Source organism: Pseudorca crassidens, chromosome X, assembly GCF_039906515.1.
Source record: "Pseudorca crassidens isolate mPseCra1 chromosome X, mPseCra1.hap1, whole genome shotgun sequence".
Classification (NCBI taxonomy): Eukaryota; Metazoa; Chordata; class Mammalia; order Artiodactyla; family Delphinidae; genus Pseudorca; species Pseudorca crassidens.
In genome coordinates, this window is record NC_090317.1 from 68,427,746 (window position 1) to 68,675,521 (window position 247,776).

Below are 247,776 nucleotides of genomic sequence, written 5' to 3' on the forward strand. Positions count from 1 at the left end.
AAACTGGAAAAGCAGAACATTTAGTCCCTCTTGAGGCAGTTGTAATGACAGCAAGTGGGAAGTTACATAAAGAAACATTCACAAATATACTCATACCAACTATAATATGAATTAGGTTAATATGAGAATGTATTACAAAGAAATGGATCTAAGGACAGAGATAATTTTAAGTGATAATTTCGTTATTTAATAAAGACAAAGGAAAAGTAGAATGGACATACTTTGAAACCAAAATTGTGATAAATGGAAGGCTTATTTCACAAGCCAGGGTAAATATACAAAAATAAAGTTGCTCTTAGGTTACGAATGGCCTGGGCTCTGAGCCAAGGACTTTAGGACAGTTGTCTGAAGAGAGGCTGGGGCAGACTTGGTGCCAGGTAGGCAAACCTAAGGTAGAGTAGGGAATGAGCTTTGAATCTCAATTTAATTTATAGAAGTGGAGCTCTGGATCTGCACTGTCAGTGGCTTATGGGCTCCTCATTACACTCTGCTGATCAGGACCAGGCCCAATTTGAGATGAAAATTAGACATCCAAGAGGCAATCTTGAGTAGGCAGTTGAATATATGAGCCTGGATTTCAGGGATAAGACTGGACTTGAAATATTAACGTGTGATTCTTCTATTTGTGGGTGGGATCAAAGTGATGGAACTATGTATGATTCTGCAGGAAGTGAGCATAGGTAGGGAAGAGAAGAAATCTGAGAATCAAAACCTAGAGCACTTGAATGCATAGAGGTCAAGGAGTCACAGAAGGACACACCAGGACACTGAAAAGTAGCAGAACCTGAGGCAGAACGCCAACCAAGGGACAGGAATGTCCTGTAAACCAGGGGTCCCCAACCCCCGGGCCGTGGACTGGTACCGGTCCAAGGCCTGTTAGGAACCAGGCCACACAGTAGGAGGTGAGCGGCGAGCGAGCGAGTGAAGCTTCATCTGACGCTCCCCATCGCTCGCATTACCACCTGAACCATCTCTCCCCTCCCCGCACCGTCCCTGGAAAAATTGTCTTCCACGAAACTGGTCCCTGGTGCCAAAAAGGTTGGGGACTGCTGCAGTGTAAACCAAGTGAAGAAAGTATTGCAGGGAGGAGGAAGTGATCAACAGTGCCAAATACTACTGATCAGTCAAGTAATGTCAATACTGAGAAATGACCACTAGATTTAGCAACGTGCAGGTCTTTGGGGACCTTGAGAAGAGCTAGTTCACTGGATTGGTGGGAACAGAAGATCGATTGAGATGGTTCAAGACAAAATGGGAATAGAGGAAATGGAGATACCAAAAACAAATAATGATTTTTTAGGAGCTTTTCTGTAAAGCGCAAATCGAGAGATGATGATGCTGCAGATGGAGGGCATTGTGCAGTTAAGGTGGGGTTTTTGTCAGTTTCTCTCTTTCTTGTTTTGTTTTTAAGAGGGAGGACTTTGCAGAAGGTTTGTGTACTTATGGGAATCATCCAGCTGAGAAGGGCAAATTGGTGATGTGGGTGAGAGCTCTGGGAGCATTGCTGGGGCCATGCATTTACTCACCCAAAAGGGGTAGAATCTACTGCCCAGCTGCAGGGCTGTGTTTTGATAAGAGTGTGGACAGTTCGTTCATAGTGACAAGAGGGAAGGCAGAGTATCTAGTGTCAGATGCAGGTAGGTAGAAAGTTTTGTGAGATCTTTCCTTCCACGTTCTCAGTCTTATCAACCCAGACTGTGGCTGTTCCAGTAGTAGACGGAGGTTTGAGGAAGGAGGATAAGATGTGAACTGCGATGTCTAAGATGGAGTGAGTGGACTGGGGAAGTGTATGAGTTTGCATCAAAGACCCCTACCATATTTCTGACACTGTTCCAGGCACAGGAGGTGCAGTCATGGGAATGCACATGCGGAACTCATATTCACTCATGTGTGTTTGTTTGGTAACAAGGCGGGACAGGGGCGGATCTGGTGCCTGGTACCCTCACCGCGGGCTAGGGCAGAGGACACATATTCTGGTCCAAACACAGGCCTTAGCCCCCACAGGGAACAAAGCTGTCTCTGAACACCCCTCCTTACCTGGAGGCACAAGGATGAAGGATGAGGTGGAAGTGTGTCGGATCACTGAGAAGCCTAGTGGCCTACTTCTCTCCAGCTCACGGTTAATGTATTTTCCTCCCCAAAGTCAACCCCTCTCCAACAGACACTACACTAAGGTTTGGTGTCAAGTGACTGACTCACCCTCCTACTCTGTCTGGTTTCTGGTTGCTATGGCGATGCGGCCAGAAGCTTTGCCCCCTCAGTGAAAATGAGTGGAAACCTGTGAATGTAGAGAGGGCTATTGAGAGGGAGGAGGGATTTCTTGCAGGTGACAATGACCTAATACTCTTAGGGCCTTTGGTGATTAACAGCCTAATGCCACCCTCACTGCCTCCCCTCCATCCACCAAACAGTTAACACCATCAACACCGAAAGGCAGAGGAGCCAGCCTGTGAACAGGGAGCCTTACACACCAGATGACATAGGTTTTTCATTACTGTCATTTCCCAGAAAAAGTCACTGAGTTAGGAGTCTTCACTTGCCCACGTTCTAAGGTGTTCTCATTGTGCTCTATCTTGTAGTGCTCTGTCTAGTGGGATTGCTGGGCAGCAAGCCCTACAAGTACCTACTGTGTGCCAGGTAACTTATTAGGAATTGAGGATACCCAATGGGGAAGGCATGCTACAGGTGTGAGTTTGGGGACATGGCAAGGGTTAGCCAAAGAGCATAAGTTCTTATGCCCAAACCCAGACTTTCATCCTTAATAGGGCCAGTCGCCTCTCACGCCTGCCTCCCTCCTTCTCCTTCCCTAAAGAATTCAGGGGGTAAAGATAAAGTTAAGGGTGGAGGGTAGGCTGAAGCCCTGAAGAGCTCAGCTGCCCCTTCTCTCCAGCCAAGAGCCTCTTTATTTTCATACCAGCAGTCTTGCTCTGCCTTCAAGTCTCAAGACCCATAATCGGCTTTGAGTCTCAGTGTCCAGATCCTCAATGGCCTAATAGGCCTGGTGGCTTGGTTGCTATGGCAATCCTGCCAAGAGCTTTCCTCACTAGATAAAATAAAAAAGGGAGCGCGAAAGGGGAGTGGCCAGCCTCATGGGGGAGGGAAGAAGAATTGTAATGTGAATATCCTAATTACCCTAATTGATAGCCCTTTGTGATTAAAGGCCCATAAAAGGAGGCCAGGGCAGCAGGGGCTTTGATTGGGAAAAGGGAGCCTCAAAAAGGAAGAGGCTTTTTCCTTAGAGAAACTTCCACAGAGTATTTGGAGGATAAGGAAAGCACCACAAGACTAGGACTCAGGGTGAACTCAGTAATTGACTCTGCCGGTTACTCTGAATTTTATTTAAAAATCCAGAGCCAGATCCCTGTGTTTGGGGCATGTTGGCAGGGAGGTATCAAAAATTACATTTCTGTGTGGGGGAGGGTCCTGGTTGCCCCACCTTCTGGCCTGGTGGTTGAGGGCACATGCCATGTTGTCCACACCTGGGCCCATGGTCCCCAGGGACTTGAGGTGGGATATGGTTTGCAGCCCTCAGCTACTCAGCTGCCCACTTCTCTCCAGCTAAGACTTTCCTTGTTGTCCTTCCTGTCAGCCTCTCTCCTGCATCCAGTATTCTGGACTCTGTAAATCAGCTTAGGTGTCTAATGACTCAGTCATGGCTTAATTGGCCCTAGCTTCTGGTTGCTATGGTGATGCAGCCAAGAGCTCTGCTCACTAAGTTAAAATAAGAGGGACCCTGATGTGGGAGGGGGACAACGTGGGGAGAGGGCCAAGATTAAAGAGGAGAATACTCTGATTACACTAATTGATAGCCTTTTGTCATTAAAAGCCCATAAACACAGGCCCGCAGGGTCCAAGGCAGAGGGAGCTGAAGGCTTATCAGGGAAAATAAAGCATCGAACATAAGGGAAAAAGCTCTTTATACTAGAGACATTTCCAAGGAGTAATCTGGAGGTTAAGAAAATGTTCCACGTGCTCAGCATCTTGGAGTATGGATTTTGGAAAGACACAGGCAGGTTAGGGGCCCAAGTCTTTATTTGCAGAAGCCTAGGAGCCCTCAATTGTCAGTCACAGCTGTTCAGATGGGAAACTGAGGCTCAGACGTGCGAAGGGGCTGGAGCTACATCACATGCTAGGCTAGTGGCAGAGCTGTGAGTAGCATTCAGGGCTCTTGATGACCATGCCAGAGCTCTCTCTATGACCTCAGTCAGCCTCCACGTGGAGACCAAGATGGTCAAATCCTTCATTTTACAAAGAGATGAACCAGAGAGGGGAAGCAACCTGCCCAGGGCCACACGGTCCCTTTTGGGACGAGAACACAGCTCTCCTGGCTTTTAATGTGGACCAGGTAAATAGCGAGTGCTTTGAGAATTAGGGCAGGGACAGTGGGAACAGGGAAGAGAGCACTTGAACTTATGGGGAATTCCACAGGACTTGTGAGCCAGGATGGGAGAGGTTCTCACCTAACTGGTGAGAGGGGATTGGTGCCATTAACAGAGAGAGCAACAAAGAGGAACAAAGGAAGAAAGGAGAGAGACAAACACCTCCTTGTCTATTACTGAGATTTTCGTCGGAAATATTCCTTTCCTTGAGCAGTAGCTCGAAATGATATGCAGGAATAACCAAGGGGAGCATGATACTAATTTGCAGGTGCCTAAGAGGCCCCCATCAGTAAACGGATGGGGAAACTAGGACACCCAGAGTGAGGAGATGACGCCCCCCAAATCAGAAGCTGGGTTACTGGCAAAACTGTGAGTGGCTCTCTGGACTCACGACCAACGTGTCAGGGCTCTGGCTAGCAGGAGTGCCAGGCAGCAATAAGAGCACTTACTGTGTACTTGGAACTTCTCTGGAAGTAAACCGTGGGGAGAGTATGCTCATGCCTGGGCATCAGGGGGCATGATGGGAGAGGGGCATCCCCTATGCACTTTCCTGAAGGGTCCTGGTGCCCCTCCCTCTGACTGTGGGAAAAGGTTACATGGCTCTAATGAGAAAGGTACAGGAGGAGAAAACGATGACTGTGGTCAGAACCGACAGGCAAACAGTGAAAATCAAAAGGTGATGGGAAATTAGAGGGGCCTATAATGGACTTGACTGATGTGTGGAAAGGACTGGAAAGTTTTACAAGGATTTCTTTTCATTCTTGGATTTCTATATTCAAGAATGTAGGGGATTGGGGGAATCTCGCAGGCTGGGTTCAGAGTTAGGACACTTCATGTCGACCAGGGAAATGATGACAACAGGAAAGTGGAGGCATGACCAGGGGGCTCTGCAATGCTTAGCTGAATATAGGTATCTGAAGAGGAGGGTGAAGGTGGAATGAGGTCCTAAGTGCATAGCTAGAGGAGTGCTGGAGCTGTTATTAAAGAATAAAAAACAAAGGAGAGAGGAAAGAAGGGAGGGAGGAAGATGGGGGGGAGAGAGAGAAAAGAAGAAGGAGGAGGGGGAGAGGAGAGGGGAGGGGTAGAGGAGGGGAGGGGAAGGGGGAGGAGACGGTGGAAATAAGAAGAAAAGGAGGAGAAGGAGAAAAGGGAGAAGAGTGGACAGAACTTTGTCTATTTCTGTGATATTTGTTTGAAAAAGCCAGACACATACCACTACCCACCCGCACAGCGGCTACAGGTGACTTGCAGCTGTGTATGTGTGTGTGCGTGCACACATACGCACACATACATATATATTTAGTCCAAGTTGTCCGCTAGGGGCTGAGTGAAAGGCGACTGACACCCTGGCTGTTACTTCCCTCCTTGAGGAAAGCCCCCTTCCTTCCCTCTCTTGACACTCTTCTCCTGCTCCAGTTACAGCCTCTTTCTAGAAATCCCTCCAGGTCCCAGGTCTGTCCTCCTCCTGGTGGATAGCCCTGCTCCTTTTGAACACAGAGCAGAGCCATAATCAGAAATGCAGTTCTGGACACCTCATGACCAGGCATGCAAACCAGGACCAGACAGATCTGGAAGGAGCAGACAGCCGGGGTGGGCACAGGGGTGGGCAGGGAGGGCCCACTGGACGTTGACAGGAACTGCCGCCCCCTCTTTCTCTTTAGCACAGCTGAATGCCTCACTCTTCTCAACCACAAAATATAATAATTGCCCAGTTCGGTCCTTCCTTTGGGGAGGTCATAATATCCGAGCTGCCATGACCATGGTGACAGGAGATCCTTTTTCCCTCTGACCTGGAGTGGGGAAGAGATAATGATCAGCGTGGGGCAGTGACAATATGTGGCCCCGTGAGGGATGGCCCCACTGTCCCTTCCAAATCATTCCAAGGCACGTACTGTCTCTGCATCCAGGGGACCTGCAAGCCTTGGAGCTCCAGGGGTTCAGCTCCATTCCTCAGGAGGGATATGGAGAGGAAAATGTAACTGTCAGATTCCGTATTTGCACTGTTGCTTCCCCAGGACACAATTCACTTGATCGAATTCAAGTGGGATAGGAAGGAAAAGAGAAAGTGCCTCTGGGGATGTTACTATCAATATTTGCAATGTGAAATCGATACTGTAAGCATTACATATATCTTGTATGTGTGTTTAGGGGGGCCTGTGTGAGTGCTGGTGTAACTTTTATTGAGGAGTCGCAACTGAACGGAGTACTAATGGGGAAATTTTTCACTTATAGTATGCCAAAACCCACCCACCCCCACCCCGCTTTCCTGTTCCTTTAAAACGCTTTCACAAAGTTCCTAAGTTTCCTCTCTCTTTTGGGTTTAAAAAATCATCCAGAACTGGTTACAGTAGAAGAATACAATGAATGAAAAAGTCAGGTGAACCATCCCACAGATACCAATTATGCAATCTGGAAAAGCATATAAGAAAACAAATATTTAAAGGTACTTGATTGAGACACAGATGCAGAGAACAGATGTATGGACACCAAGGGGGGAAAACCGCGGTGGGGTGGGGATGGTGGTATGCTGAATTGGGCGATTGGGATTGACATGTATACACTGATGTGTATAAAAATGATGACTAATAAGAACCTGCTGTATAAAAAAAAAAAGTTACTTGAAAGCATCCAAATGCAGGCAGAGGTCAAGGAGAGTTTACTCTTGAAAATGACAGTGGAGAAGGGGTAAGAGTTGAGAATTTATGGCTCTCTTATTATAGCGTGCTCCTCAATCTCCACAGCTACTGTGGCAGGAAATGACAGACAACCTTACCACCAAAGCTGAAGATGACAGAGAATGGAGTTTAGGTCTGGAAGAGCAGCAGGAAATTTAAGTTGTGGGTTGGGGCGGGGGGCTGGAAGTTAGAGAACCTCAGAGGGCATAAGACCTCAAATATGAATAAAAACTCTACCTAAATCCCTGGGTGACCAAGAATCAGGCTACTGCAGATGGACAGACAGATGCACCCTCCATTTCTGGACCTAGGCTCCAGGATCCGAAGGCATCGGTTGTAAGCAAAAACTCCTGTCACATCCATGGGGCTGTTTATTTCCCAGGTGCCTGTGGATGGGCCTTCCGGCCCCTGAGTTCGTTTCTTCCCCTCTGCACATCGACTTAGGAATGCAAGTGGTAGCAGCCTTCACTACACAGACACACTATGACCTCCCCTAACTGTTAAATAATGACACCTAACCTGTCCCCCCAAATCCTTGTCTTTGGAACACAGCTCCCAGGTATCCAGGGATGAGAGACCACAGCTCAAACTATGGACTAGAAACAGTGGTCTGAGGGCGATTAGGAGATCCTTGCTGTCCCCCAACATAGCCCCACTCTCTCCCAGTGCCACAGTCTTCCCTGCAGCTGCATTCCCAGTGTGTCTGTTTCTTCTCTGCGCTCTTGATATGGATATCATTCTCTTTTGGTGTCTCTGAGTCTTGCTTGTTCAACAGGCACCAAGAGAACCAGAGAAAATGGTCACCACCACTTGGCATACAGCCTTAGCCCGAGAAGCCCAGCCCAACTAAGTGAAACCTGTACTCATATTTCCCCAAGGAGAAGAGTATTTTCACTGAGTGAAACTGCCATTATCAAAGATAAAGGAATCATGGTGTGGCAGAGTTATGTGTAAATCTCCCTCACAGGCTGCCACCCTTCCCGATGTCCAGCCTATATGTGGTTGACTTTGATACAACATCCCATCCCTGCCCCAGTCCCTTGCGGTGAAGTGAAGACACAGCCAAGCACAGATAAAGAAAGACCTGTGGGGAGTGAGTCCTCCACAGCACAGAACATTCAATGGTTTTGTGTGAGCTGGCCCTGCCCTCAAATTTACACAGACGCTGAAAAATACAGAAGAGAACTGAGGGGTCACAGGGATTTCCACATTCTCCTCTCTTCAAAGTATCCTCTTCACTCTTTCCTCGTAAGCAACCCTTCCCAAACATTCACAACCATCCCCACAATCCTCTAATGTAGAAACATGCATTGAGAGCATAAGCCTGGTGAACTAGGAGCCAGGAGCCCAAAATTCTACTCCTGGTATACTTTTAATTGGTTACCTGACCTTGGGAGAGTCACCTCACATTTCTGGGACTAATTTTTATTACAGGTTAAAAATAGGAAGTTTGAAGTCCACGAACTCAAGGCTCCCTTACAATTCTAGACTACCGTAATTCTCTTCCAGCGAAGGAACATTTACTAGCAACTAAGGGACATAAGACCTTTTGCTAGGCACAGTGAGAAATACAGAAATGATAGCGATACTGTCTCCCTTCTCCAGGACACAGTGAGAAACACAGAAATGATGGTGATACTGTCTCCCTTCTCCAGGACCCCAAAGTTCATGGGATTCATTTCTCCACACCTATTTCAGATTATTGCTTTACTAAGGAAGCCCGGTTGCTTCTGGTGTATTGACATGTACAAGATCCTAAGCGAATAATGTTGTTCATACTACAGATAAACGTTTTGGTATTTGCATTAGTTATCTATTGCTTCATAACAAAGTGCCCCAAAACGTAGTGGCTGAAAGCAATAGACTCTTATCTCACAGTTTCTGTGGGCCAGCAACTCAGGAGCAGCCTAGTTGCTGGGTGGTTCTAGTTCAGAGTATTCATGAAATTGCATTCAGGATGTTGGCCAGGGCTGCAGTCATCTGAAGGCTTGACCAGAGCTGGACAATGCACCTCTAAGATGATTCACCCATATGGCTATAAGCAGGAGGTCTCAGTTCTTTGCCATGTGGCCTCACCATAGGCTACTTGAGTGTCCTCTCGATATGGCATGTGGTTTTGCCCAAAGCAAGTCATCCAAGTGAGAGACCAACTGAGACAGAAGGCTCAATGCCTTTTATAACCTACTCTTGGAAGTGACGCACTGGAACTTCTGCTTCTTTCTATTCATTGGAGGCAAGTCACTAAGACTAGCTCGCACTCAGAGTGGGGAATTAGACTGTACCTTTTGAAGAGACTGTCAAGGAATCAATGGACACGTGAAATCATCAGGGGTTTTTTTGTTTGTTTGTTTGTTTTGGTTTGGTTTTGGTTTGGGTTTATATGGGCCACAGTATTTCAAAGGGCCATAATAAGGAAATGTTTTATCTTGTTGTGTTAACTTCTTGGTCTTTCAGATTCTGTCTTACCCTTGCTCCCCTCTTTAATGGCGGCAGGGGTATGAGACTGGGCTTATTTGACTTCATTGTATTGGAGGGAGGGGGTCAAATTGGCTTCCTCCTGGTCCCTGGATCATGAACGGGCAGCTTTTCCCAGTTAGGGTTAATGTAGTCCCATTTCCTTTCGCCCTGTGGTTCCACTGCCATGCCTGTTGCTGATAATCCCATGGACTCCATTTTCAGGGCTCTGTCTGAAACTGATGAATCTTCCTCTTGACCCATCCCCAGCAGGGCTTCACTTCAATGAGCAACTTCGGACTCTATCACTGGCTCTAGCCCATTGGATTGTGATATCTAGACTATAACCCAGGCTAACCTTGAGTCCACCCAAGGTTCTCTCCTCTTCTTTCTCCTCCCCTTGCCTCATGTGAATATTTACAGATGCTTCCCACTCTTCAGAAATAAATCCCTCTACGTGCCAAATTACACATCCAGGTATAGAGTTTTTATTGAAAAATTGACCTGTCTCCCTGAGAGCCCTCCTTCTCTACCTCCAGCTCTATCATCTTGGTTCTATACTGCGTGAAAGAACTGCCACAATCGAGATACAGCAAAGTTCCTCCTCATCTAAAAGATTTGTTGTGCTCTTTGCAGTCTGTCCCTCCTTATGTCTCCTGTCCCAGACAAACACCAATCTGTTTTTTATCACTGTAAGTTTACTGGCAATCTCTAGAATTTTAAATGTGAGCATACAGTATCATTCTTGTGTTCTGCTTCATTCACTCAGTATAATAATTTTGAATACCAGCTATGTTATCAAATGCATCGGTACTTCATTCCATTTTATTGCTGAGTGTTATTCTGTTGTATGGATGTCCACCTTTTGTTTTTGCTCATTGTCTATTGATGGCCCTTTGGACTGTTTCCCTTTTCACGTCATATGAATCAAGCCACTATGAATATTCATGTATGTGTCTTTGCAGGGACATACGTTTTCTTTTCTCTTGGGTAAATACCTAGGGGTGGAATAGATGGGTTATACGGTGATACGTATATGTTCCACTATTTAGAAATCTTTCAAACATCTATCAAATGTGTTTCTACAAGTTTAGATTCCAGCCAGCAGTGTGTGATCGTTTTAATGGCTCCATATCCTCGCCAAGAATTGGTATGGTAAAACCTTTTTACTTTTAGTCTATTGAGTACCTTAATAGTGTCACTGGAGGAACAATATTTTACATTTTAAGCAATTCAATTCATTGAGTTTTCCTTCAATACTTAGCAATTTTTTGGTGCTGTCTAAGACATCTCGACCTAAGCAAAGGTCACAGAGATATTCTCATATATTCTCTTTTAGAAGAATTATGTTTCTAGCTTTTACATTTAGTTTTAGACTCATCTTGAATTATTTTTGCATATGGACTGACATTGGTTTGGTTTTTTCCTTTTTATTTTCTTCAGTTGGTTCTAACACTGTTTGTAGAAGGAAACTTAACTTTCCTTATTGGATTTCCTGGCACCTTGGTCTAGAATGAACTGGCCATAATGAGTGGTTCTATTTCTGCACTCTTTTTTCTGTCCCATTGAGCACTGCTCTATCCTTATGCCAATATCACACTGTCCAGATTACTGTACTTTGATTATCCTAGGAAGAAAGGGCAGCAAGAAGAGAACCAATGCATCACTGTCTTGGTCCATATCTCTTCTTAGAGAAACACAGGCAATGGAATTTGAACATACAGAGTCAAGTGTAGTAGAATTAAGGATGTGTTTTGAAATCCATCCCTTCATGTTTCTGTGTATCTCATCAAACCACCTGCAACCCGCACAGTTCTCCAGTCTGTCAGATGACTGGTTTACACTCCAAAGCCTAAAGAGTCAATCACGGAAGCAGAGAGTGGGGAGTTCTGGGATTTGTTTTCTGTTTGGTTGTTCTACACTAGTCAACCACTATCTGTGTACACCAAAATTTGCATTTCATATAACTGTCAAGTTTTATGAAATATTATTCTTTTGATTTGTTTCAAACACTTAAAAATGAAAAAGTAAATCGTAGCACCCAGTGTGCACAAAAACAGGTGGTGGGCCAGTTTTTGCTCATGGGTTATAACTTGGTAACCCCTGATCAAAGTTGTCTATGCATTGTCCAATAGCTTCAAACTCATTTTACAAGGCCAGGATCACCTTGACCATAAAACAGATAAAAATATACAAAAAAATGAAAATTATAGGCCAGTATCACTGATGAACATAGATGCAAAAATCCTCAACAAAATATTAGCAAGCCAAGTCCAGCAATACATTAAAAAGACCATACACCATGATAAGGTGGGATTCATCCCAGGGATGTAAATATGGTTCAATATGTGCAGATCTATCGATGTGCTACATCACATTAACAAACTGAAGAATAAAAAACATGTAATAATCCAAGAGATGCAGAAAAAAAGCTTTGGACAAAATTTGATATCCATTTATTATAAAAACTCTCAATAAAGTGGTTATAGAGGGAACTTAGCTCGACATAATAAAGGCCATATATGACAGACCCACAGCTAACATCACTCAGTGGTGAAAAGCTGAAAGTTTTTCCTCTATGATCAGGAACAAGACAAGAATGCCCACTCTCAGCATTTTTACTCAACATAGTATTGGAAATCCTAGCCACAGCAATCAGAAAAGGAAAAGGAACCCAGGTTGGAAAGGATGAAACTACCGCTGCTTGCGGGTGACATGATACTAGACACAGAAAACCCTAAAGATGCCAACAAAAAACTGTTGGAACTTACCAAAGAATTCAATAAATTTGCAGGATACAAAATTAATATTCAGAAATCTGGTGCATTTCTATACACTAACAACAAACTATCAGAAAGAGAAATTAAGAAAACAATCCCATTTACCACTGCATAAAAAACAAAACAAAACAAACAAACAAAAAAACCCTAGGAACAAATCTAACTAAGGATGTAAAAGATGTGTACTCTGAAAACTATAAGACACTGATGAAAGTAATGGAAAACAACACGAAGAGATGGAAAGATATATTCTGTTCGTGGATTGGAAGAAGTAATATTCTTAACGTGGCCATATTACCCAAGGCAATCTACAGACTCAATGCAATGCCTATAAAATATCAATGTCATTTTTCACAGAACTAGAACAAATAATTCTAGACTTTGTGTGGAAATACAGAAGATCCTGAACAGCTAAAACTAGCTTATGAAAGATAAATGAAACAAAAGGTGTCACAGTCCCTGATTTGAAACTATACTGCAAAGCTACAGTAATCAAAAAAGGATGGTACGGGCACAAAAATAGACATATAGATCGATGGAACCGAATAGAGAGACCAGAAGTGAACCCACTCTTATATGGGCAATTAACCTATGACAGAGGAGGCAAGAATATACAATGGGGAAAAGACAGACTCTTCAGTAAATGGTGTTGGGAAAATCAGACAGTTACATGCAAAAGAAGCAAACTGGAGTGCTTTCTTACACCATATACAAATATAAACTCAAAATGCATTAAAGGCTTAAGTGTGAGACCTGAAACCATAAGACTTCTAGAAGAAAACATAAGCAGTATGCACTTTGACATCGGTTTTAGCAATATTTTTTTCTATATGTCTCATCAGGCAAATGAAACAAAAGCAAAATTATACAAATGGGACTACATCAAACTAAAAAGCTTTTGCACAGTAAAGGAAACTATTTTAAAAAACCCAAAAAGGCCGCCTACTAAATGGCAAATGATATTTGCCATACATTGTTTGTCAGATACAAACAATGTATCTGACAAGGGATTAATATAAAAAGTATAAAAAGAATTCATAAAACTCAACATCAAAAACACAAACGACCCAACTAAAAAATGGGTAGATGACCTGAATAGATATTTTTCCAAAGAAGATATACAGAGAGCCAGCAGCAACATGAAAAGATGTTCAATATCACTAATCATCAGGGAAATTTAAATCAAGTCCACAATGAGGTATCACTTCACACCTGTCAGAATGGCCATTATCAAAAAGACAACAGATAACAAGGATGGTGGAAAGGAACATTCATGCACTATTGGTGAGAGCATAAACTGATGCAACCACTATGGAAAACATTATGGAGATTCCTCAAAAAAAGTAAAAATGGAATGACCATATGGTCAAACCATTCCTCTTCTGGGTATTTATCAGAAGAAAACAAAAACACTAATTAGAAAAGAAATATGCACCTCTATGTTCACTGCATCATTATTTACAATAGCCAAGATATGGAAGTAACCTAAGTTCCCACCTATAAATGAATAGGTAAAGAAGATGTGGTATATATATATAGAATAGGATATTAGTCAGCCATTAAAAAGAATGAAATATGGAAAAAGAACTAAAGAAATTAGAAAATGGTATATCTTAAAATTAGAATATCAATAAAGAGATAAATAATTATAAAGAGGGACCAAACAAATTCTGAAGCTAAAAATTGCAATAACTAAAATGAAAAATTCGCTATAGAGTATCAGCAGCAGATCTGAACAGGCAGAAAAATCAGCAAACTTGAAGGTAGGAAATGGGAATCATCAAATCTGAGGAGCAGAAAGAAAACAACATGAAGAGAAGTAAGCAGAGCATAAGGTACATATAAGACATTATTAAATAGACCAACATATGCATTATAGGAGTCCCAGAAGTGAGAAAGGGGCAGAAAGATCATTTGAAGAAATAATGGCTAAGATTCACATTTCTCTAATAATTAGCAATGTTGAGCATCTTCTCATGGGCCTTCTGGCCGTCTGTATATCTTCTTTGGAGAAATGTCAATTTGGATCTTCTGCCCATTTTTTGATTCAGTTGGTTTTCATTTTTTATTATTGAGCTACTTGAGCTGTTTGTATATTTTGGAGATTAATCCCTTGTGAGTCACATTGTTTGCAAATATTTTCTCCCATTCTGTGGGTTGTCTTTTTGTTTTGTTTATGGTTTCTGTTGCTGTGCAAAAGCTTTTAAGTTTCATTATGTCTCATTTGTTTATTTTTGTTTTTATTTTCATTACTCTAGGGGCTGGATCAAAACTACAATGAGGTATCGCATCACACAGGTCAGAATGGCCATCATCAAAAAGTCTACAAACAATAAATGCTGGAAAGGGTGTGGAGAAAAGGGAACCCTCCTACACTGTTGGAGGTACAGCCACTATGGAGAACAGTATGGAGGTTCCTTACAAAAACTAAAAATAGAACTACCATATGATCCAGCAATCCCACTCCTGGGCATATATCCGGAGAAAACCATACTTTGAAAAGATACATGCACCCCAATGTTCATTGCAGTACTATTTACAATAGCCAAGACAGGGAAGCAACCTAAATGTCCATCAACAGAGGAATGGATAAAGAAGATGTGGTACATATATACAATGGGATATTACTCAGACATAAAGAAGAGTAAAATAATCCCATTTGCAGCAAGATGGATGGATCAAGTGGTGATCATACTGAGTAAAGTAAGTCAGACAGAGAAAGACAAATATCATATGATATCACTTATATGTGGAATGTAAAAGAAGGATACAAATGAACTTATTTAAAAAACTGAAACAGATTTCACAGTCTTCAAAAACAAACATTTGGGACTTCCCTGGTGGCACAGTGGGAACTTTTCAGTGTAGTGATCTAGCATAGGGTTCAGCAAACTGTTTATATTTAAAGGCCAGAATTGTTGCGCCATACAGTTTCTGCCAAAACTACTCAACTCCAGTGTCATAGTGGAAAAGCAGGCATAGACAATACACAAACAAATGTACAAGGTTATGTTCCAATAAAAGTTTATTATCAAAATCGGGACATGGGCCAAAGTCATTTCTGATTGTTCTGATTTGCCAAACTATTCTTGATCTAACATTTCTGTTTTTATATATATTCCCATTATTTAAAACGTTTTGATGTCATTTAAAAAGGTGCTTAATTTCATCTTATAATTGCTATTGTTATATAGAAACACAATTTAAATTATTGAAACCGTATCCCATGACTTCCTACAAGCATTTATTATATCTCCTAGTTTTTGCCAATTCTTACCAGTTTCAATGTTTACAATGATGTCATCTAAAAATAACATTGGGGCTTCTCTGGTGGCGCAGTGGTTAAGAATCTACCTGCCAACGCAGGGGACACAGGTTCAAGCCCTGCTCCGGGAAGATCCCACATGCCGTGGGGCAACTAAACCCGAGTGCCACAATTACTGAGCCTGCGCTCTAGAGCCCATGAGCCACCACTACTGAAGCACGTGCCACAACTACTGAAGCCTGCGCACCTAGAGCCTGTGTTCCACAACAAGACAAGCCACTGCAATGAGAAGCCTGTGCACCACAACAAAGAGTAGCCCCTGCTTGCCACAACTAGAGAAAGCCTGTGTGCAGCAACAAAGACCCAATGCAGCCAAAAATAAATAAATAAAATAAATATATTTTTAAAAACTTAAATAAATAAATAAAATAACATTGTTGCTTAGTCCTTTCTAATACTTATGCATTTTATTTCCTCTTGAATTATTGAAATAGCTAGAATTTTCAGAACTATTATGAAACAGTAGTTATAAGACTAGCCATACTTGCCTTGCTACCAGTCTAAATGAAGAATGGGAAGTTTGGTTCAAGATGGTGTAGTAGAAGGACATCCGCTCACTCCCTCTTGTGAGAGCACCAGAATCACAACTAACTGCTGAACAATCATCAACAGGAAGAAAATGGAATGCATGAAAAAAGATACCCCACATCCAAAGACAAGGGAGAAGCCGTAATGAGAGGGTAGGAGGGGTGCAATCATGGTAAAAATCAAATCCCATAACCACTGGGTGAGTGACTCACAAACTGGAGAACAATTATACCACAGAAGTCCACCCACTGGAGTGAAGGTTCTGAGACCCAAGTCAGGCTTCCCAACCTGGGGGTCCAGCAACAGGAGGAAGAAGCCCCAGAGAATCAGACTTTGAAGGCCAGCGAGATTTGATTGCAGGACTTTGACAGGACTGGGGGAAACAGAGACTCCACTCTTGGAGGGCACACACAAAATAGTATGCACACCAGAACCGAGGGGAAAGGAGCAGTGACCTCATAGGACACTGAACCAGATTCACCTGCTAGTGCTGGAGGGTCTCCTGCAGAGGCAGGGTGTGACTGTGGCTCATGGAGGGGACAAGGACACTGGTGGAAGAAATTCTGGGAAGTACTCATTAGCATGAGCCCCCCCAGAGTCTGCCATTAGCTCCATTAAAGGGCCTGTAGCCTCCAGTGCTGAGTCGCCTCAGGCCAAACAACCAACAGGGAGGAAAATCAGCCCCACCCATCAGCAGACAAGCAGATTAAAGTTTTACTGAGCTCTGCTGACCAGAGCAACACCCAGCTCTACCCCCCACCAGTCCTTCCCATCAGGAAGCTTGCACAAGCCTCTTAGATAGGCTCATCCACCAGAGAGCAGACAGCAGAAGCAAGAAGAACTACAATTCTGCAGCTGCCAGAACGGAAACCACAATCACAGAAAGATACACAAAAAGAAAAGGGAGAGGACTCTGTCCCAGATGAAGGAACAATATAAAACCCCATAAAAACAATTAAATGAGGTGGAGATAAGCAACCTTCCAGAAAAAGAATTCAGAATAATGATAGTGAAGGTGATCAAGGACCTCGAAAAAGGAATGGAGGCAAAGATTGAGAGGATGCAAGAAATGTTTAACAAAGACCTAGAAGAAGTAGAGAAGAAACAAACAGAGAAGAACAATACAATAACTGAAATGAAAACACACTAGAAGGAATCAATAGCAGAATAACTGAGACAGAAGAACGGATAAGTGACCTGGAAGACAGAATGGTGGAAATCACTGCCGTGGAACAGAATAAAGAAAAAAAAAAAAAAGAAAAGAAATGAAGACAGCTTAAGAGACTTCTGTGACAACATTGAACACACCAACATTTGCATTATAGTGGTCCCAGGAGGACAGGAGAGAGAGGAAGGACCCCAGAAAATATTTGAAGAGATTATGGTCAAAAGCTTCCCAAACATGGGAAAGGAAATAGCCACCCAAGTCCAGGAAGCACAGAGAGTCCCAGGCAGGATAAACTCAATGAGAAACACGATGTAACACATAACAATCAAATTGACAAAAATTAAAGACAAAGAAAAATTATTAAAAGCAACAAGGGAAAAACGACCGATAACATACAAGGGAATGCCCATAAGGTTAACAGCTGATTTCTCAGCAGGAACTCTACAAGCCAGAAGGGAGTGGCACGATATATTTAAAGTGGTGAAAGGGAAGAACTTACAACCAAGATTACTCTACCCGGCAAGGATCTCATTCAGATTCAACAGAGAAATCAAAAACTTTACAGGTAAGCAAAAGCTAAGAGAATTCAGCACCACGAAACCAGCCCTAAAACAAATGCTAAAGGAACTTATCTAAGTGGAAAACACAGGAGAAGAAAAGGACCTACAGAAACAAACCCAAAAAATTGAGAAAAAGGTACTAGGAACATACATATTGATAATTACCTTAAATGTGAATGGATTAAATGTTCCAACTATAAAATACAGGCTCACTGAATGGATACAAAAACAAGACTCATATATATGCTGTCTAAACTATAACCACTTCAGACCTAGGGACACATACAGACTGAGAGTGAGGAGATGGCAAAAGATATTCTATGCAAATGGAAATCAAAAGAAGCTGGAATAGCAATACTCATATCAGATAAAATAGACTTAAAAATAAAGAATGTAACAAGACACAAGGAAGGACACTACATAAGGATCAAGGGATCAATCCAAGGAGAAGATACAACAATTATAAATATATATGCACCCCACATAGGAACACCTCAATACATAAGACAAATGCTAACAGCTATAAAAGAGGAAATCGACAGTAACACAATAATAGTGGGGGATTTTAACACCTCACTTACTCCAATGGACAGATCATCCAGACATAAAAGGAATAAGGAAACACAAGCTTTAAATGACACAATAGACCAGATGGATTTAACTGATATTTATAGGACATTCCATCTGAAAACCACAGATTATATTTTCTTCTCAAGTGAATGCAGAACATTCTCCAGGATAGATCACATCTTGGGTCACAGATCACGCCTCAGTAAATTTAAGAGAATTGAAATCATATCAAGCATCTTTTCTGACCACAACACTGTGATATTAGAAATAAATTACAGGGGAAAAAATGTGAAAAACACAAACACATGGAGGCTAAACAACATGTTACTAAATAACCAAGACATCACTGAAGAAATCCAAAACTACCTAGAGACAAATGACAATGAAAACACGACCATCCAAAACCCATGGGATGTAGCAAAAGCAGTTCTAAGAGGGAACTTTACAGCAATACAATCCTACCTCACGAAACAAGAAAAATCTCAAATAAACAGTCTAACCTTACACCTAAAGGACGTAGAGAAAGAAAAACAAACAATACCTAAATTTAGTAGAAGGAAAGAAATCATAAAGATCAGAGAAGAAATAAATGAAATAGAAACAGAGAAAACAATAGGAAATTTCAATAAAACTAAAAGTTGGCTCTTTGAGAAGATAAACAAAATTGACTAAACTTTATACAGACTCATCAAGCAAAAGAGGGAGAGGACTCAAATCAATAAAATTAGAAATGAAAAAGAAGTTACAACAGACACCACAGAAATACAAAGCATCATGAGAGACTACTACAAGCACCTATATTCCAATAAAATGGACAACTTGGAAGAAATGGTCAAATTCTTAGAAAGGTATAACCTTCCAAGACTGAACAAGGAAGAAATAGAAAATATGAACAGACCAATCAGAAGTAACGGAATTGAAACTGTGATAAAAATCTTCCGACAAACAGAAGTCCAGGACCAGGTGGCTTCACAGGTGAATTCTATAAAATATTTAGAGAAGAGCTCACACTCAAAACTCATTCTATGAAGCTGCCATCACCCTGACACCAAAACTAGACAAAAATACTACAAAAACAGAAAATTACAGACCAATATCACTGATGAATATATGCAAAAGTCCTCAACAAAATACTATCAAACAGAATACAACAACATATTAGAAGGATCCTAAACCATGATCAAGTGGGATTTATCCCAGGGATGCAAGGATTCTTCAATATACGCAAATCAATCAATGTGATACACCATATTAACAAATTGAAGAATAAAAATCATATGATCATCTCAATAGATGCAGAAAAAGCTTTTGACAAAATTCAACACTAATTTATGATAAAAACTCTCTAGAAACTTGGGAAAGAGGGAACCTACCTCAACATAATATAGGTCACATACAACAAAAGCACAGCAAACATCATTCTCAACGGTGAAAAACTGAAAGTATTTCCTCTAAATCAGGAAGAAGACAAGGTTGCCCACTCTAACCACTATTATTCAACATAGTTCTAGAAGTCCTAGCCACAGCAATCAGAGAAGAAAAAGCAATAAAAGTAATACAAATTGGACAAGAAGAAGTAAAACTGTCACTGTTTGCAGATGACATGATACTATACATAGATAATCCAAAAATGCTACCAGAAAACTACTAGAGCTAATCAAAGAATTTGGTAAAGTTGCAGGATACAAAATTAATGCACAGAAATCTCTCCCATTCCTATACACTAACAATGAAAGATCAGAAAAAGAAATGACGAAAACAATCCCATTCCCCATTGCAACATAAAGAATGAACCACCTAGGAACAAACCTACCTAAGGAGGTAAAAGACCTGTCCTCAGAAAATTATAAGACACTGATTAAAGAAATCAAATATGACACAAACAGATGGAGAGATACACCATGGTCTTGGATTGGAAGAATCAGTACTGTGAAAATGACTATACTACCCAAAGCAATTCAGAGATTCAATGCAATCCCTATCAAATTACCAATGGCATTTTTTCACAGAACTAGAACAGAAAAATATTAAAATTTGTATAGAGACACAAAAGACCCTGAATAGCCAAAGCAATCTTGAGAAAAAAAAAAGTAGAGCTGGCGGAATCAGGCTCCCTGAATTCGGACTATACTACAAAGCTACAGTAATCAAGACAATATGGTACTGGCACAAAAACAGAAATATAGATCAATGGAATGGGATAGAAAGCCCAGAGATAAACCCACATGCCTGTGATCAACTAATCTATGAAAATGGAGGCAAAGATAAATAATGGAGAAAAGACTGTCTCTTCAATAAGTGGTGCTGAGAAAGCTGGACAGGTACATTTAAAAGAATGAAATTAGAACACTTCCTAACACCATACACAAAAATAAACTCAAAATGGATTGAAGACCTAAATATAAGACCAGACACTATAACACTCTTAGAGGAAAACATAGGAAGAACATCCTTTGACATAAATCACAGCAAGATCTTTTTTGACCCACTTCCTAGAGAAATGGAGATTAAAAAAAACCAAAACAGTGGTACCTAATGAAACTTAAAAGCCTTTGCACAGCAAAGGAAACCATAAACAAGACGAAAAGACAACCCTCTGAATGGGAGAAAATGTTTGCAAACGAAGCAACTGACAAAGGACTAATCTCCAAAATATACAAGCAGCTCATGCAGCTCAATATCAAAAAAACAAACAACCCAATCCAAAAATGGGAAGATGATCTAAATAGACATTTCTCCAAAGAAGATATACACATTGCCAACAAATGCATGAAAGGATGCTCAGCATCACTAATCATCAGAGAAATGCAAATCAAAGCTACATTGACGTATCACCTCACACTGGTCAGAATGCCCATCATCAAAAATTCTACAAACAGTAAATGCTGGAGAAGGTGTGGAGAAAAGGGAACCCTCTTGCACTGTTGGTGGGAATGTAAATTGATACAGCCACTCTGGAGAACAGTATGGAGGTTCCTTAAAAAACTAAAAATAGAACTACCATATGACCCAGCAATCCCACTACTGGGCATATACCCTGAGAAAACCATAATTGAAAAAGAGTCATGTACCACAATGTTCATTGCAGCTCTATTTACAATAGCCAGGACATGGAAGCAACCTAAGTGTCCATCGACAGATGAATGGATAAAGAAGATGTGGCCCATATATACAATGGAATCTTACTCAGACATAAAAAAGCATGAAATAATTCCATTTACAGCAAAATGGATGGATCAATCGGTGATCATACTGGTTAAAGTAAGTCAGACAGAGAAAGACAAATATAATATGATATCTCTTATATGTGGAATCTAAAAGAAGTTTACAAATGAACTTATTTGAAAAACTGAGACAGATTCACAGACTTCAAAAACAAACTTATTGGACTTCCGTGGTGGAGCAGAGTTAAGTATCCACCTGCCAATGCTGGGGACACGGGTTTGAGCCCTGGTCTGGGAAGATCCCTCATGCTGCAGAGCAAAAACCCATGCGCCATAACTACTGATCCTGCACTCTAGAGCCCTCGAGCCATAGCTACTGAGCCCACATGCCACAACTACTGAAGTCCACACACCTAGAGCCCATGCTCCACAACAAGAGAAGCCACCATAACGAGAAGCATATCCACTGCTATGAACAGTAGCTTCCGCTCACCGCAAATAGAGAAAGCCGGTGCACAGCAATGAAGACCTGACATAGCCAAAAATAAAGAAAGAAAGAAAGAAAAGTTAAAAATTAAAAAAAAAACAAACTTATGGTTACCAAAGGGTAAAGGTGGGGCGAGGGATAAATTAGGAGTTTGGGATTAAGGTATACACACTAATATGTATAAAATAGATAATCAACAAGGACTTACTGTATAGCACAGGGAACTCTTCTCAATACTGTGTAATATATTGGTGAAGAATCAGAAAAAGAATGTGTATATATATATATATATATATATATATATATATATATATATAAATCAATCACTTTGCTGTACACCTGAAACTAACAGAACATTGTAAATCAATTATACTCCAACATAAAATAAAATTTTTTAAAAAAGAAATAAAAGAAATAATGGCCAAAAAACTTCCCCAATTTGATGAATTACATGAATCTACAAATCCAACAAACTATGTAACTACATTTTGTGTAAACCCAGAGACCCACACTGAGACACATTATAATCAAACTATCTAAATCCAAGGAGAAAGAGAGCATCTTGGAGGCAGCAAGAGAAAAATGACTCATCAGAGAGAAGGTAACTGCAGTAAAATTATTAGCAAATTTCTAAGCAGAAATTTTGGAGGCCAAAAGGTGGTGGAGTATATTTAAACTGCCAAATAAAGAAACCTGTGAACCAAAAATTCTAAGTCTGGCAAAACTGTCCTGCAAAAGTGAAGGAGAAATTACAACATTTCCAGATAGACAAAAGCTGAGGATGTTCATTACTATCAAACCCACCCTACAAGAAATCCTACAGGGAGTTTTTCAGGTTGAAATGAAAGGCTGATAGTAACTCAGAGCCATATGAAGACTTAAAGACCTTCAGCAAAGGTAAACCCACGGGAAAATGTAAAAGCCAGTATTTTTGTAATTTTTATTCGTAACTCCACTTTTTATTTTCTATGGAATTTATTTCTATGGAATTTCTATGCAATTTTTGGCATCAATAATACGAGAGGAAAGGTGATGTACAGAGTAATTTTTGTATGCAATTGAACTCACATTGGTTTCAATGTATGATAGATTGTTATAAGATGTTATATGCTGCTTCATGGTAACCACCAAGAAAATACATGTATAGAATATAAACAAAATGAAATAAGGGAACCAAAATGTTTTATTACCAAAAAATCAACTAAATACAAAAGAAGAGAGTGATGGAGGAAGTGAGGGACAGGAAAGCTATAAAACATATGAAAAATAAATAGCAAATGACAGAAATAAGTCATTAGCAATTACTTTAAATGTAGAGAGATTTAACTCTCCAAGGCAGAGATCAGCAGAATAGATCTTTAAAAAACAGGATCTCTGTTTTTCTTGCAGGGAACTCTATGTTCCCTGCAAGAAACTCCCTTTAGGTCTACAGATACACATAGCTTGAAAGTGAAAGAATGGAAAAATATATTCCTGGCAAACAGTAACCAAAGGAGAGCAGATGTGGTATATTTATGTCAGACAACATAAACTTTAAGTCAAAAAAGTTACAAGAGAAAAGGAAGGACCTATATACAGATAACATGGTCAATTTACCAAGAAGTTATAGCAATTATAAACATATAAGAACCAAATATCATTCCCAAAATGTATGAAGCAAATACTGACACAAGTGAAGGTAGAAATAGATGGATCTGCAATAATAGTTGGAAACTTGAATATCTCACTCTCAATAATGTATACAACTAGATTTAAGATCAATAAGGAAATAGAGGACCATAAATCAACTGGAACAGACATATACAGAACATTCCACCCAACAACAGAAGAATACACATTCTTCTCGAGTGCACATAGAACATTCTCTACTATAGACTATATGTTAGGCCATAAAACAAGTCTAATTAAATTTTAAAAGTATGAAATCATACAAACAATCTTTTAAAATCACAGTGGAATGAAGCTAGAGTTAGAAATTTTTATAGAAGTTGGAAAATCCACAGATATGTGGAAATTAAGCAACATTTTCTTAACACACATAAAGATTAAGATTGTAAATTTAATGTTATTATATTTTATTACAATTTTAAATAGTAATTTTTTAAATTGGAGAGGTAGAACATTGAGGGAATTATGCTAAGTGAAATAAGTCAGACAGAGAAAGACAAATACCATATGATCTTATTTATATGTGGAACTTAAAACAACATCAACAAACCAAGCTCATAGATACAGAGAACAGATTGGTGCTTTCCAGAGCTGGGGTGGGTAGGGGGTGGGAGAAATGGTTGAAGGGAGTCAAAAGATACAACTTTCAGTTATAAAATAATTTAAGTCATTGGGATATAATGTACAGTATGGTAACTATGTTTAATAATACTGTATTCCATATTTTAAAGGTGCTAGAAGAGTAGATTCTAAAAGTTATCACAAGAAAAAATGTTGTAACTATGTTTGGTGATGGATGTTAACTAGACTTACTGCAGGGATTATTTCACAATATGTACAAATATTAAGTCTTTGTGTTGTATACCTGGAAACTCATATAAAGTTATATATCAATTATACCTCGATTTAAAAATGAAGAGACAGAGAATCACAGCTTACTGGATCAGAAACCTCCATGAGAACCAGTACTGGTGTAGGAAAATCTTAACTGTAATTGACAAAGTCCTGGAGGCTCAGTGTGGACAAGTTTGAGAGCTAAAAACTCCACAATGGCCCGGACATAGAGGGAACTCATACTTTTGTGAGTTTGGGCTCCAGGGGAGGAACCAAGTTTTCACAATGAAGATCAGGGGAAAAAATATCCCTTCTTGCTTCCAGTAGGGAGAGGGTAAAAGTAAGCATTTTGAAATATGCCCAGAGCTTTCCTTAACAAGTTGTACCCTCAAGGTACCAGAGCATAACTAATCGGTGTTTTACCAGACCCTATTCAACCTATGGAGAGGGAAATGCTCTATTCTAACCCTCCCTGGTCTTCCTGTCTCACAGAAAGGGAAAAAAAACAAAACAAAACAAAACAAAACTAGAGGCACTTGAGAAGGTCACAGCCCAGGGGCACAGATTCAGTAGAATATTGAGATTGAATCATAGGACCATAGAATTCTTCCCCTCTCCCCACAGTTAACAAATCACATCAATAGATCTCCTCCGTAATAACAGGGGAGTATTACTGTAAAAACTGCATGTCTCAGATATTATTTAAGAAGTCTCTAAGGAAACAAAAAGAGACACGAACAAGGACAGAGGAAATTTAAGCCTCTGATATAGCTACAGGTACAGCAAACAATAAACATAACCTAACATCTAGCCAGATAAACATAAAACCTGACACTAAAGGCCTATTTCCCTCAGCTTTTTTTTTTTACCCAGTACATATTGTCCATATTTCAACAAAAAGTTGCAAGGCATAGTAAAAGATCAAAAACACAGTTGGAAGGGACAGAACAAGCATCAAAATCAGACTCAGATACAGCAGAGATGTTAGTATAATCAGACCAGGAATTTAAAACAACTATGATTAATATACCTAGGGCTCTAATGAAAAAGGTGGACAACATACAGGAACAGATGGTAAGGTAAGAAGAGAAATGGAAACTTAAATAAATAATTAAAGTCAAATGTGAGCAATCAATAACACTGTAACAGCAAAGAATGCCTTTCATGGGCTCATCAATAGACTGGAAATAGCTGAGGAAAGAATAAGTGAGCTTGAGAAACAGAGGGATAGAGAAAAGATAAACTATGCTAAAACTAATAAAAAGAAATGTGATGTAGCTATGTTAATTTCAGACAAAATAGACTGCCAAGTAGGGAAAATTATCAAGGATAAAAAAGAATATTAAATAATGATTAAGGGGCAAATTCTCTAAAAACACATAAAAGGTTTTTTTTTAATCTGTACATGCCTAATAACAGATACCTCAAATATATGAGGTAAAACTGAATTGCAAGGAGAAATAGATAAATCCACTATTATAGTTGGAGACTTCAATTTTCCACTATGAGTAATTGACAGATCCAGCAGGCAGAAAGTCAGTAAGACATAGTTGAATTGACCAGCATCATCATTAATTGGATCTAATTGACATGTATATAATACTTTACCCAACAACAGCAGAATACACGTTATTCTCAAACTCACACGGAACATTCACCAAGAGATTCTGGGCCTTACAGCATACTTTAAGAAATTTAAAAGGATAGAAATCATACAGTGAATGCACTGAGACCACAATGGAATTAGTCTACAAATCAGGAAGAGAAGGACAGTAAGAAAATCCTCAAATACTTGGAGATTAAATAACACGTGTATCAAAGCAGTCTAAATAGAAACTTTAAAATATTTTGAGCTAAATTAAAATGAAAATACAACTTATCAAATTTGTGGGATGCAGCAAAGACAGGACTTAGAGGGATATTTGTACCAGTAAATGCATATATTAAAAAAGAAAGATCTAAAATAAATAATCTAAGCTTTCACCTTAAGAAACCAGAAAAAGAAGAACAAATTAAATCCAAAGTAAGTAGAAGAAAAGAAATTTTAAAATTAGAGCAGAAATCTATGAAACTGAAAACAGGAAATCAATAGAGAAAATCAACAAAACCAAAAGTTGGATCTTTGAAAACATCAATAAAATATATAAAACTCCAGCTAGGTTAACTATGAAAAAAGGAGGTAAGATCCAAATTATTAATACCAATAATGAGCAAAGGGTCATCACAACTGATTTCATGGACATTAATACTATAATAAAGGAATATTATGAAAAACTGTATGCCCACAAATCTGACACCCCAGATGAAACAGACTAATTCTTTGAGAGACATAATCTACCAAAACTCACACAAGAAGAGATAGATAATCTGAATATATATGTATATGTTTATATACATATATATATACATTAGTATGTTATACATATAACATACTTGCACATATACATATATGTATATAATATAAAATACTTTTAAAATATATGTAATTAAATCAATAATCTTCAAAATAGAAAGCATCAGACTCAAATGCTTTCACTGGTAAATGCTACCAAATTTTCAAGAAAAATTTGTAACAATTCTTGACAATGTCATCCAAAAAATAGAAGTGCAGGAAATACTACCTAACTTATTCCATGGAGCCAGGATTACCCTAATATCAAAATCAGACAAAGACACTACAAGAAAGGAAAATTACAGACCAATATTTATCATAATGTAAAAATCCTAAACAAAATATTAGCAAATCAAATCCAACAATGCATAAAAAGAATAATATACCATGACCAAGTGGGATTTATTAAAAGCATGCAAGGCTAGTTCAAAATTAGAAAATCAATTAATGTCCCCTATCATCATATCAATAGGGTAAGGAAGAAAAATCATTTACTATCAATAAATGCATAAAATGCATTTGACAAAATCATTTTAATCTAAAAATAGTGACAGGGATAGAAATAGAAGTGACAGGGATTGAAATAGAAGTAGATTAGAGATAGAGATAGAGATAGAAAGAGATTTATTATAATTATCTCATGTGATTATGGAGTCTGAGAACCCCCATGACCTGCTGTCTGTGGCCCAGAGACCCACAAAAGCCAGTGATGTGGTTCAATGCCTGAGAACCTGAGAGTCAATGGTGTAGATTCCAATCTGAGTCTGAAGGCCTAAGAACCAGGAGCATGGAGGGCAGGAGAAGATTGATGTCCCAGCCATGCAGTCAGGCAGAGAGGGAGTGAATCTTCCCTTGCACCACCTTTTTGTTATATTAAGGCCTTTAACAGATGGCATGATCCTCACCCACACTGGGGAGGGCAATCCACTACACTCAGTCTACTGATTCAAATGTTAATTTCTTCCAGAAACATCCTCATTGAAGCACACAGAAATAATGTTTAACCAAATATATGGGCATCCCTTGATCCAGTCAAGTTGACACATAAAATTAATTACCACAATACTTAATGGTGAGAAACTAGATGCTTTCCTAGGATTAGGAACAAGGCAAAGATATCTACTCACACAACTTCTGTTCAACATTGTACTGGATGTTCTAGCTAAAGCAATAAGAAAAGAAGTAAAGGTATATAGATTGGGAAGGAAGAAATAAAAATGTCTTCTTTTATATTACCTGATGGTCTATGTAGAAAATCCTAAAGAAGCAACCAAAAAAACTCTTAGAACTAATAAGAAATCACAGGAAGATTGTAAGAGACAAGGTTGACATACAAATGTCAATTGCTTTCCTATATATCAGAAATGAACAATCAGAATTTCAAAATAAAAACACAACGACATTTATATTAGCACAAAAACAACAAAATAATTAAATATAAAATGAATAAAACATACACAAGTTCTATATGAGGAAAACTAAAAAAATCTGATAAAAGCAATCAAATAAGATTCAGTGGAAAGATATTCCATGTACATGGTTATGAAGACTCAATATTGTTAAAATGTTAGTTCTTCCCAACCTGTGATGATAGATTCAACACAATCCAAATCAAAATTCCACCGGGTTATTTTGTGGATATAGGCAAACCAATTTTAATGTATATATGTAGGGACCTCCCTGGTGGCCCAGCGGTTAAGCCTCCACACTCCCAATGCAGGTGGCCTGGGTTCAATCCCTGGTCAGGGAACTAGATCCCACATGCCACAACTAAGAGCCTACATGCTGCAACTAAAAGATCCCACATGCTGCAACTAAAGATTCCACATGCCACAACTAAAGATTCCACATGCCACAACCAAAGATCCCTCACGCTACAACAAAGATCCTGCATGCTGCAACGAAGATCCCTCATGCTGCAACTAAAAACCTGGCACAGCCAAATAAATAAATAAATAAAGCTTTAAAAATATAAAAAATAAATGAAAAATAAAGTACATATGCAAAAGCAAGACCCAGAATAGCCAATATATTCTTTTTTTCCAAATTTTATACATATACTATATATATTATATATTGTTTATATTTAATATACATTATATATACTTATAGATTTTACATTTATGAATTTTATATATATATAGTTGTCAATTTTAATACATTGCTTTTATTTATTTTTTTAACATCTCTATTGGAGTATAATTGTTTTACAATTTTGTGTTAGTTTCTGCTGTATAACAAAGTGAATCAGCTATATGTATACATATATCCCCATGTCCCCTCCCTCTTGCATCTCCCTCCCAACCTCCTTATCCCACCCCTCTAGGTGGTCACAAAGCACCAAGCTGATCTCCCTGTGCAATGCAGCTACTTCCCACTAGCTATCTATTTTACATTTGGTAGTGTATATATGTCAATGCTACTCTCTCACTTTGTCCCAGCTTACCCTTCCCCCTCCCCGTGTCTTCGAGTCCATTCTCTACATCTGCATCTTTATTCCTGTCCTGCCCCTAGGTTCATCAGAACCATTTATTTTAGATTCCCTATATATGTGTTAGCATACGGTATCTGTTTTTCTCTTTCTGACTTACTTCACTCTGTATGACAGACTCTAAGTCCATCCACCTCACTACAAATAACTCAATTTCGTTTCTTTTTATGGCTGAGTAATATTCCATTGTGTATATGTGCCACATCTTCTTCATCCATTCATCTGTCAATGGACACTTAGGTTGCTTCCATGTCCTGGCTCAGAATAGCCAATATATTCTATTTTTTTTCATTTTGCAATATATACATATATCAAATCATTATGTTGTACACCTTAAACATATACAGTGTTATATGTCAGTTATGTCTCAATAAAACTGGTGGGGCAGGTGGGTAGGAAAGGCCACCACTGTGTCCTCTGGACTCACTGGACACACCCTCTGTGTCCGTCTTCAGGCGACGCCGGTGTGAGCAAGAAGGGTGGGAAGAAGAAGGGCTCCTCTTTCCAGACCTGTCCGCTGTGTTCAGGGTTTGTTTTTTGGCAACTTCCACATTCGGTTGTATTTCTGCCCAGTGCAACAGCGTTTGTTAAGGTAAATGTGCTTCTTCTGGTTTGTGTCCCAGGAAAATTTAAACAAATTGATGGCCAATTTAAGGAGCACTCATCCTCACTTTGTGCGATGTCTGATTCCCAATGAGACCAAGACTCCTGGTGAGTAAGAATCCATCAGAACAGGACTCCTTCATGGGGTTACTGGGAGGCCCCCAGAGGACAAGAAACTTGCTCAAGGTCACGCGGATGGTGGGTGACAAAGGCCAGCTGCAAATCCTGGCCTGACTCCAAAGCTGTACGTTTAGAAGAGGGCCAGGCTGGGGTCGGGGAACATCATCACCTCAGGAAAGATCCTGCTGTCCGCAAGGGTGCCCTGTTTCCTTGGAACACCACAGGGGAAGAGGAAGCCCTGCAGGTGTGGGCAGTGCGGGGAAGGGCCCCAAGGGTGGGACCAGCCTCCTCAGATGGGCAGAGCCAGAGGAGGACAGGGTGGCAGAGGTGTCTGTGAGTCTCTCCCCATCTGGGCCCAGTTGCACCTGTAGTTACTTTCCCGCCTCATCCTTGCTTCCTGCACGTGAACTCCATCAGAATCAGTCTGCATGGGCTGGGGGGGTGGCAGGAACATACCTCTGCATGTGACTTCCAAGGAAAGGCTTCCTCAGAAAGCAACTTGTACTCCTGAATTCAAGAGCTACTCTCATTCCTGGGTGCTCGGAGCTGCACTTGAGTGGCTCAGCTGGGCTGGAAAAAGCAGTGACCCCAGATGAGGGGCCGTGGACCTCCTGCAGAAGGTTGCCCCAAAGGTTGGGGTGTCAGGTAGGCAACAGCTCTCCTGCATCCCTTGGATCAGACCCGGCAGAAGCAGCGGGGGACAGGGTCTGGGGCCCTGGCACCAACGCTGTGTTGGCAGGCCAAAGAGGACCGCAAGAACATATTCAGGCTCCAGGACCTGGTGGACAAGCTGCAGGCCAAAGTGAAGGCTTCCAAGAAGCAGGCGGAGGAGGCCATGAGTAGGGGGTCCCAAGGGGGCGCCCTGACCCCGAGCAGGAGTCCGTCCCTGTTTCACAGCACTCATGGCAGCTGAGGCCTGAGTTTTCATTTGCAGTCTATAAACACAAGCTCAGGACGCCTGCCCTTTCCCTCCCCAGTCTGCATTATACAAACCTAGCCAATATATTCTTAAAGAGCAAAGTTGAAGGACTGACACTACCTGACTTCAAGACTTAACATAAAGCACTAGTAATCAAGGCAGTGTGGTACTGCTGAAAGAGAAAAACAAATCAGTGGATCAAAACACATCAATGATACAAATTAGCCCAGAAACAGACCTACATACATATAGTCAACTAATACTTGAAAAAGGAGCAAAGGCAATTCAATGGAGAAATGGTAATCATTTTGTTACCAGAATAACTGGACATCCACATGCAAAAAATAAATTTAGACACAGATCTTATACTTTCTCAAAAATTTTTCAAAATAGATCATAGACCTAAATGTAAAAGGCAAAACAATAAAATTCCTATGAGATAAAATAAGAAAAAATATATGTAACCCTGAGTTTGGTGATGACATTTTAGCTACAACACCAAAAGCACAATCCATGAAAGCAAAAACTGATAAACTGGATTTCATTAAAATTTAAATATTCTGCTCTATGAAGACACAGTTAAAAGAATGAAAAAACAAAGGACAGACTGGGAGAAAATATTTGCAAAACAGGCATTTAATAAAAGACTGTTACCCAAAATATGCAAAGAACTCAAAACTCAGCAATAAGAAAACAAAAAACTCAACTAAAAAATGGGCAGGGCTTCCCTGGTGGCACAGTGGTTGAGAGTCCGCCTGCCGATGCAGAGGACACAGGGTCGTGCCCCGGTCCAGGAAGATTGCACATGCCATGGAGTGGCTAGGCCTGTGGGCCATGGCCGCTGAGCCTGCACGTCCGGAGCCTGTGCTCCACAACGGGAGAGGCCACAACAGTGAGAGGCCTGCATACCGTAAAATAAATAAATAAATAAAGGGCAAACATCTGAACAGACACCTCACCAGAGAAGATATACAAATGGCAAATAAGCACGCAAATTAAAACAAGATACCACTACACACCTTTTAGAATGACTAAGATCCCGAGCACAAAAAAACAAATGGTGGCTAAGATGTAGAGCAACAAGAACCTGTATTCGTTGCTGGTGTGAATGTAAAATGTTACAGCCACTTTGGAAGACATTTTGGCAGTTTCTTAGAAAACTATACATACTCTTACCACACTAGCCAGCAATCACACACCTTGGTATTTACCCAAATGAGTTAAAAACTTATGTCCACACAAAAACCTGCACATGAGTGTTTACAGAACCTTCATTCACATAAAATCATATAATCATCTCAGCAGATGCAGAATAAGCATGTGACAAAATTTTATATGCTTCCATGGTAAAAACTCTCAACAAATTAGGTATAAAAGTATGTATCTCAACATAATAAAGGCCATATTATTATTCAGCCATAAAAAGAAGGAAATCCTGACATTTGCAACAACATGAATGAAACTTGAGGGCATTATGCTAAGTGACATAAGTAAAGCAGAGGCAGACAAATACCACATGATTTCACTTATATGTGGAATCTAAAAATTCTGAACTTATAGAAACAGAGAGCAGATTGGTATTTGCCTTGGGTGGGGGGGTATGGGGGAAAATGGGTGAGGTGGTCAAAGGGTACAAACTTAAAGTTATAAACATGAATAAGTTATGGGGATATAATGTACAGCATAGTGAGTACAGTTAACAATATTTTATTGTATATTCAAAAATTGCTAAGAGAAAAATCTTAAAAATTCTCACTACAAAAAAGTAACTCTGTGTGAGGTGATGTATACCTTAACTATCTTACTCTGGTAATCACTTTGCAATATATACATATATCAAATCATTATGTTGTACACCTTAAACTTACACAATGTTATATGTCAATTATATCTCAAAGCCAGAAAAAATTAAATTTAACTTACATAAAATGAAAAATAGAGAGTCCAGAAATAAACCAATGCATATATGGCCAGCTAATCTTCCAAACAGGTGCCAAGAATACAAAATGGGAAAAGGACAGTCTCTTCTATCTGGAAATGGTGGTAGAAAAGCTAGATATCCACATGTGAAAGAATGAAATTAGACCTATATCTTATACTATACACAAAAATCAACTCAAAATGGATTAGACACTTAAATATAACACCTAAAACTACAAAACTCCTAGAAGAAAATATAGGGGGAAAGCTCCTTGACATTGGTCTTGACAATGATTTTTATGGATATGACACCAAGAGCATACACAACAAAGCCATAAATAAACAAGTGGAACTACATCAAACTAAAAAATTTTTGCAGAGCAAAAGTAACAATCAACAAAATGAAAAGACAACTTACAGAATGGGAGAAAATATTTGCAAGCCATGTATACAATAAGGGGTTAATATCTGAAATATATAAATAACTCATACAACTCAATAGCAAAAAAAAAAGCTAATTTTAAAATATGGGCAAAAGACCTGAACAGACATTTTTCCATATAAGACATACAAACAGCCAACAGGTATATGAAAAATTACTCAATATTAGTAATCATCAGAGATATACAAATCAAAATCACAAGGAGATACCACCTCCTACCTGTTAGGATGGTTATTATCAAAATGTCAAAAGAACAACAAAAGACCCAGAATTGGCAGGGGCAATTCTGAGGAAAAAGAACAAAGCTAGAGGCATAACCCTTCCAGAATTTGGACTATACTACAAAGCTACAGTAATCAAAAAAGTGTGATATTGGCACAAAAACATATAGATCAATGGAACAGAATAGAAAGCCCAGAAATAAACACACACACCTACAGTCAACTAATCTATGACAAAGAAGGCAAGAATATACAATGGAGAAAAGAGTCTTTTCAGCAAGTGGTGTTGGGAAAGCTGGACAATTACATGTAAATCAATAAAATTAGAACACTCCCTCACACCATATACAAAAATAAACTCAAAATGGTTTAAAGACCTAAATATAAGACATGACACCATAAAACTCCTAGAAGAGAATTTAGACAAAACATTCTTGGACATAAATCATAGCAATATTTTCTTAGATTAGTCTCCAAAGGCAAAAGAAATAAAAGCAAAAATAAACAAATTGGGCCTAATCAAACTTAAAAGCTTTTGCACAGCAAAGGAAATCATCAACAGAATGAGAAGACAACCTATGGAATGGGAGAAAGTATTTGCAAATGATGTGGCCGACAAGGGGTTAAGATCCAAAATACACAAACAGCTCATACAACTCAATATTGAAAAAACAAAACAACCCAATCAAAAAATGCACAGCAAACCTAAAGAGGCATTTTTCCAAAGAAGGCACACAGATGGCCAACAGGAACATGAAAAGATGCTCAACATCACTAATTATTAGAGAAATGCAAATCAAAACCACAATGATGTATCACCTCACACTGGTCAGAATGGCTATCATCAAAATGTCTACAAATAATAAATGCCAGAAAGGATGTGGAGAAAAGGGACCCCTGGTACACAGTTGGTGGGAATGTAAATTGGTGCAGCCACTATGGAAAATTGTATGGGTGCTCCTTAAAAAACTAAAAACAGAGTTATCATATGATCCAGCAATCCCACTCTTGGGTATATATCTGGAAAAAACAAAAAACCTAATTCGAAAAGATACAGGTACCCGAATGTTAATAGCAGCACTATTTACAATAGCCAAGACACAGAAACAATTAATGTGCCCATCAACAGACAATTGGCTTGAGAAAATCTGTTTTATATATATGTATAATGGAATATTACTCAGTCATAAAAGGAATGAAATATTGCCATTTTCAGCAACATGGGTGGGCCTAGAGAATACTATACTTAGTTTAGTAAGTCAGACAGAGAAAGATAAATACTATATGATATCATTTATATGTGGAATCTAAAAAATAATACAAATGAATCTATATACAAAACAGAAACAGACTCACAGATATAGAAAACAAACTTGTGGTTACCAAAGGGGAGAGACAAATTAGGAGTATGGGATTAACAGATAGAAACTACTATATATAAAATAGGGCTTCCCTGGTGGCGCAGTGGTTGAGAGTCCGCCTGCCGATGCAGGGGACACGGGTTTGTGCCCAGGTCCGGGAAGATTCCCACATGCCGCGGAGCGGCTGGGCCCGTGAGCCATGGTTGCTGAGCCTGCATGTCCGGAGCCTGTGTTCCGCAACGGGAGAGGCCACAACAGTGAGAGGCCTGCGTACCACAAAAAAAAAAAAAAAAAAAAAAAAAAAGATAAGCAACAAGAATTTACTGTATAGCACAGGGAACTACGTTCAATATCATATAATAAGCCATAATGGAATATAATCAGAAAAAATAACTGAATCACTATGCTGTACACCTGAAACTAACACAATATTGCAAATCAACTATACATATATATGTAAATTGAAAAAAATAAAAAAAGATCAGTATTGTTGAGAATGTGAAGAAAAGAAAATCCTTTCTTGTACACTATTGGTGAGAATGTAAACTGGTTCAGCCATTATGGAAAACAGTATGGAAGTTTATCAAAATTTAAAAAATGGAACTATCATATGATCCAGCCATCCCACTTCTGGGTATATAGCCAAAGGAATGAAAATCAATATCTCAAAGAAATATCTGCACTCTCATGTTCATTGCAGCATTATTCACAGTAGCCAAGATATAGAGACAACCGAAGTGTCTGTCAATGGATGAATGGATAAAGAAAATGTGATATGTATGCACACAATGGAATATTATTCAACTTCAAAAAGGAAAAGGAAATCCTGCCATTTGTGACAACACGGATGTAATTTTTCCTCTCTCCCCTCTACATCCTGGGTTATTCCCTCTGTTTATGCCCCCAGGCCTTAATCTCTTGTCTTTTTTATATTAGCTATTCTAACAGTTGTGAGGTGATGTATCTCATTGTGGTTTTGATTTGCATTTCCCTGCTGGTTAAGTGATTTCGAGTACCTTTTCGTATACCTGTTGGCCATTTGTATGTCTTTTGAGAATTGTCTATTCAGGTCCTTACCCCATTTTCTAATCAGGTTATTTGTGGTGTTTCTTTCACTAATGAGTTGTTGAGTTCCTTGTATATTTTGGATATGAAACTCTTATCAGATATATGGCTTGCAAATATTTTCTCCCATTCTGTAGGTAGCAGAGAGTAGAATGGTGGTTGCAGGGATGAGGGTTGGATGGGAAAATGAGGAGAAGTTAAAGGGTACAAAGGTTCATTTATGAAGGATGAACAAGTTCTGGAGATCTAAGGTACAGTATGGTGACTACAGTTAATAATACTGTATTGCATACTTGAAATTTGCTAAGGTAATTGACTAAGTATTTTTACCACAAAAAAATCGTAACTATATGAGGTGATGGATATGTTAAATAGCTTGACTGTGGTAACCATTCCACAATGTATATTTATATCAGAATATCACATTGTACACCTTAAATATATACAATTTTTATTTGTCAAGTATACCTCAATAAAGCTGGGAAAAAAAGAAAAGAAAAAGAAAGAGTACCAAGGTATCCTGTGTACTCTTTACCCAGTTTACTCCAGTGGCTACATCTTGCAAAACTATAGTGCAATATCAAGTCCAGGATATTGACATTGATGCAATCAGATACAGAACATTTCCTTTACCATAGCCACATCCACTTCCCACCTGCCCCCAACCTCCTCCCTAACCCCTGGCAACTACTAATCTGTTCTCCATTTCCATAATTTTGTCATTTCAGAGATGTTTTATAAATGGAATAATACATTGTGTAGCCTTTTAGGATTGGCTTATTTCACTCAACATAATCCTCTGGAGATTCATCCAGGTTGCTGTGCATGTAAATAGCTTCTTTTTATTTCATGGTAGGGACATATCATGGTTTGTCTAGCCATTTACCTTTTGAAGGACATCTGGATTGTTTCCAGTTTGGGGCTATGACATATAAAGCTGCCCTAAACATTCATGCATGGGTTTTTGTGTGAACATAACTTTTCATTTCTCTAAGATAAATTTCCAAGACTATAGTTATGGGGTCGCATGATAGTTACATGTTTAGTTTGTAAGAAATTGTCAACCTGTTTCCCAAAATCACTGCACTATTTTCCATTCCCAACAGCAATGTATGAGTGATCCAATTTCTTCCCATCCTTGCTAGCATTTGGTGTTGTCACAGCTTTTTAAAAAATTAGCTATTATGATAGATGTGTAGTAATATCCCATTCCCTTTAATTTGTGGTTCCCAAATGGCTAATGATGTTGAACATCTTTTCATACCATTATTTGCCATTTGTATGTCTTCCTCAGTGAAATATCTCTAGTTGGATTGTTTGGTTTTTTACTATTGAGTTTTGAGAATTCTTTATATAGTCTAGATACTACTCCTTTCTGAGATATTTGGTTTACAGATACTTTTTCACAGCTTGTACCTTGTCTTATCATGCTCTTCATGGGATCTCTTGCAGAACAAAAGTTTTTAATGTTCATAAGGTCCAGTTTATCATTTTTTTCCCTTTATAGATTGTGCTATTGCTGTCACTGTTTTCAAGTAACATTATCTTTCATTTTCAGAAGTTTGAGTATAATGTGTCTTGGTGTGGATTTCTTTAGTTTTATCCTGTTTGGGATTCACTCAGTTTCTTGAATTTGTAGGTTTATGTTTTTCCAGATTTGGAAAGTTTTCAGCCATTGCTTCTTTGAATACTTTCCAGTCCCACCCTCTTTTTTCTCTCCTGGGACTCTGATGACATGAATATTAGATCTTTTGCAATACTATCATAAGTCCTAAGGCCCTGATCATTTTTTTCCAGTCTAGTTAATCTGTGTTTTATCAAATTGGTTAATTCTATTGTTCTATATTCCAGTTCACTGATTCTTTCCCCTGTCCCTTCTGTTCTGCTGTTGATCTCATCCATTAAGATTTTAATTTTTGTATTTTTGGTTATTGTATTTTTCAGCTCTAAAATTTGCCCTTGGTTCTCCTTTATATCTTCTATTTCTTTCCTAAGACTTTCTATTTTTCATATATTTCAACAGTGTCATTGTTGAAATATTTTTATCATGTCTGCTTTAAAATCTTTGTCAAATAATCCTAATATCTTTGTCATCTCAGTGTTGGCATCTATTAATTGTCTTTTTTCATTTAGTTTGAGATCTTCCTGGTTCTTGGTATTATGAGTTATTTTTATTCAAAATCTGTATATTTGGGTTATTATATTATGAGACTCTGGATATATTTAAACTTATTATTTTAGCTGGGTTCCAGCAAGGGAAGGGGGGTGGTGATAGTTTGTTAATTTCAGGTGTGAGTAGAAGTCCAAGTTTCTGACATGGTCTCTATTGACAGCTATGCAGGTGGGGATGGGAGTTATAGCTCCCCACTAGGCCTTACCTGATACATCCCAGACTGGGAGACACAAGTGTGCCTTATTAATGCATAGCATCTATTAACCATGGCATCTATTAACACCCTATGGGGTGGTAGGGAGGAGAGGGTAGGATGATTCATTAGCACTGGGCTATGGTGGAAGTCCTGATCCTCCACTAGTCCTTTGACACCACCTTAGAGGGGAGGGGAAGAAGTAAAGATACCTGTTACTGCCAGTTGGAAGTGCAAGTCCAGGCTCTCACAGGGCCTACACTGACACTATAGGGGGCAGGCTGTGTTACTGCTTAGCAAGGATGAAAGTCTTGGCTCCTCAATAGTATTCTCCAATACAGACCTTTCAGGGAATAGGAGGGGTGCCGCATTATGGAAGAGCACAGTCATAAGTCCAGACTCTACACATTGTTTCCACTGACACCACAGTGTGGGGGAGGGATATTACTCAATACCACTTGGCTGGAATGAAAGTCCTGGTTCCCTACTTTGCCTTCTCTGACATCACTCTGGCAAAGAAGTTGGGGTACTTCATTACAGCTTGGTGAGGGTGGAAGTCTAGGCTTTCCACTGGTCTTTTCTGGCATTGATTGGAGTGAGGCCACAGTTTTTTTTCAATGGTGTTTGGCTGGAGTAGGGTGGTTATTGTCTAAAAGTTTTTCTGTCTTGCTAGCCTGCCCTTTCCCTGGTCCTTTGGCTAAAGAGTGAAGGCTTTTGTGGGGCTTTTTTTGGGGGGGTGGTTGGGGCCATTGGTATTTCCAGGTTGCTTCTTTAGTTCTAAATGTGGATATATGAGGCAAAGAAACACAGGTAAATCACCACCAATTTGTGGGGGCAGGAGGAGTTCAACATCTATAGCCACTCTGACTTCTTCTCTCTACCTCTCTACCTTCTTATGTTTGTTTGATGCATCATGTGTAGGGGCTTTTTGCATTGTGCTTAGCAGGAGGAATAGGGAAGAGAATGGGCACTCCATCTTCCCAGAAGCAGAAGTCTTTTATATACATTTTTAACTCTGTAAACACTCCTCACATGTATGACTGCCTGCATTTTACCAAATAAAGTAAAAATAAAACCCTCAAGGGCTTCCCTGGTGGCACAGTAGTTGAGAGTCTGCCTGCCGATGCAGGGGACACGGGTTCGTGCCCCAGTCTGGGACGATCCCACATGCCGCGGAGTGGCTAGGCCCATGAGCCATGGCCGCTGAGCCTGTGTGTCCAGAGCCTGTGCTCCGCAACGGGAGAGGCCACAACAGTGAGAGGCCCACATACCGCAAAAAACAAAACAAAACAAAACAAAAACAAAAAACCCCTCAAGTTATCACCTCCAACTTGAAATAATTTCACTCACATTTTTGTCATTCCAATCTGTGCTGAAATCTAAGCATTTCTATCACCTCCTAGATCACAAAGCAGTTTACTAATTCCTATGTTCTCACTGTAAGTTGATGAGTGAAATTATCTCTCTATTCTGTAAATTATGGTTACCGGGACATGTTTGTACCTGTTTCACCTTGAACTTTAGAGCCCTGGAAGTTGGATATCTTCCCTCAGTTCCCACTCTTTCTCCTTCTTCCATGGGTCTCCCTCTGTTAATCGCCCCAGTTCATACTCAAAACCAAAATCTTACCTCCTCTTGAACCACTTCACAACCAAACCACAGTCGGATTCCATAAATGTCACCATAGTTAACATCCTCCAACAACAGCAACTCAGGCTTAACTGGATACCTGCCTGATTCTATCCCTCCCTCCAATCTATCTGGGCATAAACTAGAACTCATCAATGAACTCATCACTCCTGCACTGTCCTGATCAGGGTAACAGAAAGTCAGAAATAAATTGTATCTAATAAACAGAGGCAGATCAGCTTAAATTAACATTCTGTATGTACTTTAGTGAACTGTAACACATCTTTCAGAATACTCTGTGCTCCAGTCCCCTCATATGCCTGGCTATTTCATTAATATAGGCACTACAACTGTGAGGACCACACCTTTCTCTGTGCTATCACTTCCACTTGTAATGAGCTTCCACAGCAGGGCCCACAGAACTCTGCAACAACATGAAACACTCCCTAAAACATTCACTTCATGGTAACTCGTGTTAAATGGCATTATACCAACTAGTGGAATAACAGACTATAAAAATGAATAAGATTATTCCAAAAGAATTTCAAAAAGTGAAGATACCTCATGGGACATTTGGAGCAATGTCAAGCAGAATAACATTTTCATTATGGGGGCCCCAGAAGGAGAAGATAGAGAGAAATGACCAGAAAAATTATTTGAAGAAATAGTGCCTGAAAACATCCCTAACTGGGGGAAGGAAACAGACATCCAAGTCCAGGAACCCCGGAGAATTCCAAATAAAATGAACCCAAAGAGATACACATCAAGACATAATTAAAATGGTAAAAGTTAAGGATAAAGAGAGAATCCTAAAAGCAGCAAGAGAAAAACAACTTGTTCCTTACAAGGGAAACCCCATAAGGCTATCAGTAGATTATTGAGTAGAAACTTTATAGGCCAAAAGGGATTGGCATGATATATTCAAAGATGAAAGAAAAAGACTTCCAATCAAGAATTCTCTACCAAGCAAGGTTATCATTCAGTATTGAAGGAGAGATCAAGAGTTGCCATATAAGCAAAAGCTAAAGTAGTTCATCATCACTGAAATGGCCCTACAAGAAATATTAAAGAGATTTTTTTAAGCTGAATAGAAATGGTACTAATTAATAAGAAGAAAAATACAAAACTAAAAATCTCACTGGAAAACGTGAACATATAATAAAGGTAGTGGATTGATCACATATAAAGCAAGAATGAAGGTTAGAAGACAAAAGTAGTAAAATTAACTAAAACTATAACAAATAGTGAAGGGATGCATAAAGTAAAAAGATGCATCATCAAAAGTATAAAATGGGGGGAGGGAAGTAAAACAAATACAGCTTTGGAATGTGTTCAAATTTAAGTTGGCACCAACGTAAAACAGGCTATCCCATTCATAATATGTTATATGTGAACCTCATGGTAACAACAAAGAAAAAACTTATACTAAATATACAAAGGAAAATGAAAAAAGAATCTAAACATGACACTAAAGAAAACCACAAAATATAAGAGAAGAGGAAAAAGGGAAAAAGAAAGTAACAGAGAGAAACTTAAAAACAACCAGAAAACAATAAACAAATTGGCAATAAGTACATACTGACCAATAATTACTTTAAATATAAATGGACTAAATTCATCATTCTCCCTTATAGGGTGTAATGGAGTATCATGCACTTGCCTGACATACTCAGTGTATGTCCATGGTGGGAGTAATATCTCATGATTGAGAATTAATGGTCATTCCTAGAGGAAAAAAGGCAGTCCCGGGGACTAAGACATCCAGTCATTTAATATAACAGAGGTGGTGCTTTGCATACTACTCAGGACTGGATCCTGACTTGCTATATTATTTCTGCTTTCACATCTTCACAGGGATTCAGCAGGAAGGAAACAACCTGGCCTGGGGAATAGCAAGGAGAGGCAGCTCATGAACTCAGTAATTCCTGCCATGACCAACCATAACAAGTGACCCTCAAAACTTCTTAAGGTGTTATTCTTAGTCATTGACGTTATAGATATGGTAGAACTTGAGGCAGTTTCTTAAGAGTGGATAATAGGTTTTTTTAAATTTTATTTATTTATTTTTATACAGCAGGTTCTTGTTAGTTATCCATTTTATACATATTAGTGTATATATGTCAATCCCAATCTCCCAATTCATCACACCACCACCCCGCCCCCCCCCGACAGTTTCCCCCCTTGGTGTCGATATGTTTGTTCTCTATAACTGTGTCTCTATTTCTTGCCAGCAAACTGGTTCATCTGTACCATTTTTCTAGGTTCCACATATATGCATTAATATACGATATTTGTTTTTCTCTTTCTGACTTACTTCACTCTGTATGACTGTCTCTAGATCCATAGTATTTTTATATGTAAGATTTACATGAATTGTTCTCACAAGGAAAAATAGAAACCAGGTCCACCATTATTCATAGCCTCTCTCACTAAGTGAATTTTACCAATGTATTGTTGAGTACATCTGGTCACCTATATCTCCTTGGTAAAGAAGAAGAAACTGAGTAATGTTATCTTTGCAGTTGATCTATACCATTTTCAGTCCTGGTCAAGTAATCTTCATGACATTAGAGGACAATATTGCCATGTAGACACTAGAGGCACTGTTGCCTCATAAGTATAGGCCTTGGAAGACCAGCCCTAGAGAAAATTTCTGGAACTCTTTTTGTGAGAAGGAATGCAGTGTTCATTTATAATATAAATTAAAGAAATGAGAGAGTATTTTTCCTTCCACTTGTTTTTGTACTAGGTTCCTCTCCACCCTCTTTTTTGCTCTGAATGGAGACCTCACTCCCCAAAATACACATGTGTATAGACACACACACACACACACACACACACACACACACACACATTCTCTCTCTCTCTCTCTCTCTCTCTCTCTCTCTCTCTCTCTCGCACGTGCACTCTCTTGCTCTCTCTCTTCAGCCAAATTCTGGAGAAACTATTTCTACTGGCATATTGAAAAGCTGATCCCTTTTATCTATTTGCACTAAGCCCTCCCTAGTTCTTTTTACCCTGTTTTGATAACTTCCTCTCTGGTTCCTGCAACTGGCTTCTTCCTCTCAGTACTTCCAAATGTCTCTAACTAAAATATAGATTTAGCATTTCCATGCATAGAGACCTCCAATCATGCAAGATGGGTCATCTCATATATCAGGGGTCAACAAATATTTCCTGTAAAGGGTAAACAGATTTTAGGCTTTGTGAGCTATATGATATCGATTGAAACTACTCAATTTTGCTGTCCCACAAAAGCAGTCATAAACAACACATAAATGAACGGGCATGGCTGTGTCCCAATAAATTTTTATTTACAAAAGCAGGTAACAGCTGTTTTTAACCTGCTGGCTACAGTTTTCTGGACTCACTATTAACATGCATTAGAAATGAAAAAGGAGAAGTTACAGTGGACACCACAGAAATACAAAGGATCATAATAGATTACTGCAAGCAAGTTTATGCCAATAAAATGGATAACCTAAACGAAATGTACAAATTCTTAGAAAGACACAACCTTCCAAGACTGAACTAGAAAGAAACAGAAAATATGAACAGACCAATCACAAGTAATAAAAGTGAAACTGTGATTAAAAATCTTCCAAGAAACAAAACTTCAGGACCAGATGGCTTCACAGGTGAATTCTAACAAATATTTAGAGAAGAGTTAACAGCTAACATTCTGAAATTCTTCTAAAAAATTGCAGGGGAAGGAACACTCCTGAGCTCATTCTATGAGACCACCAACATGCTGATACCAAAACCAGACAAAGATATCACAAAAAAGAAAATTACAGGCCAATATCACTGATGAACAAAGATGCAAAAATCCTCAACAAACTACTAGCAAATGGAGCCCAACAACACATTAAAAGGATCATACACCATGAGGAAGTGGGATTTATCCCAGGGGTGCAAGGATTCTTCAATATCTGCAAATCAATCAGTGTGATACACCACATCAATGAATTGAAGAATAAAAACTATATGATCATCTCAATACATGCTGAAAGAGCTTTGGAAAAAATTCAACACCCATTTATGAGGGAACCTACCTCAACTAATAAAGGCCATATAAGATAAGCCCACAGCAAACATCATTCTGAATGGTGAAAAACTGAAAGCATTTCCTCTAAGATCAGGAACAAGACAAGGATGTCCACTCTCGCCATACTTATTCTACATAGTTTTGGAAGTCCTAGACAAGGCTATCAGAGAAGAAAAAGAAATAAAAGGAATCCACATTGGAAAAGAAGAAGTAAAACTGTCACTGTTTGCAGATGACATGATGCTATACATAGAAAATCCTAAAGATCCTACCAGAAAACTACTAGAGCTCATCAATGAATTTGGTAAACTTGCAGGATACAAAATTAATACACAGAAATCTCTTGCATTCCTATACACTTACAATGAAAGATCAGAAAGGGAGATTATGGAAACAATCCCATTTACCATCACATCAAAAATAATAAAATACCTAGGAATAAACCTACCTAAGGAGACTAAAAACCTGTCCTCAGAAAACTTTAAGATACTGATGAAAGAAATAAAAAAGATGACAGAAACAGATGCAGAGATATACCATGTTTTTGGATTGAAAGACTCAATATTGTGAAAATTACTATACTATCCAAAGCAATCTACAGATTCAATGCAATCCCTATCAAATTACCAAGGGCATTTTTCAAAGAATTAGAACAAAAAATTTTACACTTTGTATGGAAACACAAAAGACCCCGAATAGCCAAAGCAATCTTGTGAAAGAAGAGTGGAGCTGGAGGAACAAGGCTCCCTGATTCAGACTATGATACAAAGCTACAGTAATCAAAACAGTATGGTACTGGCACAAAAACAGAAATATAGATAAATGGAACAGGATAGAAAGTCGAGAGATAAACCCATTAGGTGGCACCTATGGCCACCTAATCTATGAAAAAGGAGGCAAGAATATATAATGGAGAAAAGAGAGTCTCTTCAATAAGTAGTGCTGGGAAAACTGTAAACCTACATGTAAAGGAATGAAATTAGAACTCTCCCTAACACCAAACACAGAAATAAACTCATAATGGATTAAAGCCCTAAATATAAGGCTGGATACTCTAAAACTCTTAGAGGAAAACATAGGCAGAACACTCTCTGATATAAATCAAAACAAGTTCTTTTTATCCACCTCCTAGAGTAATGAAAATAAAAATGAAAAGGGAACACTCTTGCACTGTTGGTGGGAATATAAATTGATGCAGCCATTATGGAGAACAGTATGGAGGTTCCTTAAAAAACTAAAAATAGAACTACCATATGACCCAGCAATCCCACTACTGGGCATATACCCTGAGAAAAGCCTAATTCAAAAAGAGGCATGTACCACAATATTCATTGCAGCTCTATTTACAATAGCCAGGACATGGAAGCAACCTGTGTCCATCGACAGATGAAAGAATAAAGAAGATGTGGCACATATATACAATAGAATGTTACTCAGCCATAAAAGGAAACAAAATTGAGTTATTGTAGTAAGGTTGATGGACCTAGAGACTGTCATACAGAGTGAAGTAAGTCAGAAAGAGAAAAACAAATACCATATGTTAACACATATATATGGAATCTAAAAAAAAAAAAAGAAAAAAATGGTTCTGTAGAACCTAGGAGCAGGAAAGGAATAAAGATGCAGATGAAGAGAATGGACTTGAGGACATGGGAAGTGGGAAGGGTAAGCTGGGACGAAGTGAGAGAGTGGCATGGACATGTATACACTACCAAATGTAAAATAGATAGCTGTGGGAAGCAGCCACATAGCACAGGGAGATCAGCTTGGTGCTCTGTGACCACCTAGAGGGGTGGGATAAGGAGGTTGGGAGGGAGATGCAAGAGGGAGGAGGTATGGAGATATATGTATATGTATGGCTGATTCACTTTGTTATACAGCAGAAAGTAGCACACCATTGTAAAGCAATTATACTCCGATAAATATGTTTAAAAAACCCAAAAATAAATAAATGGGACCTAATTAAACTTAAAAGCTTTTACACAGCAAAGGAAACCATAAAGAAAATGAAAAGACAACCCTCAGAATGGGAGAAAATATTTGCAAATGAAGCAACCGACAAGGGATTAATCTCCAAAATATATAAACAACTCATGCAGCTCAATATCAAAAAAACAAACGACCCAATAAAAATGAGTAGAAGACCTAAATAGACATTTCTCCAAAGAAGACATACAGATGGCCAACAAACACATGAAAAGATGCTCAATGTCACTAATAATTAGAGAAATGAAAGACGCAGACCTATTAGAGAATGGACTTGAGGACACGGGGAGGCGGAAGGGTAAGCTGGGACAAAGTGAGAGAGTGGTAGTGTATATATGGATATATATACACTACCAAATGTAAAATAGATCGCTAGTGGGCAGCAGTCACATAGCACAGGGAGATCAGCTCGGTGCTTTGTGACCAGCTAGAAGGGTGGGATAGGGAGGGTGGGAGGCAGGCAGACGCAAAAGGGAAGAGATATGGGGATATATGTATATATATGTATATGTATATATATGTATATGTATAACTCATTCACTTTGTTATAAAGCAGAAGCTAACACACCATTGTAAAGCAATTATACTCCAATAAAAATGTTAAAAAAAAACTGCAGTGAGGTATCACCTCACACTGGTCAGAATGGCCGTCATCAAAAAGTGTACGAACAATAAATACTAGAGAGGGTGTAGAGAAAAGGGAACCCTCCTACACTGTTGGTGGGAATGTAAACTGGTACAGCCACTATGGAGAACAGTATGGACCTTCCTTAAAAAACTAAAAACAGAGTTACCATATGACCCAGCAATCCCACTCCTATGCATATATCCAGAGAAAACCATAATTCGAAATGATGCATGCACTCGTGTTCACTGCAGCACTATTTACAATAGCTAAGACATGGAAACAACCTAAACGTCCATCAACAGTGGAATGGATAAAGATGTGGTACATATATACAATGGAATATTACTCAGCCCTCAAAAGGAATGAAATAGTGCCATTTGCAGAGACGTGGATGGACCTAGAGAATGTCATACAGAGTGAAGTAAGTCAGAAAGAGAAAAACAAATATCGTATAATATTGCTTATATGTGGAAACTAGAAAAATTATAGAGATGACCTTATTTGCAAAGCAGAAAGAGTCACAGATGTAAGGAGCAAACTTACAGTTACCAAGGGGGGAAGGGGAGGTGAGATGAATAGGGAGATTGTGACTGACAGATGCACTACTATGTATAAAATAGATAACTAATGAGAACCTACTGTATAGCACAGGGAATTCTATTCAATCCTCTGTGGTGACCTAAATGAGAAGGAACTCTAAAAAGAGTGGACATATGTATATGTATGATTGATTTGCCTTGCTGTACAGCGAGAAACTAACACAACATTGTAAAGCAACTATAATAAATACTAAAAAATGCAAAAATAGAACAAAATAATGCCATTTGCAGCAACACATGAACCTAGGGATTGTCATACTAAGTGAAGTAAGTCAGACAGAGAAAGACAAATATCATATGATATCACTTATATGTGGAATCTAAAAAAATGGCCACAAATTAACTTATCTACACAACAGAAATATAATTATAGATGTAGAAAATAAACTCATGGTTACCAGGGTGTAAGGCGGGGGGAGGGATAAATTGGAAAATCAAGATTGACATATACACAGTACTACATGTAAAATAGATAATTAAAAAGGACCTAGTGTATAGCACAGGGAACTCTACTCAGTACTCTATAATGGCCTATATGGGAAAAGAATCTAAAAAAGAGTATATATATATATATATATATATATATATATATATATATATATATATATATATATATATATATATATATATATAAAACAGATTCACTTTGCTGTACACCTGAACTAACACAACATTGTAAATCAAGTATACCTTAATAAAATTTAAGAAAGGAGAAAAAAAGAAACTGGGTCTTACAGTTAGGCTGTCTAAGTTGTAAATATTGGGTCAATCACTTACTTTCTGTGTGAATTTTAGGCAAGTCTGTGCCATAGTTTCTGCATCTCAAAACAAGGAAGGACAATAGTACCATCTCTAAGAGTTTTTGACATGATTAAAAAAACAGTGCATATAAAGCACTTAATATGGGGCCTAGCATATTGTAAGCAGTCAATAACTGTTAAGTATCATTATTATGGGAAACTGGGGACAGAGCCAGCATTCACAGAACTGTTGGTAGTGATGAGTCTGTCAGGTAGTGACTTCATCTACCAAATAGACCTGAAGGCCTGCTGCTATATACATAATTTTATGAAACTGGGCTCTTATCCACAGCAGAGGAAGGAAGGATACTTTCAAATAATGAATTCGGTAACAAAGTGTTTTCTTCTGCCAATCAAATTAGTGGCTAATTCCTTCTGATTTTATCATAATGTCTAATAAATCTAGCCCCTAGCCAAACTTTTTCTGTTCTTATTCTCCTTGTCCCACATTTAGGTATTAATCTCTTACCTAGAGTATCTCCTACTTTTTATCTTACTCCTTTCAATATACCCTCCAGTCTTTTCAGAGTGGTCTTTGTACAAATTAGATCCCAATATACTTTTCACTGCCACACTTAAAAACTTTGATTTCCTCTATTTGATGGATAAATCCCAAATTCCTCTGTTGGGCATTCAGTGTCCTTTACATTCTAGGTCCATTCCACTATATTTTAAGTGAATTAGGTCCATACTTCATTAACTTTGCTATGTTTAGTATTTTTATGTTGAATTTATACTTAGTTTATTATTTTAATGACATCTGTTGTTTTCTAATTATACAAGCAATACATATACATTGCAGACAAGCAGAAATATATAAAAGCATAAAGTTAAAAATAACAATCACCCATAATCCCTACCCCCACCCAGAGATAACCACCATTAGGAGTTTGACACATTTCCACCCAGTATCTACATATTTTTATTTATTTATTTATTTATTTTTTTGTGGTACACGGGTCTCTCCCTGTTTTGGCCTCCCCCACCGCGGAGCACAGGCTCCGGACACGTAGGCCCAGTGGCCATGGCTCACAAGCCCAGCCGCTGCGCGGCATGTGGGATCCTCCCGGACCGGGGCACAAACCCATGTCCCCTGCATCGGCAGGCGAGCTCTCAACCACTGCGCCACCAGGGAAGCCCTACATATTTTTTTAAATCGAAATTTAATTGACCCACAACACTGTTAGTTCCAGTTGCATAACATAGTGATTTGAAATATAGTGTATATTTCTATACACTATAAAATGATCAGCTTGATAAGTCTAGTTACCATCTGTTACCATACAAAGATATTACAACATAATTGACTATATTCCCCATCATGTACATTTCATCCCTGAGACTCATTTATTTTGTAATTAGAAATTTGTACCTCTTAATCTCCCTCACCTATTACAATCATCCCCCAACATCTCCCCTCTGGCAACCACCTGTTTTTTCTCTATATCTATGACTCTTTTTCACTTGGTTATGTTCGTTCAGTTCTTTTGTTTTTTGGATTCTACATATAAGTGAAATCATATGGTATTGATCTTTCTTTTTCTGACTTAATTCACATAGCATAATACCCTCTAAGTCCAACCCATTGTAGCAAATTGCAAGACTCTTCTCCATGGCTAACTAATATTCCATTGTGTAAATATATACCACATCTTCTTTATCCATTTATCTATTGATGGATACTTAGGTGCTTCCATATCTTGGCTATTATGAATAATGCTACAATGAACATGGGGGAAGTGCACATATCTTTTTGAATTCGTGTTTTTGTTTTCTTTAGAAAAATACCCAGAAGTGGAATTTCTGGAATGTATGGTAGTGCTATTTTTAACTACTCAGGAAACTCCATATTAGCTGCACCAATTTATATTCCCACCAACAGTGCATGAGGGTTCCCTTTTCTCCACATCCTCACCAACACTTGTTATTTGCTGCCTTCTTGATAATAACCATTCTGACAGGTGTGAGGTGATAGTTCATTGTGATTTTCATTTGCATTTCTCTAATAGTTAGTGATGTTGAGTATCTTTTCTGTGTCTGTTGGCCATCTATCTGCATGTCTTCTTTGGAAACATGTCTATTCAGGTCCTCTGCCCAGTTTTTAATTGGGTTTTTTTTTTATGTTGAGTTGAATGAGTCTTTTGCATATTTTGGATATTAACCCCCTATCATATATATTGTTTGCAAATATCTTCTACCATTGAGTAAGCCACCTTTCTGTTTTGTTCATAGTTTCCTTCGCTGTGCAAAAATTTTTAGTTTGATGTAATCCCATTTGTTTACTTTTGCTTTTGTTGCCCTTCCTTGAGGAGGCATATCCAAAACAATTGCTAAGGCCAATGTCAAAGAGTGCACTGCCAATGTTTACTTTTAGGAATTTTATGGTTTTAGGGCTTAGATTAAAATCTTTAATCAATTTTCAGTTTATTTTTGTATATGGTGATTCTTTTGCATGTAGCTGTCCAATTTTCCCAACACCATTTATTAAAGAGGCTTTCTTTCCTCCACTGTATATTCTTGTCTCCTTTGTTGTTGACTAATTGCCCAGGTAAGTGTGGGTTCATTTCTGGGCTCTCTATTCTGTTCCACTGATCTGTGTGTCTGTTTTTGTGCCAGTACCATAATGTTTTGATGACTGAAGTTTTGTAGTATAGTTTGAAATCAGGGAGTGTGACACCCTCAAATTTTTTCTTCTTTCTCAAGATTGTTTTGACTATTCAGGGTCTTTTGTGTTTACCTACATATATCTTTCCAGTTGTTGGTGTTATCTTCAATTTCTTTCATCAATGCATATAGTTTTCAGAGTACAGATCTTTTAGTTCCTTGGTTAGATTTATTCCTAGATATTTTATTCCTTTTGATGTAATTGTCAATGGTATTATTTTCTTAATTTCTCTTTCTAATAGTCCATTGCTAGTGTATAGAAACACAACATACATCTGGATATTAATTGTGTATCCTGAAACTTTACTGAATTCATTATGAGTTCTAACAGTTTTTGGTGATGTCTTTAGGATTTTCTATGTATAGTATCATATAATCTGCAAACAGTGACAGTTTTATTTCTTCCTTTCCAATTTGGATTCCTTTTATTTCTTTTTCTTACTTGATTGCTGTGGCTAGGACTTCTAATGCTGTGTTGGATTCAGTAAGTCTGGGGTGAGGGTAGAGAATATACATTCCTAACATGTTCCCAGATCTGGGGCCTGGGGACCACAGTACAAGAAACACCACTCTAGTAATCCTCTGATTTTGTATGGAAGGAGGAGTAGCCAAGATGGCAGAGTAAGAAGATGCTGAGCTCACCTCCTCCCAAGGACAAACCAAAATTACAACGATTTACAGAGAAACTACTGATAAGATCGACCTGAAGACTAGCATAAAAGATCTTCCACAACTAAAAATATAAAGAAGGAACCAAAAGAAGAAGGGTAAGAGAGGAGGCAACATGGCATAGTCAAGACCAACATCCCCAGCTAGATGACCTACAAACGGGAGGATAATCACAATTGCAGTGATTCCCCCCAAGAAATGAGAGGTCTGATCCCCATATTGAGCTCCCCAGCCCAGGGTTCCTGCACTGGGAAGATAAGCCCACAGAATGTCTGGCTTTGAAGGCCAGTGGTGTTTGCATTCCAGAGAGCTGGAGGGCAATAGGAAACAGACTCTGCCCTTAACTATACATTAAAGGTAGTAGGTCAACCATTTATAAAGCTAGTAGGAAGGTTAAAAGATAATAGTAGTAAAATCATCTATATCTACAATAAGTAGTTAAGGGATACACAAAACAAAAAGATGTAAAATATGATGTCAAAAACATTACATGTGGTGGGGGTGGGCAGCAAAAATGCAGGGTTGTTAGAATGTGTTTGAACTTAAAAGATCATCAACTTAAAATATTCATGTATATATAGGTTCCTGTATATAAACACTATGCTAACCACAAACCAAAAATCCATAATAGATATACACACAAAAAAGAGAAAGGAATCCAAACATAGCACTTTAGATAGTCATCAAACCACAAGAGGAGAGGGCAAAAAAAGAAGAAAAGAATAAAAAAGAACTACAAAGACAGCCCCCAAACAATTAACAAAATGGCAACAAGTGCATACCTATCAACAATTGCTTTAAATGTAAATGATTTAAATGCTCAAGTCAAAAGTCATAGAGTGGCTGGATGGTTAAAAAAACCAAGACCCATCTATATGCTGCCTACAAGAGGCTCACCTCAGATTTAAAGACACACACAGATTGAAAGTAAGGAGATGGAAAAACGTATTCCATGCAAATAGATACAAAAAGAACACTAGAGTAGCAATATTTATATCAGACAAAATAAACTTTAAAACAAAGACTGTAAGAAGAGTCAAAGAAGGACATTACATAATGATCAAGGGATCAATCCAAGAAGATATAACAATTGTAAATACATAAGCACCCAGCACAGCAGCACCTAAATACATAAAGCAAATATTAACAAACACAAAGGGAGAAATTGACAGCAACACAATAATAGTAGGGGACTTTAACACCCCACTTACATCAATGGATAGATTATCAAGGCAGAAAATCAATAAGGAAACACTGGCCTTAAGTGACACAGTAGGCCAGACAAACTTAGAAGCTATATAGAGAACATTCCATTCAAAAGCAGTAGAATACACATTTTTTTCAAATGCACATGGAACATTCTCCAGGATAGATCACATGCTAGGCCACAAAACAAATCTCAATAAAGTTAAGATTGAAACCATATCAAGCATCTTTTCTGACCACAAATTTTCTTGTAGAAATCAACCACAAGAAAAAACTGTAAAAAAACAGAAACATACAGAGGCTAAATAATAGGTTACCAAACCACCAATTGCATTACTTAAGAAATCAAAGAGAAAACTGAAAAATATTTGCAGACAAATGGGAACGAAAACACAATGATCCAAACAGTGGGATTCAGCAAAAGTAGTTCTAAGAGGAAAGTTTATAGCAATACAAACCTATCTCAAGAAACAAGAAAAACTTCAAATAAACTACCTAACCATACACTTAAATGAACTATAAAAGGAAGAACAAACAAAGCCCGAAGTTAGTAGAAGGGAAGAAATAATAACAATCAAAATAGAAATAAATTAAATAGAGATTAAAAAATAGTAGAAAAGATCAGTGCAATCAACAGCTGGTTCTCTGAAAAGATAAGCCAAAGTGATAAACCTTTAGTCAGACTCATCAAGAAAAAAAGAGAGAGGGTCCAAATAGATAAAATCAGAAATGAAAAAGAAGTTAAAACTGACACCAAGGAAATACAAAAGATCATAATAAATTACTACAATTATATGCCCATAAATTGGACAACCTAGAAGAAATGGACAAATTCATTGAAATGTGCTATCTCTCAAGACTGAACAGAAAGAAATAGAAAATATGAACAGGCCACTTACCAGTAATGAAATTGAATATAGTATAGTCAATATACAGTACTGTACAAAATACTGTAAAATACAGTGATTAAAAAAACTCCCAATCTCCCAACAAACAACAGTCAAGAACCAGACAGATTCACAGATGAATTCTACCAAACATTTAAAGAACGGTTAACACCTATCCTTCTCAAACTACTCCAAAAAAATTGCAGAGAAAGGAACACTTCCAATCACATTCTAAGAGGCCACCATCACACTGATACCAAAAGAAAAAAAATTTAGTTTATTTAAAAACTTAAAACAAAGCAAAAATGATTTTTGCCATACAGTTCTATGAATTTTAACACAGGTATAAGAACTACCACAATCATAACAAAGAACACGTGCATCACCAAAAAAATTCCTTGTGCTGTCTTTTTCTACTCACACCCTACCACCACTCATTATCCCTGGGAACCACTGATTTGTTCTCTGACACTTTGATTTTGTCTTTTCAAGAACACATAAATAGAACTGTACTCTAAGTGACATTTTGAGACTGGATTTTTTCCACTCAACATAATGATTTTCAAATCATCCAACTTGTTGTGTGTTTTGATAATTCATTCCTGTTTGTTGTTTAGTATATTCCATGGTATGAATATACCACAGTTTAACTACCTGTTGAAGGACAACTGGGTTCTTTTTAGCTATTATGAATAAAACCACGTGATCACTGATGTACAAATTTTTGTGTGAACATAAGTTTACATTTCTCTGGGATAAATGCCCAACAATGTAATTGATGTGTCATATGCTAATTACATTTTTAATTTTTAAAGTAACTTCCAATTTGTCAAGGAGAAGGCAGCTGAAGAAGCCAAGAACCAGCTTTAAAAAAAGATACAGCAGATTCAGTCCAAAAAGGAGAATAGTAAGGATGTTGGACTAGCTTCTGACAGTGGCACAGATAAGACTGAAACAAACAAAAAAGCTTTATAGCTTTTTTCTTAAGCTGATCTACAGCCCAGGAAACAGAACATTGGACCTCCTTCACTGCCCTCCTGCATAAGCTGACAGCCAAGGCAAAGAAGCCTTGATACCCCAGAAAGTGATTTCACCTTGATTTATTAGTAGTATGTGTGTGTAGGGAGGGTGGCCAGAAAGATTGCAACGAAGAGATATTAGGTTCTTCACCTTGTAGGGCTAGGACTACAGAAAAAATAAATAGCTGAAAGTCTTGGAATCAAAGACTTCTCCAAACCACCCAGAATAGGCTATCGAGCTGTTCTACCTGCCTCCATTCCCCAGGACTGGTGGAGCTTCAGGGGAACACAGTTGTGAAACGTGGTCCTAGATAGTGGGTTTTAAGGGCTTATACTACATTTAAATTATTCTATGGCAAGTATTTGAGCCACTTCCAATTATAGAGGTTGGAAAAATAGGGTTTAAGTGGATAAAGTGCCAGAGCAGAGCAGCAGTAGAGTATAATGGCAAAGAGTGTGGGCACTGACTGACAAGGGCTGATATACCTAACCTATTTACAAAGAGATGTTAAGAATTAAGTGAACAAGATCACACATACATACCCTGCCCCCACAAAAAAAACGAAAACTCAATTAAAAAAATGGGGAAAATATAAATAGACAATTCATCAAAAAAGATGTAAAAATGATCCTTAAACATATGGAAAATGTTTAAGCTCACTCAAAATTAGAGAAATATGAAGTGAAAATACAGAGACACTATTTTTCACCTATCAGACTGGCAAAAATATGACAACACATTCTGTTGGTGAGACTATGAGGAAATAGGCACTCCCACACATAGACTGTAGGAAGGCGAACTGCTACAATTCTTCTGGTGATAAATCTAACAAATCTACTTAGTCCTTACTTTACTTTTAAAAAATTTTATTTATTTTTTGGCTGCGTTGGGTCTTCATTGCTGTGCATGGGCTTTCTCTAGTTGCGGCGAGTGCGGGCTACTCTTTGTTGTGGTGCGCGGGCTTCTGATTGCGGTGACTTCTCTTGTTGCGGAGCATGGGCTCTAGGCAGGTGGGCTTCAGTAGTTGCAGCATGCAGTCTCAGTAGTTGCGGCATGCAGGCTCTAGAGTGCATGGGCTTCAGTAGTTGTGGTGCATGGGCTCATTGGTTGTGGTGCACAGGCTCAGTAGTTGTGGCGCATGGGCTTAGTTGCTCCACGGTATGTGGGATCTTCCCGGACCAGGGATCGAACCTGTGCCCCCTGCACTGACAGGTGGATTGTTAACCACTGCACCACCAGCGAAGTCCCTATGTCCTTACTTTAAAAAAACAGCTTTATTGAGATATAATTCACATACCATACATTTCATCCATTTAAAATGTACAATTTAATGTTTTTTAGAAAATTCACAACATTTTCATCACTCCCCAAAGAAACTCCATACACATTAGCAGTCACTCATTTCTGTAATAACCTATATGGGAAAAGAACTTGAAAAAGAATAGATGCATGTATATGTATAACTGAGTCACTTTGCTGTACACCTGAAACTAATACAACATTGTTAATCAACTATATTTCAATATAAAATAAAAATTTTAAAAATTAAAAAAATTCACAATGGTGTGTAATCAAAATCAATTTTAGAACATTTTCATCACCACAAAAATAAACTCCATACACATTAACAGTCACTCATTTCACCTCATGCCCCTCCCTCCAACCCCAGCCCTAGGCAATCACTAATATCTACTTTATGTCTTTAAACAGCAAAGAGGCATATATGAGGATATAAGATTGAACATTCACAGAAATCATGGGGAGAATGCTGGATTTGTCCAGGTAGTGAAATTGAGGATTCAAGATACATTCACCAAATTCCCAAGGAAAAGGAAGCTCTAAGTGACATCTGTGTTAAAAATGAATAACATCCTTGATTTTAGACCAGGTATAGCACTACCATCTCTAGGTCAAACTTGCTCTTAAAATCCTAAAAGAGAAATTCTTGAACTATGTTGAGCTGAGGGTTCCACATAATTCTAGAGAAAATTTCAGAAGTTCTATACTGAGGAGCTCTCCACATAATTGAGAAAGTTCAGCAGTTCCTGGGATTACTGGATATTATTGATAGTTTCTTAACATTCTTTCATAATGACCACTCCATTAATTGACTTGTCCAGTAAAGGAAAGTTATACTGAACAGCCACATTTCAGGAGCTGAAAACTACTTCTTCCATAATATTTGCCTAACCACATCCATCCAATTATCCATTTACCTTGGCAAACTCCTACTCTGCCTCTAATTCTCAAAAAACAAACAAACAAACAAAAAGCAAAAACTGGTCATGGCTAAAAGCAGCTACCCAAAGTGAGAAAAAGAAGTTGATGATCAAGGCCACCATCAAGACATGGAGAACATTACCTTGAAGGATCTCAAAATTTCGTGGAAGGCTAAGCTAATCATTACAATTCAGGGCAGCAGATGCCAGAAAACCTCAGTCTATGCCAAGTAGGTAGACTTTATTTTACAAATATTTTAACTTTTCCTTTTCCTATGATCCTAGAGTCAAAACAGCACACAAATATCAGAGGGGTGGTAGAGGAATCCTATCCTGAAAGATGATCTGACCTGAGAATATTCTGGTCATCTATATCAGCTGTAACACAGCAGATGGGCACTGTGCAGAAAAGAGTTAATGTACCAGACCTGAGACTGCTATCCTTAGAAGAACCTGCTTATAAGTTTGGCCCTTGGCTGGCATCTGGGAACTTGGCTTTTGGAGTATTTCCAGTCAACAGTTAACTGACTCAGGGGGGTGGGTCACTGTGCCTAGACTCTTTGTGTAAGCAATCTGGTTCCATGATGAACATCTGCCTTCCTTCTGGGAGTCAGGAATTTCGGTATGTGCTAGGAAGAGTGCTTATGTCATTAGTCTCCCCACAGAAATCTTGGGCACTGAGTCTAATGGGCCACCATAGTAGACAACATTTCATTTATTTTGCTGTAGTTTTGTTGCTGGGGAAAGAGTATACTCTGTGTGATCCCTTATGGGTGGAAGAAAGCATAAGGAAGCCTGCAAAGGGATTCCTCCAGACTCCACCTGTGTCTTTTTCCCTTACCATCTGTGTGTCCTTACTGCATCGCTACAATAAATCTTGACCACAAGTAAGACTATATACTGAGTCCTATGACCCTCTCTGGCAAATCATTGAACCTAGTGATAGTTTTGGGAACCTCTGACATAAGATGCTTATTCACCTAGCCACTTACAGATAACCCCAATGGTCAAAGAGTGTTCTATGTCCTGGTGGGAGTAGCCTCTACTTCGGGTATGTAGTTCTTCCACACTACACTGAAGGGACACTACAGCCTATTCAAAATGCTGAACATGGCTAGTAAGTGAAAACTTCATTCACTCATGCAATGAATATTTACTAAGCACCCACCGTATGCCAGGCACTGTGGTCTCAGACTGAAGACGGACCTGGAAGGCCCAAAGTATTACTCTACGCTATCCTGACCACCAAATTCTCCATGAAATAGCATTTTATTGGACTTCAATGTGGATCTTTCTCCTTCTTAACGTATAATTCCATATTGAAAATGGTAGACATCCTCACTAACATGGGATGTTTTATCCCCTTTCCTGGACTCCCATTCACAACTACTACTGTCACATTCTTTATCAAAGAAGTATTCCATCTCCATGAACTTCATAACAATATAAAATTTGCCCAAGACCCTCATTTAATATCCTGATCTGAAAAGCACTGTTCAGAGTCCTCCACGTGCAGATCCACCTCTATATCAGCCAATACCTGTAGAACAACAGGTAAAGCAATAGGCATGCTTTATCCAAGTTCTGGAAGTGCACCTGCACTGATATACCCCCTCAAACAATATGACTATTTCTACTCTACCACACTGACTTTGTTTATAACAATTCATTACACTATTTACCCAAACACTGATCCACAACTGTGGCTTTCACCTCCACAGATTCCCCATACCATTGAGCAAATACCACAACTCTGGCAGTCCCCATAATACCCAGAAGAGGTAAAAACCACTCAAAAAGATCTACAAGACAGTATGCTGAATAGCTCCAGGGGAGATATAAAAGTGTGACATGCTATCTTGCTCTCTTTAAGACAGATCAGCATCGCCCAACCCTGCCAATAACATCTGTGGCTATTGAAGACCATGCTAGCCTTTCAATTTCCAATGCTTCCCATACAAATGGTTTCAATATCTTTTCCCCCACTCCCTGCTAGATCCTACCCATAAAAGCCATCCCATGTCTCTCCATATGGAGTCTGGGAAACTCCATATGGGGAGCCAGAATACATGGTAAAACAAGTAATAGACTCCCATTGATACTAATCAGTTCCAATACTTGGTGTAGTTTGATGCATATCAGCTAGAAGAGCATTTCTTATCACCAAAAAACACTCCAGAATATGTCATAATTTTCTTTCAGGAAAACCTAGGAACAGTGTGCCCTGACCCAAGAAAGGGTAGCATCTGTTCTGGCATTGCTCCTTTAATCTAACTGACCCACCAAAGTATCACACCTCAGTCAACTCATAAAACCAAGCTACAAACACTAATAGGCATTCTAGCAATCGTCTCAGACCTCCCTCACTACCTCTCAAAGTACACTTTCATTCTGACATTCATTCTCACTACTCCAATGACACACTTACTCCACTCACTACTGCTATTGATCCTAACTCATTTGCATTTGTTCTTTTTTTTCTTTTTGAGAGAGAGACCATGGTTATAATTCAAGCTTTTCAAATACATTAAACAGAGTTACATATATTTGTTTCTTACATATGTCTTTGTAGCTTTATTTTATATAATTAACATACAACAAGCTTCACATATTTAAAGTGTACACTTTGATAACCTTGATATTTGTATACACCCAGGAAACCATCAACAAAATCAAGGCAGTGAACATAGATGTCACCCAAAAGATCTTCTTGTGCACATTTTTAATCCCTCCCATGTGCCCCTCCCAACTCCCAAACCTTGTCTAGAGGCATCCACTGATCTGCTTTCTGTCACTAGATTAGTTGGAATTTTCGACATTATTTGCATTTGTTCTTGCTCTCATATTTTAATTTCCTTGGCTCTGGGTGTTTGGTTCTGTGTCTCAGCTTCAAATTCCTGCCTCTAGCACTCTTTAACTTGGAATACCTCCAGTAAATCCCCCCTACTTCTGACTCCTCATCTTTCTACATTGTTTACAGCTTACCTTGTTCTCTGGTTTGGGCATCCCAAGATGCCTTGGATGAAAACTCCCCTTTCTCATGTTGGGCCCCAGGGTGAGACCCCTACCTCCACCTTGGCCAATATCCACTTCTTTCCTTACAGAGCCTGGATGAGATTTTGATCCTCTAGTCGATGTCTGTAGTTGGAATCTGGTGTTAGAATCTTATCTTTCTCTTAGACCATGGTATGGCACACTTTTTCCAAAAAGATCCAGATAGTAAAAATTTTAGGCTTTGAATGACATATGGTTTCTATCATGACTACTCAACTGTGCTGCTATAGAGCAAAAGCAGCGATAAACTATAAGTAAACAAACGGACATAAATATGTTTTGATAACACTTTATAAAACAGTCTCTGTGACTCTTATCCCTTCATACTGCTCTGGATATGAGCTATCCCTATCATAAGCCCCCTGCCCCAGTCTATTTGATTGATGTCTAGACTACCATGTGAGAGGAGGACTTAGACAAAATTCATCATGTCTAAAAATTAAAGTTATCATCTTCTCCCACCAAAGCCACTCTTCTCACCATAGCCCTTATCATGGTGACTTACAACACTGTTCATCTAGCAATGAAGTTAGAAATATGGTTGTTAGCTTTGACTTATCCCACTCCTCACCTGGTCAACAAGTTCTGTTGATTCTTTCCTCAAAACACTCTTACATTTGCCCTATCTTCTTCCTCCCCACTGTCTCTGTCTCCTCTTGATTAGACTACCATAATATCTTCCAGAAAGATCAGATTACTTGCAGTCTTCCAAATATGCTGTGATGTTTCACAAATGCACTACATATTTCTATTTTCCTGAAATCTCCTTCCCTTTAACTCCTACTCCCACCTTTTATCTTCTTGTTCAACTCCTATTCACTATTCAAAACCCATATCAGACCTTCCCTTTCACATTTAATCATTGCCTCTTCAAGGATACTTTGTTTAAATAGTATACCCTTGACATTCTCAAGAGATATGTTCCAACAGCCCAAAATTCATGAATAATGGCAAACTTAGAGCAAGACGGTGGACAACAGCCCAAAATTCATGAATAATGGCAAATTTAGAGTAAGACGGTAGAATAGGAAGACCTCAGCACATACCCCCCCACAGCAACAATAATTTGGCAGCAATCCATGAACAAAAGTGCCTTTGGGAGCGCTTTGGGATCTAGGTAGGAGATTATGAAATCCCAATAGAGCCCAACACCAAGGAGGGTCATTTTGAGAAGGCAGGCATGCACCCAGATAGTGGTGGTAAGCTTACCAACTGTGATCAGGGCTACAGACACAAGAACAGACCTTGTCCCCTGACTCAGCTATAGCCCCACTTGGCCTTGGTCCTGCCATCAGCACCCTCTGCTGAGAGAACCAGAAGCAGACACACCCACCCATGCCTTGAGTGACATACTCAAAACTTTGGTCCAACTATAGATCCTGAAGCAGCCCTGTGATTTAGCTCTAGCTCCTCTCAGCCATGGTGAGAGTTGTCCTGTGCATCTAGAGATCTGGCAGGATACATACTTATCCGTACCCCAGAGGCAGGCCTAAAAACTTCCAGTGTTGCTATGGATGATGAAGCAGCCCTGTGACTTGGTTCCAGTCCTTCTCAGACACAGTCTGGAGCTATTCCTGCTCACCCAGGGAACCACCCAGTGACCAGCAGGAGTTACACTTGTCCATACACCTGATGACAGGCCCACCATCTGCAGACCCTGAAGTAGAATGTTTTCTCAATGCTAGTCCTACAACCAAGGTTCTGGAGGCAGTGTTATCTATCTGGAAGATAGATAACAGAAATGACCCAATCTGGAAGATAGACAACAGAAATGACCCAATTAGAACAGCAAAAAGAAAAGCAAATTTAAAAAAATGGGACATATTAAAGGACCTCTGAGACAACATCAAGTGGTACCAACATTCATATTATATGGGTCACAGAGGGTGGTCATTATATGAAGCACGAAGTGTACCAAAAATGATGAACCCAAGCAGATCCAACATCAAGACATATAATTAAAATGGCAAAAGTTAAAGATAAAAAGAGTATTCTAAAGGCAGCAACAGAAAAAAATGAGTCATATACAGGGGAACCCCCATAAGGTTATCAGTGGATTTTTCTGTAAATCTTTGCAGCACGGAAGGGAGTGGCATGATATATTTAAAGTGCTGAAAGAGAAGAACCTACAACCTAGGATATTCTACCAAGCAAGACTACCACTCAGAATTATAAAAGAGATAAAGAACTTCTCAGACAAGTAAAAACTAAGAGTTCATGGATACTACACTGACCCTAAAAGAAATGTTAAAGAGTTTTCTCTAAGTTGAAAAGAAAAGGGTACAAGGGGCTTCCTTGGTGGTGCAGTGGTTGAGAGTCCGCCTGCTGATGCAGGGGACACGGGTTCGTGCCCCAGTCCGGGAAGATCCCACATGCCATGGAGCAGCTGGGCCCGTGAGCCATGGCTGCTGAGCCTGTGCATCTGGAGCCTGTGCTCCGCAATGGGAGAGGCCACAACAGTGACAGGCCCACATACTGCAAAAAAAAAAAAAAAGAAAAGAAAAGAAAAGAAAAGGGTACAAGAAGTAAGAATCTGTAGGAAAGTAAAAATCCTCATAGGAAAGGAAATATATAGTAAAGGCTATGGATCAACCACTTAAATAAGCCAGTAAAAAGATTAAAAGACAAAAAACTTGTAAAATCAACTGTAACTACAATAAACAGTAAAGGGATAAACATGAAGATGTAAAATATGACATCAAAAACACCAAGTGTGGGAGAGGGGAGTAAAAAAATGTAGATCTTTTAGAATGTGTTTGTATAGCCAAATATACAACTCTGTAATAGCTATAAATGGAAAGTAATCTTTAAAAACTATATAACAAATTAATTTTTTTAAAAAAAGAACAGAAGGAATAAAATTAAAAATTGTACAACACGAAGAATATAGCCAATATTTTGAAATGACTGTAAATGAAAAGTAGCCTTTACAATTGTATAAAAAATTTTCTTAAAAAGAATAGAATGTGTCTGAATTTAAATGATGATCAATTTAAAACAAGTAGATATAGTTTTAGGTAAACATATATAAACCCTATGGTAACCACAAATCAAAAACCTAAAATAGATATATAAAATACTAGAAAGAAAGAACACAAGCATACGACTAAAGAAAATCAAAACCACAAAGGAAAAGAAACTCTCTCTCCAAGATTCAATTCAGTACTGGTGTACAGAGGCCAAATTTCAGCTACAAATTTGGGGTCTCACCTGGGATCTGACTCGGAGGCAAGCAACCCCACAAGGTTCCCCTGGCTTGGACACTCTGAGGTCTTCCTCCATGCCAGCTTCCTTCAGGAGAGCAGAGGATTGGAGGATTCCTTAGGAGACCAGATTGCCTGGGACTCCTAAAAGGGCTGAGCCCCAGTCATACCCAGCCCACCATCCTGGCAGTCAAAACTCCAAGGTGGGAGTGGAGGACAGAAGAGGGGCCACCACAACAGCTGCCAAGGCCACCTTTGCCTTAAAAACATTCCTCTCTTCCTCCTGCCTGCACCGACCTGTGCTTCCTCCTATGAGTATTTTGGGGAAGGAGAAAAGTAGCTTCTGGTAGGTCACAGCACATCCTCAAGTGTCTGCTTCTGGAGGTCAGAAGTCTAAAATCAAGGTATGGGCTGGACTGTCTTCCTTCTGGAGTCTTCAGGTGAAGAAAGAAGCCTGACTGGTGTCATACTTGGCAGTCTTCACCATACACCAAGGCAGGGGGAGGAGACAAGATAGTGGAGTAGAAGGACCTGAGCTCACCTCCTCTCACAAAAACAGAAAAATAACAACTAACTGCTGAACAATCATCAACAAAAAAAGACTGGAAACTACTGAAAAAGATATTCTACATCCAAAGACAAAGAAGTTACAATGAGATAGTAGGAGGGGCACTTTTTGTGATATAATCAAATCCCATACCCACTGGGTAGGCAACCCACAAATTGGAAAATAATTATATCACAGAGTTTCTCCCACAGGAGTGAGATCTGCACCCCATGTCAGGCTACCCAGCTTGGGGGTCTGGCATCAGGAGGAGGAGCCCCCAGAGAATATGGCTTTGAAGGCCAGCAGTGCTTGAGTACAGGAGATCCACAGGACTGGGGGAAACAAAGACTTCACTTTTGGAGGGTGCACACAAGGTTTCACATGCACTGGGACCCAGGGCTAAGCAGTGACTCCATAGGAGACTGGGCCAGACCTACCTGTGGGTCTTGGAGGGTCTCCTGGGGAGGCAGGGGTCAGCTGTGGCCCACTGTGGGGGCAAGGAAACTGATGCCAGAGGCCCCAGAGAATACTCACTGGAGTGAGCTCTCCCAGAAGTCACCACTTTGGCACTGAGAGCTGGCCCCACTCAGCAGTGTGCAGCCTCCAATGCTGGGACGCTGCAGGCCCAACAACCAACAGGGTGGGAATACAGCCACATCCACCAGCAGACAGGCTGCCTAAAGTCATCCTGGGCCCACAGCCACCTTTAAACACACACCTTGACACAGCCTGGGTCACAAGAGGGACAAGACCCAGCTCCACCTACCAGTGAGCAGGCACCAGTCCCTCCTAACAGGAAGCCTGCACAAGCCACTGGGCCAACCTCACCCACGAAAGGGAAGACACCAGAAACAAGAAGAACTATAATCTGGCAGCTCGCAGAATGGAGACCACAAACACAGAAAGTCAGAGAAAATGAGATGACAGAGAAATATATTCCAAAAGAAGGAACAAGGTAAAACCACAGAAGAGCAATTAGTTGAAGTGGAGATAGACGAACAGCCTGAAAAAAATTCAGAGTAAAGATAGTGAAGATGATCCAAGGTCTCACAAAAAGAACTGAGGCATAGACCAAGAAGATACAAGAAATGTTTAACAAAGACCTAGAAGAACTAAAGAACAAACAGTGATGAACAACAAAATAACTGAAATGAAAAATACAGTAGAAGGAATCAATAGCAGAATAACCAAGGCAGAAGAATGAATAAGTGAGCTGGAAGAGAGATTGGTAGAAATCACCACCACAGAACAGAGTAAAGAACAAAATGAAAAGAAAGGAGGACAGTTTAAGAGACCCCTGGGATGACATTAAATGCATCAGCATTCACATTATAGGGGTCCCAGAAGGAGAAGAGAGAGAGAAAGGGCGTGAGAAAATATTTGAAGAGATAACACCAAAAAAATTCCCTAACATGGGAAAGGAAACACTCACTCAAACCAGGAAGCACAGAGTCCCATATAGGATAAGCCCTAGGAGGAGCACACTGAGACACATATTACTCAAATTGACAAAAATTAAAGACAAAGAGAAACTATTAAAAGCAACAAGTGAAAAGCAAAAAATAACATACAAGGGAATCCCCTACGGTTATCAGCAGATTTTTCAGCAGAAACTCTGCAGGCCAGAAGGGAGTGACAGGATATATTTAAAGTGATGAAAAGGAAAAACCTACAACCAAGAATACTCTACCCAGCAAGGTGCTCATTCAGACATGATGGAGAAATCAAAAGCTTTACAGATGAGCAAAAGCTAAGAGAATTCAGCACCACCAAAGCAGCTTTACAACAAATGCTGAAGGAACTTCTCTATGCAGAAAAGAAAAGGCCACAAATAAAAACAAGAAAATTAGTAAGGGGAAAGCTCACCAGTAATGGCAAACATACAGGAATGGTAGGAAATCATCCACACAAATATGTCACACAAATATGACATCAAAACCAGCAATCACGAGGAGAGTACAAATGCAAGATATCGGAAATGCATTTGAAATTAAGAGACCAGCAATTTAAGAAAATCTTGTATAGATATAGACTTCAATATCAAAACCACATGGGAACTGCAAACCAAAAATCTACAATAGATACACACATACATAAAGAAAAAGGAATCCAAACACATCATTAAAGTTAGTCATCAAATCACAAGAGAAGAGTACAAAAGAGGAAGGGAAGAAAAAAGACCTATGGAAAAAAACCCCAAACAATTAACGAAATGGCAATAAGAACATACATATCAATAATTACCTTAAATGTAAATGGATTAAATGCTCCAACTAAAAGACATAGATTGGCTCAATGGATACAAGAACAAGACCCATATATATTCTGTCTACAAGAGACCCACTTCAGATCCAAGGACACATACAGACTGAAAGAGAGGGGATGGAAAAGTTTATTCCATGAAAATGGAAATCAAAAGAAAGCTGGAGGAGCAATACTCATATCAGATAAAATAGACTTTAAAAGAAAGACTGTTACAAGAGATAAGGAAGGACACTACACAATGATCAAGGAATCAAGCCAAGAAGAAGATATAAAAATTATAAATATTTATGCAACAAACATAGGAGCACCTCAATACATAAGGCAAATGCTAACAGGCATAAAAGGGGAAATCGACAGTAACACAATAATAGCGGGGGAAATAAACACCCCAGTTACATCAATGGACAGGTCATCCAGATAGAAAATCAATAACGAAACACAGGCCTTAAATGACACATTAGTCCAAATGGACTTAATGGATATTTATAGAACATTCCATCCAAAAGCAGCAGAATACACTTTCTTCTCAAGTGCACATGGAACAATCTCCAGGACAGATCACATGCTGGGATATAAAGCAAGCCTCAGTAAATTTAAGAAAACTGAAATCATATCAAGCTTCCTTTCTGACCACAACACTATGAGATTAGAAATAAACTACAAGAAAAAAACTGTAAAAAAAACACAAACACGTGGAGACTGAACAGTATGCTACTAAACAACCAATGGATCACTGAAGAAATCAAAGAAGGCATCAAAAAATGCCTAGAGACAATTGAAAATGAAAACACAATGATCCAAAACCTATGGGATGCAGCAAAAGCAGCTCTAAAAGGGAAGTTTATAGCAATAAAATCTAAACTTAGGAAACAAGAAAAATCACAAATAAACAACCTAGCCCTACACCTAAAGCAATTAGAGAAAGAAGAACAAACAAAACCCAAAGTTAGTAGAAGGAAAGAAATCATAAATATCAGAGCAGAAATAAATAAAATAGAGACGAAGAAAATAATAGCAAAGATCAATGAAACTAAAAGCTGGTTCTTTGAAAAGATAAACAAAATTGATAAACCTTTAGCCAGACTCAACAAGAAAAAAAAAGGGGGGGGCTCAAATCAGTAAAATTAGAAATGAAAAAGGAGAAGTTACAATGGACACCACAGAAATACAAAGGATCATAAGAAACTATTACAAGCAACCATACACCGATAAAATGGACAACTGGGAAGAAATGGTTAAATTCTTAGAAAGGTACAACTCTCCAAGACTGAACCAGGCAAAAATAGAAACTATGAACAGACCAATGACAAGTATTGAAAATGAAACTGTGATTAAAAATTTCCAACAAAAAAAGTCTGGGAACAGATGGCCTCACAGGCAAATTCTACCAAACATTTAGAGAAGAGTTAGCACCCATCCTTCTGAAACTATTCCAAAAAGTTGCAGAGGAAGGAACACTCCAAAATGCATTCTAGGAGACCACCATCACTCTGATACCAAAACCAGACAAAGATACCACAAACAAAGAAAATTACAGACCAATAGTACTGATGAACATAGATGCAAAAATCCTCAACAAAATACTAGCAAACAGAATCCAACAATACATTAAAATGATCATGCACCATGATCAAGTGGGATTATCCCAGGGATGCAAGGATTTTTCAATATCTGTAAATCAATGTGTGATACAACACATTAACAAATTGAAGAATAAAAACTGGATGATAATCTCAGTAGATGTAGAAGAAGCTTTTGACAAAATTCAACACCCATTTATGTTAAAAAATTTCTGGAAAGTGGGCAAAGAGGGAACCTACCTCAATATAATAAAGACCATATATGACAAACCCACAGCTAACATCATACACAATGGTGAAAGCTGAAAGCATTTCCTCTAAGATCAGGAACAAGACAAGGATGTCCACTCTCACCACTTTTATTCAACATAGTTTTGGAAGTCTTACCCATGCCAATCAGAGAAGAAAAAGAAATAAAAGGAAACCAAACCAGAAAAGAAGAAGTAAAACTGTCACTGTTTGGAGATGACATGATACTATACATAGAAAATCCTAAATATGCCACCAGAAAACTACTAGAGCTCATCAATGAATTTGGTAAAGTTGTAGGATACAAAACTAATACACAGAAATGTGTTGCATTTCTATACATTTACAATGAAAGATCAGAAAGAGAAATTAAAGAAAGAATCCCATTTACCATCACATCAAAAAGAATAAAATACCTAGGAATAAACCTACCTAAGGAGTCAAATATCCATACTCTGAAAACTCTGACACCGAAGAAAGAAACTGAGGATGACACAAACAGATGGAAAGATCTGCCATGTTTTGGATTGGAAGAATCAATTTTGTCAAAATGAGTATACTACCCAAGGCAATCTACAGATTCAATGCAATCCCTATCAAATTACCAATGGCATTTTTCACAGGACTAGAACAAAATAATTTGAAATTTGTATGGAAACACAGAAGACCCCAAATAGCCAAAGCAATCATGTGAAAGAAAACGGAGCTGGAGGAATCAGACTTACTGGCTTCAGACTATACTACAAAGCTACATTAATCAAGGCAGTATGGTACTGGCAAATAAAACAGAAATATGGATCAGTGGAATAGGAGAGAAAGCCCCAAAATAAATCCATGCACCTATGGTCAATTAATCTATGAGAAAGGAGGTTAGAATACACAACAGAGAAATGACAGCCTCTTCAATAAGTGGTGTTGGGAAAACTGGACAGCTACATGTAAAAGAATGAAATTAGAACATTCACTAACACCATACACAAAAAGAAACTCAAAATGGATTAAAGACCTAAATGGAAGACCGAACACTATAAAACTCCTAGAGGAAAACATAGACAGAACACTCCTTGACATAAATTGCTGCAATATCTTTTTGGTTGCACCTCCTAGTCCCACATGCCGTGGAGCAGCTGGGCCTGTGAGCCATGGCCACTGAGCCTGTGCATCTGGACCCTGTGCTCCACAACGGGAAAGGCCACAACAGTGAGAGGCCCGCATACTGAAAAAAAAAAAAGCCCACAGAATGGAAGAATATATTTGCAAATGAAGCGACTGACAAGGGATTAATCTCCAAAATATGCAAACAGACTATGCAGCTCAATAAGAAAAAACAAACAACAAAATCAAAAAATGGGCAGAAGATCTAAATATACATTTCTGTAAAGAAGACATATAAATGGCCGAAAAGCACCTGAAATGATGCTCAACATCGCTAATTATTAGAGAAAAGTAAATCAAAATTACAATGAGGTGTCACCTCACACTGGTCAGAATGGACATCCTCAGAAAGCCTAAAAACAATGAATGCTAGGGAGGGTGTGGAGAAAAAGAAACCCTCTTACACTGTTGGCGGGAATGTAAATTGGTACAACCACTATGAAGAACAGTGTGGAGGTTCCTTACAAAGCTAAAAATAGAACTACCATATGATCTAGGAATCCCACTCCTGGGCATATATATGGAGAAAACTAGAAATGAAAATGAACATGCACCCTAATGTCTATAGCAGCACTATTTACAATAACCAAGACATGGAAACAACCTAAATGTCCATCGACAGAGGAATGGATAAAGAAGATATGGTACATATATACAGTGGAATATTATTCAGCCATAAAAACGAATGAAATAATGCCATTTGCAGCAACATGGATGGACCTAGAGACGATCATACTAAGTGAAGTAAGTTAGAGAAAGACAAATATCATATGATATCACTTATATGTAGAATCTAAAAACAATAATAGAAATAATTGACAGATGAATGGATGAAGAAGATGTGGCACATATATACAATGGAATATTACTCAGCCATAAAAAGAAACGAAATTATTTGTAGTGAGGTGGATGGACCTAGAGTCTGTCATACAGAGTGAAGTAAGTCAGAAAGAGAAAAACAAATACCGTATGCTAACATATATATGGAATCTAAAAAAAAATATGGTTCTGATGAACCTAGGGGCAGGACAGGAATAAAGACGCAGACGTAGAGAATGGACTTGAGGACACAGGGAGGCAGAAGTGTAAGCTGGGACGAAGTGAGACAGTGGCATTGACATATATACACTACCAAATGTAAAACAGATAGCTAGTGGGAAGCAGCCGCATCACACGGGGAGATCAGCTCGGTGCTCTGTTACTACCTAGAGGGGTGGGATAGGGAGGGTGGGAGGGAGAAAGTTCTAATTTCATTATTTTACATGTATCTGTCCAGTTTTCCCAGCACCACTTATTGAGGAGTCTGTCATTTTTCCACTGTATATTCTTGTCTCCTTTGTTGTAGGTTATTTGTCCATAAGTGTATGGGTTTATTTCTGGGCTCTCTCTTCTGTTACATTGATTCATGTGTTTGTTTTTGTGCCAGTACCATACTGTTTTGATTACTGTAGCTTTGTAGTATAGTTTGAAGTCAGGAAGTCTGATTCCTCTAGTTCTGTTCTTCTTTCCCAAGATTGTTTTGGCTATTTGGGGTCTTTTGTATTTCCAAACAAACTTTTAAATTATTTGTACTAGTGTTATGAAAAATGCCATTGTATAGGGATTGATAGGGATTGCATTGAATCTGTATTGCTTTGGGTAGTATGGTCATTTTAACAATATTAATTCTTCCAATCCAAGAACACAATATTCTTTCCATCTGTTTTTGTCATCTTTAATTTCTTTCATCAGTGTCTTATAGTTTTCAGAGTATGGACATTTTACCTCCTTAGATAGGTTTATGCCTAGGTACCTTTTTTTTTTTTTGATGTGATGGTAAAAATAGAACTACCATATGACCCAGCAATTCCACTACTGGATACATATCTGAAGAAAACAAAAACACTAATTCAAAAAGATACATGCAACCCAGTGTTCATAACAGCATTATTTACAATTACCAAGATATGTAAGCAACCTAAGTGTCCATACAGAAATGAATGGATAAAGAAGATGTGGTACATATATACAATGGAATTTTACTCAGCCATAAAAAAAAAAACAAAATAATGCCATTTTCAGCAACATGGATCCACCTAGAGATTGTCATACTGAGTGAAGTAAGTCAAATATCATATGGTATTGCTTATATGTGAATTTTTAAAAAGGGTACAAGTGAACTTATCTACAAAACAGAAATAGATTTACAGATGTAGAAACCAAACTTAAGGTTATCAGGGGGTAAGGTGGAGAGGAATAAATTGGGAGATTGGGATTGACATATACATACTACTGTATGTAAAATAGATAACTAATGAGGACCTACTGTACAGCACAGGAAACACTACTCAATATTCTGTAATGGCCTATATGGGAAAAGAATCTAAAGAAGAGTGGATATATGTATATGTATAACTGATTCACTTTGCTGTACACACGAAACTAACACAACATTGTAAATCAACTATACTCCAATAAATTTTTTTTAAAAGATGTGGTATATGTGTGTGTGTGTGTGTGTGTGTGTGTGTGTACACAATGGAATACTGCTCAGCCATAAAAAGAATGGAATTTTGCCATTTGCAACAACATGGATGGACTTGGAGTGTGTTATGCTAAATGAATTATTCCAACAAAGACAAATACTGTATGTTATAACTTGTATGTGTAATCTAAACAATAAGTGAATAAATATAACCAAAAAAAAACCAGCTCACAGGTATAAGGAACAAACTAGCAGTTACCAGAGGGGGAAGGAAGGGGTGGGGCAAGATATACGTAGGGGATTAAGAGGTACAAACTACTACGTATAAAGTAAATAAACTACAAGGATATATTGCATTGCACAGGGAATATAGACAATATTTTATTTAAAAAATTAAAAAATAAATGAACCAAACAGAAATCCTGAATCTGAAGAATACAATGACAAAACCTAGAAAATTCAATACACAGCTTCAACAACAGACTCAATTATGCAGAAGTATTGGGTTGGCCAAAAAGTTCATTAGGGTTTTTCCATAACATCTTATGGAAAAACCCTAACGAACTTTTTGGCCAACCAATAATAACCAGAAAACTTGAAGGCAAGTCATTTGAAATAAGGCAGTTAGAGGAAGAATTAGAATAAAGACTGAAAAAGAATAAAAAAATCACACAGGACCTATGTGACACCATCAAGCATGCAAATATATACATTATGGGAGTCAAAGAAGGAGAAGAGAAAGAGAAAGGGATAGAAAGCTTAGTCAAGGAAATAATGGCTGAATATTTCCCAAATCTTGGGATGGATATGGACATCTGGACTCATGAAACCAAATATCCCCAAGCAAGATCAAACAAAAGAAGATTTCCCCAAGTCACTTGATAATCAAATTTTAAGAAGTCTAAGACAAAGAGAATTTTGAAGCAGCAAGAGAAATGCAATGTGTGATATACAGGGCAACCCCCCTAAGGCTTTCAGTGGATTTCTCTGCAGAAACCTTGCAGGACAGGAAGGAGTCAGATGATATGTTCAAACTGCTCAAAGAAAAACATGCCAACTAGGAATACTGTTCCAAGAAAACCTGTCATTCAGAAATGAAGGAAAGATAATTGCATTCCCAGAAAAACTAGAGCTGAGGAAGATAATCACTATTAGATCTGACTCATGAGAAATGCTAAAGGGAGTTCTTCAACTTGAAAGGAAGCTAAGAAACAGCATGAAAACATATGAAAATATAAAACTCAGTGGTAAAGGCAAATATATAGTCAAATTCAGAACACTCTAATACTGTAATGGTGGTATGTAAATCACTGAACTCTAGAATAAAATTTAAAATATAAAAGTATTAAAAGTAAATGCAGCTATAATAATTTGTTAATGGATACACAATATAAAAAAGATGTGAAAAGTCATAACAGTAGCATAAAATGTGGGGAAATGTAAAAGTATTTTTTCAAATGACTGAAGTTAAGTTCTTATTAGCTTAAAACAGAATGTTATAATTATGTATTTTGTAAGCTTCACAGTAACCTCACATGCAAAAAAAAAAAACCTCTAGTGCACACACAAATGATAAAGATAAATGAATCAATGCATACCACTGGAATAATTAACAAATCAAAAGGTACATACCAAGAGAGGAAACAGGAACAAATAAACTAAAGAAATTGTCAGAAAATAATGAACAAATTGGCAACAATAAGTACTTATCTGTCAATAATTACTTTAAAAATAAATGGATTAAGTTCTCTTATCAAAAGTCACAGAGTGGCTGAATGGATTAAAAAAAAAAGATCCAACAATGTGCTGCCTACAAGAGATTCATTTAAGCTTTAAGGACAAGTGAAGAGATATTCCATGCAAATAGTAATGAAAAGAGAGTAGAAGTGGCTATACTTAAATTAAACAAAATAGACTTTCATTCAAAATCTGCCACAGTAGACAAAAGTCACTATATAATGATAATGTGGTCAATTCATCAAGAGGATATAACACACAGTCAACACTGGAGCACTTAAATATATAAAGGAACTATTAATCGAACTGAATGGAGAAATAGACAGCACTATAATGATAGCAGGGGACTTCAATAATCCACCTTAGGGAACTAGAACAAACTAAGATCAAGTTAGCAGAAGGCAGAAATTAATGAAAATTAGAACAGAAATAAATTAAGTAGAGACTGGAAAGACAATAGAAAAGATCATAGAAACTAAGAGTTGGTTCTTTGAAAAGACAAAGAAAATTGAAAAATTTTAGCTATACTGACTAAGAAAAAAGATAAATAAAATTTTAAGTGAAAGAGAAGACATATTAACCGATACCAAGAAATAAAAAGGATAATAAGAGACTTTAACGAACAATTATATACCAACAAATAGAATGACCTAGAAGAAATGGATAAGTTCCTAGAAATATATAACCTACCAAGACTGAATCATGAAGAAATAGAAAATCTGAACCGACCAATAATAAGAATTTTGAATCAGTAATCAAAAATTTCCCAACAAATAAAAGCCCAGGGCCAGGTGGTTTCACTGGTGAATTCCAACAAACATCTAAAAAAGAATTAATGCTAAACCTTCTCAAACTCGTCCCAAAAAATTAAACAGGAAGAAACACTTCCAACTCATTTTACGAAGCCAGCATTACTCTGAAACCAAAGCCAAACAAGGACGCTAAAATAAGGAAAACCACAGGACCATGTCCCTGATGAACAAAAGTCTTCAACAATATACCAGCAAACCAAATTCAGTAGCACATGAAAAGGATCATATACCATGATCAAATCAGATTTATCCCTGGGATGCAAGAATGGCTCAACATATGCAATTAATAAATGTGACACATCATATTAACAGAATGAAGAATAAAAATCATAAGACCATCTCAATAAAAACAGGAAAAGCATTTGACAAAATTCTACATCCTTTCATGATTAAAAACTCTCAATAAATTAAGTACAGAAAAAATGTCCCTCAACTTAATAAAGGTAATATATGACAAGCCCACACCTAACATCATACTCAGTGGTGAAAATCTGAAAGCTTTTCCTTTAAGATAAGAAACAAGACAAGGATGCCCACTCTCACCACTTCTTCTCAACATAGACTGAAGTCCTAGCTAGACAGAGTAGGCAAGAAAAAGAAATAACAGGCATCCAAACCAGAAGGGAAGAAGTAAAATTATCTTTGTTAGCAGATGACATGATCTTATATGTAGAAAACCCTAAAGACTCCACCAAAAGCCTGCCAGATCTAATAAATGAATTTAGTGAAACTGCAGGATACAAACTCAACAAAAATCAGTTACATCTTTATATGGTTATAGCAAACTATCTGAAAGGGAAATTAAGAAAACTATCCCTTTTACAATAGCATGAAAAAGAAAAACTACTTAGAAATAAATTTAACTGAGGAGATGAAAAATCTGTACACTGAAAACTTTAGGACATTGGTAAAAGAAATTGAAGAAGATACAAATAAATAGAAAGATATCCTATGGTCATGGACTGGAAAAATTAATATTATTAAAATGTCCATACTACGCAAAGTGATCTACAGATTCAATGCAATCTCTGTCAAAATTTGAGTGGTATTTTTCATAAAAATAGAAAAAACTATTGCAAAATATATATGGAATCACAAAAGACTGAATAGCCAAAGCAATCTTGAGCAAGAACAAAACTGGAGGCATCACACTTCCTGATTTTAAATTCTATTACAAAACTATTGTCATCAAAACAGTATGGTACTGGCATAAAAACAGGCACATAGTCCAGTGGAACAGAGTAGAATCTAGAAATAAACCCACACATAGGCAGTCTACTAATTTTTGACAAGAGTGAATACACAATGAATACACAATGGGAAAATGATAGTCTCTTTAATAAATGGTTCTGGGAAATATGGATATCCACATGCAAAAGAATGAAATTGGACACTTGTCTTACATCATACACAAAAATCAACTCAAAATGGATTAAAGACTTAAACGTATAACCTGAAACTGTAAAACTCCTAGAAGAAAATATGGGGAAAACACTCTTTGACATTAGTCTTGGCAATGATTTTCAGGATATGACACCAAAAGCAAATGCAACAAAAGCAAAAAAAACATGTGGAATTACATCAAACTAAAAAGCTTTTGCACAGCACAAATCAACAAAATGAAACAGCAAACCATAGAATGGGAAAAAATATTTGCAAACCATATTTCTGATAAGGGGTTAATCTCCAGAATATATAAGGAACTTATATAATTAATTAAATAGCAAGACAAACCCTGATTTTAAAATGGACAGAGAACCTGAATAGTCATTTTTCCAAGGAAGACATACAGATTGCCAACAGGTATGTGAAAAGGTGCTCAACATCACTAATTATCAGGGAAATGAAAATCAAAACCACAATGATATATCACCTCACACCTGTTAAATGGTTATCATCAAAAAGATGAGATAACACATGTTGGTGAGAGTGTGGAGAGAAAAGGAGCCCTTGTGCATTGTTGGTGGAAATGTAAACTTGTTCATCCACTATGGAGAACAGTATGGAGGTTCCTCAAAAAATTAAACATAGAACAACCATATGTTTCAGCAATCCCACTTCTGGGTATATATCCGAAGGAAATAAAAAAGGTTACTGAGGAAACATGTTCTCCCATGTTTATTGCAGCATTATTCACAATAGCTAATGTACATATAAAATGCTATTCAGCTGTGAGAAAAAAGGAAATTCTGCCATTTGCAACAACATGGATGGATCTTGAGGACATTATGTTAAGTGAGATAAGTCAGACAGAGAAAGACAAATACTGTATGATATCTCTTACATGTGGAATCTAAAAAGAAAAAAAAACAGATATTGTTACCAGAAGCTGCAGTGGGGGGGGGCGGAATAAGAGGGAAGTTATTTAAGTGCACATATTTGCATTATGTGATGCGACGGAGGTGTTAGCTAAGGCTACAATGGCAATCATACTGCCACAATGGCAATCATACTGCCAAGCAATATGTTGTACACATTAAATTTACACAATGTTGTATGTCAAATATACCTCAATAAAAAACAATTGTCGAGGGATTCCCTGGTGGCGCAGTGGTTGAGAATCTGCCTGCCAATGCAGGGGACACGGGTTCAAGCCCTGGTCTGGGAAGATCCCACATGCCGCGGAGCAACTAGGCCCGTGAGCCACAACTATTGAGCCTGCGCGTCTGGAGCTTGTGCTCCGCAACAAGAGAGGCTGCGACAGTGAGAGGCCCGCGCACCGCGATGAAGAGTGGCCCCCACTCACCACAACTAGAGAAAGCCCACGCACAGAAACGAAGATCCAACACAGCCAAAAAAAAAAAACTGTCGAAAAATGGTACCTATGTGAGGTGATGGATGTGTTAATTAGCTTGATTGTGGTAATCATTTCACAATGTATATCAAGTCATCAAATATATATACTTTTATTTGTCAACTATATCTCAGAAAGGCGGAAAAATATCTAAGTATCCATGTCAGAACCTTAGGGTACAAATCATTAATAAGGCTATTAAAATAAATATTGTAACTGAAATGAGTCTGCATTTCATTACAAAATTAATTTAGTAATATCAACCATGAACGTAACTTAATCTGAAAGAAACAACAAAGTTCTTATATCAGTTCAGAAATTTACTCCATACATAACCATGAAAAAGAATAGAGAGCAACATGGGTCTCAGCAAAATCACAAATTTCTTCATGTCATAGACCTTTGTAAATCTTTGAACAGTAGGTATCAAATCCATGTCAAAAGTTTACTATACTTCTATCATTGTACTTATGTCATTGAACACCTATTGCTCTGATGAGAACATGAACTTCCTGGAGACAGGCCCCCTCTTTTCATTCTTTTTATACCAAAGTTGACTTAACACAATGCAACCACTCCAAGAACATTTGCTGAATTAAATTGCCTCCTAATTTGTGTCTGTGTTTCCAGGCCATCCTCCTCTACAAAATCCTGCCAGTTCTTTTACAAAAATACAATTCTGATAATGTCACTTTTATTGTCCCCAAATCTTTATTGGCTGTTCCTAATCTGCTTTACAAGATTATGTCCACATACCCTGGCAGGGCATTCTGTGCCCACAGCCTGTATTCCCAGTCTCATTCCCAGCCTCTCCTCTTCATATACCGACACTCTCCTCAAGCCATGCTAACTGTTCCTTGAACACTTTTAGATTTTCATTACTCTATGCCTTTGCAAATGCTGTTTCCTCTGTCTGAAAGTTCCTTCCACCTCCATCTGCCCAGCAAACTCATTTATTATTAAAGCTCAGCTTAAATATCACTACCTTGTAGCTTTCCCTGACCCCTCACAGAATTAGTATCTCCCCCATTTGCTTTTTTTGTACCAATATGTTTATTTATTCTTAAAATGGACTAAGCTGACTCGGGGAAAGGGAAGAAGAGAAGGAAGGAGGGAGCGCCCTGCCAATGGACTTACCCAACCAGCGACTGCGGCACTACGTGTTAAGCATATTGTTCAAGCAGCAGTCAGAGGATGGGGCTGGATGACCTTTAAGTCATTAGATGCTACGGTTCGCATCTTTCACATTGCGTGTCTGTGTGCTCGTGTGTATGTGGGGGGGGGGGGGGGTTGGGAGGGAAGGGACAAAGAGAGAGAAACAGAGACAGAGATCAGAGACGAGATGAGGCTGGACGCAGTGCGGTTAAGAACAGATGGGCGGACCCAAATTTCTTCCGCTTTACAGTTTTGCAGAGGTCCAGCCCTGCATCCAGTGCTGTGGCAAGGGGGTGGGAGAGGAGGAAAGAGGAGGGACTGCACTCCCTCTGAGCGTGTCCAGCCTCGACTGCCTGACGGATCACTTTCCGCACCAACACCGCCAGTTCCTCCTCGCCGTGACTCATGCCTATTGTGCCAGGCAGGGCGCACTCTGCCCTGCAGCCCCACAGGTGGTATCGACTAGGGGAGACTGTTCCCGCCAGGCTAGGCAGTGGAGCGCCGCACAGCGCGCCTTCCCGCCTCTCAACTGCTGCCCCAGCAGTTCCGACCCAGCGCCAGCAGGCCTGCTCGGTCGATCTTCGAGCCGAAGATGCGGCGGGGCTGGAAGATGGCTCTGTCCGGGGGGCTACGGTGCTGCCGCCGTGTACTTTCCTGGGTGCCTGTGCTTGTTATCGTCCTCGTCGTGCTCTGGTCCTACTATGCCTACGTCTTTGAACTCTGCTTGGGTAAGTGGAGCTAGCACCTAAGATGGGGAAAATATGCTCCCCCTATGTTCTTAGCCCTCACACTGCGGTTTTCCTTTAGCTCCCTGGAGAGCTCCTGGTCTCCAACCTCTGGCTTCCCACAGTATTTCTTGCGGCCTGCCACGAGGGTCCCGCCATGTCACCATCGCTTCCTACCCAAGGTTTCTTACATTATTTCCTGGCCCTACCCACAAGAATTTACTGGCTTTTTCCACTGGGGCCCCCTTTTGTCATACAGGACAACCACTTGTGCCTTGTGCTCTGGTTCTGGGGGCTCCCATCCTACAGAGTTGAGGAAACAACATACCCTGTATACTTAAACTGTCCGCTTACGCTATGAATCCCACCAATTCACCCAACTAGAAGCCCCACATTTTCCCATTCCTTCCTACTAGGAATCCCAAAATATTTCCTGTACTCTTAATAGCTCGCCTTTATCCAACACTAGGATTCCTCCTTTTCCCGTGATCCTCTCAAGCCAGCTGATTCACATTTTTCTGCCACTTGGGACCCCACAGTACACCTTGTTCTATCCCACTGTGGTCTCCCCTTTTCACAAAGTAATAAGCCCTCCATTCCTCTTTCCCTGTGGCTTCAACATTTTCTCATCTTCTCCAGCGGAATACGAGTCCTACAATACATCCTGTCCTGTCTCCTCATGCAAGAGGCCCTGATTTTGTTACACTGGAGCTCCCTGTAGTCTCCTGCCTGGCTGCTTTGAGGTGTTTTCACTCCTTCCCATTTGGGGCCCCACATTATTTTGTGAACCTCATACTAGTCACCCTGCTTTTATCACACTATGGTCCTGCTTTGTCCACTGTCTTCTCACACTAGAATATCCTCATTACCCTCCCACAAGAGTTCCCACAGTATCCCCCACACCCCTTCCAAGGGTCATTACTTTTCTAATGATGATCTCCCCTTGCTATATTTTTTGAAACCACTCTACCTCCTGCAATACGCTTCCACTGTTAGCCACACATTTTGCCATCCTCTTCCTCTGGGTTATTATTATTATCTTCACTTATTTTCCTCTAGGATTGCACTTGTCCCTTGTCTTCTCGAACTAGGGAAACACCATCCTTTCCTACAGGGGTTTCTAGTATTTCCTGCCCCTTCCAATGGGAGCCTCATTTCTTGTTCCCTCTCCTAGACCACCCTTTTATAAATCCAGGGTCTCCTCTTTGTACCCTGTCCTGTAACACCAGGGAGCATTTCATCCCCTCCATATCTATAAAATGGTTCCCACAGTGTATCTTCTGCTTTCAAACTCAGAATTCCACAGTATTTCCGGACACAAATCTCAAGACCCTATCCCACTTGGATTACCCCCAGCCCCCTATCTTTATCACTAATGGCTTTATAGTGTTCTAATCACTATAAATCAATTCACAGTGTAGTCTTCATGGTATATCCTGTCTCCTCAAGAGCCTCTGCTTTTCTCATAGTGAGATCTCCCCTTGCCTCTCACATTGAAGAATCCCTGTCTCTTCTCAAAGGAGATTCCACTAATAGTTATTGTGACTTCAGTGCTAGAATCCCACTTCTAATACCCTTAAAACTGTGTTCTACAATGTTCCCTATTCATTCAGTGTGAGGTCCCAGTATATTTCCAGTCCCCTCACATTAAGACTCCTATTTGTCCTGTTGGACATCACCTCACAGAACACTGGCCTGCACAGTGTTTTCTTAACATTTTACATCAGATTCCGTTATTTAAAAACCAGGAGGGTAAGGTAGCCTTGATTTCCAATTCTGGTTCCACCAGTCCATCCTGTCATCTTCACTTGACAATCTTTAACAAATGAGTGGTCTTGGTTTCAGAAAGGTTAGATCAAATTTTCCTAAACTCACATATTTAGTAAATAATATAGAATTGGATATCAAAGCTGCCTGATAACCAAAGCAACACAACCAAAACAACAGATTTGAGTTTCAGTATGACTCAAAAAGTAATATTAAGGACCTCACTTCTTTCTAAAAACAGAACCTGATGTCTTTCTCCCTAATATCAGGTTAGAGCTGAAGTCAAAAATGGTATTTTTGTCTTATAAATCTTAGAGTTTGGATTCTGCCACTTACTAATTAGGATACCTGATGCAACTTACCTAATCTCTCTCAACTTCAGTTGCCTCACATGCACTTTGCTTATATAGTTGTTCATTCATACCACAAATACTTCCTTGTCACCTACTATATGCCATTATAGCATTGTTATGAGATTTAAATAATATGGTGCATGAAAAGCACACATCACAGTTGACAGCACATTGTAAGAGCTCATTAAATAATAACTTGTTATTACTATTATTAATGAGGATATAAGATTCTGCTTGACTCAAGAAAATAAGCTTAGACTTTAAACAGGGAGAAAAGTAACAGGATCCATTTTTTAAGGTACAATTCACATAACATAAAATTAACCATTTTAAAGCATTCAATTTAGTGACAGTACATTCACAATGTTATACAGTCATCACTAATATCTAGTTCCAAAACACTTTCATCACCCCAGAAGAAAACCTCATAGGCATTAGACAGTCACTCCCCATTCGCTCCTTCCCCTAGTCTCTACCAACCACTAATCTGTGTTCTATCTCTATGGATTCTGGATGTTTCACATAAGTGGTATCATACAGTATATCTCCTTTTGTGCCTGGCTTCTTTCAATTGGTGTACTGTTTTTGAGGTTTATTCACATTGTAGTATGTAACAGTACTTCATTTCTTTTTATGGCTGAATAATATCCCATTGTATACCACACTTTATCCATCTTATCCATTCATCCCTTGATGGTTGATGGACATTTGGGTTGTTTCCACTTTTTGTCTATTCTGAATAGTGCTGCTATAAACATTGATGTACAAGTATTTGTTTAAATACTTGTTTTCAACTCTTTTGTGTAAATACCAGGGAGAGGGGTGGTAAAGCTGGGCTGTATGTTAATTCTATGTTTAACTTTTTGAGGAACCTCCAAACTATTTTCTACAATGGCTGCGCAATCTACATTTCTATCAGTAATGTTGGAGAGTTCCAATTTCTCCACATTCTCACCAAAACTTGTTATTTTCCTTTTTTTAATTATAGCCATCATAGTGGGTATGATGTGGTATCTCACTGTGATTTTGATTTGCATTGCCCTGTTGACTAGTGATACTGAGCATCTTTTCATGTGTTTGTTGCCCATTTGTATATCTTCTTTAAAGAAATGTCTATTCAAGTCCTTTGCACGTTTTTAATTGGGTTATTTATCTTTTTGTTGTTGAATTATAAGATTTCCTTATGTATTTTGGATACTCAACCCTTGTCAGATAAATGATTCACAGATACTTTCTCCCATTCCGTGAATTGTCTTTTCACTTCCTTGATAGCATCATTTGATACACAAAGTTTTTAATTTTGATAAAGTTCAATTTATCAATATTTTTTACTTGTGGCCTATGCTTTTGGTATCATATCTAAGAACCCATTGCCAAATGCAAGATCATAAAGATTTACCCCTGTGTTTTCTTCTAAGAGTTTTATAGTTTTATCTCTTACATTTAAGTCTTTGATCCATTTTGAGTTCATTTTTGTATATGGTGTGAGGGAGGAGTGCAGGTTCATTCTTTGCATATGGCTATGCAGTTGTGCTAGCATCATTTATAGAAGAGACTATTCTTACCCCATTGAATAGCCTTGACATGATTGTCAAAAACCAATTGACCATAGAGCTCTGGATTTATTTCTGTACTCTTAATTCTGTACCATTGATTCGTTTGTCTGTTCTTCTGCCAGTACCACACTTGTTTTGATTACCATACCTTTGTTTTAAATTTTGAAGTCAAGATGTGTGAATCCTCCAACTTTATTTTTCTTTTATAAGACTGTTTTGGCTAGGGTCTCTTGCAATTCCATATGAGTTTTAGGATCAGCTTTTCCACTTCTGCAAAATGTTCATTGGAATTTTGATAAGGGTTGTACTGAATTGTGTATTGTTTTGAAGAGAATGCCATCTTAAAATCAAGTTTTCCAATCCATGCACATGGGATGTCTCTTCATTTATTTAGGTCTTCAGTCACTTTCAGCACTGTTTTGGAATTTTAAGTGTATAAGTCCTGAGCCTCCTTGGTTAAATTTATTCCCGAGTATTTCTTTTTTGATGCTATTATAAATGGAATAGATTTCTTAATTTCCTTCTCTGATTGTTCACTGCTAGTGTATTTAGAAATAAAACTGATATGGAGTGTTGATCTTGTGTTCTGCAACTTTGCTTGAATTTGTTCATTGGTTCTAAGAGGGTTTTTTGGTGGATTCTTTAGAATTATTTATACATAGAATCATATCATACGCAAATAAAAATAATTTTATTTCCTTTTTCCAATTTGGATGCTTTTTTCTTTTTCTTGCCTAGTTGCACTGGCTAGAACTGTCAGTATAATGTTGAATAGAATTGATGAAAATCAACATTGTGACCTTATTTCTTAGCTGAGGGAGAAGATTTCAACCTTTCACCATTGAGTATACTGTTAGGTGTGGGTTTTCCGTAAATGCCCCTTATCAAGTTGAGGAACTTTTCTTCTATTTCTAGTTTCTTGAGCATTTTTTTTCATGAAAGTGTATGGAATATTGTCAAATGTTTTTCTAGCATCAATTGAGATGAATGTGTGGATTTTTTTCCTTCATTCTGTTAATGTACTGTATTACATTATTGATTTTCATGTGTTGAATCACCCCTTACATTTCTTGGGTGCATGTCACTTGATCATGATGTGTAATCCTCTAATATGCTGTTGAATATGGTTTGCTAGTAATTACTTGAGTAGTTTTGCATCTATATTCATAAAATATGTATGTAGTTTTCTTTCCTTGTGATGTCTTTATCTGGCATGGGTGTCAGGACAATGCTGGCCTCATAGAATGAGTTAGGAAGTGTTCTCTTCAATATTTTTTTTAACTTTTTGAAAATAATCTTTAATGAGAAACTTGAGCTTGCTTTCACAAACTTACTTTTTAATATCGGGTTTTATATTTGAAATGGCTGTACATAAATCGTAATCAAGATTTTAATAGTTAGCATTGGAACACATATGTTGTAGCAAATAGCAGAATAATGTCTTTTATTCCTCAGCTGGCAGAAACTTCCCCCTCACCACTAGCCAGAATTTATATAATTTGACCTATTTAAGTTGTTATTTAAGGGTAAGATGATTCTTTACTTAAATCCAGCAGCTTTTTTTTTCTTTCATTGACAAATATAATATCTTATGATAATGTGAATGGATTTAGAATGAAATCAAATTTGATCATATTAGTTTTTTCTAAATAATAATGAAGCTTTTCCTTAAGCCTACACAAATGTTCTGTTATTGGTTTTTAATCATTTTTAAGATTCATGTATTAGTCTTGATTATTATCACCAGTAAATCACATTAACCCCACTTATCCAAAGAACTGCATGAAAACATATAAATGTGGATGGACAAAGTTTATGAATTCTCTTCAATTTTTTGTAAGAGTTTGAAAAGGATTGGTGTTAATTCTTTAAATATTTGGTACAGTTTGCCAGTGAAGCCATCTGGTCTTGGCTTTTTTCTTTGTTGGGAGGTTTTGATTACTGATTCAATCTTTTACTTGTTAAAAATATGCTCAGATTTTCTTTCTTCTTTTGTCAGTTTTGGTAGTTTCTGTGTTTCTAGGAATTTATCCATTTCATCTAGGTTATCCAGTTTGTTAGCATAAAATTGTTCCTACTATTCTATTATAATCCTTTCCATTTATGAATGTTCTCTATTAATATCTCCACTTTCATTTATGATATTAGTAATTTGAGTCTTCCCTTCTTTTTTCTTGTCCATTCTAGTTAAAGATTTGTAAATTTTGTTTTCTTTTCAAGGTCCCAACTTTCAGTTTCCAGAGTTCTGCAAAAGTTGATTCTGACAGTTTCTGCCACTTCATGCATGGCTTTTAGGGAAGGACAAAAGCCTGGAATTCCCTACTCTGCCATTTTTGGTGATTAACAGTATCCATTTTGAGATTAAAATTAAAAGGTCCAGGAAATAATTCTACTGAGAAGCTAGAATTTCTTCAAAGAGAGTCAGAAGAAATGAAAACTGATAAGGCAAAAAACCAGAAGGAACAATTTCTAGAAACCAAATTTCTATATAAGTAAAAGCTATCCATTTAAGCCTATATGAATCATGGTATTCTTATATCTAAAATAGTTTTATAACTCATCCATATATGAAACAGTCAAAAGCATCACACCTGAGTAGTTAAGTATCATATGAAACATCTAAAATAATTCCAATGATTTTTAAACCTGGCTGATAATTATAATCACCTGCTGAGTTTTTTGTAATACACATTCCTACACCTCCACCCAGAGATGTGTTATATGAAGGGGGCCCTAGAATCTATATTTTTATCAGTTCCCTAGGTGGGTATTAAAATCATCTAGATTTGGGAATGGATGCTGAAAAAGTAAATGAATGGCTAGTATGAGTAACTTTTTCAGAGGAGTAAATGAAGACTGGCATGATTAGTTTGCTTTCAACAAGCAGAACATAATGAGAAATGTATCTAGGTTCTGCATTTCAAATTCTATTCTCTCTCCTAACCTAAAGTATAAGAAACATCTATTGGAAAAAGTGAGTATCAAATATATTCATTTTGACATTGAATACATTATTTTAAAACCATCCTATTTAACTTTGGGATCAATATCATAAATAATTTTAAAAATAAGACTTGTTTTGTCCCAAACTATTGTAAAACCTAACCTCACTGAACAGTTTACCTTTTTCAGAAAAATAATAAATAACTAATAATAATGAACTACCTATTATGTATCAGGTACCCAAGTACTTTACATGTATTTTATAATTTAGTTCCTATAACAACCTTATAACATAAATTAATTTATCCTCAGTTTACAGATTAAAAAAACTGAGGCACAAAGAGATTAAATAATTAATTACAGAACAAGTAAGTGACAGAGCCAGAATATGAATACATACCATATTCATCAGTGATGATTGCTAAACATCACTGCAATAAACTCCCTTCCCAAATGAGTCATCAATTAAAAGAGAACTTCATGCTGTAACTAAGCACTCATCTCACTAGACTCATATTTTTAGCCTTCCCACTCTCCTTCCACAAGTCCTTTTGAGCTTCACTAATTTGGTAGCCATTAGCCATATGTGGCTATTAAACACGTGAAATATGGCACCTGAATTGAGACGTGCTGGAAAACTTAAAATATGCACCAGATTTCAAAAATTTAATGCAAAAAAGAAGTATGCAAAATATATAGTTAATAATCTGTGTAGATAACATGTTGAAATGATATTTTTGATATATTGGATTAAATAAAATATATTATTAAAGTTAACTCCACTTTTTTATTATTATTTTTAATTTTAAAAAATGTTCCTACTAGAACATTTAAATTACATGCTTTGTATTATATTTCTCTTGGACAGCACCGTTGTAGACTTTCTTCCATGTCCTTGGACTAACATTGTTGACCATTTGCATATAGTCCCAAGTTAGGTTTATTCTACCAATACCCTTCTGTGAATTCTAAAATGTGTCTGTTTAAAGGAAGTCATGATATATGCTTTTGTTTGAAACTAGTTGTCTTTGATGAAAAGCCCTTGCATATTTTCTACCCTTCCATACCTTTTCTCCATACTTGGTTGCAAAGAATCAGTAAACAGGTAAAAGAAAAGAGGAGAGAGTAAAAAAAGCTATTTGATGATAACCCCAGTCACTTAACTTGCCGGGTAGTGAGCTAAAATTTGAAGGAACAGAGCAGGTGTGTAATTACACATATCACCACATCACTCTATAATCATGCATGACAAATTACCCATAGTATGACTAAGTGTACATTTCCCCAAGAGATTCATGATAAAGGATTCATTTTGGAAAAGTTTAGTCATTTTCATTTTAAATATGACTGAAGTATCTTAGTCTTTTCCTTTAATAACGCAAAAGGCAATATTAGAAAAATAAAGGAAAGGCAGAACTACCAAGATAAGTGCCACAATGTTTTAGAATAAAGACCACCTTTTTTTTTTTTCTCAGAAGTATGTAACTTCTAACAGGGAATTTTACAAGAAAATATTTTTCCCTTAGACTTATTGACTCCGTACAGATTTTAGGAGTGAAAAGACTTTAAAAGTCAAGTCCAATACCTAACTAATGTCTAAATGTCCTACAGGACATTTCCAAGTGTTTATAATGGGAAACTTACTCCTTCCCAATGCTGCCAGTCTGGCTGCTCATTGTTATTATCATCATCATCATCTTCTCTTTTATTGAACTGAAATGTGTTGACCTGCAGCTTTTACTCATTGATTCTATTTCTGCCCTCTGTTCTTGGATCATATAAACCAATCCCACTTGCACATGATGGTCCTAAAATTACTTAAAAACAGCTATCCCCCACCTAGAGACTTCACAGGTCCCCACTCATTTTTCTGTATATACATTGTCTCATTCCAATATCTGCAAGGCACCGGATGTTCTCCTTCCCTCACCCACAAATGCTGTAGCAAGTAGCCAATCAAATGAGAGTTAGGATCTCCACATTTTGTTTCGCAGTAATTGTTCATTGATAGAGGTAGAAGGAGATATACCAAACAGCAATTTGTCAGCTACTCTTTATTAATATTGTTCTCCAAGCAACTGTGCTCTCTCTAGTCCCATTTTAAAGAGATGTTATTAACCCAATTCAGGGCCTAGTGGGACTGATGTAGTCACACAACATGTATGTGCAAAATCATGAAGTCCCAGGTTGACCCATCAAGACTTCTTGTTTCCACTTCCATTTGTCAAAGTAGAGGATGTGCTTCTGTCAATCATTCTTAACCAGGATTCTCTAACTGAAAAGAAAAAACAAAGAAATTGGTATCAATCTCCAGGCCAGTGTATTAGAAAAAAGAGGACATCATCTGGTCAGATTTTTAGCACAGACAAAATGGAACAGTTTTAACAAAGTCCATTCAAAAGATCCTTACAAGGAGCATTTTTAAAAGACTCAACAAAAATAGACCTGCAAATAAAGAGGAGAAGTTATGACTAATGAAGAACCTGAGGAAATAACCCCTAGAGTATAGTCTCATTCTCTGTTTGGATTTTTCCCCTTTTCTGATCCTTAAAAGTTTAACAATGTGTATGAAAACCACTTTAATTTAATAGCTTCTCAAGATTGAGATCTATGCCTTATAATTTCACTTTACCTTAGCACCTAGTACAGATGCACACAGATGTTGGTGGTGAGTAAAGACAGGTAGGCCCCATTTTGTACAAATGACGTTCTGAACAGAAGTTACATATATATCACAGTAAGCCAACAAGGAATGATTGGAGAAGGTAGACATAATACATGGAAGAAGTCCTGGAGACTGGAATATAGTCCCAACTCCACCACTAACTTGTTCTGTGACCTTGGGCAAATCATATGATACTACTCTAGTCCATTTTTCCCATCTGTAAATGAGACAGATAAACCAGATAATCGCTAAAGTCCCTTCCAGTTCTAATATTTTATGAAATCTTCATTCAAATATAATAATTAATATTCATTAAGTACTTGCCTTGTGCTAGATACTATGCTAGACAGCATTTACATACATTAACTCATCTAATTCTCAAGTAACCTTGTGAGGTAGGCAATGTTATGGAAGTTAAGGAACTTACCCAGGGTCACAAAATAGTGCAACTGGGCTTCTAACCCAGAAAATCTGACATCAGAGCTGACATGCAACCTCTACACTATATTGCCTCTAAATATACAAGAGAAACTTGGTTTTTAAAGATGTTCTACAGTGAATACTTTGGGAAAATGAATAGTCATCTCCTAATTTATCATCTTTTAAGTTCTTATTGCCATGTTATATAGCTTGAGTGTTTCCCATTTGTTGGCTTTTTAAAAGTCAGATTATCCTTGTATTTGTTGAATGAGTAGAAATTCTTACTCAAGGTTTAAAATGAAGGAAGGTAGCAAAAGATAGAATTTAATCATCCTTGCCTTCTGTTATGTTAGCAGGCTGGTGGTTTCCTAAAGTATCATTGAATAAATTACTAAAAATGATGCTATGGAAAAATGCATTAGAAAAATAATGTTTCTAAGTATCACTAATCTTGACCTTTCTTTCTCTTTTCACAGTGACTGTTTTGAGCCCAGCAGAAAAAGGTAAGCGGGTATTATAAATTGTTTTGGTCAGGACTGTATTCCTCTTTCTGTCTAAAAGTGAATTACATTAAAGCCTATAAATTGAGCAACTTTCCCAGGAATACACTGAGGTTAGTGGAAAGTTTAGGATAATGGTTTTTAGGAAGCTTACCCAGAGATAGAGCAGAACATATTTTAAGTAGCTCCTCTGGCTGTAGGACAGGAATTTGAAGTTACCAGGATTTATGATAGAAAAGGGCACAGGTAGCCACTCTGTTTGTTTGCCATACTAACCCTAGGCTTTCTCTTGGTTCATCACTATTGTCCTAGGTACCTTGCCTTTCTGCCCAGTTCATTCCCTCTTCAAGGCATGGAATAAGGGTCCCACAGTGGGGCTTTTAAAGGCTAAGTCCTTCACCATCATAGTTCCAATATATTTACTATACTACTCTTCACTCCTCATCCCCATCTTGGCTTGATCTGCAATTTATACTACCATTCTAAACAGACTGAGGCATTCTTCATTAAAAAATGTGTAAGCTAAACATGTGTCTTAACAAACCTTTAGTTTCACATTATTTTATCAGGTATAACCATAAGTATTCATATAGCCACTTTTAATTCTCACTTCATGGGAATTGTTGTAATTCATTAACTACATAACTTTCATATTATGCTGTTTTAAAGCTGAAGTTTGCTATTACTCATTTAACAGAGGTGTTGGCTGTAGAGGCAATAGAGCAGAGTAGTGGGAAGATAGTAGAGCACTGTAGTTAAAAGTATGAGAACTGTCTAAATTCAAATCCTGGCTCCACTACCTCATAGTAAATTATTTGACCTCCTTGTGCTCACTTTATTCATATGTAGAATAGAAATAATAATAATACCTATTTCATAGAGTTATTATGAAAATTTAATGAGGTATGCATGTAAAGCCCTTAGAACAGTGGTGAATAAAGCACATACTGATGACTTAATAAATATTTGCTACTTTTGCTACAGCCTTAGAGCAAGTTTTTTTTTTTTTTTTTTTTAGAGCAAGTCTTGAGTTGCCTCTTATTGTTATGGATGGTTCTTAAAGTCAGAGATCATTTTCTGTATACATATATAAATATTTATAAATAAATGTCATTTTCCACAATAACCTTTCAAGATAAGTTGGGTGGGGGCTTAGATGATGCTCCACCATAATAGGAATAATGACAATAATATTGTTATTATTATTGGAAACTACAACTTATTGTGCAGAGTACCCTGCTAAGTATTGTGTGTGTGTGTGTGTGTGTGTGTGTATAATCTTTCAATATTTACGTCAACACAATGATGTAGACATTCTTATATCCATTTTATTGAGAAGGAAACTGAAGTTTAGAGAGGTTAAGTAACTTATCCCAGGTCATCTAGCTAGTAAATGGTAGGATGCAAACCCAGAACTACCTGACTTCAAAGTCCATGCTGTTAAGCAAACCTATACTTGTTCTTTTTACTTTTTAGTCTACAACTCCCTCATTTCATTTGCTTAGTTGACCTCCTTACTCAGAAAATTGATGCTCAAATGATCATTTTTCTAGTGTCCAAAGTAGTATATTTTCATTTCTTGTGTGTTGTCAATGAACTCAACCACACCAGTGTAGAGTGTCATTTGTAAGCCAAACTCAGTTCAAAGCCTTTCTAATAGCATCAATCCAGTTACCAGAATTTGATCTCTTTAGGAAACTGTTACCACAATGTACAATTTTAAGGTCCCTCTGACTCTAGAATTCTGTAATTCCAAAGCACTTCTCTCCTGATAGCTCTTAAATTTATCATAACACTAAAAAAATAAGATTAGACTTTGCTTCTTTATTCTGAAGTGGGGTATAATGGGGCAAAGCACAGGATTTAGGGACAGAAGATGTGGGTTGGAGTTCCAGCTCTATCATTTACTAGCTCTATGACCTTTGGTAAGTAACTCAACTTCTCTGAACTTCAATTTCTGTAAAATAAGGCTAGTTTAATAACATCTTACAGATTTACTGTAAGCTAGCAGGAGTAAAAGTATATAGGAGTAAAATATGCAGATTAAATTGCTTTGTAAATGTTAAGTATTAACAATCTCATCGTAACATTTTATGTCAGGATTCTCAAGACAGTAGAATCCATAAACTAAAATTAGATTCAATTGTAGCCAGAAGTTTGAAAGTTAGACTTGAAAAGAGCTTCTGAACACTAGGGCAGGTTACTAGCAGATGCCATGAAAAATATTCAGAAAGTATCAGGCACCCAACTATCTGGCATGAATCAGTGAGCCTTGCCTAGAAGCAGACCAACAGGCCTAATGAGTATCTAACCATGTGAATAACCACAGTTCTAACCATGTGAATCTGTGACTTGTTTCAAATTATACTACACTACTAACTTAGAATACAGTACAACATGACTGCCAGTAGGAACATTATTTGGCATAGCAAAGAAAATATAAGGGACAAAGACATGAAAGCCTCAATTCACGTAACCTTTTATTCATTATTCACAGCTTAGGAAAACCATAGTCAAACATACTGCAAAAGTTTTTCCATTTCTTGTCTGCTTAATGGTTCCTCTACTGGGTTGAAGAGTGTCCCTCCAAAATTCATGTCCACCCAAAACCTGTGAATGTGAATTTATTTAAAAATAGGATCTTTGCAGATGCAATCAAGTTAAGATGAGGTCACATTGGATTAGGGTGGGCCTTATGGCTGGTGTCCTTATAAGAAGAGGGAAATTTGGATACACAGATACACACAGAGAGAAGATAGCCATGTGAAGACAGAAGCAGAGATAAGAGTTTTGTTGCCACAAAGGAACACCAAGGATTGCCAGAAATGGCCAGAAGCTAGGAAGAGACAAGGAAGCATCCTCCCCTGGAGCCTTCAGAGAGGACATGGCCTTGCCTATACTTTAATTTCAGACTTCTTGCCTCCAAAACTGTAAGAGAATAAATTTATGTTGTTTTAAGCCACCCAGTTTGTGATAATTTTTTATGACAGCCCTAGGAAACTAATGCAGTTCCTGATAAATTTCAATCTCTAATGCACTGTTAAGTAGCAAATTAGCAGACTTTGGTGTTAGATGTACCAGGGATCAAATATTGACTTTGCCACTTACTATATATATGACCTTGGGGAACTTAAGCTAAGTTTCACTTTCTTCCTCTGTAAAATTGGAATAACAATACCTACCTTTCATGGTTTAAAGCACTAAATGAAATGATGTATGTAAGTCTCTTGGCATAGTGCATGGCATATGATAAGTACAAAATAAGTAGTAATAGATACTATTGTTATTAACATTGGAAAGGACCTAAAATATCTTTCTTCTAAGAAGGATAACATATTTCAGGACTATAATTCCAACTACTACCCTCGTAAATATATTGTCAAAATCCTTGCACTCATATTTTGTAAGTAGAACAACTGAGACCCAAAGAAGTAAAATATTTTGACCTAGTCATGCTGATTCTAGTGCACAGAAAGGACTAAAGCTCAGATCATCTGAACCACAGTCCAGAATATTATATATTATGTCATCCTTGATTATACAGGACTCAGAAATTCTTTAAGACATGAGTCCATCTGTTCTTCCATAGACCATACTAGAAAACACAATATTTGCTTTCATAAGAGTGTTTTGCATGGATGATCTCATTCAGCATCTTACTGTCTGTATTTTGAAGATCTTGAGTAGAAGGTCTTCCCTCCTCTACTCCTAAAGTGAGGCTATGGGATAAACTAGAGGTTAAGAATTTGGTAGAGTCCAAGGATTGGTAAGGCTAAGGGATGAATTTAGAAATGAGATTAGGCACAATCTGTCAGGCAATCCATATGTAATCAAGAGTAATGTATTGACCACAGTTGTTCATCTTCAAAAAGGACCATCAATCATTTTAAGCAAACATTTAACTCATTATCTGAGAATTCATTTGTATTTTGAATGGTTTGCATACTAAATTCTCTAGTTTCCCATTTAAAGTTAAAAATGATTGTAATTATTTACCATTTTAGAAATAGGTGCAATTCCTAAATAATAGAACTGTTATGGGCTGAATTGTGTCCCCTCAAAATTCATATGTTGAAATTCTAACCTCCAGTGACTTAGGATGTGACCATATTTGGAGGTAGGGTCTTTAAAGAGGTAATTAAATGAAAATGAGGTCACTAGGGTGGGCCCTAATCAATATGACTGGTGTCCTTATAAGAAGAGGAGATTAGGAAAAAGACACACACAGAGAGAAGACCATGTGAAGAGACAGGGAGAAGATCACCATCTACAAACCAAGAGGAGAGGCCTCAGAAGAAACAACCTTGTCGACACCTTGATCTTGGACTTCCAACCTCCAAAATTGTGAGAAAGAAAATTTCTGTTGTTTAAGCCACTTAGTCTGTAGTACTTTTCATGGCAGCCCTAGCAAACTAATAAAAGAACTTATTCAGGTTTCCACTTGAAAACTCTGCTTTGTGTCAGTTTTTTTTATTATACTAACCTTAATTTATTGGTGGTATATTAGACACCATCAGGGTGAGAGGGCATTGGGAGGAAAACTTTGGGCCACAATATGATCTTTTATATTCACCTCCATACTGTATAGGGAATCTTCAATTTATTTTGTTGTTGTCGTTCTTATTTTCCTTTTTTTTAAATTACAGTATAGTTGATTTACAATATTATATTAGTGTCAGGTGTACAACAGAGTGATTCAAAATTTTTATAGATTATGCTCAGTTTATAGTTCAGTTATTCTCTGTGCTAGCTATACAATATATCCTTGTTGCTTATTTATTTTATACATAGTAGTTTGTGCCGCTTTATCCTCTACCCCTATCTTGCCCCTTCCCTCTTCCCTCTCCCCACTGGTAACCACTAGATTGTTCTCTATACCTGTGAGTCTGTTTCTTTTTTGCTATATTCACTAGTTTGTTTTATTTTTTAGATTCCACATATAAGTGATAACATACAGTATCTGTTTTTCTCTGTCTGACTTATTTCACTAAGCATAATACCCTCCAGGTCCATCCATGTTGTTTCAAATGGCAAAATTTCATTCTTTTTTATGGCTGAGTAGTATTCCATTGTGTGTGTGTGTGTGTGTGTGTGTGTGTGTGTGTGTGTGTGTGTGTATATACCACATCTATATCTGTTTGTCTGTTGATGGATACTTAGGTTGCTTCCATATCTTGACTATTGTAAATAATGCTGCTATGAATATTGGGGTGCCTGTATCTTTTTGAATTAGTGTTTCTGTTTTCTTTGGATATATACCCAGGAGTGGAATTGCCGAATCATATGGTAGTTCTATTTTTAGTTTTCTGAGAAACCTCCATACTGTTTTCCACAGTGGATGCACCAATTTACATTCCCACCAACAGTGTATGAGGGTTCCCTTTTCTCCACATCTTCACCAACATTTGTTATTTGTGTTCGTTTTGATGATAGCCATTCCGACAGTTGTGAGGTGACATTATGGTTTTGATTTGAATTTCTCTGATGATTAACAATGTTGAACATCTTTTCATGTGCCTGTTGGCCATCTGTATGTCTTCTTTAGGAAAATGAATATTCAGGTCTTCTGCCTATTTTTTAATTGTTTGATATTGAGTTGTATGAGCTGTTTATGTATTTTGGATATTAACCCCTTATCATTTGCAAATATTTTCTCCCATTCAGTAGGCTGTCTTTTCATTTTGTTGATGGTTTCATTTGCTGTGCAAAGCTTATAATTTAAATTAGGTCCCATTTGTTTATTTTTGCTTTTGTTTCCTTTGCCTTAGGAGACAGATCCAAAAAAATATTACTATGATTTATGTCAGAGTGTTCTGCCTACATTCTCTTCTAGGAGTTTTATGGTTGCCAGTCACATTTAGGTGAGTTTATTCACCTAATTCATTTTGAGTTTATTTTTGTATATGGTGTGAGAAAATGTTCTAATTTCATTCTTTCACATGTAGCCGTCCAGCTGTCCTAGGCCCACTTATTGAAGAGACTGTCTTTTCTCCATTTTATATTCTTTTTTTATTGAAATATAGTTGGTTTACAATGTTATGTTAGTTTCAAGTGTACAGCAAAGAGATTCAGTTATACACACACACACACACACACACACACACACACATATATGTATATATACTTTTTTTTACATTCTCTTCCATTATAAGTTATTACAAGATATTTAGTATCATTCCCTGTGCTATACAGTAGGTCCTTGTTGGTTACCTATTTTATATATAGTAGTGTGTATATTTGAATCCCAAACTCCTAATTTATCCCTTCCACCCTTTCCCCTTTGGTAACCATAAGTTTGTTTTCTATGTCTGTGAGTCTATTTCTGTTTTGTAAATAAGTTCAAGTGTATCAATTTTTTTAGATTCCACATATAAGCAATATCATATGATATTTGTCTGGCTTACTTCACTTAGTATGATAATCTCTAGGTCCATTCATGTTGCTGCAAATGGCATTATTTCATTCTTTTTTATGGCTGAGTATTCCATTGTGTATATATACCACATCTTCTTTATCCATTCATCTGTCGATGGACACTTAGGTTGCTTCCATGTCTTGGCTATTGTAAATAGTGCTGCTATGAATATTGGGGTGCATGTATCTTTTCAAATTAGAGTTTTCTCTGGATATATGCCCAGGAGTGGGATTGCAGGATCATATGGTATCTCTAATTTTAGTTTTTTAAGGAACCTCCATACTGTTCTCCATAGTGGCTGTACCAATTTACATTCCCACCAACAATGTAGGAGGGTTCCTTTTTCTCCACACCCTCTCTAACATTTATTTTTGTAAACTTTTCGATGATGGCCATTCTGACTGGTGTGTGATACCTCATTGTAGTTTTTTTTTTTTAATTAATTTATTTATTTATGGCTATGTTGGCTCTTCATTTCTGTGCGAGGCTTTCTCCAGTTGCGGCAAGTGGGGGCCACTCCTCATCGCGGTGCGTGGGCCGCTCACTATCGCGGCCTCTCTTGTTGCGGAGCACAGGCTCCAGACGCGCAGGCTCAGTAATTATGGCTCACGGGGCTAGTTGCTCCACGGTATGTGGGATCTTCCCAGACCAGGGCTCGAACCCGTGTCCCCTGCATTGGCAGGCAGATTCTCAACCACTGCGCCACCAGGGAAGCCCTCATTGTAGTTTTGATTTGCATTTCTCTAATTAGTGACGTTGAACATCTTTTCATGTGCCTTTTGGCCATCTATATGACTTCTTTGGAGAAATATCTATTTAGATCTTCTGCCCGTCTTTTGATTGTTTTTTTTTTTTATATTGAGCTTTATGAGCTGTGTCTATGCTTTGGAGATTAATCTCTTGTTGGTCGCATTGTTTGCAAATATCTTCTCCATTCTGTAAGTTAACTTCTTGTTTTGTTTATGGTTTCCTTTGCTGTCCAAAAGCTTTTAAGTTTAATTAGGTCCGTTTATTTTTGATTTTATTTCCATTACTCTAGGAGACGGATCCAAAAAGATATTGCTGCGATTTATGTCAGAGAGTGCTTTGCCTTTTTTTTTTTGCTCTAGGAGTTTTATGGTATCCAGTTTTACATTTAGGTCTTTAATCCATTTTGAGTTTATTTTTGTGTATGCTGTTAGAGAATGTTCTAATTTCATTCTTTTACATATTCTGGCCTCCTTTGTTGTAGATTAATTGACCATAAGTGCATGGGTATAATACACTATTTTATATTTATTATTGTAAAATTACTTTGTAATGAGGATTTGGGAACCAGACAAAAGCTCTCTTTATGGGCTAACCCACTTCTAGAAGAATACTATGTTGATGTTAATATTAGTGTAATTATAATAATTATATATAATTATAATAATTAGTATCAATTTGCTGATTTATATCAATATAATTTTGTTACAAAAATAAGGCTTATTGAAAATTCAAACTAAACAAAAATATGTAAGATTAAAAAATAATGTCCTCCTCACACTCTCCCCTCCCCTATCAATGTCTATTCACAGATAACTAGTATATTTGGTTTGATTTGTATTCTTCTAGATCTTTCTCTCTGTATTTACATATAAACATATGATTATGGATTTGTATAATTTGTTTAGGATTGGTTGTTTTTTAATCTGGATGACACTGGGCATATTTTCCTATGATTTACTTTTTTCACTTAATAATATATCATAGATGTCTTTCCATATTAGTATATACAAACATATTTCATTTTTTTAATGACCTCAAATTATTCCATGGTATGGATATATTGATACTATGATTTATTTAACCATTCCTCAATGATGAACTTAGAAAACAAAACTTTATTGTTTTTCTTGATGATAAAGGTAATAGAACCTCATAAAATGCAAACAGTATAGAAGTGGATTAAATAGAAAGTGTAAGTCCTTTGTAGTCACTGCAGAGGTTAAGGATGAAGCAAGATTCAGTGGTGTGTATAGTACACACCGCTTGATAAATGTTTTAAAAAGTGATTTTCCTCCCTTACATTTTGACAAGTCTCTTTTGCTATAGCTACATCTAGACGTACCATTTCAAAGATACGACTCTCCCAAGCTTCAATTTGCTCCTCCCCAGTTGGCTGGGCTGGAACTTCCATGCTCCTGTGCCCTTCCCAATATGTCTCCTGCAGCCCCCACTTGTATCTGGCTACCATTTGGTGCAGGCATGTATGGAGCCAAAATGGTGAGGTCTATGTGTGTGAGGAAAGATCATCCAGAGTTCAGCCAATGCTAGGTTTCAGAGACATGATTTTGCTTCCTACCCTAGCTGTGTACCTGTCAACACTGTTTTCAGTCATACAGCCTATAACTTCTAACACATTTAAATGTGGCTATGAGGAAAATAAGAATATTACACTGGAAGTAAGAATAAATAGCTAACTTTTAGAAAATCTATGATGAAAAGACATCAAAGGAAAAGGCCCATGTAATCTCTTATTTATTTATTTTCTTATTTACTTATTTATTTTCTTTGGGTGTTAAACTAAATATTTTGATTATTATCAGTTAACAGGTGAAGGGACTGGAGGCTAAAGATAACTAAGGTCACTTAACTATTAAAGAGTCATAATAAATACTACTTCAAGTGCACTTAATGTGTGCCAGCTACTGCTCTAATGTGCCTTAGGTATATTGATTCATTTAATTCTCATTTACAGCCCTATAAAGTAAGTATTATCATATGCCCATTTACAGATGAGAAAACTGAGTATAGTGAGTATATTAGTTTGCTAGGGCTGCCATTACTAATTACTATAAGCATAGTGACATAAACCAACAGAAATTTATACTTTCATGGACCTGGAGGGCAAAAGTCTGAAATCAAGGCATCGGCAGGCCATGCTCCCTCCAGAGGCTCAAGAGGAGATTCCGAATCTTATCTTTTCCAGCTTCCAGTGACTGCCTTTGTTCCTTGGCTTGTGGCTGCATCACTTTACCTTGGAAAAGGCCCATTTTAAAATCTCTTTGTTTTTTGTTTTTGTCAGGTTTATTGAGATATGATTTACATACAATAAGAATCACACCTTATTAGTGTACAGGTTGTTGAGTTTTGACAAATGTATACAATGATGTAAACACCACTACCATCAAGATATAGAATATTTACATTACCTTCAAAATATCGCCTTTCCCCAGAGTTCTCTGACTTTCCACCCTGGCAACCAATAATCAGTTTTCTGTCCCTATAGTTTTACCTTTTTCAGAATGTCATATAAATTGAATATTACAATGCATAGCTTTTTGTATCTGGCTTCTTTATTTAGCAGTATGCATTTAAGATTCATCCTTGTCAGTGCATGTATGAGTAGTTTGTTCCTTTTTATTGCTGAGTAGTGTTCTGTATAATAAATGTACTACAGTTTGCTTATTCATTCATCAGCTGATGAGCATTTGGGTTGTTTTCAGTTTTTGGCTATTATAAATAAAATTGATAAGAATATACATGTACAGGCCTTTGTGGAAATGTGTGTTTTTATTTCTTTTGGGTAAATACCTAGGAGTAGGATTGCTGGGTTCTGTGGTAATTTTATGTTTATCTTTATAAGAAACTGCCAAACTGTTTTCCAAAGCAGTCCTACCATTTTATATCTCCATCAGTGATATGAGAAGTCCAGTGGCTCTGTATCTTCACTGTCACTTAGTGTTGTCAGGTTTTTTGTGTATGAAGTGGTATCTCCTATGGTTTTAATTTACACTCTGTAATGACTAATGATAACCATCTTTTCATGTGCTCATTTGCCATCTGTATATCTTCTTTTATGAAGTGTCCAAGTCTTCTGCCAAATTTTTTTGAATTGTTTGTCTTATTATTGAGTTGTAAGAGATCTTTAAATGTCTAGATACAAGTCTCTATGTTTTTAAGAAAATATGATTCCTCTCCATGGGAAAAAAATTAGGATCAACAGGAGGGCATTACCAGGAAGCATATTTCTGTTTAATATGACAAAGATATGTCTAACAATCAGAGTTATCCAGCGATAGAATGGACTGCCCGAGAGTTGATAAGTTTCCCGTGACTTCAGGTGTTCAAATGAAAGTTGGGTGACCAATTGTTAGGGATAATGCAAAGCAGATTTATTCATCATGGAGACTGCTGGACCAAATGACATCCAAGGGCTCTTTCTAATCTAAAATTTTATAATACTAAGATAAATCAAGTCAACATCATATTAATGAGGTAGAGCTCTTATTGGTTGTATAAACAAAAGGAAATAGATTCTGAGGGAACCAAGCTGGGATTTTGACAAACTCTACCACTTCCCCAGCCAGTGAAAAATTGGCTCACAAATCCCTAGCCACCATAAAGACAGTAAAGTGTCTCTGTTCTGCTTCAGTGTCCTCTGTGAATATCCCTGACAACATGGGGGCTTTGGGCTATACTTAATCCATATGATACATACAGAATGATGACATCTCAACTATCCATTTTAAACCAGGAAAGTAGACAAAGATAATTCCCCAATGAATGTTGCTCTGTGTACTTCTTTATCCCCAAGATGAATGAATCAATGAAATGTTAAGTAGATATTATCAAGAAGAGGACTGGAAACAAACCACTTTTCTCTTTTTGAACAAAACCATGGTGTGTCTGTCCCTGAAGTCTGTGTAATTTTTACCACCATATGTCAGAAAACAGATCACTAAGATTTAAGAGGAAGGATGGGAGAGGAAGAAAGCTGATGTTAATTAAGTCCTTAGAGTATGTGAGATACTTCCGTATTTAAGTCAATTAGTTCTCACAACCTGACAAGGTGGTTGTTGTTTGTGTGTGTGTGTGTGTGTGTGTGTGTGTGTGTGTATGTATGTGTGTATATATATATATATATATATATATATATATATATATATATATCCAAAGCGGATCAAAAAGAGAGGCCTCTTCAGCATGGAAAAACAAAAACTGAAAGGGGCTATAATCCAAGATTGTAAACATACGAAGGCTATATATCTTGTTAGCTTTGTGTTGTTTACCAAACTCCAATACACAGGACTAGAAAACTCTTTGAAAGTGAAAAATAGTTTAAGGCAACTAAAATGAAGCCCTGCTTTTGCACAGTGGCTGACAAACTTATGAGACTTACCACCCCCCAGAATTGGTATAGACTGAAGACATAATCAGCTTCATAAAAGTTTATATAAATTGATGAGTGGTAGATATCTGATGGGTAGCTAGGGGAAATTAGTATACTTGGAGACAACCCTAACTTTTGAAGTTGGTATCAATAAGGAAAACCATGCTCTTTCAAAACATGATGCCATGTTTTGGCTCTAGAATTTGATTTCACCATCAGAGAGACTCCTGGGGGTAGCTGGCTAAACCTTAGAAACAACTATTTAGAAAATCTTGTATTCTCCTAGGGGTGACTAAATCATAGAAACAACTCTTGAGCCAATCTTATATTCTTGTGAATTGTCCCTAGCTCCTTGATTACAACCTATGGGCCTCTAACCCCATTCTCTCCAAACATTCCTTCAAATAGCTGAGAGACAAGGTTCAGCTCTTTGTTAGAGCTTTTAAGGCAGTGAAAGTAAAGTAAGGCAGTGAAAGTAAAGTAAAGCAGTGAAGTCAAATATTAGAGTCAAGACCTCTTTACTAGGTATCCCATTCAAAGGGAGAAGTGACTATCTAGTTGACAATTTTCCCCTGATCATAATCTGGGGTTTTCTATATTGAGCCAAAATGGGAATTTTAGTGAGGACTCTTTCAATTGCTAAAGCTACAGCTGATATTTCTATTTGAATAATAGTATGTAATTGAAAGGTGCACCCATCTCCCCATCACCCCCTTCTACCAACTAAAATGCTTTTCAATTGATATAAAAGATATTACAGAAAATAGTGTCTTTTTAAACTAAACATAGTTTCCAACAATAGCTTTTTAAAGAAAAAAGGTATGCTAGATAATTGCCACAGCAACAGCCTTAGCATTTATGTGTCTGAGTATATATAGTAAAGCATTATTATTTTCCTATTTTCCCCATTTTGGTGCTGATCTTGCTGCATTCAAAACAGTCTATCTGCTGCATTCATTTTTATTCACACAAGAATGTATACGCATGTATACACATGCACACACATACACACATATTCCATGTGTGTACTGTGTTTATATACTTATATAAACATATACAAATAGAGGATCTGGAATGATACACATCAAACACAAAATAGGTATTATGCCTTAGGAGGAAGAGGGGGGAGGTTAGATATATGTGTGTGGTTGACATTTACTTTTACTTTCTATTGCTTGAATTTCAAAATGAGATTTCATAATTACTCAAAACAAGCACATTAAAAAGGTCTTATACCACAGGGCTGGGAGCACTGGGCCAGCTTTTTTCGATTCCGTCATAAATATGTGAGAGACTCAGCCTTATTAACTTGGTCTTGAGTCTCATCGTTCCCTTGAGTCTTCCTGATGGATTGAAGTAATCACACCTTACTATGCAAGGACTCACAATGAAACAGTAAAATGACCTTCAGTCTTACAATGACCTCTTTGAAGAATACTGAAATTTCCCATATCAGAAGAGCGATCTAGGAGGCAAAGAATATAAAAACAAAAGTGGTCGGGAGCCACAAATGTCTCAAAGGTACAACTCACATTTCAAAAGTGTGTAGTCTTGGGGACTTCCCTGACGGTCCAGTGGCTAAGACTTTGCTTTCCAATGCAGGCGGTGTGGGTTCGGTCCCTGGGCAGGGAGCTAAGATCCCACATGCCTCGGAGCCAAAAAACCATAATATAAAAACAGAAGTAATATTGTAACAAATTCAATAAAGACTTTAAAAATGGTCCACATAAAAAATATTTAAAAAAAAGTGTGTAGTCTTTGGGGCTACTGAAACAAAAACTTGTGATTTAGAGTCAGAAGTCCTGTGTTTAAGACCTGGCTATGTTATATAGTAGCTGTGTGACTTCGGATAATCAACTACCCCTGATAGTTAATCAACTGTCCTTATCCTGTTACCTATCTCACAAACTTGTTGAAAAAATAAAATTGGATAATATTATGAAATCACATTGTAAACTCTATAGCACTGTGCAAATACTATCATTATTATCTTTCAGTACCCACAGTGGCAGAGAGAATGACAATTGGCAACAGTAGCTTCCCCCACATTGTCATAAAGGACATTTCCCCTTTACTCCCAGAATCACATGGCAACTTTTAAAATACGCGACTTCCAGAAAGTCTCTGGTTCCAAATTTGGCATTATAAATTGTTTCTGTCACTGCATGGGAAAAAGGTAAGAATTAACCTTTCATAATAATACTAGAAAATACTTGGTAATAGGAAAACAAAATAGAGATTTGTTGAGATTTACATCTTACTGAACTCTTAGAAATGGATGAAAATATAAACACTGATTTTTTTTCTTAAATTTCAGTTATCTACCTCATATTCTACCATGCCATCTTTGTGTTCTTTACCTGGACCTACTGGAAGTCTATTTTTACACTCCCACAACAGCCAAACCAGAAGGTAAGAATACTGGTTACTTCACAAAGGCTAAAAACAGAGGAAAGTAGAAATGTCAATAAGGCAAGAATAGGGCAAAAAGAGGAGCAAATAACCTTCCATTACAAAAGAGAGATTCAGGGTGATCTTTAAAAAGGACTTGTAGTGATAAATGTAAATTAAGAATAAGATAGTCTATTGAAGGAGTTTGTGAAATCACCAGCCATGGATATCTTTAAGACTAGGAAACCACTATCTGTATTGGTGATAGATTGAGAGAAACAAGAAAACACTTGGATTCTGAGGACTCATCTATTTCAATTCTATGAAACTATAATAATTTAGGACTCAGTGAGAATCTAGGAGACAACTAGAAAAAATTACAATAGTTAAATTGATCATTTTCAAATTGTGTTCCCTTGAATGAAAGTGTTTCATGCAATATTTGGGAGGGTGCATAAAAAATTCTAATCATATCAGGCATTTATAATATGTGACTACTGTGAAACAGATTAGTTTCCAAAGTAGGAAAAAAAAAACAATGGAAGAAGTTTCAACAGCCTCCAAACATTAGGGAAAGTACTGGTTTTAATTTTCCCATTTATGGGATCAAAATTGTACACATACAAAATAAAATTAAACACAGAGAAAGACAAATATCATGTGATATCTCTCATATGTGGATTCTAATTTTAAAAAAGATGCAAATGAACTTATTTACAAAACAGAGACAGACTCACAGATATTGGAAACAAACTTATGGTTACTGAAGGGAAGACATGGTGGAGAGGGATAAATCAGGAGCTTGGGATGAACATACACACACTACTACATATAAGATAACCAACAAGGACCTACTGTATAGCACAGGGAACTCTACTCAATATTCTGTGATAACCTATATGAGAAAAGAAAGAATGAATATATGTATATGTATAACTGAATCACTTTGCTGTACACCTGAAACTAACACAACATTGTAAATCAATTATACTCAAATAAAATGTTTCAAAAACACAAAGGAAGGTAGTAATGCAAGAATTGAGGAACATGAGATATAGGTTATATAGAAAATGGCAGAAGTTCTTCCTTATGAGTAATTATTTGAAATATAAATGGATTAAACTATCCAATTAAAAGGCAGACGTTGGCATAATGGATAAACATTATCATCTATCTTTATGCTGTCTACAAATGACTCATTTTAGAGCCAAAGACATAAATAGGTTGAAAGTGAAAGGATGGAAAAAGTTATTCCAAGCAAATAGTAATCAAAAGAGAGCAAGGGTAGACATATTAATATCACACGAAGAGGTTTTAAGCCAAAAACAGTTACAAGACACAAAGAAGAAAAAGACCTACTGAATGATGTCAGAAAGATGGCAGAGTAGGAGATACCAGCCTCTATCCCCGCCCCCCCACAAAAAACAACAGACAGCTATACAGAAATGAAAATATCCCTGGGGGGGGCTCAAGTATCTAATTAAGAGCCTGCAACAACACAGTGGGGGAAAAATGGAGAATAACCACACAGAAAGGATTGCTGGGGAAATCAGCATGGCAGAGACATCTGAAGAGGGCTAAGAACAAAGAAACAGGGCAGAGGCTATCAGTATCAGCCCTGCGGCAGATGCCCATGCAGTCCCCACTGGTCTCCTCTGTGGAGGATCCTCGCAACTTTTGCTTCTGAGGATCTCAACAGCTCCCATGACAGCCATGAATTTCTGTAGCTTTAACAGCAGAGGACTCCATAGTGTTTGTTGGTGTGGACCCCAGCAGCCTGCTCTGTAGAGGATACTGTCAGCTTTTGCCACTGAAGTAACCAACAGCCAACATTGCCACAGACTCCCCAGGGAGTGAGACACTGCTGAGACTTCTCTACAAGAAGAAGCTGCTGTTGTGCTGCCTTAGTACCAGGGCTGCCACCCCCCCCCAACACTGTGCTTGCCCTAGACACCAGACCTATGGCCACTCCATGTGTACCTACCACCTGACCCCAGCACCTGCCACCAGACTCCATGCATGCCCATGCTCCAGAAACTGGCTCCATGGCCACTCCACATACACCAATAACTCAGACACCAGAGCCACTGACACTGCAGGGTATCCCATGGCCCAGACACTAGAGACACTATCACTCCATGAGCACATGCTCTGGACCCTGTATCCACAGCCAATCTGCAAGTGCCTGCACCACAGAAACCAGAGCACTGCTGCAGTGGGTGTACCTGCCCTCTAGAACCCAGGTCCATTAGCTGCTTCACAAGTGCTCAAACATGGGACACCCAAGCCACTACTGTAGCAGGCTCATCCATGCACCACACATGCCTGTTATCCAGACCATAGCTCCATATCTACTCTGCAAGTGCATGCACCTTGCACACCATTACCAACACTGCAGTGAGGTTGCCTGTGCCCCAGGCACTAACACCACCACCTCCCTAGACCCCTGAGCCACTCCAGTAGCTTCACGCATGCCTCCATTCCAGACTCTCTGCATTGCTCCTCCATAGGCACCCATGCATCAAACATCGTAGACACAACCACAGTAAGTGTGTCCACAAACTGGACCCAGGGCCTCGAAGGATCCCCTCAGCCATGACTTCCACCATGCTAGAAAAAGGTATCAGGAGGACCCCAGAAGCTGTTACCACTGAAGACCTCAACAGCCCACACTTCTTCTGCAGACACCCACAGCCTTGGCCACCAACATCTCCTTCAATCTTTGCTGATGCTGATGACAGCTGACAGAGCTGCACAGAGACTGCACCTTCCCTGGAGTAAGAACTGCTTCATCCCACCCAGCTGTCAGACTTGTACCCACCAATAGATGAAGGGCTTTCCCCACTGAAACCAGTCTATAAATTCTGGAAGAAGTGGTTGCTACATCAAATGTGAACACATCCATGCAATGATACAAGAAATGCAAACACTCAAGGAAAACTAACACCACCAAAGGAGCACAATATCCTGGTAAGCAACTGCAAAGAGATCTATAAAAAAAATCAAAATAATTATTTTAAGGAACTTGGCAGTTTACAAGAGAACACAGATAGACAACGAAATCAGGAACAAAACAAGAAGTTAAACAAATAGAGATAAACCATTAAAAAAAGAACAAAAACAATTCTGGAGCTGAAAAATACAATGAATGAAAGGAAAAATAATATAGAGAGTACCAACAACAGATTTGATGAAGCGGAAGAAAGAGCCTGAAAACTCAAGCATAGGTAATATGAAATTATCCAGTTAGAGGAACAAAAAGAAAAAAGAATGAAAGGGTGAAGACAGTTCATGGGACTTATGAGACACCATCAAGCATAAGAATATATGCATTATGGAGATAAAAGGAGAAGAGAGAAAGGGGCAGAAAGCTTATTTAAATAAATAATGGCTGAAAATTTCAGAAATTTGGGGAGAGATATGGATATCCAGGCACATGAAGCTCAAAAGTCCCCAGTTTCAACCAAAAGAGGACTTTACCAGGACATACTATAATCAAACTTTCAAAAGTCAAAGACAAGGAGTTTTGAAAGCAGAAAAAGAGAAAGAGTGGTCAATCACAAGGGAAACTGCATAAGGCCATCAGTGGATTTCTGAGAAGAAATCTTGCAGGCCAGGACAGAGTGGAATGATATATTAAAAATGCTTGTAGAAAAAACTACAAGCATTTTTACAAAGGTTGTCTTACCCAGCAAAGCCGTCCTTCAGAAATGAAGGAGAGTTAGTTTTCCACCAAACAAAACCTGAAGGAGTTCATCCCTAGGAGAAGTGCCTTACAAGAAATGTTGGAGATGAAATGACAAGATGACAATTAGTAATGTGAAAACCTATGAAAGTAAAACAAAAATGCACTGGTAATGGTTAATATATAGAACAATTCAAAATACTGTAATACTGTAATGGTGGTGTGTAAATCACTTTTAACTCTGGTATAAAGATTAAAAAACAAAGTATTAAAAATAACTATGAGTAAAATATTTTTAATGGATACACTATAAAGTGATGTAAATTGAGAAATCAAACGCATAAAATGTTGGGGAGGAAGTAATATGATAGTGTTTATGTATGCAGTGGAAGTTAACTTCTTAACAGCTTCAAATAGAATGTTATAAATATAAGATGTTTTATGTAAGCTCCATGGTAACCCCCCCAAAAATCTCTAGCAGATACACAAAAGATAAAGAAAAGGAAATAAAAGTACACTACTACAGGAAATCAAACCACAAAGGAAAACACTTAGGATGAATAAAGGAACTACAAAACAGCCAGAAAACAATTAACAAACTAGTATAGTGCATCCTTACCTATCAATTATTACTTCTAATGTTAATTGGTTAAATTCTCCAGTCAAAAGACATAGAGTAGCTGAATGGATTAAAAAAACAGCAAGACACAGTTACATGCCTATAAGAGACTCATTTAAGATTTAAGGATACATATGAGCTTAAAGTGAAGGGATGGAAAAAGATATTCCATGCAAATGGAAGCTAAAAGAGATCAAGGATATCTACAATATATCAGGCAAATAGACTTTAAGTCAACAGCCATAAGTGGAGACAAAGTAGATCATTATATAATACTAAAAAGGTAAATTCATCAAGAGGATATGACAGTTGTAAATATATATGCATCTAACATTAAAGCATCTAAATATATCAAGCACATATTAACAACACTGAAGGGAGGAATAGAGAGAATAAAATAATAATAGAGGAGAGGAGCTTCAAGATGGCGGAAGAGTAAGATGTGGAGATCACCTTCCTCCTCACAAATACATCAAAAATATATCTACATGTGGAACAACTCCTACAGAACACCTACTAAACGCTGGCAGAAGAACTCAGACCTCCCAAAAGGCAAGAAACTCCCCATGTACTTGGGTAGGGCAAAAGAAAAAAGAAAAAAAGGAAAAGGGAATCGGGATGGGACCTGAACCAGTAGGAGGGAGCTGTGAAGGAGGAAAGGTTTCCAAACACTAGGAAACCGCTTTGCAGGCGGAGACTGCGGGTGGCGGATGGGGGAAGCTTTGGAGCCACGGAGGAGAGCGCAGCAACAGGGGTGCAGAGGGCAAAGCGGAGAGATTCCCGCACAGAGGATTGGTGCCGACCAGCACTCACCAACCCGAGAGGCTTGTCTGCTCACCCACCAGGGCGAGTGGGGGCTGGGAGCTGAGGCTCGGGCATCGCTCGGATCGCAGGAAGAGGACTGGGGTTGGCTGCGTGAACACAGCCTGAAGGGGGCTACTGTGCCACAGCTAGCCGGGAGGGAGTCTGGGAAAAAGTCTGGACCTGCCTAAGAGACAACAGACTTTTTCTTCCCTCTTTGTTTTGTGGTGTGTGAGGAGAGGGGATTAAGAACACTGCTTAAAGGAGCTCCAGAGATGGGCACGAGCCACGGCTATCAGTGCGGACCCCAGAGATGGGCATGAGATGCTAAGGCTACTGCTGTAGCCACCAAGAAGCCTGTGTGCAAGCACGGGTCACTATCCACACCTCCCCTCCTGGGAGCCTGTGCAGCCCGCCACTGCCAGGGTCCCGGGATCCAGGGACAACTTCCCAGGGAGAAAACAGGGCACGCCTCAGGCTGATGGAACGTCACGCTGGCCTCTGCTGCCACAGGCTCACCCTGCATACTGTACCCCTCCCTCCCCCTGGCCAGAGTGAGCCAGAGCCCCTGAATCAGCTGCTACTTTAACGCCGTCCTGTGTGAGCGAAGAACAGACGACCTCAGGCAACCTACATGCAGAGGCAGGGCCAAACCCAAAGGAGAACCCCGGGAGCTGTGTGAACAAAGAAGAGAAGGGGAAATTTCTCCAAGCAGCCTCAAGAGCAGTGAATTAAATCTCCACAATCAACTTAATGTACCCTGCGTCTGTGGAATACCTGAATACACAACGAATCATCCCAAATTGAGGAGGTGGACTTTGGGAGCAATGATATATATATATTTTCCCCTTTCTCTCTTTTTGTGAGTGTGTATGTGTATGCTTCTGTGTGTGATTTTCTCTGTATAGCTTTGCTTTTACCATTTGTCCTAGGGTTCTGTCGGTCTGTTTTCTTTTCGTTTATTTTTAGTATACATTTTAGCTCTTCTTATCATTGGTGGATTTGTTTTTTGGTTTGGTTGCTCTCTTCTTTCTTTTTTTTATTACTTTTAAAAAATTTTAATAATTATTTTTTATTTTAATAACTTCATTTCATTTTATATTTTTCTCTATTTCTTTCTTTTTTTCTCTCTTTTATTCTGAGCCATGTGGAAGACAGGTTCTTGGGGCTCTGGCCAGGAGTCAGGACTGTGCCTCTGAGGTGGGAGTGCCAAGTTCAGGACATTGATCCAGCAGAGACCTCCCAACTCCATGTAATATCAAATGGTGAAAATCTCCCACAGATCTCCATATCAATGCCAAGACCCAGCTGCACTCAATGACCAGCATGCTACAGTTCTGGACACCCTATGCCAAACAACTAGAAAGACATGAACACAACACCACCCATCAGCTGAGAGGCCACCTAAAATCATAATAAGGTCACAGACACCACAAAACACACCACCAGATGTGGACCTGCTCACAGGAAAGACAAAATCCAGCCTCATCCATCAGAAGACAGGCACTACTCCCCTCCACCAGGAAGCCTACACAACCCACCGAACAAACTGTAGCCACTGGGGGCAGACACCAAAAACAATGGGAACTATGAACCAGCAACCTGCAAAAAGGAGACCCCCAAACACAGTAAGTTAAGCAAAATGATAAGACAGAGAAATACACAGTAGATGAAGGAGCAAGGTAAAATCCCACCAAACCTTCCAAATGAAGAGGAAATAGGCAATCTACCTGAAAATTCAGAATAAAGATAGTAAAGATGATCCAAAATCTTGGTAATAGAATGGAGAAAATACAAGAAACGTTCAACAAGGGCATAGAAGAACTAAAGAGCAAACAACAATGATGAACAACACAATAAAAGAAATAAAAACATCTCTAGAAGGAATCAATAGCAGAATAACTAAGGCAGAAGACGGGATAAGTGATCTGGAAGATAAAATAGTGGAAATAACTACTGCAGAGCAAAATAAAGAAAAAAGAATGAAAAGAATTGGGGACAGTCTCAGAGACCTCTGGGACAACATTAACCACACCTACATTCGAATTATAGGGGTTGCAGAAGAAGAAGAGAAAAAGAAAGGGCCTGAGAAAATATTTGACGAAATTATAGTTGAAAACTCCCCTAACATGGGAAAGGAAATAGTTAATCAAGTCCAGGAAGCACAGAGAGTCCCATACAAGATAAATCCAAGGAGCAACACGCCAAGGCACATATTAATCAAGCTATCAAAAATTAAATACAAAAATATTTCTTAAAAGCAGCAAGGGAAAAACAACAAATAACACACAAGGGAATCCCCATAAGGTTAACAGCTGATCCTTCAGCCAAAACTCTGCAAGCCAGAAGGGAGTAACAGGACATATTTAAAGTGTTGAAAGGGAAAAACCTACAACCAAGATGATTCTACCCAGCAAGGATCTCATTCAGATTTGATGGAGAAATTAAAACCTTTACAGACAAGCAAAAGCTAGGAGAATTCAGCACCACCAAACCAGCTTTACAACAAATGCTAAAGCAATTTCTCTAGGCGGGAAACACACGAGAATAAAAATACCTACAATAACAAACTCAGGACAATTAAGAAAATGATAATAGGAACATACATATCGATAATTACCTTAAATGTAAATGGATTAAATGCTCCCACCAAAAGACAAACACTGGCTGAATGGATACAAAAACAAGACCCGTATATGTGCTGTCTACAAGAGACCCACTTCAGACCTAGGGACACATGTGCACTGAAAGTGAGGAGATGGAAAAAGATATTCCATGCAAATGGAAATCGAAAGAAAGCTGGAGTGGTGTTTCTCATATCAGACAAAATAGACTTTAAAACAGACTATCACAGGAGACAAAGAAGGATACTACATAATGATCAAGGGATCAATCCAAGAAGCAGATATAAAAGTTGTAAATATTTATGCACCCAACATAGGAGCACCTCATACATAATAAGAATACTAACAGCAATAAAAGGGGAAATTGACAGTAACACAGTCATAGTAGGGGACTTTAACACCCCACTGTCACTAATGGACAGATCATCCAAAATGAAAATAAATAAGGAAACACAAGCTTTAAATGATACATTAAACAAGATGGACATAATATATATATATATATATATATAGGACATTCCATCCAAAAGCAACACAATACACTTTCTTCTCAAGTGCTCATGGAACGTTCTCCAGGATAGATCATATCTTGATTCACACATCAAGCCTTGGTATATTTAAGAAAATTGAAACCTTATCAAGTATGTTTTCTGACCACAACGTTTTGAGACTAGATATCAATTACAGGAAAAAGTCTGTAAAAAATATGAACACATGGAGGCTAAATAATACACTACTTAATAACCAAGAGATCACTGAAGAAGTCGAACAGGAAATCAAAAAACACCTAAAAACAAATGACAATGGAAACACGACAACCTAAAATCTATGGGATGCAGCAAAATCTGTTCTAAGAAGGAAGTTTATAGCAATACAATCCTACCTTAAGAAACAAGAAACATCTCAAATAAACAACCTAACCTTACACCTAAAGCAATTAGAGAAATAAGAACAAAAAAACCCGAAAGTTAGCAGAAGAAAAGAAATCATAAAGGTCAGATGAGAAATAAATGAAAAAGATATGAAGGAAATGATAGCAAAAGTCAATAAAACTAAAAGCTGGTTCTTTGAGAATATAAACAAAAATTTTAAACCATTAATGAGACTCATAAAGAAAAAAAGGGAGAAGACTCAAATCACTTAAATTAGAAATGAAAAAGGAGAAGTAACAACTGACACTGCAGAAATACAAAGGATCATGAGAGATCACTACAAGCAACTCTATACCAATAAATTGGACAACCTGGAAGAAATGGACAAATTCTTAAAAATGCACAAGCCTCTGAGACTGAACCAGGAAGAAATAGAAAATATGAACAGACCAATCACAAGCACTGAAATTGAAGCTCTGATGAAAAATTTCCAGCAAACAAAAGCCCAGGACCAGATAGCTTCACAGGCGAATTCTATCAAACATTTAGGGAAGAGCTAACACCTCTCTTTCTCAAACTCTTCCAAAATATAGCAAAGGGAGGAACACTCCCAAACTCATTCTACGAAGCCACCATCACCCGGATACCAAAACCAGACAAAGATGTCACAAAGAAGGAAAACTGCAGGCCAATATCACTGATGAACCTAGATGCAAAAATCCTCCACAAAATACTAGCGAACAGAATCCAACAACACATTGAAAGGATCATACACCATGATCAGGTGGGATTTATCCCAGGAATGCAAGGATTCTTCAATATTCACAAATCAATGTGATACAACATATTAACAAACTGGAGGAGAAAAACCATATGATCATCTCAGTAGATGCAGAGAAAGCTTTCAACAAAATTCAACTCCCATTTATGATAAAAACCCTCCAGAAAGTAGGCATACAGGGAACTTACCTCGGCATAATAAAGTCCAGATATGACAAACCCACAGCCAACATAGTCCTCAATGGTGAAAAACTGAAAAGCATTTCCACTAAGATCAGGAACAAGACAAGGTTGCCCACTCTCACCAATATTATGGAACATAGTATTGGAAGGTTTAGCCAGAGCAAAAAGAAATAAAAGGAATCCAAATTGGAAAAGAAGAAGTAAAGCTGTCACTGTTTGCAGATGCCATGATACTATACATAGAGAATCCTAAAGATGCTACCAGAAAGCTACCAGAGCTAATCAATGAATTTGGTAAAGTAGCAGGATACAAAATTAATGCACAGAAATCTCTGGCATTCATATACACTAATGATGAAAAATCTGAAAGTGAAATTAAGAAAACACTCCCATTTACCACTGCAGCTAGAAGAATAAAATACCTAGGAATAAACCTACCTAAGCAGACAAAGACCGTATGCAGAAAACTATAAGACACTGATGAAACAAATTAAAGATGATACAAATAGATGGAAAGATATACCATGTTCTTTGATTGGAAGAATCAACATTGTGAAAATGACTATACTGCCCAAAGCAATCTATAGATTCAATGCAATCCCTATCAAACTACGACTGGCATTTTTCACAGAACTAGAACAAACAATTTCACAATTTGTATGGAAACACAAAAGACCCCAAATAGCCAAAGCAATGTTGAGAAAGAAAAATGGAGCTGGAGGAATCAGACTCCATGTCTTCAGAGTATACTCCAAAGCTATAGTAATCAAGAAAATATGGTACTGGCACAAAAACAGAAATACAGATCAATGGAACAGGATAGCATGCTCAGAGATAAACCCATGCACATATGGTCACCTTATCTTTGATAAAGGAGGCAAGAATATACAGTGGAGAAAAGGCAGCCTCTTCAGTAAATGGTGCTGGGAAAACTGGAAATCTACATGTAAAAGAATGAAATCAGAACACTCCCTAACATCATACACAATAATAAGCTCAAAATGTATTAAAGACCTAAATGTAAGGCCAGAAACTATCAAACTCTTAGAGGAAAGCATAGGCAGAACACTCTATGACATAAATCACAGCAAGATTCTTTTTGACCCACCTCCTAGAAAAATGGAAATAAAAACAAAAATAAACAAGTGGGACATAAGGAAACTTAAAAACTTTTGTGCAGCAAAGGAAACCATGAACTAGATGAAAAGAAAACCCTCAGAATGGGAGAAAATATTTGCAAATGAAGCAACTGACAGAGGATTAATCTCCAAAATTTACAAGCACCTCATACAGCTCAATATCAAAAAAACAAACAACCTAATCCAAAAATGGGCAGAAGACCTAAATAGACATTTCTCCAAAGAAGATATGCCAACTGCCAACAAACACATGAAGGTATTCTCAACACCATTAATCATTAGAGAAATGCAAATCAAAACTACAATGAGATATCATCTCACACTGGTCAGAATGGCCATCATCAAAAAATCTATAGGCAGTAAATGCTGGAGAGGGTGTGGAGAAACGGGAACCCTCTTGCACTGTTGGTGGGAATGTAAATTGATACAGCCACTAAGGAGAAACATAGAGTTTCCTTAAAAAACTAAAAATAGAACTACCATCCCACCCAGCAATCCCACTACTGGACATATACCCTGAGAAAACCATAATTCAAGAAGAGTCATGGAACACAATATTCATTGCAGCTCTCTTTACAATAGCCAGGACATGGAAGCAACCTAAGTGTCCATTGACAGATGAATGGATAAAGATGATGTAGCACATATATACAATGGAATATTACCCAGCCATAAAGAGAAACGAAATTGAGTTATTTGTAGTGAGATGGACTGACCTAGAGTGTGTTATACAGAGTGAAGTAAGTCAGAATGAGAAAAACACATACCATATGCTAACACATATGTATAGAATCTAAAAAACAAAAAAATGGTCGTGAAGAACCTAGGGGCAAGACGGGAATAAAGACACAGACCTACTAGAGAATGGACTTGAGGACACGTGGAAGGGGAAGGGGAAGCTGGGACAAAGTGAGAGAGTGGCATGGACATATGTACACTACCAAATGTAAAATAGATAGCTGGTGGGAAGCAGCCGCATAGCACAGGGAGATCGGTTCAGTGCTTTGTGACCACCTAGAGGGGTGAGGTAGGGAGGGTGGGAGGGAGGGAGATGCAAGAGGGAAGAGGTATGGGTATATATGTATATGTATAGCTGATTCACTTTGTTATAAAGCAGAAACTAACACACCATTCTAAAGCAATTAAACTCCAATAAATGACAGGGTGAGAGAGAGTCATGGACATATACACACTAACAAACGTAAGGTAGATAGCTAGTGGGAAGCAGCTCCATGGCCCAGGGATATCGGCTCGGTGCTCTGTGACCGCCTGGAGGGGTGGGATAGGGAGGGTGGGAGGGAGGGAGACGCAAGAGGGAAGAGATATGGGAACATACGTATATGTATAACTGATTCACTTTGTTATAAAGCAGAAACTAACACACCATTGTAAAGCAATTATACCCCAATAAAGATGTTTAAAAAAACTCCAATAAAGATGTTATAAAAATAAAAATATTAATTAAATTAAATAATAATAGAGAACTTCAATATCCCAATTTTATGAATGGATAGATCATCTAGACTGAAAAGTACTAATGAAAAAGCAAATATGAATAATTCAGTAGACCAAATGTACCCAACAGATATACCCAGAACATTCTACACAACAGCAGTAGAATACATATTCTTTTCAAGCACATATGGAACTTTCTCCAGGGTAGAACATATGTTAGGCCAAAAGATAAGTCTTAAAATTTAAGGAAGTTGAATTATATCGATGATATTTTCTAATATAATTGTGTGAAAGTAGAAATCAATAACACAGGGAAACTGGAAAACTCACACATATGTGGAAATTAAACAACACCCTCCTGGACAACCTATGGGTCAAGAAGAAATCAAGAGAGAAATCAAAATCAAGAGAGAAATCAAAAAATATGTTGACAAAAATGAAAATGGCGTTACAATATACCAAAACTTATGTGATGCAGCAAAAGCAGTTCTAAGAGGGAAGTTTATAACAATTAATGCCTACATTGAGAAAAAAGAAATATCTCAAATAAACAACCTAAGTTTTCATCTCAGAGAACTAGAAAAAGAAGAAACTAAGCCCTAAATTGATAGAAGGAAGGAAATCACAAATATCAGAGCAGAAAGAAATGAAATAAAAAACTAGAAAAACAATAGAAAAGATCAGAGAAACAAAAATCTGGTTTTCTGCAAAGATAAAAAAATTGACAGACCTTTAGCTACACTTCCTAGAAGCAGAAAACAGAGAAGACTCAAATAAATAAACTTTAAAAAGAGATGTGAGTGATGCCACAGAAATACAAAGGATCATAAGAACAATTAATAAATGAACAATTAATAAACAATTAATATGAACAATTAATAAATCAGATAACCTAGAAGAAGTGGATATTCCTAGAAATATACAACCTTCCAAGACTGAAACATGAAGAAATAAAAAATCTGAACAAATCAATAACAAGTAAGGAGTTTGAATCAGTAATAAAAAAAAATCTCCAAACAAATAAAAGTCCAGGGCCAGATGGATTCACTTGTGAATTCTGTCAAACATTTAAAGAAAGATTTATAGCAAACCTTCTCACATTCTTCCAAAAAAATTTAGTATGCTTCAAAACATTTACAGAGACAGCATTACCATAATACCAACGTCAGACAAGGACACTTACAAGGAAAGAAATTAGGCCAGTATCCCCAAACAACATAGATATAAAATCCTTAACAAAATACTATCAAACCAAATTCAACAGCATAATAAAAGGATCATTCACCACAACCAAGTGGGATTTATACCTGGGATAAAAGGATGGTTTGACATACGTAAATCAATAAATGTGATACACCATATTTTTTAAATTAAAGATTTTAAAAATCATATAATTATCTCAAGAGATACAGAAAAAAACGTGACAAATTCCAACATTCTTTCATGATAAAAATTCTCAACAAATTCAGTATAGAACAAATGTACCTCAACATAATAAAGACCATATATGACAAGCCTGTAGCAAATATCATACTCAATGGTGAAAATTTGAAAGATTTTCCTCCAATATCAGGAACAAGACAAGGATGCCCACTCTCACAACTTCCATTCAACATAGTACTGGAAGTCCTAGCTAGAGCAATTAGGCAAGAAAAGGAAATAAAAGGCATAAAAATCAGAAAGGAAGAAGTTAACTTTTCTATTCACAGATGACATAATGTTATATATAGAAAATCCTAAAGACTCCACCAAAACCAATTTAGAATAAATGAATTCTGTAAAGTTGCAGGATTTAAAAAAATCAGTTGTGTTTTTATACCCTAAAAACAAGCTATCCAATAAAGAAATTAAGAAAGCAACCCCATTTACAATAGCATAAACAAAGAATAAAATACTTAAGAATAAATTTAACCAAAGAGGTGAAAGATCTGTACAAGTAAAGCTATAAAACAATGATGAAAGAAATTGAAAAAACAAATAAATCCGTATCATTCTTACGGATTGGAAGAATTAATATTGTTAAAATGTCCATACTATCCAAAGCCATCTATAGATTCAATGCAACCCCCATCAAGATTCCAATGGCATTTTTTACTGAAATAGAAAAAAGAATCCTAACGTTCATTTGTAACCACAGAAGATCCCAAATAGTTAAGGCAATCTTCAGCAAGAAAAAGAAAGCTGGAAGCATCACACTCCCTGATTTCAAATTATACTATAAAGTTATAGTAATCTAAACTGTACGATACTGGCATAAAAACAGACACATAGACCAATGGAACAGAATTAAGAGCCCAGAAATAAACTCATGTATATGGAGTCAACTAACTGTCAACAAAGTTGCCATGAATACACAATGAGAAAATGATAATATCTTTCAATAAACGTTGCTGGAAAAACTGCATATCCACATGCAAAAGAATAAAATTGGACCTTTATCTCAGACCATTCACAAAAATTAATTTAAAATGGATTAATGATTTAAATATAAGACTTGAAAACATACAAATCCTAGAAGGGAAAAGGGAAAAACTCCTGTACAGTGGTCTTGGCATGATTTTTTGGATTTGAGACCAAAGCACATACAAACAAAAGCAAAAACAAACAAGTGGGATTATATCAAGCTAAAATGTTTCTGCACATGAGGAAACAATCAGCACAATAATAAGGCAACCTATGGAATAGGAGAAAATATTTGATTACCATATATCTGAAAATGGGTTATTATCTAAAATATATATGGAACTCTTACAACTCAATAGCAAAAAGCCAAATATACCCATTTAAAAATGGGCAAAGGACCTGAATAGATATTTTTCAAAAGAAGACATACACATGGCTAGCAAGTATATTAAAAAGTGCTCAACCTGACTAATCATCAGGGAAATGCAAACCAAATCTACATGAGGTGTCACCTCACAGCTGTCAGATGGCTATCATGAAAAAGTCAAAACGTAACAAGTGTTGGTGAGGATGTGGAGAAAGTGAACCTTCGTACACTGTTTGTGGGAATGTAAATTGGTATAGCCATTATGGAAAACAGTACAGTGGTTCCTCAAAAATTAGTAATAGAACTACTGTATCATCCAGCAATCCCACTTCTGGGTATATATCCAAAGGAAACAAAATCTGTATCTCAAAGAGATACCTGCATTCCTATATTCATTGCAGCATTCACAGTCATAAATACATGGAGATAACCTATTTGTTTACAAACAGATGGATAAAGAAATTTGGTATATACATATAATAGAATATTATTCAGCTCTTAAAAATAAAGAAATCCTGCCATTTGTAACACCATGACATACCTGGAGGACATTATGCTAAGTGAAATAAACCAGACACAGAAAGACAAATACTGCATGATCTGACTTATATATGGAATGTTTAAAAAAAGTCAGACTCATAGTAACAGAGCAGAATTGTGTAACAGTTATAAACATATATGTACCTAACAAGAGAGCTCCAAAATATAGGGGGAAAAATTGACAGAACTGAAGGAAAAAATATACAGCTCTACAATAATAATTGGAGATTTCAATACCCTATTTTCAGTAATGGATAGAACACCTAGACAGAATATCAATAAGGAAAGTCAAGATTTAACAACACAAAAAACCAATTAGATGTAACACACATGTATGGAACACTCCACCTCAAAATAGAAGAATACACATTCTTCTCATACGCACATGGAACATTCTCCAGTATAGATCATATGGTTGGTAACAAAAGAAGTCTTAATAAATTTAAAAGATTGAAACCACACAAAGAATCTTCTCTGATTTCAATGGAATGAAACTAGAAATCAATAACCAAAGGGAAATTATAAATTCATGAATGTGTGGAATTGAACAACACACTCTTAAACAATCAGTGAATTAAATAAGAATCCACAAAGGAAATTAGAAAATACTGTGAATGAATGAAATTGAAAAATAGCATTCCGAATATTATGGGATGCAAGAAAACAGTGCTCAGGGGAAATTTATAGCTATAAACACCTACAGTATAAAAAGGAGTAATATATTAATTCAGTATTCTTTACACCTTAAAGAAACAGAAAATCAAGAGCAATCTGACCCCAAAGATAGCAGAGGTAAATAATAAGGATTAGAGCAGAGGTAAACTAAATAGGGAATAGAAGACAATAGGGATGATTAAGAAAACAAAAGTGGGGCTTTGAAAATATCTACAAAATTGACAAACCTATAACTACACTTACCAACAGAGAGAGAGAGGGAGACAGAGAGGACACAAATTACTAATATCAGAAATGAAAGTAGGACATTACTATAGACCTTACAGAAACAGAAAGGATTACAAGAAAATACCATGAATAATTGTGTGCCAACAAATTAGATAACCAAGATGAAATGGGCAAATTCCTAGAAACTCACTAACTAGTAAAACTGAATCGAGAAGAAATTTTAAAAATGGAATATACCTATAGTAAGTAAAAAGATTGTATTAATCAAAAACCTATCAAGAAATAAAAGCCCAGGACCAGAAAGTTTCACAAGTAAATTCTATCAAACATTTAAAGAAGAATTAGAACCAATCTTTCTCAAATTATTCCCAAAAAAAAGAGAAGAAGATGGAGAAACACTTTTTCTACTCAGTGCATGTAGGCAAGAAAAATAAATAGATAAAAGGCATCCAAATTGGACAGGAAGACATAAAATTATCTCTGTTCACAGATAACATGATCTTACTTATATCCAACCCTAAAGCTTCCACCAAAAATCCTGTTAGAACTAATAAATGATTTCAGCAAAATTGCAGGATGCAAAATTAACACATCAACAGACAGTAATCAGTTGCATCTCTATACACTAGCAATGAGCAATCAGAAAAATTAAGTAAACAGCTACCTTTACAAAGCATGAAAAAGAATGAAATACTTAGGAATAAACTTAACCAAGGAGGTGAAAATCTTGTGTACTGAAAACTAAAAAAAGTTGCTGAATGAAGTTAGATACAAATAAATGGAAAGACATCCCGTGTTCATTAATTGGAACAGTTAATATTGTTAGGGATATCATTACTACCCAAATTAGTCTACAGATTTAGTGCAATCTTTATCAAAATCCCAATGACACTTTTTTCATAAATAGAAAATTCCATCCTAAAATTCATATGGAATCTCAAGAGACTCCAAATAGCCAAAACAATCTTGAAAAAGAACAAAGTTGGAGGTCTCACATTTCCTCATTTCTAAACTTACTACAAAGCTACAGTAATCAAATCAGTGTGGTACAGACATAGAAACTAATTGAATAGAATAAAGAGGCCAAAATAAACCCTCACATATATGGTCAGATGATTTTTGAAAAGTGTACCAAGACCATTCAAAGGGAAAGGAGGGTCTTTTCAACGAATGGAGTTGGGAAAACTAGATACACACATGCAAAATATGAAGTTGGACCCTTACATTATACCATGTACAAAAATCAACTCAAATGGATTAAAGACCTAAACCTAAACCTATAGTTTTTAAAACTAGAAAACACTTAGAAGAAAAACTAGGAATAAATTTCATGACATTGATTTGGCAATAATTTCTTGGATATGACACCAAAAACAGAGTAAACTAAAGTAAAAATAAATTGGATGACGTTAATACATTTAAAGTTCTAGGCATCAAAACACAACAGACTGACTGAAAAGGCAACCTATGGAATGGGAGAAAATTTTTACAAATCATATATCTGATAAGGGTTAATATCCAGAATATAAAAGAACTCTTACAACTATACAACAACAGAAAACAAACCAATGTGATTTCTAAATGGGCAAAGGACTTGAGTAGACATTTTTCCAAATGACCAACAAACACATGAGAAGATGCTCAACATCATTAATCATTGGGGAAATGCATATCAAGACCACAATGAAATACCACTTCACATCCATAAGGAGGGATACTATTTTTTTAAAAAAGCAGAAAATGGCAAGTGTTGGCGAGAATGTGGAGAAACTGGAACACTCGTGAGATGTTGATGGGAGCATAAAATGGTGCAGCCACTATGGAAAATAGTATGGTATCTCCTCAAATAATTAAAAATAGAGTTACCAGGGCTTCCCTGGTGGCACAGTGGTTGAGAGTCCGCTTGCTGATGCAGGGGACACGGATTCGTGCCCCGGTCCGGGAAGATCCCACATGCTGCGGAGTGGCTAGGCCCGTGAGCCATGGCCACTGAGCCTGTGCATCCGGAGCCTGTGCTCTGCAATGGGAGAGACCACAACAGTGAGAGGCCCACGTACCGCAAAAAATAATAATAATAATAAATAAATAAAAATAGAGCTACCATATGATCCAGTAATTCCACTTCTTGTTATGTACCCAAACGAATTGAAAGCATGGTCTCAAGGCAGTATTTGTTCACAGCAGCATTATTCACAATAGCCAAAAGGTGGATGCAAGCCAAATGTCCACTGAAAGATGAATGGATAAACAAAATGTAATATATACAAACAATGGAATATTATTCAACCTTCAAAAGGAAGGATACTGACACATGCCACCACGTGGATGAACTTTGAGGACTTTATGATAAGTGAAATAAGCCAGTCACAAAAAGGCAAATACTGTATGATTCCACTTACATAAGGTACTTAGAGTAGTCAAATTAACAGAGACAGAAAGTAAAATGGTGTCTGCCTGGAGCTGGAGGGAAGAGGTATAGGGAGTTGTTTAATGAGTATAGAATTTCAGTTTGGAAAGATGAAAAAAGGGTTTAGGATGGATGGTGGTGATGGTTGCACAACAATGTGAATGTACTTAATGCCACTGAGCTATACACTTAAAAATAGTTTAAATGGCTGAACTATATGTTGTGTATATTTTATCACAATAAAAAAATGGATCAAACACCAAAATGTAAAACTTAAACCTCTTAAACTCTTAAAAGAAAACCTAGGGGTAAATCTTAATGACCCTGGATTTGGTAATGGATTATTAGATAAGACATTAAAAACAAGAAACAAAAGAAAAACATATAAATTAGACTTTATCAAAATTTAAAACTTTTGTGCATCAAACAACACTATCAAAAAATTGAGAAGACCACTCAAAGAAGGGGGAAAATATTTGCAAATTATATATCTGATAAGTATCCAATGCAAATTATATATCTGATAAGTATCCACTTGATATCAAGTATTCAGAATACATAAAAGATTCTTGCAATTCAACAACAAAAAGACAAACAACCAAATTTAAAATGGGCAAATAATTTTATTTTGTATCTATATGAGATAATGGATGTTCACTAAACTTATTGTGGTAATCATTTCCTTATGTATATAATTCAAATCATTATGCTGTACACCTTAAAATTATACTGTGCTGTATGTCAATTATACTTCAATAAAACTGGAAGAAAAAATATTAGGTGAAAAAGTAGTATGGAAAATTAAAGGAATGATTGTATATACAAATGAAAGGAAAGACTACACCAAAATAGTACTGGCTCTTTATGAATAAGATTAGAAGGATTTTTTTCTTAATGTTTTTCTGTAATGTCTATATATTCTACAATGAGCTTGCATTACTTTTATAAAAATAAAACAATAACTCTTGTATACTGATACAATGAAAAATAAAATTTACATTTAGCCATGTGATCCATTTTGAGGTAATTTTTCTAAATTGGGGTATAGCTGTTTTACAATGTTGTGTTAGTTTCTACTGTACAGAAAAGTGCAGTTCCCTGTGCTATACAGCAGGTTCTCATTAGTTATCTATTTTACACACATTAGTGTATATATGTCGATCCCAATCTCCCAGTTCATCCCACCCACCCTTTCCCTGCTTGGTGTCCGTACATTTGTTCTCTACATCTGTGTCTCTATTTCTGCCTTGCAAACCAGTTCATCTGTACTATGTTTCTAGATTCCACAGGTATATGTTAATATGCGATATTTGGTTTTCTCTTTCTGATTTACTTCACTCTGTATGACAGTCTCTAGATCCATCCACATCTCTACAAATGACCCAATTTTGTTCCTCTTTATGGCTGAGTAATATTCCATTGAATATATGTACCACTTCTTCTTTACCCATTTCTCTGTTGATGGGCATTTAGGTTGCTTCCATGACTGGCTATTGTTAATAGTGCTGCAATGAACACTGGGGTGCATGTGTCTTTTTGAATTATGGTTTTATCTGGGTTTAAGCCCAGGAGTGGGATTGCTGGGTCATATGGTAGCTCTATTTTTAGTTTTTTAAGGAACCTCCGTACTGTTCCCATAGTGGCTGTATCAATTTATATTCCCACCAACAGTGTAAGAGGGTTCCCTTTTCTCCACACCCTCTCCAGCATTCAGTGTTTATAAATTTTCTGATGATGCCCATTGTAAATGGTGTGAGGTGATGCCTCATTGTAGTTTTGATTTGCATTTCTCTAATAATTAGTGATGTTGAGAAACTTTTCATGTGCCTCTCGGCCATCTGTATGTCTTCTTTGGATAAATGTCTGTTTAGGTCTTCCACCCATTTTTGGATTGGGTTGTTTGTTTTTTTGCTATTCAGCTGCATGAGCTGTTTACATATTTTGGAGATTAATCCTTTGTCCATTGATTCATTTGAAATATTTTCTATCATTCTGAGGGTTGTCTTTTCATCTTCCTTGTGGTTTCCTTTGGTGTGCAAAAGCTTTTAAGTCTCATTAGGTCCCATTTTTTAATTTTTGTTTTTATTTCCATTACTCTAGGAGGTGGGTCAAAAAAGATCTTGCTGTGATTTATGTTAAAGAGTCTTCTGCCTTTGTTTTCCTCTAAGAGTTTTATAGTGTCCAGTCATACATTTAGGTCTTTCATCCATTTTGAGTTTATTTTTGTGTATGGTGTTAGGGTGTGTTCTAATTTCATTCCTTTGTATGTAGCTGTCCAGTTTTCCCAGCACCACTTATTGAAGAGGCTGTCTTTTCTACATTGTATATTCTTACTTTCTTTATCAAAGATAAGGTGACCATAGGTGCGTGGGTTTATCTCTGGGCTTTCTATCCTGTTCCATTGATCTATATTTCTGTTTTTTTGCCAGTGCCATTCTGTCTTCATTACTGTAGCTTTGTAGTATAGTCTGAAGTCAGGAAGCCTGATTCCTCCAGCTCCATTTTTTTTGTCTCAAGATTGCTTTGGTTATTTGGGGGCTTTTGTATCTCCATACAAATTTTCAGATTTTTTGTTCTATTTCTGTGGAAAATGACATTGGTAATTTGATAGGGATTGCATTGAATCTGTAGATTGCTTTGGGTAGTTTAGCTATTTTTGCAATATAGATTCTTCCAATTCAAGAACATGGTATGTCTCTCCAACTGTTGGTATCATCTTTGATTTCATTCATCAGTGTCTTATAGTTTTCTGCATACAGGTCTTTTACCTCCTTAGGCAGGTTTATTCTGAGGTATTTTATTCTTTTTGTTGCAATGGTGAATGAAATTGTTTCCTAAATTTCTCTTTCTCATCTTTTGTTGTTAGTGTATAGGAATGCAGATTTCTGTGCATTAACTTTATATCCTGCAACTTTACCAAATTCATTGATTAGCTCTAGTAGTTTTCTGGTGGCATCTTTAGGATTTTCTATGTATAGTATCATATCATCGGCAAACAGTGATAGTTTTACTTCTTCTTTTCCAAATTGTATTCTTTTTATTTCTTTTTTGTCTCTGATTTCCATGGCTAGGACTTCCAAACCTATGTTAAATAATATTGGTGAGAGTGGACATCCTTGTCTTGTTCCTGATTTTAGAGGAAATGCTTTCAGTTTTTCACCATTGAGAATGGTGTTTGCTCTGGTCTGTTGTATACGGCTTTTATTATGTTGAGGTAGTTTCCCTCTATGCCAACTTTCTGGAGAGTTTTATCATAAATGGGTGTTGAATTTTGTCAAAAGCTTTTTCTGCATCTACTGAGATGATCATATGGTTTTTGTTCTTCAATTTGTTAATATGGTGTACCGCATTGACTGATTTGCATATATTAAAGAATGCATATATCCTTGCATCCCTGGGATAAATCCCACTTGATCATGATGTGTGATCCTTTTGATGTGTTATTGGGTTCCGTTTGCTAGTCTTTTGTTGAGGATTTTTGCATCTATATTCATCAGGGATATTGGTCTGTAATTTTCTCTTTTTTGTAATATCTTTGTGTGGTTTTGGAGTAAGGGTGATGGTGGACTCGTAGAATGAGTTTGGGAGTTTTCCATTCTCTGAAATTTTTTGGAAGAGTTTCAGAGGATGGGTGTTAGCTCTTCTCTAAATCTTTGACAGTATTTACCTGGGAAGCTGTGTGGTCTGGACTTCAGTTTGTTGGAAGACCTTTAATCACAGTTTCAATTTCATTACTTGTGATTGGTCTGTTCATATTTTCTATTTCTTCTTGGTTCAGTCTTGGAAGGTAATACCTTTCTAATAATTTGTCCATTTCTTCCAGGTTGTCCATTTCATTGGCATAGAGTTGCTTGTAGTAGTCTCTTATGACGTATTGCATTTCTCTGGTGTCTGTTGTAACTTCTCCTTTTTCATTTCTAATTTTTTTGATTTGAGTCCTCTCCCTCTTTTTCTTGATGCATCTGGTTAAAGGTTTATCAATTTTGTTTATCTTCTCAAACAACCAGCTTTTAGTTTTTATTAATCTTTGCTATTGTTTTGTTTCTATTTCATTTATTTCTGCTCTAATCTTTATGATTTCTTTCCTTCTACTAACATTGGGGTTTTTTTTTTTTTTTTTTTTTTTGCTCTTCTTACTCTAGTTCCTTTAGGTGTAAGGTTAGATTCTTTATTTGAGATTTTTCTTGTTTCTTGAGGTAAGATTGTCTTCCAATAAACTTTCCTCTGAGAACTGCTTTTGCTGCATCCCATAGGTTTAGGGTCATTGTGTTTTCATTGTCATTTGTCTCTAGGTATTTTTTGATTTCCTCTCTGCTTTCTTCAGTGATCTCTTGTTTATTTAGTAGCGTATTGTTGAGCCTCCATGTGTTTGTGTTTTTTACAGTTTCTTTCCTGTAATTGATTTCTAATTTCAAAGTGTTGTGGTCGCAGAAGATACTTGGTACAATTTCAATATTCTTAACTTTACCAAGGCTTGATTTGTGACCAAAGATATGATCTATCCTGCAGAATGTTCAATGTGCACTTGAGAAGAAAGTGTAATCTGCTGTTTTCAGATGGCATGTCCTCTTAATATCAATTAAATATATTCGGTCTATTGTGTCATTTAAAGCTTGTGTTTCCTTATTTTTTTTCATTTTGGATGATCTGTCCATTGGTGAAAGTGGGGTGTTAAAGTCCTCTACTATTATTGTGTTACTGTTGATTTCCCCTTTTATGGCTGTTAGTATTTGCCTTATGTATTGAGGTGCTCCTATGTAGGTGCATAAATATTTACAATTGTTATATCTTCTTCTTGGGTTGATCCCCTGATCATTATGTAGTGTCCTTCTTTGTCTCTTGTAATAGTCTTTATTTTAAAGTCTATTTTGCCTGATATGAGAATTGCTACTCCAGCTTTCATTTGATTCCCATTTGCATGGAATATCTTTTTCCATCCCCTCACTTTCAGTCTGTATGTGTCCCTAGGTCTGAAGTGGGTCTCTTGTAGACAGCATAAATATGGGTCTTGTTTTTGTATCCATTCAGCCAGTCCGTGTCTTTTGGTTGGAGCATTACTCCATTCACATATGTGTGTTCCTATTACCATTTTCTTAATAGTTTCATGTTTGTTTTTGTATGTCCTTTTCTTCTCTTGTGTTTCCAGCTTAGATAAGTTCGTTTAGCATTTGTTTTAAAGCTGGTTTGGTGGTGCTGAATTCTCTTAGCTTTTGCTTGTCTGAATGAGATCTTCCTAGGTAGACTAATCTTGGTTGTAAGTTTTTCTCTTTCATCACTTTAAATATATCATGCCACTCCCTTCTGGCCTGCAGAGTTTCTGCTGAGAACTCAACTGAGAACCTTATGGGGATTCCGTTGTATGTTATTTGTTGCTTTTCCCTTGGTGCTTTTAATATTTTTTCTTTGAATTTAATTTTTGTTATTTTGGTTAATATGTGTCTTGGTTTGCTTCTCTTAGGGTTTATCCTGTTTGGGACTCTCTGCACTTCCTGGACTTGGGTGGCTATTTCCTTTCCCATGTTGGGGAACTTTTCGACTATAATCTCTTCAAATATTTTCTCAGACCCTTTCTCTTTCTCTTCTTCTTCTTGGACCTCTATAATTCGAATGTTGGTGTGTTTAATGTTGTCCCAGAGGTCTCTGAGACTGTCCTCAATTCTCTTCCTTCTTTTTTCTTTATTCTGCTCCATGGCAGTTATTTCCACCATTCTATGTTCCAGCTCACTTATCCATTCTTCTACCTCAGTTATTCTGTTATTGATTCCTTATAGAGTATTTTAAATTTCAGTTATTTTGTTGTTTATTACTGTTTGTTTGCTCTTCAGTTCTTCTAGGTCCTTGTTAAACGTTTTTTTTTTTTTTTTTTTTTTTTTTTTTTTTTTGGTGGTACGCGGGCCTCTCACTGTTGTGGCCTCTCCCATTGTGGAGCACAGGCTCCGGACATGCAGGCTCAGCAGCCATGGCTCACGGACCCAGACGCTCTGTGGCATGTGGGATCCTCCTGGACTGGGGCACGAACCCTTGTCCCCTGCATCGGCAGGCAGACTCTCAACTACTGTGCCACCAGGGAAGCCCCATTAAACGTTTCTTGTATTTTCTCTATTCTATTTCCAAGATTTGGATCATCTTTACTGTGATTACTCTGAATTCCTTTTCAAGTAGACTGCCTATTTCCTCTTCATTTGTTTGGTCTTGTGGGGTTTTACCTTGCTCCTTCATCTGCTGCATACTTCTCTGTCTTCTCGTTTTGTTTAAATTAGTGTGTTTGGGGTCTCCTTGCCGCAGGCTGCAGGGTCATACTTCCTCTTACTTCTGGTGTCTGTCCCCAGTGGGTGAGGTTGGTCCAGTGGCTTGTGTAGGCTTCCTGGTGGGGGGGACTGGTGCCTGTGTTCTGGTGGGTGTGGCTGGATCTTGTCCCTCTGGTGGGCCGAACCATGTCCGTTGGTGTGTTTGGGGTGTCTGTGAGCTTCATATCACTTTAGGCATCCTGTCTGCTAATGGGTGGGCTTGTTTTCCTGTCTAGCTAGTTGTTTGGCATGAGGTGTCCAGCACTGGAGCTTGCTGGCTGTTGTGTGGAGCCAGATCTTAGTGTTGAGATGGAGACCTCTGGGAGAGCCCTCACCAATTAATATTCCATAGGGCTGGGAGTTCTCTGGTGGTCCAACATCCTGGACTCAGCTCTCCCACCTCAGAGGCTCAGGCCCAACCCCTGGCCAGAGCACTAAGACCCTGCAAGCCACATAGCATGGAAAAAAAGAAAACGAACAGACAAAACCCCAAGACAAATGGTAAAAGCAAAACTAAACAGATAAAATTACATGAAGAAACACACAAACACATACACTCACAAAAAGACAAATAAAAAAGAGAAAACAAAAAGGCAGAGAGCAACCAAACCAATAAACAAACCTCATAATGAAAACAAACACTAAGAACTAAACTAACAAAAACACAAAATCAAATCAAACACAGAAAGCAAAGTAAAAAAAGGCAAAGAAAGCATAAAACACACAAAAATGATCAAAAGAAAACTAAAAACAAAAGAAAGATGAAAACAAAAGGAAAAATGTACGAAACAACAAAGAAGTAAACATAGAAAAATATAAATTGTAGTTTAAAATAAGAGAAAAACAATGCAAAACAAAGAAAAACCAAAACAAGTAAAAACTACAATATAACGAAAAAATACAGTAGAAATAGGAAAAAATAAAATTAAAAATATATTAAAAATAAAAGCATAAAAGAGAATAGATAAAGTAAATAAAAATTAAAAGAATAATAAAAAATCAACAAAATTTTTAAAAGTAGCAATAATAATAATATTTTTCTGTGGCTTCAGCTTTCTGTGTCCTTGCCCCCACAGTGAACCATAGCCAGTCCCTGCCTACCCAGGAAGTCCTCCAATACTTCTAGGTAGGTCTCTGGACCTGCTGTGGGCATTGTGGCACCAGCTCAGACTCTTATCTGGCCTTACTCCTGTGTGTACTTGCCTCCAAAGTCCACAGTTGCCCCCAAAGTCCACATGCTCAATTGTGGGAACACTCGTCTATTCAGATATTCCCAGGTGCAGTGTTTACCAAGCTGATTGTGGGTGTTTAATCTGCTACTCCTCTGGGTGCTTGGAGAGATTTCCCTTTCTCTTCTTTGGTCGCATGGCACCTGGGGTTCAGCTTTGGCTTTGGCCCCGCCTCTGCGTGTGGGCCACCCTCAGGCGTCTGTTCCCTGCCCAGGCAAGAGGGGGCGAAAGCAATGACTAATTAGGGCTCACTTGCTCTCTCAGTTCAGCGAGAGGGATGGATACAGCAGTCACAATTGGGATGTGCTGGGACTGCTTGCAGTGGCAGAGGCAGGCATGAAGCTGCAACAGCCTAGGTGTACCATGCGTTCTCCTGGGGATGTTGGCCCTGGATCACAGGACCCTCAGCAGTGGTGGGCTGCACAGGCTCCCAGGAAGGTGTGGGCATTGACCTGGGTTTGCTCACAGGACCCTTGGTGGCAGTGGCAGCAGCCGTTGCACCCACCTCTCAGGCTCACGCCCACCTCTGGAGCTTGCATAGGTGGTGCCCTGCCATCTGTGAGCACATGGAACAAGAAGCTCATATGGTGGGCCTGCCCCTCTCCTTGCGGACCCTGTGACAATGGTCTCTTGCCTCTCTGGCAGGTCCAGACTTTTTCCTGGACTCCCTCCCAGCTAGCTGTGGTATACTAACCCCCTCAAGCTGTCTTTGCACAGCCTGCCCCAGTCCTCTCCCTGGTTTCTGACCTCCAAAGCCTGTGCCTCAGCACCCAGTCCCCACCTGACCCAGCAGGTGATCAGATAAGTGTCTCGGGCCAGTGAGTGCTGGTTGGCACTGATCCTCTGTGCAGGATTCTCTCTGCTTTCCCTCAGCACCCCTGTTGCTCCCCTCTCCTCTGAGGCTCCAAAGTTCCCCCAATTCCCGCCAGTGAGGGGGCTTCCTAGCATTTGGAAACTTTTCCACCTTCACAGCTCCCTCCCAGAGGTGCAGGTCCCATCCCTATTCTTTTGTCTCTGTTTTTTCTTTTTCCTTTTGCCCTACTCAGGTGCATGGGGATTTTCTTGCCTTTTGGGAAGTCTGAGGTCTTCTACCAGTGTTCAGTAGGTGTTCTGTAGGAGTTGTTCCACATATAGATGTATTTTTGATGAATTTGTGGGGACGAAGGTGGTCTCCATTGTCTTACTCCTCCATCTTGAAGATCCTCCATTTTGAGGTAATTTGTGTAAGATGTGAGGTAATATTGAGGGTTTGTTTTTTTAATATTATGTCCAATTGTTATAGTACAGTTTGCTGAAAAGATGATCCTTAATGTTTTCAATACGGACTATCCTTTAAAAAATGGGCAAATGACTTGAATAGATAGTTCACTAAACAATACATATGTGTGTGTGTGTGTGTATATATATATATATATATATATGTATGTATATGTATATATAGTAGAGAAATGCAAATTAAGACCACAATGAGATAACATTTCACACCGGATGGCTAAAATATGACTAACTGAACAGATACATGCAAAAGAATGAAATTGAACCACATCGTACACTAAATACTAAAACTAACTCAAAATCTATTAAAGACTTGAATGTTAGACCTAAAACCATGAAACTCTGAGATGAAAACATAGCTGGTAAGCTCCTTGTTATTGGTCTTAGCAATGCTTTTAGGGATCTGACTCCAAAGGCAAGAGCAACAAGAGGAAAAATAAACAAATGGGACTACATCAAACTAAAAAGCTTCTGCACGGCAAAGGAAATTATCAACAAAATGAAAAGCCAACCTATTGAATGGAAGAAGGTATGTTCAAGTCATATACCCAATAAGGGGTTGATATCCAAAATATATAAAGAACTCATACAATTCAATTACAAAAAAAAATCTGATTAAAAATGGGCAGAGTATCTGAATAGACATTTTCCCAAAGATGTACAGATGGCCAACAGGCACTTGAAAAGATGCTCAGCATCACTAATCATCAGGGAAATGAAAATCAAAACCACAGTGAGATATCACCTCATGCCAGTTAGAATGACTGTTATAAAAAAGACAAGAAATAACAAGAGTTGATAAGGATGTGGAGGAAGGGGTACCCTTATTCACTGTTGGTGGGAATGTAAATTGGTGCAACCAGTATGGAAAACAGTATAGAGGTTCCTCAAAAAATTAAAAGTAGAACTACCATATGATCCAGGAATTCCATTTTTGGGTATCTATCCAAAGGAAACAAAAACATGAATTAGAAAAGATATATGCACCCCTATGTTCACTGCAGCATTATTTACAATAGCCAAGATATGGAAGCAACTTAAGTGTCCATCAGTGGATGAATGGATAAAGAAGATATGGTATATATACAATGGAATACTACTCAGTCATTAAAAAGAAAGAAATATTGTCATTTGCAACAACATGGTTGGACCTTGAGGGTATTATGCTAAGTGAAATAAGTCAGAGAAAGACAAATACCACATGATTTCACTTATATGTGAAATTTAAAATACAAAACAAAACTGAACTCAGACTCATAGATACAGAGAGCAGATTCCCAGTGGAGGTTGCCAGAGGAAAAGGGGTAAGAGTGGGGGGGAAAATGGGTGATGGGGATCAAGAGGCATAAACTTCCAGTTATAAAACGAATAAGTCATGGGGATGTAATGTATAGTATACGGAATACAGTCAATATTGTGTTAACTTTGTATGGTGACAGATGGTAACTTGACATTGTAGTGATCATTTTGAAATGCATAGAGATGTCAAATCATTATGTTGTACACATGAAACTAATATAATATTGTATGCCAGATACATTTCAATAAAAGAAATCATGGAATCATATACCATACAAAGGTAAATTTTACTGAATGGAAATTTTTTTAACATAAAGGAAAAAATTGTCAGTGATCCTCCAATATTGAATCAAGCCAAATTCCTATTCAGATGAGCTATCTTCCTTTGCCCAGGAAGTAGAAAAAGAAGATTGTAGGTGTGGTAGAGTGATCACATCAATTGTTCCAATTTCTCATGCTTTCTTGTAGTCATGAACTTTGCCATAACCTCTGATGTCCTCCCACTCTCTCTGCATCTAGCCATGTAACTTGCTTTATCCAATGGGATGTTAGTAGATGTGAGATAAGTAGATGCTTGAAAGAGCACTTACATGTTTCCATTTGGATTTCTCCTCTTGCCTTCTATCACCACCTTGACAACATGCCAGTCTAGCCTGATGGGACACAAACATGGGAGCAGAATTGAGTCATCAGGGTCATCCCAACTAAGATGGATCAATAGTCAGACAATTACCAGATACGTGAGTGAGTTTGGGGACCAGAACTGCTTAGTCAATTCAGCCAAAATTGCCAGCACACAGACCCTTGAACCTTGATGCTTATTATTCTAGATTTCAAAGTTGTATGTTATGAAACATTATTGTGACCATAGATAACTGGTACAAAAAGTAAGGAATTATGAACCATAAGAAAAAGGCAAAAACCAAGGAAAATGTTAACTTTGGGGAGGTGGGAAACTGTGGGAGTTGGGCACACTTTCTTGAAGTGCTAGTGTCTTAATTTATTTTTTTAAATAAAAAAGGCTCTCTGAATAATGCTATGCAGGAATATGAAAACAAGACTGGAGTAGAGCCAATCTAGAGGTATATCATCTTGTGATCAGTTCATGACTTTCCCTAATAATGAAGGTCTCTTCACATCTTTGAATTTTATTCCATGAAATCAAATATGTACAACCTCAGATGAATGTAATAAAATAATTGTAATAAAAACAAAACAAAGACAAAAAGAAAGAAAGAAAGAAGGAAGGAAGGAAGAAAGAAAGAAAGAAAAAGAAAGAAAGAAAGAAAAATGTAAAATAACAAGTGTTAGTGTAAATATGGAGAATTCTGAATCCTCATACATTGCTACTGGGAATTTTAATGGCGTGGCTAGTGTGGAAAACAGGTTTTCATTTCCTCATAAGGTTAAACATAGAATTACCATGTGACCCAGCAGTTCTACTCCTAAGTATATACTCAGAAGAATTGAAAACAGTTGTTCAAACAAATAGTTATACACAGCTGTTCACAGATCACTATTCACTGTAACCAAAAGATGGGAAGGAGCCAAATGTCCATTAACAGGGGAATTCATAAACCAAGTGTGGTATGTCCATACAATGGAATATTATTCAGCCATTAAAAAGGAATACATTACTGATACATGATACAACATGGATGAACCTTGAAAACATTATGCTAATTGAAATACAGCAGACACCAAAGGCCACATATTGTTTGATTCCATTCATATGAAAAATCCAGTGAGGCAGAAGGTAGATTAGTGGTTGCCAGGGAATGGGAATGGAGGGAATAGGGAATCACCACTTAATGTATAGAGGGTTTCCTTTTGGAGTGATAAAAATATTCTGGAACTAGATAGTGGTGATGGTTGCAAAACACTGTGAATGTACTAAATGCCACTGACTCGTACACTATAAAATGTACATTTTAAAATGAAATTTTATGTTATGTGAATTTTAGCTCAATAAAATAATTGTCCTTGTCACACTATTTATAAAGCTTGTAGACCAGTAAAAAGGCTGAGTGATTAGGAATTTTGTTGGCCTAAACTGGGTGACATGATGACAGGATTTAGATAATCACTGCAAATGTCTAACATTTAAGACCACGTGTTAATCATTTTTAATGGGTAAAAAGAAAAGGTGAATCTTTTGGACCTATTTGATAGTCATGATATTAATTTATCTAATAACAAATACATCCCAGTCTATCACCAGTTGTCCCACCCAAAGTGCATTTACTGGCTCATTGCATTCTAACCCTCAAAAATGCTTGGTTAGTGCCAGAAATAGGGCATCCGGGCATGACATCCTATTCCAAACCAAAGTCTACTGGCTATATAACCACAAGGTTTCATCACATACAAGCAGTAACAACACTGCCTGTGCCTTTCAAGCTGGGGCAGTATACCACAAGAAAGTTATATTCCCAAGACCATCCCCGAACTTAAAGCGCTGCCCCAAGGTGCTACTTTTAATTATCAACATTAAAAAAGAATTGTTTAAAACTTTATACTTTTAAATCAACTATACTTCAATAAGAAGGTTAAAAATAAGTTAAAAAATAAAACTTTATACTTTCCAGTTAGCATAATTGTTCTTCTAAGAAAACAAAAAAAAAACCCAGTTGTTTTTATATTAAATTTATATTATTTAGTTACCATTTTATAATATTGACCTATAGACTTTTGGTTCTGAAAATTCTTAGTTGTGTGTGCCTATACAGTTCATCACAGAATCCTTGGCTTCCTGGGCCTCCACCCATTAAATGCCTATAGTGCACCATATTTACTGTAATAGCCAAAAATTCCCCTATTCATTTCCACATACCCACAGGAAGTCACTCTAGTTTAGAATGACATGATACCATAAAAATGCACCACCACAGGTATGGTTCTTAAAATAGAGTGTTTGATTTTATACATTTCCGATTTTAAAAGTCAGATACATTTAAATTATCTTAAATATTTTATTAATTTATTTGTTTTACTATTTTACTGATGTACAAATACATACTCTATTCCAAGAACTAAGCTGTAAAGAGTATGATTTCATGATTTTTTACCTATATTTACACCTATATAATCACCATCCAGGTTAAGATTTTGAACATTTCCAACACCTCAGGAATCTCTTTCATACCCTTTCCCAATCAGCTTCCTATCAGACATAACCACTAGTCTTTCTATCACCATAGATTAGTTTTGCCTATTTTTGAGCCTCACACAAAAAAGGAATCATAGTATGCACTGTTCTGTGTAAGCCTTTCACTCAGTGCAGTGTTTTCCAGATTCATTCATGTTGATGTATGTTTCAGTTATTCATTCCCTTTTACTGCTGTTAGTTATTCTCTTTTATCACAGTTGATTTATCCATTCACCAATTAAAGGACACTTGTGTTGTTACCATTTATTTCTATTATGAATAAAGCTGCTATGAACAATCTTGTACCTGTCTTTTGGCATACACACAAACACACATACATACACACACACACACACACACACACACACACTCATTGTTCTCTTAGGTATATAACTGGGAATGGAATTGCTGAGTCATAGGGCGGCACATATTTAGCTTATGTAGATAATGCCAAACAGTTTTCCAAAGTGGTTGCATAAATCTACACTCCCACCAAGATCTTCAGATCCTCAAAATGCACCATAAAGGAAGTAAAGAGGAAAGCCACAGACTGGTAGAAAATATTCAACAAAGGACTAGTATACAAAATACATAAATTACTATTCAAATCATTACAAAATCAATAATAAAAAATACACATAACCCAATTATTTTTTAATGGACAAAGACTTGAATAGGCAATTCACAGGAAGATACCCAAATGGCCAATAAACTCATAAAAAGGTGCTGAATGTCATTAGTAATCAAAGGAGTGCAAATTAAAATCAGAATAACATACTGCTACACACTATCTAGAATAGTTAAAAATTTAAAGATTGGCTATATCAAATATTTCTAAATGATTTAAGAAATTGGACTTGTAAAAGAGACTTTAATTACTTGTTATTATCCAGCACTGTTACACCAGTCTTGTGAAGTAAGTATTATTTCCTCTGTTTTACAGACAAAGAAACTTAGGTTGAGAGTATCTGATTTTCCAAAGTGATTTTTGAACTATTAAATGGCAGAGATTAAGTTTAAATCCAGAGAATGTGATCACAGATCTTTCTCTTTTTCACCTCTGCCTACCCTTTGGCCCAAACAGAAGAAAACTTACAGGTTTGTATTACTTTGGAAAATCATTGGCATTTTTTTGCCAGATTAGCAAAGTGTAGCACAAACATGGCAACAAGCTCCATACCAGACTAAAAATTTCTGAAATAGTGAGAATATCCAAATTTCTATTCATTTGAAAAATTATTATAGAATGTGAAGACAATGTTGCAAGTAGTCTCATCCAGCTTCTCCAAGAGTGTCACCTATGAAAAATACTCACAACTTAATAAGAAGCATAGTTTATCATCAACAGGGTCCTGGCAACAAGGTATCACATATCAACATGCAATATCGTATTACGGTATAATGGAGTGGAAATGGCATAAGTCTTGGGGTCAAGTGAACTGGGTTTGGGGCTTAGTTTTGCTGCTTTTATTAGTTGAGTGAGTGTAACCATAGATAAGGTACTTAATCTAAGTTTTATTTTCTTTAGTTATAAAACAATATTACCTATCACATAGAGTTATGAATATTTAGATAAAAGCCAAATAAGATAAATGAGATAATTATCCAGAGAAAGTTATAAACCAAATTGGTACCTGAGCTTCAAGGATAGGTAACAAATATTTTCATCCAAATAGTTATTGTTGTTTTTAATCTTTTCTGTGAATTTTGGAAAGTAAAGTCTTGCCTCTCACTTCTCCTTCCAGTTCCACCTGTCCTATACCGACAAGGAGCGCTATGAAAATGAAGAGAGACCTGAGGTCCAGAAGCAGATGCTTTCTGATATGGCCAAGAAGCTACCAGTTTACACAAGAACTGGGAGTGGAGGTCAGTTCATCCAAAGTCGCTTAGAGAGGCAGATCAACAAGGATCTCAGAAAGACTGAGTCATAAATATCCTCAATCTAGCCCACTTTTTCCTCCTTTCTTCTGAAGAACACTGTGGAGTTTTTTCTCAACATTTTATTATAAAAAAGGTCAAACATTTACCCAAGATGGAATAATTATAAACATCTGTATACCCACCACTGGAGTCACCACTAACATTTTACTATATCTCTTTATCACATATCTGTCCACAAATCCATCCCTCTATCCATCATCCATCAAGATATCTTATTTAAAAAATTTTTTTTTACTGAAGTATAGTTGATGTACAATGTAGTGTTAGTTTCTGGTATACAATAAAGTGATTCAATTAAACATACATAAATGTGTGTGTGTATATATATATATATATATATGTGTATATATATACTTTTTTATATTCTTTTCCATTATGGTTTATTACAGGATATTGAATATAGTTCTCTGTGGTATGCAGTAGGTCCTTGCTGTTTATTTCATATATACTAGTTTGTATCTGCTAATACCAAACTCCTAATTTATCCCTCCCCACCTCCTTTCCACTTCGGTAATGATAAATTTGTTTTCTATGACTGTGAGTCTGTTTCTGTTTTGTAAATAAGTTAATTTCTAACATTTTTTTAGATTCCACATATAAGTGATATCATATGGTACTTGTCTTTCTCTCTTATTTCATTTAGTATGATCATCTCTAGGTCCATCCATGTTGCTGCAAATGGCATTATTTCATTCTTTTTTATTGCTGAGTAGTACTCCATCATATATATATACCACATCTTCTTTATCTATTCATCTGTTGATCGACATTTAGGTTGCTTCCATGTCTTGGCTATTGTAAATAGTGCTGTAATGAACATGTAGGGTGCATGTATCTTTTCGAAGTATGCTTTTCTCTGGATATACGCCCAGGAATGGGATTGCTGTATCATATGGTAGTTCTATTTTTAGTTTTTTAAGGAACCTCCATACTGTTCATTATAGTGATTGTACCAATTTATATTCCCACCAACAGTGTAGGAGGGTTCCCTTTTCTCCACACCCTCTCCAGCATTTGTTATTTGTAGATTTTTAATGATGGCAAGCCATTTTATTTTTTGATGCATTTCAAAGTAAGTAGCCGATATCAATACACATCCACCTAAATATTTTATTATTCTTTTTTGGGTGAAATTTACATACAAAACATGCACAAATCTTAAGTGTACTATTCAGTATTTTGACAAATGTACACACCTGTGTAACTAAAACCTCTGAAAACATTACCACACCCCAAAAAGTTCTCTCATGCTCCTTCCCAGTCAAGCCCACCACCACAACCAAAGACAACCACTATTCTGATAGTTTTCCACCATAGATTACTTCTACCTGCTCTAGAATTTCGTATAAATGGAATCATACAGTATGTACTGTTGTATCTGGCTTCTTTTATTCAGCATAATGTTCTTGAGACTCATTCACACTCTTGTGTATTTCATTCCTTTTACTGCTGAGTAGTATTTCTTTTTTTTTACATCATTTTTTTCATCTTTATTGGAATATAATTGCTTTACAATGTTGTGTTAGTTTCTGCTGTACAAAAAGGTGAATCAGCTATATGTATACATATATCCCCATATCCCCTCCCTCTTGAGCCTCCCTCCCACCCTCCCTGTCCTACCCCTCTAGGTCATCACTGGGCATCGAGCTGATCTCCCTGTGCTATGCAGCAGCTTCCCACTAGCCATCCATTTTACATTTGGTAGTGTATATATGTCAATGCTACTACCTCACTTCGTCCCAGCTTCCCCTTCCCCTACTGTGTCAAGTCCATTCTCTATATCTGTGTCTTTATTCCTGCCCTGCCATTAGGTTCATCAGTACCGGTTTTTTAGACTCCATATATATGCGTTAGCATACGGTATTTGTTTTTCTCTTTCTGACTTACTTCACTCTGTATGACGGACTCTAGGTCCATCCACCTCATTACAAAAACAATTTCATTAGTTTCTATGGCTGAGTAATATTCCATTGAATATATGTGCCACAACTTCTTCATCCATTCATCTGTCAATGGACATTTAGGTTGCTTCCGTTTCCTGGCTATTGTAAATAGTGCTGCAATGAACATTGTGGTACATGTATCTTTTACAGTTATGGTTTTCACAGGGTATATGCCCAGTAGTGGGATAGCTGGGTCATATGGTAGTTCTTTTAGTTTTTTAAGAAACCTCCATACTGTTCTCCATAGTGGCTGTATCAATTTACATTCCCACCAACAGTGCAGGAGGGTTCCCTTTTCTCTACACCCTCTCCAGAATTTATTGTTTATAGATTTTTTGATGATAGCCATTCTGACCGGTGTGAGGTGATACCTCATTACAGTTTTGGTTTGCATTTCTCTAATGATTAGTGATGCTGAGCATCTTTTTATGTGTTTATTGGCAATCTGTATGTCTTCTTTGGAGAAATGTCTATTTAGGTCTTCTGCCCATTTTTGGTTTGGGTTGTTTGTTTTTTTGATATTGAGCTGCATGAGCTGCTTGTATATTTTGGAGATTAATCCTTTGTCAGTTTCTTTGTAGATATTTTCTCCCATTCTGAGGGTTGTCTTTTCATCTTGTTTATCGTTTCCTTTGCTGTGCAAAAGCTTTGAAGTTTCATTAGGTCCCATTTGTTTATTTTTGTTTTTATTTCCATTACTCTAGGAGGTGGGTCAAAAAGGATCTTGCTATGATTTATGTCTTAGAGTGTTCTTCCTATGTTTTCCTCTAATAGTTTTATAGCGTCTGGCCTTACATTTAGGTCTTTAATCCATTTTGAGTTTATTTTTGTGTATGGTGTTAGGGAGTGTTCTAATTTCATTCTTTTACATGTAGCTGTCCAGTTTTCCCAGCACCACTTATTGAAGAGGCTGTCTTTTCTACATTGTATATTCTTGCCTCCTTTATCAAAGATAAGGTGACCAGGGCTTCCCTGGTGGCGCAGTGGTTGAGAGTCCACTTGCCGATGCAGGGGACACAGGTTCGTGCCCCGGTCCGGGAAGATCCCACATGCCACGGAGCGGCTAGGCCCGTGAGCAATGGCCGCTGAGCCTGCGCATCCGGAGCCTGTGCTCCGCAACAGGAGAGGCCACAACAGTGAGAGGCTCACTTACCACAAAAAAAAAGAAAAAAAAAAAGATAATGTGACCATATGTGCATGGGTTTATCTCTGGACTTTCTATCCTGTTCCATTGATCTATATGTCTGTTTGTTTGCCAGTACCATTCTGTCTTGATTACTGTAGCTTTGTAGTATTGTCCGAAGTCAGGGAGCCTGACTCCTCCAGCTTCATTTTTCTTTCTGAAGATTGCTTTGTCTGTTTGGGGTCTTTTGTGTTTCCATACAAATTGTAAAATTTTTTGTTCTAGCTCTGTGAAAAATGCCATTGGTAATTTGTAGGGATGGCATTGAATCTGTAGGTTGCTTTGGGTAGTATAGTCATTTTCACAATACTGATTCTTCCAATCCAAGAACATGGTGTATCTCTCCATCTGTCTGTATCATCTTTGATTTCTTTCATCAGTGTCTTATAGTTTTCTGCATGCTAGTCTTTTGCCTCCTTAGGTAGGTTTATTCCTAAGTATTTTGTTCTTTTTTTTGCAGTGGTAAATGGAAGTGTTTCCTTAATTTCTCTTTCTTATTTTTCATTGTTATTGTGTAGGAATGCAAGAAATTTCTGTGCATTAATTTTGTATCCTGCAGCTTTACCAAATTTGATTTACTCTAGTAGTTTTCTGGTGGCATCTTTAGGATTCTCTATGTATAGTATCATGTCATCCATAGACAGTGACAGTTTTACTTCTTTTCCAATTTGTATTCATTTTATTTTTCTTCTCTGATTGCCATAGCCAAAACTTCCAAAACTATGTTGAATAATGGTGAGAGTGGGCACCCTTGTCTTGTTCCTGATCTTAGAGGAAATACTTTCAGTTTTTCACCATTTTGAATTATGTTGGCTGTGGGTTTGTCATATGTGGCTTTTATTATGTTGAGGTAGGCTCCCTCTCTGCCCACTTTCTGGAGACTTTTTATCATAAATGTGTGTTGAGTTTTGTCAAAAGCTTTTCTGCATCTATTGAGATGATCATATGGTTTTTATCCTGCAGTTTTTTAATATGGTGTATCACATCGATTGATTTGTGTATATTGAAGAATCCTTGCATTCATGGGATAAACCCCGCTTGATCATGGTGTGTGATCCTTTTAATGTGCTGTTGGATTCTGTTTGCTAGTATTTTGTTGAGGATTTTTGCATCTATGTTCATCAATGATATTGGCCTGTATTTTTCTTTTTTTGTCACATCTTTGTCTGGTTTTGCTATCAGGGTGAGTGATGGGGGCCTCATAAAATGAGTTTGGGAGTGTTCCTCCCTCTGATATATTTTGGAAGAGTTTGAGAAGGATAGATGTTAGCTCTTCTCTAAATGTTTGATAGAATTCTCCTGTGAAGCCAACTGGCCTTGGGCTCTTGTTTTTTGGAAGATTTTTAATCACAGTGTCAATTTCAGTGCTTGTGATTAGTCTGTTTATATTTTCTATTTATTCCTGTTTCGGTCTTGGAAAGTTGTACTTTTCTAAGAATTTGTCCATTTCTTCTAGGTTGTCCATTTTATTGGCATATATTTGCTTGTGGTAGTCTCTCATGAACCTTTGTATTTCTCCAGTGTCAGTGAGTAACTTCTTTTTCATTTCTAATTTTATTGATTTGAGCCCTCTTCCTTTTTTTCTTTGAGTCTCGCTAAAGGTTTATCAATTTTGTTTATCTTTTCAAAGAACCATCTTTTAGTTTGATTGGTCTTTGCTATTGTTTCCTTCATTTCTTTTTCATTTATTTCTGATCTGATCTTTGATTTCTTTCCTTCTGCTAAGTTTAGGTTTTTATTGTTCTTCTTTCTCTAATTGCTTTAGGTGTAAGGTTAGGTTGTTTATTTGAGATTTTTCTAGCTTCTTGAGGTAACATTGTATTTCTATAAACTTCCATCTTAGAACTGCTTTTGCTGCACCCCATAGGTTTTGGGTCCTAGTATTTTCATTGTCATTTCTGAGTAGTATTTCATTGTATGAATATCATATTTTCTTTATCAGTTCACCAGTTGATGCTCAAGTGGGTTGTTTCCAGTGCTCAACTATTATGAGTAAATCTGCTATGAAATTCTTGTACAAGTGATTGTGCAGATATGTCTTCATTTTTCTTCAGTAATACTCACTATGGAGTTTTATTGTTAGTTTTCATATGCATGAGTAGAACAGTACTGGCTGAGCAATTCTCCTCGTTTTATTTATTTTTTTAATACATTTATTTATTTATTTTGGGCTTAGTTGGGTCTTTGTTGCTGCGCGTGGCCTTTCTCTAGTTGCAGCGAGTGGGGGCTACTCTTCATTGCAATGCGCAGGCTTCTCATTGCAGTGGCTTCTCTTGTTGCGGAGCTCAGGCTCTAGGTGTGCAGTCTTCAGTAGTTGTGGCTCGTGGGCTCTAGAGCACAGGCTCAGTAGTTGTGGCTCACAGGCTCTAGAGCACAGGCTCAGTAGTTTTCATGCATGGGCTTAGTTGCCCCTCAGCATGTGGCAGCTTCCCAAACCAGGGCTCAAACCCGTGTCCCCTGCACTGGCAAGCAGATTCTTAACCACCATGCCACCAGGGAAGCCCTCTCCACCTTTTAAAATTTGAAAACGAATGCTTTTTTGACAAGTAATTCTAATGTTTCTAATAAGGAAGTTTGTGTTTCAAGGCTCTGGGAAGTATACTGTTGGACACTCACGTTCATCTATTTATCATTTATTTATTCAACCAATATTTATTAAGATCCCATATGACAATTGGGGATGTCGTAATATAGTCTGGGTATTAGATGATATTAAAGATTTATTGTTTACTTTGTTAGAGCAATAATGTCATGGTGGTTATGGTTTATTTAAAAGTCTTCATGCATACTGAAGTATATTGAAAAGGAGACAGACAGGAAATTTTCTATATAATTTCAAACAGTAGTAAACAGAATGGTGCGATAGAGCAGAGATTACAAACTAGAAGTATATGGGAGGAATTGGACCCAGAGATATATTCTGTTTGACCTCTAATGTGTCTTTTAAAACTTTGCATTTTTACTAATTTTTAACAATTAGAATATTTCTGCATGAAAATCCACAATTTTTGCCTACTCTTGAAAACTCAGACACTGGTAACATTCGATCTGCATTTCCCCATGGCAAAAATTAGCTAGAGCTGAGTAGTAGCCGCTCTTTTTAAACACAGCACGAATTCTCAGGTTCTTCACTCACTACTCACTGTTCCCTGGACCCTTGAAGCATTTGTTTGCAGTGCTCATGATATAGAGTAATAGAGAAGGCTTCTCTGAGGCAATGTCATTTGATCTGAGACCTTAATAAGAAAAAGTAGCTTGCAGGAATTCCCTGGTGGTCCAGTGGTTAGGACTAAGTGCTTTCACTACTGGGGCCAGGTTCAATCACTGGTCAGAGAACTAAGATCCCACAATCCATGCAGAGCCACCAAAAAAAAAAAAAAGTAACTTGCCATGCTAAGGGTTTGGAACTCCATTGAAGGTTTTTAGTGGAGAGTGATATGATCTGATTTAGATTTTAACAAATCACCTGGCTATTCTGTAGAGAATGTATTGTGAGGGGGCAAGAGTGAAAGCAAATAATTAGGCAGCTATTGCAGTCATCTAAGTTAGAGGTGATGGTGGCTTAAACTGGACAGTGGTGTTTGACCGTATCTTTAAAAACATGTTGAAGGAACTAAACATGCATGTCCCTCTCCCCTCCTTGTTACCTCAGTTATATGCATACTTTGGTCACCACCACCACCACATTGCTAGAATGAACACAGAAACTCTGCTGAATTAATAGTTCATTATGTTGAATCAGTTATGTGTGCTTAAGGTACACTTTAGGTTTAATTATTATATTAGCTCAAATTTTCATAATTTTAGTTGTTACACTTAATAATCACATAAACAGTCATACTCTATCAATGAACACAGAGAAAATTAGAAGGAAAGGAAAATGTCTTTCATGCAAGGAAATAAAGAAGGAAGGAGGTAGAGAGGGAAGGAGAACTGATTTTTTATATCATACTTACAAAGTGAAAAGAATCCTGAACTAAAGGGTCAGAAAAACTGTACTAGTCACAGCCTTGCCACTTGCTTACTGTGTGATTTTGTGTAAGTTACTTGACATGGCTCAGGTCTTTATTTTCTACATCTGTGGAATGGTCAATTGAACTAATTTGTTCTAGAATGTCTCTTCTATTCTTCAAATTCTTATTCTAAGAACTACCTTCTTTACCATGCTTTAGGAGTTTTATCCACCTCATACAATCCAACCTCTGGAGACAGGAGATAAATTATGAATCCTGTTTTCAGATAGGAAAGTTGGAATAAACAGAGGCTAAATGATTTTCCCAAGATAACTCAAGCAATTGACAGTATAGTTTGTTTCATAATACAGAATTTTATGATCAGATATCCAGATATGAAAACTTTTCCCCTTACACTCATCCCCCAAAAGGTGCTTTTAAGATTGATCCAACAGGGAAAAAAATACATACCACAATTCTCTTATGTGATCTGTCTTTTGCTTGGTAACTTGAAATGAGATGAGTTTGAGTGCCTGTAATCAGTGTATAACAAGTCACCCAGATTTGCTAGTAAGATATATGGTGTCATATTGATCCCTAACCAGTGCTAACCACCTTATTTTTCCTATAGCCGTAAGGTTCTGTGACCGGTGCCATTTGATCAAGCCAGATCGCTGCCACCACTGCTCTGTCTGTGCCATGTAAGTGACAGCCATAATTCCCCTGGGCTGAGCTTGGCCACTGATGGTTGCCTTAAAAACCAAGTGACTTATCCTAACATGTTGATCCTAAAGAGCATTTCCTTTCAATCATAATGAGCACATGCCAAATACCCTCACAGGGATGATGATGATTCAAACTATTATAAAGATAGGAAAGAGAAATAAAACTGCATTTTAAAAAATAAACATTTTATTTTAGAACAGTTTTAGATTTATAGAATCATTTATAGAATTTATAGAATCATTGTATGTAGTTCTTATATGCCCCACACCATTTTCCATGTAATATCTTACATTAATATCTTACATTAATATGGTACATTTCTTACAATTAATGAACCAGCATTGATTTTTTATTTTTAGCCAAAATCCATACTCTATTTAGATTTTCTCAGTTTTTCCCTGAAGTCCTTGTTCTGTTACAGGATCCTATCCAGGATACCGTATTACATTTAGTTGTCATGTCTTCTAGGCTCCTCTTAGCTGTGATAGTTTCTCAGACTTTACTTGTTTTTGATAACCTTGACGGTTTTTAGAATTGTCGGGTATTTTGCAGACTATCCCTCAGGTGGGATTTGTCTGATATTTTTCTCATAATTAGATTTAGATAATGTCTTTTGGGGGAGGAAGACCAGAGAGATTAAGTGCCATTCTCATTATATCATATCAAGGGTACGTACTATAGACATGACTTATCACTGCAATGTTAATCTTAATCATCTGACTGAGGCAGTGTTTGCCAGATTTCTCCACTGTAAAGTTACTCTTCTTCCACCCCCACTCCATACTGTACTCTTTAGAAGGAAATCTCTGTGTACAGCCAACACTAAAGGAATGAGAAGTTATGCTTCCCCCACCCTGCCTTGCAGGCAGAGTATCTACATAAATTATTTGGAATTCCTCTACATGGGAGATTTGTCTCTTTTCCCTCATTTATTTATTAAATCATTTACTTATATCAATATGTGGGCATGGACAATCATTTTACATTTGGGGTTATAAGTCAATACTACTTTATTTTGTTACTCAAATTGCTCCAGCTTTGTAAAATCCCATTTTTATACTAATAAATATAAGCTTCATGTCCTTCTTCTTGAGTGCTTGTTCCATCCATGTTTCTCTTACCCTTGATTCAAGCACAGGCTGCAGTCATGTTTTCTTCTTTACTTTTATTAAACTAAGTAAATAAAATGAGGAGAGGTATCTTGGACCTACCCTCTGTGTCAGTATCCTAGAGTTCCCTTTAAAAAATGCCTTTTAAAGGTTGGAATTTTAGTCATGTAACTTGCTGCCAGCATGATCCTAAAGTTTTGTGATTGGCTCATCCTAGGAACAACTGAGGACAGAATAGTTTTGGAGAAGCTATAGTGGAAATCTAAGAATGAGTGTACTGGGACCATGTAAAAATACTGGTGATACCCTGAGTTCAATTCTGAAGTTTATCACACTGTATTTTCTTCCTTTTGTAGGTGTGTATTAAAAATGGATCATCATTGCCCTTGGTATGTCCTTTTGATTAATTTCTCCCCTCTAATAGGGTCAAAGTTGTTCAATGCCTACTTTCCTAAGCATAGTTGTAAAATGCCTGTTTCCCCTACCATAATTCACTGGGCTTTGTATTTGTGTGGGGAACAGGGAAGGCGTAACATTTTAAAGCAAGAATAAATATACCATCAAAGGTGTGATAGTGAATTCCTGGTGTCACAGAGCTAATGGTCTCTTGTCCATTAGCTATAATAACGAAAGAGAGTACAGATAGTTGTCCCCTTTGACATTACATAATTCAGTTCTTTTTTTAGCTGTCTTGATGTTTGAAAAACTCTAGATTGTTAATTTAAGCAATTCTCCAAATTTTGTATGTCTGACCTAGAGAACCAGTATGAAATCATCTAACTATAAAGAGAACATGCCATAATATACTAAGTATAGCTGCGGAGATTGTAGTAGGTTTTCAGCATCCAAGATCCAGGTTTGCTTGGGTGTGTCAGGAACCAGTCCAGAACTGTTAGGTAGGCCAGCTGTCTCTGTGTCTGTAAATAAAAGGAAAAACAAGTGAGACATGAACTTGTGTTTCCAGTCTGTTCCTATTAAGGCACTTAAATTTCTGTTGAGTTTCTACACAACAGATAATGAAGCAGCAGGGGTAACACAGTTCACTCTGTATCAGTGTGTTCTAAATCAATGGATCCTGATTTCAAATTAGTTTTTCTTTTTTTCCTTTTTTAGGGTTAATAACTGCATTGGATTTTCCAACTATAAATTCTTCCTTCAGTTCTTAGCTTATTCTGTTCTCTATTGCCTGTACATTGCTACAACGGTCTTCAGCTATTTCATCAAATACTGGAGAGTAAGTTAAAAAATCCAGAAGGGTCCCCCCACCAAGAATAAATACACACCTATTCCAATCTGTGACATTGTTCACATTATCTTTTTCTTTTTTACATTTTGAAGTAGCTAATACTGAAGTAATCAGAAGGGAAAGCACAGAAAACAAGTTTCCCACATTAAATATTCTGAGATTTAAGAGGCTGTTATTTAGATGTCAGTTAAAGTTTCTATCATACATGAGAATCTTGTTGGGCCTCCAGGAACCTAATCTCTTGAGACTTACTGATTCTTTACAATGTATTTATCTAATCAAGTTTTAAAAATCTACTTCGTACCAATTTTAGATTTGAAAAATGTTGAAACTAATTCTAAATCCCTAGTTTCCTAAGAAAAAGGCTGACAAAGCACTCCCTCGTTGTCAGAAAATACTTTCTAAATCCCTGTTCAAAGGAAGTTGCAAAATTCCTACTGGACAGAAAGATTCATTAACTCATTCAAAATGAAAAGGGAGAGTCTTATTTGAACTTTGTATGACAAACTCTGGGTAGGGTATAAGGAGAACTGAGTTCTAATACTGGCTCTGCTACCTGCTTCACTGGCTCATTGCCAAGATCAAATGAAACATGTTGAGGGACTTCCCTGGCAGTCCGGTGGTTAAGACTTCATCTTCCAATGCAGGGGGTGTGGGTTCGATCCCTGGTCAGGGAGCTAAGATCCCACATGCCTCACGGCCAAAAATCCAAAGCATAAAACAGAAGCAATATTCTAACAAATTCAATAAATACTTTAAAAATAGTCCACATCAAAAAAAAAAAAAGAAAGAAATGAGGAAATCATAAGATATTATCCAATGTAAGGTTAAAAGAAAAAGATTAACCTTACACTGGATAATACCTTTAAAACAATGAAACAGATGTTGAAAATATTTTACTTTTCAAAACATGATTTCAATCATTATAATGAAATCTTTTTAAAAATCCTACTTTCACCTTTCTTCTACTTGAAGATATCAGTTATATCCCATCTATTTCCAAAAAATTGAAGGCAGATTTTCAGTTTACATATGTATATGGGGTCTGCAGCAGTATAGTGATTTTTTTTTTAATTTCATGCCAATGGACTCCAGAAGATATGTCTTCCCCACATACAACTACAATACAGTTACTAAGACATTATAACCTTACATGATGAGGGCTTTCCAAACTGAACCTGAATAGCAAAAAGCAGATGTGGGCAGAGCTACTGGTTATTACTTTAGGAATTGCACAAGAGCCTGTATAACAGGAATATCTCACCTCAGGGGGAGAGGTGAAGCACATAAATCCTGTGAGTAGAATATAGCTTATAATAAACTGGAGAAAAAAAGGAGAAAGGCAAGGCAGTGAGAGCATAAATAGCTGAGAATATTTAAATTATTAATTAGTGCTTTGATCCCTAGTAGTGTAGAAAATATAGTGTAGAATATTATAGAGGTATGGGCTTTGCATTCTCTCTTCGACTTGCTTAATCAATTCCAATATTTAATAACTTTAAGAATCAAGAATTATATAATGCATATCAAAATCTTCAACTCAGGGATATAAAAGTATAAGCAGAAATGAAGTTTTATCATAAATTGTCCCCAAATACAAAATGCTTCATCATCCTGGTGTCTCTTCTTTGGCCCCTTTCCACATCACAGGATCTCTTATCTATTGCCCAGGTTTCCATGACCTTTTTGGCATTCTATTCACACACTAAGCCACTACCATAAAAAAAATCTCCTGCAACCAATTCAGCAGGGAAAGTGTCAGCCTTGGTCTTCACTACAGACTTTACTTGGTCCTTAACAGAGTAGGCTACTGTTTAAAAACTACCCTTTGATAACAGAGTAAACAATGTTGTATTTCAATCATTTTGCCTTTGGCCCTCCTAGTCAGCCAATAATCAAATACCACAATGCCAGCCAGGTGCTGTATGCTTCTTTTACCCTCGAAAGGTAATATCTAGATATGAATTAATCTCCAGAAATGTGCCAGTATTCACAAGCAAGGGGTGAAAATAGCCTTGCCCTTTTCCTATTCCTTCATTTTTTTCTCCACAATAAACTAGCTCATGCCTGACAGATGCCAGGCGAGGAAACCTACCCTGGCTTGCCCTCATAATGAAAAGGGCATTGACAGTTCAGAGAAATGCTTCTTTGCAGTCTCTCCAGCCAGAGAGCACTTTAGTGTGGTTTAAAGATGGCTTTCTCAGTTCAAATTGAGTCTCCCCTAAAATGAAAAGTAAACACTGCCATGTATTTTAAAAGCCATGTATCAAGGAGACTAGCTGTGCTCCTAAGAATAGCAACCTCCATTTGTATGGTACTTTACCATTTTCAAAGCACTTTCATATCTATTATATCATCTTATCCTCACCACAACCTTGTGAACTAGGTAAAGCAGGAATTATTAGACTAATTTAAAGATGATAAAACTGAGGGTCATAGTAGTTAAGTGACTTGCTCAGGATCACCCAGCTTCTAAGTTGCAAAGTGAGAACTTGAACTTGTCTGACTCTTAAGCCCAGTAATCTTAAACACTGTACCATGTCCTACTGCCCATTATGGTCCTACTATAGAGAAGCTCTAGCTCCTTTGAAATAAAGAATTCAGAAGACCATCAGATTGTGGTTCTCCTCTCAATATTAACTTAAAGAGTAGCACTTTGATAGGAAATTGATATTTGACTTATGAAAAAAGTAGTAATATACACCTCCCACACTGGGCCATGAATCTCCTCATAGAGGCTATGAATTCTTTTAGAACAGAGATAATAGGATTAATCTACCAATAACCACTGTTTCTGGTGGTTATTGCTTTGAGTAATTTAACTTGGTTATCTCCTGAGTAGGTAATTTTGAACATAGGGCCATCACCCTCTTCTAACAAAAAAGAAAGTTAAATATTAAGGACTTTATCAAGGGACAACACAGTAGATATGCTTTGGCAGACAGAAGAGAGTTCTATAAGAGCAATTAGGGAAGGGAAAGACTTGCAGCTCAGCCCCTCAGAGTGTGAACTGACTTTATATCAGTCCCTACTGCCCAGCCATTTCCTATTGTCCATTTAAACATGAAAGATAAGAAGTAAAATAAATGTGAGCTTTAAAAGCTTTTAAAAACTTATTAAAAAAGTAGAGATTATGAAAACAAAAACACAGCCAGGCAAAAACCACTACAAAATCTTTCCTATAAATTCAAAACAAAACAAACAAAAACCAATCAAATTCAATTTGGGTGCTTAGGCCAAGATTTTGTAGAGGAATCGTTTCAAAAAGGAGCTTCACATAAAAGTTCATGAAGGTCAAAGTTCTTGGTATAGCTATTTCCTGGCGTGCTCTGCCCCCAGGCAAATTTCACCCAGACCACCCCTCAGCTGAAAGCATCTGACTGGTTTACTTCACTTTATCTTCATCCTTCAAACACATACTGTCTGGAAGATTCCCAATATTTCCTTACATCAAAATAAATATAAATCTCCTCTAAGAGACGAAAAAAATCTGTACCATCTGAATTTGCCAAGTGTTTCCAAGCCTTAACGTTCTCCTTCCAAACTGTAGTAGAACTAGATCCTAATGTCAAGGTCCACTTCAACCAAGAATCACCTTTACTACTCAAGAGCATTTGGAAATATTTCAAAGCAATTCATCACACCAAAACAATGATCAACACAGGAAAGGGGGAAATAAAGAAAAGTCTTTCTCCCAACTGCTTACTCCAAAATTGAAAATGTTTTCTAATATTCTCTTCAGAAGACAAAATGTTACATGCTGTGCATGCTATAAAACTTTAGAAAATTCATTCTAGTCTGGGGCTGCTTTAAAAAAACAAAACTGTTGCCATATGGAAAATGAGATGTCCCAGCTAACTATAAAAATCTTTAGCTACCTACTTTTACAATTACCTGTCAAATCTTGCATGATTTTACTGTCTAAACAGCTGTTTCACAGGATGTAATATACCAGCACGTTCTACTTCAACTATAAAAAACAACCACACAAAATTTGCAGTAGCTTTAAAATCAAGTCGACTTAGAAGTAGAACATTTTAAAATTCTACCTATGTGTTTTAACTTCCTACATATATCACTATGACATTTTTAGCACACATATATCCAAAGAAACATGACATATAAAGTATTCCAGAATAACCCACCTTGAAACAAGAGGATGAACCATATGACCTCAAGATCACCTCTAGCCAATGACTCAAAATTTACAAACTAAATGGAATACAAGCTTAAGAGGTTGCATACCAGTTATGGCTTCAGTATACTCTTTTAACCTTACCCTTTTCTAATTGGTACATTATATACTCTATTTTACACTGAACTGCACTTAAGCAAAGATCCATTTTAGGCTGTGTAGGCTGATTGCATATCCATAATAAGGTATGGTCATCCACAGAAAGAACTGTTTTGTAAAAATTTTACAAAATCTACTTTTTTAATTACAGCTAGACATTTTATACATATGGAAGAAAGTACTAACCTATACAGAAAAACTAGCCAAACCTTATGACTTTAATCCTTTGTTTCTGTTTGTTTATTATTTCTTTTCTAGGGGGAATTGCCCAGTGTTCGCTCTAAGTTCCATGTCCTTTTTCTCCTCTTTGTGGCCTGCATGTTTTTTGTCAGCCTTGTGATTCTCTTTGGTTACCATTGTTGGCTTGTCAGCAGAAACAAAACCACCTTAGGTAAGACTGGATATTAAGGCTAGGAAAAAAACATATGAATGTATATCCCTGTGACCTATGGATTGTTCCTAAGGAAGAGAGAAACTTCCAATGAAACATTTCACCTGCAGTGACATCTCTTTGCCTCCAAACGGAAACAGATGTAAACATGTTTTACCAAACTGGAGAGCCATAGTGAATGAAGCTTACAGACTAAAGAGAACATTAGTGAATAAAACCTCACACAAAACCAAAAATAACCATTGCTTTTTATAGTTCATTCTGGGTAATAGTTCTCCAGATTTACAGCTTGAAAATTTTGAAAGGGTGTTCACATAAGGAAGTGAAGGAAAGAATCAGTACAGAAGGGAGCATCAGAAGGAGGAAGTCAAGGTCAATAAAGATAGAAAAATCTAATTTATTGAACACTTCTAAAAACAGAGTCCTGAGAAAAAATCCAAACCAACAAATAATTGAATATCTACAGTTATCAAGGAGCTGTGTAGGGACTGTGGGAATGAGATAAACACATTGAACAAGTGAGTCTCTAGAAAATGAGCACAAGAAATGAAAATTTTTCTCTGAAAATTTTTCCACTACTCTATATTCTCGGCTTTTATTTGGAGAATTGCATTTCTGATGGATCCAGTGCAATAATCGTTTTCATGGTGAAACAAATATTTATACTGTACACAAATCAATGCATGAGGGTTAAGGAGAAAGTGTCCAAATACTGAATGTTTAGCTAAGATAAATTTGAGGAAAGTATAGTACAAAAGCCACTATACTTTTGGAATTCATTTGCTAATAATGATAACAGCTAAGAACGTATTTGCACTTATTTTCTAAACCAAATATATATGTAGCACTTAGTTGCTAGGGTAGTAGATTAGCATATTTGGCTTAGAGATCAGCTACAACCTAGAAAAGTACTAAAAGCTTCATGATAACACAATCTGAAAACAAAGAACAAAAGGGAAATGGTCAGATGCAGCCAGAGTCCAACAGTGAACGTGTTTGCTTAATGGGATAAATGTGTATCTAAAAATAATGTGCACTAACATGGTCCAATTTCTCATAGTCGTTGAGGTGATTATAGTTCACCCATTGACATTTTTTCTGGAGTAAAACTCAATTTCTTACATTGCAGGCTTCAGTGTGAACATGTTCATTTCTGAAATGTTTCAAAACCAAATCAATGTCATTACCATCTCTTTATGCGTCATTACTTTCATCCCAGCTCTAAATATAGAGACCATTTGGCTGTTACTGCCATTTAGATTCAAATAAAGTGCTGTTAGATTTGTTCTTTCACTCCTTACATGCAGTACAAACTACATACTACCCCTATGACTGTTCAATTATTTCTACCATCATGTGTTTCTTCTGCATTTTTTTAAAAAGAGTGTACCAATTCTTTATGTTTAATAACAAACTTACTTTGTATTAAAGTGATTAAGCTGGTTTTTACCAAGTAATTTAGCAATAACTAAGAATGAGGGGCCTGTGCTACCACAGCAAAAAATATTGTAGAAGCAAGTCACATTCATGGAGAACTGTAAAATTGTAATGGTCCTGATTATTGCTCTCTTCTTCTTTTCTTCAACTTCCCTACCCCACCATAGAGGCCTTCTGTACTCCAGTGTTTACAAGTGGCCCAGAGAAAAATGGGTTCAACCTTGGCTTCATCAAAAATATCCAGCAGGTGTTTGGAGATAACAAGAAGTTCTGGTTAATACCTATTGGGTCCAGGTAGGTAACTATTACCACTGAAAGAAGTTGATGCTGGACCATGCCTTGAAGTAGCAAATTCAATTTTGACTGTATTATGCACTAGATATCTGTCCAATGTAAAACTGTATTTCCCGTGTTTTTCATTACTAGGTTAGTAAAGATAAATCAGGTGGTGAGGGCATGATACAATAAGCATTCTCATGCTTTGTGTGTAGCAGTGTAAACTGGTACCAGTCATTTGTAAATGAATTTGGATTGTAAACAACTCTGTTGTTTTTCTTCTGTATGTATTTGTACATATTTTTAATCACAGTATACATACCACTTTGAACTTTACATTTTTCACTTAAAATATAGTAATCATTTCCCCTTATTGTGACATAGTCTTTATTTTTTAAATTTATTTATTTTTGGCTGCATTGGGTCTTCATTGCTGTGCACAGGCTTTCTCTAGTTGCGGCAAGCAGGGGCTACTCTTCATTGTGGTGGCTTCTTTTGTTGCGGAGCATGGGCTCCAGGCACATGGGCTTCAGTAGTTGTGCATGTGGGCTCAGTAGTTGTGGCTCGCGTGTTCTAGAGGTCAGGCTCAGTAGTTGTGGCACACAGGCCTAGCTGCTCTGTGGCATGTGGGATACTCCCAGACCAGGGATTGAGCCCGTGTCCCCTGCATTGGCAGGCAGATTCCCAACCACTGCACTACCAGGGAAGCCCTGTGACATAGTCTTTATAACCATTACTTTTAACTGTATCATATTCCAGCCAGTGGGGAAATATATATTCCCATAGTTTAGTTTGTTTAGTTTGTTTCCGAATTATTGCCTGGAAATAATGCCACAATGAACATTTTTGTGCCTAGTTTATCTCTAGCTTTAGAATAACTCCCAGAAATGGAATTACTGGAACACTGGACATGGAGATTCTTATGTTTTTTGATATATACAAATATATGGACCTTCTATCCTGTTCCATTGATCTATATTTCTATTTCTGTGCTGATACCATACTGTTTTGATGGCTATAGCTTTGTAGTATAGTCTGAAGCCCAGGAGCCTGATTCCTCCAGCTCTGTTTTTCTTTCTCAAGATTGCTTTGGCTATTCGGGGTCTTTTGTGTCTCCATACAAATTTTAAGATTTTTTGTTCTAGTTCTGTGAAAAATGCCATTGGTAATTTTATGGGGATTGCATCAAATCTGTAGATTGCCTTGGGTAGTATAGTCATTTTGACAATATTGATTCTTCCAATCCAAGAATATAGTATATCTTTCCATCTGTTTGTGTCATTCTTCGATTTCGTTCAGCAGCGTCTTATAGTTTTCGGAGTACAGGTCTTTTGCCTCCTTAGGTTTATTCCTAGGTATTTTATCCTTTTTGGTGTGATAGTAAATGGGATTGTTTCTTGAATTTCTCTTTATGATCTTTCATTGTTAGTTTATAGAAAAGCAACAGATTTCTGTGTATTAATTTTGTATCCTGCAACTTTACCAAATTCATTGATTAGTTCTAGTAGTTTTCTGGTGCTATCTTTAGTATTTTTTATGTATAGTATCATGTCATCTGCAAACAGTGATAGTTTAACTTCTTCTTTACCAATTTGGATTCCTTTTATTTATTTTCCTTCTCTTATTACTATAGCTAGTACTTCCAAAAGTATGTTGAATAAAAGTGGTGAGAGTGGGCATCCTTGTCTTGTTCCTGATCTTGGAGGAAACGCTTTTAGCTTTTCACCGTTGAGTAGGATGTTAGCTGTAGGTTTGTCATATATGGGCTTTACTATGTTGAGGTATCTTCCTTCTATGCCCACTTTCTGGAGAGATTTTATCATAAATAGGTGTTGAATTTTTTCAAAAGCTTTTTCTGCACCTATTGAGATGATCATATGGTTTTTAGTCTTCAATTTGTTGATGTGGTGTATCACACTGATTGATTTGTGGATATTGAAGAATCCTTACATCCCTGAGATAAATCCCACTTGATTATGCTGTATGATCCTTTTAATGTATTGTTGGATTCAGATTGTAAGTGTTTTGTTGAGGATTTTTGCATCTATGTTCATCAGTGATATTGGCCTGTAATTTTCTTTTTTGTGGTATCTTTATCTGGTTTTAGTATCAGGGTAATGGAGTTTCCTTAAGAAACTAAGAATAGAGCTGCCATATGATCCTGCAATCCCACTCCTGGGCATATATCCAGAGAAAAACATAGTCTGAAAGGATACATGCACCCCAATATTCACTGCAGCACCGAGACATGGAAGCAACCTAAATGTCTATAGACAGATGAATGGATAAAGCAGTTGTGGTACATATACACAATGGAATATTACTCAGCCATTAAAAAGAATGAAATAATGCCATTTGCAGCCACATAGATGGACTTAGAGATTGTCATACTAGGTAAAGTAAGTCAGACAGAGAAAGAGAAATATCGTATGATATCAATTATGTGGAATCTAAAAATAATGATACAGATGAACTTATTTACAAAACAGAAACAGACTCACAGACTCAGAGAACAAACTATGGTTACCAGGAGCAAAGCGGGGGGGGGGGAGATAGGGAGTTTGGGATTGACAAAAAAAATTGTATATCACTATATTGTACGTCTGTAACTTATATAGTATTGTACATCAACTATACAACAATTAAAAATAAAATAATTTATAAATGAAAAAAACAAATATATGGAGAAGAAAAACAACAGAGGGGAAATATACCCCCAAAATGCTCTAAGTGGTATGGGCAACAGTCTTAGAAATTATTTTTTTTGTCTCCACTTTGCATATTTTGGGATTAAATGTTTATATTACTTTCATGGAGGGAAAAGTTAAAGTTATAAATTTAAACAAGAACAAAAAGCAAGAAGAAACAAAGATTGATTTAGAGATTCTAGGTAATTCTTATAATTGCAACAGGAATGAAGAGAAAGCAATGAAGGAGAGATGAGTTTGTGTCCTCTGAGTGACTTCATGAACCAGATTAAAACTACTATCAACTAAACTAGCTCTAGAGCAAAGCTTATTTATAGGCTTCTTGCAATCCCCTTTAGATCCATTCTTCAGACAGGGATACAGCCATTTGTTCACTTATTTGAGGAAACTTTGCTGGAGTAAGGTGGTAATTAAGAAAGATTTTCTCCTCTTCATTAATTGCCCTAGTAGTTCCTCTGTACCAGTTAGTGTTTACAGGCTCATTTATTTAAAAGCTGTGGTATATCCTATGCCCTGGCTATAAATCACAAGACAAATCTGTGTCAGTGGGTAATGTTGATTAATAACTAATACCAGCAATTATTTGCACCCCACTCACACACATACATACACAAACACACAATATCACTACACCAAAGGGAGGTCTAAAATGAGTCTTCTTTGGAATAAAGAACAAGAGCAAAAATCAAAGCCCACTCATTTATAATCAATATAGTTACATCCTCTGTAGAGAACTGTCAATTCTGGGGTAGGATAATTGCCCCAAGGATCTGCACTCTTAGAAATGCCTCACTTTGGCTCTTTCTCCCAGCTTTTAATAACGTTTCTGCCATACAAGCCAAATAACAGGGCATTCAGCCATTATTATTATCTATCACCAATTCACAGCACCTTATCTCCAGAGAATTCAATGATTCTTTTTTTATTCAAACAGAAAGTCACAAAAATTATAATCATCCTCATCAGTACACTCAGTCCCATGTAATTAATTTTTTTTTCATCTTGATCTTTCGTTAGCACTTTTATGAATTTATCAGTTTTCCATTGGAGTTCTCAAAATGCTTATTCATTCAGTTCAGCAGTATAGTCAGTTACCAGAAACCTGTACTTGTCGGAGTGTTTTCCATGAATTCCTTGAAGATGAAACCCTTTTATAGGAACATTTTTGCAAAAGCATCAGAGTACACCCAGAACTGTCTGTAAATGACAAAAGACTTAAAAATGACCATGGTTAAAGATTTGATGAAAGTTCATAATAATGCAATTGACAAGGAAATTTAGTTATTTCTGAGATATACATTTTAAAGTAATAACTAGAATTATGACTTATTATACCAGAACATATAAGATTTTTAGAAATTTCATGTAATGTCTGAAACATCTATATTAACATATTTCCATACAAATAACCCAAAGAAAATTTAGTATTAGTTGTTTTTTGTTTGTTTTTTTATACTGCACGTTCTTATTAGTCATCAATTTTTTTTTTTCCGGGACGCGGACCTCTCACTGTTGTGGCCTCTCCCGTTGCGGAACACAGGCTCCGGACGTGCAGGCTCAGTGGCCATGGCTCACAGGCCCACCTGCTCCGCCACATGTGGGATCTTGCCAGACCAGGGCATGAACCCGTGTCCCCTGCATCAGCAGGTGGACTCTCAACCACTGCGCCACCAGGGAAGCCCTAGTCATCAATTTTATACACATCAGTGTATACATGTCAATCCCAATCGCCAGCACACCATCATCCCCACCCCACCGCAGATTTCGCCCCTTGGTGTCCATACATTTGTTCTCTACATCTGTGTCTCAACTTCTGCCCTGAAAACCAGTTCATCTGCACCATTGTTCTAGGTTCCACATACATGTGTTAATATGCGACATTTGTTTTTCTCTTTCTGACTTACTTCACTCTGTATGACAGTCTATAGATCCATCCACGTCTCAACAAATGACTCAATTCGTTCCTTTTTATGGCTGATTAATATTCCATTGTATATATGTACCACATCTTCTTTATCCATTCGCCTGTCGATAGGCATTTAGCTTGCTTCCATGACCTGGCTATTGTAAATAGTGCTGCAATGAACACTGGGGTGCATGTGTCTTTTTGAATTATGGTTTTCTCTGGGTATATGCCCAGTAGTGGGATTGCTGGATCACATGGTAATTCTATTTTTAGTTTTTTAAGGAACCTCCATACTGTTCTCCATCGTGGCTGTATCAATTTACATTCCCAACAACAGTGCAAGAGGGTCCCCTATTAGCCACACCCTCTCCAGCATTTGTTGTTTGTAGATTTTCTGATGATGCCCACTCTAAATGGTGTGAGGTGATACCTCATTGTACTTTTGATTTGCATTTCTCTAATAATTAGTGATGTTGAGCAGCTTTTCATGTGCTTCTTGGCCATCTGTATGTCTTCTCTGGAGAAATGTCTATTTAGGTCTTCTGCCCTTTTTTTGATTGGGTTGCTTGTTTCTTTAATATTGAGCTGCATGAGCTGTTTATATATTTTGGAGATTAATCCTTTGTCCATTGACTCGTTTGCAAATATTTTCTCCCATTCTGAGGGATGTCTTTTTATCTTGTTTATGATTTCCCTTGCTGTGCAAAAGCTTTGAAGTTTCATTAGGTCCCATTTGTTTATTTTTGTTTTGATTTCCTTTACTCTAGGAGGTGGGTCAAAAAAGATCTTGCTGTGATTTATGTCTTAGAGTGTTCTTCCTATGTTTTCCTCTAAGAGTTTTATAGTGTCCGGTCTTACATTTAGGTCTCTAATCCATTTTGAGTGTATTTTTCTGTATGGTGTTAGGGAGTGTTCTAATTTCTTTATTTTACATGTAGCTGTCCAGTTTTCCCAGCACCACTTATTGAAGAGAACATCTTTGTCCATTTTTACCTTTGCCTCCTTTGTCATAGATGAGTTGACCATAGGTGCGTGGGTTTATCTCTGGGCTTTCTATCTTGTTCCATTGATCTGTGTTTCTGTATTCGTGCCAGTACCATATTGTCTTAATTACTGTAGCTTTGTAGTATAGTCTGCAAGGAGGGAGTCCGATTCCTCCAGCTCCATTTTTTTCCCTCAAGACTGCTTTGGCTATTTGGGGTTTTTTGTGTGTCCATACAAATTTTAAGATGATTTGTTTTAGTTCTGTAAAAAATGCCATTGGAGGGCTTCCCTGGTGGCGCAGTGGTTGAGAGTCCGCCTGCCGATGCAGGGGACGCGGGTTCGTGCCCCGGTCCGGGAGGATCCCACGTGCCGCGGAGCGGCTGGGCCCGTGAGCCGTGGCCGCTGGGCCTGCATGTCCGGAGCCTGTGCTCCGCAACGGGAGAGGCCACAACAGTGAGAGGCCCGCGTACAGAAAAAAAAAATGCCATTGGTAATTTGATAGTGATTGCATTGAATCTGTAGATTGCTTTGGGTAGTAGAACCATTTTCACAATATAGATTCTTCCAATCCAAGAACATGGTATATCTCTCCATCTGTTGGTATCATCTTTAATTTCTTTCATCAGTGTCTTATAGCTTTCTGCATACACGTCTTTTGTCTCCCTAGGTAGATTTATTCCTAGGTATTTTATTCTTTATGTTGCAATGGTAAATGGCAGTGTTTCCATAATTTCTCTTTCAGATTTTTCATCATTAGTGTATAGGAATGCAGGAGATCTCTGTGCATTAATTTTGTTTCTTGCAACTTTACCAAATTCATTGACTAACTCTAGTAGTTTTCTGGTGGCATTTTTAGGATTCTCTATGTAAAGTATCATGTGATCAGCAAACAGTGACAGTTTTACATCTTCTTTTCCAATTTGTATTCCTTTTATTTCTTTTTCTTCTCTAATTGCCATGGCTAGGACTTCCAAAGCTTGTTGAATAATAGTGGTGAGAGTGGACATCCTTGTCTTGTTCCTGATCTTAGAGGAAATGCTTTCAGTTTTTCACCATTGAGAATGATGTTTCTGTGGGTTTGTCGTATATGGCCTATATTATGTTGAGGTAGGTTCCTTCTGTGCCCACTTTCTGGAGAGTTTTTGTCATAAATTGATGTTGAATTTTGTAAAAAGCTTTTTCTGCAACTATTGAGATGATCATATGTTTTTATTCTTCAGTTTGTTAATATGGCGTATCACGGTGATTGATTTGCGTATATTGAAGAATCCTTGCAACCCTGGAATAAATCCCACTTGATCATGGTGTATGATCCTTTTAATGTGTTGTTGGATTCTGTTTGCTAGTATTTTGTTGAGGATTTTTGCAAGTATATTCGTCAGTGATATTGGTCTGTAATTTTCTCTTTTTTTTTGTAGTGTCTTTCTCTGGTTTTGGTATCAGGGTGATGCTGGCCTCATAAAATGAGTTTGGGAGTGTTCCTTCCTCTGCAATATTTTGGAAGAGTTTGAGAAGGATGGGTGTTAGCTCTTCTCTCAATGTTTGATAGAGTTCTCCTCTGAAGCCATCTGGTCCTGGACTTTTGTTTGTTGGAAAATTTTTAATCACAGTTTCAATTTCATTACTTGTGATTTGTCTGTTCATATTTTCTGTTTCTTCCTGGTTCAGTCTTGGAAGGTTATACCTTTCAAATAATTTGTCCATTTCTTGCAGGTTGTCCATCTTATTGGCATAAAGTTGCTTGTAGTAGTCTCGTAGGATGCTTTGTATTTCTGTGGTGTCTGTTTTAACTTTTCCTTTTTCATTTCTAATTTTATTGATTTGAGTCCTCTCCCTCTTTTTCTTGATGAGTCTGGCTAATGGTTGATCAATTTTGTTTATCATCTCAAAGAACCAGCTTTTACTTTTATTGATCTTTGCTATCGTTTCTTTCATTTCCTTTTCATTTATTTCTGATCTGATTTTTATGATTTCTTTCCTTCTGCTAACTTTGGGGTTTTTTTGTTCTTCTTTCTCTAATTGCTTTAGGTGCAAGGTTAGGTTGTTTATTCGAGATGTTTCCTGTTTCTTAAAGTGGGCTTGTATTGCTATAAACTTCCCTCTTAGAACTGCTTTTGCTGCATCCCATAGGTTTTGGGTTGTTGTGTCTCCATTGTCATTTGTTTCTAGGTATTTTTTTATTTCCTCTTTGATTTTTTCAGTGATCACTTCATTATTAAGTAGTGTATTGTTTAGCCTCCATGTGTTTGTATTTTTTACAGATCTTTTCCTGTAATTGATGTCTAGTCTCATAGCGTTGTGGTCGGAAAAGATACTTGATACAATTTCAATTTTCGTAAATTTACCTAGGCTTGATTTGTTACCCAAGATATGATCTATCCTGGAGAATGTTCCATGAGCACTTGAGAAAAATGTGTATTCTGTTGTTTTTTGGTTGGAATGTCCTATAAATATCAATTAAGTCCATCTTGTTTAATGTATCATTTAAAGCTTGTGTTTCCTTATTGATTTTCATTTTGGATGATCTGTCCATTGGTGAAAGTGGGGTGTTAAAGTCCCCTACTATAAATGTGTTACAGTCAATTTCCCCTTTTATGGCTGTTAGTATTTGCCTTATGTATTGAGGTGCTCCTATGTTGGATGCATAAATATTTACAATTGTTATATCTTCTTCTTGGATCGATCCCTTGATCATTATGTAGTGTCCTTCTTTGTCTCTTCTAATAGTCTTTATTTTAAAGTCTATTTTCTCTGATATGGGAATTGCTACTCCAGCTTTCTTTTGGTTTCCATTTGAATGAAATATCTTTTTCTATCCCCTTACTTTCAGTCTGTATGTGTCTCTAGGTCTGAAGTGGGTCTCTTGTAGACAGCAAATTTATGGGTCTTGTTTTTGTATCCATTCAGCCAATCAGTGTCTTTTGGTGGGAGCATTTAATCCATTTACATTTAAGGTAATTATCAATATGTATGTTCCTATTCCCGTTTTCTTAATTGTTTTGGGTTCGTTATTGTAGGTCTTTACCTTCTCTTGTGTTTCTTGCCTGGGAAGTTCCTTTAGCAGTTGTTGTAGAGCTGGTTTGGTGGTGCTGAACTCTCTCAGCTTTTGCTTGTCTGTAAAGGTTTTAATTTCTCCATTAAATCTGAATGAGATATTTTCTGGATGGAGTAATCTTGGTTGCAGGTTTTTCTCCTTCATCACTTTAAATATGTCCTGCCAGTCCCTTCTGACTTGCAGAGTTTCTGCTGAAAGATCAGCTGTTAGCCTTCTGGGAATTCCCTTGTGTGTTATTTGTTGTTTTTCCCTCGCTGCTTTTAATATATTTTCTTTTTATTTAATTTTTGACAGTTTGATTAATATGTGTCTTGGCATATTTCTCCTTGGATTTATCCTGTATGGGACTCTCTGTGCTTCCTGGATTTGATTAACTATTTCCTTTCCCATATTAGGGAAGTTTTCAACTATAAGCTCTTCAAATATTTTCTCAGTCCCTTTCTTTATCTCTTCTTCTTCTGGAACCCCTATAATTCAAATGTTGGTGCGTTTAATGTTGTCCCAGAGGTCTCTGAGACTGTCCTCAGTTCTTTTCATTCTTTTTTCTTTATTCGCTCTGCAGTAGTTATTTCCACTATTTTATCTTCCAGGTCACTTATCCGTTCTTCTGCCTCAGTTATTCTGCTATTAATCCCTTCTAGAGTGTTTTTAATTTCATTTATTGTGTTATTCATCGTTGTTTCTTTCATCTTTAATTCTTCTAGGTACTTGTTAAATGTTTCTTGCATTGTGTCTATTCTATTTCCAAGATTTTGGATCATCTTTACTATCATTATTCTGAATTCTTTTTCAGGTAGACTGCCTATTTCCTCTTCATTTGTTAGGTCTGGTGGATTTTTATCTTGCTCCTTCATCTGCTGTGTGTTTCTCTGTCTTCTCATTTTGATTATCTTACTGTGTTTGGGGTCTCCTTTTTTCAGGCTGTGAGTTCGTAGTTCCCGTTGTTTTTGGTGTCTGTCCCCAGTGGCTAATGTTGCTTCAGTGGGTTGTGTAGGCTTCCTGGTGGAGAGGACTAGTGCCTGTGTTCTGGTGGATGAGGCTGGATCTTGTCTTTCTGGTCGGCAGGTCCACATCTGGTGGTGTGTTTGGGGTGTCTGTGGACTTATTATGATTTTCGGCAGACTCTCTGCTAATGGGTGGGGTTCTGTTCCTCTCTTGCTAGTTGTTTGGCATAGGGTGTCCAGCACTGTAGCTTGCTGGTCGTTGAGTGAAGCTGGGTGCTGGTGTTGAGATGGAGAGCTCTGGGAGGTTTTCGCCATTTGATATTACATGGAGCTGGGAGGTCTCTTGTGGACCAGTGTCCTGAAGTTGGCTCTCCCACCTCAGAGGCATAGCACTGACTCCTGGCTGCAGCACCAAGAGCCTTTCATCCACACGGCTCAGAATAAAAGGGAGGAAAAGTAGAAAGAAAGAATTAGTAGAAGTAGAAAGAAAGAAAGAAAGAAGGAAATAAAGAAAGAAAGAAAGAAAAGAAAGAAAGAAAGAAAAGAGGCAGGGAGGGAGGGAGGAAGGAAATAAGGAGGGAAGGAAGGAAAAAAAGAAATAAAGAAGATAAAGTAAAATAAAGTAAGATAAAATATAATAAAGTTATTAAAATAAAAAATAATTATTAAGAGAAAAATAAAACGGATGGATATAACCCTCGGAGAAATGGTGGAAGCAAAGCTATACAGACAAAATCTCACACAGAAGCATACACATACATACTCACAAAAAGAGGAAAAGGGGAAAAATTATAAATCTTGCTCTCAAAGTCCACCTCCTCAGTTTGGGATGATTCCTTGTCTATTCATGTATTCCACAGATGCAGGGTACCTCAAGTTGATTGTGGAGATTTACTCCGCTGCTTCTGAGGCTGCTGGGAGAGACTTCCCTTTCTCTTCTTTGTTCTCACAGCTCCCAGGGGCTCAGCTTTGGATTTGGCCCCGCCTCTGCGTGTAGGTCACCGGAGGGCGTCTCTTCTTCACTCAGAGAGGATGGGGTTAAAGGAGCCGCTGAGTCGGGGGCTCTGGCTCACTCAGGCCGGGGGTAGGCAGGGGTAAAGATGCAGGGCGGGCCTGCGGCGGCAGAGGCCAACATGACATTGCACCAGCCTGAGGTGCGCCGTGCGTTCTCCCGGGGAAGTTGTTCCTGGATCCTGGGACCCTGGCAGTGGCGGGCTGCACAGGCTCCCCGGAAGGGGGGTGTGGATAGTAACCTGTGCTTGCACACAGGCTTCTTCTTGGCGGCAGCAGCAAACTTAGTGTCTCATGTCTGTCTCTGGGGTCTGCGCTTTTAGCCACAGCTCACGCCCGTCTCTGGAGCTCCTTAAAGCAGCATTCTTAATCCCCTCTCCTCACGCACCAGGAAACAAAGGGGGAAGAAAAAGTCTCTTGCCTCTTCAGCAGGTCCAGACTTTTCTCCGGACTCCCTCCCGTCTAACCATGGCGCACTAGCCCTCTTCAGGCTGTGTTCATGCCGCCAACCCCAGTCCTCTCCCTGCGCTCCGACCGAAGCCTGAGCCTCAGCTCTCAGGCCCGCCCACCCCGGCGGGGGAGCAGACAAGCCTCTCGGGCTGGTGAGTGCCTGTCTGCACCGATCCTCTGTGCAGGAATCTCTCCGCTTTGCCCCCCACAACCCTGTTGCTGTGCTCTCCTCCACGGCTCCGAAGCTTTCCCCTTCCGCCACCTGCAGTCTCTGCCCGTGAAGGGGCTTCCTAGTGTGTGGAAACCTCTCCTCCTTCACAGCTCCCTCCCACTGGTGCAGGTCCCATCCCTATCCTTTTGTCTCTGTTTATTCTTTTTTCTTTTGCCCTACCCAGATACGTGGGGGGTTTCTTGCCTTTTGGGAGGTCTGAGGCCTTCTGCCAGCGTTCAGTAGGTGTTCTGTAGGATTTGTTCCACGTGTAGATATATTTCTGGTGTATCTGTATCTGTAGGTATTTTTTGATTTCCTCTTTGATTTTTTCAGTGATCTCTCGGTTATTTAGTAACATATTGTTTAGCATCCATGTGTTTGTGTTTTTTACGGTTTTTTTTCCCTGTAATTCATTTCTAATGTCATAGCGTTGTGGTGAGAAAAGATGCTTGATATGATTTCAATTTTCTTAAATTTACTGAGGCTTGATTTGTGACCCAAGATGTGATCTATCTGGAGAATGTTCCATGCACACTTGAGAAGAAAGTGTAATCTTCTGTTTTTGGATGGAATGTCCTATAAATATCAAATAAATCTATCTGATCTATTGTGTCATTTAAAGCTTCTGTTTCCTTATTTATTTTCATTTTGGATGATCTGTCCATTGGTGTAAGTGAGGTGTTAAAGTCCCCCACTATTATTGTGTTACTGTTGATTTCCTCTTTTATAGCTGTTAGCAGTTGCCTTATGTATTGAGGTGCTCCTATGTTGGGTGCACATATATTTATAATTGTTATATCTTCTTCTTGGATTGATCACTTGATCATTATATAGTGTCCTTCCTTGTCTCTTGTAACATTTTTTATTTTAAAGTCTGTTTTATCTGATATGAGTATAGCTACTCCAGCTTTCTTTTGATTTCCATTTTCATGGAATATCTTTTTCCATCTCCTCACTTTCAATATGTATGTGACCCTAGGTCTGAAGTGGGTCTCTTGTAGACAGCATATATATGGTTCTTGTTTTTGTATCCATTCATCGAGCCTGTGTCTTTTTGTTGGAGCATTTAATCCATTCACGTTTAAGGTAATTATCGATATGTATGTTCCTGTGACCATTTTCTTAATTGTTTTGGGTTTGTTTTTGTAGGTCCTTTTCTTCTCTTGTGTTTCCCACTTAGAGAAGTTCCTTTAGCATTTGTTGTAGAGCTGGTTTTGTGGTGCTGAATTCTCTCAGCTTATGCTTCTCTGTAAAGCTTTTGATTTCTCCATCGAATGTGAATGAGATCCTTGCTGGGTAGACTAATCTTAGTTGTAGGTTCTTCCCATTCATCACTTTAAGTATATCATGCCACTCCCTTCTGGCTTGTAGAATTTCTGCTGAGAAATCAGCTGTTAACCTTATGAGAGTTCCCTTGTATGTTATTTGTCATTTTTCCCTTGCTACTTTCCATAATTTTTCTTTGTCTTTAATTTTTGCCAATTTGATTACTATGTGTCTCGGCATGTTTCTCCTTGGGTTTATCCTATATGGGACTCTGGACTTCCTGGACTTGGGTGGCTATTTCCTTTCCCAAGTTAGGGATGTTTTTAAGTATAATCTCTTCAAATATTTTCTCTGTTCCTTTCCCTCTCTCTTCTCCTTCTGGGGCCCCTATAATGCAAATGTTGTTGTGTTTGGTGTTGTCCCCGAGGTTTCTTAGGCTGTCTTCATTTCTTTTCATTCTTTTTTCTTTATTCTCTTCCTCAGCAGTGAATTCCACCATTCTGTCTTCCAGGTCCTTTATCCGTTCTTCTGCCTCAGTTATTCTGCTATTGATTCCTTCCAGTGTAGTTTTCATTTCAGTTATTGTATTGTTCATCTCTGTTTGTTTATTCTTTAATTCTTCTAGATCTTTATTAAACATTTCTTGCATCTTCTTGATCTTTGCCTCCATTCTTTTTCCGAGGTCCTGGATCATCTTCACTATCATTATTCTGAATCATTTTTCTGGAAGGTTGCCTATCTCCACTTCATTTAGTTGTTTTTCTAGGGTTTTTTCTTTTTCCTTCATCTGGTACATAGCCCTCTGTCTTTTCATCTTGTCTATCTTTCTGTGAATGTGGTTTTTGTTCTACAGGCTGCAGGATTGTAGTTCTTCTTCTCTCAGTGATTCTGAATCTGCTCATTTTTCTTTAAAATTTAGAACCAAATCAATAGTATAATGGGATATAAATTGGAATCCTCATCATTAAATTATATTTATGAAGTTTGCTTTATGTGCACTTTGCCATACTGGCCATTGTGGGAAGCAATTAAAGAGTTGCTTAAAAACTAAAAGAGTCAAGACTGATGCAGACAAACAAACAGATATAGAAATTGAGAGCAATAGGGCAACTAAATGATGCTATTGTAAGAGCCTATTCCAGAATGGCTTTAGTCAATAAGCTAAATGGTTTAAGTCTTTCTAAGAACCCCACTCCTATTTCTAATAGGGTTATTACCTTCATAAAATGTCTATGTCAGCTGCAGGATCTCACTGCCTTCATTTCCCCACCAGCCCTGGTGATGGACACTCTTTCCCTATGAGGTGTATGAATGAGTCGCAGAACCCATTGCTAGCAAATGAAGAGCCCTGGGAAGAAAATGAGGATGACAACCGAGGTAAGTAGGGTGAGAAGGAAGTCTTTTCTCCACTCAGCAGGCTAATAAAGACTATGTTAACACAACGAATGTAGTGTAATGAGAAAATAGTGTACAGAAAGATTATATAAGCATGTCAACCTCATAAGTGCCCTTTGGATGGAGAAGGGCAAGTATGGCCAGATTTGTTTAGCAAATGTAGGTGGCTTAGGTAGGATTAGATGACAGCTTGGAAGGTTCCTTATCAGCTTTGTGATACTATCATTTATAACCAGTCAGATAAATCAGGAAACATAATAAACAGTGTTGTGCATGTTTGTAAACAATCCTGCCAGTTGTCACTTGGAGTGCTTTTCTTGAATTGATTCAATCAGTGGGTAACAGCTCACCTTTCTCTACCCTGGTTCATGCACATTGGCTAAATTTTCTTTAAAATCTCATTCCCATTCTGCTTTAGAGTGGTCTAGTACATGAAAAAATAAATGTTAGTATATAGGGGCAAGGCTACACATCCACATAGTATACTTTTCTAAAAGGCAGCCCTCAAAGGAAAAATAAGGAATTAGAACTTTGCCCTCCACCTTTCTCCCACCAGATTATTGAGTCATCTTGAGATTTTTATGAAGAGCTAAAAGTTAAGTTCTCATGTCCTGTAACCCCATTGCCACCTATTCTTTGTCTCCATGCTTACTTCTGTGCCTCTAACATTTGTTTATGTTGTTAATAGCAGACTGGTCCCAATAATACAGTAGCTGACAGAAATTTTGAGTGAGAACTTGTAGTAGTTATTACAGACTGTACCTGGGATGAACGCAGCTGAATAAGGACATGGAAAGGCATTGAGGTGGGGAGCAGAGGTGGGAAACAAGCCTTTCTAAATGTTTCCCCAGTTAGGTGATCTAGTCCCAGCTTCTCTACCTGGAAGTCCAGTTTTAGAGTAAGGCATTGTTACTACGACTAAGGAAGACAAAACAGTCCAAAATCTATAGTTAGAAAAGGAAGGAGTTCTTACCCAGCCCAAAGAACTTATAACACAAGCAGCTCCTTTACCTCACCCTTCTGACTCTTTATTGAAAAACTGATGGTATTTTGACCTACCATCCTTCAGCTATCAGACTTTTACTTACCGTGGTTACAAGTGATAAGAACTTTTATTTTGGTGTTAAGAAATCCAAACTCTAATAGAAATCATAGACTTCTAGGGTCTTAACATGGTTTGAAATATCTCCCCAATGGAAAAAACTATTCATATCTGAGCCTTGTTTTGGCAAGTGGAAAACTTTAATTATAGATGCAGTACCGCATTATAAAGAGGTTATTTTCTTGAAGTAGTTTTCAGTGCCAGACTTTTTAAAAATTAGTCAATCATAAAAAATAGGTACACCATTTTATAGTTTACAAAGGACTTTCATATACTGTTTTTCATATCCTTTGTCTCACAGCTGTCAGGTTAAGTAGTCATTATTATTAATACCATTCCCATTTTATAACTGAGGAGACTAAGATTTGGAGATGTGAGATAACTTTTGCAAGATCACATAGCAAGAAAGAGGCAGAACTTGGACTTAAAGTAAGGCATCCTGATTCCAAATACTGGATTCTTTCCAGTATAATGTTGTATCTGTCCTTTGGACAAATACACATGAGACACAGTGCTGTGACTGCATGCCATCTTACTATATAATTCATTCAACTGCTTCTTACATAAATGGTAAGTCCCAGAGTATAAGCCACCTATAGCTTTAGCAAGAACACTGTACCATCCCAAATAAGTGAGGTGTTTTAAAAGTCCACTGAAAGAGATTCACAACCCTCCTTTATCACCCATTACAGTATCTAACAAATTTAAATATTGGAAAACTCTCCTTTTTCTCTAACACACGTTCTCATGCTGTACTATTTGTCTGATTCTGTGTTATCCTCACTTACCCAAAATTTCTGTGCAAAACTGGTTATATACAAGTAGTCCTTGCACTTTTGACAACTTAGATTCCTGGGAAAGTTACTATAAGTTAAAATTTCGTGTATTGAACTTAATTTCTTTAAGGAATAATATTAGGGTTTCAGTCCTAGCCCCAAATATAATATTTAGTTTACTATAAATTATGTACTTGTACATTATATAATGCAAAGCATTCTAAAATGTATATAAATTGGTAAAATAGGGAAAAAGTGTAACCTGTTTCAAAAATATGTAATATCATAATCAGGAACTATATACAGTCTTTATCTTCTTTAAAATCCCCACCTTAATTTATTTTTTATTACTTTGCATTTTATTTATTTATTTATCTATTTTAATTTATTTTAATAGTAGTATAGTTGATTTATAATGTTGTGTTATTTTCCAGTGTACAACAAAGTGATTTAGGTATGCATACATATAAATCTATTTTTTTCATTCTTTTTCCTTATAGGTTATTACAAAATATTGAGTATAGCTCCCTGTTCTATACAGTAGGTAGGTCCCTGCCTTATTTTAGTACAGCAACATATGAGGTAAAGGAACACCTTTATGAAGTCAAGAGATTTAAAGAGGCTTCTCTGATGAGATTAATGTACACATACATAGAAAAAATGTGCAAATCAAAAGTGACAGATCGATGTATAATTCTGAGGAGATTTTCTTTGGCTTTTATGACTTTTTATTAACTTTAACAATAGGAAGAATTCATGAATATACAAATCATTAAAAGTTGTAAAACATATATAGAATAAAATCCCTTTTGACTACTGTTGGCAATTCTGACCCTTTCATCACTTATTACCATAATTTTTCTTCATCATTTTTGGTATGTTCTTCTTTTTTTAATTTAATTTTTATTTTATGTTGGAGTATAGTTGATTTACAGTGTTATTTTAGTTTCAGGTATACAGTAAAATGATTCATTTATACATATATATATCCATTCTTTTTCAGATTCTTTTCCTGTATAGGTTATTACAGAATATTGAGTAGACTTCCCTGTGCTGTATACTAGGTCCTCATTGATTATCTATTTTATGTATTGTAGTGGGTATATTTTAATCCCAAACTCCTAATTTATCCCTCCCCCTACCCCAACCTTTCCCCTTTGGTAACCAAAAGTTTGTTTTCGAAGTCTGTGAGTCCGTTTCCATTTTGTAAATAAGTTCATTTGTATCCTTTTTTTAGTTTCCCAAAATAAATGATATCATATGATATTTGTCTTTCTCTGTCTGACTTACTTCACTGAGTATAAGCATCTCTAGGTCCATCAATGTTGCTGTAAACAGCATTATTTCATTCTTTTTTATGGCTGAATAATATTCCACTGTATATATGTACTTCTTTATCCGTTCATCTGTCGATGGACATTTAGGTTGCTTCCATGTCTTGGCTATTGTAAATAGTGTTGCTATGAACATTGGGGTACATATATCTTTTCAAAGTATGCCTCTCTCTGGATATATGCCCTGGAGTGGGATTGCTGGATCATATGGTATTTCTATTTTTAGTTTTCTAAGGAACCTCCATACTGTTCTTTATAGTGGTTGCACCAATTTATATTCCCACCAACAGTGTAGGAGAGTTCCCTTTTCTCCACACCCTCTCCAGCACTTATTGTTTGTAGACTTTTTGAGGATGACCAGTCTGACCAGTGTGAAGTGAGACCTCAATGTAATTTTGATTTGCATTTCTCTAGTACTTACTAATGTTGAGCATTTTTTCATGTGCTTTTTGACCACCTGTATGTCTTCGTTGGAGAAATGTCTATTTAGATCTTCTGCCCAGTTTTTAATTGGGTTGTTTGTTTTTTCGATATTGAGCTGCATGTGCTGTTTGTATATTTTGGAGATTAACCCATTGTCAGTCACTTTATTTGCAAATATTTTCTCCCATTCTGTGGGTTCTCTGTTCATTTTGTTTATGGTTTCCTTTGCTTTGCAAAAGCTTTTAAGTTTAATTGCTCCCATTTGTTTATGTTTGTTTTTATTTTAGTAATCTAGGAGGTGGATACAAAAAGATATTACTGAGATTTATGTCAAAGAGTGTTCTGCCTATGTTTTCCTCTAAGAGTTTAATAATATCCAGGCTTACATTTAGGTCTTTAATCCATTTTGAGTTTATTTTTGTGTATGGTGTTAGAGAATGTTCTAACTTCGTTCTTTTACATGTAGCTGTCCAGTTTTCCCAGCACCACTTATTGAAGAGACTTTTTCTCCATTGTATATTCTTGCCTCCTTTGTCATGGATTAATTGACCATAGGTGCTTGGGTTTATTTCTGGGCTTTCTATCCTGTTTCATTGATCTATATTTCTATTTAATGCCAGTACCATACTCTTTTGATGAGTGTAGCTTTGTAGTATAGTCTGAAGTCAAGGAGCCTGATTCCTCCAGGTCTGTTTTTCTTTCTCAAGATTATTTGGCTATTCAGGGTCTTTTGTGTCTCCATACAAATTTTAAAATTACTTGTGCTACTTATGTGAAAAACACCGTTGGTAATTTGACAGAGATTGCATTGAATCTGTAGATTGCCTTGGGTAGTATAGTCATTTTGACAATATTGATTCTTCCAATCCAAGAACATGAAATATCTTTCCATCTGTTTGTGTCTTCTTCGATTTTTTTCATCAGCATCTTAGAGTTTTCAGAGTACAGGTCTTTTGCCTCCTTAGGTAGGTTTATTCCTAGGTATTTTATTCTTTTTGATGTGTTGGTAAATGGGATTGTTTCCTTAATTTCTCTTTCTGATCTTTCAATGTCAGTGTATAGACATGCAACAGATTTCTGTGTATTAATTTTGGATCCTGCAACTTTACCAACTTTATTGATTAGCTCTAGTAGTTTTCTGGTAGTGCATTTAGGATTTTCTATTTACAGTATCATGTCATCTGCAAAGAGTGACAGTTTTACTTCTTCATTTCCAGTTTGGATTCCTTTTATTTCTTTTTCTTCTCTGATTGCCATGGCTAGGACTTCCAATACTATGTTGAATACAAGTGGCAAGGGTGGATATCCTTATCTTGTTTCTGATTTTAGAGGAAATGCTTTCAGCTTTTCACCATTGAGTATGATGTTAGCTGTGGCTTTGTCATGTATGGTCTTTAGTATGTTGAAGTAAGTTCCCTCTATGCCCACTTTCTCGAGAATTTTTATCATAAATGGGTGTTACATTTTGTCAAAAGCTTTTTCTGCATCTATTGAGATGATCATGTGGTTTTTAGTTTTCAACTTGTTGGTGTTGTGTATCACACTGATTGATTTGTGGATACTGAAAAATCCTTGCATCCCTGCAATAAATCCCACTTGATCATGGTGTACGATCCTTTTAATGTGTTGTTGGATTTGGTTTGCTAGTATTATGTTGAGGATTTTTGCATCTATGTTCATCAGTGATATTGGCCTGTAATTTTCTTTTTTGTGGTTTCTTTGTCTGGTTTCGGTATCAGAGTGATGGTGACCTCATAGAATGCATTTTGGAGTGTTCCTTCATCTGCAGTATTTTGGGAATAGTTTGAGAAGGATAGGTGTTAACTCTTCTCTAAATGTTTGATAGAATTTGCCTGTGTAGCCATCTGGTCCTGGACTTTTGTTTTGTGGAATTTTTTAAATCATAGTTCCCATTTCAGTACTTGTGATTGGTTTGTTCATATTTTCTATTTTTTCTTGGTTCAGTCTTGGAGGGTTGTTCCTTTCTAAGAATTTGTCCATTTCTTCTAGGTTTTCCATTCTATTGGCATAGAGTTGCTTCTAATAGTCTCCTATGATCCTTTGTATTTCTGCAGTGTCAGTGAGTAACTTCTCCTTTTTCATTTCTAATTTTATCGATTTGAGCCCTCTTCCTTTTTTTCTTGATGAGTCTGGCTAAAGGTTTATCAATTTTGTTTATCTTTTCAAAGAACCAGCTTTTAGTTTCAGCAATCTTTTCTATTGTTTTCTTCGTCTCTATTTCATTTATTTCTGCTCTGATCTTTATGATTTCTTTCTGTCTACTCACTTTGGGTTTTCTTTGTTCTTCCTTCTCTAGTTACTTTAGGTGTAGCATTAGGTTGTTTATTTGAGATTTGTCTTGTCTCCTGAGGTAAGATTGTATTGCTATAAACTTTCCTCTTAGAACTGATTTTGCTGCATCCCATAGGTTTTGTGGGGTTTTTGTTTGTTTTGTGGTTTTTGTTTGTTTGTTTGTTGGCTGCACCATACGGCATGCAGGATCTTAATTCCATGACCGGGGATCAAACCCATGCCCCCTGCAGTGGAAGCACGGAGTTTTAACCACTTGATCACCAGAGAAGTCCCTGTGTCCCATAGGTTTTGGATCATCATGTTTTCATTTTCATTTGTCTCTAGGTATTTTTTGATTTCCTCTTTGCTTTCTTCAGTGATCCATTGGTTGTTTAGTCTCCACGTGTTTGTGTTTTTTACAGTTTTTTCCTTGTAGTTGATTTCTATTCTCATAAAGTTGTGGTCAGGAAAGATGCCTGGTATGATTTCAATTGTCTTAAATTTATTGATGCTTGCTTTGTGGCCCAGCATGTGATCTATCCTGGAGAATGTTCTATGTGCACTTAAGAATGTGTATTCTGCTGCTTTTGGATGGAATGCTCTTTAAATATCCATTAGGTCCATGTGGTCTAATGTGTCATTTAATGGCTGTGTTTCCTTATTGATTTCCTGTCTGGGTGATCTGTTCATTGATCTAAGTGGGGTGTTAAAGTCCCTCACTATTATTGTGTTACTGTTGGTTTCTCCTTTTATGGCTGCTAGAATTTGCCTTATATATTGAGGTACTCCTATGTTGGGTGAATATATATTTACAATTGCTGCATCTTCTTCTTGGATTGATCACTTGACCATTATGTAGTGTCCTTTTTTGTCTTTTGTAACAGTCCTTATTTTAAAGTCTATTTTGTCTGATATGAGTATCGCTACTCCAGCTTTCTTTTGATTTCCATTTGCATGGAATACCTTTTTCCATCCCCTCTCTTTCAGTCTGTATGTTTCCCTGGACCTGAAATGGATCTCTTTTAGACAGCCTATATACAGGTCTTGCTTTTGTGTCCTTTCAGCCAGTCTCTGTCTTTTGGTTGAAGCATTTAATCCATTTACACTGAAGGTAATTATCGATATGTATATTCTTATTGCCATTTTGTTAATTGTTTTGGATTTGTTTTTGTAGGTCTTTTTCTTCCCTTTGTCTTTTGTTCTCTTGTGATTTGATGACTATCCATCAACTATTCCATCAACTATCCATGAGTATTCCATCAGCCTGGTTTGAGAATCCAGTGGGGAGTTCCAGGTCAGGATCAAGTCCTAGGGTACACAATAATTATGCACAGCCTATTCCAGTTACTCTATACCAATGTATTAACTATGACAAGAATGATATTTTAAAAGAATCCAGGAGAAAAGAACCAAGCTTTCCTTAACTCACCAAAATTTCTTTCTAGCTGTAGCTAATGAGACTGAAAACCAACTCTTTAAATTTGATAATTTTAATATTCCAGGTGAGATATTTTTTTCAAGTTAAAAAATCTTCATATGAAAAACAAAATTTGCTTGAATTTGCTAATACAACTTTCCAGTGTTAATGATAACCAGGGCTTGGAAGAATTAAACTCCTTGTCAAATGCTGGACACTTATCCAGGAAAATATTGACCTCAGACTCTAGCATATTATATGCTTTATATATAGCATAATTTCCTACTCCTTTGGGCAAAACTTTTTTTGTATGAGATCATTAGTAACTGCTCAAGGTAGAAGGTTTCTGATTTATTTATTTTCAGTCTGGTAGTTTCTGCTGCTGTGATAAATAACCCATTACGAAAAAGAACAGAAGAAATAAGCTAGTATAATTTGAGAGCAAATTAAGTGTATGACATTGAATCCATAAGGAACATTATGCATTTTTGTGTCTGAACTCAAGTGTCTTGCATTTATTTGGGAAGATAAGACACATACATGAAAAGTTGTCTTACAAAACACAATACAGGGTATGTTATTGACCAAATAAATAAAACCATAAAATTTGTCCTATAGGAATTCAAAGGAGAAAGTGGTTCTTTTAGGCTGGGCTAGTCAGGAAAGGCTTTATAGAGGAGAGAGAATTTGGGCCTTAAAGATGACATGGGATTTGGATTTGTGGCAAGGAATGAAACAGCAAAAGTTAAAAGGAAAATCACAGGTTATAATGCATGAGACCCCAAGCTAAGTGAGGAGGATATGAAGAAGAAAGTAGCCTAACTCCAACAAAGAGTTTGAATGGTAGTGGATTGAACGGGAACTACTTGAAGTCATAGACCTCATCACCTTCATTTCAGTACTATCTTCAACCCTTGCAAAATAGGGTTGCATATAGATGATGATTGTTAGCTTAATGCCACAGGTGAATTAGTGTTAGATTGAATAGGACCTTAGGTACAAGACTAAGGACTCTTCTGTGGATAATGGGGAACTACTGATGGTTTTTAAGCAGGGGCTTGTTATGAGGATAATGTTGGTTTAGGAAGATGATGAGGTGATACTCTACTAAAGCACACTTACATTCTATGCCAGAGATTGCTCTAAATGCTGTACCTTCTGAAAGCATTGGTAAGAGACCTTCTCTTCATCAGAACTCAGACTCTCTAAGGATATCCTATATATAAGAACTCTGGTTCTAAGATGAGACCTTACACATCAAGAGCTTTATTGTTTAGAATCATCTCTGGGTGATATTCTGTGCAATCACCTCCCAATCAGAGACAGCCACTGAATCTTGCTTGAAGAGAAAATTACCTTATCACTTAATTCTTTGGGCCTAACCAGGCCTCTATGATTATGCCTGAGGAACTTTAAGATACTACCACAGGACTTAGGCAAGGTCATAAGTTAAATTCATGCTTCCTACCTTAAAGAATATACCCCTTCAAAGGCACCAAAGTGCCCTTACTTATTCCTATGCATAGTGGCAATAGGTAGGGCTAAATTGGAAGAGTCCTTAGTCTCAGTCAATTCTTTTTTTTTTTTTAGGTAAGAATTAGATTTAGATTAGAGAGATACACACTCAATAGACAGAGTGTGGGGAAGGCAAGAAGCACCGAAATATGGGGTGATTAGTTTTTATGGGCTGGGTAATTTCATAGGCTAATAAGTGGGAGGATTATTCCAACTATTTCAGGGAGGGGGTGGGGATTTCCAGGAATTGGGCCACCGCCCACTTTTTGGCCTTTTCAGGTCAGCCTTGGAACTGTCATGGCACCTGTGAGTGTGTCATTTAACACGCTAATGTATTACAGTGAGCATGTAATAAGGCTCAAGGTCTACTGGAAGTTGAACCTTCTACAATCTTGGACCTAGTTGTTTCTAACTAGTTTTTGTTGTGTCCTCAACAGCTATGTCATTCTTTTAAAGGTTGTGCCCTGCCCCCTTCCCTCCTGTTTCATTCCCCCTTCAGAGATTTTACTCCCATATTCTTATGGGAAGCTTAGGGGCAATGGTCTGTCTTCTGTAACTGCTTCAAGGCTGAGCAGATGCCTCGACCCTGCCTGTCAGGGAGTAAAAGTCTCTGGATGCCTGATATAGGGGCCCCAGGGGCCAGATGCCTCCTTGTTTTAAGTTGATATGGGCTGGAATCCTCTCATAGCCATCATCTTGTTGTGGAACTATTGTAACTGCTTCCATAGCCTTCCTATGAATCTTCTTGAAGATGAAGCACTTTTGCAACAGCATCAAAGTACAAAAATAACTATCTATAAATGACAAAAGACTTAAAAGGCATGGTTAAACATCTGATTGCAGTGTAATTGATAAAGAAGCTTGGTTACAATAACCAGAATTATAACTGATTACATTTAATTTAACATACCAAATAATCCTAGTTAAATATTTCTCTCTGAGATGCCTCAGGGGCCTGCTAAAGCATCCCAAAGTTAGCTGGAAGTCAAAAGAACTTTAATTAAAATTCGATGTTTGGGAAGTTTGCCAAAATGTTTCAAAACACTTAGTCAAATAAGATCATAGGTCACTGTGAGATAATACTTATTCTTTTACAAAAGTTACAAGAGATCTCAAAAGCAAATACAGATCACTTAAAGGCAAAGAAACTCACACAATCTGTTATCAAAAGTAACATTCCAAGAATACTTAGAACAAAGTATTAACAGAGAGAGAAACCAATTCCAAGTCTTGCCTCAGCTTACTCCCAACAAAATCCATTTACCCAACTAAATTCAATCCAATCTTAGAAAATTCTGATCATGCACAACTCTTTTCTCAGTGTTCCTTTCCCATTCCTCACACATCTTTTACTGAAAACACACATCTTACTTTCCTTAAAAGTTTTTTTTCACATTGAGTCACTTACTTTCCTTGCTGACAAATTTGCAACAGATATAAGGTCTTATTTGACCTCTAGTAAACCTAGGTACAACAGAAATACTATACTTAACATTGATGATTCTAAAGACATCAAACCAACAAGCTTAAGCCACCTTTAATACCAGCTATCTGATTAGTACTGAATATTTCTCAGATGACATGAAACAGAAATTCATTCTAGCCAGATTCTTTTACATTTCTGAGTATTTATATAAGTGCTTAATTTCCTTTAAGTCAGTTAAATAGAGCTCTTTTACAAATTAATTTTGGCAATACCATATATCTACAACACACGCATAGATACATATGAACACACAAACAAACACAGAGACCTCATAGTTCTCATTCCAAAATTTCAGCCCTGAATCAGGTAAAACAATGTAAAACCCATCAGTTACAAGAGGTTGGATTCAAATTGGGCTTCTGGCAGATGGAAAAGGCAGATGGAACAAATCAAGGTCACCTGTCTAGATGGCTAAATCCTTTTTAGTAATGTTTATGGAGAAGACACTTAAGATTTTTATTTGTCCTTGATAAGTCAAGTTCCAAATTCTCTAGCCCTTTTCCCAAAATTTGCATTTTAAAAAATGGCAGAGATAAGGGTTTCCCTGAGAAGACCAGATAGAACATTTGCATCTCAAAGGCATGAAAAAGGCAGGCAAATTCCTTCTAGGATGATTTTGTTCCCTTAAGTCCAGACAATTTTTTTTTCTTTCCCTCAAAGAATTGGGTAGCTACCTCAATGTTATCAAAGAACTGGCACACCCATTCACCTATGTTGGAATGTTTTATTTTCCCCCATTTGCCTTAGGGGAGAAGGGTTCCCCCCAAAATCCTATCAGCTATGGTCAGTTTAGTCTGACTGGTGGTCTCCCATTTTGGTTCAGGTATTAATAATCACCAGCTGGATATCTTTGACCAAGTCTGGGACCCTGATATTTCACACTCCAGGATCTAGTAAGGCTTCTATTTCAGCTCCAGATTTAGTCTGTTCCTTTCCACTTTCTGTTAGAATCATTTGGTGATGAGAGTGGTTCCCTTGCCCCTCAAGAAACAGAGTGGCCCCTAACTTAGTTTATAAGTCTCTTCCCATTAAGGGGATGGGACAATCAGGCACAAACAGAAAGGAATGTAGAAACAGCTGGCATTGATGTTGCACAAAAGGGGTTCCTGGAAAGTGTGCCCCTTCCACTTCCCTGACACCTCACTGCATATTCCTTATGATTGCTAAGGCTTCCAACTCTTTCGGTTAAGATTGAAAAGGTTGCACCAGTATCTATAAGAAATTCTGTCGAGTGGCCTGCCACATCAATGACCCCCTGAGGCTCAACACTAGTTATGAGATGTTATCTCTAGACGTGATGCCGAAATCTCAGCCTCTATACACTGGTGCCAAATGGAATCTCAGAAACAGAGTTTTGGGTGAAGAAGAAGAATAGCTTTATTGCTTTGCCAGGCAAAGGGGGACACAGTAGACTCCTGCCCTTGAAAATTATGTGTCCCAACCTGGGAGGACTTGATGAAGAGTTTTATAGCAATAGTTAAGGGCGAGGTTGCTGACAAGATTAGGGTGTGTACAGAGCCTGTCCTTTAATCTCATCTCAGGTAATCTTGATGGGCTTCTCTGGTTCCTTTAGTCTGGCCTTAATTGGCCTTCTCTGGTATGGAGAATGCTGACATCTTCCATTTATTGGTTTTTAATTCTATAAAAGGGCTTAAAGATATTGTTATGTGTATCCCTTGAGGTGGAACCAGGACCCTGACCCAAGGCTACACTATTGTTTCTTGGCTGTTCCTCCCTTGACTCTGCATCCCTTCCCTTCCCAGATTAGCAACTGTTCATGAATCTTAGGGAAGGTCATGGAGGCTGAACAGAAAGGCTCTCTGTGCCCAGGAGCCCCTACAGGGTCCTGCTCGGTTTCAGGCAGAGCAGCTTTTGGCCTTGGGCCCCTTCAGTCTTCTGATTGCAAAACCATCAATGGCCAAGGGGTCCCCATTGTTGTCTGGCATCTGGGGCATTCCCTTCTCCAATATCCTGGCTGTTTGCAAACGGCACATTGATTTTGATCCTCCTTCCAGTACCCGTTTTTTCTACACAGGGTACACTGGTCCTGTCTGGGTACCCGTGGGACTAATGATCCACCAGGGCCAGATTGGCCCAGGAAAGTTGGCTTCCCCTTTGGTGGTCTCTGAGGGGACAAAGCCACTGCCATCTTTTGAGCCTTTTGCATAATTATCTGGGTGCATTTAACCTTTTCAGCCACATCCCTATTATTGAAAACCAAATAAGCCAATAGGAGCAAATCATTCATTGGAGTCTGAGGACCAGCAGTTGCTTTCTGAATTTTCCGCCTGACATCTGGGGCAGACTGGGCTATGAAATTCATAGCCGAAAGGTCCTGTCCCTTAGGGGAGGAGGGACCCATGTTCATATATTTCCTAAAAACTTCCACTAGTCTCCCTTGGAAGATGGCAGGATTTTCATCCTGTCCCTATTGGACCTCTTTCACCTTTTCATAATTAACAGGTTTTACTGTAAATTTCTTCATACCATCTATCAAACAGACCCCGTCTATCCCTATCAATAGAATTCCATTGTGGGTATACCTCAGGGACAGCATCATTCCCCACCCGGTGTACTGCATGGCCCTGTAGGGTAGGTCAGTTAAAATGTCCTCTGTGTCCTTCCTAGAGTTATCCCTCCAAGCTATGCATGCCTTAAATTCCTTTTGTGTTTTATTGCCTAAATACAAGGCCATGAAAATTTGGACATATGATACCTCATCCCATTTTAAATTTCCTAACTCATATTGTGGCCAAACCTGATTACATAGCCTAATAAGTTTTTTCTCTTTTAATTCCTGTTGTCTGAATCTTTCCCAATCCCAGAGTATATGGTCCAGAGGGGTATCAGTCAGGATTGATGCAGCCTGACCCATTTCAGACCCAAGCCTGAGGTAATGTCTTTAACTCTTGTGGTATCCAAAAGTTCTGCTCTCATGTCAAAATCCACCATGCAATTTGGTCAAGATTGGCACTTATGATTTTAGATGCTACCCCTTCCAAGGTAGTCTCCCAACCAGGTGTTAATGCCTGAAAATTTGCCATAAAGGAATGGTACAGAAGGTGTCCCCCATAGTGTCGATGATGAGCAGGAGTTGGCCTAGCTGTACGTCGGGAATAAAGGATCAGCACTTGTAAGGGTTGGAGGGAGGGGAGAGAAAGAAATAAAAAGAGAGAGGGAGAGAGAGAGAGAGAGAGAGAGAGAGAGAGAGAGAGGAAGGAAGGAAGGAAAGAAGAAAGAAGGGAGAGAGGGAAATAAAGGGAACAGGAATAAACATAGAATGTAGGAGAAAAACCTCAGAGTCAAGGAGAAGAGTACAGATTATCGAATCCTGCAGCAACAATTTTGTCCTGGACCTGCGTTAGGCATATGGGGTTGACCGGCCCATCAGAAATGAGTAGACGTTGGTGGAGCACCCTCCCCAGTACACCTGGCTCCTGGCGTCCCACAGGCCCATTTAGGACCAAGACCTGACTCTCAACATTTTCCTACCTTATCACTGTCCCTTCGTGGCTTGCCAGCTGAAACCGCACACTTCAGATTGGGATTTGAACCCACTGACTGGGACTCAAACCCAGCCAAAACCCGGATTGGGACTTGAACCCACTGTCTTTTGAGATCGCACACCTGGCCTCAGGACTTGCTGTAATTCAGGTTCTTTATGTCTCAGCACAGAAGGAATTCAGCGAGAGGCAAAGTGATAGGAAAGAAGTAGATTTATTGAGAGAGATACACACTCCATAGACAGAGTGTGGGCCATCTCAGAAGGTGAGAGGCAGTCTCAGTCAATTCTTTATCAGTGTTCTATATAGGAATTCAAGATACATTGGCCTATACTAACATCTTACCAACCTGATATTCCTATGAGTCATATACTTATGATTACACATTTGGGATGATTAAGTGTGTGGCTCTTTTCCAAAAGGCTGTTTTCTCTCATTCCTACATATAGAAGACAGTACTACTCTGGGGGAGGATGTCTGGCTGGTTGACCAAGAACATATAGGAAAAAGAGAAGGGAAAGAGAGAAACTAACATTTATTAAATTTATTTGGGGAGATAAGACACATGTATGAAAAGTTGATTGACAAAACACAATACAGGATATGATGTTGACCAAATGAGTAGAACTATAAAGTTTGTGCTATAGGAACTTAAAGGAAAGTGATTTCTGTAGGCTGGGCTCATCAGGAAAGGCTTTACAGAGAGGGTAGAATTTGAATGTTAAAGATTAGATAGCATATGGATTGGTGGCAAGGAATGAAGAGGCAGAAGGTACAAGGAAAGTCAAAAATAATCAGGAGACCTCAAGCTAAGTGATGAAGAAAGTAACCTGGCTCCATAAAAGAGTTTGAATGGTAAGGGACTGGATAGGAACTCCTTGAAGTTAAAGACTTCATAACCTTCATTTCATGTTTTCTGCATCCCTAGCAAAGTAAAGTTACATATAGATGATTGTTTGAATCCAAGGGTACAACTAACATTTGTTGAATGACTATTATATGCCAGGTGATTTACAGGCACTGTCACATTTAAGAGTCATAATCACTTTGTAAGTTGTAAATATTAAATTACCCCCATTTTACAGATGAGTAAACTGAAGCACAGAGAATCCCAAAGTCACACAGCCGGTCAGTGACAGAATCTGGCTCCAAAATCCAAACCCTTAACCACTGTACCACCCAGTGTCTCTCCTTTGATCCTACTTACTTTTCAATTTGTAGACTTTTTTAAGGTCCATTTAAAAGAAAACTTCTCAGTTCCTGTGCCTCTTTCATCAGAAATAGAATGATGGAAAAACATGGATAATACTCTGGCATGGGGATCATTTCCCAGCTCTGCCACTGGGCTCAATGTATGACTTTTGGAAAGTCCCTTCTCTTCTCTGGAGCTCAGTTTCAATTCCATGATCTCTAAGCTATCTTCAGCTTTAAGGTGTGATGTTCTATGATCACATTTGATAATGAGGAGTCAGGAATCAAGCTGAATAATCACAACTTTATATCTTTCACCAAATGGCTCTTTTCCTTTTTTGGAAGATATTGATATATTTTAGCATCCACTGTAAGCTTATATTTATTAATATACTCTCCGTATCCTGGAACCAAATTTCTTTCTTCAACTATCCTCTCTAGGTACACCAGTTGCTCCCTCTTATAACCTCCACCTAGCATTTTGACCACCAAGCTATAAACAACCTATTCTCACACTTGTCATTTGCCTTTACTCAAGAATAAGAATCCTAGGTCTCAACACTGAAAGCATAAAACATAATATACTGAGTTAGGGAGGGGCTACTCTTTTGAGCACCTAGGCATTTTTCAAGAGACTTGTTCCTCCTGTTTCTAGATAAGAAGGGAATGGCCATGCCCTCAGCTCCTGGAAAACTTAACTTATGCAGTAATATCATGGATATTCATTTTACTGCTTTACCTGCATTGTCCAACCCTGAGCCCTAAATTGGTTCATGTCCCTGAAATATTCCAGGTCTGCAATCAATCAGTTCAATTCAGAAAGTATTTCCTGAAGGTATGCCTCAGACAAGGCATTGTGGAGGGATATAAAGATAAATAAAACATGGCCTCTGCCCTCAAGGAATTTGCAGTTGTACGGAAGGATAGGAAAAGCACACAAGTCTAACACAAGATTTAATGTGCTCATTGCTATAAAAGTGATGTTAGCAATTACATACCTAGGTAAGCTTAGCCCTGTGCTAAGTACTGTGTGGTACACATGGTAAGTGTGTGATTGTCAGTGATGCTTAAACAATATCGATATCAATATCAGTATATCAATAAAGAAGATAAGTGTATGGGCTATAGTGGTGAAAGTTTTGAGGAAGAAATAGGACTTCAGCTAGATGTTATTAGGATGGGTAACATCTGGGTAGATGCTAGGAAGAAAGAAATGGCATTCTATGTAAGAAGTGTGACTTGAATGTGGTAAGAACACTAAGAAGGCCATCCATTCCTATGTACTGGGTGGGCATTGTGGGTTGTGAGCAGTAATATTAGAGAAGTAAGATGGCCACATGGTAGAGGGTTTTGTAGTTTTACTACAGGAGGGAATAGATATTAATTTTATGATCTTGAGGGATGTTAATATAATGAAAGATAAATTTTAGAAAAGTTACTCAGGTAGTAGCATGCAGGATATATTGAAATGTGCAGAGACAGGAACCAGAAAAAGCAATAAGTAGTTGAGCATGTGTCACAGTGGCTTCCAGAGGGGTGTGACACTAGAAATGGAGAAGGATTAAAGCCAGGAGACATTTTAAATAACTGGAAACAGTCCCAGTGACTAGAGAGATCTGGGAGTCATTCATATAGAGATGGTGTTTAAACCCATGAATGGTGTAGGAGATAATCAAGAGAGAGAATAAAGCTAGGAAAAGGAGATAAAATATAAAATTTGGCATCACCTAAGCAATGTTGACATGCATTCATGTGGACAAGGAAATGAATGGAAAAGAGAAAGTCAGAGGGTAAAAGATAAAACCTAAAGACACTCATAATTCAGGAAAGAGCATTACAAAAATACTGTGAATGAGAGAGTATTGCCCTATTTTACAGGTGAAAAAGTTGAAGCTGGGGAGTTAAAGTCACTTATGTAAGGCAATAAAGCAGTCATAACTCAACCTAAGTTCTTCAAGATTCCACATTATGTCCATTTCCGTATTCTTTCCAATCTCTGAGAACCAATGGCTACAAAGAAGTGTACATATACTGTTATGGTCACTTCTCATAGTATCAAAGGTTTATGTAGGTATATAGGATTTTAAAGGAAGGGAGGAGAGCTAGGAGGATGAGACAGGAAGAGAAACAGAGCTGAGCCAGCATACACTAAGACTAAAATGACATCATTCTTGGTTCAAGTAAAGATTTATTGAATAATGGTAAAAATCACTACAGCATAGGCAATAAGAGCAGGTGGGGGTGGTGAAAGCAGTGTAGGTGCAGATGGTAGAAGGAGAAAGTAAATTGTTTTCCTAAGTTCTGCATTTGTCTTCTGTTATGCAGAGCCTGATTTTTTTTAAGTATCTGCATTCTTTCAATTTAGTCCTCACCTGGCGATGACTCTACCTTTGCCATCTTAGCTTAATCTCCTCTGGGAGTGAAACTATGAAGGAAGTTGATAATCGAGTTTTTCAGCTCAAGTTTCAATGTCTGCAAGACTGATTTTAATTTAAATAATTGCTAGGGGGAATTGTTCTGTGCCAAATAGAAGTGTGGATTGTAATGGTAAAGAGTAAAAGAAACCCATTCAGCAGAATACTAAAAGCCAATTTCTGAAAAGGTGCACTACCAAACCATACCTACAAAGTTCTGAAACAGCCAACCGTCAGGACGAAACAACAAGGCAAATAGTGCGTTGAAGTTCCAGAATTGTCTTTTACACTTATCAATTGCTTTCTTGATAGAAATGTATAGGTAAGATGAGATGTATGCTCAAGCACTTGCTCCCTCTTTTTCTCTTTTGAGGTGTTTGACAAACATAAGTAATTCTCTATATATCCTTCACTGAAGAGCTGGGCCAATACAACTGCTTTTTGTTCAGACTTAAGGGCAAGAATACCCTGGGCCCAGGATTCCAAAGAAGACAGAATGTTGTGCCCACTATGATTCCAAAGACAGACATTCTAAGAGCCACTTTTTACTTTTCCACTCTTCCTGGGAGAAAGCAAACTTGTCTCTGGAGTGTGCCTGGTTAACTTAGTGGCATGAGAAGTTGCCAGCCTGCTGTGGCAAGGGTAACCCACCCTGGCTGGCCTCTATCTTCTAGCATCCAGACCTCACACTTATGGGAGCACTCCGAACAGCACATCAATTTCATAAAGGAGAATGTACTAAGCAGAAACTATAAGGGACAACCACTGTCAACTTTTTTTTATCTCAAAGTGCCAAGTATATTATTATGCAAGGAATATAAAGAAAGTGATTATCTGTACATTAAGCAAGCTGATTCAGAGTGTACTTTGCTCCTCAAAAGGCTGGGTGTTGAAAACAAGAACATTTGTACCGTAAATGATGTTGCTTGTTGATTCCAAAGCCTCTTATTTTCTGGATACTTCATTCCTTTTTAGAAACACACCAACACCTAAAGTACTATAACAGCTATCTCAATTATGTCCAGTGGAATAACAAGACAGGGTAATTTTGTGAGTAGCAAGACCCAAAACATTCTATTAAAAACAAATGAAGTTGAGCTGTGATCACAGCTATTTAAGTCAAATACCAGCCACTATTATAGATCAGATACTGCTGACAAATAAAATAATCTTAATTCATAGTACAGCAGGCTGACAGCTCTTGAAATGTGAATGCTTGGACTGGTTACAAGTGCTTCATTATATAGCACATCAGTCTTTAGATATTTGTGGATGTCCACTGCCTCCAGGGATTGACCGAGAAACAAACATGCCAATAAACGGATACCCACCCATACAAGAGAAAGGGACATTTGTTTATTTCACTTTTCAACCTTACAGATTATCCAGAAGGATCATCATCTCTTGCTGTGGAAACGGAAACGTAGCAGTTTTCACATTTCCTGCATCTCTCAAACAGGTCAGTATTCTGAGGGAGACACGTAGAGTACCACCTGGACTGCTAAGAGGCAGTCTTGGGGAGCAGAACTGGAAAAGGAGTAAGTTATCACCCTGGCAAACAAGATGTTGAATTCTTCCCTCTTGTATTATTCACGTAAGCAGAAGTTCTATACATAATTTCCCTGTGTATTGTACTGAAAAAGACTCCCTTACTCCCTGTAAACTCACACTATTCACTTTGGCTAAAAGACCCCAGGGTATCCAGAACAGCCATACATCTCATTTCGGTTATTTACTTTCATACTATGAATTATAAACCTTGTCCTAGTGAATTTCAGGTCTCTGAAATGAAAAAGATTACAAATAGGTTCTTTTTGCCTGACTCCATTATGTCAGTTAATAACCTACTCTTACCCACTCACAGGCAAAAAGCACCATCCCTACACTCCAACTCTCCCGAAATGCTACTAATTTGTCCATCAGTGGCAGGCAGCCTTACACATGGGATTCTCTTTGGCCTGGTGAAAAGCTAAAAAGCCTTCTCTTTGAAACATTGACAGGTAAATAAACCCAATGTAATTCAGTATTAAAAGGAAAACTTTAGTAATAAAAATACCATGGAGCTTGAAGCTCTGATCTGATAAGGCTTCCAATTCTATTCCCATGAAAAAGCTGGCAATTATTCAGAAGCCTATCAATCTATGGGCTCTCAGGTCTTCACTTCTTTACCTTACAGAACCCTGCTGTGCACCAGTATAGGTACTATATAGAACCTTCTATATGACAGTCACTTTGCTATGTACTTTACATATGTTATCTCATTTAATCCTCACATCAACTCTGTCAGGTGAATGTTACTATTCCCATTTTACTTATGAGAAAACTGAAGTCCAGAGAAGTTAAACCACCTATCTAGCTAGTAAGTGGATAACCTAAGATTGCAACACAGATCTGTCTGACCTCAGATCATGCCCTTTCCAATATGGCACTACATTTAAAAACCTGACTTGGGATATTTACTACACCTTCACTTATAATCAAAGGTTTAAAACAGGGAAGAATTGGGCTTCCGTGGTAGTGCAGTGGTTGAGAGTCCGCCTACTGATGCACGGGACACGGGTTCGTGCCCCAGTCCGGGAAGATCCCACATGCATGGAGCGGCTGGGCCCGTGAGCCATGGCCGCTGAGCCTGCGCGTCCAGAGCCTGTGCTCTGCAACGGGAGAGGCCACAACAGTGAGAGGCCCGCGTACCGCAAAAAAAAAAAAAAAAAAGAGGGAAGAATTAAATCTGTCTTCTTATCCAAAGCCCTGATAAAATGTGTGACACTTGTATGGTACTAGAACCTAGATTTCAGATAATCCATGGTGCTTATCTCTCTCATTTTCTTATTTTAGCATTTTACTATGGGTATTCTTTGACATGCCAACAGAAGTTAAAGGGGAAAAAGTTACCTGGTGAAATAAATTTAGGAAACCCTGTATCAAAATTAGAGAGTTATCTTTAGCATAGGAATTATGCAAATAAGTTTTGTGACTCTCCAAGAGGGGGGTATAGTAGCCCTCTGAACTTATTTGGCTGAACTTATTTTCTTGTGTGCAGATCATGGAACTTTGTCTTTAGTGCAGTACTTCTCAACACTTAAAATATGCTAAGGAATTTTGTGAATCCCCTAAAGTGGAATAAGTTTTTTCCAAACTTATATGACCATGTAACCCTTTTTTTCAGAATATCTTGGGTAAATATTAAGCCATAAAAAATATATATATATATATATAAGATTTCATTTTATTTAACATCTTTATTGGAGAATAATTGCTTTACATTGTTGTGTTAGTTTCTGCTGTATAACAAAGTGAATCAGCTATATGTACACATATATCCCCATATCCCCTCCCTCTGGCATCTCCCTCCCACCCACCATATCCCACCCATCTAGGTGGTTACAAAGCACCGAGCTGATCTCCCTCTGTTATGGGGCTGCTTCCCACTACCTATCTATTTTACATTTGGTAGTGTATATATGTCCATGCCACTCTCTCACTTCGTCCCAGCTTACCCTTCCCCCTCCCCGTGTCCTCAAGTCCATTCTCTACGTCTGTGTCTTTATTCCTGTCCTGCTGCTAGGTTCTTCAGAACCTTTTTTTTTTTTAGATTCCATATATATGTGTTAGCATACGGTATTTGTTTTTCTCTTTCTGACTTACTGCACTCTGTATGACAGACTCTAGGTCCATCCACCTCACTACAAATAACTCAATTTCGTTTCTTTTAATGGCTGAGTAATACTCCATTGTATATATGTGCCACATCTACTTCATCCATTCACCTGTTGATGGACACTTAGGTTGCTTCCATGTCCTGGCTATTGTAAATAGAGCTGCAATGAACATTGTGGTACATGACTCTTTTTGAATTATGGTTTTCTCAGGGTATATGCCCAATCCAAAAATGGGCAGAAGACCTAAATAGACATTTCTCCAAAGAAGATACACAGATTGCCAACAAACACATGAAAGGATGCTCAACATCACTAATCATTAGAGAAATGCAAATCAAAACTACAATGAGGTATCACCTCCCACCAGTTAGAATGGGCATCATCAGAAAATCTACAAACAACAAATGCTTCAGAGGGTGTGGAGAAAAGGGAACCCTCTTGCACTGTTGGTGGGAATGAAAATTGATACGACTCCTGTGGAGAACAGTATCGAGGTTCCTTTAAAAACTAAAAATAGAACTATCATGTGACCCAGCATAAAATATATTTTTGATATGATTTCCTAGGTAAGCAAAATTGCCTTTAAGCAGTGCTTTTCCCAGGGCACTCTGTTCAAATAAATTAGCCGATTAATTTTGTGGGAATAACAGGGTCATGTTCTAATAATAATAGAAAAGTATTTGGGAACACAGGAGGGAAGAATGGGGCAATCATTTCAATGTTTAACAATATGAATAATTTTTTAATGTACATAATTACTACAGTAATGTTTGTAAAAGCCCCAAACAGAAAACAACTTGAATGTCTATCAACATGAGAATGGTTGAATAAGTTATGTATGTCTATAGCCTGGCTAAATGGATACAAAAACAAGACCCAAATATATGCTGTATGGGTCTCTAGGTCTGAAGAGACCCACTTCAGACCTAGGGACACGTACAGACTGAAAGTGAGGGGCTGGAAACAGATATTCCATGCAAATGCAAATCAAAAGAAAGCTGGGGTAGAGCTTCCATGGTGGCGCAGTGGTTGAGAGTCTGCCTGCCGATGCAGGGGACACGGGTTTATGCCCCGGTTCAGGAAGATCCCACATGCCACAGAGCGGCTAGGCCCGTGAACCATGGCCACTGAGCCTGTGCGTCCGGAGCCTGTGCTCTGAAACGGGAGAGGCCACAAGAGTGAGAGGCCCGTGTACCACAAAAAAAAAAAAAGAAAGCTGGGGTAGCAATTCTCACATCAGACAAAATAGACTTTAAAATAAAGACTATTACAAGAGACAAAGAAGGACACTACATAATGATAAAGGAATCTATCCAAGAAGAAGATATAACAATTATAAATATTTATGCACCCAGCATAGGAGCACCTCAATACATAAGGCAAATGCTAACAACCATAAAAGGGGATCATTGCAACAAAAAGAATAAAATACCTAGGAATAAACCTACCTAAGGAGACAAAAGACCTGCATGCAGAAAACTATAAGACACTGATGGAAGAAATTAAAGGTGATACAAACAGATGGAGATTTATACCATGTTCTTGGATTGGCAGAATCAACATTGTGAAAATGACTCTACTACCCAAAGCAATATACAGATTCCGTGCAATCCCTATCAAACTACCAATGGCATTTTTCACAGAACTAGAACAAACAATTTCACAATTTTTATGGAAACACAAAAGACCCCAAAAGGCCAAAGCAATCTTGAGGAAGAAAAACAGAGCTGGAGGAATCAGGGTCCCTGACTTCAGACTATACTACAAAACTACAATAATCAAGACAGTATGCTACTGGCACAAAAACAGAAATATAGATCCATGGAACAGGATAGAAAGCCAAGAGATAAACCCATGCATGTATGGTCACCTTATTTTTGATAAAGGAGGCAAGAATATACAATGTAGAAAAGACAGCCTCTTCAATAAGTGGAGCTGTGAAAACTGGAAATCTACATGTAAAAGAATGAAATTAGAAATCTCCCTAACACCATACACAAAAATAAACTCAAAATGGATTAAAGACCTAAATGGAAGGCCAGACACTATAAAACTCTTAGAGGAAAACATAGGCAGAACACTCTATGACATACATCACAGCAAGATCCTTTTTGACCCACCTTCTAGAGAAATGGAAATAAAAACAAAAATAAACAAATGGGACCTAATGAAACTTAAAAGCTTTTGCACAGCAAAGGAAACCATAAACAAGATGAAAAGGCAAGCCTCAGAATGGGAGAAAATATTTGCACACGAAACAACTGACAAAGGATTAATCTCCAAAATATACAAGCAGCTCATGCAGCTCAATATCAAAAAAAACAAACAACCTAATCCAAAAATAGGCAGAAGACCTAAATAGACATTTCACCAAAGAAGATATACAGATTGCCAACAAACACATGAAAGGATGCTCAACATCAATAATCATTAGAGAAATGCAAATCAAAACTACAATGAGGTATTACCTCACACCAGTAAGAATGGCCATCATCAAAAAATCTACAAACAATAAATGCTAGAGAGGGTGTGGAGAAAAGGGAACTCTCCTATACTGTTGGTGGGAATGTAAGTTGATACAGCCACTGTGGAGAACAGTATGGAGGTTCCTTAAAAAACTAAAAATACAACTACCATATGACCTAGCAATCCCACTACTGGGCATATACCCTGAGAAAACCATAATTCAAAAAGAGTCATGTACCACAATGTTCATTGCAGCACTATTTACCATAGCCAGGACATGGAAGCAACCTAAGTGTCCATCAACAGATGAATGGATAAAGAAGATGTGGCACATATATACAATGGAATATTACTCAGCCATAGAAAGAAACGAAATTGAGTTATTTGTACTGAGGTGGATGGACCTAGAATCTGTCATGCAGAGTGAAGTAAGTCAGAAGGAGAAAAACAAATACCATATGCTAACACATATATATGGAATCTTAAAAAAAATGGTTCTGAAGAACCTAGCAGCAGGACAGGAATAAAGGTGCAGATGTAGAGAATGGACTTAAGGGCATGGGGAGGGGGAAGGGTAAGCTGGGATGAAGTGAGAGAGTGGCCTGGACATATATACACTACCAAATGTAAAATAGATAGCTAGTGGGAAGCAGCTGCATCATTCGGGGAGATCAGCTCGGTGTTTTGTGACCACCTAGAGAGGTGGGATAGGGAGGATGGGCGGGAGACACAAAATGGAGGGGATATGGGGATATAAGTATACGTATAGCTGATTCACTTTTTTATACAGCAGAAACTAACACAACAGTGTAAAGCAATTATATTCCAGTAAAGATGTTTAAAAAAGATAAAAAGAAGTATGTTTGTCTAAATTATTAGATATTTTTTACATTTTTGTTCTCTTCTGAAATGTTTTTAAACTTATTCAACTTCACTAGTAAGAAATGCAAATTAAAATAATGCTAAATATCAATTTTTGTCCACTAAAGCAGCCAGTTTTTACAATGTTGGCAAGAACACGTTGAAACACATGCTTTTATATGCTGCTGATATAAGGTTAAAATCTTAGATAATTTTTTGCGGGCAAAATATATAACATATATCAAAACCTTAAATGGCCCATGCAATTTTATCTGATAACTCCATTTTAGGAATGTATTTTAATGAAATAATCAGAGAACTGTATGACTATTCATCATTAATTTATTATAATATCAGAAAATTGGAAATAAAACTAAATATCTAACAGAGGAATAGTGAAATATTAAATCATTATGATGAACTATTATGTACTGTTAAAAGTAATTATTTTGAAGAATAATTGATAAGATTATGGGGAAAAGCTATATGATTGCATTTAATTCTAAAATTTTATTAAGATATAATTCATATACCATGTAATTTGATCACTTACAGTATACAATTCAGTTGTTTTTAGGATATTCACAGAGTCATACAACGATCACCACAATCAATTTTAGAACATTTTTATTGCCCCCAAAAGAATCCCCATACTCATTAACAGTCACTCCCCATTCGTCCACTCCCACCCCTAGGAAACCACTAATCTACTTTCTGTCTCTATAGATTTGCCTATTCTGGACATTGAATATAATCCATGATTCCACTGAAGCATACGATATGTGATCTTTTGAGAGAAAACATTTGTAAATCAAATATTTGTTAGGAGGCTTGTATGCAGAATATATAAAGAACTCTTACAATTCTATAAATGAAAAGATAATACAACTTTTTTAATGAGCAAAGGATTGGAATAGACATTTCTCCATATACAAATGATCAGTAAGCACATGAAGGGGCTTCCCTGGTGGCGCAGTGGTTGAGAGTCCGCCTGCCAGTGCAGGGGACATGGGTTCGTGTCCCGGTCCGGGAAGATCCCACATGCTGCGGAGCGGCTGGGCCCGTGAGCCATGGCTGCTGAGCCTGCGCGTCCAGAGCCTGTGCTCCACAATGGGAGAGGCCACAAAAGTGAGAGGCCCGCATACCGCAAAAAAAAAAAAAAAAAAAAAGCACATGAAAAATGCTTAACATCATTAGCTATTAGGCAATACAAATCAAAACCACGAGATACCATTTAATTTCCACTAGGATGGCTATAATCCAGAAGACAGATAACAAGTGTTAGTGAGGATGTAAAGAAATCGGAATCCTCATACATTTCTGGTGGCAGTGTAGAATGGTGCAATCACTTTGGAAACAGTTTGGAAGTCCTTCAATATGTTAAACATAAAATTACCATATGCCCCAGCAATTCCACTCCTTGGTATAACCAAGAGAAATGAAAACATATGTCCAAACAAAAACTACTGCATAAATGTTCACAGAAGCATTATTCATAATAGCCAAAAAGTGGAAACATCACTAATATCCATCTACTGTTGAGTAGATAAATAAAATGTGGCATATCCATACAATGGAATGTCATTTGGCAACCAAAAGAATACATGCTACAACATGGGATGGACCTTGAAAACATTATAAAATTACATTTTTAATTTAATTAAAAACTTTTAAGTATTAAAATGTATCTACATGTGTAGAAAAACACTGAAAAGAATTATACCAAAAATATAAGTAAAAGCAAATTTTTTACATGGGTTACTTCCTTCACTATCAAGCCTTAATACTTCAACCTCTCTCTTGCCAATATTTTTTCTCCCTAACTCCATTGCTTTAGCCAGCAAAAATCCAAATTCCAGATTCAATCCAGCTGTCTGCCTTCTCCATTTCTGTACTCAGCCTGCTGAGAACCACTACAAAAATAACACAACTGATTATAAATACTGTTTGCAGCGATTAGAAATAACACAACTGAGACTACACATTTGTGGCCTCCAACCTTACCTGGCCTGTTAAGTCTTCACTATTTACCAGTAGTTTTTTCCTTTATTAACCACAACTTCATATAGTCTCTCATATAACTCCTATCCCATATCATAATGAAAGTCCTAACACATGAAATAGGGCTAAAAAAGGAGATTAAAGTAACTCTAATTGTAAAAGAAGAAGTAAAATTATCTCTATTTGCAGATGTCATGATTGTCCACATAGATCATCCAAAGAATCTACAAAAACTCCTAGAACTAATGAGTGAGTTTATCAAGTTCACAGCATACAAGATCAATGCACAAACATCTATTATGTTTCTGTACACTAGCAATGCACAACTGGGAAACCAAAATCAAAAACACAATACAATTTACAGTAACTTCAAAAAATTAACTAACTAGATATAAATGTAACAAATAATACACAATATCTGTATGCTGAAACTTGTAAAACACTGATGAAAAAAACCATGGAAGACCTAAATAAACGAGATATATACTATGCTTATGGGTCAGAAGACTCAGTATAAGTAAGATGTCAATACTTCCTAAATTGATAGACAACTTTAATACAATCCTAATTAAAATTTTTTATTTTAATCAAATATTTTGTAGAGATAGACAAGCTTACACTAAAATTTAAATGGAAAAGGGAACTAGAATAGCCAAAACAATTCTGAAAAAAATACATAACTGAAGGACTCAAACTGTCCAATTTTAAGACATACTATAATGCTACTGTAGTCAAGACAGTGTGGTATTAGCCAAAGGACAGACTCATAAGCCAATGGAACAGAATAAAAAATAAAATACAGAAATAGACCCATATAAAGATTCTCAACTGATTTTTACACAAAGATACAATGGTAATTCAATGGAGAAAATAGTCTTCAACAAATAGTGATAGAATAATTGGACATACCTATACTATTACACCTCACAACATATGCAAAACTTAACTCAAAATGGATCATAGACCTAAATGTAAAATGTAAAACTATAAAAATCTTAGAAGAAAATGTAGGAGAAAATCTTTATCACTTTGAGTTAGGCAAATAGTTCTTAGATATGACATCAAAAGTAATATACATAAAAGAAAAAATTTACAAATTGGACTTCAACAAAATTAAAAATGTATTCTCTGAGAAGAACATTGTTAAGAGAATAAAAAGACAAGCCACTGACTGGGAGAAAATATTTGCAAAACACATATCTGATAAAGGACTTGTATCCAGAAAATGTAAAGTGCTCTAAAATGTCAAAAGTAAGGAAACCAACACAATAAAGTAATGGGCAAAAGTTTTCAATGGACACTTCACCAAAGAAGTGGAAATAAACATAAGAACATGCTTGATGGGGTTGCCAAGATAGCGGAGTAGGAAGACCCTGAACTTATCTACTCCGATAGACACACCAGAATTACAACTACTTACAGAGTAGCTATCTATGAGAAAGACCTGAAACCTAGCAGAAAAGATTTCCTACAACTAAAGACATAAAGAAGGAACCACAATGAGATGGGTAGGAGGGGCAGAGATGCAGTATAGTCAGAATCCACACCCCCAGGTCAGCAACCACAAATGGGAGGAATATCACAGTCCTAGAGATTGTCCCCAAGGAGCAAGGGGTCTGACTCCCATGTCAGGCTCCCCAGCCTGGGCATCCTGCACTGGGAAAACAGGCTCCCAGAACATCTGACATTGAAAACTATCAGGGCTTAGGTTGAGAGAGCTGGAAGGCTGTAAGAAACAGACTCTGCTCTTAAAGGGCACATGCAAAATCCCACATGTTCCAAGTCCCAGGGAAGAGGCAGTAGTTTGAAAGGAGCCTGGGTCAGACCCACTTGTTGATCTTGGAGAGACTCCTGGAGAGACGGGGGGCAACTGCTACTCACCTGGGGAATGGAGACAGTGGCAGCAGCCATTAGGGACCTCATTCTATCATGATAATACCAGCACTGGCAAGCACCATTTTGGAATCCTCCTACCAGCCTGTTAGCACTGGGGACACAGCCCCATCTACCAGCAGGCTGGCAGCAGCTCCAAACCTGTCAGGGCCACACAGCCAGCCATGTAGGAAGCCTAGCCCACACTTCAGTGGGCCCACAGCTACTGCACAAGGCATGGCCTCACAGCCAACCAGACTGGGATCAAGACCTACCCACCAACACAACCCCAGTTAGCCCTGACACAACAGAATGGCACATGCAGCCCACATGGGGGCACCCCTAGAGCATATAGCACTGGTGACCTGAGGGGAGCATGCTGCTGGGCCCCATAGGACGTCTCCTACATAAAGTCACTTCTCCAAGATCGGGAAACATAACCAACCTACCAAATACATAGAAATAAAAACAGCAATTTAGGCAAAATGAAGTGACAGAGGAATATATTCCAAACAAAGGAACAAGATAAAACCCCAGAAGAAGAACTAAATGAAATGAAATGGAGATAAGCAATCTACATGATAAAGAGTTCAAGGTAATCATAATAAAGATGTTTAACAAACTCAAGAGAAGAAAGGATGAACACAGTGAAAATTTCAACAAAGGGTTAGAAAATGTAAAGAAGAGTCAAATACAGTTGAAGAATACAATAACAGAAATTAAAAAACACTAGAAGGAGTCAACAATGGATTAGATGACACAGAGGAATGGATCAGAGATCTAGATGAAACAGCATAGTGGAAGTCACCCAAGCTGAACAAGAAAAAGAAAAAAAGGGCTTTAAAAAAAATGAGGATCGTATAAGAGACCTCTGAGACAACATCAGCATACTACATTCTCATTATAGGGATCACAGAAAGAGAAGAGATATAGATAAAGGGTTAGAGAACTTATTTGAAGAAATAATAGCTGAAAACTTCCCTAACCTGGGAAAGGAAAAGACATCCAGATTCAGGAAGCACAGAGGGGTCCCAAACAAGATGAACACAAAGAGGTGCACACCAAGACACATTATATCTAAATGGCAAAATTAAAATAAAATGAGAATCTTAAAAGCAGCAACAGAAAAGCAACATGTTATGTACAAGGGCACTCCCATAAAGCTATCATCTGACTTTTCAGCAGAAACTCTGCAGGCCAAAAGGATTGGCACAATATACTGGAAGTGAGGAAAGGAAAAAAGTTACAACCAAAACTACTCTACCCTGCAAAGTTCTCATTCAGATTTGAAGAAGTGATAAAGAGTTTTACAAAGCAAAAGCAAAAAGAGTTCAGCACCACTAAACCAGCTTAACAAGAAATGTTAAAGGCACTTCTCTAAGCAAAAAAGGCCACAACTAGAAATATGAAAATTATGAAAAGAAAAATCTCACTGGTAAAGGCAAACATGCAGTAAAGGTAGTAGAATAACCACTTATAAATCTAGTAGGAAGGTTAAAAGACAAAAGCAGAAAAAGCATCTATATCCACAATAAGTAGTTATGGGATACACAAAACAAAAAGATGTAAAATATGATGCCAAAAACAATAAACACTGGGGATGGGGAGGAGTAGAAATGTAAGATGGTTAGAATGCACTTGAACTTAAGAGATCATCAACTTAAAATAATCACATATATAGAGAGAGGTTGTCATGTACCTCATGACAACTACAAACCAAAACCATATAATAGATACATACACAAAAAAGAGAAACACTAAAGGTAGTCATTAAATTATAAGGGAAGACAGCAAATGAAGAAGGGAACAACAACAAAAAGAGCTACAAAACCAACCCCAAAACAGTTCACAAAATGGCAATAAGTAATACCTATCAATAATTACTTTAAATGTAGATGGAGTAAATGCTCCAATCTAAAGACATAGAGTGGCTGAATGGATTAAAAAGCAAGACCCATGGGCTTCCCTGGTGGCGCAGTGGTTGAGAGTCCGCCTGTCGATGCAGGGGACACGGGTTCATGCCCTGGTCTGGGAGGATCCCACATGCCACGGAGCAGCTGGGCCCATGAGCCATGGCCGCTGAGCCTGCATGTCCGGAGCCTGTGCTCCGCAACGGGAGAGGCCACAACAGTGAGAGGCCCGCATACCGCAAAAGAAAAAAGAAAAAAAAAACAAGACCCATACACATGCTCCCTACAAGAGACTCAACTTCAGATCTAAAGCCACACACAAACTGAAAGTAAGGAGATGGAAAAATGTATTCCATGCAAATGGAAGCTAAAAGAAAGCTGGGGTAGCAGTACTTGCATCAGACAAAATAGATTTTAAAACAAAGTGTAAGAGTGTTACAAGAGACAAAAAAGGACATCAACATAGTAGCACCTAAATACATAAAGCAAATATTAACAAACATAAAGGAGAACTTGACAGTAATGCAATAATTGTAGGGAAATTTACCACCCCACTTACATCAATAGACAGATCATCCACACAAAATCAATAAACGAAGGCCTTAAATACGAATATGTTCAATAATATTGTAATAACTTTCTATGGAGACAGATGGTTACTAGACTTATCAGGGTGATAATTTCATAATGTATGCAAATGTCAGATCACCATGTAGTACACTTGAAGCTAACATAATGTTGTACATCAACTATATTTCAATTAAAATAAATTAAAATTGATTGTGAATAGTCTATGAAATTAGTGCCAAAAGTCTTTGTTAAAATATAGTCATTCACATTTGAAAATTGGTAGTATGGCAGTGGAGTTATTTTTAAAACACAGATATCCATGGGACTTCCCTGGTGGTGCAATGGTTAAGAATCTGCCTGTCAATGCAGGGGACATGGGTTTGAGCCCTGGTCCAGGAAGATCCCACATGCCGTGGAGCAACAAAGCCCTTGCACCACAACTACTGAGCCTGTGCTCTAGAGCCTGCGAGCCACAACTACTGAAAGCCCGCACACCTGTGCGCCACAACCACTGAAGTTCGTACATCATAACTACTGAAGCCCACGTGCCTAGAGCCTGTGCTCCACAACAAGAGAAGCCACCGCAATGAGAAGGCCGTGCACCGCAACGAAGAGTAACTCCTGCTCGCTGCAACTAGAGAAAGCCCACACACAGCAACGAACACCCAATGCAGCCAAAAAATAAATTTTTTTAAAACAAAAAAAACTTTAATAAATAAATAAAATATAGATATCCATTGAGGAGGCGGGGGGAAGGAAAGCTGCTCAATATCACTAGCTATTAGGAAAATGCAAATTAAAACACAAGGAGATTCCTTTATACCCATACTGGAATGGGTAATTTTGTTTTTACATAGGGATAATTCCAAGTGCTGATAAGGATGCAGAACAATTGGAATTCTCATACATTTCTTGTGGGGTTGCAAAATAGCTCAGGTACTCTGAAAAACAGTTTGACAGTTCCTTATAAAGTTTCTTACAACGTTAAACATACACTTACCATATATGACCCAGTAATCCTACTCCTGCATATTTCCCCTAGAAAATGAAAACTTGTGTTCACACAAAAATCTGTATATGAATGGTTATAGCAGCTTTATTTATACTAGCCCAAACCTGGAAAACAAAAGAAATGTCCTTCAATGGGTAAAGAGTAAACTACCAAACGTAAAATAGATAGCTAGTGGGAAGCAGCCACATAGCACAGGGAGATCAGCTCGGTGCTTTGTGACCACCTAGAGGGGTGGCATAGGGAGGGTGGGAGGGAGGGAGACGCAAGAGGGAAGAGATATGGGAACATATGTATATGTATAACTGATTCACTTTGTTATAAAGCAGAAACTAACACACCATTGTAAAGCAACTATACTCCAATAAAGATGTAAAAAAAAAGAGTAAACAAAGTATACTACTCAGCAATCTTTTGATTTGATGAACAATTGATACTTATAGCAACATAGATGAACCTAAAATGCATTATTGTAAGTGAAAAAATCCCAGTTCATAGCACAGGGAATGTCATCAATAATATTGTAATAACCTTTGTATGGTGCATAATCTATAAAAATATCAAATCACTATGTTGTATACCTGAAACTAATATAATATTGTAAGTCAACTATACTTCAATTTAAAAAAACAAAAATATTTTTTAAAGGCTATGTGCTATATGATTCCATTTGTATGAAATTTTGGAAAAGGCAAAAATACATAGAGAGAAAACAGATTGGTGGTTGCCTGGCTTAGGGGGCTGAGGAAGTTCTACATTGTATCTGAGATGGTGGTTACAAGATTCCACCCATGTGTAAAAGCTCGCAGAACTGTAAACCAAACAGAAGTTAATTTTAATACATTTAAATTATAAATTAAAAAATCCTTCTCTCATGCTTCTCTGGAACTTCCTACACCCTTCTTCCCCCCACCCCTACCATCAGACATCTCCTTCTTAAGACAGTGTCTTCCCAAACTTTGCTAGGTTTTCTCCTGACCATCACATAAATCTACTCATTCCTTAGGGAATCTACCCATTTCTTGGCTAAAGGGCATATGTATGCTGATAACTGCTGGATATGTATCTCCAGCCCAGAACTCTTTACTGAGTTCCAGACCTGAATAACCAAGTGCCTTTCAATTTCACCCACCCCAAAATCCATTTCCTGTTTTGTTCCTTCTCCTTCATCTCCCACTCACATCTAATTTTTCACTGAGGTGTGTTGATTGTACTTCCTAAATATCTCTGGAAGCTGTGTACTTTTTCTAGCCTGATTACCATGACCCCAAACCATGTGTCTGTCATCTGTGTTACTGCAATAGCTTTTTAACTGATTTTCCTGATTCCCGTCTTGCCCCTCTTCCAGTCCATTCTCCATATTGCAGCTAGAATGATGAAAAACTTAAATCTGTGTAGTGGCTCTTTTGTTGGCTTCAGCATAGTCTGAACTCCTTAACATGGCTTACAAGACCTTTTATGATCCAGCCCCTGCTCATCTCTCCAGATTCTTAACTCTGAAGCTTCTTCTCCACCAGTTCTATCCCCACATTCTATACTTGAGCCACACCTCAACTTCTTTCAGCCCCTCAAACATGCCACTGATGCTTCCCATGATTGGGATGCTTCCTCAGCAACCTCCCACCTCCTCCATTCCAGTCTCCTTCAGCTGGCTATATAGTATTTATTCTCTAGGTTTCAGCCTCCACATCATTTACTCGGGTATATCACTGACTGATGTCTTTTGGGTGCCACCATAACATTATGAGAGCCCTTTTATTCTGTGTTGTAATAGCCTACTTACTTTTCTGTCGCCCAAACTAGATTGTAAGCTCCTTGAGAGCAGTCACTATGTCTTGTTCACATTTTAGTGCCAGCTTCTAGCACAATGCCTGGCACATGGTAAGTATTCAATAAATATTTGTCAAATGAATGAATGAGAAGAAGGGGGCGTGGGAAACAGTCTCTGAGATGATAGGTCATTTTTTTCTTTATCCCTTTCTATAGTTTCCAATTATTCTATGATGAACATGAATTGCTTTTATAATAAAAGAATACTTTAAGAAATTCCCTGGAGGTCCAGTGGTTAGGAGTCAACACTTTCACTGCCGTGAGCCCATTTTCAATCCCTGGTCAGGGAACTAAGATCCCGCAAGCCACACGGCATGGCCAAAAGGAAAAGTTAGAAATAATTTTAAAAGTATATTAAACATAAAAGAAAAGAGAAAAACTATGAAGAAAATTTAAATCACCTATAATCCCACCACCTGAAGATAACTCATGTTAACATTTTGTTATATTCCATCGATATTTTATATGAATATATTTGTTAAACATTGAGACCATATTGTGTTCAGTTTCGAATTCTGCTTTTTTCACTAATGCTGAAAGTAATTTCCCATTACATCAAAGTGCTATTGTTTATTTAACCAATTCTCTGCTGTCCAACAGTAAGATTTTATTCAGTTTTTCACTATTATGAGTAAGGTTGCCAATAATATCATTGAACTTAAACATTTTTCCTCATTTATAATCATTTTCCTATGATAGGCTCCTAGAAGCAAAACTACTGGTATGAACTTTTTAAAAGACCATTAATATATATGGCCAAATTGTTTTCCAGAAAGCTTATACTAATAATAGCTGCTTGAGTACCTACTATATCGTTTTAGTTAGATTTTGTTATGCCTGTTTTACAGATGAAGAAACTAATTTGTCCAGAATCACAGAGATAGCAAATAGCAAAGTTAGAATTCAAATTCAGAATTGCCCAATTTCAAAGCTTATGTTATTTCTTGTGAATTTCAGAAATAAATATTTTTGCATTATCAAATTATTATGTATATGTACTAGAGGAAATGTGGAAAATAGAAAGTAGAGAAAATGAAAATAAATTACCCATGAATCCACCACTTCCAACAACTTAGTGTATTTCATTGGTCTTTGTTCCAGATAATGATTCTGGGTTAAAAATAAGTATAACATTGTATATATAATTTTGCATCCTGCTTTTTTCACTTAATATTTTTCAATGCTGATGCATACTCTTCAAAAATATATAACAGTTGCATATTATTGTCAATGGACGTTACCATGTGGATATTTACAGTAGTTTAGCTCACTTGTGAATTTCTTTTTTTCATTCCCAGGACCCTCTATCTCCAATGAAGCTTACAGAGTTCAGTGTTGGGAACCATTCTAATCTTCAAAATAAGTCACCATGGCAGATTGGAAGCTTCACAATTTGAAAGCATCCCATCAAATTCTTGCTGTGCAGATAGATGTTTCAGGACTTTACAGGTTATTTAATTTACTAGCTGAACTCATCAATCTGGTAGCAATTAATTCAAGCCAGTCTTCCTCTGCTTCTTTCTTCATTTCCCCTCTCCCCATCTGTGAAAGCCTAAATGTAACATATTTATCTTTCCAGAGGCTCTTTTCATTACTCTTGTCAGGTAAAGGGGAACTCAAAAGACTTCCTTGGAGTCTTTAACTTCCCTAGAAAGACTGTTAATCATATCTATAGAGTCTTTGTTTTATTGAGGGGAATCAGACTAGCTTGCTGCTTGTACACATGTGCATTTATAAGCATGCATATGTGCAGCATATTTACACAAAATTCTTCTGTGGTGTTGTGAAAAATTAGGCTTAAAAAATCTGAAGTTTTTATTCAATCATATTTTTTTAAATAGCAATTTAAATATTTGCTGAGCTGTGAACACCTTCCCTATATCAGGTACCTAAAATTCAAGAGGGAGATTCAACACTGTGATCAAGGTCCTCAAATTGGGAATTGAACAACTATGTAAAACCTGTTCTCTGTCATAGATATGTGATATTCCTGAAAACACCACAGCTAAGAGAGAAGATCAGATCAGATTTCCATTTTATTTAACATAATGATCGGTGTTTTAAAGACTTTTAATGCCACACTGTGGTAAAATTCTCCAATAACGTTTATTCTTTTCTCTGCTACCTAGCTTTATTTTAGCCTTTATGAATTACTCTTATGATGAAAGAAAAACTATAAGCCTAAGTTATTGACCATTGGCTTTGTTAAGGGGTTTAAGGATGATGTTCATGTTTAATTACAGTACTGTTAATAAGGGTGAAGTTTCACAGTTGAAATTAGCCTAAGGATTAGCACTAAAGGTATTTTTTTTCACAACAGGGATTAATGTACAGATAGTGAAAAACCTAACAGTAATAGGCCAACTCTTTCTCTTTTTTCTTTTCTTTGCTTTTTTTTTAGTTCCAGTAGTAGTGCAGCCATTAAGGTAGTTTACATCCATTTCCCAATTTATTTATAATAAGCCTTTATTTTAGTCCTAGTGCCTGAATCAATGAGTATGGACATTAATGCTGCTTCTCTATAATAATAATACCTAAGAGTATTGATGGTTTTCATTTCTCAGTCAGTGTCATAGTGCCCAGCTGCTAACAATAGAAGTCCCAACTCTTACAGAGATCAGTGAGTTAGAGGCATCGTACTGATAACAAGTTATTGAGCTCCTAGAGGGATGTTAGTTTTGCTAAATTATTCCCCCTAAAACCTTTTTGAGTAAAAAAGAATTGCCTGCCACAAACAATTCAGTGTTCAGATTTCAGTAGAGCTGTGAATGTGAACAATTCAGCTACTTAAAGCAACAAAAGACATGTTCATTTGAATCCTCTAGGTAATTTTGGTCACGGTAAGACTTTCAGCATAAATTAAATGGATTGTGATTGTGGCCAGCATTTCATTTGAGAGGATACTAGACACGACTAAATCTATTAGGGCCAGGGACTGTTTCTCAAACTCAGATGCCAAGAACCAGCCTAGAGGATTATGCACACTGGGTTTCATGAAGAAATCGTGTATGTTCAGATGGGAAGATTTTTTTTCCCCTTCCTCTTTCCCTTTAAAACACTCTCTTGTTTGGGTTTATCTTGAAAGCTTATTTGATCATCCACATGGTCTTATGTTTGACAAGCCTTGCCTTATATTCATATAGAAATGCACCTTTCCTAAAGGTAGGGCTGTTGCTTACTCCACAGCCAGTAGGCCTCAAAGCAGTCTTTCCCATCCATCATCTTCTGCCAAGAGTTTAGGCAGAATAGCCGCTAACTATGATTCAAAGTCATGAAGGAATCAAGAACTTATTTAATGAATAGAGTGTATCAGCACTCAGCACTCATAGAAATCAGGTCATAAAAGACAGTGTCAGGGAACCACATAAAAGCACTGGAAGGGTAAAGCTCAGGAAAGCTATAATGCAAAGTTGATTGTTTAATGTCTTACAGACTTACACTGTCTTCAAAAGGCCAAATAAATCAGGGTTTTACCTGGGGGCTTAGGGAAATAAAGAAACCCTATTCCTATCTCTGAACCTTTATTCCAATAGCTTATAGATTCTGATATTATCCCCGTTATAGGTCATTGAGTATTGACTTCTGTACCTAGACACCACCACCACCCCAATTGGTTGACTATTAGGAAGACAGACAGGTTTGTTTGATAATTAGCATACCCTGATCTGGCTCCTTTGCTTGCTTTTCCTTGGGGCCATGTCCAATAACCTCAGTGGGATCTCATTCCCCAATCTTTGGTACCCATCTTCCCCATCTGCAAAACAAAGACACTCATTGTTGGGATCATACAGGTGAAAGGTGCTATGTAACTCCCCAGTGCTCTTATATATCCTTCATTGCAGGAATGGAATGCAAAGTTTAACCAGAACAGTATTTCTAAACAAATCAGTGTGCTCCATTCTTTCTTCCACGCTCTCATTGATGATTTGTTCTTGCAGAACTTAGAGTACCTTATTAATGATATTCCATTCATTCCAACAATGTCCTTGGAAAGAGGCGGAATAGAAGTGATTTTCCCCATGGTACAACCTTAAAAATTAAGGACAAAAGAAATGAAGCACCCTCCAAAAGCACATAGCTCTCTGGGACAGAACTCACAGTTGCCATGTCCAGTGCACCGTTAGAGTGACTTGGCTTCCCAGTACTGGGATAACCATGGAGCAGCTTAGAACACTGAGAGCAATTGGGGCAGGACCACATTTCAGAAGAGTCTCACTTTGTCCAAAATCTGAAAGTATGCAATTTATACAATTCTTATTTTCTATGTGATAGAAATGTAATATGTGCCTCTTTCCCCTTCTGGCCCCATGTGACACATATATTTCACACTGTGTGGCATCAGCCAGTGCCATTATGTCCTCTGGCACCCATAGAGCCCACTCTCAGGATTGTCTTTGCCAGAGAAAAGAATGTGCTTCCTCATGTTTATGCCAAGTTGCACAAAGTGTAGACATTGAGATTAATGAATATTTAAGCACAATCCTAGCAGTATAAGAATATTGAATATACATTATTGTAATGTGCATCTGAAATTTAATGTGGCCCAAATTCATAGGAATGTAACAGTCATGCAAATCCTATCCCTTTCACCTATCATCACACATATATATCTATACATGTGTGCACATACACAGTGCCCCCAAAGCAGGCTGCCTGGTCATCAGGAGCAAATACTTTAAAGGAATGAGTCTCTGTCCTCTTAGAAAAAAGTCCAACAGTCACTGCAAGTGAATATTCCATTCATACATTCTAAAACTTCTGCTCCTAGAGTAGCTAAGGTACTCAGTTGGTGCCAAAGACATGTTCTGTGCCTCTATCAGAGTCACAGAAGGCATGTGACAAGATTGTTAGACCTTTCCACAAGTCTCATGTTCTTTGAAAATTCATGAGTTCCATCCAATCAGTAGTAAATAGTTTATGAGGTATGGTACATCTGCATTTCTTTAACCAGAGCTATAATGTACCATATTAAATAGTAGTCTTTTGCATGCAGGTATTATGTAATGTAATAATGAATGGATGGCACCTAATAGCATGCAACCCATGACCGTTTACTTCTCCAAAAGGGCTAGGGCTGTGTCCCACACAGTGTTCAAAACTATTAAATGTATTCTTTGTAGCAGCCTTGTATATGGCCATCAGCAGATTGAGTTAGACATGAATGTAATATATCAGGAAATAGATTCTTAGTAGGGAATGGTGTTAAAGGGGAAAAAAAACAGTAAGATAAGATGCATTTAAGGAATAATGGCTGTCATCCTGCTGGCTAAATCAGCAAAGGGATGCAGCAGGAAAGCTTGTACTGGGTCGTGGTAATATATGAAATGCATTGGAGAGCCAGAAAAAGAAAAGCACTGGAGACCTCAGCAGTTAAGCTCAAGTTGCCAATTTGCTACAAATCCTTTTTTCCACCAATCTGCTCAAAGTAATTGTATATAATATTCTTAAAACCATGTGTCTTGCTACAAAAATACCCACAAATACTGACCAGCTTTATCTTCCTAAGTTCTTTATTAAAAGCATATGCATAAAATTGTCATTTCTTTTCTATATTATGGAGTTGTTAAACAATGTTGGCAAAGGCTAAAATTTCAGACCACCTTGATGGAAGTTTCTATACTTCTCATTTCATGGGTATAATAGTGGAGTTTATTCACTCCCACGTTGATTTGTATGTGGTATGTAGACTCTTCTGTAACATCTCATCTTCCAAACACCCCCTATTCCTGTGCTCAGTGTTTCTTATGTTCCTACATGGATATTAGTTGGGAAATTAGCAGCAATGGCTTTCTGGTAGAATGCTGACTAGTTTAATGTCACTTAAGTTCAGTCTGCTCAGCCTCACACATCTTTTGCCTTTCCCTCTGTTATTGTGATAAGTAAAAAGAAAGAGAAAACGTATATGTCTAAGGGTGATATGAACTCTGGTTTCCTTTTTCTTACAGTGAAGACTATGTTTATTATTCTCCAGATGCATGTTACCTGAAAAAAAATACAATGATGCTGAGAAAAGATTACAGTGGTCCACTTGCTCCTAAGTTATATCTTACCCTCAGGGAAACATTTGGAGACACCCTTATTCAGTAAGCCTCAGATAAGCTTCCCCTCAATAGATGCTTCATTTGCACACAAAAAAATCATTTTAAGACAGAATTAGCCAACAAGAAGGCAGAAGTCATTGAAAATGCAGAGCACTGAAAGCTGAAGTTTGAAACAAAATTGCTGACCATGACTAAATAATAATGGAGAATTACTTTGGAAAGGCCCAACCTGTAGAGGTCACACTTAACACAAACCAGAAAGAAGTCTTTTATTCCAGTTAAGCTTATTTTAAAAGTACTTACTTAGACTAGGTAGACCTCAGAACATCTCAGTTGAAAAATCCCATTTCATTTATTCCAATGCATCAGCTACAAACAGCTTTAATTTGCATAACAAACACAATGTAAAAAATTCAAATACCAGAAACAAAGGTAGCTGATGATTCTAGATTTTAAAAATGCATAAAAGAGGAGACCTTTATACAGGAATCTTATTTGAGTAGAGGTTACTAAGGAAATTCAAGACATAGATGTTTAAAAGGAAGCTTTAATTTATAGATATACGTAAAATGGTTCATACAGGAATGTGTAAAGATATAGACATGTATTTTCTTGATGTTATAAACAACAAAATTTACAAATTAATTTTCTCACCAAATGTAGGGACATTGAAAAATTAGTTTCTTTTTGAATGTTAAAATACTCATTCTCACACAGTAGCATGTTTCATTGTTTAGACTTTCACGGGGTGGAAAATTTATGATAGTAAAAAGTACATTTTAAGCAAACTTTTATTAAAAGTATTTGAATATGTTTATGGTTTTAAAAGAAATTTTCCTCATAAACCTTAACTGAAGTATTTATATCAACTTTGCAAATTAGCACAATATTAGACCCAGATCCTGACAATGTTGGTGTTGACAAAAAAAAAAAAAGAAAAAACCCACAATGTGAGAGCTGTGAGCTCAGTTTTATTTGGGGCTAAGGACTATAGCCCATGAGACAGCCTCTCAGATAGCTCTGAGGAACTACTCTGAAGAGGTTGGGGTTTGGGGGAGGTCAGTATATGTGTGATTTTGGTGAAGGGGGTATATGCAATTAAGCACACATCTCAGTAGAAGGTTGCTGCTAGTCACGGGGAGCAGTTGTCTCCATTAATGATTTTAGTGCTTTTCTAGGTATGAGAAGGTGCAAGAATTTGGGTTTATAAAACTTCCTACTGAAAATATCTATCTGAAGGCCTGTTCTGCCAGCTTTTCCCAGAGTGCCTCATTCCTGATCTCCACCCTGAACTCATTTCAGGGTGTGTTAAAGGTCAGTGACTACAGTGTCCAGTGACTAGAGCCAGATGGCAAGCAACATTCTTTAGTTGGCATTGGCAAACTCTAAAATAAATATGGCAGTAGTATATAAGAATTTCAAGACAAATAAAATGTAATTCATTGTACAAGGAAAGCAAAAGTTTTGCTATTGGAACATTAAAGATTGTGGGATACCAATTAGTCAGAAATTGTTATTAAGTCATATTTACCAATCCACTGTCATACCAAACATAAATTACCCTGGACAATTAGAAGGCACTTATTAGAGTAATGTAGTTCAGAGGGAACGAGTACAGATACAAATCTGAAGTGGTTTCTGAATCATAAGTGTGTGTGTGGCAGGGCTACTGGGTACTGAGGGTTGAGGTTTCTGTGAGTTGTAAAAAATTAAGGGGGAATACTGGGGGAAACAAGCCAAGATGGGAAACATTAACATTTTAACCTATTTTCCACTTGATTATGATTTCCCCTAAACTTTGAAGCCTTCTATTTTCTACCTACATATTATCAATCTATTAAAACTGTAATTTTGTTGTGGGTAAAATTAACTTACCTCTTCTATGCCTATACTGATCCAGAGAACTTCAGATTTGCATTTCCATCACTGCCTCTGTCTGATTATTGTAACAAAACTACCTGGAGCTCTATATATAAACATTACTTTTAAATACTTTCACTTATCATGAACTTGGGAAGTTTTCTACTTTTTACTCACAGGTAGTTTTAGACAAGTTCAGTTCAACCAAAGTCATCAGAAACAACTTTGCCCTTATATGACTGTTTTCATAGGGTGTAGACACTACAATCCTAGTTGATAAATAAAACAATGCATTTTTTATGGAGTTTTTCTAGTGCTACCCAATCCAGCTTTAAATCTACTTCTTTATAATAATTCTCACTGCTATGAGCTCTTACCTTTGTGAATCCTATTGTCAAGAAAGAAAAGAAGGATAGTAGGAAGAGAGGGAGAGAGGGAAATTGAATTCATTTGAGCTTGCCTTAAACTAGGGACCCTAAATCTTATTTTGGTCATGCACTCCTTTGAGAATCTAAAGAAAGCCATGGACACTCTCCATAGAAAAGTACACACGCACACGAACACACAGAGAATTTTATAATTTCAGAGGGTTTCCAGATACTCTGAAATATGTTCATATATCCTAGTTAAGAATTCCTACTTTAAATTGTGTCCCATATTTATAGAATCATCAAATCAAATAAGTGAACCTGTATGTGATACTGTGTTGCATTATCAAACTGGGCTACAGGCTACCAATTAATGCAAAGTCTATGGCTGAGTTTATTATATTTTCAGAATTTGTGATTTCCATAATCCTCCCTATTACTCAAGGCTTTGGAGCAGTTGGATGAGCAGCAGAATGGCTGTTGCTAAGGATATCAGAGAGATCGGCTATGTACACAGCAGGTACTATATAAAGTCTTCTCTTCAGACAACAGGGGACCAAATGTTTCTCATCAAATTCAAGGAGTTTTAAGACGACAGCTGTTGGAATATTTAGTTCATGTCAGTGTTATTTTTAGTGACACTGACACTGGTTTTTAAATGTCAGAAATGGGCTTTTAAGGAGAATTTTCTATTATAAGCATTATGCCTTTTTTTTTTTTACTCTCAACCCCCCTGTCATTTATTAGATCTTGCAAATTGCATGCCTAAAGTTTAAATATCTCTTTTAATGTTGTGTGAATTTATGCTACATGGCAGTGGTTCTCAAAGTGGAGACCCTCAAGAACTATCTAAAAGGAACACAGGAAACAATCTCTGAATCTCTGGGCCAGAAACAGTTCATTTTGCCTCCAGCCAGAGTGGAAAAAACTGGTAACTCATGGACCAAGAGCTATAAGTGTTCACAAGGGTATTATGTAGTGAGTAATGGGGAAAATTTTGCCTTGACTAAAGGGTGCTCTGGACCTACTGAGCAAAGCTTAAGAACAAGCCTTATGAAAATCAAATTGTTCATAAGTAACTTCACTGTGTCTCAGAACAAAACTCAAGAATTACAGGACTTCCCTAGTGGTGCAGTGGTTAAGATTCTGGGCCCGGGTTCAATCACTGGTCTGGGAACTAGATTCCACATGCATGTCACAACTAAGGAGATGGTGAGCCAAAACTAAGGAGCCCATGAGCCGCAACTAAGGAGCCCGCCTGCTGTAACTAAGGAGCCCACATGCTGCAACTAAGGAGCTGGTGAGCCACAACTAGGGAGACCTTGAGCTGCAACTAAGGAGCCTGCCTGCCGTAACTAAGAAGCTGGCTAGCTACAACTAAGGAGCCCATGAGCCGCAACTAAGGAGCCTGCCTGCCACAACTAAGACCTGATGCAACCAAATAAATTAATTAATAAATTTTAAAAAAAGAATTAACAGTAATGAAAATATCTAATGAACTTCCCTGGTGGTCCAGTGGTTAAGACTCCACACTTCCAATGCAGGGGACACAGGTTCGGTCCCTGGTCAGGAAACTAAGATCCCACATGCTGCATGGCCAAAAGATTAGAAAAAGAAACAGAAAAGAACATATCTAGCACCCAACATGAAAAAATTCACAGTATCTGGCACTCAATACATAATTACCAGCCATTCAAATGAGCAGTAAAATAAAACCAATAAAGGAAAGAAAAATTAATGGTAAAAATAGACCCAGAAGTGAGATAATAGAAATTGTAAAAAACAAATGTTAAAACAGTTATTATAATTATATTCCATATGTTCAAAAAGGTAGAAGAAAACATAAGCATGTTAAGAAGAAACATGAAAAATATAAAAATTGAACTTCTATAGTTAAAAAAATGACAAAGATGAAAAATGTGCTGTATGCTATTAACAGATCATTAGAAACAGAAGAAAAATGATTCGTGAACTTGATTGCATAGCAAGTTGTTTAGAAATTATCTAAAATTAAACAGAAGAAAAAAGACTGAAATAAAAAGAACATACAATCGTTGAGCTGTGGGACAACTCCAAGCTGCTTAATATAAAAGTAATTTTTTGTTCTAAGGGGAGGATGCTGAGAAACACTTTGAAGAAATAATGGCCAAAGGAGATAAATTCCAGAATAGTGGTGTGAAAACCTCCACAGACACTTTCCCCATCAAAAATTACTTTTAAAACAGGCATTTTAAGGGCTTCCCTGGTGGCGCAGTGGTTGAGAGTCCGCCTGCCGATGCAGGGGACACGGGTTCGTGCCCCGGTCCGGGAACATCCCACATGCTGCGGAGCAGCTGGGCCCGTGAGCCATGGCCACTGGGCCTGCGCGTCTGGAGCCTGTGCTCCGCAATGGTGAGAGGCCTGCGAACCACAAAAACAAAAAAAAAAGAAACAGGCATTTTAAGTCTCTGGGAATTCTCCTAAGAGCATATAGCAAATGAAGAAACAGTGATGTAAGAAAATCTACTACATTTCACTACTAACAGCAACTTTATGGCATTTGAAATACAACCTGCTCCCTGCATTTGCCCCCCTCACTGGCTCAGCATGTTGCAAGCTCTACCCCAAGAAGGTGCAGCCTACCTCTCCCTGCAAGTTACCAGTGAAGGCTACAGAATTTGCCCTGGAGTAGCAGACCACCCTCATCCCACCCTCCAGTTCCATGTGGCAGAAGCTCTATCCTAGGCAAGAGTGGTTGATAACTTTGGGACTCTTCATCCACCATCCCACAAATGTGGGACAGAAGTTCCACCCCAGGCAAGGCAGACTGAGAATACCAGTGTCTGATCATCCTCACACAAGCTTGCTCATGCAGCAAGGAGAGGCAGCCAAGGAGAGAGCTCCAGGAAAGATAAGCCAAGAAGGCCAGAGGTTACTACCCCCAACCAGTGTCCTGCTCATAAATCAGAAGTTTCACTCTGAGAGAAGTGGGCCACTTTTCCTGCCAGCTGTTCTGGGGCAGTGGTGTAGAGATTTTGCCCAAGGATGAGAGGCAGGAAATAAGAACAGATAGCTCAATGCTCTCCCCAAGAGAATAGAATTTATTTGGAATACAATGTAGGGTAATTCAAGCTTAATTGTGCTCTTAAAAGCAATGGAGATTTTAGTAGTAAGCAATGAAGAGGATGCAATAGCTCCATTAGAGAAACAAGATAAGCCATAGACCAGCTAGACGTTTAACAGGGAGAATCATGGAAAGAGACAACTGAAGGGGAGCAGATTTTGCCACTCCAAAATATGACTCTTTGGCATATTGACTATCTTAAGCTGGTTATTAAAAAAGAAAAACAGACATAAGAGAAGCTCTGAAAACTGAGTAGAATGTATCCTTTTGTAAGAAACATTTACATTTATAAGGGAAATCTATTTGTAAGCATGTCTCCCTTTCTGTACCAGGAAGAGAAAGAGGACTCTAAATCTCTAAAAACTCTTATCAGTGGAGAGGCAATGACTTCAATCTGTATAACTACTATGCTTTTCCTGTTAACTTCCCATAAGTGATTCCCCACCCCCAAGATCTTTTGTCTTTAGCTGAAGATAGTACTTAAGGTGACAACTTAACCTATTTCAGAGAGTTACTCAGTTTTCCTGGGTATCTCTCATTTATGCAGGAAGTATACATGTTATTAAACTTTTGTTGTTTTTCTCATTAATCTGTTATATCAATTTAATTATTAGACCAGCCAAATAACCTAGAAGGGGGAAAGGAAAAATTTTCCACCCCTACACAGCAAACAAGAGCCCTCCTGTAGTAGGAACAAACTTCAAAAACTGGTTTCAAAGACTACTGCTGCAAAAATGCCCAAAGTCAATTGGATCAGACTGTACAGCAATTTATGACCCAGGTCACTGTTTTAATAAATAGAGCAATCACCCAGCAATTAGTAGATGCAAATGGCTGGATATTATACTAACAGAGGCAGACAGCTTAACATATATAAGGGAAAGACACAGTAATAAAGAGGCCTGCTAAAATTATGTCATCCCATGGGGACTGTATGCATGTCCAAGGCTGCATGCTCTGAAGAGTGACATCAGATACTTCACATTGCAGCAGAGATAGACCTCATTTAAATAGTACAACTAAGTCTCTAAACCAGAAAACAAGCCAAAAAAAGCCCCAAAGGCAGAGTGATCAGTACCCCTGAGTTACTACAATGTGTTATCAGAAATGTCCAATTTCCAATAACAAATTATGGAACATGCATAGAAAAATGAAAGTATGATCAATACATGGGGAAAAAATCAGGTAACACAAACTGCCTTTGAGAGAGACCACATGTTGGACTTAGGCAAAGACTTCAAAGCAGCTATAATAAATATGCTCAAAGAACTAAAGGAAACCACGATCAAAGCAATAAAAGTACAATGATACTTTTTTTTCAAATAGAATCAATAGACAAAAATTTACCAAAAAAAAAAAAAAAACCCAACAATAGGAAATTCTGGAGTTCAAAACTAAAATAATTTAAATGAAAAATTTACTGAGGTGCTCAACAGTAGATTTAAGCTGGAAGATGAAAGAATCAGCAAACTTAAAGACACATGATGAAAATTATGTAATCCAAAGAATAGAGAGGGAAAAGGATGAAGAAAAGTTAGTAGAGTCAAATAAATGTAGGGCATCTTTTAATAAACCAACATATATGTAATGGAAGTACCACAAGGAGAAAAGAGAGGGAAAGGAGCACAAAAAGTATCCAAAGAAATAATGGCTGAAAATTTCCCAAATTTAATGCCAAACATTTAGCTATATATCTAAGAGCTCAACGAACTCAAATAGGATCAATTTAAAGAGAGCCACACCCAGACAGTTTAAAGTAAAAAAATGTTGAAACCCAACAACAAATAGAAAATCTAGAAAACAGCGAGAGAAAAATGACTCATCATGTACAAGACAATCTCAATAAGAGTAACAGTTTATTTCTCACTAGAAACCATGTAGGCCAGAAGATATAAAAGTGGTATATGGGACTTCCCTGGTGGCGCAGAGGTTGGGAGTCCACCTGCCGATGCAGGGGACACGGGTTCGTGTCCCGGTCTGGGAGGATCCCACATGCCGCAGAGTGGCTGGGCCCGTGAGCCATGGCTGCTGAGCCTGTGCATCTGGAGCCTGTGCTCCACAACGGGAGAGGCTGCAACGGTGAGAGGCCCATATACCACTAAAAAAAAAAAGTGATATATGCAAAAGGCTGAAAGAAAAGAAAACTATCAATGAAGAATTTTACAACCAGCAAAACTATCTTTCACAATTAAAAGAGTTGCATCAACAAAATGGCTGACCAGGCAACTCTAAGCTCCTGTCCTCTCACAGAAATATTTTCTTTTCTTGGCCACACTGCATGGCACGTGGAATCCTAGTTACCTGACCAGGGATTGAACCTGCACCCCCTGCAGTGGAAGCATGGAGTCTTAACCACTGGACCTCCGGGAAGTCCCTCACAGAAATATTAAAAAATAAAAAATAGCATAAACAACCAACTTTGTCAGAAATCTGGAAAACAGTCAACTATTTACAGCAACCAAGTGAACACTGAATCAGGAAAAAGAAAATTTGAAAATGATAAGAAAACTTTCTGGCATTTTTACCTGCCCTTGCCATACCCACTCCTTGATGCAGTGGCAGTCTTGAAGTGGTGGCAGACCATGTTCCCCCCGGTGAGACTTTGCTCTCTAGTTCCAGTTGGAGCAGAGCAGAACTTACTCTGATGGAGCCTGTGTATGTCTGTTCTAGCCTGTCTGGGAGCAACTTGAAGGACTGATGCAAGACACCAATCTTTAGTTTCCAAACTTGGAACTCAGGATGGAATAGTTGTGGGCATTGCTGGAAAATACTGCAAGGAGCAGTAAAACCCTACAGATGCCTGGGGAAAAAGATATGGCTAAGACAATACACTACTTAAAGTTTGAGAGGAAAAGCTGAGGGAGATTGTTTGGAAAATTAGGAAGCACCCTAAAGCACCCATGGATGCAGGTGAATTTAGATACCCACGTCCATGTCCAGGGCAAGAGAGAAGTTCTCAGCTTTCACCTTGGGCTTATCCTTAGGTTCAGTGCAAGTCTGTTAAAGGAGTGCCCCAGCACAGAGCCGATCTGCAAAAACTGGAAAAGGTGTTTTGTTGGAGAGGTTGATTTTATTTCTCTTTTATGTTTCTTTTGTTATCCCTTGTTTTGTCTTTATCTCCTGGCATTCAAGAAAATCTCTGTCAAAACATAAGCTGATAGGGAGGGTGGGAGGGAGGGAGACGCAGGAGGGAAGAGATATGGGAACATATGTATATGTATGGCTGATTCACTTTGTTATAAAGCAGAAACTAACACACCATTGTAAAGTAATTATACCCCAATAAAGATGTTAAAAAAATAAATAAATAAAATAAAATACCTTTTGGCTAACAACAAAAAAAAAAAACATAAGCTGAACATGAGCAAAAGGAACAGAGACTTCAGTGACTACAACCAAAAGGAACATGGTGTACACAAAATAATTTATAAAATTCACTAAACATATAGTTAAAGTAATTTAAAATTAAAATATTACAGTGCAAAATATCCACTTAAAAATAATCAGGGGGGACAAGGGGAAGATGGCGGAAGAGTAAGACGCAGAGATCACCTTCCTCCCCACAGATACACCAGAAATACATCTACACATGGAACAACTCCTATAGAACACCTACTGAATGCTGGCAGAAGACCTCAGACCTCCCAAAAGGCAAGAAATTCCTCACGTACCAGGGTAGGACAAAAGAAAAAAGAATAAACAGAGACAAAAGGATAGGGATGGGACCTGCACCAGTGGGAGAGAGCTGTGAAGGAGGAAAGGTTTCCACACACTAGGAAGCCCCTTCGCAGGCAGAGACTGCAGGTGGCGGAGGGGGAAAGCTTCGGGGCCGTGGAGGAGAGCACAGCAACAGGGGTGTGGAGGGCAAAGTAGAGAGATTCCCACACAGAGGATCAGTGCTGACCAGCACTCACCAGCCCGAGAGGCTTGTGTGCTCACATGCTGGGGTGGGGTGGGTGGCTGGGAGATGAGGCTTGGGCTTTGGTCAGAGCGCAGGGACAGGACTGGGGTTGGCGGCATGAACACAGCCTGCAGGGGGTTAGTGCACCAGGGCTAGCTGGGAGGGAGTCCAGAGAAAAGTCTGGACTGCTGAAGAGGCAAGAGACTTTTTCTTCCCTCTTTGTTTCCCGGTGCACGAGGAGAGGGGGTTAAGAGTGCTGCTTAAAGGAGCTCCAGAGACGGCTATGAGCCACGGCTAAAAGCGTGGACCCCACAGACGGGCATGAGACGCTAAGTTTGCTGCTGCCGCCACCAAGAAGTCTGTGTGCGAGCACAGGTCACTATCCACACCCCGCTTCCGGGGAGCCTGTGCAGCCCGCCACTGCCAGGGTCTCAGGGGCCAGGGACAACTTACCTGGGAGAACGCACTGCACACCTCAGGCTGGTACAAGATCACATTGGCCTCTGCCGCCACAGGCTCACCCTGCACTCCGTACCCCTCCCTCCCCTCGACCTGAGTGAGCCAGAGTCCCCGAAGCAGCTGCTCCTTTAACCCCGTCCTGTCTGAGTGAAGAACAGACACCCTCCGGCTACCTACAAGCAGAGGCAGGGCCAAATCCAAACCTGAGCCCCGGAAGCTGTGAGAACAAAGAAGAGAAAGGGAAACATATCCCAGCAGCCTCAGATGCAGTGGATTAAAGCTCCACAATCAACTTGAGGTACCCTGCATCTGCAGAATACATGAATAGACAACGAATCATCCCAAATTGAGGAGGTGGACTTTGAGAGCAAGCTTTACTAGTTTTTCCCCTTTTCCTCTTTTTGTGTGTATGTGTATGCTTCTGTGTGAGATTTTGTCTGTATAGCTTTGCTTCCACCATTTGTCATATCCATCCATTTTTGTTGTTGTTGTTGTTGTTTGTTTTTTTTTTCTTTTTGAAAAAACATTTTTTTCTTAATAATTATTTTTCATTTTAATTATTTTATTTTATCTTACTCTATTTTATTTTATCTTCTTTCTTTCATTCTTTCTTTCCTTCCTGCCCTCGTTCCTTCCTTTCTTCCTTCTTCCCTCCCTCCACCCTCCCTCCTTTCTTTCTTTCTTTCTTTCTTTCATCTTCCTTCCTTATTTCCCTCCTTCCTTCCTTCCCTTCTTTCTTTCTTTACTTCTTTCTTTCTTTCGTTCTTTCTATGTTTTCTCCCTTGTATTCTGAGCCATGTGGATTAAAGGCTCTTGGTGCTGCAGCCAGGAGTCAATGCTGTGCCTCTGAGGTGGGAGAGCCAACTTGAGGACACTGGTCCACAAGAGACCTCTCAGGTCAACATAATATCAAATGGTGAAAATCTCCCAGAGATCTCCATCGCAACACCAGCACCCAGCTTCACTCAACGACCAGCAAGCTACAGTGCTGGAAACCCTATGCCAAACAACTAGCAAGAGAGGAAAAAACCCCACCCATTAGCAGGGAGGCTGCCTAAAATCATAATAAGTCCACAGACACACCAAAACATACAAACAGACATGGACCTGCCCAACAGAAAGACAAGATCCAGGGCTTCCCTGGTGGCAAAGAGGTTGAGAGTCCACCAGCCAATGCAGGGGACACGAGTTCGTGCCCTGGGCCAGGAAGATACCACATGCGGTGGAGTGGCTGGGCCTGTGAGCCATGGCCGCTGAGCCTGCACATCCGGAGCCTGTGCTCTGCAAACGGAGAGGCCACAACAGTGAGAGGCCCGTGTACCACAAAAAAAAAAAAAAATGGACAAGATCCAGCCTCATCCACCAGAACACAGGCACTAGTCCCCTCCACCAGGAAGCCCACACAACACACTGAAACAGCTTTAGCCACCGGGGACAGACACCAAAAATAACAGGAACTACAAACCTGCAGCCTGCAAAAAGGAGACCCCAAACACATTAAGATAAGCAAAATGAGAAGACAGAAAAACACACAGCAGATGAAGGAGCAAGATAAAAACCCACGAGACCTAACAAATGAAGAGAAAATAGGCAGTCTACCTGAAAAAGAATTCAGAATAATGATAGTAAAGATGATCCAAAGTCTTGGAAATAGAATAGACATAATGCAAGAAACATTTAAGAAGGACCTAGAAGAACTGAAGATGAAAAAAACAATGATGAACAACACAATAAATGAAATTTAAAATATTCTAGATGGGATCAATAGCAGAATAACTGAGGCAGAAGAATGGATAAGTGATCTGGAAGAGAAAATATTGGAAATAACTACTGCAGAACAGAAGAAACAAAAAAGAATGAAAAGAATTGAGGGCAATCTCATACACCTCTGGGACATTACACGCACCAACATTCGAATTATAGTGGTTCCAGAAGAAGAAGAGAAAAAGAAAGGGACTGAGAAAATATTTGAAGAAATTATAGTTGAAAACTTCCCTAATATGAGAAAGGAAATAGTTAATCAAGTCCAGGAAGCACAGAGTCCCATACAGGATAAATACAAGGAGAAATCCACCAATATACATATTAATCAAACTGTCAAAAATTAAGCACAAAGAAAACATATTAAAAGCAGCAAGGGAAAAACAGCAAATAGCACAAAAGGGAATCCCCATAAGGTAAACAGCTGATCTTTCAGCAGAAACTCTGCAAGACAGAAGGGAATGACAGGACATGTTGAAAGTGATGAAGGAGAAAAACCTACAACCAAGATTACTCTACCCAGCAAGGATCTCATTCAGATTTGATGGAGAAATTAAAACCTTTACAGACAAGCAAAAGCTGAGAGAGTTCAGCACCACCAAACCAGCTTTACAACAAATGCTAAAGGAACTTCTCAAGACAAGAAACACAAAAGAGGGAAAAGACCTACAATAACGAACTCAAAATAATTAAGAAAATGGGAATAGGAACATACATATCGATAATTACCTTAAATGTAAATGGAATAAATGCTCCCACCAAAAGACACAGATTGGCTGAATGGATACGAAAACAAGACCCATATATATGCTGTCTACAAGACACCCACTTCAGACCTAGAGACACATACAGACTGAAAGTAAGGGGATGGAAAAAGATATTCCATACAAATGGAAACCAAAAGAAAGCTGGAGTAGCATTTCTCATATCAGACAAAATAGACTTTAAAATAAAGACTATTAGAAGAGACAAAGACACTACATAATGATCAAGGGATCGATCCAAGAAGAAGATATAACAATTGTAAATATTTATGCACCCATCATAGGAGCACCTCAATACATAAGGCAAATACTAACAGCCATAAAAGGGGAAATTGACAGGACAGATCATCCAAAATGAAAATAAATAAGGAAACACAAGCTTTAAATGATACATTAAACAAGATGGACTTAATTGATATTTATAGGACACTCCATCCAAAAACAACAGAATACACATTTTTCTCAAGTGCTCATGGAACATTCTCCAGCATAGATCATATCCTGGGTCACAAATTTAGCCTTGGTAAATTTAAGAAAATTGAAATTGTATCAAGTATCTTTTCTGACCACGCTATGAGACTAGATATCAATTACAGGAAAAGATCTGTAAAAAATACAAACACATGGAGGGTAAACAGTTCACACTTAATAACAAAGAGATCACTGAAGAAATCAAAGAGGAAATCAAAAAATACCTAGAAACAAATGACAATGGAGCCACAATGACCCAAAACCTATGGGATGCAGCAAAAGCAGTTCTAAGAGGGAAGTTTACAGCAATACAATCCTACTTTAATAAACAGGAAACATCTCGAATAAACAACCTAACCTTGCACCTAAAGCAATTAGAGAAAGAAGAACAAAAAAAACCCAAAGTTAGCAGAAGGAAAGAAATCATAAAAATCAGATCAGATATAAATGAGAAAGAAATGAAGGAAATGATAGCAAAGATCAATAAAACGAAAAGCTGGCTCTTTGAGAAGATAAACAAAATTGATAAACCATTAGCCAGACTCATCAGGAAAAAAAGGGAGAAGATTCAAATCCATAGAATTAGAAATGAAAATGGAGAAGTAAGAACTGACACTGCAGAAATACAAAAGATCATGAGAGATTACTACAGGCAACTCTATGGCAATAAAATGGACAACCTGGAAGAAACGGACAAATTCTTAGAAATGCACAACCTGCCAAACTGTATCAGGAAGAAATAGTAAATATGAACAGACCATCACAAGCACTGAAATTGAAACTTTGATTAAAATCTTCCAAGAAACACAAGCCCAGGACCAGATGGTTTAACAGGCGAATTCTATCAAACATTTAGAGAAGAGCTAACACCTATCCTTTGCAAACGCTTCCAAAATATAGCAGAGAGTGGAACACTCCCAAACTCACTCTATGAGGCCACCATCACCCTGATACCAAAACCAGGCAAGGATGTCACAAAGAAAGAAAACTACAGGCCAATATCACTGATGAACATAGATGCAAAAATCCTCAACAATATACTAGCAAACAGAATCCAACAGCACATTAAAAGAATCAGACACCATGATCAAGTGGGATTTATTCCAGGAAGGCAAGGATTCTTAAGTATATGCAAATCAGTCAACGTGATACACCGTATTAAAAAATTGAAGGAGAAAAACCATATGATCATCTCAATAGATGCAGACAAAACTTTCGACAAAATTCAACACCCATTTATGATAAAAAACCTGCAGAAAGTAGGCATAGAGGGAACTTTCCTCAACATAATAAAGGCCAGATATGACAAACCCACATCCAACATCATCCTCAATGGTGAAAAATTGAAAGCATTTCCACTAAGATTAGGAACAAGATAAGGTTGCCCACTCTCACCACTCTTAATCAACATAGTATTGGAAGTTTTAGCCACAGCAATCAGAGAAGAAAAGTAAATAACAGGAATCCAAATTGGAAAAGACAAAGTAAATCTGTCACTGTTTGCAGATGACATGATACTATACATAGAGAATCCGAAAGATGCTACCAGAAAACTACTAAGAGCTAATCAATGAATTTGGTTAAGTAGCAGGATACAAAATTAATGCACAGACATGTCTGGAATTCCTATACACTAATAATGAAAAATCTGAAATTGAAATCAAGGAAACACTCCCGTTTACCATTGCAACAAAAAGAATAAAATATCTAGGAATAAACCTACTTAAGGAGACAAAAGACATGTATGCAGAAAATTATAAGACACTGATGAAAGTAATTAAAGATGATACAAATAGATGGAGAGATATACCATGTTCTTGGATTGGAAGAATCAACATTATGAAAATGACTGTACTACCCAATGCAATCTAGAGGTTCAATGCAATCCCTATCAAACTACCACTGGTATTTTTCACAGAACTAGAACAAAATATTTCAAAATTTGTATGAAAACACAAAAGACCCTTAATATCCAAAGCAATCATGAGAACAAAAAGCGGAGCTGCAGTAATCAGGCTCCCTGTCTTCAGACTATACTACAAACCTACAGCAATCAAGACTGTATGGTACTGGCACAAAAACAGAAAGATAGATCAATGGAACAGGATAGAAAGCCCAGATATAAACCCATGCATATATGGTCACCTTATCTTTGATAAAGGAGGCAGGAATGTACAGTGGAGAAAGGACAGCCTCTTCAATAAGTGGTGCTGGGAAAACTGGACAGGTACATGTAAAAGTATGAGATTCGATCACTCCCTAACACTACACACAATAATAAGCTCAAAATGGATTAAGGACGTAAATGTAATGCCAGAAACTATCAAACTCTTAGAGGAAAACATAGGCAGAACACTCTATGTCATAAATCACAGCAAGATCCTTTTTGACCCACCTCCTAGAGAAATGGAAATAAAATCAAAAATAAACAAATGGGACCTAATGAAACTTCAAAGCTTTTGCACAGCAAAGGAAACCATAAACAAGACCAAAAGACAACCCTCAGAATGGGAGAAAATATTTTCAAATGAAGCAACTGACAAAGGATTAATCTCCAAAATTTATAAGCAGCACATGCAGCTCAATAACAAAAAACCAAACAACCCAATCTAAATATGAGCAGAAGACCTAAATAGACATTTCTCCAAAAAAGATATACAGACTGCCAGCAAACACATGAAAGAATGCTCAACATCATTAATCATTAGAGAAATGCAAATCAAAACTACAATGAGATATCATCTCACACCAGTCAGAATGGCCATCATCAAAATATCTAGAAACAATAAATGCTGGAGAGGGTGTGGAGAAAAGGGAACACTCTTGCACTGCTCGTGGGAATGTGAATTGGTACAGCCACTATGGAGAACAGTATGGAGTTTCCTTAAAAAACTACAAATAGAACTACCATATGACCCAGCAATCCCACTACTGGGCATATACCCTGAGAACACCATAATTCAAAAATAGTCCTGTAACAAAATGTTCATTACAGCTCTATTTACAATAGCTAGGAGATGGAAAAAACCTATGTGTCCATCATCGGATGAATGGATAAAGAAGATGTAGCACATATATACAGTGGAATATTACTCAGCCATAAAAAGAAACGAAATTGAGCTATTTGTAATGAGGTGGATGGACCTAGCATCTGTCATACAGAGTGAAGTAAGTCAGAAAGAGAAAGACAAATACCCTATGCTAACACATATACATGGAATTTAAGGAAAAAATATCATGAAGAACCTAGTGGTAAGACAGGAATAAAGACACAGACCTACTAGAGAATGGACTTGAGGATATGGGGAGGGGGAAGTGTAAGCTGTGATAAAGTGAGAGAGTGGCGTGGACATATATACACTACCAAACGTAAAATAGATAGCTAGTGGGAAGCAGCCACATAGCACAGGGAGATCAGCTCGCTGCTTTGTGACCACCTAGAGAGGTGGGATAGGGAGGGTGGGAGGGAGGGAGATGCAAGAGGGAAGAGATATGGGAACATATGTATATGTATAACTGATTCACTTTGTTATAAAGCAGAAACTAACACACCATTGTAAAGCAATTATACTCCAATAAGGATGTAAAAAAAAAAAAAAGTAGCACATGTGCCCTGAATATTCATAAAACCGACTTTTGCCTAATTTACAATTTAACTAAAATAAATATTTTCCTTACTTTAAAAAAAAATCAGGGAATTCCCTGGTAGTCCAGTAGTTAGAACTCCTCACTTCCTCTACAGGGGGCATGTTTTTGATCCCTGTTCTGGGAACTAAGATCCTGCAAGCCACGTTGCATGGCTAAAAAAAAAAAAAAAAAAAACATCAGCAAAGGAGGAATAAAGGAAGGAGAAAGAATGAGAAACATAGAAAATAATAAGTAAAATGGCATCATAAATGCCACTATTTCGGGACTTCCTTGGTGGTTCAGTGGTTGAGACTTCACCTTCCAATGCAGGGGTGCAGGTTCAGTCCCTTGTCAGGGAGGTGAGATCCCACATGCCTTGTGGCCAAAACGCCAAAACATAAAACAAAAACAATATTGTAACAAATTCAGTAAAGACTTTAAAAAGGGTTTATATGAAAAAAAGAAAAATTAAAAAAAATGTAACTATATCAATATTTTTAAAAAGTCACTAAACAGACTACAACAGTCTTCCAAAACAAAAAATAAAACCAGCAAACCCTGGTGTTATGGATTGAATTATGTCCCCTCAAAATCCATAAGTTCAACCCCTAAATCCCATTGTAATGGTATTTGGAGATATGGCCTTTAATGAGGTAATTAACATTAAATGAGGGCATAATAGTGGGGTCCTAATGTATTAGGACTGCTGTCCTTATTGAGAGGAAAAGACACTAGGCATGCATGTACATAGAAGAAATGTCATGTGAGATCACAGTAAGGAGTTTGAAAGCCAGGAAGAGAAGTCTCATCAGAAACCAACCCTGCCAGCACCCTCATCTTGGACTTTGGCTTCCAGAAATATGAGAAAACAAATTTGATTTTGTTTTATTTTGTTTTGTTAATTTATTTATTTTATTTATTTTTGGCTGTGTTGGGACTTCGTTGCTGCATGCGGTCTTTCTCTAGTTGCGGCAAGCAGGGGCTACTCTTCATTGCAGTGCACAGGCTTCTCATTGCAGTGGCTTCTCTTGTGGAGCACGGGCTCTAGGTGTGCAGGCTTCAGTAGTTGTGGCACACGGGTTCAGTAGTTGTGGCTCATGGGCTCTAGAAAGCAGGCTCAGTAGTTGTGGCACACAGGTTTAGTTGTTCCACGGCATGTGGGATCTTCCTGGACCAGGGCTCAAATCCGTGTCCCCTGCATTGGCAGGCAGATTCTTAATCACTGCACCACGAGGGAAGACCCAATTTTGTTGTTTAAACCACTCAGTCTGTGGTATTTTATTATGGTATCCTAAGCAGATTAATATACATGAGAAAGGGAAGAATCTTATTTTCAGACTTGCCACATGATAATATTCAAATGCCCAACTGTTTTAAAAGGGTCTTTTTTAAAAAACAGGAAATTATGGCACAAAGGAAGACATATATTGATAGGAACGGACCCTGAAGAAGCCCAGACATTGAACTTACTAGGTAAAGTCTTTAAATCAACTGTCATAAATATGACAAAAGAGTTAAGGAAACCATGGACAGATAAGAAAAGGAAACCAAAAAATTAGGTATAAAAAATGAGAATATCAATAAAAATATAGAAATTATTTAAAAAACCAGAAATTCTGAACCTGAAAGTTAAAATAACTGAAATTAAAATTCGATAGAGGGATTTAACAGGCAATTTAGCAGGCAGAAGAAAGAAATCAGTGAACTTGAAGACAGAACCATTTAAATTAAGTCTGAAGAGCAGAAAAGAATGAAGGAAAGTGAACATAGCTTAACGTATTATGGGAGAGAAGAAGAAGAAGAAAGGAGGAAGAAGAAGAAGGAGGAGGAAGAGAAGGAGAAGAAGAAGAAGAAAGAAGAAGAAGGAGAAGAAGGAGAAGAAGAAGGGGGAGGAGGAAGAGGAGAAGAAGAAGAAGAGGAAGAAGAAGAAGAAGGAGGAGGATGAGGGGAGGGAGGAGGAGGGGAAGGAGAAGAAGAAGAAGTAGAAGAAGAAGGAGGAGGAGGAGGGGAAGGAGGAGGGGGGAGAAGGAGGGGAAGGAGAAGAAGAAGGAGGAGGAAGAGGAGAAGAGGAAGGGGAAGGAGAAGGAGGGAGAGGGGGAGGAGAAGGAGAAGAAGAAGAAGGGAAGGAGGAGTAGGGTAGGAGGAAGAGGAGGGGGAAGAGAAGGAAGAGGAGAGAGAAGAGAGAAAGGGACACAAAAATATTTGAAGAAATAATGTCTGAAAAATAACCAAATTTGATGAAAGACATGAACTTACAAATGATTGACAAAAGGTCAATCAACTCCAAGCAGGATAAACTCAAAGAGACACGTGCTGAGACACAGTATAAACAAACTGTCAAAAGCCAAAAAAATGAAAGAATCTTGAGATCAGCAAGAGAGAAGTAATTTGTCACATACATGTGATCCTTGATAAGATTAACAACTGTTCTCATCAAAAGCAATGGAGACAAGAAGGCAGTTGGATGACATATTTAAAGTGCAGAAAGAAAAAACTGTCAACCAAGAATTTTATATCCAGCAAAACAGTCGTTCAAAAATGAGGGAGAGGGTCTTCCCTGGTGGTGCAGTGGTTGGGAGTCCGCCTGCCGATGCAGGGGACGCGGGTTTGTGCCCCGGTCCAGGAGGATCCCAAGTGCCGTGGAGCGGCTGGGCCCATGATCCATGGCCGTTGAGCCTGCGCGTCCGTAACCTGTGCTCTGCAATGGGAGAGGCCACAACAGTGAGAGGCCCGCGTACCATAAAAAAAAAAAAAAAAAAAAAAGCTATTTGAAGAAATAAAAATCTGTGGTAAAGGTAAATACATGGGAAAACATAAAAGGCAGTACTATTGTATCTTTATGTATGTATATAATTTTAATTTCCTACATGATTTAATAGATGAGTACATAAAAATAATTATAAATCTATGTTATTGGGAACACAGTGTATAAAGATGTAACTTGTGACAACAGTGATGTAGAGAGGGAATGGAGCTATGGAGCTATATAGGAGCATAGTTTTTGTATGCTATTGAAGTTAGGTTGGTATCAATACAAACTAGATGGTTATAAACATCAGACACTAAATAATAGCCCCATTTTAAGCACAATAAAAATAACTAAAGCATATACACAAAAAGAAATGAGAAGGGAATCAAAACGTTCACTACAAAAAATCATCTAACTACAAGAGGGCAGAAATGGAGGAAATGAGGGATTAAAAACACTATAAGATAGAAAACAAATGGCAGAAGAAATTCCATCCTTATCATGAATGTAAATAGATTAAACACTCCAGTCAATATCAGGGATTTGCAGAATGATAAAAAAAGCATAATCCAAGAATATGCTTTCTACAAGAGACTCATTTTAGAACCAAAGATACAAATAGGTTCAAAGTGAATGAATGGAAAAATACATTCCATTCAAATAGCAACCAAAAGAGAGTTAATATCACTATACTAATATTAGACAAAATAAATTTTAAGTCAAAAATTATTACAAGAGAGAAGGCCATTATATATTGATAAGTGTCTATTCATCAAATATATATTTAGCAATTATGAACATATGTGACCCAAACAACAGAAGCACCAAATACATAAAGTATATATTATATATATATATATATTCAGTAGTATATATATATATATTCAGTAGTATATATATATATATATTCAGTAGTATATATATATATATTTTATATATATAGAGAGAGAGAGAGAGAGAGAGAAGCACTTCATCCAACAACAGAAGAATCTGCATTCTTCTTGAGAACACATGGAACATTCTCCAGGATAAACCATATATTAGGCCACAAAAAAGTTTCATTAATTTAAAAGATTGAAATCAACAGAACGTCCTCTCAGACCATGATATGGATTGAATTTTGTCTCCCCTGAAATTCATATGTTGAAACCACAAACCCCAATGTAATGATGTTTGGAGATTGGGCCTTTGAGGAGGTAATTAAAGTTAAATTAGGTCATAAGGGTGAGGCCTTAATCTAATAGGACTGGTGTCCTTGTTAGAATAGTGAGTGACACCAGAGATCTATTTCTTCATATGCAAACAGAGGAAAGGCCATGTGAGGACACAGCAAAAAAGCAGCTATCTGCAAGCCAGAAAATAAGGACTCACATAAACTGACACTGTTGGCCCCTTGATCTTGGACATCCAGCCTCCAGAAATATGAGAAAATAAATATCCATTGTTTAAGCTACCCAGTCTGTGGTATTCTGTTATGGTGGCCCAAGCAGACTAATATAGACCATAAGGGAATGAAGCTAGAAATCTAAAACAGGAGGAAAATGGAAAATTCACAAATATGTAAAAATTAAACAGCATACTCAAAGAAGAAATAATGAGAGAAATTAGATAATACATAGAGATAAAAGAAAAATAAAACACAGACCAAATGTTACAGGATGCAGCAAAGGCAGTGGTTAGAGGGAAAGTTATAGCTATACATGCTTACATTAAGAAAGAAAGATCTTGAAGCAATAACCTAATTTTATACCTGGAGGAACTAAAAAAAAATAGAGCAAACTCAACACAGAACAGAAGAAAATCATAAAGACTGGAGAAGAGAAAGACAATAGAATCACAGATATCTAAAATTGAGACTTTGAAGACAACAATATTGATAAAACTAGCTAGAATGAGGGAGAAAAAAAGAGAATACACCAACAACTAAAATAAAAAATGAGGAGTGACGTCACCAAGATGGTAACATAGATTATTTGTCACTTTACTCTCTCTCACAAGAAGAACAACTACCAACTATTCATGAATAAGACACCACTGAAATAATCCTAGAACACACGGGTGAGGCCAAAACAGCTCCCTGCACTACAGAGACCAAGACAGACTGCATTATAAGGGTAAGGGAAGCAGCTATACACAAAACCACATTGCCCATACCCCAAGCCAGTGCAGCACCACATGGAGGGGTCTCCGCTGAGCCTCCAGTTCTTCCAGTGGGAAAAGAGCCCAGGGAGGACAACAAACACCCCCAGCATTGTGGCCCCTATTCTAGTCTTGCCTCATGGGGACTGCAGGGGAGCCTGCAGGGCTCAACCACTGGGAATCTGACTGTTACAAAGAAGGGGGAGGGGCTTACAACAACCAGCACACAGGCATTGGCAAACCGAGTTCATACCAGCAGTGCTTAAGTGGTAATCTCAACCAGTGGCTTTGCTTATCTGCAGAACCAAGATGGTGCACTCAAGGAACTCATTGTGGTGCACATCTGTCTGACTCAGTTTTTCAAATGAGGAATTTTGCCAGCACTAGAGGCTGGTTTTCCCACACCCATACCAGGAGCTGAGTCAGCCCCACCCACTGGGGACTGTGTCTTCCAGCCCCTTCTGGCCAGAGGGGCTGGTGAGAGTACCTGGAAGCTGGGTACCAAGAGGTGGGTAGGCAGAACTGATTGTCCTCAGAAGAAAGCCAGTGCTGGGTGTGGTGGGTTCCCCTGCTATCCCCAGGCAAGGGGATTAATTCATTAATTAGCCAAGGTTGAAGGTAGCTCTCAGACCCTCCTGACAAGAAAACCTGTTTGGGAAAAATTGGGAGAGGTCTAGAGTAGCTCCTCCCCATCCTGCCCAGGCAGGAGAACTGAGACATGGTCCCACTCACTCTAGAGAGTGTCTCCTAGCTCCATCTTATGAGAAGGAATGGTGAGAATACCTGGAATCTGTTTAAGCCAGCAACACTCAAGCCAGGATATGGGCAGTCACAGCCAATAATCTCCAGGGAAAAGCCAGTGGACTTGTTCATCCAGTGAACTTGGGTCATGGGTTAGCTTAAGGCAAAAAAAGAATTTTACCAGATTTAGAGCTGCTTCTTCCATTGCACCTGGACAGGGAAACTAATTCATAGCCCTAATCAGTATTGAATACAGCTTTCAGTCTGCCTGAACAGGGAACCTAGCCAGAGTGCATGTGAGGCTGCATAATCCAACCAATAGCCCTGCTTACAGTGGCACTTGAACAGAGAGCACATCCCTGGTTTTCCCTCTATGCAGAGCAAAACTGGTGGCCATACCTAACGAGGGAATTCAGTGTACACTATTGTCTGATTTGGGTTCCTAGTGAGCCATACAGGCCCTGGATCCCATAATGCTGCCCTGCTAGGGGAGAGAACGTAATTCATAGCCCCATCTACTACTGAATATAGTACCCAGTCCTGACCACCTAGTAAGCCTGATCAGAGAATCTAGGCAACTGAGGAGCTCATCCTCATTGGGGTAGGGAAACAAGCCAGAAGTCCTATCCAGCTGTTCTCAGCCAGTAGCACACATCCTCCCCCTCCCTGACAGGAAAATAAGGAAAAATAAGCTTAACTACAATAATCTGTTATTAGTTACACAATATAGAAATATGGAAATTGTAACAGTAATAAACTAAAATGTGAATGGGAGGAGAAGTAGAAATGCAAAGTTTGGGAATTCTATTGCAGTAAAGTTGTTATCAGCTTAAAATAAGATGTTATAATTTTAAGATATTTTTCATAAGCCTCATGGTAACCACAAGGGAAAAACCTGAAGCAATTGCACAAAAAAATATAATAAAGAAGTCAAAGCACACTGATATCAAAAGACATAAAAACAAAAAAAAGACAGCAGGGTAAGAAACAAGGGACAATGGATCTACAAAAGAGCCAGAAAACAATTAACAAAATGACAGTACTAAGTCCTTATGAATAATTACTTTAAATGTAAATGAATTAAATTCTCCAATCAAATGACACAGAATGGATGAATGGATAAAATATAAGATCTAACAACAGGCTACCTACAAGAGACTCATTTTGGCCTTAAAAACACAAATAGACAGAGTAGGGGAATGGAGAAAGATATGTTCAAGCAAATAGTAACAACAACAAGAAAAACTTGGGGTAGCTATAATACATCAGACAAAATACTTTAAATTAAAACTATTAATTAAAAAAGACAAAGAAAGTCATTATATAAACATAAAAGGGTCAATCCATTAAGAAGATATAACAAGTGTAATATCTATGTGCCCAGCATCAGAGCACCTAAACATATTAAGTAAAAACTAACAGAGGTAAAATGAGAAATAAACAGCAATATGAGGAGTTGAGGACTTTGATATCCCACTCTCAACAATGGGTAGATCATCCAGAAAGAGAATTAATAAAGAAACAGTAGATCTGAATGACACTGTAGATCAAATGAACCTAACAGATATACATATATATATATATACATTCTATCCAACAACAGCAGAATACATGTTGTTCTCAAGCACACATGGAACATTTTCTAGGATAGACCACACGTTAGGCCACAAAATAAATCTTAGCAAATTCAAGAAGATTGAAATCATACTAAATACCTTCTCTGACCACAATGGCATGAAACTAGAAATTAATAACAAGAGGAAAACTGGAAAATTCATAAACACCTATAATTTAAGCAAACTCTCTTTAACAACCAATGAATTAAAGAAAACATTAAAGGGGAAATTTAAAAGTTTCTTGGGAAAAAGGAAAATGGAAACACAACATAGCAGGAAAAACAGTTCTAAGAGGTAAGTTTATACCGATTATCAACTAAATTAAGAAGTAAGAAAAATCTCAAATAAACAACCTAGGACCCTACCCCTAGAAAAAGAACAAACAGCTCAAAGTTAGTAGAAGGAAGGAAATAACAAAGATTAGAGCATAAATAATAAAATAGAGACTAAAAAAACAATAGAAAATATCAGTAAAACTAAGAGTTCATTATTTGAAAAGATAAAGAAAATTGGCAAAACTTCAGTGAGGCTCACCAAGAAAAAAATCAGAGGACTCAAATAAATAAAATAAAAAATAAAAGAGAATGTTACAACTGATATCAGAGAAATCAAAGAATCATTACTATGAACAATTATATGTCAACAAATTAGACAATACAGAGGAAATGAATAGATTCCTAGAAACATACAACCTACCAAGACTGAATCATAAAGAAACAGAAAATCTGGACTTCCCTGGTGGCGCAATGGTTAAGAATCTGTCTGACAATGCAGGGGACGTGGGTTAAATCCCTGGTCTGGGACGATCCCACATGCCATGGAGCAACTAAGCCCATGCACCACAACTACTGAGCCTGTGCTCTAGAGCCTGCAAGCCACAACTACTGAGCCTGTGTGCCACAACTACTAAAGCCCACGTGCCTAGAGCCCATGCTCCACAACAAGAGAAGCCACCACAATGAGAAGCCTGTGAACCACAACAAAGAGTAGCCCCTGCTCTCCACAGCTAGAGAAAGCCCATGTGCAGCAACGAAGACACAATGCAGCCATAAATAAATAAATTTATTTTTTAAAAAAAGGAGCAGAAAATCTGAACAGATTGATTACTACTAAGGAGATTGAATCAGTAATCTAAAACATTCCAAGAGGGGCTTCCCTGGTGGCACAATGGTTGAGAATCCACCTGCCAATGCAGGGGACACAGGTTCGATCCTTGCTCTGGGAAGATCTCACATGCCGTGGAGCAACAAAGCCCACACACCACAACTACGGAGCCTGCACTCCAGAGCCTGTGAGCCACAAATACTGAAGTCCGCGTGCCTATAGCCTGTGCTCTGCAACAATAGAAGCCACTGCAGTGAGAAGCCTGTGCACTGAAAAGAAGATCCAATGCAGCCAAAAATAAATAAATAAAGCAAATAAATTAAAAAAAAATTGCAAGAAACAAAAGTCCAGGACCAGACAGCTTCACTGCTAAATTCTACCAAACATTAAGAGTAGAATTACTACCAATCCTTCTCAAACACTTGGAAAAACTGAAGACAAGGGACCTCTTCCAAATTCATTTTATAAGTCCAGGACTACCATAATAAAACTAAGTGACAAAGATACCACAAGAAAAGAAAATTACAAGCCAATATCCCTGATGAACTTAGATGCAAAAATCCTCAATAAAATAGTAGCAAATTGAATCCAACAATACATTAAAAGGATCATACACCATGATGAAGTGGGATTTATTCCAAGGATGCAAGAATGGTTCAGCATTCACAAATCAGTCAATGTGATACACTACATTAACAAAATCAAAGATAAAATCATATGATCATCAAGATTGTTGAAAGATGTCAGAGTAGGAAGACTCTGAGCTCACCTCCTCTCATGGGCACACCAAAATTACAACTGCTTATAGAGCAACTATTGAACAGAAAAACAAGAATCTACCAGAAAAGATCTTCTACAATTAAAAATATAAAAAAGAACCACAAGACAGGTAGGAGGGACAAAGATGCAGTATAGTCAAGACCCACACCTCTGGGTGGGCAAACCACAAACGGGAGGATAATTATAATTGCAGAGGTTCTCCCCACTAAGTGAGGGGAAAAAAGCTCCACATTAGGCTTCCCAGCTCAGGGGTCCTGTGCTGGGAAGATGAGCCCCCAGAACATTTGGATTTGAAGGCCAGCACGGCTTTCTTCTGGGAGACTAAGAGGGCTGTGGGAAATAGACTCCACTCTTAAAGGGCACACAAAAATCTCACACACTTGGACCCAGGGCAGAAGCAAGTAATTTGAAAGTAATCTATGTCAGACCCACCTGCTTATCTTGGAGAGACTCCCAGAGAGGCAAGAAGCAACTGCAGCTCACCCTGGGGACACAGACACTGATGGCAGCCATTTTGCAGAGCTCATCCTACCACATGGACACAGGTGCTGGCAAGTGCCATTTTGAAAACCTCCCTCCAGTTATGTGTACAGGGACCCAACCCCACCCTCCAGCTTGTTGGCACCAGTACTGGGATGCCTCAGGTCAAGCAAATAGCTGTGCAGGGACACAGCTCCACCTACCAGCAAGCAGGGTGCCTTAATAACCCCTGAGGATACAGACGCCCTGGATACAGTCCTATCTACCAGAGGACCCAGGACATAGCACCATACACCAGTGCACAGATACTAGAACCAGGACCCCTAGAGACCAGCATCCAGAGACCACAGGACAAGCTCTACTGACCAGTGGGCAGACACCAGCCACAGGATCTCCTAGAACTTGACCCCACCCACTGGTGAGCCAGCTGTAACCTCAGGACCAGCCTCACTCACCAGTGGGCAGGCACCAGCCCAGCAGCAGGTGGACAAAAGCCCCATGACAACTGCAGCACCACAGCCTGCCATGGCAGGACCCTGCCCAACTACCAGATCCCACCAACCTAAAAACCAGCTTCACCCACAATGATCTCTTAGACACTGGCCATGCACACCAGCCTGGACATAGGCCCCAGGACAACTGCAGCCCTGCAGCCTGCCTTGTCAGAACACAACTAGCACATAACCAGGCTGGAGCCAGCCCTGGGAACCTCCAGACCCTGGCCCCACTCAGCAGCAGGCCAGCACCACCTATGGGACATCAAAGAACATGCAGCCAGCCATGTCAAGAAATAGTTCCATACACCAGTGGGCCAACAATAGGTCCAGGAACACTGGCCCCATAACCACACATCCTAGAACCCAGCTCTGCCCACCAGTGAGCCAGCACTAGACCCAGGACTCACTGGGATTCTGCCGTCAGCTGCCTTGTGACTCAGCCTCACCAACCAGCAACCAACAGCCTCTGCACAGATCAGAGTCTGGCAAACAACCAGACTAGGGGCCAACCACACTACCAGACCATGCACAGTAGTCAGCCAGCCAAAACAGAAAGACCCACACAGCCCAATGAGGGGGTACACTAGAGCTTATAGCTTTCGTGACAAGAGGGGAATGAACTACTGGAACACATAGAATGTCTCCTACAAAAGGTAACTTCTCAAGGTCAAGAAATGTAACCAACCTATCATATACATAGAAATAAAAACAGCAAATTAAGAAAAAGGAGACGACAGAGAAACATGTTCCAATTGAAGAAACAAAATAAAACTCTAGAAGAACTAAGTGAAATGGAGCTAGGCAATCAACAAGATAAAGAATTCAAGGTAATAACTGTAAAGATGATCAAAGAACTGTGGAGAACAGAGGAGAAGTATAACAAAGAGCTAGAAAATATAAAGAAGATCCAAAAAGATGTGAAGAACACAATAACTGAAATGAAAAATACAATAGAAGGAATGAACAGTAGATTCAGTGATACAGAAGAACAGATCAGCAAGCCAGAAGACAGAGTAGTGGAAATCACTGAAGCTGAACAAAAAAAGAAAAAAGAGTAAAAGGAAATTAGGAGAGTTTGAGACCTCAGATACAACATCAAACCTACTAATTTTAGCATTCTGGTGTCCCAGAAGAAGACAGAGAGGAAGAGGCAGAGAACATAATTTAAAACATAATAGTGAAAATTTCCCTAGGCTGAAAATGGAAACAGATATCAAGGCCCCAAAAACACAGAAAGTTCCAAATAGGATCAGTCCAATGACGACCACGCCAAGACCCACTGTAATTAAAATGGCAAAAATTAAAAATAAAGAGAAAATATTAAAAGCAGCAAAGGAAAATCAACAAGCTGCATACAAGGGAATTCCCATAAAGCTATCAGTTGACTTTTCAGCAGAAACTCTGCAGGCTGGAAAGGAATGGCATGATATATTTAAAGTGATGAAAGAGGAAAACCTACAACCAAGAATACTCTACCTGGCAAGGCTTCCATTCAGATTTAATAAAGAGATCAAAAGTTTTACAGACAAGCAAAAGCTAAAAGAGTTTAGCACCACAAAACCAGCTTTACAAAAAATGTTAATGGGACTTCTCTAAGTGAAAAAGAAAAGGCCACAACAACAAACATGAAGATTATGAGAGAAAAAGCATATTAGTAAAGGCACATATGTAATAAGGCAGTAAATCACACAACTAAAATGGACAACCTAGAAGAAATGGACAAATTACTAGAAATATACAATCTCCCAAGACTGAACCAGGAAGAAATTGAAAATATGATAAGATTGATCACCAGAAATAAAATAGAATCAATAATAATAATTTTAAAAATCTCCCAACAAACAAATGTCCAGGACTTAATGGGTTAACAGGTGAATTCTACTGAACATTTAGAGAAGACTTAACACTTATCTTTTTCAAACTATTCCAAAAAATTTCAGAGGAATTAACCATTCTGAACTCATTGTGTGAGGCTAGCATCACTCTTATACCAAAACCAGACAAAGATACCACAAAAAAAGAAAAGTACAGGCCAATATCATTGATGAACATACATGCAAAAATCCTCAACAAAATATTAGGAAACTGAACCCAAAAATAAAACAAAAGGATCATATACCATGATCAAGTGGGATTTATTGCACAGATGCAAGGATGGATCAATATCCACAAATCAATCAATGTTATACAACGCATTAAAAACTTGAAGAAAAAAATCATGTGATTGGGCTTCCCTGGTGGTGCAGTGGTTGAGAGTCCACCTGCTGATGCAGGGGACATGGGTTCGTGCTCCTGTCCAGGAAGATCCCACATGCTGCAGAGCAGCTAGGCCCGTGAACCATGGCTGCTGAGCCTGTGCATCCGGAGCCTGTGCTCCACAATGGGAGAGGCCACAACAGTGAGAGGCCCACGTACGAAAAAAAAAAAAATCACGTGATCATCTCAATAGGTGCAGAAAAAGCTTTTGACAATTTTCAAATTCCATTTATGATAAAAAAAAAACTCTCCACAAAGTAGGTATAGAGGGAACATATCTCAAATTAATACATGTCATATATGATAAACCCACAGCTAAAATCATACTCAATGATGAACAGGTGATGGCATTTCCTCGAAGATGAGGAACAAGACAATGATGCCCACTCTCACCATTTTTATTCAATACAGTATTGGAAGTCCTAGCCACAGCAATCAGACAAGAAAAAGAAATAAAATGAATCCAAATTGTAAAGAAAGAAGTAAAACTGTCACTGTTTGCAGATGACATGATACTATACATAGAAAATCTTAAAGAAACCACCAAAAACTACTAGAACTCATCAATGAATTTGGTACAGTTTCAAGATACTTAGTATATAGAAATCTGTTGAATTTCTATAAATTAACAACAAACTATCAGAAAAAGAAATTAAAGAAACAATCCGATTTACCATTGCATCAAAAAGAATAAAACACCTAGGAATAAATCTAACTAAGGAAGTAAAAGGGCTGTACTCAGAAAGCTATAAGACACAGATGATAGTAACTGAAGATGAAATGAACAGATGGAAAGGTATACTGTGTTCATGGATTGGAAGTATTAATATTGTTAAAATGACCATAATACCCAAGGCAACCTACAGATTCAATGTAATCCCTATCAAAACACAAATGGCATTTTCCCCAGAACTAGAACAAATAGTTTTAAAATTTGTATAGAAACACAAAAGACCCTGAATAGTCAAAACAATCTTGAGAAGGAATAACATTGCTGGAGATATAACCCTCTCAGACTTGAGACTATACTACAAAGCTACAGTAATCACAACCATATGGTACCTACATGAAAAGAGACATATATGTCAATGAAACACAATAGACAGACCAAAAATAAATGCAAACTTTTATGGTCAATTAATCTAACAAAAGAGGCAAGAATATGTAATAGAGAAAAGATAGTCTCTTCAATAAGTGGTGCTAGAAAAACTGGAAACCTTACCTGTAAAAAAAAATGAATTAGAATACTCCATCACAACATATACAAAAATAAACTCAAAATGGGATAAAGACCTAAATGTAAGGCTGGAAACCATAAAACTCCTAGTAAAAAACATATACAAGGGAATCCTCTTAAGGCTATCTGCTGATTTTTCTGCAAAAACTTTGCAGACCAAAAGGGAGTGGCATGATATATTCAAAGTGCTGAAAGCAAAAACTTGCAACCTAGGATACTAGCTAACAAGATTACCATTTAGAATAGAAGGAAAGATAAAGAACTCCTCAGAGAAGCAAAAACTAAAAGAATTCATCAATAATAAACCTACCCTAAAATAAATGTGGAAGGGTCTTCTCCAAATGGAAAAGAAGAATCTATAGAAAATGGAAAATCCCAATAGGAAAGGCAAATGTATATTAAAGATTAAAGATGACTTAAATAAGCCAGCACATAGACTAAAAGACAAAAAAAATTGTAAAAGCAACTATAACTACAATAAACTATAAAGGAATAAGCATGAAGATATAAAATATGATACCAAAAATACAAAAAGTGGGGGAGGAGAGTAAAAAATGTAGATATTTTAGTATGTGTTTGAACTTAAATGACTATCAGTTTAAGCTAATTAGATATAATTATGGGTCAACATAGATGAACCCCATGGTAACCACAAGTCAAAAACCTACAACAGAGACACAGAAATCAAAAAGAAATGAATGCACACACACTATTAAAAAAGTCATCAAACTACAATAGGAGAAACAAAAAGAAGAAGAAATGAACAGAGAACTACAAAAACAACTGGAAAAAAAATAATCAAATGGCAATATGTTGAGGTATGTTCCCTCTACACCCACTTTCTGGAGAGTTTTCATCATAAGTGGATTTTGAATTTTACCAAAATCTTTTTCTGCGTCTATTGATAGGATCATCTGGTTTTTATTCTTCAATTTGTTAATGTAGTATATCACTTTGATTGATTGGCATATATTGAAAAATACTTGCATTGCTGGCATAAATCGCACTTGATCATGGTGTATGATTCTTTTAATGTATTATTGATTTGGTTTGCTAGTATTTTGTTGCAGGTTATCAACATCTATTACAAACCCACAGCTAACATCATCAACACTGAAAAGCTGAAAACATTCCCTCTAAGATCAGGAACAAGACAAGGATGCCCACTCTCACCACTTTTATTCAACATAATTTTGGAAGTCCTAGTGACAGCAATCAGAGAAGAGAAAGAAATAAAAGGAATCCAAAATGGAAAAGAAGAAGTAAAGATAACATGATACTACCATACATAGAAAATCCTAAAGATTCCACAAGAAAACTAGAGCTCATCAATGAATTTGGTAACGTTGCAGGATACAAAATTAATATAAATAAATCTGCCTCATTTCTACACACTAGCAATACAATATAAGAGAAATTAAGGGGAAAAATCCCATTTACTGTTGCATCAAAAAGAATAAAACACCTAGGAATAAACCTACCTAAGGAAGCAAAAGACCTGTACTCCAAAAACTATAAGATGCTGATGAAAGAAACTGAACATGGCACAAACAGATGAAAAGATCTACCATGTTCTTGGATTGGTAGACTCAATGTTGTTAAAATGACCATAATACCTAAGGCAATCTACAGATTCAGTGCAATTCCTATCAAATTACCAATGGCATTTTTCACAGAACTAGAACAAATAATTTTAAAATTTGTATGGAAACACGAAAGACCCTGAATAGCAGAACGAATCTTGAGAAAGAAAAACAGAGCTGGAGGAATCATGCTGTCTGACCTCAGACTATACTACAAAGCTACAGTAATCAAAACAGTATGGTACTGGCACAAAAAACAGACACATTGATCAATGGAATAGGATAGAAGGCCCAGAAATGAACCCATGCACTTATGAACAATTAATCTATAACAAAGGGGGCAAGAATATACAATGGAGAAAAGACATTCTCTTCAATATGTGGTGCTAAGAAAACTGGACAATTACATGTAAAAGAATGAAGTTAGAACATTCTCTAATATCATACACAAAAATAAACTCAAAATGGATTAAAGACCTAAATGTAAGATCAGATACTATAAAACTCCTAGAGGAAAACAAAAGCAGAATACTCTTTGACATAAAATGACAGCAATAATTTTTTTGGATCCATCTCCTAGAGTATTAAAATTAAAAAAAAATAAACAAATGGGAGCTAATTAAACTTAAAAGCTTTTGCACAGCAGAAGAAATCATAAACAAAATGAAAAGACAACCCATAGAATGGGAGAAAATATTTGTGAATGAAGTGACTGACAAGGGATTAATCTACAAAATATAAAAACAGCTCATGGAGCTCAATATAAAAAAAAACCCAAACAACCATATTACTTTTATGGTCAAAAAAACCACAAACAACCAAATCATAAAATGGGCAGAAGATCTAAATAGACATTTCTCCAAAGAAGACATACAGATGGCCAAAAAGCACAGGAAAGGATGCTCAACATCACAAATTATTAAAGAAATGCTAATCAAAACTACAATGAGGTATCACCTCACACTGGTCAGAATGGACATCATCAAAAAGTCTACAAGCAGGGAATTCCCTGGTGGTCCAGTGGTTAGGATGCTGCACTTCCACTGCATGGGGCAGGGGTTCAATCCCTGGTGAAGGAACTAAGATTCCACAAGCTGTGCCACTTGGCCCCCCCCCAAAAAAATGTCTACAAACAATGAATGCTGGAGAGGGAACCCTCCTACACTGTTGTTGGGAATGTAAATTGGTACAACCACTATGAAGAACAGTATGGAAGTTCCTTAAAAAACTAAAATAGAACTACCATATGATCCAGCAAGCCTACTTCTGGGCATGTATCTGGAGAAAATCATAATTAGAAAGGATACATGCACCCCAATGTTCATTGCAGCACTATTTACAATAGCCAAGACATGGAAGCAACCTAAATGTCCATCGACAGATGAATGGATAAAGAAGATGTGGCACATATATACAATGGAATATTACTCAGCCATAAAAAAGAATGAAATAATGCCATTTGCAGCAACATGAATGGACCTAGAGACAATCGTACTCAGTGAAGTAAGTCAGATATAGAAAGACAAATATCATATGATATTACTTATATGTGGAATCTTAAAAAATTATACAAATTAACTTATTTACAAAACAGAAACAGACTCACAGACTTTGAAAAAAATTTATGGTTATCAAAGGGGAAAGGTGGGGGGTGAATGTAAATTAGGAGTTTGGGATTAACATATACACACTACTCTCCATAAAATACTCAACAAGGACCTACTGTATAGCACAGAGAACTCTACTCAATATTCTATAATAACCTATATGGGAAAAGAACCTGAAAAAGAATGGATATATGTATATTTATAACTGATTTACTTTGCTGTACACCTGAAACTAACACAATATTGTAAATCAACCATACTCCAATATAAAATAAAAGTTAAATTAAAAAAAAAACCACAAGGGAAGAAACTTAAAAAAACAGAAAAGAACAAAGTACACACACACAAACATAGGTAACAAAATGGCAGTAAGTACATACCTATCAACAATCAATTTGAATATCAATGGAGTAAATTCTCCATTTGAAAGATATAGGGTAGTTTTATTTTTAGATTTATGAGAAACCTCCATACTCTTTTCCACAGTGGATGCACCAATTTACATTCCCACCAACAATGTACAAGGGTTCCCTTTTCTCCACACCCTTGCCAACATTTCTTATTTGTGTTGTTTTTGATGATAGCCATTCTGACAGGTGTGAAGTGATATCTCATTGTATTTTTTTTTTTTTTTTTTTTTTTTTTTTGCGGTATGCAGGCCTCTCACTGTTGTGGCCTCTCCCGTTGTGGAGCACAGGCTCCGGATGCGCAGGCTCAGTGGCCATCGCTCATGGGCCCAGCCGCTCCGCGGCATGTGGGATCTTCCTGGACCGGGGCACGAACCCGTGTCCCCTGCATTGGCAGGCGGACTCTCAACCACTGCGCCACCAGGGAAGCCCTCATTGTAGTTTTGTTTAGTATTTCCCTGATGATTTGCCATGTTGAACATCTTTTCATGTGCCTGTTGAACATCTGTATGTCTTCTTTGGAAAAATGTCTATTTGGGTCTTCTGTCCATTTTTGCTAGGGTTATTTCTTTTTTTGATATTGAGTTGTATGAGCTGTTTATTTATTTTGGATATTAACCTCTTATCTGACATACCACTTGCAAATATTTTCTCCCATTTAGTAGGTTGTCTTTTTGATTTGCTTTATCCAGCCAGAAACAGAAAGATCGCCCTGGAACCTCTGGCCTGGAATATGCATGTCCATGAGTCAAGGTTCTTGGAAAGGAGATGAGGTCAAATACTCTGCACTTTCCTTCCCTTTGTTATTACTTTTATGGTCAAAGTGGGGAGATAAGCACCTTTTTGGTACAGCCAGCTGCTACTTGTTTTTACATGGTAGGTTAGACTTTAGGTTTTACAGTGTTGGGTGTTTTTATTTGGAAAGGCCCCCTTTGCGCAGCCTGGCATTCTAGTCTTGGTCAGGTACACTGTCCCCGTGATCCTTCACGGTGCCCTCAGGAAGCCCGAGGACGTTTTGCAAGTTCCCAGAATTTAGGGATTGATTTCCTGACTGTAGTAGAGGCAAAAATTGCTAAGGAACCATCCTTGGTGTGAACCCTCACCGATAGGCAGAGACTGGGGAAAATGAGCTGGGGCTTATGTATACTGTTATTCTTTGAGTGTTTGTAGGAATAAGCTGTGGAGGTTGAAAAGGAAGGAGGAGAGAGGTTGTTTTGTTTTTAAGAGAAAAGAAATGATTTTCTCTTAGATGCATCTCGAGTTGGGGTTTTTGAGCCAACACAGACTGCCAATGCTGTTTTTTTCATTTGGGGAGCAGGGGTTGGACTGAAATCACTTTGGGATTTTTTTTTCTGCAACACTGGTGAATTTTGCCTTTTACAAAATACACTTATGCGGGCTTCCCTGGTGGCGCAGTGGTTGAGAGTCTGCCTGCCAATGCAGGGGACGTGGGTTCGTGCCCTGGTACGGGAAGATCCCACATGCCACGGAGCAGCTAGGCCCGTGAGCCATGGCCACTGAGCCTGCGCGTCCGGAGCCTGTGTTCTGCAATGGGTGAGGCCACAACAGTGAGAGGCCCGCATACCGCAAAAAAAAAAAAACCCAAAAAAACACTTATGGAGATATGTATATATATATATTTTTTAATCTTTTTTATAAGAGACTCTCTTCATTAGGTGTGCACCTCCATCCTAGATCCTGTTAGAGACATTGTTTTGCTGTCAGCTGGGTTAAAGGGCTAACCCTGCATGAGTTTGGTTATAAGAGAGTTTTGAAGTTTAAAAAAAAATGGGCAGAAGGTCTGCATAGGCATTTTCCCCAAGAAGACATGCAAATTGGCAATAGGTACAGGAAAATATGCTCTACATTATTATTCATCACTGAAACACAAATCAAAACCACAATGCAATATCACCTCATTCTATTAGAATGGCTATATCAAAAATATTAACTAAAAATAACAAGTGTTGAAGATGATGTGGAGAAAAGGGAATTCTGCTCATTGAAGGGAATGTAAATTTGTGCAGTTACTATGGAAAACTGTATGGATTTTCCTCGAACAATTAAAAATAGAACTACCATATGATCTAGCGATTTCATTTTGTTTCATATGCAAAGAAAACGAAAACACTACCTTGAAAAGATATATGCACAGATGTTCATTACAGCATTATTTACAGTAGTCAATATATGGAAACAACCTAAGTGTCCATCGAGGGATGAATGCATAAAAATGTTGTGAGATATATATATATATATATGTATATATATACATATGTATATGTTTATATTTATATTATTCAGCCATAAAAATGAGGAAATCCTACCATTTGCAACAACATGAATGGACCTTGAACACATTATGCTGTGTGAAATAAGTCAGGCCAAGAAAGACAAATACTGTATGATTTCACTTATAGGTGGAATCTAAAAAAACAAAACTCCCCAAAACCCCACCCAACTCATAGAAAATGAGATCAGATTTGTAGTCACCAGAGGCGGGGTTGGGGTGAGGGATAGGGAACTGGAGGAAAACAGTCAAAATGTACAAACTTCCTGTTTAAGACAAATAAGTACTAGAGATGTAATGTACAGCACGATGACTCTAGTTAACACTGCTGTATGATATATAGGAAAGTTAAGAGAATAGATTCTAAGAGTTTCATCACAAGGAGAATTTTTTTCTTTTCTTTTGTTGTATCTGTATGAGATGACATATGTTCACTAAACCAATTGTGATAATCTTTCACAATATATGTAAATCAAACCATCATGCTGTACACCTTAAACTTATAGAGTGATGCATGTCAATTATTTATCAATAGAATTGGAATAAAATAAAATAAGAAATGAAAGGGAGCCATTACCATCAACCTTACAGAAATTAAAAGGATTATAAGAGACTACTATGAAGAACTGTACACCGACTAATTAGATAACCTAGATGAAATGGACATATTCCTAGAAACACACAAATTATTTACACTGACTCAGAAAGAAACAGAAAACCTGAGCACCTATGACAAGTAAGGAGACTGAATCAAAACCTTCTAACAAAGAAAAGCCCTAGAACAGGTGGTTTCATTGGTGAATTCTACCAAGCATTGAAAGAAGAATTAACACCAATCCTTCTCAAACCCTTCCCAATAATTGAAAAGGAAGGGACAATTCCTATCTCATTCTATGAGGCCAGTATTATTCTGATACCAAAGCCAAATAAAAATATCATAAGGAAAGAAAATTACATACCATTATCCATTATGGTTATAGATGGAAACATCCTTGACAAAATACTGGTAAACTGAATCAAATAGCATATTAAAAGGATTATACACTCTGACCAAGTGGGATTTATTCCAGAAATGCAAGGGTGGTTTAACATGAGAAAATCAATCAATACCTTATATTGATAGAACGAAGGAAAAAAAACACATGATTATCTCAATTAATGCAGAAAGGCATTTGACAAGATCTAACACTTTCATGAAAGAACACTCAGAACATTAGAACAGAAAGGAAATTCCTCAATATTATAAAGGGCACTAATGAAAACCCCAAAAGTAACCTCATATTCAATGGGAAAAGACTGAAAGCCTTCTCCCTAAGATCAGGGATAAGTATTCCCACTTTTGCCACTGTTATTCAACACTGTATTGTAAATTCTAGCCAGAGCAATTAGACAAAAGAAAGAAATAAAAGGCACCTAAATTGGAAAGTAAAATGTAAAACTACCCTATTTACAGATGATATGATCCTATATAGGGAAAACAACAAGGAATCTGCAAGAAAGCTACTAGAGCTAATAAATGATTTTAACAAAGTTGTAGGGTACAAGAGCAATACACACAAATCAGTTTTGTTTCTATAAATCAGCAATTAACAATCTGAGAAAAGAAATAAAGCAATTCCATTTATAATAACATCTGAAAGAATAAAATAACTAGGACTAAATTTAACCAAGGAGATGAAAGTCCTGTACACTGAAAAACTACAAAACAGTGCTGATAGAAATTAAAGAAAACCTAAATAAATGAAGAGACATCAAGCGTTTATTGACAGAAATACTTAACATTGTCAAGACCTTCATACTACTCAAAACAATCTACAGATCTAATATAATTTCTATCAATATTCCAACAGCCTATTTAGCGGATATGGAAAAGTTGATCCTTAAATTCATATGGAATTGCAAAGGGCTCCAAACAACCAAACAATCTTGAAAAAGAAGAACAAATTAAGAAGACTCACACTTCTTGATATCAAACCTTACTACTAAGTTATAGTAATGAAAACAGTGACAGTGTGCTGCTAGGATAAGGACTGACATATAGACAGTGCAATAGAAATGAGAGGCCAGAAATAAGCTCATATGTCTATGGCTGGTTGATTTTTCATAAGTGTGCTAAGTCCATTCAGTGAGGAAAGAATAGCCTCTCAACAGATGGTACTGGGATGACTGGATATCCACATGCAAAAGAATGAAGTTGGACACTTACCTCAAACCATATAAAAAAGTTAACTCAAAATGGATCAAAGACCTAAACATAAAGCTACAACCACAAAATTCTTAAAAGAAAACATAGAGGGAAATATTCATGACCTTGGATTTGGCAATGGATTCTTAGATATGACACCCAAAGTACAAGCAACAATAACCAAAACTACATAAGTTGCATGTCATCAAATTGAAAAGCTTTTGTGCATCAACAGATATTAACAATAAAAGCAAAAATATTATCTACAGAATAGGAGAAAATATTTGCAAATCATATAACTGGTAAGGGCTTAATATTGTTTATATAAGTACTCCCACAACTGAATAGCAAACAAACAACCCAATTTAAAAATGGGCAAAGAACTAGAATAGACATTTCTGCAAAGAAGATATACAAATGGGCAATAAGCACAAGAGAAGATGATCAAAATCCAGTCATCAAGAAAATTCAAATCAAAACTACAATGAGATATCACTTCACACCCATTAGGATGGCTATTATATATATAATTACAAGTGTTAGCGAGGATGTAGATAAATTGGAACCCTTGTACATTGCTGTTGAAAATGTAAAATAGTACAGCTGCTGTGAAAAGTTTACCAACTCCACAAAAAACTAAACATAGAATTACCATATGATCCGGCAATTCCACTCCTACATGTATGTCCAAAAAATTGAAAACAGGGACTCAAACAGATACTTGTATGTTAATGCCCACTGCAGCCGTATCACAATAGCCAAAAGGTAGAAGCAAGCCAAGTGTCCATCATCAGATAAATGAATAAACAGATACTGTTATTTACATACAGTGGAATATCATTCAGCCTTAGAGGAATGAAGTTCTGACACATGCTAAAATGTGGATGAACTTTGAAAAATTATGCCAGACACAAAAGGATACATATTGTATGATTTCACTTACATGAAATATCTAGATTAGGCAAATTCATAGAGAGAGAAAGAAGATATAAGGTTACCAGGGTCTGGAGGGAGAGAATGGGGAATTATTGCTTAATGGTTAGAGTTTCTGTTTGGATAACAAAAAATGAAATAGTGGCTTGGTTGTACAACACTGTAAATATAATTAATGCCAGTGAAATGTGCACTTAAAATGATTAAAATGGCAAGTTTTATGTTATATATATTTTACCATGATAAAAAACAGAGAAATAAATACATTCCTAGACAAACAAGAAAGAGAGAATATGTTGCTAGCAGCCCTGCTTAGTAAGAAATGTGAAAGAAAGTTCTTTGGTATGAAAACAAGTGACCTCAGACAGTAATTCAAATTCCCACACACACAGAGTACCAGTAAAGGTAATTATAATTATATGTAATATAAATATACACAATTAAAATTCATAATATAATTATAAATGTATAAATGCATATTTTTTCCTTTCTTAACTGATAAAAGCAATTGTGCAAAACAATTTGTATACAATGTACTGTTGGACCTATAACATATAATAATATTATATATTTGGCAATTGAAGCACAAGGGAGGTAGGGGGGAGCAAAGCCATATCAGAGTAAGGAGATGATACAAGATAGTAAGTTGAATCTATACAAAACAATGAGAAAAGAAGAAATGATAAATAGGAAGGTTAATATAACAAACTCTGTGACTACATATTTATTCTTTCTTAGGTTCTTTAAAAGACATCAAATTATACAAAGTAACAATTGTAACAATGAACTGTTGGGTTTGTAACATTTAGATGTAATATATATAACAATAATAGCACAAAGAGGGGGAAGAGGGAATAGAGCTATACAGGAGTAACATTTCTATATGTCATTGGAATTCAGTATGAATCTAAAGTAGATTCTGGTTAAGTTGAGATGTATATTGTAAGCCCTGGAGTCTAAAGTAACCAATAAGAAAATAACACAAAAATATAGTGAACAATAATTAAAGTATAATATTATAAAACTTAATGCAAAAGAAAGTAGGGAAGGGAGAATGGAGGAACAAGAAAGATATAAGACATACAGAAAAGAAAAAGTAAAATGGCAGACATAAACCCAAGTATTGATACATCGATAATAATATTAAATGTGAATGAATTAATCAATACAATTAAAAGGCAGAAATTGTCAGAATGGATAAAATAATATCCAACTACATGCTGTAAACAGGAGAGACAGTTTAGATTCAAAAATAAAAATAGGCTGAAAGTAAAGACATATCATGCAAAGAGCAACCTTAAGAAAACTGAAGTGAGTATACTATTATCAGCCAAAATAGACTTCAAACAAAACATTTTAAGAGAGATGAAGAGGTATACATTTTATAATGATACTCAATGATGAAATTCTGAAATTATCCCCCCCCTAAGATCAGGAACAAGACAAAGATGTCTGCTTTCACCACTTTTATTCAACATTATAATGGAAATTCTAGCCACAAGAATTTGGCAAAAAAGAAATAAAAGGCATTCAAATTGAAAAGGAAGAAGTAAAATTATTTCTATATGCATATAACATAATCTTATATATAGAAAATCCTAAAGATTACACACACACAAAAACCTTTTAGTGCTAATAAACAAATTCAGCAAAGTTGCAGGATATAAGATCAACTCAGGGACTTCCCCGGTGGTCCAGTGGTTAAGACTTCGCCTTCCAATGCAGGGGGTGTGGGTTTAATCCCTGGTCAGGGAGCTAAGATCCCACATGCCTCATGGCCAAAACACCAAGACATAAAAACAGAAGCAATATTGTAACAAATTCAATAAAGACTTTAAAAATGGTCCACATCAAAAAACTTTAAAGAAAAAAATAAAGATCAACACAGAAAATCACTACTATACCTATACAGTAGCAATGAACATTCTGAAAGGAAATTAAGAAAACAATTCCATTTACAATGGCATCAAAATGAATAAAATACTTAGGGATAAATTTAAGCAAGGA

At 37.6% G+C, this 247,776-nt stretch overlaps 1 protein-coding gene across 1 annotated transcript; it reads left to right on the forward strand.

The window, feature by feature from the left end:
- Window positions 1-78,123: 78,123 nt before the first annotated feature.
- On the forward strand, window positions 78,124-206,711 carry ZDHHC15 (zinc finger DHHC-type palmitoyltransferase 15). The gene is made up of 12 exons (XM_067722282.1): window positions 78,124-78,590; window positions 88,768-88,794; window positions 102,661-102,755; window positions 136,496-136,616; window positions 144,402-144,471; window positions 145,962-145,994; window positions 146,719-146,839; window positions 151,404-151,536; window positions 153,141-153,267; window positions 167,058-167,161; window positions 186,013-186,091; window positions 202,109-206,711. Exons 1-11 carry the CDS (start codon window positions 78,455-78,457, stop codon window positions 186,057-186,059), a joined length of 1,014 nt encoding a protein of 337 aa, XP_067578383.1. The 5' UTR covers window positions 78,124-78,454; the 3' UTR covers window positions 186,060-186,091; window positions 202,109-206,711.
- Window positions 206,712-247,776: the final 41,065 nt, after the last annotated feature.

What these genes read in the sequence shown, in the direction of transcription:
- ZDHHC15 (XM_067722282.1), top strand. Translation starts at nt 78,455, where the DNA reads ATGCGGCGGGGCTGGAAGATGGCTCTGTCCGGGGGGCTACGGTGCTGC. An exon ending in TTTGAGCCCAGCAGAAAAAG is followed by an intron (nt 88,795 to 102,660) that starts GTAAGCGGGTAT and finishes CTTAAATTTCAG; the next exon opens with TTATCTACCTCATATTCTAC. An exon ending in CACAACAGCCAAACCAGAAG is followed by an intron (nt 102,756 to 136,495) that starts GTAAGAATACTG and finishes TTCTCCTTCCAG; the next exon opens with TTCCACCTGTCCTATACCGA.